The sequence below is a fragment of the Haliotis cracherodii genome, unplaced genomic scaffold (genome assembly GCF_022045235.1).
Source record: "Haliotis cracherodii isolate W230 unplaced genomic scaffold, xgHalCrac1.p SCAF_21, whole genome shotgun sequence".
In the NCBI taxonomy this organism is placed as follows: domain Eukaryota; kingdom Metazoa; phylum Mollusca; class Gastropoda; order Lepetellida; family Haliotidae; genus Haliotis; species Haliotis cracherodii.
Window position 1 is genome coordinate 8977106 of NW_027266277.1, and position 205218 is coordinate 9182323.

Consider the following 205218-nt stretch of genomic DNA (forward strand, 5'->3'; position numbering starts at 1 on the left):
ACACACACATGTATTATTGGTTGTATACGTGCATGAATGTTGTGTTCTGTACACACACATGTATTATTGGTTGTATAGGTGCATGAATGTTGTGTTCTGTACACACACATGTATTATTGGTTGTATAGGTGCATGAATGTTGTGTTCTGTACACACACATGTATTATTGGTTGTATACGTTTATGAATGTTGTGTTCTGTACACACACATGTATTATTGGTTGTATACGTACATGAATGTTGTGTTCTGTACACACACATGTATTATTGGTTGTATAGGTGCATGAATGTTGTGTTCTGTACACACACATGTATTATTGGTTGTATACGTGCATGAATGTTGTGTTCTGTACACACACATGTATTATTGGTTGTATAGGTGCATGAATGTTGTGTTCTGTACACACACATGTATTATTGGTTGTATAGGTGCATGAATGTTGTGTTCTGTACACACACATGTATTATTGGTTGTAAACGTGCATGAATGTTGTGTTCTGTACACACACATGTATTATTGGTTGTATAGGTGCATGAATGTTGTGTTCTGTACACACACATGTATTATTGGTTGTATAGGTGCATGAATGTTGTGTTCTGTACACATACATGTATTATTGGTTGTATAGGTGCATGAATGTTGTGTTCTGTACACACACATGTATTATTGGTTGTATACGTGCATGAATGTTGTGTTCTGTACACACACATGTATTATTGGTTGTATAGGTGCATGAATGTTGTGTTCTGTACACACACATGTATTATTGGTTGTATAGGTGCATGAATGTTGTGTTCTGTACACACACATGTATTATTGGTTGTATACGTGCATGAATGTTGTGTTCTGTACACACACATGTATTATTGGTTGTATTGGTGCATGAATGTTGTGTTCTGTACACACACATGTATTATTGGTTGTATAGGTGCATGAATGTTGTGTTCTGTACACACACATGTATTATTGGTTGTATAGGTGCATGGATGTTGTGTTCTGTACACACACATGTATTATTGGTTGTATACGTGCATGAATGTTGTGTTCTGTACACACAGATGTATTATTGGTTGTATAGGTGCATGAATGTTGTGTTCTGTACACACACATGTATTATTGGTTGTATACGTTTATGAATGTTGTGTTCTGTACACACACATGTATTATTGGTTGTATAGGTGCATGAATGTTGTGTTCTGTACACACACATGTATTATTGGTTGTATAGGTGCATGAATGTTGTGTTCTGTACACACACATGTATTATTGGTTGTATACGTGCATGAATGTTGTGTTCTGTACACACACATGTATTATTGGTTGTATAGGTGCATGAATGTTGTGTTCTGTACACACACATGTATTATTGGTTGTATAGGTGCATGAATGTTGTGTTCTGTACACACACATGTATTATTGGTTGTATACGTTTATGAATGTTGTGTTCTGTACACACACATGTATTATTGGTTGTATACGTGCATGAATGTTGTGTTCTGTACACACACATGTATTATTGGTTGTATAGGTGCATGAATGTTGTGTTCTGTACACACACATGTATTATTGGTTGTATACGTGCATGAATGTTGTGTTCTGTACACACACATGTATTATTGGTTGTATAGGTGCATGAATGTTGTGTTCTGTACACACACATGTATTATTGGTTGTATAGGTGCATGAATGTTGTGTTCTGTACACACACATGTATTATTGGTTGTAAACGTGCATGAATGTTGTGTTCTGTACACACACATGTATTATTGGTTGTATAGGTGCATGAATGTTGTGTTCTGTACACACACATGTATTATTGGTTGTATAGGTGCATGAATGTTGTGTTCTGTACACATACATGTATTATTGGTTGTATAGGTGCATGAATGTTGTGTTCTGTACACACACATGTATTATTGGTTGTATACGTGCATGAATGTTGTGTTCTGTACACACACATGTATTATTGGTTGTATAGGTGCATGAATGTTGTGTTCTGTACACACACATGTATTATTGGTTGTATAGGTGCATGAATGTTGTGTTCTGTACACACACATGTATTATTGGTTGTATAGGTGCATGAATGTTGTGTTCTGTACACACACATGTATTATTGGTTGTATACGTTTATGAATGTTGTGTTCTGTACACACACATGTATTATTGGTTGTATACGTGCATGAATGTTGTGTTCTGTACACACACATGTATTATTGGTTGTATAGGTGCATGAATGTTGTGTTCTGTACACACACATGTATTATTGGTTGTATACGTGCATGAATGTTGTGTTCTGTACACACACATGTATTATTGGTTGTAAACGTGCATGAATGTTGTGTTCTGTACACACACATGTATTATTGGTTGTATACGTGTATGAATGTTGTGTTCTGTACACACACATGTATTATTGGTTGTATAGGTGCATGAATGTTGTGTTCTGTACACACACATGTATTATTGGTTGTATAGGTGCATGAATGTTGTGTTCTGTACACACACATGTATTATTGGTTGTATAGGTGCATGAATGTTGTGTTCTGTACACACACATGTATTATTGGTTGTATTGGTGCATGAATGTTGTGTTCTGTACACACACATGTATTATTGGTTGTATAGGTGCATGAATGTTGTGTTCTGTCCACACACACATGTATTATTGGTTGTATACGTGCATGAATGTTGTGTTCTGTACACACACATGTATTATTGGTTGTATAGGTGCATGAATGTTGTGTTCTGTACACACACATGTATTATTGGTTGTATAGGTGCATGAATGTTGTGTTCTGTACACACACATGTATTATTGGTTGTAAACGTGCATGAATGTTGTGTTCTGTACACACACATGTATTATTGGTTGTATAGGTGCATGAATGTTGTGTTCTGTACACACACATGTATTATTGGTTGTATAGGTGCATGAATGTTGTGTTCTGTACACATACATGTATTATTGGTTGTATAGGTGCATGAATGTTGTGTTCTGTACACACACATGTATTATTGGTTGTATACGTGCATGAATGTTGTGTTCTGTACACACACATGTATTATTGGTTGTATAGGTGCATGAATGTTGTGTTCTGTACACACACATGTATTATTGGTTGTATAGGTGCATGAATGTTGTGTTCTGTACACACACATGTATTATTGGTTGTATACGTGCATGAATGTTGTGTTCTGTACACACACATGTATTATTGGTTGTATTGGTGCATGAATGTTGTGTTCTGTACACACACATGTATTATTGGTTGTATAGGTGCATGAATGTTGTGTTCTGTACACACACATGTATTATTGGTTGTATAGGTGCATGGATGTTGTGTTCTGTACACACACATGTATTATTGGTTGTATACGTGCATGAATGTTGTGTTCTGTACACACAGATGTATTATTGGTTGTATAGGTGCATGAATGTTGTGTTCTGTACACACACATGTATTATTGGTTGTAAACGTGCATGAATGTTGTGTTCTGTACACACACATGTATTATTGGTTGTATAGGTGCATGAATGTTGTGTTCTGTACACACACATGTATTATTGGTTGTATAGGTGCATGAATGTTGTGTTCTGTACACATACATGTATTATTGGTTGTATAGGTGCATGAATGTTGTGTTCTGTACACACACATGTATTATTGGTTGTATACGTGCATGAATGTTGTGTTCTGTACACACACATGTATTATTGGTTGTATAGGTGCATGAATGTTGTGTTCTGTACACACACATGTATTATTGGTTGTATAGGTGCATGAATGTTGTGTTCTGTACACACACATGTATTATTGGTTGTATACGTGCATGAATGTTGTGTTCTGTACACACACATGTATTATTGGTTGTATTGGTGCATGAATGTTGTGTTCTGTACACACACATGTATTATTGGTTGTATAGGTGCATGAATGTTGTGTTCTGTACACACACATGTATTATTGGTTGTATAGGTGCATGGATGTTGTGTTCTGTACACACACATGTATTATTGGTTGTATACGTGCATGAATGTTGTGTTCTGTACACACAGATGTATTATTGGTTGTATAGGTGCATGAATGTTGTGTTCTGTACACACACATGTATTATTGGTTGTATACGTTTATGAATGTTGTGTTCTGTACACACACATGTATTATTGGTTGTATAGGTGCATGAATGTTGTGTTCTGTACACACACATGTATTATTGGTTGTATAGGTGCATGAATGTTGTGTTCTGTACACACACATGTATTATTGGTTGTATACGTGCATGAATGTTGTGTTCTGTACACACACATGTATTATTGGTTGTATAGGTGCATGAATGTTGTGTTCTGTACACACACATGTATTATTGGTTGTATAGGTGCATGAATGTTGTGTTCTGTACACACACATGTATTATTGGTTGTATACGTTTATGAATGTTGTGTTCTGTACACACACATGTATTATTGGTTGTATACGTGCATGAATGTTGTGTTCTGTACACACACATGTATTATTGGTTGTATAGGTGCATGAATGTTGTGTTCTGTACACACACATGTATTATTGGTTGTATACGTGCATGAATGTTGTGTTCTGTACACACACATGTATTATTGGTTGTATAGGTGCATGAATGTTGTGTTCTGTACACACACATGTATTATTGGTTGTATAGGTGCATGAATGTTGTGTTCTGTACACACACATGTATTATTGGTTGTAAACGTGCATGAATGTTGTGTTCTGTACACACACATGTATTATTGGTTGTATAGGTGCATGAATGTTGTGTTCTGTACACACACATGTATTATTGGTTGTATAGGTGCATGAATGTTGTGTTCTGTACACATACATGTATTATTGGTTGTATAGGTGCATGAATGTTGTGTTCTGTACACACACATGTATTATTGGTTGTATACGTGCTTGAATGTTGTGTTCTGTACACACACATGTATTATTGGTTGTATAGGTGCATGAATGTTGTGTTCTGTACACACACATGTATTATTGGTTGTATAGGTGCATGAATGTTGTGTTCTGTACACACACATGTATTATTGGTTGTATAGGTGCATGAATGTTGTGTTCTGTACACACACATGTATTATTGGTTGTATACGTTTATGAATGTTGTGTTCTGTACACACACATGTATTATTGGTTGTATACGTGCATGAATGTTGTGTTCTGTACACACACATGTATTATTGGTTGTATAGGTGCATGAATGTTGTGTTCTGTACACACACATGTATTATTGGTTGTATACGTGCATGAATGTTGTGTTCTGTACACACACATGTATTATTGGTTGTAAACGTGCATGAATGTTGTGTTCTGTACACACACATGTATTATTGGTTGTATACGTGTATGAATGTTGTGTTCTGTACACACACATGTATTATTGGTTGTATACGTGCATGAATGTTGTGTTCTGTACACACACATGTATTATTGGTTGTATAGGTGCATGAATGTTGTGTTCTGTACACACACATGTATTATTGGTTGTATACGTGCATGAATGTTGTGTTCTGTACACACACATGTATTATTGGTTGTATTGGTGCATGAATGTTGTGTTCTGTACACACACATGTATTATTGGTTGTATAGGTGCATGAATGTTGTGTTCTGTCCACACACACATGTATTATTGGTTGTATACGTGCATGAATGTTGTGTTCTGTACACACACATGTATTATTGGTTGTATACGTGCATGAATGTTGTGTTCTGTACACACACATGTATTATTGGTTGTATAGGTGCATGGATGTTGTGTTCTGTACACACACATGTATTATTGGTTGTATAGGTGCATGAATGTTGTGTTCTGTACACACACATGTATTATTGGTTGTATACGTGCATGAATGTTGTGTTCTGTACACACACATGTATTATTGGTTGTATACGTGCATGAATGTTGTGTTCTGTACACACACATGTATTATTGGTTGTATACGTGCATGAATGTTGTGTTCTGTACACACACATGTATTATTGGTTGTATATGTGCATGAATGTTGTGTTCTGTACACACAGATGTATTATTGGTTGTATAGGTGCATGAATGTTGTGTTCTGTACACACACATGTATTATTGGTTGTATACGTGCATGAATGTTGTGTTCTGTACACATACACGCATCATCTGTCCTACATATACATGCATTTGTTACTCAATATTCTAGCTCAAAGGGACTTTCGAAAACATTTGACCATATCTGAAGTTGGGAGTGTGCCCTGAGTATAACCGCTCCCAGGAGTCGTTATAACTGAGTATTGGCGTTATACATGTTATATCTGGGGCGGAATGTTCTCGATTGACAGTTACACTGATACAGAAACCCGAAACCCCGGTTTCGATTCCCGACGTGGGTACAATGTGTGAAGCCCATTTCTGGTGTCCCCCACCGTGATATTGCTGGAATATTGCTAAAAGCGGCGTAAAACCATACTCACCCACTCATTCATTGTAAGCCACATTTTAAGTTACAGCAATAAATGTGGCAGATATGTTACCAACCAAAGGCAGACAAGTTAAACCGTCAGCATATTATGAAGATTTTCCCGTTCCTAACAATGACGACGGTAGGAGCGACCATTTCAAGAAGTAACGGTGCTGCCCCAACACAATACGTGGGTACTTCGCCGGACGCAATGCACGATACATGGATATGCACGATTTGTGTTTCAGAGTAGGGTATCATGTGAAGCATATAAGGAAGTCCTGTGACACCGGCCCGCTTCGAGTATAAAGATAAGAGATTGCTTGGAGAAAGCTCGCCAGAGCGAGTGAGTGAGTGAGGTGATGACACACAATGCGGCCAGGGCGAAATAAGATTCCTATGACGTTACCATTCTCCGATTTGTATACGATCATCATGCCTCAAATACGGAAACCCCACTGTCATGTCACTCATTCCCAACGACAATGGCATTCCTAAAAGCGTTTCGTTTTTCCAACTTTGATCGCAATTTTTTAACATTATCTGGATGAGAAGTCGAAATAGCAAAACGCGCGTGACGACCTAAGCTTACTTGGGGGCGAGGCGCACTGACTTAAACTGTTGACATTCAAACATTATGGCTTCAAGGCGATATATTATTAACCTAGAAGAACGACGCACGCAGGGATTAAAGCCAATAGTTATAGCTTTTGCTTACAATGTAAACGAGTAAGATAGATTCCCTGATAGAAGCGACGCAAGCATGGGTTTACCCGACAACTTACATAGATCCCTGTTTGAAGTGATGCTTGAGTTTAGCCGACAACTTACATAGATCCCCGTTTGAAGTGATGCTTGAGTTGAGCCGACATCATACATAGATCCCTGTTTGAAGTGATGCTTGAGTTTAGCCGACAACTTACATAGATCCCCGTTTGAAGTGATTCTTGAGTTGAGCCGACATCATACATAGATCCCTGTTTGAAGTGATGCTTGAGTTCAGCCGACAACATATATAGATCCCTGTTTGAAGTGATGCTTGAGTTCAGCCGACAACATACATAGATCCCCGTTTGAAGTGATGCTTGAGTTCAGCCGACATCATACATAGATCCCTGTTTGAAGTGATGCTTGAGTTCAGCCGACAACATATATAGATCCCTGTTTGAAGTGATGCTTGAGTTTAGCCGACAACTTACATAGATCCCTGTTTGAAGTGATGCTTGAGCTCAGCCGACAACATACATAGATCCCCGTTTGAAGTGATGCTTGAGTTTAGCCGACAACATACATAGATCCCTGTTTGAAGTGATGCTTGAGTTCAGCCGACAACATACATAGATCCCTGTTTGAAGTGATGCTTGAGTTTAGCCGACAACTTACATAGATCCCTGTTTGAAGTGATGCTTGAGTTGAGCCGACATCATACATAGATCCCTGTTTGAAGTGATGCTTGAGTTCAGCCGACAACATATATAGATCCCTGTTTGAAGTGATGCTTGAGTTCAGCCGACAACATATATAGATCCCTGTTTGAAGTGATGCTTGAGTTCAGCCGACAACATATATAGATCCCTGTTTGAAGTGATGCTTGAGTTTAGCCGACAACTTACATAGATCCCTGTTTGAAGTGATGCTTGAGTTCAGCCGACAACATACATAGATCCCTGTTTGAAGTGATGCTTGAGTTTAGCCGACAACTTACATAGATCCCCGTTTGAAGTGATGCTTGAGTTCAGCCGACATCATACATAGATCCCTGTTTGAAGTGATGCTTGAGTTCAGCCGACAACATATATAGATCCCTGTTTGAAGTGATGCTTGAGTTCAGCCGACAACATATATAGATCCCTGTTTGAAGTGATGCTTGAGTTCAGCCGACAACATATATAGATCCCTGTTTGAAGTGATGCTTGAGTTTAGCCGACAACTTACATAGATCCCTGTTTGAAGTGATGCTTGAGTTCAGCCGACAACATACATAGATCCCTGTTTGAAGTGATGCTTGAGTTTAGCCGACAACTTACATAGATTCCCGTTTGAAGTGATGCTTGAGTTGAGTCGACATCATACATAGATCCCTGTTTGAAGTGATGCTTGAGTTCAGCCGACAACATATATAGATCCATGTTTGAAGTGATGCTTGAGTTTAGCCGACAACTTACATAGATCCCCGTTTGAAGTGATGCTTGAGTTGAGCCGACATCATACATAGATCCCTGTTTGAAGTGATGCTTGAGTTTAGCCGACAACTTACATAGATCCCCGTTTGAAGTGATGCTTGAGTTCAGCCGACAACATACATAGATCCCCGTTTGAAGTGATGCTTGAGTTTAGCCGACAACATATATAGATCCCTGTTTGAAGTGATGCTTCAGTTTAGCCGACAACATACATAGATCCCTGTTTAGAGTGATGCTTGAGTTTAGCCGATAACTCAAATAAATTCCATGTTTGGAGGGTGGATTTAGCCAATAACTTTCTTGAAACCTTATATGTGTAGAATTTGCCTCAAACGTATGCACTGGACCCGTGCTTGGAAGCGCGTTAGTATTGATTTCAGTCAATCTTAGTTTATAATTTAATGGTGAAGTAATTAGAAATTGAACACTTTAGAGAACATTCAACACAAACAACAAATAAAAATAAAATAAGGCCTACCTGAATGTAAGTGTGTCACAAATTCACATTTTCTCAAACAAGAAGCCCTAATATCCAGGTGCAAGTACGTATGGAGTTGAGCGTGTGGATGTTTCCCCAGAACAGGTCGCAGGTGAGTGTAGAACCGACCCGACTCACCATGTATTGCTGGAAGATATTGAGTTGAGGCGAGGACCCAGAGAGTCTCCTAATCCTTGTATCAATACTGGCTGTGGGTAATTACCTATATGGTAAGTACATTGCGTGTAATCACTTGACTACTCATGTCCATATCATCCTTGGATGCCATAGAATCCATCATCCCCGACAACATCGATTAACTCGCTTTGATTGCCGGCGCGGTCTGCTTATGAGCCGGCTACAGTTTGATTTTCAATCGACCATAACTGAGTGTAATATAATTATACGACGTCGGATTATGAACATAATTGCAACTTTTCAAGGGAAAGACGGGCACCACTGATCACACGTGTATCTGTATCTATATATAAGAATTTAAGGCTGTCGCCTGTATATCATTATTGGGTTTCTTGTTGTGACTGCATTATACTTTTATAGACAAAGTATGTACTCGATATCAAATTACAAACAATTACTATTTTGTGTGTGTGTCCTCGTATAAATTATTATTATTATCGTTATTATTATTATTATTATTATTATTATTATTTGCTACCAGTGATGTTTCGTATTCATTATTCACCGCTAAATAATATATACATGTACATGTATACTGCAAAGCTTGGTAAGTAAACATTGTTGGCAGGCCAGATGATGTCCGCAGGACTTAATCCCTTAAAGTGTCTTTAGGACATTTAATATCGCGGCTAGGTCGGAGCCCGCCCCGAGATAGACTTCCGTGATTATACAGAATTAGATATAGGTGTTTCTGCAAGCTGATGCGTTTCAAGGTAAGTCATGTCGATATCAGCTATCAATGACAGTTGATTGACACGTCTCGGGTGACGAGATGGAACAAGCGAGATGGCTAGTTGAGCGAGCCCATGTGTAGAGGTTGGTCTCCAGAAGTCCAGGCAACACGCCCATGCAACAAGGCCTCCATGCTTCATGTTGTGAAATAAGAACATTATTATATAGGACATCACGAGTTGACAGAAAATAGATGCAACAGTCATCTGATTACACTATTTTGTATTATATTCTTATATTCTCATACAGTGCCCTTTATCACAAGAAAAGAGAGACCACCAGTGGATAGTACAAGCTATGTCCCTCCTATTGACCAATCAGATTCCACCTCTAACATCACCTCTAATCTAATATTGCTTCAAACAAAATGGCCGCGCCCAGTCAAGACGATCAGATCGATAATCAATATATATGTTCTTTGAGTGGCATTTAGAAGTTGGAATGGTAATTAAGACAAAATTGTTATGAATGTGCAACTTCTTTATTACAATTGGGCGACGTTTCGGAGTAGATTCTAACACCGTTATCAAGCAAATGATGATAATTTGCTTGATAACTGTGTTAGAATCTACACCGAAACGTCGCCCAATTGTAATAAAGAAGTTGCTCGTCCATAACAATTTTGTCTTAAATATATATGTTGTAATAAAACGGGGCTGAGTAAGTACAGACTAGACGGCGGTATACCTCAATGACTAAGAAAACAACATGTTAAAGTGGACAAGACTTTATTCTGGGCACAGAGTTAATATAGTTATCAATACATGCATATAAATATATGAATAGGTATCTGGTAACAAGATATATTTATACGATACTAAGAGAATATTTGGACAGGTAAACAAATTATACAGATAAACTTTAAAGGTCAGATTTTACCACCGTGTACATGTAGCGTAAGGGATGTATAGCCTAGGATTACCTCCTGACACGGTTTAAATTACTGGCTAAACAAATACAGCAGAAAAATCACAGGCTTCAAAATACATACTCGCCTTAGGATTATCGCATAACTGAAGTGACTGTAGAGATGTGATTAACATCGATACGCTTGGATGATTCTAATCTGTCTGCACTATGGTATCCCACGTGTTGCTGTCTTCGGTTCGGCACTTCCTAACATGGACTTGTCTACATATCGAGCCGACACCTTCCTTGTCGCAGGAGCCGACTTGAACCAGGTGGTTGATTGCTGCCCGCTGTCAACCACTACTTCAACTGATCCCGTATGTGAGCCTCAACTCATCCAGATGTAACCACATCATACTTTGTACAAGGCAAGAAAATCGGACAATGAAATATTCTTTGGCTAGAAATGTCATCATTGATTGTAAAACACTGCCCCGACGTATGTGATTATGGAATGAAGGACATCACGGACGTAGACAACTCTCTTACCTTCCAACAAGGCTTCACGGTCCGCAGCATGCTAATCACTTATAGATGAGCCACTACGTTAGCTACATATTTGATCTTTCCTCCAGTTCCTGCTACAAATACAGTTATGCTACCTCGGTCTATTGCAAACCAATTTATTTCAAATTTCACGTTTCGAAGTATATACGTACTCCTTGATCAGGTGAATAAATGGTTTTTATTTCGAAAAAAATATTTATTTCTGTATAAATTACCGCCAAAGACAATAAATAGATCTTAGTTGTGCACCCCCCCTTTTCAAAAAAGCTGTATCCGCCTCTGACCTGTTTGCCATTTTGAACTTACTTATATATACTCTTCAAAAAAAGAAACTTGACATAGATGTAAAACCACTTTTGGCCAAATATCTAAAATAATTACATTAAACGAGAATCAAATAAGTCAAACAGAAAGAAGATGTGTCTATAATTCGCGAAAACACATGCAAAGCACAAAAACGTAGCGTTTGGGGATCAATTTTACAGCTTCATCCAAACGCAACCGCCTGTACAAAACGTGCAGCACAGGATCCTGCATTTAGGCATGCAGGCACCCCTGCTGAATGGGTATAAAAAACAATCAACGGCTGTTCATGCAGTCCTTATAACGGCAGTAGAGGCGGTGACAGAATGCCAAGACAACGCCATTGGGAGATTACAAGCTGGAGCAACTCAGCAAGAAGTGGCCAGGCACTTTGGCGTATCCAGATAGACAATCTCCGCACTGTGGACCCGATACAACATCACCAACAGAGTTGACGACAGACCAAGGTCAGGAAGACCAAGGGTGAAAACCCAAGCACAAGATCGATACATCCGGCTGCGACACCTCCGAGACCGCACTACCACAGCCACGTCTACAACCACACAGATCCCTGGGATACGCAGAATATCAGATCAAACGGTACGCAACAGACTGAGGGAGGCTGGATTTTTTGCACGAAGACCTGTTCGACGTCATGTATTGACACCACGTCATCTGGCGGACCGTCTGCTTTGGTGCCAACAGAGGGTTAGATGGGCACGTGCAAGGTGGAGAAATGTACTGTTTCCTGACGAGTCCCGTTTCCTACTCACACGTGCTGATGGGCGCGCACGTGTCTACAGACGTCGGGGTGAACGTTACGCCCCCAACTGTGTGCAGCAGGTTGTCCCATTTGGCGGCGGGAGTGTCATGGTATGGGCCGGATTTCATCACTGTGGTAGGACGCCTCTCGTACATGTGGCAGGTGCATTGACAGGTGTGCGTTACAGAGACTTGTTCCTACAGCCTTACGTTCTTCCTCACGTCAACGTTCATGGCGGACAGTTTCAGCAGGACAACGCTCGACCGCATATTGCGCGTGTTTGTCAGAACTTCTTACAACACAACAACATCCAGACATTACCTTGGCCAGCCCGGTCACCAGATTTGTCCCCGATTGAGTATCTGTGGGACGAGTTGGATCGACGCGTTCGCAGAAGGAATCCAACGCCCAAAACACTTCCGGCGCATATTGATGCACTCTAGCATGAATGGCAGAACATCCAACAGCGTGTTATTGACAACTTGATTGCATCTAAGCGTCGTCGCTGTCAAGCGGTGATTGATGCACGTGGTGGGCACAACCGATACTGACATTTTTTGTACCCCTGTGACATTAACTGTATCGTGTACGTGTGTCTGTCTAGGTGACACGATTAATGTTTTGAACATTGTGTACATTGATCTTCAAACAGTGTTTCAATTATGGTTTCTGTGTCCTATTTTGAAACAATCGCATTATATTACATTTTGAAAGACAGTGTCAAATTTCTTTTTTTGAAGAGTATATATGCATCACCGGGGCCGGAAATAGAAGGAGCTTGGCCAGCACTGAGGATAAGGATAAGGTGATGTAAGAAGGGAAAGCAGTCTGGGATACCTCCACTGGAATCAGTGTTGGTCAATCACAGCGGGAAGTTGGTTTGTTCACCTTCCATTCCCCACAACACCTGTATGTTGTAGTCCCGTGACTTGGGTCCGTTGATCTGTTATAACGTTCGGATGTATTTACTGTGACGACGAATGTTATACCCTCGGCATTATATAAATAAAACCCCAGAGACTGTGATAATATACTCACACGCAAAAGAAACGCAAGTGGTTTTAAGCAAATAGGTAACAAACACGGAACCATAAATTGATACGAGTTTGAGCATGTAGTAAAGCCTGATGGTGTTATCAATATTTTTGGTTGCATTTTGGAAGCCCCGAGTAAAAACGCAACATAAAAATCGAATCGCCAAAACGCACTATTTCAATGAATACGTGGGTATTATGCACCCATATTCTCGCAAAATCGAAAATGCACGAACTGTAACGAACTGTAGTGGGTATAAAACTGTGGCCGAGTCTACCACTACTTGGTCAACAATGCCACGCCTAACTCAAATTCAGAGAAACCAGGCTATCGGACGTTTGGAAGCTGGAGAGTCTGTCCAAGATGTTGCCCGTCATTTCAACGTTAAAATAACCACAATTTACCGTCTCCTGCATCGATACAATGCTACACGGACCACAGATGACCTTCCACGGAGCGGTCGTCCTAGGGTCACCATACCTCGACAAGATCGGCAGATTACCCGTCAACACCAGCAGAATTTGGCGGCGTCGAGGTGATCGTTTCGCTGACAGAAACGTTGTGGAAAGGGATCCATGGGGTTGACCTAGCGTCATGATATGGGCAGGGATTGGACTTAATGCGAGACTTGGACCCATGTGCTTTCTGAATGTTGGTCAAGGTCGGGGACACGGCGTCACTGCTCAGCGGTATATCGACCAAGTGATCAGACCCCACGTTGTTCCATTTTTTGCACATCAACAACACATTTTCCAGCAGGACAACGCTCGTCCCCATGTTGCCAGAGCTACCATGGCAACAACACAACATCCGTGTTCTACCGTGGACAGCCCTGATCTGAACCCCATCGAACGCTTGTGGGATGATGTTCAAAGGCGTCTGCACAATGTGCGCCCAGTTCCTACAACTGCCGATGAACTACGCACAGCTGCTCTGGGTGTGTGCAGGAGGATCCCTAGGGCCTTCACAAATCGTCTGATCCACTCAATGTACATGAGATGTGTGGCAGTGATCAATGCTAATCGTGGTCACACCAGGTATTGACTGACATTTTGGGTATTGACCCGAAATTGTGTAAGCCCTTAACATTGATGTCATCTGCCTTTTAATCCATTAAACCGTCTTCAGTCAAATTTTGTCAATCTTGCCCTATTAGTATTTCTTGTTTTTACTGTTGAAAATAAATAACATGTATACTGCATACTCGACTTGCGTTTCTTTTGCGTGTGAGTATACAACTGAGCAGATCACCTTAACGTATCGATAGTTAGCTTAAATAAACTTCACCGATTGTGTTAATAATTTACAACCATTACTTTAATGGATATTTTCTAAAAATGAAAGCAATGACAATTGGAGACTTAATTTTTCAAAACAGCAAGCACAGCGAAGATATAACAAATTTACCCGAAGCAAACCTGCTGGTCTCTCGAATGTCGGACCACATTACCGGTTATGTAAATGGTGGTGAGGTGGGTTGGTCAGTGACGTATGGGGGAGGGGTGGATTGGTCAGTGACGTATGGGGGAGGGGTGGATTGGTCAGTGACGTATGGGGGAGGGGTGGATTGGTCAGTGACGTATGGGGGAGGGGTGGATTGGTCAGTGACGTATGAGGGAGGGGTGGATTGGTCAGTGACGTATGGGGGAGGGGTGGATTGGTCAGTGACGTATGGGGCAGGGGTGGATTGGTCAGTGACGTATGGGGGAGGGGTGGATTGGTCAGTGACGTATGGGGGAGGGGTGGATTGGTCAGTGACGTATGAGGCAGGGGTGGATTGGTCAGTGACGTATGGGGGAGGGGTGGGTTGGTCAGTGACGTATGGGGGAGGGGTGGATTGGTCAGTGATGTATGGGGGAGGGGTGGATTGGTCAGTGACGTATGGGGGAGGGGTGGATTGGTCAGTGACGTATGGGGGAGGGGTGGATTGGTCAGTGACGTATGGGGGAGTGGTGGATTGGTCAGTGACGTATGGAGGAGGGAGGGATTATTCCTACAAGGTGATAACACATCAGTGTATTTCTACAAGTTGATAACACATCAGTGTATACCTACAAGTTGATAACACATCAGTGTATTCCTACAAGGTGATAACACATCAGTGTATTCCTACAAGGTGATAACACATCTGTGTATTCCTACAAGGTGATAACACATCAGTGTATTCCTACAAGGTGATAACACATCAGTGTATTCCTACAAGGTGATAACACATCTGTGTATTCCTACAAGGTGATAAAACATCAGTGTATTCCTACAAGGTGATAACACATCAGTGTATTCCTACAAGGTGTTTACACATCAGTGTATTCCTACAAGGTGTTTACACATCAGTGTATTCCTACAAGGTGTTTACACATCAGTGTATTCCTACAAGGTGATAACACATCAGTGTATTCCTACAAGGTGTTTACACATCAGTGTATTCCTACAAGGTGATAACACATCAGTGTATTCCTACAAGGTGTTTACACATCAGTGTATTCCTACAAGGTGTTAACACATCAGTGTATTCCTACGGTTGTCAACCTCACCGCTGACACTCGCCACTTCACAAGTCCAAATATTACATGACGTCTGTATTTTTGGAAATAGACACGAAATTGATATTATTTTCATTTCTCGTTAACTCTTCACTATATTGAAACATGCCCTGGGCGGAGGTGTTATAATACGGAATCGGAGGTATTCTCATACGGATTTATCTATTTTCATCTTCTCAGTTTTGTAATACACAGAATTAATTAACTTGGTATTTGGTGAGAATTTATTTATGTATGAATCAACAAATTCAATACTAGTTATACAGATGTGCTGCACACACAGAGAGAACGAATAAAAGAGTACTTAGGGATTTAAAGAGATTTCTTGTCGGAAATCGCGTAACTTGTTAAAAAATGACACGAATGAACAAGTTTTCTGTTGTTTCCCCTGTTTGTTAGAAAGGATATATGTTTCCTGTTCTATAACTGTAATCAGTAGAATACAAACAATATCTTACGAATCCTACATGGCTGTTGTCCTGTTAATAAACGTCGGGGTCACACTGCTATTGTTAGATAGTAACCAGAGCTATTGTTAGATAGTAACCAGACATGTTTCACTGTACACCAGACAGTTATTTGTATTGACGAATGACCGACGAACTGTTAACGGTAGATGTTGCGAATGTACGTGAGATCAGTGGCATACAATAGAAAAATATGACAATTCAATAATAACGGCATACGCATCCTCAAATTAAAACTGTGATATATCCAACTTAACATTCCCTTCACCTCACAGTTTTTCAATAAGTCATTGATTTATTTCGTAGGTTCAATCTTCTCGTTTGTTACATAGAGAATTGCATCACAAGAGGACATTAGAACAATGCCTGCTGTTCCCTGGTCAATACAGCTGCATAGAGGGCATATTGATTGACAGAGGAACAATGTCTATAGCCTCGTGACCCACACCGTGGTCGCGCCTTGCCCCCAGTATTCGCTCCTTGTCCCAATGTCCTCACCTTGCCCCCAGTGTCTGCAACTTGCCCCCAGTGTCCACACCTTGCCCCAAGTGTCCGCACCTTGCCTCCAGTGTCTGCGCCCTACCCCAATGTCCGCACCTTGCCCCCAGTGTCTGCACCTTGCCTCCAGTGTCCGCACCTTGCCCCCAGTGTCTGCGCCCTACCCCAATGTCCGCACCTTGCCCCCAGTGTCTGCGCCTTACCCCCAATGTCCACACCTTGCCCCCAATGTCCACACCTTGCCATCAGTGTCTGTGCCTTGCCCCCAATGTCAACACCGTCGCCCCAAAGTCCGCACCTTGCCCCCAGTGTCTGTGCCTTGCCCCCAATGTCCACACATTGCCCCCAATGTCCATACTGTGCCCCCAATGTGTCCAGGCAGGCTTGAACTCCTAGGCACTGGCACACAAAACCACGTCTAGTACAGTGTTCAGGGATGCCCGTTACAGATGAAATGTCCTCATGTGTTTACACATGCCTCTGAAGATATGTAATATGGCTCATAGATCACGATCGTTTCACCTGCATAAACGTGGTGCTCCCACGCTGTGAAACACGGGTGGCTCAGTTGTCTAAGGCGCCGTAATTTACAAGGCAGAGTTACGTCCCTTAATTTGGCCAGAATCCAATTATTTTGTCTGCACTTATGAGTTTCACCAATGTGGCGAACGCCTTAAGATTTGCAGCGGTTCGGGCTTTCCTTGCACATCTAGTTAAAACGCCGTGATGTAACTGAAACGCTCGTCACTGGTTACACAGTTAACAAGAGCTGATGTGAAAACATACCCCTACAAAAACCTACCCTATTCTCACTGCAGCCACTGACGATCCCCTACAACACGCGTATCCTGCACCTCAAAATACAGGAATATATTCACACCGTGACGAGGCAGGGTTCGTCACGTGATACCGTTGGCGTCATGCCGAGAACTTGAAGAGTGGTATCCTCTCAGGTGATTGTGAAGAGCCCATACATTGACACACGCACGCAGTATTGATTGACTGACATATTGACGTATCATGATATTGATCCCCTTATAGATTTCCCTTAGATGTCGTGCAAACTGATGTGCTGTGTCACACAACGGCTGCATGACGTACGATGTGCCAGATGTGTGTGTGTGTGTGTCTGCATGTGTGTGTCTGTCGATGTGTGTATCTACGTGTGTAGCTGTGTCTCTGTGTGTCTATATGTGTGTGTCTCCCTGTGTGTCGATGTATGTATGTACGTGTGTAGCTGTGTCTGTATGTCCACGTGTGTAGCTGTGTCTGTATGTCCACGTGTGTGTGTCTGTCGATGTGTATCTACGTGTGTACCCGTGTGTGTTTGTCTGTCGATGTGTATCTACGTGTGTACCCGTGTGTGTGTGTCTGTCGATGTGTATCTACGTGTGTAGGTGTGTCTGTGTACGTGTGTGTGTCTGTCGATGTGTGTATCTACGTGTGTAGCTGTGTCTGTGTGTGTCTGTCGATGTGTATCTACATGTGTAGCTGTGTCTGTGTATGTGTATTTGTCTGTCGATGTGTGTATCTACTACGTGTGTAGCTGTGTCTGTATGTGTCTGTCGATGTGTGTAACTACTACGTGTGTAGGTGTGTCTGTATGTGTCTGTCGATGTGTGTATCTACGTGTGTAGCTGTGTCTGTATGTGTGTGTCGATGTGTGTATCTACGTGTGTAGGTGTGTCTGTATGTGTGTGTGTGTGTGTGTGTCTGTCGATGTGTGTATCTACGTGTGTAGCTGTGTCTGTATGTGTGTGTCGATGTGTGTATCTACGTGTGTAGGTGTGTCTGTATGTGTGTGTGTGTCTGTCGATGTGTGTATCTACGAGTGTAGCTGTGTGTGTCTGTCGATGTGTATCTCCGTATGTGTGTGTGTCTGTATGTGTGTGTGTGTCTGTGTGTGTGTCGATGTTTGTATCTACATGTGTAGCTGTGTTTGTGTATGTGGATGTGTCTGTCGCTGTGTGTATTTACGTGTGTAGGTATGTCTGTGTGTGTCTGTCGATGTTTGTATCTACGAGTGTAGCTGTGTCTGTATATGTGTGTGTGTCGATGTGTGTATCTACGTGTGTAGCTGTGTCTGTATGTGTCTGTCGATGTGTGTATCTACGTGTGTAGGTGTGTCTGTATGTGTCTGTCGATGTGTGTGTCTGCTTGTGTAGCTGTGTCTCTGTGTGTCTGTCGATGTGTGTATCTACGTGTGTAGCTGTGTCTGTCTGTGTGTGTCTTTCTGTCGATGTGTGTGTCTGTCGATGCGTGTATTTACGTGTGTAGGTGTGTCTGTATGTGTGGGTGTCGATGTGTGTATCTACGTGTGTAGATTTGTCTGTATGTGTGTGTGTGTGTTTCGATGTGTATCTGTCTTTATCTCAGCGTGTGTCCGTATCCCTCTGTGCGTTGTTTTGTGGGTGAGTGTGTGTTGTTTGTGTTTCTGTGTCCTTGTGTCAGCGATATGGCGCTGAATATCATGTGTCTGTACAATGATATGGCGCTGTGTCATGTGTCTGTGAACAATGATAAGGCGCTGTGTCTCATGTTTCTGTACAATGATATGGCGCTGTGTCATGTGTCTGTGAACAATGATAAGGCGCTGTGTCTCATGTGTCTGTACAATGACATGCCGCTGTGTGTCATGTGTCTGAACAATGACATGGCGCTCTGTGTCATGTGTCTGTGAACAATGATAAGACGCTGTGTGTCATGTGTCTGTATACAATAACATGGCGCTGTGTCATGTGTATGTACAAGGACATTGCGATGTGTGCCATGTGTCTGTACAAGGACGTGGCGCTGTGTCATGTGTCTGTGAACAATGATAAGACGCTGTGTGTCATGTGTCTGTGTACAATGATAAGGCGCTGTGTAGCATGTGTCTCAGTACAATGATAAGGCGCTGTGTGTCATGTGTCTGTATACAATAATATGGCGCTGTGTCATGTATCTGTACAAGGACGCGGCGCTGTGTCATGTGTCTGTATACATTAACATGGCGCTGCATCATGTGTATGTACAAGGACATTGCGATGTGTGCCTTGTGTCTGTACAAGGACGTGGCGCTGTGTCATGTGTCTGTATACAATAACGTGGCGCTGTGTCATGTGTATTTACAAGGACATTGCGATGTGCGTCATGTATCTGTAAAAGGGCGTGGCGCTGTGTCATGTGTATGTACAAGGACGTGGCGCTGTGTCATGTGTCTGTATACAATAACATGGCGCTGTGTCATGTGTCTGTACAAATACATGGCGATGTGTCATGTGTCTGTATACAATAACGTGGCGCTGTGTCATGTGTATTTACAAGGACATTGCGATGTGCGTCATGTATCTGTAAAAGGGCGTGGCGCTGTGTCATGTGTATGTACAAGGACGTGGCGCTGTGTCATGTGTCTGTATACAATAACATGGCGCTGTGTCATGTGTCTGTACAAATACATGGCGCTGTGTCATGTGTCTGTATACAATAACATGGCGCTGTGTCATGTGTCTGTACAAAGACATGGCGCTGTGTCGTGTGTCTGCACAAGGACATGGCGATGTGTGTCATGTGTCTGTATACAATGACATGGCGCTGTGTCATGTGTCTGGACAATGACATGGCGATGTGTGTCATGTGTCTGTACAAGGACGTGGTGCTGTGTCATGTGTCTGTATACAATAACGTGGCGCTGTGTCATGTGTCTGTACAAAGACATGGCGATGTGTGTCATGTATCTCTACAAAGACATGGCGCTGTGTCATGTGTCTGCACAAGGACATTGCGATGTGTGTCATGTGTCTGTATACAATGACATGGCGCTGTGTCATGTGTCTGTACAATGACATGGCGATGTGTGTCATGTATCTCTACAAAGAAATGGCGCTGTGTCATGTGTCTGTACAAGGACGTGGTGCTGTGTCATGTGTCTGTACAAGGACGTGGTGCTGTGTCATGGTTCTGTACAAGGACGTGGTGCTGTGTCATGTGTCTGTACAAGGACGTGGTGCTGTGTCATGGTTCTGTACAAGGACGTGGTGCTGTGTCATGTGTCTGTACAAGGACGTGGTGCTGTGTCATGTGTCTGTACAAAGACATGGCGATGTGTGTCATGTATCTCTACAAAGACATGGCGCTGTGTCATGTGTCTGTACAAAGACATGGCGATGTGTGTCATGTATCTCTACAAAGACATGGCGCTGTGTCATGTGTCTGCACAAGGACATTGCGATGTGTGTCATGTGTCTGTATACAATGACATGGCGCTGTGTCATGTGTCTGGACAATGACATGGCGATGTGTGTCATGTGTCTGTACAAGGACGTGGTGCTGTGTCATGTGTCTGTATACAATGACCTTGCGCTGTGTCGTGTGTCTGTACAAGGACATTGCGATATGTGTCATGTGTCTGTATACAATGATATGGCGCTGTGTCATGTGTCTATACAATGACATGGCGATATGTGTCATGTGTCTGTACAAAGACATGGCGATGTGTGTCATGTATCTTTACAAAGACATGGCGCTGTGTCATGTGTATGTACAACAAGTAGAGATTGCTGCAGAGCATCAATAGCTCCCCGCAATATAATGGTATGTGCAGAGGAAGGAAGCTATGCGAGGAGAGAATTGGTGTAAAGTACAAATTGGTTGTTATTAATGTAGTTATCTTTGGAAAGCACAATAAAAGAAACAGTGTCTTTAATTGGTCAGCACAAAGAAAATCCAGGCAAGAAAACTGGGCCTGTCAGGCAAAACTTGATATTTACCCACTATTAGTACCAATAAAAATAATCCTATATAGATAACACAACAAATGTCATTCTAAAGCATGCTTTTGCAGCAAATATCAATATTTCTGGTCAAAATGTTGGTTGGGTTAAATAAAGCAAACTTTTAAAATAGTAAACACAAAAAATATAATGAATCCACTCTAAATATACTTCAGTTCAAATGTAAAAAATCACGCAATCATTAATGGATTCCCATTTATCTAGCAGCAAGTTAGGAACATACAGTTTGGTCACGTTATCTATAAATATTGAGAATTATCTTACATATTGTAAAAACAAAGGCCATAGGTCACTTTTCTCAAAATTACGTTTAAGTAATCACAAACTAAAAATTGAAAAAATTGTAGATATACAAAAACACCAACCCCATTTGAACAACGTCTCTGTGAAACATGTGATGTCTCAGAAGATGAACAACATTACGCACTGTCTCACATAATACAACCAAGAAAGAGAATCACAAATAATCCCCAATCATGATAAAGAATTTGGTACACTCTGTTAAAAGGGGCAGATTCTTAATAAGTTTACCAACAGTTATCCAGAAACAACTTCCAAGATCTGTTAACATATCAATAATTACAAACAAATTCCTTGTGCATGTATGTACAACATTACCATAGATTTGCTCAATTCTCATATTGTTTCCATATCATTATAATACACTTGTTTTTTAAATATAATTGTTATAATGTACCTCCTTTGAATGTTGAATGTACCTGTGTTTTTTAATTGTCGTTTATTGTGCATGTATTTTGTAGTTTGTGATTGTGTAATATTGCCACTGTTTCTTCATGGAATGTTCCGCAATACATATCTCATCTAAAAACATCTTTGTTGTATAATAGTTTCTTACAGTTGTTTACGGGGGCATGGTTGGCCCAGTCGCCGAAGGCGCTGCAATTCGCTATGCAGAGTTGTGTCCCTTGGGCACGCCAGAAACCTATGACAGTGTGTTTGAATCTCGGTTCGCCCAGATTTTGTTGTCAGCACACAACCCTTGCTCGTTGGTTTCACCAAAGTGGTGAACGTCTAAGACCTGCATCACTTCAGACTTTCCTCCCACATCAAGCTGACACGGAATACTATTCAACGGCGTTAAACCCAACTCACTCACTCACTCTTGTGTATGGTTCCGTTTGGTTAACTGGGTTTGTGTTGTGATTGCTTCCGGCTTAGATTTGAAATTTGTTTAGGAGAATACTATGTTCAACCCAAACATCGTGAAGATTTCATGCAACCGTATCATATTTTTGGGAAATAATTGCAAACTGCAGACCAACCTGTTGATTTCCAATGTATCCAGAAGCAAAGAACATATACGAGTGTATAATCTCTGCTGGAAGTTAAAGTTTTGTTGTCAAAGCAATAAACCATGCAGAAACGTAAGCCGCCGCATGAAACGGTATGTACCATACATTACATACAGTGAAGTATTTAAAACAATTTTCTCATATCAAACCCGTTGTTTTACATGTGTTGTTTATTGAACAAAGTCATACTTTATAGAAGCCTGGTATTTAATCGTGTTGAACAATATGTTCAATACACTAACAATAGCAGTGTGAAAATTGAGTGCGCGTGACAGGCTTGGCCTAAATTCCTCCCTGGAACGTTTCTCGATGGCTGCCTGAATAACATACGATACATTGCAAAGGTAGTGCGCAATTGAGCTATTCGGGTAAGGGAGATAATCACTCACTCTCAGTGATACAGCTTGAATAAGATACAATGTACAGGAATGCAAGGTCAGTGCGTGATATATCACTTCTATACTACGCCAATAGCTAAAGGAGATAATCGCTCAATGCGCAATAGTTTATTCTTACAAAATATAGACCGGTTAACTTTAGCGAAATGGGATCATTTTTAGCTCTTTTAAAAACAAAATGAACAAATTTCATGTGTTATCAGCATTACGAAAAGTGACTAAGTCTCAGAATAGCAAGACGATTTTGAAGTATCTCTTATTGCTGGAAAAGATAAACATCAACATTTCACGCACATTTTACATGATTTGTATGTTTCGTTTCGGTAACAGTGTGGATTGAAATTTCAATGAAACCAACATGTCGACTTACTTGCTACAAAATTAACCTCTCCCGTATACTTCCCCGCCTTAAGGGCGGGGGAGAATAACGTGGCGCTGTGTCATGTGTATGTACAAAGACATGGCGCTGTGTCATGTATCTGCACAAAGACATGGCGATGTGTCATGTGTCTGTACAAGGACGTGGTGCTGTGTCATGTGTCTGTATACAATGACCTTGCGCTGTGTCGTGTGTCTGTACAAGGACATTGCGATATGTGTCATGTGTCTGTATACAATGACATGGCGCTGTGTCATGTGTCTGTACAATGACATGGCGATGTGTGTCATGTGTCTGTACAAGGACGTGGCGGTGTGTCATGTGTGTGTACAATAACATGGCGATATGTGTCATGTGTCTGTACAAGGACGTGGCGCTGTGTTTCATCGGTGAATATAACCATGTCACGTTTCCGTAACGCAATGCCACAAAGCTGTTACCTGGCTACAGCGGTTTTTTGTTGGTGAACTAGGTATGCGTGTGAGACATACTGTTATAGGTGTTTTTTCAATGTTATTGAAGGGAAACATCTGTTCTGCTTTAACAAAGCCTGTACCTATAGGTATAGATGACTACAGACTGCTTACGTTACCCCGACATTAACAGTGGTTGCTGATGTCACTGTCCCGTGCCTGTCCCGGCTGCCACTGATCCACATCCTAAGGGTGAACGGCACCTATTGTAATTGTTTGTTGAAAGTATATTGGTGTTTCTACAGTTCACACTCGCCGACGTCGGGATAGATTTGTTTTGTGACAATGTACACGACATTTGTTTTAATACAAACAGGAAGTAGTTGAATATCTATCTATCTATCTATTTCTCGAGGCGAGTCGATGCAGTGTAGATTGTAAATAGTCGCTGAACTGAGGCTGCACTTGATGACAGGAGAGGGTGCTACATACCGTATGTGCAGCCTGAAGTACAGGTTATGCTGCTATGCACCCTCCGACAAAACCAAGCCCATGCATCCAAAGCCATTTCATATACTTTTTATAGATTCGTGTCACCGAAGGGCCAAATAAAAACCTTCATCTCAGTCCAAAGAAGCAATATTGTCGCCAGGGGTTTGGTTTTCCAGTTTCGGAATTTGTGAATTTTTCACTTGTGTATATAATTGCCGAAAGTAGTGATCATACAAGTGAGAGGTATGAATGATATTTTGTTTCGCAACGCATACCATGATAACATGTTGATTTGGTTGTAAAAAAATTACTTATAGTTTACATATATTATTCGTGAATTTCTGGCTAGGTTTTTGGGCGAACTCGATCCCCACAAGTAAAGTGGACAGCCCCCACCCCAACCCTCCTTTAAAGATCCTGGGTCGTCTGACATATGGGATGTTTTGAAAATTGGGAGTAAACCCCCCTGACAGATATAATACAAGACATAGTGTACATAGTGTTGATGAATAGTGTAGATGATACAGATTATACAAGCCGGTGTCAGTAGTATAGGTGTCCCCGCGTGTACATAGTGTTGATGTATAGTGTAGATGATACAGATTATACAAGCCGGTGTCAGTAGTATAGGTGTCCCCGCGTGTACATAGTGTTGATGTATAGTGTAGATGATACAGATTATACAAGCCGGTGTCAGTAGTATAGGTGTCCCCGCGTGTACATAGTGTTGATGTATAGTGTAGATGATACACATTATACAAGCCGGTGTCAGAAGTATATGTGTCCCTGCGTGTACATAGTGTTGATGTATAGTGTAGATGATACACATTATACAAGCCGGTGTCAGTAGTATAGGTGTCCCCGGGTGTACATAGTGTTGATGTATAGTGTAGATGATACACATTATACAAGCCGGTGTCAGTAGTATAGGTGTCCCCGCGTGTACATAGTGTTGGTGTATAGTGTAGATGATACACATTATACAAGCCGGGGCTAGTAGTAGTTGCAAAAACAACAAATAGCAAAACAGACAATAACATCACATGGGCGAACAAGTTCCTCATTTGCATTGGCCCTGTAAAATGTGGATTACAAGGTCAGTCAAAGCAGCTGGACAAAAGCCATGGTCAGCTCGCAGGATGTATTGATATACTCTACATGTTCAGCCATAAGACTGAACAAACATTCGCCTATAAGAGCAATCAGCTCGCTACATTGCCAAGTATATACAAGGGTGAAGCTAGTATTAGCCAGGGCGTTCCAAGGCGTGGTTCTCTACTGCACGCAGGATATATCGATAAATGTTACTTATTTCTGCTGCTTCCCACGTGATGTATAGAGTCGACATTCCTCAATACGAACTAGGTATGTAGAAGAGTATTCACTAATCAACATCACAAGAAACAAAATAATTAGCGCATGTTACATCTAACAAGGAAAATAGTTTCAGATTGTATGCCATTGCCTTGACGAAATAATAGCTCGTGGGCGAAACATGTTATTTCACGTATGTTTATATGTTTATGACCAAGACTTGTTACGTAATATGAACTTTTTTATACTATCCCCCCCCCCCCCCCCAAACTAAGATACAGTGAGGGGAGGTGAAATGTGGTTCAATGTTATTGCTCTTATAAAGCGACGTGCATGCACTTCGTGTGTGTGTAGCTAATGACGGTTTCAAATGCTGTCTTAGAGTCGACCAGTCCTTGTTTTAGCCCCTTAATGTTCTCCGGGCAGGCCCTCTACCATACGACCACGGGGGCAGTCACTAAAATAAGGAGTTTGGGAAAAAATACGTTGTGGGGATCTGTTTGCATAAGATTTGTTGAACAGATTTGGTGGGGACCCAGTTATGGTAATCGCGAGAGTGAAACATTGTTCATTTAGAACATTAATGTGAACAGGTAAAATGTGAACTTTCATTTAATCGTTTGAGATAATTTGAGATATACATCAAAATACGCTTATGTTGCCTCCCTCTTTAGATGTACAACCGCCACATGAAGCCAGAATACATTTGTTGCTACAGTTCCACCCTTATCCTTATTACCCAACCCCGTGCTAGTGGCTATCGTCCCACATCGTAATATAACTGGAATACTGTTCAAAGTGGCGTTAAACGTAACTCACTCACTCATTACCAAACCAGGGAAGAGGCGACTTGTTGTTGAAAGAGGCGACTAACGGGATCGGGTGGTCAGGCTTGCTGACTTGGTTGATGCATTTCATCGTATGCCAGTTGCGTAGATCGATGTTCACGATGTCAATCACTGGATTGCCCGGTCCAGACACGATTATTTACAGATCGCCATCATATGGCTGGAATATTACAGGGTGTGGCGCAAAATCATAATCACTCACTTTTTTACTTGATTAAATACACCATGAACGTTGAGAGGAAGCAGAAGACATGCAGACACGTATAGTTCACCTGAATCCGGTACGTGAACGGTTAATGCACACGAACAATGTCACATTGCATGGTCCGTGAAAAGTGATACAGTATTAATACTCCTCGCCTTCGTCACGAACATTGAACAATAATAATCAGGAAGGAACAATAATAAACAGGAAGGACAATTTGATAAAGAACCAAAATATTTTTTAAAAAACACTTCAATTGTCCACCCGAGCAGGAAATATATTGAATGAAGTAGTGGACAGCATGCTTGTCACAGATGCTGCCCATTAACACACATCGCCCCACGTCACAATCCATTTCCCGGTCTATAACTGCAATTGAAAATAACCAGAGATCATTACAAGTGTACATAAACAACCACTCAGCGACATGTGGGGGTCAGCGTTTCAGCTTTCAAAATGTACAGACATGTCCTTCCCTTCCAACTCCTGCATCCATCCTTGGCGTGTTATATAACATCTCTCCGACATAAACCGGATGTGAGAAGGAAGTTATACAACATACCGCCGGCATAAACCGGATGTGAGAAGGAAGTTATACAACATACCGCCGGCATAAACCGGATGTGAGAAGGAAGTTAAACAACATACCACCGGCATAAACCGGATGTGAGAAGGAAGTTATACAACATACCACCGGCATAAACCGGATGTGAGAAGGAAGTTAAACAACATACCACCGGCATAAACCGGATGTGAGAAGGAAGTTAAACAACATACCACCGGCATAAACCGGATGTGAGAAGGAAGTTATACAATGTATCTCAGGCATAAACCGGATACAAGAAGGAAGTTATACAATGTATCTCCGACATAAACCGGATTTAAGAAGGAAGTTATACAACATATCTCCGACATAAACCGGATACGAGAAGGAAGTTATACAATGTATCACCGACATAAACCGGATGTCAGAAGGAAGTTATACAACATATTTCCGACATAAACCGGATGTAAGAAGGAAGTTATACAACATATCTCCGGCATAAACCGGATACGAGAAGGAAGTTATACAATGTATCGCCGACATAAACCGGATGTAAGAAGGAAGTTATACAACATATCTCCGGCATAAACCGGATACGAGAAGAAAGTTATACAATGTATCTCCGACATAAACCGGATACGAGAAGAAAGTTATACAATGTATCTCCGACATAAACATGACGCAAGAAGGAAGTTACATGACACATGCATCTCTTTAACAACTTTAAGTAAGAAGTAAGTGATACACCATATTTCAGGTATAAACATGATGTAAGATTGAATTCATGTAACATATCTCCGGCGTTAACTTCATGGTTTTATCCCCGCCATCTGCCTGGGTAAGACGGTATTTATACAACAAATGCTTTGTGTGTACCAGCTGTAATAAGGAGTCCGTGACACATGTCACAAGTAACCGAGGGCAGTGACCGACTCGTGACATGTTGTGTTGCATTTCAACTGACTTCAATTCAGGATATTTTTCAAGTATTAACCTGGCTTCAGATCCTGGGTTGTGAATGAATCAACCATGAATGCCTAGCCGTTATCACTCACAAAGGCCGTGATTCGAACCCAAAATCTATGTTGGTGACATCAGATACAAATGGACGACCGCAGCCGACAGCAAATCCACCATGTGTGCAGTTGCGGACCCTTCTGTTGATCGATGCTACTCTCCTGCACGGCGCTGACGTCCCGTCGTGACGTCACTGTGTGGCTGCATTGATCGCCCATCCAAGACGGCAGACAGTCAAAGGCCCGTAAATCCTTCAGGAAAAATGTCACATTACAGTTTTCCACACGAAAACTATCCATATGTGTGGTTTATCGGTATACACATCGCCAAATGTTTAAACTATTGATTAAAGTTTGTTTGTTTAAAGCATTTTTTAGAACCTAATTTCTATTTACATCTTCTAGGTACGCATTCATCAGATGAATCTACAACTCGAATCAAACTTAGATCCGCGTTTTTGGGTGTGTTTTTTTACACATGTGCTAGTTTTGGGTTGTATAGTAACAACTACGTATAGTATTCTGGCTATGTGTTGGCAAGTTGGTGACTTCTTGCCAATCACCCTGACGTAATCCCAACAACATAGACACTTTCTACACTGAGTGTTCATCCATGGGACCGACCAAGATTAAACAACCATCAGTTATTGGGGCGTTAATCACTACACGCGCATTACATTTAGGGGGCAGATGGCAGTCCTATACCCCACCGTGTGCGAGATACGCTAAAGTGTAATTTATTACATGCGGAAAGCGCACGTTAAATCCCCGAATATCCAGTCCAGTCCTATACCCGAGTCTCTACACCACCTTGTTTATTTGCCAATTCAAAGTGTGTGATGTAAATCAACGTAACAGTTTCACTGTTTCAATTAAGACATTGTCACGCTTCAGAAAGGACAGTGCTTACACATAGACCTGGGCTGGAGTCCGGGACATTTGCCTCCATTTTTTAAGTCCATATTCATGACATTATGGGATTATATACATCACAAAATATACAAAATTCCCTTTTTTATTTATATAAAGTCGATAAATATACAATAAAGCATATGCTTGTTGCTTTTGATTTATATTTATGAAGCAAATAACTTGTTCATTCATTTGTTATTTGTCAGGTTATCGCCAAAACGAAAACATTGACATTACCTATCGACCAGCATACCCAATGCAAATATGGTGAGTGTAATGGTTCAAGGGAACTAACTCTTACTAGTACGCGACAACATTTGTGAGTTGCTGTGGGCGGTGGCATCTTAATTACCCTTCCAGGCTTTGTAATAGCGAGTTAATAAAAGTAGTTGTGATTCAACCGGTGATCATCATATTTAGTACATTATTAGGAGACCTTTCCCCAAAGATTTCTTCCCACGGCTTGAGGAAATACCAACCGCCATTGTTACCGATCGGTTGTGACTTTCAGCTGGGGAATTTCCGGAGTTATCGACTGGTATACGCTGCCAGACTTTTTGGTAGATCCCCGAACTTGGACACGCATTCGTATCGGGTTACTCCAAGAACGAACTGTGTGATGTGGCAGAGCTGAAACCATATCTTGAAAGCAAAGGACGCTTAGTGCCAGTGTATTGCAAGCCAAACTCCACCCAGGGACAGTCGTCTGCTGAGGATGTCGTCTGCGACTTTACTTTGTTTTGTGTTTGTTTTATCAGCAATTTCTCTCCAAGATATTCTGGCCGTCGAAAATGGTAAGTTGCCTCGTTATTCACCCATGTCTGACCACTGTCCAGATCTAGTTACTGTGGAAATACGTACGAGATCTCTTCATTTGTTTGTTACGAACACTTCGAAAGTTTATAAGTAATTATAATCCAAACTTTTGAATTTTCTGGAAAAAATCGTGTTTTGAACATGTTGAACCGATTAAAATATAACTTTGGGTGCGATCTAAAGTATTGTATGATATCACGAGTATTGTACAGCGTATCGGCCAATCATACAATACACGTCAAAAGAATACAAAGATCTGCTTAAGTAGAGCACGGAGGTTATACAAGTCCGTGAGTAGAGTTACGATTTTTTTAAAAACCTGCTGATTACAAATAAATAATTGTTTTGTTGTTTCCGTTATGTTTAGCGTTCTTACGCTGGGAATAAAATAATATTTTACAACAGTTAATCTTCTAAACAGAAATATGAGGAAACCTGAATAAGGTCTATGTCCTAATTCCAGCTATGTAAGCCAGAGAAGCTTGCATTGTTTATAATAAGTGAACGTGACTCCCACCATGTGGGCTGCTGCAGATCCATACCACCTGCCCCTGCGGTGTTGCAGGTCCACTCTGTTCAGCTTTGCCATGCAATTAATCTCATGCTCATAGACAGCTTACTTGCAAAAAGTTTTCTCTCAATGTGATGTGGAAATGTATGGGATCTACTAGGAGGTGTATAAATAGCAGCCATGTAATGTTTTACTCTGATTGAAAGCTTGCTTCAGTCTGCTCCACTTGTAAAAGAAATGATGTATGGGGCTGGGTTAACATGGCTAACATTGATGTTGACCTCCTTCACCTGCCATTATGTGCGATGCTCAAAGCTGGGTAAGTTCTTGCTGATTGACAAACATGAAATGATAAAGAACAATCTTGATGAAAACTTAATACATTTGTTCAGAAGCGTGATTGAGGTGAAGTGACATGCATTGGCTGATAATCATAACATAATGAATAGGTATTACTGCCATATACTTCACCTACATAGGTTTATTAAGTTTGAAAAGTTGAATATAATGTGTTATCGTTATCATGTTTATGTTACTTGTTCACCAGTTTTCAAAAGCTTTGTAACAACGTGTAAATATTCAACACAACTAGCAACACTGGGATGAAAAGTTTGCTGAATAGAAATGTTCTGACTGTATTTTGTGACAAACTGACACATTGATTCTACTTGTTCAATAGAAAGGGTGATATAGTCAATTATTTCCCATTTGGAAATGTGATATGGGAATGTGCATTAATATTATCTTTCTTCATCTTTGTCTAAGTACTGCCAGTGTTTGGATTGGTCTGTTATGGATGTTTGTAACACGTTGAATATGATCTGTTTGAGAATGTCCACAACAGTCACGACAGCATTATTGGTGGGGTCATCTCATGTTCTGCCTCTGGCCTAGCATCATCATACACTGTTTCTATAGCAACATTATTTCTATTTCTGCTGGCCCTGTGGGGAATCCATGGTATACTAGGTCACCAGTAGCACATGCTTGTAATTATATATGTTTGTTCTTTAATGCCACCCCCAGTAATATTGAAACCATATGATGGTGGTCTGTAAATAATAGAGTCTGCACCAGACAGTCGACTGATTAACATTATGAGCATTGATCTACAATTGGCATAACATGCAGTTGACCAAGTCACCTAGTCTAACCAACTGATGCATTTAGTCACCTCTTATGACAAGCTGGGGACCTATATTCTTATCCGGAATCCCCATGGGTAATTGTCATGAAGGATGATTCATGAGAGATCTGATGGTTACAATGTGTGACCTGGCTGCCCTCATGTCCTTGTGCCCGGATGGTGCAGATCTTAGCTCATACTGTTAACATGGTCAAGCCCTAGTTGGCTTTTTACAATAGGTCGAGGTTTAGCTGTAATCATGGTAATGTTGCTGGTAATATGGTTCTCACTATCTCAAGCCGTTTGGGCATTTTTGTAGAGGTTAAGTTAATTCTAAATTTTAAAACAGAAATGAAAATGAAATAATTCTTGTGTAAATTCTTGTGTGAAAATCTCTGTCACTTTTATATTTCAGGGATATTTGGAAACAAAACTCATCTCAAATATTTTACTTTGAATTGAGCTGTGAAACAGTACTTAACCCAGGGCCCCTGTACCTGCAATTACTGTCAAGTGCAATCTGGGCAGGTAGAAACTATGTCCCCAGCTGCTTAGTCCCAAGTCATGTGTTTACCTGTGGGAGAAGTTATTTAGTTCATCACTCTTACACTGTGATGACTTCTGGCAACTAATTACTGTAGCCTGTGAATGTCACTGTGACCGGCCATGAAGGAACAGCTGACGAGGGAGAAACAATAGTCACACACAGCTGTGAAACTTCCTGTTTGTTGACACATCTATCGAATGTTTTCAAAACTTGTAAAGTTCATAGTTCACAACAACACATATGTTGACTGGCCTTTGCATGTGACCGCTGATGTGTGAAATCCATTAAAGCTGTTTGCTCTTGTATAGAGTGATAACCTGTGTGACATAATGTTGCAGATTAACAGTTCTCTCTGTCAGGTCCTAATGGTATCTTCTCATCTCCTGGCTGTTCCAGCTGTGTCCTATAGTGTAATCCTCCTCATGTCTGTAGTCTGTAGTACACAAAATATCCTATAAGCAGTACTTACAGAAAATTTCATTCAATATATATTTCAATGATCCATGACCATACACAGATTGTTCTTTATTTTCAACACTGATGAGGCTGTATCAGATGACCTTTTGTTCATATGAATTGATGTTTTGTCATTGGTACACTTACAGACATTATCTGTGATAACCAGACCCTGTGGAATCCCTTAACCTTTCACCTACAGGTCAATATAGTTATGCAAATATTTAGTCTCTAGGCTTTCATGTGTTGGTCTTTATTCATAGCATAGTTCTCTGTAGAAACATGAAGTCTGGTTTTGTGGTCATTTACACTATATTCCAGCAACAGTTGAATGAAATATACCATCACTTATGGCCAAACTAGCTCTTCATTAATATAGAATACTAAACAAGCTCCCGTGTAATACCAATTTTATGAAACGAGTGAATAGTTCTGGTATCTGACGAGCGAAAGCGAGTCAGATACCACAACTATTCACGAGTTTCATAAAATTGGTTTTACACGGGAGCGAGTTTAGTATTTTATTTATTACTTGCCATTTAAAACGTTAGAATTATACTGTCGAGTGTGAATAGGCTGACACCTACACGATCCATGGCATAATGCAATAGAGTTTAACAGAATAATACTTCAAACACGTCAAAAGTTGAAACCTATGAATTTAATACCATACAACGGTCCACCTTTAGAATTCAGGCGTCCGTTTAACAAAATTATCGTGGCGTTAAGGTTATCGCAACTCATATACTTTAACTTAGACCAACGACTGTCGTTACGCTACAGTACGATCGCCTTGTGGAACAGGGCCTTGCACCTCCAAGTTCACAACACGTCACAATACCCGATGACGTAATTTGTGGAATTTTGTTGCAAGAACCTCCGGCTAAACAATGCCATGTGACGTCAGCCTAGCAACAAGGTTGCTGGTGTCATCGAGTGTGCTTAAGCTCCTCTCAGTGATCTATCATCTCCACACGTAATGTCGTTGAATACGCCATGGGATGTTGAGAGCTTTCAATATTTTTCGTGAAACGTGTTCCGAGAGTACATAAGCACGCGTTTTGGTATTACACAATGTGTAATACAGCTGTATGTTTATGAAACGGGTGATCTTTTCACGGGCAAGTAATAATCATGTTTATATTCTAGCCATCCCCTCTTTATTACTCTGTGATTTACATATTATCTAAACAAGCACAAACTAACTTGAAACAAAAGCACCGTAAGTAAGCCATTTTGTTCTGTTAACCACAGAAACCCGAGTATATTTGGCTTCCATTTTTTTACCATGAGGAGAAACTGAGGGATTTGATTGGTCTTCTTTTTCTTTTCTTTTACAGGATTTAATGTTTATGTAAATTGATTACTTCTTATCAAAGGCATAAGCCTGACCTAATATGTTTGCAGCGCACTGTAGATGTCAGAAGTCCCAATAACTGTAGTATTGCATAAATCTGTTTGTAATCATGGTAATGATGACACCCAGTAAGGTGTGCTGGTGTCATTCGGTAAGGCCACTAGCTTGAGTTGAGAAGCCAGTATGCCATGTCTGGTATGTATATTGCAGTGAGCATTGTCCCTATTTCAGATCTGATGGTTGTGACAGTGGCAACAGATGAGACTGATGGCTTCAAGCGCTTCCAGAGATCAGTGAAGAAGTATGGATTGCAGTTAAAGGTAAGACAGTGTCCTCCCAAAACAAATTACTTGCCAAAACACCTACAGCGTATAACAACAAAGTTCAAAGTTGAATGCACACCTAATCCCCTGCCTGTTACCTTTGTCATTTTAATGGAATAACCCCAATGGAATGACCAACAGCATCCAAGTATTGGATAGGTGTTTTTAATCCCCGGGCCAAATGTTCTTTTAAGCGGCACAAGTGATTCTCTACCACAACCACATAGTCATGGAATTCAACAGCCCTGGGAACGTTGTGAGTGCCCTCCATGGCTTCGATCCAGGCGTCTTGAGTAACTGCTTGCGGAAGCAGAGGCAGTCCAGCAGCTCTTCTTATCCAGGCCCACACTTTAAGGGCGAAAGCGCGAAGCGGGGGATATAGTATTCACAACCGTACGGACGTACGTCCGTCCGTACGTCCCAGCGATATCTCAAGAACTAAACACTGGATTGTCTTCATATTTGGAACTATGGTGTATATACACACTCCGCAGACATCAGTCGGTTTTGGTGACCTTGTCCCCATTTTCAAGGTCACAGCAGGCAAATCTGCTTTTGGAGTTGGAAAACGGTGTTGCCGCGATATCTCAAGAACTAATCGCTGAATTGTCTTCATATTTGGAACTATGGTGTATATACAGACTCCTCAGACATCAGTCGGTTTTGGTGACCTTGACCTCATTTTCAAGGTCACAGCAGGCAAATCTGCTTTTGGAGTTGGAAAACGGTGTTGCCGCAATATCTCAAGAACTAAACACTGTATTGTCTTCATATTTGGAACTATGGTGTATATACAGACTCCGCAGACACCAGTCGGTTTTGGTGACCTTGACCTCATTTTCAAGGTCACAGCAGGCAAATCTGCTTTTGGAGTTGGAAAACAGTGTTGCCGCAATATCTCAAGAACTAATCGCTGGATTGTCTTTATATTTGGTACTATGGTGTATATACAGGCGGGGGACATTTCGTAACTTTGTGACAAATACTTGTCTTTACTTGGTTCATCCTTAACGCTAGTGGATCAATACGTCTTTGGGACTGTTCCATTATAAGTAGGTGAAATCCCTTTGTTGTTTTAATCAAGTGTAGGTGTACTGGGCAGTGGATGTTTTGGGAGATAACTGGTAAGACATCTCTATTTTATCGTGATCAAGAAACACAGTCGCGGTGTCAAGTTGGACCAACTGAAGGGAAAGAAGAGAGATGACTTTGTGGGTCTTTTTCTCTCAGAAATTTCTGTTAAAAGACAATGTACTAAGGACACAAATTACAGTACTTGCAGACACAGGAACTCGATGATAGCGTGTATAACATAATATATTCGTAAATAAAAAAATCACACCCCTCTATAAATGAGTGTGTGGTTTTTTTACGCCGCTTTTAGCAATATTCCAGCAATATCACGGCGGGGGACACCAGAAATGGGCTTCACAAATTGTACCCATGTCGGGAATCGAACCCGGGTCTTCGGCGTGACGAGCCAACCCTTTAACCACTAGGCTACCTGACCGCCCCACACCCCTCTATAAACATATAGACAAGGAGTGACACCCGCCATCTTGGTTCTTATTCAAGATTTCGCACTCGGTTCGAATCACAGCTCGATATCGCATGAAATAAGAATGTCACTTATTTCAAACTATTGGAACTTGCTAAACAAACCATAGGCTACACAATCGTGTTCATCTGTGGTCACCTTACCTCGTATTTATTTTAAAACAACCATCAAATATCAGCTCTATGCTGCGCCTCTGAGGTAAACAAGAAAAAGGTGGACGGAAGTTAGGGCGTTACACGGGCTTGAACACGGCAAACGTTTCTGATTGGCTAAAATACAAAATAGTGGATCTAAATATTAGCACATGTTGAGGGGAGGGGAATTCAAAACCGTCAATGGCAAGCCTGATTGCAAAATGTTGCGGTTGACAAGGAAATCTACAGCATAATTAAATATTTGGAAACAAATTATGATTGACGTCTAACAATCTAACAATATTTTATTTACAAGCATACTGCTACACTAATATGACTGTGTTGATGGTGAAGTCTGAGAACATGACCCTGCTGTGGCCTTGTTAAGCTCTTAATGAGTAACATGCTCCCATGTTGCAGGTGCTTGGAATGGGAGAGGAGTGGGATGGTGGTGATGTTGCCAACTACGCAGGTGGTGGACACAAGATCAACCTGCTGGCTGAAGGGCTGAAGAAGTACCAGGACAGGGAGGACCTGCTGCTCATGTTTGTAGACAGGTGTGTTGGCTGCAGTGTCACGCTGCTCATGTTTGTAGACAGGTGTGTTGGCTGCAGTGTCACGCTGCTCATGTTTGTAGACAGGTGTGTTGGCAGCAGTGTCACGCTGCTCATGTTTGTAGACAGGTGTGTTGGCTGCAGTGTCACGCTGCTCATGTTTGTAGACAGATGTGTTGGCTGCAGTGTCACGCTGCTCATGTTTGTAGACGGGTGTGTTGGCTGCAGTGTCATGCTGCTCATGTTTGTAGACAGGTGTGTTGGCTGCAGTGTCACGCTGCTCATGTTTGTAGACAGGTGTGTTGGCTGCAGTGTCACGCTGCTCATGTTTGTAGACAGGTGTGTTGGCTGCAGTGTCACGCTGCTCATGTTTGTAGACAGGTGTGTTGGCTGCAGTGTCACGCTGCTCATGTTTGTAGACAGGTGTGTTGGCTGCAGTGTCACGCTGCTCATGTTTGTAGACAGGTGTGTTGGCTGCAGTGTCACGCTGCTCATGTTTGTAGACGGGTGTGTTGGCTGCAGTGTCATGCTGCTCATGTTTGTAGACAGGTGTGTTGGCAGCAGTGTCACGCTGCTCATGTTTGTAGACAGGTGTGTTATGCTGCTCATGTTTGTAGACAGGTGTGTTGGCTGCAGTGTCACGCTGCTCATGTTTGTAGACAGGTGTGTTGGCAGCAGTGTCATGCTGCTCATGTTTGTAGACAGGTGTGTTGGCTGCAGTGTCACGCTGCTCATGTTTGTAGACAGGTGTGTTGGCTGCATTGTCACGCTGCTCATGTTTGTAGACGGGTGTGTTGGCAGCAGTGTCACACTGCTCATGTTTGTAGACGGGTGTGTTGGCTGCAGTGTCACGCTGCTCATGTTTGTAGACGGGTGTGTTGGCAGCAGTGTCATGCTGCTCATGTTTGTAGACAGGTGTGTTGGCAGCAGTGTCATGCTGCTCATGTTTGTAGACAGGTGTGTTGGCAGCAGTGTCACGCTGCTCATGTTTGTAGACGGGTGTGTTGGCAGCAGTGTCATGCTGCTCATGTTTGTAGACAGGTGTGTTGGCAGCAGTGTCATGCTGCTCATGTTTGTAGACAGGTGTGTTGGCAGCAGTGTCATGCTGCTCATGTTTGTAGACAGGTGTGTTGGCAGCAGTGTCATGCTGCTCATGTTTGTAGACAGGTGTGTTGGCTGCAGTGTCACGCTGCTCATGTTTGTAGACGGGTGTGTTGGCAGCAGTGTCACGCTGCTCATGTTTGTAGACAGGTGTGTTGGCTGCAGTGTCACGCTGCTCATGTTTGTAGACAGGTGTGTTGGCTGCAGTGTCACGCTGCTCATGTTTGTAGACAGGTGTGTTGGCTGCAGTGTCACGCTGCTCATGTTTGTAGACAGGTGTGTTGGCTGCAGTGTCACGCTGCTCATGTTTGTAGACAGGTGTGTTGGCTGCAGTGTCACGCTGCTCATGTTTGTAGACGGGTGTGTTGGCAGCAGTGTCATGCTGCTCATGTTTGTAGACAGGTGTGTTGGCTGCAGTGTCACGCTGCTCATGTTTGTAGACAGGTGTGTTGGCTGCAGTGTCACGCTGCTCATGTTTGTAGACAGGTGTGTTGGCAGCAGTGTCACGCTGCTCATGTTTGTAGACAGGTGTGTTGGCTGCAGTGTCACGCTGCTCATGTTTGTAGACAGATGTGTTGGCTGCAGTGTCACGCTGCTCATGTTTGTAGACAGGTGTGTTGGCTGCAGTGTCACGCTGCTCATGTTTGTAGACAGGTGTGTTGGCTGCAGTGTCACGCTGCTCATGTTTGTAGACAGGTGTGTTGGCTGCAGTGTCACGCTGCTCATGTTTGTAGACAGGTGTGTTGGCTGCAGTGTCACGCTGCTCATGTTTGTAGACAGGTGTGTTGGCTGCAGTGTCACGCTGCTCATGTTTGTAGACAGGTGTGTTGGCTGCAGTGTCACGCTGCTCATGTTTGTAGACAGGTGTGTTGGCTGCAGTGTCACGCTGCTCATGTTTGTAGACAGGTGTGTTGGCTGCAGTGTCACGCTGCTCATGTTTGTAGACGGGTGTGTTGGCAGCAGTGTCATGCTGCTCATGTTTGTAGACAGGTGTGTTGGCTGCAGTGTCACGCTGCTCATGTTTGTAGACAGGTGTGTTGGCTGCAGTGTCACGCTGCTCATGTTTGTAGACAGGTGTGTTGGCAGCAGTGTCACGCTGCTCATGTTTGTAGACAGGTGTGTTATGCTGCTCATGTTTGTAGACAGGTGTGTTGGCTGCAGTGTCACGCTGCTCATGTTTGTAGACAGGTGTGTTGGCTGCATTGTCACGCTGCTCATGTTTGTAGACGGGTGTGTTGGCAGCAGTGTCACGCTGCTCATGTTTGTAGACGGGTGTGTTGGCTGCATTGTCACGCTGCTCATGTTTGTAGACGGGTGTGTTGGCAGCAGTGTCACGCTGCTCATGTTTGTAGACGGGTGTGTTGGCTGCAGTGTCACGCTGCTCATGTTTGTAGACAGGTGTGTTGGCAGCAGTGTCACGCTGCTCATGCTTGTAGACAGGTGTGTTGGCAGCATTGTCACGCTGCTCATGTTTGTAGACGGGTGTGTTGGCAGCAGTGTCACGCTGCTCATGTTTGTAGACGGGTGTGTTGGCTGCAGTGTCACGCTGCTCATGTTTGTAGACAGGTGTGTTGGCAGCAGTGTCACGCTGCTCATGCTTGTAGACAGGTGTGTTGGCAGCATTGTCACGCTGCTCATGTTTGTAGACGGGTGTGTTGGCAGCAGTGTCACGCTGCTCATGTTTGTAGACGGGTGTGTTGGCTGCACTGTCACGGAGCAGCCCAGCATTCTAACATGGCCAATAAGAAAGTCCATTACTAATAATGTTTCTTCACATGAAGACAGTTATTTACATGTCAGTCTTTGTTTTGATCTGTAAATAGTCAAATATATTGAAGGATTTTCAAATTACTTTATACAGACTTCTGTTGTATCAAAGCTGTTGCATTTGTAGTAGAAAACAAGTATCCCTATCTTTCAACCATTTGTAACAAGGGTAGGGTTGTTGTTAACCAACATTGTTTTCCATTTGCCGTAGGATGTTTTTAGAGTAAGATGAGAGAGTGGGTTGGGATTACCGTCATATCCACTAGTTGTGGGAGGAAAACCTGAAGTGGTCTCAGACGTTTATCACTTTGGTGAAACCACAAGGAAAGGTATGATGTTGACAAACCTAGAAACATTATTGTGTGACTGGCCCACACGTGCCCCCTGGGCTAAGATGAAGATTTGCATTACTGAAAACTAATTTGTTTGGCTATTCCTCCTGCAGCTATGATGTCATCTTCAACAACAACCCAGACACCATCATTGAAAGGTTTAAGAAGTTTGATGCAAAAATAGTGTTTTCAGCAGAGGGATTCTGCTGGCCTGACAGGAGCCTGCAGGTTGGTAGAAGAGTGTGGAGAGAGTGGTGTATGGGTCAGAAAGAATTGAACTAAGCTCGTCCTACTGGGCGATCTAATGTACATTTTCACCTCGTGCACGTTCTGAGTAATAACAATGAACTACATATCGCTCATATCATATATGGGTGACATACTTGGTAACTGTTACATAAATAAACAGGGAGTGCATTTGCACAGTTGGTATTGCAACTAGTTTTTAAAGGGAGATTTATATTTATTGTTTTTGCTGTGACTCATTACTGAAAATGTCAAAGCAATAATTAAAAGCTTATGAATTATTTTGTGAGGGAAATCGGGGATTGTGGGGTTGACGGTAATTTAATAATGACATGATTCAATTAACAAAGAGGCCCACAAAAAGAAACTTTCTCAAATACAGTAAGACCGTAAAAAAACCCAACTGTGCAAGACTTATGGTTGAGCAAGTATGAATGGGCAGAGATGAACATAGATGGTGGGGACTGTCTGCCATAAATAATAACCAGGTAATTAAGCTGTATTTGCATGTTCCTTGTCTGATCTACAGTAAACTATGTTTATAACAAACACGCTTGTAACAAACTGATGGATATAACGAGCATATTTTTGGTCCCGGCCATTTGCTGTATATATGCTTATAACGAACTACGGTTATATTGAACTAACATCAGTGGTTTCTTTGAGTTCGTTATCAATGTAGTTTACTGTATGTCCTTCGTGTTATTCATGTATAATTATGTTTTTCAGGATCAGTATCCATCTGTGACTATTAATGAGAAGAGGTTTTTGAACTCCGGAGGTAAGATTCCAGTGAAGGAGGTGTTGTGTTATTATTGTATGTACTTGTATGGAGTTGGGGGTCATCAGAGTGATGTGTTGGAGGACAAGTTGTACAACGTGAACTGTTGTATCTGACATTGCCCAGGTGTTATGGGGTGTACCCAGGCTTGTGTCATGGTGTACACTGTAATAAGGAGGACTTGGACATGTTGTAATCATAGTTATAACATTTGTGAGGGGATGCTATTGATAGAGTTTACCAAGGGCATACCACTGCTGTGTGGTTTGCCAAGAATATTTCCAATGTGATGTTATGTTGAGATATAGTAACGTGTGAGCTCTGTGCAGTATGCCAGGGACATGTATGAGATGCTGGACTGTAACATATGACTCTCCAGGTTATATGGGGTATGCCAGGGACATGTATAAGATGCTGGACTGTAACATATGACTGTCTCCAGGTTATATGGGGTATGCCAGGGTATGTATGAGATGCTTGACTGTAACATATGACTGTCTCCAGGTTATATAGGGTATGCCAGGGACATGTATGAGATGCTGGACTGTAACATATGACTCTCCAGGTTATATAGGGTATGCCAGGGACATGTATAAGATGCTGGACTGTAACATATGACTGTCTCCAGGTTATATAGGGTATGCCAGGGACATGTATAAGATGCTGGACTGTAACATATGACTGTCTCCAGGTTATATAGGGTATGCCAAGGACATGTACGAGATGATCACACATGAGTCTGTGAGCAACCGAGATGACGACCAACTCTACTACACCAAGATCTTCCTGGACAAGAACTTGAGGGTGAGTACTGCTCTGTGCTGTATGTGAAAATATTTTGTCTCTTACAGTTACTGACAGGGTAATGTCAATGATAAACCTACTTGTCTTGTCAACTAACCATGTTGACCAACCCTTGATGGTTTCTAGTGTTGAGGGTCAACTCTCGTGTTTCAGGACAAGTGGAGGATTAAGCTTGACACTAGGTCAGAAATCTTCCAGAATCTTAATGGTGCTCTTGGTGAGTATAGCAATTATCTTCTAATCAGATTAAGATATAAAACTGTATAAAACCGAGCAAGGAATTTAAATATATTTTTTTCATATTGATATTATTTGGGATTGACAGTGTTGCAATTTAAGAAGAAAGAAACATTGTTCATGACTGGGCTCTCTCTGTAGGTGAAGTTGTCATCAAGTCACTGGGGACCCGCAGTTATCTCTACAACCTTAAGTCAGGCACCTCCCCCACCGTCATTCATGGAAATGGACCAATCAAGGTAGGACTACTTGCGCTATTCATCATGTGATCCACAAGATGAGTCAATCACAGTGGATCAAAGTTCACAATCTTTTGAATTTTCTCTCAGTTAAAGCACCTCTCATCAGATTGGTTCATCATTGTGTCACTACTGAAATCTGATGATCTGTTCTTTGTAGTATGCTTTGAATTGTTTTGAGTTTTTGTTCCTGCTCCAACACTGCTTGTTCACCTGCAGGCGGAGTTCAACCGTATGGCCAACTATCTTGCTGATGGCTGGACAATCCAGAATGGATGTCAAAGTTGTGAGGAAGATACCATCAGTCTAGAAGGGCTCAAGGTCAGTGGTATTCCAATATTACAGGAGGTTTAGAAATGGTCACTATTCCTGAGTCACGATCTGGAAGGACAGTCTATTTTCTCTCATAATATTGTTATGTTACATGAACCATTCCAGTGTTGCCGTTTATTTCGGGTGGTGATGAGATGCACTGGGTTGTGTCGGGGTGGTGATGAGTTGCACTGGATTGTGTCGGGGTGGTGATGAGTTACACTGGATTGTTTTGGGGTGGGGATGAGTTGCACTGGATTGTTTTGGGGTGGTGATGAGTTACACTGGATTGTGTCGGTGTGGTGATGAGTTACACTGGATTGTGTAGGGTTGGTGATGAGTTACACTGGATTGTGTCGGGGTGGGGATGAGTTGCACTGGATTGTGTGGGGGTGGTGATGAGTTACACTGGATAGTGTCGGGGGTTGGGATGAGTTACACTGGATTGTGTCGGGGTGGGGATGAGTTGCACTGGATTGTGTGGGGGTGGTGATGAGTTACACTGGATTGTGTAGGGGTGGTGATGAGTTGCACTGGGTTGTGTTGGGGTGGTGATAAGATGCACTGGATTGTGTCGGGGTGGTGATGAGTTACACTGGATTGTGTCGGTGTGGTGATGAGTTACACTGGATTGTGTAGGGGTGGTGATGAGTTACACTGGATTGTGTCGGGGTGGGGATGAGTTACACTGGATTGTGTCGGGGTGGGGATGAGTTGCACTGGATTGTGTGGGGGTGGTGATGAGTTACACTGGATTGTGTAGGGGTGGTGATGAGTTACACTGGATTGTGTAGGGGTGGTGATGAGTTGCGCTGGATTGTGTTGGGGTGGTGATGAGTTACACTGGGTTTTGTCGGGGTGGTGATGAGATGCACTGGGTTTTGTCAGGTTTGTTTGTTTGTTGTTTAATGCTGCACACAGTAATATTTCAGCTTTTCCGGTCCAGACAATCCAGTGATTTGATATCATGAGCATTGATCCAAGCAATTGGAATACGATGACATGCATCAACCAAGTCAGCGAGCATGACCACCCGATCCAATTAGTCGCCTTTTACGACAAGCATAGTCGCCTCTTACGCCAATCATTGGTTGTTAAAGGCCTGTTCTCTTCTGGAGTTGCTCTGGGTTTTGTCTGGGTGGTGATGAATCATCTGTTCTCCCTTCCAGGAGGAGGACTACCCGACAGTGCTTGTTGCCCTGTTCATTGAGAGACCAACACCATTCTTGGAGGAGTTTTTTGAAGGAGTTGCCAGTCAGAACTACCCCAAGTCCAGGATCGACCTCTATGTTCACAACTTGGTAAGTATTCCTGACATATCCAGATGTATTGGATGTGTTTCTCTTAGGATAGGAGGGAATGGGTTGGGGATCCAACACTATAGTTACGGGGAAAGTGTCATGATTGTTGTACATTTTCGACAGCTAAGTGGATGTGTCGGAAGAGTTACGTTCATTCCACATAACAATCTCATAAAAATCAGATCTTTTTCTCCTGATAAGCAAATAAGTGTCAAGGCTTCTAGTTTCTTGGTAAAAGAGGACAAGACATTCACACCAGCATATCTGATTCCTCTATCTCAAACAAACTAAAGTGACAAGTTCTGAAATGTAAATCTGTTAGGGTGTTTCATAACCAGGTGTAAGAAAACTTACACATTTCTCTCAATTACTCTCTTCCTTCCTCTTGGCACTTTTCTCCCTCCTTCCCAAACATCCTTTCATCCAGGTCCCCAAAGCTGCGAATGTTCGCTGCCAATGTTTTCTTGTGATGAAACCCTTCAGAAGACACTCGCACATATTCTTGCTATTGCATATCATACCTGCCTGAAGTTTCAATTGGAAATATGTTCCTTGATGACATGTAGATATTTGTATTGCTTCTGGATATCGTTGAAGTATAGCAGGCCTAAGCTAATGTATTTATGTCAGGATGTTAATAAAGGGAGACAACTCTTATGTTATATGCTAGTTTGAATATGACGCTATTGTTGCAGACATGTGCCGGTAGTAAGCATCTTCTTGGAGATGTTTTTTGTTTGAACTGAACAAACAGGACTTTCACACATTGACCATTTTTTTCAAAGTAGCTACATTCACTTAACATGCTTAAAATCCTAGATAAATTCCGAGGCATGCACTGTGTCATGTATTTGATGGATGTGTAACCATTGTAACTTATGGTGCTTATGTAACAGGAAGACATTCACAGAAAGACAGTGGAGGTGTTCATCGATGAATATCAGGATGATTACCAGTCTGTGACATCCATAGGACCTTATGATGGAGTTGGAGAAGCCATGGGCAGGAACTGGGCCATGTGAGTTGATTCATGATCATGGACTGCTTTCTACATAACCATGTTGTTTATGTTATTTGCAAGGCTTCTAAAAGTAGGCTAATGAAACAGGGCTAATGAAATAAGGCTAATGACTCTAGGCTAATGACACAAGGCTTATGACTTTTGGCTGATGCAACAAGGCTAATGACGCTAGGCTAATGAAACAAGGCTAATGAAACTGGGACAAGGTTGCTAAGTGTCTGCTAAATGGACCATCTGTGGTAGCAGTTATTTTCCACATGTTTGTGAGGGTTGCAATTTTTCTTATTTTTTTTCTGGCTACATACAAGAATCTGAAGCAGACAAAACAACCTAAATGAGTTGACAGTACCTTCTTTGCTCACACTGTAATGTGATGGGAACAATCATACTTTTTGCAGAGCTGAGTGTATCAAGAAGAACTGCAATTATCTGTTGGTAATGGACTCTGATGCCCGATATGAGGAACCAGAAACTTTGAAACTGCTTATTCAGCAAAACAGGTAACTTGTGCCTTCTCCATGCTACTTGATACTTCTGCCTATACTGTTCTGCAGGCTGTATATAGAGGCATTATTGGAAGTCAAATCATCTTTTGTTTGGTAACTGGAATATTTGGGGAATGATAATGAAGTATTTTGTCCTGCTGCTAGGTCTGTGATAGCGCCTCTGGTGGCGAGAGTGGGCAAGCTGTGGTCCAACTTCTGGGGTGCCCTGGGAGCAAAAGGATTCTATGCCAGATCTGAAGACTATGCAGACATAGTGGAGACTAAGAAAGTGTAAGTAATTAAGGCCTCTAGCAGTGGACCAAAGGTGCCTGGTGCAGGACCTTAGTGTGTTGTATTCGCTTTCTTTGCGGTTTTTGCATTATCTTCCTAGAAAACCAGTTTGAAAAAAACCCCTCTATATCAGCTCATTTCCATGCAGGGGCCTGTGGAATGTGCCATTCATCAGCTCCACATACCTGGTGCAGGGACAGAGACTGCCCAGTCTCAGGAACGCATACTCCATCAACTCCGAACTGGACCCAGACATGTCCTTCACCAAACATGTCCGAGATCAGGTCAGCTTAGTAGTGGTTGGTCCTTTTACCAAGTATATGCAATGACTGCACACAAGCTTTGTTTGTGGTCCGCCCATGTATCGTCTCATAGCAGGGTTGGATTGTCAGGTTGGTCTTCCAGTAGATACAGTGAAAGTTGTCAGTGATGAGAGGCATGTTATATCCTATGTTGCAAGTTAACAAACGTCACACACAATAACAGTTGTCAGTGATGAGTAAGTGCCCAGAGAGGCATGTTATATCCTATGTTGCAAGTTAACAAACGTCACACACAATAACAGTTGTCAGTGATGAGTAAGTGCCCAGAGAGGCATGTTATATCCTATGTTGCAAGTTAACAAACGTCACACACAATAACAGTTGTCAGTGATGAGTGCCCAGAGAGGCATGTTATATCCTATGTTGCAAGCAAACAAACGTCACACACAATAACAGTTGTCAGTGATGAGTGCCCAGAGAGGCATGTTATATCCTATGTTGCAAGTTAACAAACGTCACACACAATAACAGTTGTCAGTGATGAGTAAGTGCCCAGAGAGGCATGTTATATCCTATGTTGCAAGTTAACAAACGTCACACACAATAACAGTTGTCAGTGATGAGTAAGTGCCCAGAGAGGCATGTTATATCCTATGTTGCAAGTTAACAAACGTCACACACAATAACAGTTGTCAGTGATGAGTGCCCAGAGAGGCATGTTATATCCTATGTTGCAAGCAAACAAACGTCACACACAATAACAGTTGTCAGTGAAGAGTGCCCAGAGAGGCATGTTATATCCTATGTTGCAAACAAACACACGTCACACATGTAACTGTTGTAGTCAATGTAATTTACAAGCATTGTAACATATTGCAACTTGAATTGAATTCTCATATTTTAGGGCGCCTTCATGTATGTGACCAACAGACAGCACTATGGACACCTGGTAGAGTTTGACCACTATGAGACGGACCACTATGTCAATGACATGTTCGACATGTTCAACAACCCCATGGTCAGTATGACAACCTGCTACAGCACCACTTTGTCAGTTGGTGGAGGATGAGTTTAACATACACAGTCTGTATCAGTGTATCAGCACAATGTAGATGGTTGTGGAAGCTAGACATTGCTTTATCCCTTCTGGAATCATTTATAAACCAGTCTCTCCCTTTATTTTATTCACCGTCTTGTTCATTTCTTGAGTCGTAGGAAGATTCTGACTTCAGTTTCATCTGTGTTACCAGGAATGGGAGAAAAGGTACATTCACGCTGACTATGCCAAGGCTTTGAAAGAAGATGCTGACATTTTGCAGGTTTGTGGACCAACTGGTTGCAGACAAGTACAGCTTATTTACTCATGTGATATCTAGGGGCAGTGCTAGTAACTTTAAACTGGTCATGGTCAGACCAAACGTCATTGCCCGACTTGAAAACGCATCAATGAATTTTTAAAAACACCCTTTGTTTTGGAGACAGTCACCCATGAAGTCCATTTGAATAGAGAGCCAAATTGTACAATATTACATTCACATGACTGGGCTAAACTTTGGTTATTTTTCAGATATGTTTTAAGAGACTAAAACTGGTCTTACATATTTGTGGATTTGGGTGAAAAATAAGTTTTTGAGACAGAGTTCTCAGTTACTAAATAATCGGGACTGTTAATAGTAAGGGACTGATGTGATGTGAATCTACTATTTCCCAAATTCCCCAACATCAACTAAAACTCCTGTTGTAAGGCCATGTTAGCGTAACCATGGTAACTGTCATAATTCTTTGATGATTTGTGTGTAAGGAGACACAGATCATTTTGACAGCTATTGGTGTCATTGTTACTCGTGTCACAGGAGGAATGCCTGAACATTTACTGCATATAGTGGACAGGGAGGATTTCTTGTTTCAAGCTTGCAATGCTCAACATGTTCAGTGAAATAAAACATGAATGTTTGCTGTATAATTGTGAAGTCTTTAACCATATTTCATTGTGATGCCATTTTGTGATAATCATGGAACTTAACAGTAGACTTTTATTGAAAGCAGTGCTTTTGTAACCAAGGTGTTTGTTTACTAGTAACGTCTTTGTCTGTTTCCCTTTCAGCCATGTCCTGATGTATTTTGGTTCCCTGTTGTAACTGAACGATTTTGTCAAGACTTCATAGACACAATGGAAAACTATGGACAATGGTCAGGTGGAAAAAATAAGGTATGCAAGTACACAAGTCAGTCAGTCAGTCAGACACACCTTACCCTCACTCATACACACAGTGGTGTCTGTCAGTCAGACACGAACACACCTTACCCTCACTCATACACACAGTGGTGTCTGTCAGTCAGACATGAACACACCTTACCCTCACTCATACACACAGTGGAGTCTGTCTGTCAGACACGAACACACCTTACCCTCACTCATACACACAGTGGTGTCTGTCAGTCAGACACGAACACACCTTACCCTCACTCATACACACAGTGGAGTCTGTCAGTCAGACACGAACACACCTTACCCTCACTCATACACACAGTGGAGTCTGTCAGTCAGACATGAACACACCTTACCCTCACTCATACACACAGTGGAGTCCGTCAGTCAGACACGAACACACCTTACCCTCACTCATACACACAGTGGTGTCTGTCAGTCAGACATGAACACACCTTACCCTCACTCATACACACAGTGGAGTCTGTCAGTCAGACATGAACACATCTTACCCTCACTCATACACACAGTGGAGTCTGTCAGTCAGACACGAACACACCTTACCCTCACTCATACACACAGTGGAGTCTGTCAGTCAGACACGAACACACCTTACCCTCACTCATACACACAGTGGAGTCTGTCAGTCAGACATGAACACACCTTACCCTCACTCATACACACAGTGGAGTCTGTCAGTCAGACACGAACACACCTTACCCTCACTCATACACACAGTGGTGTCTGTCAGTCAGACATGAACACACCTTACCCTCACTCATACACACAGTGGAGTCTGTCAGTCAGACATGAACACATCTTACCCTCACTCATACACACAGTGGAGTCTGTCAGTCAGACATGAACACACCTTACCCTCACTCATACACACAGTGGAGTCTGTCAGTCAGACACGAACACACCTTACCCTCACTCATACACACAGTGGAGTCTGTCAGTCAGACACGAACACACCTTACCCTCACTCATACACACAGTGGAGTCTGTCAGTCAGACACGAACACATCTTACCCTCACTCATACACACAGTGGAGTCAGTCAGACATGAACACATCTTACCCTCACTCATGGTGTCTGTCAGTCAGACACGAACACATCTAACCCTCTCTCAAACACACCAAGGTGCTATCTGCCATGACATTTTCAAATCCTGCACTTTGGTTGGTCACCCAATGAAATTGAATCAACACTGAGCTATAATAATGATGTTGATACCCACAAAAGAAAAATGTTCTTTGAAAAACCTTCTCTGGTCAGAAATCTGACTGGTAGGCAGTTACACACCTGATTTTACTCTGTAAATATTATGAGATACTGTTTTGAAGTTCACTTTTAACAGAATGTTGGGAGATATATACTTTAGAAGGAGAATTTCATGATAAATGGGTGTATTGTAAATTTAATTAACAGCGGATCCACATGCAATCCACATTGTTCTCATCTATCTCAGCAATGAGAATTTTTGTTGTAATTGAATCCTCTGTGTTGCAGGACCCCCGACTTGCCACTGGCTATGAGAATGTCCCTACTGTAGACATACACATGAACCAAGTAGGCTTTGAGAGACATTGGCTGCATTTCCTGCACAAATATGTCCGCCCCCTCCAGGAAAGAGTCTTCGAAGGTTACTTCCATGATGTAAGTGTTGCTGGCCATAGTTGTTCAAGGTGTTCCTGGCGATGGCTGTTCTAGGTGTTGCTGGCCATAGTTGTTCAAGGTGTTCCTGGCGATGGCTGTTCTAGGTGTTGCTGGCCATAGTTGTTCTAGGTGTTCCTGGCTATAGTTGTTCTAGGTGTTCCTGCCTATAGCTGTTCTAGGTGTTGCTGGCTATAGTTGTTCTAGGTCTTCCTGGCTATAGTTGTTCTAGGTGTTCCTGGCTATAGCTGTTCTAGGTGTTGCTGGCTATAGTTGTTCTAGGTCTTCCTGGCTATAGCTGTTCTAGGTGTTCCTGCCTATAGTGGTTCTAGGTGTTCCTGGCTAAAGCTGTGGTGAGTGTTGAGGGCTGTTCTAGGTGTTCCTGGCTATAGCTGTGATGAGTGTCGAGAGCTGTTCTAGGTGTTCTTGGCTATAGCTGTGATGAAACTCGAGAGCTGTTGTAGGTGTTCCTGGCCATAGCTGTGATGAGTGTTGAGAGCTGTTCTAGGTGTTCCTGGCTATAGCTGTTCTAGATGTTGCTGGCCAGAGCTGTTATGAGTGTTGAGAGCTGTTCAAGGTGTTCCTGGCTATAGCTGTGATGAATGTTGAGAGCTGTTCTAGGTGTTCCTGGCTATAGCTGTGATTAGTGTTGAGAGCTGTTCTAGGTGTTCCTGGCTATAGCTGTGATGAATGTTGAGAGCTGTTCTAGGTGTTCCTGGCTATAGCTGTGATGAGTGTTGAGAGCTGTTCTAGGTGTTCCTGGCTATAGCTGTGATGAATGTTGAGAGCTGTTCTAGGTGTTCCTGACAAGAGCTGTGATTAGTGTTGAGAGCTGTTCTAGGTGTTCCTGGCTATAGCTGTGATGAGTGTTGAGAGCTGTTCTAGGTGTTCCTGGCTATAGCTGTGATGAATGTTGAGAGCTGTTCTAGGTGTTCCTGGCTATAGCTGTGATGAGTGTTGAGAGCTGTTCTAGGTGTTCCTGGCTATAGCTGTGATGAGTGTTGAGAGCTGTTCTAGGTGTTCCTGACCAGAGCTGTGATGAATGTTGAGAGCTGTTCTAGGTGTTCCTGGCTATAGCTGTGATGAATGTTGAGAGCTGTTCTAGGTGTTCCTGGCTATAGCTGTGATGAATGTTGAGAGCTGTTGAAGATGTTCCTGGCTATAGCTGTGATGAATGTTGAGAGCTGTTGAAGGTGTTCCTGGCTATAGCTGTGATGAATTTTGAGAGCTGTTCTAGGTGTTCCTGGCCAGAGCTGTGATTAGTGTTGAGAGCTGTTCTAGGTGTTCCTGGCTATAGCTGTGATGAGTGTTGAGAGCTGTTCTAGGTGTTCCTGGCTATAGCTTTGATGAATGTTGAAAGCTCTTCCATGATGCGTTCCTGGCTATAGCTGTGATTAGTGTTTAGAGCTGTTCCATGATGAGTTCCGGGATACATGTTTTAACCTACAGTACATTTTGTGTTGTGTAGCCTCCCCATGCTATCATGAACTTCATCGTGAGGTACAAGCCTGATGAGCAACCGCTGCTGCGTCCACACCACGATTCCTCCACCTACACCATCAACTTGGCCCTGAACACTCCTGGCCTGGACTACGAGGTACTGTAAACACTTTCTGTTTGTCACCCTGAGTGTATTGCCATAACAACGTGTATTCAACATATGGCCAGTCCACTTGCAGAAAGGGATTGTAGCACTAAGACTTAGATGTTTTCTCGAAGCACTAATGTTGCTTTGTGCAAGTGGGATGTCAGTATTCAGAAACACGTGTTCTTTATGTTAAAAAAATTATCCATCTTCCTGCATCTCTATTCCTTACTTTTGATCTCAAGGACATCTGGTATTAAATTCAATCACATGACGGATGGATGTGTTCAATCTCGTCCTGACAGTAGTGTTCATGGTTGATGGGTGTGTGTTGACAAGATCTGGTTTGTATTTCCAGGGTGGTGGCTGCCGTTTTATTCGCTATGATTGCAAGGTGACAGCTGCCCGGAGAGGCTGGATGTTGATGCACCCAGGTCGACTGACCCACTACCATGAAGGACTAAGGGTGACCAATGGCACAAGGTACATCATGATCTCCTTCGTCGACCCATAGATGCCAGGCCATCAGTCCTTACAGTTCTTTCACTTGATCATTGTTGAGTTAAGCAAGAAACATTAGATCACATGAAGTCTGCTCAGTTTAGCCCTGGCATTGTCACACGTGGATTTAGATTGTAGACAGGATCTATCATCTAATGCACCACCGGATGCCTGAATATGCGTGTTAATTATGTTTTCTGACATAATGCATATTTTTATCTGAAGAAAAGCAATATATATTTTCTCACGTTTAATATACCAAGTCAGAAACACTGCATTCAATACAAATAACTTAGGCATTGATATACTGGCTGTATACAAGTAACATAGCTTGTTTTGTAAACAAAACTGTCAGAAATAAAAAACAGAATGTTTGCATAAGGAGATAAACGTCATAGGGTTTCAGATTTGCAGGCTTTATTGAATATTCAATGCCCAGGAAATTTCCTTTTGAACTGGCAGTGTTATCTGGAGGTTTCAAATGTTAAACTTTCTGGGTATCGAAAACTCAATCCCTTATTTTCTGAAGCACTCTCTCTATGTGAACTCACACATTTGTGAGACAAACATGACGTCACTCTGGAATGATATGACATCACCCTGGGATGCCTTGGCGTAATGATACTATGGATGACGTCATATGCTTCCGTGATAACCTGGTTAGCAGAAAGTGCAAAATATAAAAACCTCAAAAGATATTGATGTTTAATTAAGGTGGTACCCATTTTACCTATTTTCTCATTAAGAACATTTTTTTTATCAAGAAAGTATTCATGAGCTGTGAATAGGTCACATTTCTAGGCTTAAAATCCCATTTAATCCCATTTTTCAACCAATCAGATTGTAGCTCACACTCCCTTTTGGTCTACAATCAAAACCATAACAGGAATACATAGTACGGATAAACTGGAATATGAAGAGATATGAATACTATTGTTGAAAACATACCATGCGATAATTGCCAGTAGATTCAACAGATGGCAATATAAGGAGGTGGGAGTACAAACCATGGGCGATAGATCACCTTCAAACACAGATCTGCATTGCCAGTAATATACATGTATCTGTACATTGTAATCAAACTAATCCTGAAATAAGTAATTAGTTGAATCCTTTTTCTTTGGACCAAAATTTGAACAAAGTGCTGATTGTACTCCAGGGTGAGCGATGCCATCATTGCTATCAGATGGTGTCTGGCATGCCATGCTCCGATCCGCTGCTTTCATAGAGGAGCCGAGTTCCATAGAGCTTTACGAGAAAGGTGGTGCTATTCATTCTCTGTATCTCCAGGGCTCCCATTTCAATAAACCCACACTAACCCTTGGATCAATTCCTGTGGTTCTCGCAATCTTAAATTACCTGCCCTTGATTTTCATTGACATTTTACCGACCAATAAACCATTGATATAAGGAAAAGGAAAAATGGTAAGGGAGGTAACTCGTATTGTCTAGAAACCAAAGCCACCACCACCAGTTTTAGTGGACACGAAGACATCTTTTCAATCAAAATGTTTTTAAGGGCTTTCTTTTGCGTGTCAGACAGTTTTTCAATGTTGAATTTCTTGCAAATACTATCGTAAACAGTGGGATTGGCCAGTATGTTATGATATCGCCAGCTTAACATTGAGGCTGTTTTTTAATTCGCTTTCTCATTGGTACGTTAGACCTAGTAACGTAGCCAATCAAATTGGCTGAGGGGATTCAAGGGTGGGTAATTTAAGATTGCGAGAATCACAGGATGGGTCCAGGGGTTAGTGAAATGCTAGCCCTGGAGATACAAAGGATGGGTGCTAGTTAAGAGAGGTGGAACTAGTTAAATCTACAAAGTCACATGTTTATTTAGGCCAAAAAGGTCAGGTGCACACGTCAATCAAATGACATTTAAGTTACCTGTCTTTGTGATATGTCCATTTGACAGAACATAAAAAAGATGCAAATCCATTTGTCTAATGTATAATATATTTTACTTTAGCATTTACACAATTATTACAATGAAAACTTGCATTGAACACTGGTATGATGTGTGTTCTGGAATAGATGAGCTGATTGATGTGATTAAATCATTATCAAAACATTGATACTGCCAAGGAAAGCAAGATGTGTGAAAATGTTTGAAACTGTTGTAATGAATGTGAAATTGTGATAAGCAATTGTAGTGGTAGATGATTTCAAAATTGCTTATTCAGGTGAATCTCTGTTTTAGCATTTAAATATAGCAACAATATCAGAAAGAATGAGTGTATGTTTAGATTAGGTGGGTAGATTGTTAAACTGCTGCAAGGGAATCAAACTATTTCAAGATTTCAAATGGTGCTACTATGCTTATCTATTTTGTGCAGATACTTTTATCTCTTTTCTTGTATCATGTTTGTATCCGATGTTAGCAATGGTGTTGAGTTCCTATATACAGCTGTACAGTCAATACAGCCACAAACATTAATAGGAAACGGCCTACATTTGAGGATGTATTTTCACAGCAACATGTTAATTTGATGACACTACTGTTTGTTAACTTGTGAGTACACATTGTGTTGGGGAATGAAGCACTGCAGTCTGTACAGTGGGGCTCTATGTACACACACATGTACTAGGAATGTATGATGAATGCATGTAACCTTGTAAGTGCCCCATTGACATGTACCCATCAGACAATATGCTGGCCAGTCACTGTGAAGCAAAGAATTGTTACATAACCATATCATTCATTTTCAAATAATGTTGTTCTGAAAGTTAATCTTGGTGGCAACGTGGGAACATATTAATGGATTTCATGTACATCACCATTCAAACCCTCCTTCAAATATGGTTTTGCTTTAAGATAGGTTTACAAATGTTTTATGTTCTCTTTGATAATCACACTTATTGAAGGGGGCACGGGTGGCCGAGTTGTCTAAGGTGCCCCAATTTGCTGAGCGCAGTTGCATTTATCAGGCACACCAGAAACCTTTGATTGTGGGTTCGAATTGTGGTTCACCCTAATTGTTTCTAGGTTTGTCAGTACCATACCCTTACTTGTGGGTTTCACCAAAGTGGTAACGTCCACGACCTGCCTCAATTTGGGCTTTTCTCCCACATTAAGCGGACATACGGTGATATAACTGTAATATTGTTCAAAGCGGAGTTGAACTCACTCACTCACTAAACTGAAGTGCAGCATGGGTGCTTGTCATCAACACAACATGTGGTCATGTCTGGGATAAAAACAATGACACTTGCATCACGTTTTGATATGAGAGGACCAGGGCCTTCCCTGCCTTGTTTTGCACAGAATACCGAAGTTGAAATACAACTTGTTTCTATTTCACACATAGCAGTGCATGCATGCTATGTCTGTTTGGTCACAGTGATGACAGCTGGAACCATGTCCGTCCTATGTGTTGTATACATGTATATTTGACAATGTGCCACTAGGGGGACATTTATGTTTGAGATCAGCATATTTTTGTTAAGATTTAGCTAAATCCCCCCCCCCCCCCCCCATGTATTCTGTGGATACTTTTGGATACTTTATATAGGGCACACTAGTTCTGTAACTTAGCTTTCCCAGGTGTGATATTGTTCTTGATATTGAGATGTCTATTTCATGTTTTCATGTCCTTGTTAGTAACTGGCTTACATTTAAATTTTCCTTGCTTGTAAATTGCAGCGGGATCAATGTCTTGTTATTGTCTTCCATAAGTAACATGTCCTTACATATTGTCTTCTGATGCCCACATCCTGCAACTACTGTGTAAGTAGGTCATTAGACTGAGATGATCCAATTTAATGCATTAAATAATTTCTTCAGATTCTATATGAAAATAATTGATCCCACTGGAAATCTTTATATTTATGTACAAAATATATGTTACCAGTAATAAAACATGGAACTGGTGTGTGTCTTATTTATGTCCTACCCTGAGGGGCAACCTATATTCTCAGTCAAGCAGAGAATGTTTCACACAATATTACTTGTGTGTCATCCGGGAGTGTGAAGTCTTGCTTCTCTCTACAGGTGGGAGAGTGGGAAGTCTTACTTCTGTCTACTGGTGGGAGAGTGAGAAGTCTTGCTTCTGTCTACTTGTGGGAGACTGTGAGGTCTTGCTTCTGTCTTCTGGTGGGAGAGTGAGAAGTCTTGCTTCTGTCTACTGGTGGGAGAGTGGGAAGTCTTGCTTCTGTCTACTGTTTGGAGAGTGGGAAGTCTTGCTTCTGTCTACTGGTGGGAGAGTGTGAAGTCTTGCTTCTGTCTACTGGTGGGAGAGTGGGAAGTACTGCTTCTGTTTACTGGTGGGAGAGTGAGAGCTCCTGCTTCTGTCTACTGGTGGGAGAGTGGGAGTTCTAGCTTCTGTCTACTGATGTGAGGTCTTGCTTCTGTCTACTGGTGGGAAAGTGGGAGGTCTTGCTTCTGTCTACAGGTGGGAGAGTGAGAGATCCTGCTTCTGTCTACTGGTGGGAGAGTGGGAGGTCTTGCTTCTGTCTACTGGTGGGAGAGTGAGAGACCCTGCTTCTGTCTACTGGTGGTAGGAGGTCTTGCTTCTGTCTACTGGTGGGAGATTGAGAAGTCCTGCTTCTGTCTATTGGTGGTAGAGTGGGAAGTCTTGCTTCTGTCTACTGGTGGGAGAGTGGAAAGTCTTGCTTCTGTCTACTGGTGGAGAGTGAGAGGTCTTGCTTCTGTCTACTGGTGAGAGATTGAGAAGTCCTGCTTCTGTCTACTGGTGGGAAAGTGGGAGGTCTTGCTTCTGTCCACTGGTGGGAGGAGGTCTTGCTTCTGTCTACTGGTGGGAGAGTGAGAAGTCCTGCTTCTGTCTACTGGTGGGATAGTGGGAGGTCTTGCTTCTGTCTACTGGTGGGAGAGTGAGAGACCCTGCTTCTGTCTACTGGTGGGAGGAGGTCTTGCTTCTGTCTACTGGTGGGAGATTGAGAAGTCCTGCTTCTGTCTACTGGTGGGAGAGTGGGAAGTCTTGCTTCTGTCTACTGGTGGGAAAGTGGAAAGTCTTGCTTCTGTCTACTGGTGGGAGAGTGAGAGGTCTTGCTTCTGTCTACTGGTGTGAAAGTGGGAGGTCCTGCTTCTGTCTACTGGTGGGAGGAGGTCTTGCTTCTGTCTCCTGGTGGGAAGTCTTGCTTCTGTCTACTGGTGGGAGAGTGGGAGGTCTTGCTTCTGTCTACTGGTGGGAGGAGGTCTTGCTTCTGTCTACTGGTGGGAAGTCTTGCTTCTGTCTACTGGTGTGAGAGTGAGTGGTCTTGCTTCTGTCTACTGGTGGGAGAGTGAAAGGTCTACTGGTGGGAGAGTGTGAAGCCTTGCTTCTGTCTACTGGTGGGAGAGTGTGAAGTCCTGCTTCTGTCTACTGGTGGGAGTGTAGGAGTTACTGCTTCTGTCTACTGGTGGGAGAGTGTGAAGTCTTACTTCTGTCTACTGGTGGGAGTGTAGGAGTTACTGCTTCTGTCTACTGGTGTGAGGTCTGTCTACTGCTTGGGAAGTGGGAGGTCTTGCTTCTGTCTCAAGGTGGGAGAGTGAGAGTTCCTGCTTCTGTCTACTGGTGGAGAGTGAGAGGTCTTGCTTCTGTCTACTGGTGTGAAAGTGGGAGGTCCTGCTTCTGTCTACTGGTGGGAGGAGGTCTTGCTTCTGTCTCCTGGTGGGAAGTCTTGCTTCTGTCTACTGGTGGGAGAGTGGGAGGTCTTGCTTCTGTCTACTGGTGGGAGGAGGTCTTGCTTCTGTCTACTGGTGGGAAGTCTTGCTTCTGTCTACTGGTGTGAGAGTGAGTGGTCTTGCTTCTGTCTACTGGTGGGAGAGTGAAAGGTCTACTGGTGGGAGAGTGTGAAGCCTTGCTTCTGTCTACTGGTGGGAGAGTGTGAAGTCCTGCTTCTGTCTACTGGTGGGAGAGTGTGAAGTCTTACTTCTGTCTACTGGTGGGAGTGTAGGAGTTACTGCTTCTGTCTACTGGTGGGAGAGTGTGAAGTCTTACTTCTGTCTACTGGTGGGAGTGTAGGAGTTACTGCTTCTGTCTACTGGTGTGAGGTCTGTCTACTGCTTGGGAAGTGGGAGGTCTTGCTTCTGTCTCAAGGTGGGAGAGTGAGAGTTCCTGCTTCTGTCTACTGGTTGCAGGAGGTCTTGCTTCTGTCTCCTGGTGGGAGAGTCAGAGGTCCTGCTTCTGTCTCCTGGTGGGAGAGTGGGAGGTCTTGCTTCTGTCTACTGGTGGGAAGCCTGGCTTTTGTCTACTGGTGGGAGAGTGGGAGGTCTTGCTTCCATCTACTGGTGGGAGAGGGATGTCTTGTCTCAACAGACTTCCTAGTACTTGTGTGTCAAGGTTGGAGAGTGTGAGGTCTATTGTGTGTGAACCTATTAATAATCATGAAGACATGACCATCTTGCACAGACAACATGTTGCTCTTTGCTGTATGATATTTATTCAGCACCATAAATAAGTAAGTCTACAGACTTGGTCTCAGCATTAACAAAGAAAAATACAGAAGCATAAAAAAACACACAAGACAGGATGGTAAACATCTGCAGTGTATTGAGGGTGCAAGTTTTTTCACTGCTTTTAGTATTTTACCCACATGGAGAGTGGCACAGTGCCTAAATGCTTTAACCACTTGACAATCCACTGCACCTCACTGTATTGTACAAATGTTGTTGTTTTTTTATACTATATGTATCATCCTCTAAATCTCCAGGGCTAGCATTTCAATAAACCTACACTAACCCATGGATTCATCCCCGAGGTTTTTGCCATCGCAAATAACCCACCCTTGATTTTCAATGACACTTTACCGACCAATCTAACATCAACAGGGAGGTAACTATATTTCCTAGAAACCAAAGCCACCACCAGTTTTAATGGACATGAAGACATCCTTTCCATTAAAAAAAATAAATTCAGTCAGTTTTTGAATGTTGAATTTCTCGCGTACCCAATCATACTTAATAGAACTGGCCAACCCAATTTTGAGACTGGTTTGTAACTCACATTCTGATTGGCTACACTACTAGGTCTAACGTACCAATCAAATTGTCAAATTAAAATCAAGGTGGTATAACTTGAGATTGCGAGAACCACAGGAACGAATCCAGGGGTTAGTGCAGGTTGACCGAGATGCTAGCCCTGGAGATACAGATGATGATAGGCTATAAGTTGTCCCTTATTTTCTGATACCATACACCTTGCAACCAGAAACTGATCTACCTGGAGACAACTATTTATCACTGAGTGTATGGTAGGACATGAACTGATCAAGCCACACAATAAAATTGTACAGATACTTCAACAAAATGGCACAAGACACACATTGATGACTATGTAAGTTTAACAAAAGGAAACGATAATAACAAAGTACACCTGTTTTTTGATGACATGTTAAACAAAAGGTGGCCTCCCTTGCTCCATTACGCACAGAGACGATCCCAGTATCTATCAGATATCACTAAAAGCATACAGTCAGTGAACACGACCATCTGCTTTGACCTGGCAATGAACACAATCACATGCTTTGACCCGGCAGTGAACATCATCACATGCTTTGACCCGGCAGTGAACATCATCACATGCTTTGACCCGGCAGTGAACATCATCACATGCTTGGACCTGGCAGTGAACATCATCACATGCTTTGACCTGGCAGTGAACATCATCACATGCTTTGACCCGGCAGCGAACATCATCACATGCTTTGAACTGGCAGCGAACATCATCACATGCTTTGACCTGGCAGTGAACATCATCACATGCTTTGACCCGGCAGTGAACATCATCACATGCTTGGACCTGGCAGTGAACATCATCACATGCTTTGACCTGGCAGTGAATACTGTCACATGCTTTAATCCGGCAGTGAACATCATCACATGCTTGGACCTGGCAGTGAACATCATCACATGCTTTGACCTGGCAGTGAACATCATCACATGCTTTGACCCGGCAGCGAACATCATCACATGCTTTGAACTGGCAGCGAACATCATCACATGCTTTGACCTGGCAGTGAACATCATCACATGCTTTGACCTGGCAGTGAACATCATCACATGCTTTGACCTGGCAGTGAATACTGTCACATGCTTTAATCCGGCAGTGAACATCATCACATGCTTGGACCTGGCAGTGAACATCATCACATGCTTTGACCTGGCAGTGAACATCATCACATGCTTTGACCCGGCAGCGAACATCATCACATGCTTTGAACTGGCAGCGAACATCATCACATGCTTTGACCTGGCAGTGAACATCATCACATGCTTTGACCTGGCAGTGAACATCATCACATGCTTTGACCTGGCAGTGAATACTGTCACATGCTTTAATCCAGCAGTGAACATCATCACATGCTTTGACCCAGCAGTGAACATCATCACATGCTTTGACCTGGCAGTGAACATCATCACATGCTTTGACCTGGCAGTGAACATCATCACATGCTTTGGCCCCGGCAGTGAACATCATCACATGCTTTGACCTGGCAGTGAACACTGTCACATGCTTTGACCTGGCAGTGAACACTGTCACATGCTTTGATCCGGCAGTGAACATCATCACATGCTTTGATCCGGCAGTGAACATCATCACATGCTTTGACCTGGCAGTGAACATCATCACATGCTTTGACCTGGCAGTGAACATCATCACATGCTTTGACCTGGCAGTGAACATCATCACATGCTTGGACCTGGCAGTGATCATCATCACATGCTTTGACCTGGCAGTAGGCTAAGTAGTTATTTTACATATTGAAAAGTTAATGAGGAGGCGGGTTGCTACAGATTCTGTGAAGTAGAAAATGACAATGCTACAAATATTACAAAGCTGTATGTACAGTTGTAGGTTTCTGCTTATGTACAAGGTTTAACATTGGCAAGGTGTGAGATTCAAGCATGTTGGTCATGACAGTAAAAAAGTGTGAGAATGATACGATATTGTGGTCTATCATTCCTGGATGAATATGGTCAATAATAAAATTATGCATAATAGATCCACAGTTGGCATAACTAAAGCTATATTGATTACAACTTTAAAATGTGCTGCACAGTAATCACTAGCATCATGGTAAAGTTCTATTTCAAATACAAAAATATCTGAAAGATCCTGAAATTCTAAAAATGATCCTTTTGAAGTCTTATTTCCTGGAAACCATCTTGTGTATGGAACAAACATTTCTAAAAGGAGAACCTGAAGCCTCTAGATCTTGTGCCCCAAAATATGTTAGATGATCACTTCTCTACCAGTAAATAATATCACACCATTGATGAAATAAATATTGAGCAACTCATGATATGAATTAATCCCATTAAACAAACAATTAGAAATCCTTTTGGATTGATCTTGTTTTGCAGTCATCAGGAACAAGTGTTTTTTTTCTATTTCTAAAACTGGAACAGTTTCCTAACATTTATGGTATTCAGTGCTGTTTGAGAAGAAACATGCATGTATACCTTGAATTGTACAATAAATAGACTATTCAAACTATCTTTTATGAGAGACCGGAAACAATCCCATCTTACAATAAATCTCTTTAACCCGGAGAAAGCTACTGAGGCAAGACACCCTTCCAGTGGAAAGCTCCACAGGCCCCAGCGAGGGTTGGATTTACTATCAACATTTTGAGTGTGTTACAGCATAATGCCTCTTAGAATGAGTAATGGTTCAGTTCAGCACTATTGTTACAGAGACTGTAGAACAATTGTGTCCTGCCTTAACACAAGGCCTGGTACAGGGGAGGGAACTCTGGGTAAACAGGTTGGGTGTGTGGATGACTGTTGCTTGGCTCATACATAATGAATAGGTGACTAAATAGGTACAGGATACTGTGTAGTTACATGGGGCTAATTACACTACATAGAAAGGATGTAACATGTAAAATGACATACAACAGTAAATTGGGGTGATGTTTTCCCAATGACTATTACTGTTATCTGAAACTGGATTGCTTACACATGTATCTTTGGTTCTGGTATAGTTGAGTCTAGGCCCATACTACAAGCCCTGACTGACACCCATCAGTCTTGTGTGACCATCAATTCTACAAATGTTGACTTGAACAGGAGCAATGGCACTGCACTTGTAGAACTCATCTGGGTGAAGGTGTACCTCTAACAACAAGCTGTGCTCTCAACTACAAAGCAATGTCCATGTGTGCAACATGAGCTGGTATAGTTTATAAAGGCTGGTGATGATGTATGAAGCCATGTGGCTCAGCTTGGTGGAAGATACAGGCGCAGCTGGATATGACATGTTCCACTGATGTGATAGCTGCCTGTTCAAACCATGTCCAGTCATCACACAGGGACACCCCTGCCATGGATCAATTTACGTTGTGACACCAGTCTCTTCAAATCACAAATGTTTTCCATCTCTGGAGTGTTGCACAGCAAGGTATAACATGGTTTGCCTGTCTTTGAGCACAGCACTGTGAGTGTTACACGCACTCGTCCTTGAGGCTGGATATGCGGGCACAGATCTTGAGAGCAGGGCCAAGCTTGATGTTCATGGCTGTCATCAGATGGTCCTCCTTCAGCAACAGCAGTGCTTGGCCGTCGATCTCCTGGGAGAGGAACTCCTCCGCATAGGTGGCGCAGCCCGGCAGCGACTTGATGAACTCATACACCTCCATCACCTGCACATAACACCTGCACGTACTCACATGGCCACATGGAACATTTAAACTTGTTTCAACCAGAAAAAGTTATTGTCATTACAGTTTAATAATCATCTTTTTTAAATGCAAAAGGACTGTACCAATATAGCATTAGTAGCAACAAGGATGGTGACAGTGGGTGTGATGGTGACCGTGTGTGTGATGGTGAGTGTGTGTATGATGGTGACAGTGTGTGTGATGGTGACTGTGTGTGTGATAGTGAGAGTGTGTATGATGGTGACAGTGGGTGTGATGGTGACAGTGTGTGTGATGGTGACCGTGTGTGTGATGGTGAGATGTGTGTGTGATGGTGACAGTTGGTGTGATGGTGACTGTGTGTGTGATGGTGAGATGTGTGATGAGGGTGAGAGTGTGTGTGTGATGGTGAGATGTGTGTGTGATGGTGACAGTTGGTGTGATGGTGAGATGTGTGATGAGGGTGAGAGTGTGTGTGATGGTGAGATGTGTGTGATGGTGAGGGTGTGTGATGAGGGTGAGAGTGTGTGTGTGATGGCGAGATGTGTGTGATGGTGAGATGTGTGTGATGGTGACAGTGTGAGAGTGTGTGTGATGGTGACAGTGGGTGTGATGGTGAGAGTGTGTGTGTGATGGTGAGAGTGTGTGTGTGTGTGATGGTGAGAGTGTGTGATGGTGAGAGTGTGTGTTATAGTGAGAGTGTGTGTTATAGTGAGAGTGTGTGTGATGGTGAGTGTGTGTGTAGGTGACTATGTCATGGTGTGTGTGTATGTGTGTGTTGGTGACACTGTGTGTAATGATGAGAGTGTGTGTGTGATGGTGACAGTGTGTGTGATGGTGAAAGTATGTGTGATGGCTAGAGTGTGTGTGGTGATGACAGTGTGTGTGATGGTGAGATTGTGTGTGATTGTGACAGTGTGTGTGATGGTGAGATTGTGTGTGATTGTGACGGTGTGTATGATGATGAGAGTGTGTGATTGTGACGGTGTGTGATGGTGAGATTGTGTGTGATTGAAACTGTGTGATGTGAGAGTGTGTACTGGTGAGATTTTGTGTGTGTGTGTGTGTGTGTGTGTGTGTGTGTGATATGGTGAGATTGTGTGATGGTGAAGGTGTGTGTGTGTTGGTGACAGTGTGTGTGATTGTGAGTGTCTGTGTGTGTGATGGAGTGTGTGTAACCTGCAACCTACCGTCCACTTGGATGGTTCTGAGGATGGCGAGAGAGTGTCCATCTCCATGTCCGGCAGGGGGATAGGGGAGGTGGGAGAGGAACTGGTCTCCTCCTGACCACTGTTAGAACTGCTGGCCTCCTCTGGCAGCTGCAACACATGCACCCATATCACATCACAGGAAACATTCACACAGAAACTAAGTAAAATCTAAAATCTGTATACTTATCTTGCATTGCTCCTTAATGCACTTACTGCTTTCTGTCGACAGCTGTGTAATGTCCAGCTGAAGAAAAAGTTGTTCCATCCAGTTGTGAGGCGGACCCCATTGCACAGTGCTCATGGGAGAAGTGATGACGTCACATACCTTCACATTACTGCTTAATCGTAACATCTGAAGACATCGTGGTGAGGAAGCTCTGTGACAATGGGCCCTTAGACGTAGTAATGCAGGATAAGTATATAAGTGTAAAAAATATTTCGATTTTACTAATTGTTTAACTTATCCTGCATTACTCCTTAATGCATCTGAATAGGATATTACGGTGGTGGGCATATCTTCAGATGTGTTCTTCAGAAACACCCTTGACAACATGTAGACATCCGTAAAGTGCATCTCTTGAGAAGATCGGCTGCCAGTTGACCAATCCTATCCGTGGAAAGAATGTGATGATGTCCAGGTAAAATGCAGCAATAGAAAATAATGACTCTTGAGTACAAAGCCTGACTTACCGAGCCAATGCTGGCAGCATAGAGACACCCTCTGTGTGCGTCAGGTAAGGCAGGTTCTTGACAGATTGACATGATATTGGCTTCTAGGATTGTTGACCTGCTGGGCTGAAACTTTCCTTCCATGATGCCTCTGATGGAGAAATTACTGTGGATAGACATCGTAGAGGCGACCGCCCAGATCTCATGAGGCTTGTTGGCTCTAGGAGGTTCAAGGTCAGTGGCCTCATATGCCTGAAGAATGATGGCATGTAACATAGGGATTTGGTATTGTGGCCGACTTCAGTCGTGGATGTCTTGAACACTGGAATGAAACATCCTTTCGGAGCACCTCTTGAGTCTTGAAGCAGTGGATGAAAACCCTCAGTGCAAGAGGAGTTCCTCCTCATCTTCAACGCCCACAATCAAGGGGAGAGGTGTAATGGTGAAGGGCATTCAATGTTGTCCCACCCCTGCCTTGGAATTTTCCATGGCAGGACTGATAAGAGCCTTGGGAATTCCCTCTTCCATGCCCTTCTCTTGAAAGAAAGACTGGTTTGGAGCCTTGTTTTTCAGGGCCAAGTCCAGAGCACGGCAGTTGCCCGTCCTAGAAGAGCATTGAGCTAAGTTCTGGGCAACATGTCTCATCTCACGCATTACTGGAAATCCTGGAATGAGTTTCAAATATCTAGCCATGAAAGTGAGAAGTCACAGACTAGAGCTGGCGAAGTAGTCTGCGCTTGAATTCCAAATCCTAGCAGGTAAGGGCCAGGTGAGCGGCGGTCGATCTTCCTCTGCTGATAATATACGACCGCCTGGAGATGATCCATTTGGTTGACGTTTGTCTCAGTCAGATCCTGGTCTCTGGCACAAGATGAGGAAGCCAGAGCTGACAATGATTTCAAGGAGCATCTAATCTCTGTCTCAATGAACGCCATTTGTGTCACAGGGATCTTAAGAGTGGTCGGTTTCAAGGACATGAGCACTATCAGCTACCTCAAAGTCATAAATGGGGAAGTCCTCCCTCTTGAACCATCCAGCATAGTGACCTTATCCTTGAACATAGGATCTTGAGGAATGCAGGTGGGCTGTGACCATATTGTGTCGTTCTTGTCAACTCCCGCACCTGACAAAGACCAATACCTCAGAAAGTCAGTCTGCTATCCAGTCAGGTTCCTGAAAGAAGCTCAGATATGTGTCCCTCTCAGTTGACGTCTCATAATGAGGTGTGATTGATCCCCCTGATGAGTCGGAGTGACAACCCTTGGAACGCAGACAGGTGAGCTCCTCCTGGAACAGCCCTTGGATCTAGAGGACTTAGAACTACGCCTGGAGGACACAGGGTGATGCTGAGCCATAGGAAGACGGAGCCCGAGAAGACCCACCAATGATCGTCGGAGATGTAGGCACAGCAGGCGTTAAAAGTGCAGGGGGTGCTGGAAATTCGTAAGGAACTGACTGGTACGAAGAAAAAAGGTGAGGCGCATAGTTCTGGTGGAACAAAAATTGCATGAAGCTATGCATCCATGCAAGGTCCATGTCAATGGACAAAACAGGCAAGCATAAATCTGCAATTAAAGCAGAAGTTGCGAGGCCCAAATGTACCCAACTATAGGGGATAATAATCCAATGTTTGAACCCAGTTAATGGGGTTAAAGGATTACAATTATGCAGAATAAACGTGTAAAACAAAGAGAGGCTCTAAATAAGGTAACATACATAATTACCAAGCCATAAACAAGAATATAAAAAGTGTGCCTCGATGTACGAGAGCATGAAAAATATTCAAAATATTCATCACACTTTTAGTCACCTTCACGAAAACACACCAGGTGACGGATATATCACATATATTTCATCAACAATGAAAAACCAACAGATGACACAAATTTGCTGGACAAATATATTGAACACAACTTGTCATTCTTTTGGCAAATAGTAATGTGAAAATATGTAACATCACTTCCATCATCATGTGGGCACTTTGCGATGGTGTGCCTCACAACTGGTTGAAACAACTCTTTCTTCAGCTGGACCTCACACAGCCTTGTTTTTCTGTCAAAAGAAAGCTGTAAATGCATTAAGAAGTAATGTGGGAAAGGTTAAAAAATTAAAGATTATTGGCAACACCGCAATCTCGATAGTTCGAGAAGGGAGCTAACTCCGCTCGCCTTATCAAAAGTTAGAAACTAAACGCACTTGTAGAGTATACGTACTACGTAAACAAGCTTGTATTACGAACCACTATTTAAAAATCAGGGATGTGAGCAGGTTTTCACCCCAAAAAAGAGGAAAAGTCTAGGGGGGTCTGGGGTCAACAAACTTACCTTGTACTTACTTACCTTTTGTTGAAAAAACAAAACTCCATTGCAAACGTAAGACATTAATACAACATATATCCCCATGTTCTGGACGCTGAAGAAACATTCATAGTTTTCTCGGTAATCAAATGAACAAATGTAAAACATCTCATTCACTTATAGACAACTTTATCTTAAAAACAAGCCATCATCTGACTCTGAGTATTTACAATTTCCGTATGACGCCACACCCCACGTTATAGTGCAAGCATTTGTGATAGAAAACGTATGATGTGCGAAAACCTATGCGGCTGAAAGTTCTGATCGAAAACAGGATAATCCGCGACGGTGAGCCAACCAAATGAAGCTTAGCAATTTATAAATGTGGTCTCTCCTCTTGCAATCACTGTGATGGAAAAAGTGAGCCCATATTTAGAAAATGATCATCAGCACTAATTAAGTAACTTAATGAAGCTAGGTGATATTAGAAAATGAGTAACAATAAATGGAACTTCGCGATTAATAAATGTGGTTCCTCATGTTGCAATCACTCTGACGAAATAAAATCTGGCCAGCCTAAAGTAATGACGCTTTACTCCTATACAAATGTGGGCCCACTTGTTTTGATCACCGTATATAAGACAGGAGAAAAGTGGGCCCACATTTTAGAAATGGTTATCAGCACAAAACCAACCAAAGAAGATGTTATTAATTTTCTGCAAGTTACAGATGGAAAGATAAATATATAAATGTATTCAAATATTTAATTAAGAAACAGTCTTTCTAGGGATAATATGGCCAATTATATAGTTGGAAAAACGACAACGTACAGTGTGCAGGGTTTGCCTGAGCCTCTTTTAACTGGAGGTCATCGTGACTCCTTAACTGTAATACAGGGAGTCATTTCAACAACATACTAATTGATGTTAGATATCATAATGATGAAATCTTTTCATAATACAGGAAATTCAACCACCCTGTGAGGCAACTAACTTATTTCTATTTCTGGCTGCAACCGAGAGCTTGCCCGGTGGGTGTCTATTTTTTGACATTAGGATTTCCAACAGTTGACAAAGCTGATATGAGTTCTATTTACTGTCAAGGGATATATCCGTTTCCAATTTTAATGTTCCGAACGTATAGTGAAATAAATTAATTTTGACAGTCTGAATGATCTGCGTCATGACTGATACAATGGAGAAATAATATTGCATATTTTCTCCTCAGATTGTGTCACATACGCAGGTTTTGTGTGTCAGGGCAAACCCTGGGCATGACTGACACCATTTCTCCCAAATACCACAACAACGGAGATAGTTCACAATTGAAATAAAAGTGACTCCCTTTACCAGGAACACACAGGTTATCTTACTAAAAACACTGACAGAACAATAATAACACAAAACTAATGATGAAACATGAAACACTTGAAACATTTATCAACTTAATTCATCCATGGATGGAAAACAATGTCTTAAATAGCAAGAAGTGCCCTCACTCTCATATTGATGTTGTAAGCGAGGCGGCCCCCTCTTCCCGGTCGCCAGCCTTTCCTAACCGCCAGGGGATGCTTCCTCTTCTTGACCAGCTTCACTGTACCTGCTGGTGACAAGATGTCTATGAAAACTTTTTTTGGTTTAAGAAAAATATCAGTGGAAGTGAAATCATATATATAATGGCTATGAATTATGAAATATGTTTTTGTTCATGGAGTCTTCTTACTTTCAGAGTGTGAGGAGTTTGCTCCTTGGTTATGAGTAATAATATTCTTACTCTCCAAACTGAAAAAGTTTTCAAAGTTTAAGAAGCTCTTCACAAAAAGGCGAGGTCGCAAAAAACACATATTTTCATGTTAGTTTAACAAACTGTTGCTTCCATTTGGGGATGGTCTCTATTGACAAAGTGATCACAGCTCTAGGGCTGTTTAAAGTCTGGAAAAAGTCAGAGAGTAGCAATCATTGCTTTGAAGAAACTGAACTGCAAATGTGTAAACAATGAATAATGATTCATGCATGTTCTGGAATAAATCCTAAGTTTCAAATAACAAACCAACATTATTGATACTTTTTTTCTCACCTTTGTTCTTGAACAAGCCAACACGTCTAGAGCAGGCCACGTTATAGCGCTTGGCACATGCCATGGAGCAGAACCGCTTAGAGCGCCGGAACTTGACGGCAGTGGCCATTTTGCCGCAGTACTCGCACTTCAGCATATTGGGCTGCAGCTGGGTCTCGGTGCTGCTCCGTGTTGGCAAGCCTGCATGCACAAAAGATGAGATACAGCTTCTTTGTGCTCTGAACACTTACATCAGTATTTATCATCATTGACATGAGAAAAATTAAAATTGACATAAGAAAAATTGATGACACATCTGGGATGAAAAATCTGGGTCTGTGTTCATTCTACAGTAAACTATGATTATAACGAACTCAAAGGGACCACTAATTTTAGTTTGTAATAACCATAGTTCATTATAAGCATAAAAACAGCATATACACAACAAATGGCTGGGACTAAAAAATAAGTTTATTATATCAGTCAGTCATTTCAATATTAGAAACATGTCAAGTCTCAGTTTTACACTCGGATAGCATGCACCTTCAGGTGGCAGTTGATTCCCTAGCCTGCTTTTGCAGTTGCCATAGTTTCCCCACACCCACCTTCAGGCTCCAGAAGTGGGGGCGGCAGGTCCATGAGGGATTCACTCAGCTCCTCATCTGAGTCCTTGTCGGTACGAGTAGGTTTTGGGGGGATGAACTCCGTCAGCAGGGACGACCGCTGCACCTGCAGCCAATACACCATGAGCATCCAAGTAACTCAGGATAGACATGACTATCACCTAATGAGTCACTAACATCAAACATACAGAACAGTTGCAAGCATTAATATTGAGTTGCTTGGTCTCTTTTCATATTGTTATGTTGCTTAGTTTCAGTGAGTGAGTCAGATGAGTTTAACGCCACTTAAACAGTATTCCAGTTATAACATGGCATGTCAGCTTAATGTGGGAGGGAAGCCCAAAGTCATGCATGTCTAAGATGTTTACCACTTTGAAAAAACCCACGAGCATGAGTATGGTGCTGACAAACCTAGAAACAAAAATTGGGTGAACTGGGATTCGAACAAACCATAATTTTTTCTGGAATGCCCAAGGGCCGCAACTCTGCACAGTTAACTGCGGCGCCTTTGACCACTGAGGCCGCCAATATGCACTACTATCACTCCTCATAGTTCAAGTTCCACACTGAGACCTACTGGGAAGGGTTCTGGTCCCTCCTGTATGACGAAGCCCTCGATGATGTGAGTCAGGATGTGGGGCTTCACAATAGCCTTCTGCTTTTCCACAACTGTGGCTGGCTCCAGCGGTGGAGGCGGCTTATCTGGCATCGATGTGTCCATCGGCGTCTCCACCTCCTTCGTGATAACTGGCGGCTTATCATTGTCATCAATAACGTCTTTGTCCTTTTCCTCTGGGCTTCCTTCATCAACAGTCACGCTCCCCGACTTTTCCTTAGTGGAAGTAATGTCAGGAGGTGGTGTCGACTTCTTTGCCCTTTCCACCTCAGAATCTGATTGGCTCTTTGCTGGGGGCACAACAATGGTGGGTTGGTTTGTGGGTGTGGCTGGTTTGGAGTGACTGACAGGGGGTGTTTTTGTACTGGTTGGGGTGGAGGGGACTGACGATGAGGACTTGGACTGGGATTTTGTCCGTCCTTTTGACTGTTTGGGGATGACAGTTGGTATGTTCAGTTTCGTGGCTTGGCCAGATATGTGAGTAGGTGGGATTTTGGCAGTGGTTGCCTTAGATGGTAGGAGTGTTTTTCCAGTTTGTGATGAGCTTTTTGAAGAACCTCCACTGGGTTTTGTGTTTACTTGTAGGTTCTGTGGCATCTCCATCTTGCCACCCTTCATACTATTGGCCAAGGCTGCCTGGAAAAGTCCATCAACAGGATAATGAAAACCACAATCTACAAACAATATGATATCCAGAAATAACACCAGGGGTAAATTAATGAAAATAACATTATAAATGAGGTTATAAAATCAACAACAGTATCTTGACCATTCAAGATGGTCAAACATTTTCTTACCTGCATATTAGCTGCCATCATGCTTTGCTGTGTCTGAATGGGATTAGCTGTCCTGATATACAGTGATTGGCCAGCCAGGATGGCTGGGGATTGTGCATGGTTCAAGAGGGGCTGGTGGGCAGCCAATGGGAAGCCTTGTTGCAAACTAGCCATGGCCTGAAGTACAGCCTGATTGGTGAGCATGGGCTGCGATGTGATGATCTGGCCTGTGTTTGTGACCAACTGTGGCTGACTGAGCCGAAGTGGCGCCTGTGATGTGATGAGCTGTGGCTGGCCCGGGTGGGAGAGGGAAACTGCCTGGCCCTTGGAGGACTGCAAGAAGGACGGCAGAGGTTTTATGTCTATACTTTTATTAAATTGTAGAAAACTTAATTTACACAATTCTTTCAGCATGTTCAGTACTGTTTCTGTTCATTATCAATATTACTGCTTCTAGACAAACATGACTCCATGGGTGTGAGGTTGTTTCATTCATTTGTTTGTTTGTTTCATTTGTTTGTTTGTTGTTTAACGTCACACTAGGTCGTAGTCCAGCCACATGACAGCAACCTGTAAATAATCAAGTCTGGGCCAGACAATCTACTGAATGATATTATGAGCAATGATCCAAGCCTGCACAATGTTATAGGTCGCACAATGTTGAATGTTGAAGTAAAACAAATTTCTGAATTACATGAAAAACAATTACCGGTACATATTTTACAGAAAATTTACCTATCAACATATTCCTTCACACTGTACCTCTCCTATTAGTACAGAAAGTGTTTCTTTAATTTAGAAAAGCATCCATGTAGTAGTTCTCTAGGTATAGGTATAGGTCACACAAATGTTCAAGTAAGTAAAAAATGCTAAATAGCTGTATTTTTTCCAAAAATCCAAATATTGAAATCAAACTTTGCACTGCACCCCTCCTATTGGTATAGAAAGTGTTCACCAAGTCTGAAAAGAATCTATTCAGTATTTTTCAAGTCATAGGTTGCACACAAAAATATCCTAGGAAGGATGGACGGATGGAATTCCTTTGTATAACTACATACTCTCGCTCTTTTAGTTTTGGGGTATATTGACACAACTTACAAAATAAATTCAAAAGACTTTAATACAATAGATATTTTGAATGCTGAAGCAACATTCATAGTTTTCTCGTTAATCACATGAACAACTGTAAAACATCTCATTCACTTATAGGCTAAATGACAACTTTATCTTAAGACAAGCAATCATCTGAGTACTTACAATTTCTGTGTGACGCCACACCCAACATTACAGTGCAAGTATTAGTGATAGAAAACGTATGATGTCCGAAAACCTTTGATCCTACGATAGTACTGTGTCATGAATAATAATAAAGGTATATATGATGCTGAAAGCTCTGATTGAAAACAGGACAATCCGAGATGGTTGTCCAGAATCACAATAATATTTTTTATTATCTTTGATTATATTTTGTGTGGAAGATGATTTTTCCCCCCGAGGACTACTGTTTTAAAAAACAGTTTTCTGCGTTTCCGCGGAGATTTCACATCCCTGATGTATACATGGTATAGGGACTGGTCCCACAGCCTGGGTTGGTGGGCCAGACCCACTGGTAATACAAGACACATGTCAGTGTTAAGGGAGGGTTACCAATGGTTACCAACTTATGTAGTCAAAAGTTGAAAATGTCAATAGTATATATATAAAAGACAAAAGATACCGTCTTTATTTATATTCAATATTTTCAGCATAAATACTAAAAACTAACATGATAATCTAACAAGATAACTTTGATCCAGAGGATCAACACAGCTCAAAGAATGTTTGTAGCATTATTAATGCAAATACCGATACTATCAAAAAGCGCACATGTGTAACCCAGAGGATAAAACAAATAGTAACCTGCATGTGGGAGCTTCAGAATCAGGAATGAGAATAGGGCACATTTCAGTTTAACTCTTTCAACACCAGTCAACCTGAAGTGTTCACAGCTTGGACACCGAGTTCCCAGAGACTCTAGTGTGATAGATGAAGCCAACATTTTGAAAGGTCTGATCCTATGGTTTATAAATATGAAAGTTATGTTTTTCACATTATTTAAAATAATGCATTAACAACTCAATTAAGTTCATTGTAAATAAAAAATGTAAGCTAACACATTGTTAATATCCAGATTAAGGACCAAGGAAGTGAAAACTTGACGATTTTCGGCAAATATAAGATTTAAAAAAATCCACTTACCTATTTCTGTTTTATTTTCATTGTTTACGTAATTGGAAAATAGTTTCTGTCATCACCCATTTCCCGATAACAGCGGCTATCCGCTCAGTAACATGAAGAAGAAAAAAAGTTCTCGAGGCTTCGTATGAATAACACGTTCGTCGAAGAATAGCATGTGACACATTGCTGGAAAGCTTATTCCTTCATCTACACGCTTGTAACATCGCCTGGTTTTTTTCCGTAATTATATAAAGCGATTTCATTGGATCAAAATTGGTTTCTAATGACGCTTTCTTGCTGAAATCTGCTACAAATTTCCTGATTGGTCAATTTTGAGCACGTGACCTAAGGCAGCCAATCAAATTACAGCTGTGATACCAAGCTCGTGTTTGATAAATTTCAGAAGTTGGCGGAAGATGTTTGTTAAATCGTGTTATATCACGATATATATTAAAAAAATGGAACTTCGTGAATGTATCGTGCTAGGTTACAAGCTGTGACAAAGATTTTTCATGCATATATTTTTGCATTAAACATTGTGTCCGAGCCAAGAATTCAAGGCGACGAAAGAGATGTCATTTGACTTACATTACACGCAATTGCACGAAAAGATAGAAATAATAATTTAGACATAAGTTTGATTACTTTTAGTTATATTTTTGTTGATTTTATTTATTAATTTGTATGAAAGATTTGTTTAAAACGTCTTTGTTTTGCACTTTGACATGTTCGATGTGGACCCGTTGTCAAAATGTGTGTCCGAGAATTTTATTTTCAATAACATTGCGGGAAATAGTGAATAACTTTTTAATTTATCGATAAAAAATGATAAATTGAAATGGAATATGTATTTCAGACATTGTGAAATGTGATAGATTTAAAAAATGAATGATATTACAGGTAGGTCCATAAAAATATATACTATTTTGACGTGACTACGGCTTGGCCGGTTAACCGGCCAACGGTGTCTGGGGACTCGATGCTTCTTGGCCGGAAAACCGGCCTACGGTGTTGAAAGAGTTAAATTTTTATGTAATATACAAGAAGAAAACAAAATATTATGAATATAAACCTAGTAAATGTATTCAGGACAAAGATTTCCTGAAACATTTGTTTGGTTTTCAAGGAACCTGGGGTATTTACATGACACAATCATAGTGGTATACATGATACTGTTGACAATGGTATGTCTAGAGAGGTAAAGTTATTAATATTGTTTCATAATTAATCTTTCCAAGTAATAGCTACAATGTTGTAATATTATTTTATAATGAAGTAGATCTGCACATGGAGACATGCAGATATTGTTAAGTTGAAACCCACGATGTTGTGAGTGTGCGTTTGCAATTTTTAACCACGAACCATACTTCTGTATGAGAGTTATCTCCCTAATGGTTATATGTTTACTCCTATAGCCTGACACTGTCACAAAGAGCTAATATCTTGCTACATGGAAATGGGTCAACATTCACCGCAGCGAATGCTGAATTGGGAAATAGGTCGGCTAGAGGGAGACTGGTACCAGGCCTTCGCCTGCTACTGGCTGCAGGTGAAGAGTGCAAGCACTCTAGGCATGTAAACCCCAGTCTAGGGCAGGGCGTGGCTCTCTGTTATGATTATTGCAGAATAACATAAACATGTTTAGTGTAATAATTTACAGTTAAAGATGTTTCAAAAAATATTTTCATAATTATTTCTGTATTTCATCCCCCATGGCCCCATATAATTTCCTCAAACCCATAACAAGTCAAGTTTTAAACTCTAAATGCCGACAAGCAAACATCCCCCAAGGTAAACACAGGGCTATAAATTGTTGTACATAAGTGAACTAAAAACCTTGAGGGCACAACATGGAGCAGTTGCTAAGTTCTTTGTCTACCACTGACACAACAGACAAAGGAAGTATACTGGCAGTACTTCGTCATCTTAATTACTGACTCCATCAAGTTATTGATTTCAACACTGTCAGAGACAGTGAACATTATTGAGTCCATCATCACAGCACAACAGCAAGAATACAACTCACCGCCACCTGGGCCACAAAGTTAGGGTTGTTCGTTCCTTGTCCCGAGAACACGGCACCTGAAAGTGCAATACTCAGTTGTAGCACTGAACACACAATGGGACAATTAGTGCTGCACATCCTGTCTCTGGGTAACAGCTGCAGCTGACAACATGGACAACAGATTTCCTGTGCAGAAACATCATTCATGGAAGCATAAATACTCTCTGCACTTTACCGCACACTGACTAAGGCAGAAGGCTTTGATGTCCAAAGTTGATTGAAACTAGGATTGTGGACTTTTGGGACACCACCAAAGGAGGGGGGTGGGGATCAAGTTGAGCAAATCCTTTTTGTTATGATATATAATTTTTAAGGAAAAGGAAGGTATTGTGTATGATATAGTTTTATTACAGTAAGTAAGGTTCAGTGTGTTACACCCTACAGTTGGGTGTGTGTAACATTGTAAGTAGTCGATCCTCATTGAGGAGCCTGAAGTTAGCAGCGGGTTCTTTACTTGTTATTACGAATAACGAAAAACAAGCCAGCACCGGGTTTGTTATTCAAAGGCTGTATATTAAACTACAGTAATGTGGTGAAATATACTGAAACTCATTTAATATGACAGTAGATTCGCCTTACATTGTCCAAAGATGTTTAGTTATTCAGTACTTTTGAATAACGAAAAACAAGCCAGCACCGTGTTCGTTATTGAGACTTAAAATAACGAATTCCTCATTGAGTCAGCTCCTACAAGCAAGGAGTTCTGGACACCTATTTCATCCCACATGCCAAGTAGGAGTAATGCTGAAGCACAGACATTGTACAGTACATAGATTTGTGGGTGAAGAAGCCATCCCAGGATGAGTAATAACTGGGCTGAATCTGTTCAGCTTTAACGGCCAATATAAAGGTCCAATGTATACTGTTACATTTAGCTGTACATAACATGCCCCAGTGCAGCCTGATATTATGTCGACATGAACTAACTGCATGTAAAAACATTCAAAGTTTGTGTCTTCACTAACCCTTAATCACCCACACAACATCAATCTTTGAACACATTCAATACTGGGGTCGGGTATTTTGCGATGCACAAGGCCATATTTGGAAACGCATCACGATATAATGTATCATTCTAAATTTTGAATTCAGAAGCAATCTGATAAATTAAGGTATGAACTGAAGTTCATTGATGGAACAAAACAAAATGCTGGTACAACATCATGTTCACTCAGTCAATAAATACGCAGCCATCTGTGGGGCCCTGGATGCACGTTCCGGGGCAGCAAAGGCATTTGGCAAGTATATTCAAGACGATGTAGTGCAATGTCACTAAAGAAGATTAATCCCTGAGGTTGACCACTGTTTCACATTATGATATTTAGACTGTAACAATAAGTACTAACTATTAAAAACATGACACATTCATCAGACATCTGAGATTTTATATATTTTGGTAAATTTATGGGACAAGGTGCAACTAGTTTTTCATGTCAATGTGCACTTGGTGCAATCAATATTAATTTCATTATCGAGCCCTCAATCACTGAACTATTGAATCTCTGGTTATTTTCTGGTTGGTCCGAGGGCCACTGCCACACCTACCTATCTGTCCCAGCACTAGAGGTTGGGCAGCAGCCTGGGCCGACATCACAGCAGGCTTGCCCCCTACGAGTGCTGTTGCCTGGCCTTGAGTGGGCCCTTGTATGGACTGAGACTTGTTCCCATTGGTCGACCCCTTGACACTGTTGACGTTGCTCCCTGAAGTGGCTGTTACTGAAGTGGTCACAATCATCCCTGGCTGCAAACAGACGTCATGACACTGTACCTGCTTCCCAGTCCATAGAGGGATATAGCATAAACATCTGTCACCTAGGCTGAAGTATGGAAGATGAAACAGTGATGGGACCACTCTCAACATATTTCAGTTATATCCTGGCGTGTCAGCAATACGTGGGAGTTGCCAGAAGAGATGCAGGTCTCCAGTACATAGTGAAATGCCTGAGCATGGCATGGTGTCAATAAACCAATCAGGGTGAATCTTGCCTTAAAAAAAAAGGCAATACAAACATGGCAGGCCAACCAAGCGTGGTGCTTCAGACAACTGGGCCCCCACATACAGACCTGGAGAGTGACATAGATTCATACACTACACAGTCAGTACACATTATACTGATGATGAACATGGTGAATGAGCAAGCAGAATCTAAGGGACAACTCTGGACAGCACACAAAACCTTCAGTTTCATTTGTTCTTGGTGATCATGGAAATTTAGTTTCTTAACTGTTATTATTGTTAATCTCACGAAATATACTCTGACATATCATGCAAAGGTGGAGGATCAGTGTCTTTGCTTTACCCACTTATTTCGAACACACCTGACTGAGCACATGAAATAACCTTCATCACTTGGGTGTTAAGATTAATGATCCCATGAGATGATAAATCAATATTTCATTCCCCGTATTGACACGAAACATTAAGAGAATGAATACTGTATGTATCCATTGACTGATGATCCACCACAAGCATGATATACAAACCGTACATAAATACTGACATAAAATTGACAAGATCTTGATCTGATAAGTGAAAACTCTGAGACAAGGATTTATTTAGTACTCCAAGCTAAGTAAGGAAACTGGAAAATACCAATGTCAGTGGTACTTGAACACTGCGTATTAACATTGTTTTCAATGCAAAAATGTAAAACTAAGCGTTTAGCCCCATGCTCTTTATAGGTTATTTCTATATTTACATGACCTCTATTCTTTTCAAAACAACAATGGGAAGTTTTAACTGACATTTGCATTGATCTTCAAATGTTTTCTACATAAGTAATGAGGATTAGAACCAACAAAAGCTTATTTTGAGCCCTGTCCAACTAATCAAACATTAGGATCAAATATGGCAGAGTAATGGCCATAAAAGTGCTTTCCAACATTGAAAATCATATTTGAATAATTCAGGAATAATCATTGGTGAAAACATGCCTAATGATTCCTGAGGAGAATATGTTTACAGTGTAGAATGTTCACAGTGGAGAATGTTTACAGTGGAGAAAATGTTTACAGTGGAGAATGTTTACAGTGGAGAATGTTTCCAGTGGAGAATGTTTACAGTGGAGAATGTTTCCAGTGGAGAATGTTTGCAGTGGAGAATGTTTACAGTGGAGAATATGTTTACAGTGGAGAATATGTTTACAGTGGAGAATGTTTACAGAGGAGAATGTTTACAGAGGAGAATATGTTTACAGTGGAGAACATTTACAGTGGAGAATGTTGACAGTGGAGAATGTTTACAGTGGAGAATGTTTACAGAGGAGAATATGTTTACAGTAGAGAGTGTTTACAGTGGAGAATGTTGACAGTGGAGAATGTTTACAGTGGAGAATATGTTTACAGTGGAGAATATGTTTACAGTGGAGAACATTTACAGTGGAGAATATGTTTACAGTAGAGAATGTTTACAGTGGAGAATATGTTTACAGTGGAGAACATTTACAGTGGAGAATGTTTACAGTGGAGAATATGTTTACAGTGGAGAATGTTTACAGTGGAGAATATGTTTACAGTGGAGAACATTTACAGTGGAGAATGTTTACAGTAGAGAATATGTTTACAGTGGAGAATATGTTTACAGTGGAGAACGTTTACAGTGGAGAAAATGTTTACAGTGGAAAATATGTATACAGTGGAAAATAAGTTTACAGTGGAGAATGTTTACAGTTGAGAATGTTTACAGTGGAGAATGTTTGCAGAGGAGAAAGTTTGCAGTGGAGAAAGTTTACAGTGGAGAATATGTTTACAGTGGAGAATATGTTTACAGTGGAGAATGTTTACAGTGGAGAATATGTTTACAATGGAGAACGTTTACAGTGGAGAATATGTTTACAGTGGAGAATGTTTACAGTGGAGAATGTTTACAGTGGAGAATATGTTTACGGTGGAGAATATGTTTACAGTGGAGAATGTTTACAGTGGAGAATGTTCGCAGTGGAGAATATGTTTACAGTGGAGAATATGTTTACAGTGGAGAATATGTTTACAGTTGAGAATGTTTACAGTGGAGAATATGTTTACAGTTGAGAATGTTAACAGTGGAGAACATTTGCAGTGGAGAATATGTTTACAGTTGAGAATGTTTGCAGTGGAGAACATGTTTACAGTGGAGAATATGTTTACAGTTGAGAATGTTTACAGTGTAGAATGTTCACAGTGGAGAATGTTTACAGTGGAGAAAATGTTTACAGTGGAGAATGTTTACAGTGGAGAATGTTTCCAGTGGAGAATGTTTGCAGTGGAGAATATGTTTACAGTTGAGAATGTTTGCAGTGGAGAACATGTTTACAGTGGAGAATATGTTTACAGTTGAGAATGTTTACAGTGGAGAACATTTGCAGTGGAGAATATGTTTACAGTTGAGAATGTTTGCAGTGGAGAACAAGTTTACAGTGGAGAATATGTTTACAGTTGAGAATGTTTACAGTGTAGAATGTTCACAGTGGAGAATGTTAACAGTGGAGAAAATGTTTACAGTGGAGAATGTTCACAGTGGAGAATGTTTACAGTGGAGAAAATGTTTACAGTGGAGAATGTTTACAGTGGAGAATGTTTCCAGTGGAGAATGTTTGCAGTGGAGAATGTTTACAGTGGAGAATATGTTTACAGTGGAGAATATGTTTACAGTGGAGAATGTTTACAGTGGAGAATGTTTACAGAGGAGAATATGTTTACAGTGGAGAACATTTACAGTGGAGAATGTTGACAGTGGAGAATGTTTACAGTGGAGAATGTTTACAGAGGAGAATATGTTTACAGTAGAGAGTGTTTACAGTGGAGAATGTTGACAGTGGAGAATGTTTACAGTGGAGAATATGTTTACAGTGGAGAATATGTTTACAGTGGAGAACATTTACAGTGGAGAATATGTTTACAGTAGAGAATGTTTACAGTGGAGAATATGTTTACAGTGGAGAACATTTACAGTGGAGAATGTTTACAGTGGAGAATATGTTTACAGTGGAGAATGTTTACAGTGGAGAATATGTTTACAGTGGAGAACATTTACAGTGGAGAATGTTTACAGTAGAGAATATGTTTACAGTGGAGAATATGTTTACAGTGGAGAACGTTTACAGTGGAGAAAATGTTTACAGTGGAAAATATGTATACAGTGGAAAATAAGTTTACAGTGGAGAATGTTTACAGTTGAGAATGTTTACAGTGGAGAATGTTTGCAGAGGAGAAAGTTTGCAGTGGAGAAAGTTTACAGTGGAGAATATGTTTACAGTGGAGAATATGTTTACAGTGGAGAATGTTTACAGTGGAGAATATGTTTACAATGGAGAACGTTTACAGTGGAGAATATGTTTACAGTGGAGAATGTTTACAGTGGAGAATATGTTTACGGTGGAGAATATGTTTACAGTGGAGAATGTTTACAGTGGAGAATGTTTGCAGTGGAGAATATGTTTACAGTGGAGAATATGTTTACAGTGGAGAATATGTTTACAGTTGAGAATGTTTACAGTGGAGAATATGTTTACAGTTGAGAATGTTTACAGTGGAGAACATTTGCAGTGGAGAATATGTTTACAGTTGAGAATGTTTGCAGTGGAGAACATGTTTACAGTGGAGAATATGTTTACAGTTGAGAATGTTTACAGTGTAGAATGTTCACAGTGGAGAATGTTTACAGTGGAGAAAATGTTTACAGTGGAGAATGTTTACAGTGGAGAATGTTTCCAGTGGAGAATGTTTGCAGTGGAGAATATGTTTACAGTTGAGAATGTTTGCAGTGGAGAACATGTTTACAGTGGAGAATATGTTTACAGTTGAGAATGTTTACAGTGGAGAACATTTGCAGTGGAGAATATGTTTACAGTTGAGAATGTTTGCAGTGGAGAACAAGTTTACAGTGGAGAATATGTTTACAGTTGAGAATGTTTACAGTGTAGAATGTTCACAGTGGAGAATGTTAACAGTGGAGAAAATGTTTACAGTGGAGAATGTTTACAGTGGAGAATGTTTCCAGTGGAGAATATGTTTACAGTTGAGAATGTTTGCAGTGGAGAACATGTTTACAGTGGAGAATATGTTTACAGTGGAGAATATGTTTACAGTAGAGAGTGTTTACAGTGGAGAATATGTTTACAGTGGAGAAAATGTTCACAGTGGAGAATGTTTGCAGTGGAGAAAGTTTACAGTGGAAAATATGTTTACAGTGGAGAATATGTTTACAGTAGAGAGTGTTTACAGTGGAGAATGTTGACAGTGGAGAATGTTTACAGTGGAGAATATGTTGACAGTGGAGAATGTTGACAGTGGAGAATGTTTGCAGTGGAGTATGTTTGCAGTGGAGAAAGTTTACAGTGGAGAATATGTTTACAGTGGAGAATGTTTACAGTGGAGAATATGTTTACAGTGGAGAATATGTTTACAGTGGAGAACGTTTACAGTGGAGAATATGTTTACAGTGGAGAATGTTTACAGTGGAGAATATGTTTACAGTGGAGAATGTTTACAGTGGAGAAAATGTTCACATTGGAGAATATGTTTACAGTGGAGAAAATGTACCATTGTAATTACAATTCTAACACACATTAACACTTAAATTTATGAAAACACCCTAACTTAAATCACTAAATGTCTTTGGTGTTACTTAACTCTTTCAACACCAGTCAACCAGAAGTGTTCACTGCAGGGACACCGAGTTCCCAGAGACCCTTGTGTGATAGATGAAGCCAACATTTGTCAAAGAAAATACTTGCTTGTAAAATATATTTGCTACTACATGTTATACACCATTTGAAAGGTCTGATCCTATGGTTTATAAATATGAAAGTTATGTTTTTCACATTATTTAAAATATGCATTTACAACTTAATTAAGTTCGTTGTAAATAAAAAATGTAAGCTAACACATTGTTAACATCCAGATTAAAGACCAAGGAAGCGAAAACTTGACGATTTTCGGCAAATATAAGATTTCATCAAATCCACTTACCTATTTCTGTTTTATTTTCATTGTTTACGTAATTGGAAAATCATTTTAAAAAGAATTATAAATAGTTTCTGTCATCACCCATTTCCCCGATAACAGCGGCTGTCCACTCAGTAACATGAAGAAATACCCCAGTTTTCGAATAACCCGTCCGTCGAAGAATAGCATGACACATTGCTGGAAAGCTTATTCCTTCATCTACACACTCGTAACATCGCCTGTTTTTTTTCCATAGTTATAACAAGCGATTTCACTGGATTAAAATTGTTTTCTAATGACGCTTTCTTGCTGAAATCTGCTACAAACTTCGTGATTAGTCAATTTTGTGCACGTGACCTGAGGCAGCCAATCAAATTACAGCTGTGATACCAAGCTCGTGTTTGATAAATTTCAGAAGTTGGCAGAAGATTTTTGTTAAATCGTGTTACTCTGAACGTTTTAAGCAGGAAATCACGATATATATTAAAAATATGGAACATCGTGAATGTATCGTGCTATGTTACAAGGTGTGACAAAGATTTTTCATGCATATATTTTTACATTAAACATCGTGTCCGAGCCAAGAATTCAAGGCGACGAAAGCCGAGATGTCATTTGACTTACATTACACGCAATCGCTCGAAAAGATGGAAATAATAATTTAGATGTAAGTTTGATTACTTTTAGATATATTTTTGTTGATTATATTTAAAGATTTGTTTAAAACGTCTTTGTTTTGCTCTTTGACATGTTCGATGTGGACCCGTTGTCATTATGAAATGTGATAGATTTAATAACTGAATGATATTACAGATAGGTCCATAAAAATATATACTATTTTGACGTGACTAGGGCTTGGCCGGTTAACTGGCCTACAGTGTCTGGGGACTTGATGCTTCTTGGCCGGAAAACCGCCCTACGGTGTTGAAAGAGTTAATATGTCCTTGGTGTTACCCCAAACCAGCAGTTTTAACTTCAAAGAAAATGTCTGACGCCATTGCAAATACCAGAGGCATTACCACAGGAAATTCTGAAAATGATTCAGGTTAACACACATAGCATGATTTTCCACAAGTACAAGGAATATGTTCAATAAAAACAGAATATTGAAATTATATCAATCATTTTGGTAATGTGTGGGACACAGAGAAGAGTAAGGATAAAAATAATAATAGAGAACTAAGACTATTATTTCTTTAGCCTTACTCTTCTCTGTGTCCCAGAGTCTTATTTCCATTTTTAAAAAAAATGAAAAAATCCTACTACTTTAAAACAATGCTGTCCAATATAAGACTTGTTTGAACATGCAAAAGCAAAAAAAACAACAAAAAAACACCACCTGCCTGCACTATATATTCAAAAGCCTGAGAACCAATTCTTTTACCTTTTTATGCCTAAATCATAAATTTTTCTTTTTACTTCTCACAAAGAGTGATAATCCAGGCTTTAAAACGTGGTGATATTAAAAGTGAGATTCTTTTTCTTTTCTAGGCAGAGGTAAAATATTAGTTTTAGAATAACACACCGAAAGAAATATTGTATTTATTTTTTATTTCTGCAAAAGATTGGGAACTATAATGGTTACACCAAGGACAATAGATTTCCACTGTTTCTCCAGTATATTTGAAATATTTCAAAAATATGTTTCTTTGTGTTGACATAATTTACCCAACTGTTTGATAAGTTCCGATGTTTCTTGTTAAATCACTAAAAGTTTTCAAGTTTTATTTTTGTTTATTCAAGAGGACCAAACGGGGTACAAATTTTGATAATGACCCAGTAACATTTATTACTTTATTTGTAACATTTGACTATCATTGCATACTTTTGTCCTTTATTTCAACTTTGTATTTTTTTACCAAATGGCCGCCCATAGAGGTCCACTTAACTGAGAAATTATGTCTGTATAACACCATAAGTGGCTGTGGTGGTGGCAATATTGAACATCGGAATTGAACTTCTTGAACAAATTGGGATATCGTTATTGATGGGAACACGCATGCCTCATTTTGGCTTTTATCAGCGCAGTGATTTTGAAGGTGTTTATTGACAACAGACACATACAAATTGAGTATCAGTCAGTTGAGCTAATAATAGACTCAAGTATCTGTGTCTCAAAAGTCAACCAAGACTCAAGTTTCCAGTGTACAGAAGAGAGGGTAGACCAGTCCCAAGCTGCCTATGCCAACAGTGAATGTGTTTGTGACTAACAAAATAATCAGATGTCTATCAAGTTGAATAAAGAATGTTTTACTGTCAAATGTCTTTGTGATGGGTGAGCCGTGAGCATGGCTCCTCCTGTCCAGTCTACAGCCAAGCCGACCTGCATCAAAAGTTCTTATGAACAACAATTACTAAATTTGTGTCTCATCAGTCTGTTATTCTTGGGTCATCATTTGCTATATGTACTCCCCAAAACTTAAGATACACAACCAGATTTTTGGATTGAGAAGGAATACACATTCTGTACATTAGGGCTGGGATGAGTCCAAATTTACTACCCGGGGACCCACACCCCTATTAGGTATATATATGGATAAATCATCACTGAACCAAACCGTATATATGTGGATAAATCATCACTAAACCAAACCGTATATATATGGATAAATCATCACTGAACAAGACCGTATATATATGGATAAATCATCACTGAACCAAACCATATATTAAATAATCGCTGAACCAAACCGTATATATGTGGATAAATCAACACTAAACCAAACTGCATATATATGGATAAATAATCACTAAACCAAACCATATATAAGGATAAATCATCGCTGAACCAAACCGTACATATATGGATAAATCATCACTGAACCAAACTGTACATTAAATAATCACAGAACAAAACCGTATGTACATATGGATAAATCATCACTGATCTAAACCCTATATCAAATAATTGTTGAACCTAACCATATTTATATATATGGATAAATAATGGCTGAATCAAACCGTATATATATGGATAAATCATCACTGAACCAAACCGTATATGGATAAATCATCACTGAATGAAACTGTATATATTATATATGGATAAATCATTGCTGAACCAAACCGTACATTAAATAATCATGGAACAAAACCGTATGTACATATGGATAAATCATCACAGAAACCATACCATATACTAAAAAATCGCTGAACCTAACCATATATGGATAAATCATCACTGAATCTAACCGTATATATATATGGATAAATCATCACCAAACCAAACCGTATATATGTGGATAAATCATCACTGAACCAAACCATATATTAAATAATCGCAGAACCTAACCATATATATATATATGGATAAATCATCACTGAACAAAAACGTATATTTATGGATAAATCATTGCTGAACCAAATTGTATATATGGATAAATCACTGAACAAAACCTTATGTATATGGATAAATCATCACTGAACAAAACCATATATATATATATGGATAAATCATCGCTGAACCAAACTGTATATATATAGATAAATCATCACAGAACAAAACCGTATATATATGGATAAATCGTCAATGAACAAAACCGATATACACTGAAAGGCAAAAGAAACCTCATGTAGATGTATCATATAAATATTTTTATTTTCAAATGCTTATATATGTAAGTAAAGACATCGGAGAAAGTCAGTGTTTGACCCACATGAAATTACAGTCTGGGGAATGTTTTTGTGAATTGTGAATTTGGGGAGGCACCAGAAGACATCACAGCTTTGGGGTTCAAAATCAGTACCTGGTGTGGTCACCACGGGCGTTGACTACAGCCACACATCTCCTGTACATGGAGTGGACAAGTCTGTTAATGTAGGCCATTGGGTTATAGACAGTTCTGCTGCCGTTTTTGGCCTTGGGCGTACGTTTTTGAGTCGGCGTTGGATCTCATCCCACAAGTGTTCAATGGGATTCAAATCCAGACTGAGGGCAGGCCAAGGCATGATTTGGATGTTGTGCTGCTGGAGTAAGGCCCTGGTGACTCTAGCAGTGTGGGGACGGGCGATGTCTTGCTGAAAGGTGTTGTTTTGATGACGGGCAAAAAAAGGCTCGATATGAGGACTTGGTCAATGTAGCGGAGAGCTGTGATGCCATTACCCCTGCCTGGACCAATATTCTAAAAGACCACAGGTCCTACTCTCTGGTTCAGTCCGATTCCACCCAAAACCATGATGCTTGGTCCGCCCAACGGGTCTCGTTCCATAACACAAGCATCAGCATAACGTTCGCCGATCCTTTGCCAGACCCTGACTGCCATCCACCTTTGAAACACAGTAGGGACTTTCATCAGTGAAGACGATTCTTCTCCATTGCTGTTGATGCCAATTTTGATGCTGCCTGGCCCATTGCAGTCGGGCCTGTCAGTGACGATCTCTCAGGATGGGTACACGAGCAGGACGGTGGCATGAGATGTTGTTGGCAGTAAGGCGACGTCGGACTGTACGATCATTGATGGCACGCTGGTGGTTGCCAATGGTTTGCCGAGCTGTTTCAGTGGCCATTCGGAATGGGTTCTGCAGATGTTGGCGTATCATGAACCGATCTTGTCTGTGAGTAGTGACTCTAGGACGAGCACTGCGCACTCGGTCGTCGATGGTGTTGTGGCAATGTTGCAAACAATATATCGTTCTGACGTTGACATTGAATGCATTTGCAACGACCTGTGCACTCTGGCCTCCTTGCAGTCTTCCAATCGCTTGTTGTCTCTCATTTCCTGATAATCTTGGCATGGCTGATGAATCGAAATAACAAAAGCCAGCTTAACAGTTTTGGGTGTCCTTTATACCCATACCATCCACGATATGCACGTGCATCATGTTTTTGACAAGACTTTTCCGCAACTGAGTTCCATTGCACTTTTGTAGGCTGCGTTTGGGCAAGGCACTCCATTTTCAACTCAATTGTTAAATGGACTTTAAGGCAACAAAAAGAAGCAGTAGAACGTTAAATGAGTTTATTGACCACAGAACATGTAACTGCCAGTGTCTGTTAACTTTTATCAGAATTTTCAGAAGTGACGTTTCTTTTGTCTTTCAGCATATATGGATAAATCATCACTGAATAAAACTGTATATATATTGATAAATCATTGCTGAACAAAACCGTATATATATATGGATAAATCATCACTGAAAGAAACTGTATATCTATGGATAAATCACCACAGAGCCAAACTGTATATATAAGGATAAATCATCACTGAACCAAACTGTATATATATGGATAAATCATCACTGAAGAAAACCGTATATATAAGGATAAATCATCACTGAACCAAACTGTATATACATGGATAAATCATCACTGAACCAAACTGTATATACATGGATAAATCATCACTGAACCAAACCGTATATATACGGATAAATCATTCACTTAACCAAACCGTATATATATGGATAAATCATCACTGAACAAAACCGTATATATATATGGTAAATCATCACTGAACAAAACAGTACATATATATGGATAAATCATCACTGAACAAAACAATATTCCAAAGTTGTCATTCTCCCTCAGACCAATCTTGTGGTTCTCATTTTTCTTTTTCGTTTTGTAATATTTGTGTTAGTTATTTGGTTCTTGCTTCATTTTGATGATTCTACAAATGACATCCTATTCATTCTTCACATATCATTTATGTGCAAATGTCTTTCATATAAGTACATCAATATCACCCGCATTTCTTTTTTTCAGGGAGCCAGGCTAAAGCCCCAGGTCTGATTCCCTTCATTGATACCCATGAAGCCCATTTCTGGAATAATGCTAACATTAGGGTAAAACCATACTCGCTGTATCATTTTTCTTGATAACACATCAATAGAAAATCAGTAGCAACAACGTATGTCACCAGTTACACATTTAGATACTTCAACACAACTGATGACAGTAAGACTGTGTGTCAATATGACACACAATCAACATCTTGGCATTTTGCTAAATGTCAAAATGCACTCAGAAACTGTTTTGTTTCTCTTTCTTGTCTGCAACAGAAGTGAAGATGAGAGTTATCTCCCCTGGTTGGGTGCTTGTGTACAGGGACTCAAGTCCATCCAAACTACCCATACCGATCAGGGACATACAGGGAAATAAGGAGGAGAAGCTGCTCACCTGTGACGATGTGGGTGACATCAAGCCAGGGCTTGTTGGGCTGACTGAGGGAGGCCTTCCCTGCATTGCAGCTGCCATGTTCAATTGTTGTTGGGCCATGGCTGCTGGAAGAAAAGACAGGAACATCAAGTGAGTTGGGGTTAGCTGTGGCTGTGAGGAGTTCAGCTACACATGACATGCTGGCAGATCGGAATCAGAGAGGCCTAACCAAGGGCACAAGAATGGTGCTGACAAACTCTGAGGATGCACAGAGATAGTGTTGAGAGTGCTACCATTAGAATCATACAACACATAACTATTGAGCATGTGTACTGGAGGTGTAATCACGGTAATGATAGGGTGGGGTCACAACACAGTATGTATCCTGATACTATGGGTGTGATACGATTCGTATTCCGATACAGTACTATTATTTTATATTCTTCCGTTTTGCATGTGAATCACAACCCTGAAACATTTGTTTTCCAATTTCAGAGCTCGAAGATGGGATATTGTTGAGTTGAAACATATTCATAACTAACCAGGAAATAACCATTTTTTTGTTATTCAAATGTTTTACACCAACACAACTTGTTATGTAATGAATCATATGTATCGAGATGCAGGGTTTGTAAATCAATGCACTGCCTCATATTGGGATACAATACTGTATAGCCATAACCTTGGTCGACCAGTCTACAGTAGTTCTTTTTGGGGTCACAAGAAAATAAAAACTGAGGCAAATGGAAAGTTGGCACTCACCAACTGCGGCGTTCTGCAGCATGATCTGAGGGTTGTAGGGGAAATTGGAGAGATAGGGTGGGCTGTGCATTGGCTGGGGAATCACTTGCACCTGGGGGATCTGGGACAGGGCTGACGAGGACCGAATGTTGGCCATTGTCACTATTGGGGGTGCTTGTGGTGGCGCTGTAGGCGTTCCGGGGGTGCTGGTGCTTGTTCGCTGCTCAGACATGGTTTCAGTTTGCCGTCCTCTTTCTTAGTCTTCTGGAAACAATCAGTTACCACTGTTTGTAAATAAACTTAACAAAACTTATTAAACTATTGCCAAGTTGGTTAAATCAAAGAAACTCTATTTGACGATTAAAATAATGTTTCATTTCCACAGATATTGATGCTTATAAATAGATTGCCATTAATTCATAAACATAATAAATCATTGCCAAATGTATGCTGCCGTATTAGAAAGAAACGTTAATATTTTCATGCTTAGCTATTCATAGTAACTTGTTCATTAACGTAAATAGTAAAATGCTGCAGTATTTATCATAAATTCTCTATCAGTACCAAAAAGCTGGTAATAACAGCTGGGCACAAATGAGTGTCGTCAAAACCAGTTTATCCTGGTATGGGTTATCTTTGCTTTGGGATTTCAACACTTCGTTTGTTTTTTGTCATCTTTCGCATTGTACTTTACTCCTGGGGAGTAGGAAGACAAGCGTAGAATACGGTAAAAACTCTACAGAGATAAATGTTCCGTTAAAATATGACTAAAATATTTCAGTTATGTCGTCTGTTCGTGGCTGCATTGGTGGATTCAAATATAGCTGCACTCTGATACATTCACTGAAATGGTTAGGAGGGTGTTTGGTGATGTTGATCTATTGGAGGATCTAGACACCCTTCCTTACTTATCTGCCCCTGTTATTCAGGGCCAATGACCCCCCATGGGGAAGATTTGTCTACCGGCCCCGTCGTTCGTTTTGGGGTAAAATTTAGGTATTCTTTTAACAGCAATTAAAACAAAAGCAGGTTAAATAAATCAACATAATATTTGTCTATCGACTCATCAATGTTGTTTTTGCGAAAGCATTACTTAATATTAATAAATCGTCAATATACTCACAAAGAACTTGCATTCTGACTTTATTAACAGACGGCCATTTTGTTGACCTATTATCAGCCGTCTTCTATTATTATACGTCACTGGCACCTGCTCGTCGTTGATTGGTTGAAGGATATCAAACATCAATTTCATTGGATGAGACAAAGAGGGCGGTGCTCAGTAAATACCTATCCGGAAAGAGAATTTCCAACGAGAATATTGATGTTGTCTGTTGCTTAAAATTTGTCACACATTAAAAAAACACCCAAATAAACGTGCATATCAAGTCTTACACGTATTGTATACACTGTAATATAAGCCATTGTCAATATGAACGAAGCAATCGATATCATGATCCTCTAAATTGTTATAACAAAGCACAGGGCTTCATAGACAATCAAATTTGAGTTGCTTCCCTTAGATCATCTGACCACTATTGGATAGTTCTTATTCACGATGTCTACACCCACAAACCCTAACCTGTGACAAAATATTCATAGTTTACGCACTGCGTGGAGAGTTATTTTGACATATTCATTGGCTAAGTGTCTTTGAATGAGTGACCTATAAATGTTTTCAGGATGTTATAAATAAGTTGTAATAGAAAAAAATAACAGTGAAAATAAAAACAAAACAACTAAAAATATGTAATCGATAAGGGGTGAGTGACTATGGTTTTTTACCTTGACAGCTCCCCACCCCACCCCCCAGCACCTTTTTTTTTATCAATATCATGTGCATTTTCTATATCGGGTGAATATCGATCACGTTATCCCTCTTTACGTCGAACTTTAAAAAATACCAAGTTATTACAAATTGAAAACGTGTGAAAAATAACTCCGTGCATTGTTAACTTTTCGCACATGTACCTGATGCACAATTATCATTATATTTCCAGTGGCGGATCCAGTGTGAGTGTGTGTATCAGCATGTGTAGTGGTGGTGGTGTGTGTCCGGCCGACTGGAATAACGCCGACTGCGGCGGCAAAACAACATCCATCCACCATGGCACCTCGCTTGCCATGGGGCATATCTGTCCTAAGATTTCTGTGGCTGTGTAGTGTTTGATGTGGGGTAGCGTCCGCCATGGTGACATAACATGCATGACGATGCTGAGATGAACAGCAAGAGTATTCTGTATTCACATTCATGGGGATGACGTTTCACTTCTCAATGTAATAATCTATACATGCACACTGGGACTGTAGGCACCGATTGACAAAACTGATGATCGAGTCCTCCCACTTCTACACAAGTAATGGTATGTAATTTGCCCAATTCATGGTGTAGAGTAACGTACACCAGAGACCATATAATAGATTATTATATTATATGGTCTCTGCGTACACGATGTCGTCAAAACGATTATTCATGGGTAACACTGAATAGCAGTGCCTAGGATTGTGTGGACGGAGCGTTGTTCACAAATTGACATTTTAAAGCAACTTCCGAGAGTTTATTTAGTGTCCGTGGTTTAATAAACAATCGTGTGGCGAATAGGAACGATACAGCCATATGCGTTTTGAAGTGAAAATGAACATTTTACGTGCGCATCTAGTGATATGGTTCCAATAACATTCGACATGTACTGACCAACTGTGCGTTACTTACGCCTTCTTTCCATACACGGCACAGTGCTTCAACCATTCAGTCAGTCAGTGTGTACAATGTTGTCATTTGCTTAAATAATGACACCATGCAGTCAGTGATCCATATGCAGAGGGTGGGGTGGGGTGGTGCGTCCTGACTGTGATCCATCTGGAGAGAGAGAGAGAGAGAGAGAGAGAGAGGGGGGGGGGGGGGGGGTCAGTATTCATTGTGTGTGTGTGTGTGTGGTTCTCCTGTCAGTGATCCATGAGTAAGAGATGGGGGAGAGGAGGGGGTTCCCGGTTTGGTACATGCGTGTTACGTCATCAATTACGTACATGTGTATGACATCACAGTTATCCCTTTATCCTACATCTCCCTTCCTCTGAAAGTGAAAACAAACGAAATTTAACAATTTAGTGTCCATAAACATGATGTCACTGTTGACGATAGAGTTAACCCTTTATCCTACATATCCCTTCTTCAGAAAGTGAAACTAACTAAATTTTAACACTTTAAAGTCCATGAACATAGAATGTTGAACTGGTAACTGAGAACATAAACAATTCAATCTTGATATCTTCTGGGAACTGGTCGTTACTGGCTTTGTGTTTTCCATGGCATTTTCTTTTGGACCGTCTTGGGTTTCAGACTTTACTGTTTTAGTGTTATCTAACTCTGGAGTGATTTCTTGCTTGTCCTTCATGTTGCCAAAGTCTTCCGCTGTTGTCCTGATGAGACGTCTGTTTCGTCTGTATGCTTTGCCACTGTTAGTTGTCACCTTGTATGATCTTGGTGAAGGGTCGACTGCTGTCACAACAGCAGGATTCCACCCGCTCTTCTCCTGTACTCTGACATATTGTCCCAGATTCAGGGGAGACAACTCTCTGCTCCCTCTGTCATAGTAGTACTTTTATAGATCTTGCCTGTATTCAATTTGTCTTTGAAGCTGGGAGTGATCTTGTGCTTTTGACACAGGCAAGCGGCTCTTCAGACGCTGGCCCATCAGCATCTGCTTTGTACTCAAGCAGGGACAAGTAAACATCTCTTCCACTTGCCTCTGCCTTTTTCAAAATCAACTTGTCAGTCAGTACTGACCTTTCAGCTTGACCATTCGATTGTGAATATGTTGGGCTTGATATCATGTGGGTGAATTCCCATGCCTGTGAAAATCTGCGAAACTCAGTACTTGAAAATTGTGGACCATTGTCTGTCATGATTTCATCTGGTATTCCGTGTCTAGCAAAGACTGACTTCAGTGCTGTGATAGTAGTTTTGCTTGACAAGTCAGTAAGTTTCACAATTTCTGGGTACTTTGAAAAGTAGTCCACACACAACAGGTAGTCACTGTTTTTGTATACAAACAAGACCGCACCAACTTTAGCCCATGGTCTTTCTGGTATGTCATGGTTTTCAATGGCTCTTTCGTGTTGCTCTTTTTCATTCTCATTGCAGATTGTACACTGTGATACAAAATCTTTGATATGTTTGTTCATTCCAATCCAGAAGAGTACATCTCTTGCTCATTGCTTGCATTTCCTTATTCCCCGGTGTGCTTCATGAATTTTTGGTTACATTTCTGCTTGCAGTGCCCTTGGAACAACTAGTTTGTTTCCCTTGAAGACAATATCCCCAACAACAGTCAGTTCGTCACGAATATTCCAGAAGTGTGGTACACAAGCTGGAACATCTTTGTTGTCCGACGACCATCCAATGAGAATGACAGATTTCAATTGCTGTAGTTGTGGATCATCTGCTGTGGCCAACTTGAATGTCTCCACTCAAGATGAATTCAAGGGTAGTTGTGATATAAAGTTCACATCAAACTCTGTCTCATCGAACCAATTGTCATCAGCTGGGAGATATGCTCTGCTTAGAGCTTCAGCAATGATAAGTTCTTTACCTGGACGGTAAGTAACCTGTAGATCATATTTCTGCAGACGGAGCAACATTCTCTGCAATCTTTGTGGTTTTCGAAAGATTGCTTCAAGGGGCTTGTGGTCTGTTTCTGCAAGGACAGGTTTTCCATATACAATATTGATGGAATTTCTCACACCCATGCAGGATTCCCAGCATCTCCTTCTCGATCTGTGCATATCGCTTCTGTGCACTTGTTAGTGATCATGATGCAAACGCAACTGGCTTTTCAGCTTGTATGAGCATTGCTCCTAGTCCTTCGGAACTGGCATCAACTGACAATATTACTGGTTGAGTGACATCGAAGTACTGAAGTACCGGAGTGTCTGTCACTGGTTTCTTGAAATTCTTGAAGCATTTTCTCTGGGGTTCTTCCCAGTGCCATGCAATGTCTTTTGACATCAACTCCCTCAGTGGCGCAATTTCACTGGAGAGATTTGCTATGAATTTTCCTAGGTACTGAATCATACCCAGGAATCTCATCAAGTCATGTTTGTTTTCAGGCTCTGGCATTTCTCTAATAGCCTTCACCTTTTCAGGGTCCGGTTTTAGTCCATCCTTTGTCAGAAGATGTCCAACATATGACACTTCTGTCATTCTTAACTTGCACTTTGATCTGTTAAGTTTCAGACCACTTGACTGTATCCTATTCAGGACTGCATACAGTCTCTCATCATGTTGCGGTACATCTATACCCCACACTAGCACATCATTAACGCTGCATTCTGCACCAGTAAGGCCCCCTAGTAGCTGAGACATTGTTTGCTTGAACACCTCTGGAGCTGATTTAACTCCGAAAGGTAGTCTTGTGAAGCGGTACCTACCATATGGTGTGTTGAAGGTGCACAGTTTGGAGCTTTCTTGATCCAGTTTGATCTGCCAGAAGCCGGACTCAGCATCCAGAACAGTGAATACTTTAGCACCAGGTAAGCGTGACATGATTTCATCCACAGTTCTCATGGTATGGTGTTCTCTTTTCACAGCCCTGTTTAGATCTTTAGGATCTATACATATGCATGTCTTGTGTGGTTCGACTACAGTAACCATGCTGTTCGCCCAGCTGGTTGGTTCTGTCTGTTTGACAACGACACCAAGCTTCTTCATTCAGTTGAGCTCAGTTTTTACTTTACCCATTATTGCTGCTGGCACTTTTCTTGGTGGATGTACAACAGGTGTAACATCATCCAAAAGTTCAGTGTGATGTTCTCCAGGCATATAACCCAGCCCGTTGAATTTCTCCCAGAATATCTTTATTCACCTCTGGACTTGGTAACACAGGTCTTTCAACTGCTTGTATGCGTTGCATCAAGTACATGTTTTCTTTCCCAGAATGCTAGGTCTGTCGTCTTTGACAACTTGGAACAGTATCTTGTAACCAATTTTCTTGTGTGTGCACTCTAGCTTTGATTGTCCAAGTGGGGCCGTCTTATATCCAAAATATGAAACTAGTCTTGTTTCAGATTCTGACAACTGTTCATCTACTAGTTTAAAACTGTCATACACTCGTTTGGAGATGACATTACACTGTGCCCCTGTATCAAGCTTGAACTCTACCTGTTTCTTGTTAATTGTCAGAGTTTCTTTCCAGTCCTCATTTTCACAATCTGACTCCAGCATTCCTATGAATAGTTGGTCAAAATCCTCAATTTCAGACTCTGAATTCTCCACAACATGTACATGTCTGTTTTTGTTGTCAGAGCGGTCTCGTATCTCTGACATAGGCTGTCTTGCTTTGCACATACTTGCAAAGTGGTGTCTGCCACCGCACTTGTCACAAATTCTTCCTGCAGCTGGGCATTTATCCTTCATGTGATTATAGCCACATGCCCTACATCTTGGATACTGTGCATTTCGCCTGTCTTCATAATGTCCTCTGCTTTTTGTTCTTCCTTGTCTCGCGTGTGCCTCCTCGTGCACGGCCTCGTGCATAAATGGCATGAACGTTTTGACTCTGTTTGTTCTTCACTCAGAATTGTTGTGCACTTGCCTCAGTAGCCCTGCACAGGTCAACTGTACGAGTATAAGTTAGGTCAGGTTCTCTCAATCAGCGCATCCTCATACTGTCACTTTGTACACCACAGACAATTCTGTCTTTAATTAACCCTTCGGTAATATATTGAACAACAAGCATGGCGGGTTCATAGAATAGTTTACTACGTCATCCGGTGTGGTACATGCGTGTTACGTCATCAATTACGTACATGTGTATGACGTCACAGTTAACCCTTTGTCTTACAGAGGGGAGAGGAGGGGGTTCTTCCGTCAGTGATCCATGTGCAGAGAGAGGGGAGAGGAGGGTGTTATTCTGTCAGTGATCCATATGCAGAGAGAGGGGAGAAGAGGGGGTTCTTCCGTCAGTGATCCATGTGCAGAGAGAGGGGAGAAGAGGGGGTTCTCCTGTCAGTGATCCATGCGCAGAGAGAAGGGAGAGGAGGGGGTTCTTCTGTCAGTGATCCATGTGCAGAGAGAGGGGAGAGGAGGGGGTTCTTCTGTCAGTGATCCATGTGCAGAGAGAGGGAGAGCAGGGGGTTCTTCTGTCAGTGATCCATGTGCAGAGAGAGGGAGAGCAGGGGGTTCTTCTGTCAGTGATCCATGTGCAGAAAGAGGGGAGAGGAGGGTGTTATTCTGTCAGTGATCCATGTGCAGAAAGAGGGGAGAGGAGGGGGTTCTTCCGTCAGTGATCCATGTACAGAGAGAGGGGAGAAGAGGGGTTCTTCTGTCAGTGATCCATATGCAGAGAGAGGGGAGAGGAGGGGGTTCTTCCGTCAGTGATCCATGTGCAGAGAGAGGGGAGAAGAGGGGGTTCTCCTGTCAGTGATCCATGTGCAGAGAGAGGGTAGAGGAGGGGGTTCTTCTGTCAGTGATCCATGTGCAGAGAGAGGGTAGAGGAGGGGGTTCTTCTGTCAGTGATCCATGTGCAGAGAGAGGGTAGAGGAGGGGGTTCTTCTGTCAGTGATCCATATGCAGAGAGAGGGGAGTGCAGGGGGTTCTTCTGTCAGTGATCCATGTGCAGAGAGAGGGGAGAGGAGGGGGTTCTCCTGTCAGTGATCCTTCGAGAGAGAGGGTAGAGGAGGGGGTTGTCCTGTCAGTGATCCATGAGTAGTGCATAGTGTAGGGATGAGGAGGGACCTGCATTCTGCTTGTGTGTGAATGCATGTGTGTGAGTGTGTGAAACCCCAGTCTTGTAATGGATAATCTGCAACAGTTATAAAAAACATATCCTTGCATGATGTTCAGTGACCCTTTAGACTCATTTAGAGAGGGCCTAGATCATCAAACTGAACAGGTTATCACTGAATAAACACACACTACATGTAAGAAACATAAAACAAACAAAACCTTTATTAGCTTTACACAATTATTTTATTGAATACAGATGTGCATATCAAGCAAGCTGAATACTACACCAGTACTTGCACAGAACACTTTCCATAGACTGAGATTAACTGTGTCACAGTCCAGCACATATTGTATCGCAACATAGCCCTGTGTATTACTGATTCACCATCTTGAATGACACCTATTCTGACAGGTGACCCTTCTTCCCAGTCCTTCCCAGTCCAAGCACTGCATCACAACACACTCTCATAGGAGCTGATGAGTGAGGCTCAAATATATTTCTTGCATTGAACTTAGGGACTGGTAATTTATTATAGGGTGTGTGTGACTGGTCTAAGACTATCACATTTTTTCAACCCCTCCCCCCATTTCATTTTATGTAACATGTTTTCATGCCCCCAGAATAGATGTAATATTTCCTCCTGACCCTCCACTGCCCCTCCAATACATTTTGGCAATCCCTCTCTTTCGCTGTCATGACACCTAGCTCCCTATAATAAATGACCAGTCCCGTAATTACTTACATCCACCATATCAATATACACAAATCTTCAGGTTGTGAGTTGACCTCTCCAAATCCCTTACAACAACCTGACAGTTGACAAGATAGACACAATTTTTATGGATAACAACTTCTTTAATACTGTGAAAAGCGACGTTTCGGTATAAATCCTTATACCGTTGTCAAGCAAAAAGGCGACGTTTCGGTATAAGGATTAAAGAAGTTGTTATCCATAAAAATTGTGTCTATCTTGTCATCCGTCAACTTCTAAGTAATGCCTATCAAACAATTTAACCTGACAGTTGCGAGTTTGCAGCATCAACTTTATTCCTTTATTCACCATGGCAACTAAAAATAGTATTCATGTAAATAAATGTGGTGTCCTGGTTTCACAGACAACAGCAAGGAGTATGTCACTGTGCTTGGTACACCCTACCTGCCTCCCCCAGACCCTACAACCACCACCCTGTGTGTGATCACAATACACCTGGCTTCAGTAATTCACAGAGCTTGTGAAGAAACAGAGAGGAGTACCAACTGTAACACCTTTTCAATTTCTTCTCATCACTGGGAAACTTGTTTAAATGCTAAAAGCTTTAAGAGCATTACAAGTAGTAAACATATTCAAACAGAACGGTCAAGTAAGTCTTTAAGAAGTTAGAATTCTGTTTATTTAAAGCAACAAGTTATACTTTGATAAATAATTATCTTGACATATAATGATTTAAATAAATCATTGATTAAAGTGACTGAAGAAATACTTCCATTCAATCTCTATTTGATTGTATTTCACGTTTCAGATTGTGCATAAGATATATTCAGTAGAACTTTGCAACAAATAGGAGAAAAACTGGATATAGTAGAACTTTTATAACTGGCAAACAGATTTAGCATGAATTGTAACAAAATATAACAACCAGAAGAATCGTACCAACTTCACAGTTCATTGCATAATTCTGTACTACAAAAATAAAACACCAAATTAGTTAGGTGTTATTTGCTTTGGGAGGAACAGTAAAACACCACTTACAGATGCCTCGTGTTTCTCTCCTAAAAGAGTGTATGTGGGGTGAAGATCAATGGTGGAAGATGTCCAATGACTCAGGATGGAAATGCTTCAGAACGAAGGATGCAGAATGAAGTTTATAACTGAATTTTTAAGTAAAAGAGAAAAGATTACTTCAATATGACATTTTGCCAAACATTTATGTTGGAGAGAACTGAACATTTCATGTTGTGCTAATTTCATTTCTCTGTTGAAATAATCTACCATTGACTTCCTTAGCTCAGCAAAGGGGAAGCAAGCAGTGTCTTACTACAGAGTGATTGATAGGAGTGAGCGAGTTGGGTTTAATGCGTTTTGAACACTATTCCAGTTACATCACAACACATCAGCTTGATGTGGGAGGAAAGCCTGAAGTGATGCAGGTCTCAGACATTTACCACTTTGGTGAAACCCACGAGCACGGGCATGGTGCTGAAAAACCCTGAAACATAATCAGGGTGAACTGAGACTCGAACCCATGATCATAGGTTCTTTTGCACACCCAAGGGATACAACTCAGCAAAGCAAATTGTGTCGCCGTAGACCATGCGCTGTGATTGATGGGAACAAAGTTGAACATGGAAATGAATGTATTGGAGACATGAGTTACCTGGTATTACTGGTGTAGTTAGTGACTGTGGTAGGGAGCTGGGGTGCAGGACTAATGCACTGGTCTAGAGTGTACTCCAGAGTGGACAACACCTTCCCACTCCAGCGGGACACAGTGGTCTACAGTGTACAGAGTGGACAACACCTTCCCACTCCAGCGGGACACAGTGGTCTACAGTGTACAGAGTGGACAACACCTTCCCACTCCAGCGGGACACAGTGGTCTACAGTGTACTCCAGGGTGGACAACACCTTCCCACTCCAGCGGGACACAGTGGTCTACAGTGTACAGAGTGGACAACACCTTCCCACTCCAGCGGGACACAGTGGTCTACAGTGTACAGAGTGGACAACACCTTCCCACTCCAGCGGGACACAGTGGTCTACAGTGTACAGAGTGGACAACACCTTCCCACTCCAGCGGGACACAGTGGTCTACAGTGTACAGAGTGGACAACACCTTCCCACTCCAGTGGGACACAGTGGTCTACAGTGTACAGAGTGGACAACACCTTCCCACTCCAGCGGGACACAGTGGTCTACAGTGTACAGAGTGGACAACACCTTCCCACTCCAGCGGGACACAGTGGTCTACAGTGTACAGAGTGGACAACACCTTCCCACTCCAGCGGGACACAGTGGTCTACAGTGTACAGAGTGGACAACACCTTCCCACTCCAGCGGGACACAGTGGTCTACAGTGTACAGAGTGGACAACACCTTCCCACTCCAGCGGGACACAGTGGTCTACAGTGTACTCCAGGGTGGACAACACCTTCCCACTCCAGCGGGACACAGTGGTCTACAGTGTACAGAGTGGACAACACCTTCCCACTCCAGCGGGACACAGTGGTCTACAGTGTACTCCAGGGTGGACAACACCTTCCCACTCCAGCGTGACACATTGGTCTACAGTGTACTCCAGGGTGGACAACACCTTCCCACTCCAGCGTGACACAGTGGTCTACAGTGTACAGAGTGGACAACACCTTCCCACTCCAGCGGGACACAGTGGTCTACAGTGTACAGAGTGGACAACACCTTCCCACTCCAGCGTGACACAGTGGTCTACAGTGTACTCCAGGGTGGACAACACCTTCCCACTCCAGAGTGGACACAGTGGTCTACAGTGTACTCCAGAGTGGACAACACGTTCCCTCTCCAGAGTGGACACAGTGGTTTACTGTGATCATGGAGCACATCGTACCTAACCTTCAGATAATCTTCTGTCACGATAACAAGAAACACCTTACATAAAAACGGTTTATGTGAAGTTATCTTTCTACTTTTTCTGGATTTAACACTGAGCTCAAAAGTAATTTCTTCATATTTAGATATTATGGTAAAGTATAACTTATTAAGGGAGGGGCTCTAATTATTTTAATTACAGTTTGCACTTTCTCTACTTATTTGCTGTACAAGAGGCCAAGGGTTAATATGTCCAGTACACACGGGTAGATTGGCCGAGCTGGTAGAAATCTCATGATGATAATCAACAACATAATACATGCAACAAAACATTTTTAAACTGACAAATAATCAGAAAATGATAAACAGTGGATATTTGACTTTTCTTGTGAAATAACATGTTTATCTCATCAAGTGACATGACAATATGTTAATATTGACTACATCAACATTTTCAAAAATATAATAAAAAGGGGCCCAGAGAATCTCTTCATTTTCATTGATACTGCAGTAATCTAGACTTGCCAAACCATTATAGACTTGCATAGGCTGTATTTGATATTTGTATCAGGGTCTGTAAGACAGACTAGGACATTAACCCTGCACAGTGAATTACATGCTTCTGATGACTGCCCCCCACCACCACCACACACACACCCTCCCCACCAACCCCAGTCCCCCTCCCTCCAAGATGAGATAAAATTGTTGTTTGAGACAGTAAAAGACAAATAATCTATTCATGCTTATCATGCACTTTCTTACTGGTCTTGCAATACAACAATGACAGAAGGGAGTTCCAGCTAGGCAGTGGAAAGGGTATTCAATCATCAGGTCGAACATGTTACTTCACACATTAAGAAATACATCACTCACTAAACCGTTTGTCCACACACAGTGACATATGAATTGTTAGCTTTCTGGTTAAGTAACATTCAGAATGCTACAAGTTGCTGCCTTCATTTCATAACTGATTGCAAAGCATGTAAACAAGGTATTGAGGCCTATTAAATATCCATAAATACACATTGAAGCCATTATCAGCAGACAAGGCCCTCTGATACCAGCGTTATATATGCTATATACAGTAGTCTATCTTTCAACACAACAAACAGACATAAGAACTTCAGGTTGGCTGGGATTCATAGTGCTTCCTGTTTTCCTTACAAACAGTTTGCGTAGTAATAATAGCTGTAAACAATTAGATGGGGACTGTTCCAGCAGGGGTCCAGACATCCCTATAGCTTCTAAAGCACCTCAAAATGAATAAACTTTATTTAGCTAAAATTCTAAATATTCTTTTCGAGCAACCTGACACTTGTAAAACTTTCACCTACTTTTCTCTTTTTCAAATCAAAATTGACCGGTAATATCTCATTATATTCATCATTAAACCCTTGGTATTACATGACCATCTATGGAGCACATATGCTGAGTGTTGTAGTTGTGTTACTAGCTGGCAGGACATCTTCAACAAGGTGAATACCTATTACTGTAATGTATCCCTGCTGGATGGAACCCAACCTCAAATAAAGGACAATGCATGTTTGCTTCACAGATATATAATGCTATTGAAAGAACATTTATCAGTTTATAGTTGTGTAGGCTGGAAAACAGAACTCTTCAGAATCAAAATATGTAATTCCTGATAGTTATCACAACAATATCCTATGATAAATAATTCATAAAATATACAACTTGCAGTGCACAGTGTGTAGTTTCTATGTCGATGATGTCGAGCTGATAGGATCAGAAAATAAAGCAACTGGTTTAATTTGCTATTTATGTGGTTTTCAAACATTTTATCAAATGTTTATACAGGCACTTTTCAGCAACAAACATTTATGGATGGTTGTAAATATAATAATCTTAACCAAAACAAATTGAAAATGTCTCAACAATAATCAACAACATAATCACAACTGTCCATTCCTGATTAAATATAATGTAAACAAAATTCAGACAAGCGTTGACAGCTTGTCATTTGCCTCTGTTAAAGAATTTGGTCGAACCTGATGGTTTGCCATCTGGGGAGGGCGGCCATCAGTGTTGTTATACTTATATATCTCATGACTTGCCCTAACCGGGCCATTCTTGGCTTGTGATGGAGAGCCACACCGGTTGGATGAGGCAGCACGCAGGCGGTGTCGCACTTCTTCCATAGAAGGGTCTGTTGCTTGCAATGACAAGTTTGTTTGGGAAGGCATGGCATGAAAACTGTGACGATGCGAGGCTTGCTTTCCCTGCGAAAAACCAGTGCGACCTTGACCTTGGAAGAGTTTATAAATGTCAGACGATGGTGCAAAAAGTGCCCTTCCATTTTGCAATGCCATTTCTGATGTTGCCCGAAACTGATTGGACAGTTTTGGTGTTTCCTCATTCTTGACGGTGTTGTTGTTTGTCAAATTACGACTGTCCACCTCAAACTTTGAATGTATCAAATGTACATCAGTACAATCCCATGAATAACGGAAATCTTGTTTGCGAGCATTTTGCTGGGGAGAGCAGGTTTTCGGTCTCCGCATGACCATTTGACCCTGGTATGGGGCTAATCGTGCGCCATTTGCCAGATTTGGCATAGAGTACATGTGGTTAGGATGCTTGGTTAAGTTGGCTGGAGGAACATCCCCTGATGGAACATAATTAACACTGTCACCATGCAAATGAGGTCGTGACCTTGACATATCGCCATTACAATTTTTAGAATCTTGCTCTCTGATATCTACCTCAGCACGTCTGAATGCATCTGTTCCATTGAAAGGAATGTTTTCCATCTGTGACACAGAGTGCCGGTGAGTATCACTACCATCGCTTCTTCGTCTGTTGGTGTTGGTAGGTCCTTGACCAATTTTCACAGGCACAGCTCGGAATATGCCATCTTGTGCACTCCGGGTACTTTCTTCCATGAACATCTTGCAACCGGCATCATTTGGATGCTTTTGCTTGTTGTAGTCTGGCTGTTCAGTCCTTTCAGTTTCACCATTGAACCTTAGTGCAGGATTCCTCGAGTCATTGGCATATCTGTTGCCAGCAAAACTACTGGCTTCATTAACACATGCATTCTGGTCATTAACATATGACCTTTGACTTTCATGGAATTGACGTTGTTCATTTACATAGTCACCTGACCTCTGGTCAGGTGCCCTTCTTGAGTCATTGTTGTGAGGCACATTCTGATTGGTTGTTTCTGGACCTCCTGCCGACTCTTCTTCCTGAATGGTTGTCAATGCACGCAACTTTTCCATAAGTGAATTGTCCTGCTTTTCCACTGGTTGTGATTTTTTCTTAGCAATAATGTTCTGACGGGAGCCAACAACTATTCGTCCATTACTGGGAATTTGTTGTGATCGTGAATTCACATTTAGATTTTTTTGCATGCTACCCTGACTAGATGAGCTTTCTGATGTCAACAAGGATGACAAGCTTGATGACAAGGGGGATGACAGTGAGGCAGTGGTGTTTGTTCTACTGTCAGTGCCATAACCTTCATCATTTAGGAAATCTTCATCTGGATTCTTGTGATCATTGTTATTGCTGTAATCACAGTGTTGCACAACAAAACCATCTGCCGAGTAGTTGTGAGAAGCCTGCTTCATCGGGGGATTCTTCGCACCTTTCTGAAGTTCATATTCCATGAAACTATTCTTTATACGTTCTTCATTTCTTTTCTCTTCTTCAGTTGTCATCATTATCATCGTATCCGATGATGACTCACTTTTTATACTCCTCTCACTGGCCGAGTCAATAAGCAAATCCAGCGGATCAAACTTTTCCCACAATTCCTCTGTTGTTTCTGGAGTTATGTGTTTTAATGGTGGTGAAAATAGAGTATTGGAATTGTCAAATCCAAAGAATCCTTTGGGAGATTCCTTATCCCATATTCGATCATGTTTTGTTACATTCAGCCTGGTCAAAGGCTGGGGTTCGGGTGATGTCTGCATAGTTACCTCCCCTTGATCTCAGCTCTTCACACAGAATATTTACACAGTAATTCAGCATGTCGGCAGACTTGGAATCCCACAATTACATGTTCCTTACAATTCAAAACACTCACTATCAACCGGTAATATACAGAGAACACTTCCAAAGATTGTTGGTACTTAATGAACAAGTAATGAATGTGATCATTCACATTTCAAACAACAATCCAGAGTTCAGTATCAGTCATGTGATCATTGTATCCAATCAGAGGCTGCTGCACATCAGGTGGGAAGTTCCTGAAATGACAAACAAGCTGAATGAAATGTATGTCAGAAAACATTCAAAATAAACTTTGTTGATGAAATTTTCATCAGTTGTGGTTAGCTCGACAATTAGTAAACGAATGGGTTGCACTGTGAGAGCAGAAATACCTTGGTTTTACCTTGACTTACAAAACTGGTTCTTACAGGAAATATGAGGCTTCTGTTAAATAATGATTGTTTGTGTGTTGTTCAACACCACACGCATTATTCCAGCTATATGACGGCGGTCTATAAATAATTGAGTCTGGACCAAACAAGTCAGTGATTGACATCATAAGCATCTATCCACACAATTGGGATCAATGACATGCATCAACCAAGTCAGCAGAGCCTGACCACCCGATCATGTTAGTCGCCTTTTACGTCAAGCATGGGTTGCTGATGACCCATTCTACCCCGGATCTTCACGGTTGGTAAAATAATGGTACAGTGTACTGTAGTGCAAGATTTGAAAATTATTATAATTACAGGACCTTTAAAGGGCTTAACTTTAAGCAACAGGTTCATGCGATCCACTAATTCATGCCCACTTGCTTTATACTGGTAGAGATCCCAGACATTCACTCATCAAAGCTACTCCGACTAATGAGTTCATGGAGTGGATAGATAAATGTCCCTGACAAGCCAGCATGGGGCTCCTGTAATAAGATCGTCCAATCAGAAGCTAACAGACAACAATGGGGGCAGAAGGCAAAGCATCAGAACTCTGATATCGAGGAATGTTTGAAAGCATATCAAGATCCCCTGAAAGACAGATTTGTTCCAATACCTCAATGTCAGCCGACACTGTTGTGGTGAAGGAGCACAACATACAGAACCCTAGTTGATTCCACACCATAAGGGCCAATAGCAGAGGTTTTTCTCTCATTTTTGGTGTCACATTTGACACATTTCGCCACTCCTCATACTTTCTTCATACTTAACCTGTCACACAGCGCCCTGGTCTTATGGAATTTGTGTAAAGCTTGTAAACATAACACACCATGTGTTAACACTGGTATAAGTGGACAGCGGAGAAGGAGACTTTTAAAGTATGGAGATAAACTTCACAATCATGTAGATCACATTCAATCTCTCCTCAAGGCAGCCTTATGATCATATTCGATCTCTACTCAATGACGGCAACCTTGTGATCATATCCGATCTCTACTCAATGACGGAAACCTTATGATCATATCCCATCTGTCCTCAATGACGGCAACCTTGTGATCATATCCGATCTCTACTCAATGACGACAATCTTATGATCATATTCCATCTCTACTCAATGATGGCAACCTTCTGATCATATCCGATCTGTCCTCAATGACGGCAACCTTGTGATCATATCCGATCTCTACTCAATGACGACAACCTTATGATCAAATTCAATCTATACTCAATAATGGCAACCTTATATCATATTCAATCTCTACTCAATGATGGCAACCTTGTGATCATATCCGATCTGTCCTCAATGACGTCAACCTTATGATCATATCAGAACTCTACTCAATGACGGCAACTTTATGATCATATTTCATCTCTACTCAATGATGGCAACCTTATGATCATATCAGAACTCTACTCAATGACGGCAACCTTATGATCATATCCGATCTGTCCTCAATGACGGCAACCTTATGATCATATCCGATCTCTACTCAACGACGACAACCTTATGATCATATTCCATCTCTATTCAATGACGGCAACCTAATGATCATATTCCATCTCTACTAAATGACGGCAACCTTATGATCATATCCGATCTGTCCTCAATGACAGCAACATAGAGATCATATCCGATCTGTCTTCAATGACGGCAACCTTATGATCATATCAGAAATCTACTCAATGACGGCAACCTTGTGATCATATTCCATCTCTACTCAATGATGGCAACCTTGTGATCATATCCGATCTGTCCTCAATGACGGGAACCTTATGATCATATCCGATCTCTATTAATTGACGGCAACATTATGATCATATCTGATCTGTCCTCAATGACTGCAACCTTGTGATCATATCCGATCTCTACTCAATGACGACATACTTATGATCAAATCCAATCTATACTCAATGATGGCAACCTTATATCATATTCCATCTCTACTCAATGATGGCAACCTTGTGATCATATCTGATCTCTACTCAATGACAACAGCCTTATGATCATATTCCATCTCTACTCAATGATGGCAACCTTATGATCATATCTGATCCCTACTCAATGATGGCAACCTTATGATCATATTTCATCTCTATTCAATGATGGAAACCTTGTGATCATATCTGATCTGTCCTCAATGACTGCAACCTTGTGATCATATCCGATCTCTACTCAATGACGGCAACCTTATGATCATATCAGAAATCTACTCAATGACGGCAACCTAATGATCATATTCCATCTCTACTCAATGACGGCAACCTTATGATCATATCAGAAATCTACTCAATGACGGCAACCTAATGATCATATTCCATCTCTACTCAATGATGGCAACCTTGTGATCATATCCTATCTCTACTAAATGACGGCAACATTGTGATCATATCCGATCTCTACTCAATGACGACAGCCTTATGATCATATTCCATCTCTACTCAATGATGGCAACCTTGTGATCATATCCAATCTGTCCTCAATGATGGCAACATAATGATCATATTCAATCTCTACTCAATGACGGCAACCTTATGATCATATTCCATCTCTACTCAATGATGGCAACCTTGTGATCATATCCAATCTGTCCTCAATGACTGCAACCTTGTGATCATATCTGATCTCTACTCAATGATGGCAACCTTATGATCATATCCAATCTATACTCAATAACGGCAACCTTATGATCATATTCAATCCTTCAGTATGAAAGCAACCTTACATTATATTCAATCTCTACTCAATGAAGGTAAACTGATGTTCATACTCAGTCTATACTCAATGTACAGCTGTCCCGGGAAGATTCCGGGTTAGACTAATGGGATCAGGTGGTCAGGCTGGGTTGATGCATGTCATTGTATCCCAATTGCATAGATCGTAGCTCATGATGTCAATCACTGGATTGTATGGTACAGATTTGATTATTTACAGATAAACATCATATAGCTGGAATATTGCTAAGTACAGCATTAAAAACCAAAAAAAACAAACAATATACAGCTGCTTTAAGTCATAATCAGTCACAGTTTATAAGTATCCATATAGTCCATTTCAGGTAATTTGATGTATTCAACTTACAGATAGTTCCTAAATGAATTTGGAGGATATGAACATGCTTGCCGGTCATCTTTTAACTACTAAGACATCCATGCTGACTCAGCTTGTTCCAAGCCAAACACATGTACCTGGTAAATTGTATGAAACATAAACTATTCATTCCTACTCTTCAGAGGACAAACAACAAAGATATTACCACCCAAATGTCACAAGGGCACGTGAAAATACACCAATATCTCCTAGGCACTCTGTTAGAGACTATGAAGTCGGGAGATACACTACCATCATTGTCCAACGCAAGGCCTTCCCCGACCTTCTTGAGACATGGGTGATAGGCAGGCTCTAAATAACTTAAACTTACAACCAACTTCTGAAATCTCTGGTGATCCACGATGAAGCTGTCAGATTGAATGATGATAAAGGTGTAGTCTGATTGGCATGCTATACTTGCCAAGCTTTCACACAAACAGAGGCTTCAGCTCACCACCAGTGACCCTGAAATACGCCCGGTAGGGAAGTCTGAAACAGTGTGTAAGTACAGTGCCAATCAGCAGCCCTCATTCTGGATGTGGTGTCCCAGTAAATGCTTGTTTACACCTCCGACTTGATTAAATACCTTCGATTAAATGCCATCTACTTTGATGACTAGTCTTCTATAAGCTGTGTCTTCAACCACTGCCCGCAGTGGCCACATAGTGAGTAGGGGCACAAACGTGGTTTATATGTGGGGTCATCTTCTGGGGAGGATTAAACAGTAAAGTTCCCCTGCAGGCAGTTGAACACAGTCTGTTGATACAGTACTTTTTTTAACTGTCTTATAAGCAGTGTAGACCTTCAGACATTTTCATATCAATGTTTCCGAGTGGGTCCCTTTCACCCACCCATTAACATAACACTGGGACCACATTATCAAACTGATGTATCCAGTCATTAGAATGTTACAATTTCAGATCCAAGTCATGCTTTGCAGTTCCACTTTAAAGTTTATTTTTCATGTGAATTTCCACATCATGCTTTTCAATGGAGAGGAACACTAGCCAACAATCTCCATCATGCAGGGCCCGTCTGTCCTCAGGGCGACATCTCAGGCAAGAAGTAATGCACAACACACCTTCAGTGAATGGGTTCCCCTGCTGATGCACATACATTCTAACTGTTGTCAGAAGTCTTCATCTGATGTCACTACATGGACACATCATACTCACAATTCAACACAGCCCTTTCTATGTGAACATGATTCAAGGTGTTACAGTCCTTACTATGTGAACACGATTCAAGGTGTTACAGTCCTTACTACGTGAACATGATTCAAGGTGTTACAGTCCTTACTATGTGAACATGATTCAAGGTGTTACAGTCCGTACTATGTGAACACAATTCAAGGTGTTACAGTCCTTACTATGTGAACACGATTCAAGGTGTTACAGTCCTTACTACGTGAACATGATTCAAGATGTTACAGTCCTTACTATGTGAACATGATTCAAGGTGTTACAGTCCTTACTATGTGAACACGATTCAAGGTGTTACAGTCCTTACTATGTGAACATGATTCAAGGTGTTACAGTCTTTACTATGTGAACACGATTCAAGGTGTAACCACAGTCCTTACTATGTGAACACGATTCAAGGTGTTACAGTCCTTACTATGTGAACACGATTCAAGGTGTTACAGTCCTTACTATGTGAACACGATTCAAGGTGTTACAGTCCTTACTATGTGAACACGATTCAAGGTGTTACAGTCCTTACTATGTGAACATGATTCAAGGTGTTACAGTCCTTACTATGTGAACATGATTCAAGGTGTTACAGTCCTTACTATGTGAACACGATTCAAGGTGTTACAGTCCTTACTATGTGAACACGATTCAAGGTGTTACAGTCCTTACTATGTGAACACGATTCAAGGTGTTACAGTCCTTACTATGTGAACATGATTCAAGGTGTTACAGTCCTTACTATGTGAACATGATTCAAGGTGTTACAGTCCTTACTATGTGAACACGATTCAAGGTGTTACAGTCCTTACTATGTGAACACGATTCAAGGTGTTACAGTCCTTACTATGTGAACATGATTCAAGGTGTTACAGTCCTTACTATGTGAACACGATCCAAGGTGTTACAGTCCTTACTATGTGAACACGATTCAAGGTGTTACAGTCCTTACTATGTGAACACGATTCAAGGTGTTACAGTCCTTACTATGTGAACATGATTCAAGGTGTAACCACAGTCTTTACTATGTGAACACGATTCAAGGTGTAACCACAGTCCTTACTATGTCAACACGATTCAAGGTGTTACAGTCCTTACTATGTGAACATGATTCAAGGTGTTACCACAGTCCTTACTATGTGAACACGATTCAAGGTGTTACAGTCCTTACTATGTGAACATGATTCAAGGTGTTACAGTCCTTACTATGTGAACATGATTCAAGGTGTTACAGTCCTTACTATGTGAACACGATTCAAGGTGTTACAGTCCTTACTATGTGAACATGATTCAAGGTGTTACAGTCCTTACTATGTGAACATGATCCAAGGTGTTACAGTCCTTACTATGTGAACACGATTCAAGGTGTTACAGTCCTTACTATGTGAACATGATTCAAGGTGTTACAGTCCTTACTATGTGAACATGATTCAAGGTGTAACCACAGTCTTTACTATGTGAACACGATTCAAGGTGTAACCACAGCCCTTACTATGTCAGCACGATTCAAGGTGTTACAGTCCTTACTATGTGAACATGATTCAAGGTGTTACCACAGTCCATACTATGTGAACACAATTCAAGGTGTTACAGTCCTTACTATGTGAACACGATTCAAGGTGTTACAGTCCTTACTATGTGAACACGATTCAAGGTGTTACATTATGTAGAATAGGAACATTTCTGATGTTTTTGAAACTCCAGATAAGGAGTGTGAGCCCTCTGGAGGGCCTGTCTGAAGGTAATGTACGCCAAGACAAAAGACAGAAACCTGCTAAAGCCTTTTGTCAACATCTCATTTGAGAAAAATGCTTTTACTTCCAAGCCACTTGCCACCCTGTGTGACACTGGCAATGAAGCTTGTAACGGCTTCTGACCGCCAGCAAAAACACATTCTCCACCTGTGACCTGACACATGAAACCCCACATAAACATTTCACTAACCCCAGGTAAGGGGAACTCTCCAACATGGCTTCAGGCATGATTGAGCGGCTCTTTTGCAGAGATGGCCCTGGGAAAATCTATACCAAATAATAGCTGTCATTGTCTCTCCCTCCCCTCTTATTTCAACAATTGTCGTCTTTTCACAGCCATCAATTAAAATTCCATGGTCTTTGTTCTTGCTCTGTGGGTCAACAGGCAAGTGAGTTTTGAGATGGTCGGAAGACATCCCTTCAAAGATAAAGCTGTTTAGTTTTTGCAGCCATTTTTTTAACTGTCAATGTTTTGTTTGTAGCTGTTTGCCAACATGTGTCTAGCTGACAGGTTGAATGCTCTTCCACAGTGTAGTGAACTGAACTATCAAGCCAACTGTTGGATGCATGAAATACAAGACTGTCTCTCATATGAAAAGCAGAAGTTAAAGAAGTTAACAGCATTCTGCTCAAACTCAGATAATAATAAACAACATATCTCAAATACATTACAGAGCATTGGAGAAAATAACAATCTCTCAATGGCACCTTTAAATAAATAATTAATATTAATAGATCTGTCTGTGAAGAGGCCTGCAATGTCTCCACTACATCGGGAGCATGATGAGAGGTGAAGGGCTTTGATATTGCAGCAATACTTTACCGGGAATGTCTGGATGATGGAGAGTGGACTGTGTGTAAAAAATAAAAGTGATAAAACCCTTTCCATATTTATAAGAACTAAGCAGAGTTGATTCTGACTATATTATGAGCATGTTTATGAACCGCTGTCAAATGGTGATGATACCAGATGTTCGTGAAAAGGTGAGACTATCCTGCACCACCGGTGTCACTTGTAACAAACAAATGCAAAGGCAAGTCAACTGTTCCCCTGAAAGAGACGGGAACATTACGCTGAAGGCACATAGGAACAAGAAACTGATGTGAAGTGGGATGTTTTATTGTGAATCTAATCATTCATATGTAATCTCCCTAAACTAAATTTTAATGTGCAGAAAGGTTTTATCTGCAAGGATAAAAATATATCGAACATGTCAGAAGAAGAGATAATGGTTCATGAAACAAGAAATGTATGCTCCATATGTTACATCCAGCTACCACAACCAGCTAGCACTTCTCCAACACAGTATCCTCAGATCTACCTTCACAAGTGACAAGCAGCTAGACTCCCTGGGAGAAGACTTCTATGGCTGAGTAGGCAGATTATTCCTGGTATTGACCAGTGGCCATTAAGGTGATTATAACCTCATATCACCTGTCACTCCCTGCCTGCAGCTGACAGATGGACACTCCCTTCATGCGACACAATCACACCATTAACTTGTTACTGGACACATAACAATTTTCTATTCAAAACTTTATATTGAAAACTGGCAGATTCTCAATTAAGTAAATGAATTGATTAATGTAAACTGCAAATATATGTATTATATTTACACACTTTGCTCGGCATGTATAATTCATTTGTTACATTCAACCCTCAATGAAGTATTAATTGTATCATGTATAACGTGTAATGGAGTGGTATTAACATAAGCGACCCGCTTGTTTGCCAATCCATTTTCATATTTTTCAGAAACTGAATATGTTTAATCACAGTTGTCCTCCCACATTTTCATCCCAGTTATGTGGACACATGGGGATAAAGACCCTGACCTATTGTGAAAGTAAAATAGACACAAAAATAGTATTCTGCAGCCGACTCAATACTCACAGTGGAGTATATTCAAACAGGCTTGTGACAGAATGACTGATTTTTCAATATTGTATTTTCTAAGTAAGAATGAATGCACTTCACTGTGGTATGTTTGATTTAGAGAGCCAAGCCCCAAAATGATATCTCCATCATAAGACAACTCTGTCCTACTGGACAAGAGTTCCATGAAATCAACACTTCCATCCTGCTCTCATCCCTGCTGCCTCAGCCACCGGCCACTCCCGAATTCTAGTTATACACCAGCTGGGACGTGTAGTCTATTATCTATTACACCAGGTTGCAGCCAATCAACAGTCAGTGGTGACTTATGGTACATGGCACTATAGCTCGGTGTGGTAGATTTAGGTTAATCAATAACCTAACTGGAATATTCATAGATAGGTTAGATTTTATTGACACACTGCTACATATACAGCTGGGGTTATGATGAACTTGGTGCTAAGACAGCACAGTGAAATGGCTGTCCCCCTGGGCGTAGTACTACAGTCACATCATGACCTGGAAGTCAAACTGCTCCTAGTCCTAAGATCACTTACTGAAATGTTATAACTTACAGAGCCAGAAACACCTGTAAACATGACAGCAATCACAGTGCTTAGTTCCTCCAAGCGCAACAGCAGAGGTGGAGCCAGAAGTTTGAAAACTGGGGTGCACAATACCTGAGTATGTGCAGCTAACATGTAAGTGAATCATGGGAATCACCCACAAATATGACAGACTCTGGGGGAGGGTCATAAAAAGTAATACACATAGTTAGGGAGGGTCATGAAATTTCTTGTGCATTTTGTCTTTTCAGTGAAGGCCATGAAAACATTGTACAAGCACATAGGGGGGATAGGGGGATCTAAAAGTATCACAGGCATTGAGGGAGGGTAATTTTCAGTACATTAATGCATCAAAATCCTCTCCCCCATAAATACCTAATTACTCCCGACCCCTAATAAACGACTCATCCCTAAGGTGTCTGAAATAAAGAATTAAGGGCGGGAGGGGGAATCTGCAATTGGGAACCTGGATGGCTCCATCCTGCAGTCGCCCGAAGGGTAGGTTTCGGGGGAATACCAGCATCTATCATTTCACATACCTCCAACATGCACCATCTTCCATCCATGGCATATACTGATGCACATGTAGGCAATGAATTGATTCTGTTATAATTTTCCTGTAGTGGCTACTCTCTAGCCAGGGTGATCAATGTAAGCAAGCCTTTCCACTCTACACTGCACGGACGACTACATCAAGACTTTACCGGTAATGTGAATAGGATTTCTGTGCTTGATCCACACATATCCATGATGTCATGACAAATCTCATTAATATCCCTGTGGAATGTTGTGGCAAATCAGTCACATTAAGCAGACAGATATCAACTGGAATTCCAGCATATCTAAGGGTGCACATATCTTACATTCGATCATGCAGAATGTATTGACCACTGGGCTATAACAGCCACACATATCAACTGGGTAAAGTGAAGACAGCTGGATAACTTGAAGTAAGGTGGGTCTCCCAGTCACAACACATCAGTAAAGTGGGTCTCCCTGTCACAACACATCAGTAAAGGGGGTCTCCCTGTCACAACACATCAGTAAATGGGGTCTCCCATTCGCAACACATCAGTAAAGGGTGTCTCCCTGTCACAACACATCAGTAAAGTGGGTCTCCCTGTCACAACACATCAGTAAAGTGGGTCTCCCTGTCACAACACATCAGTGAAGTGGGTCTCCCAGTCAAAACACATCAGTAAAGTGGGTCTCTCTGTCACAACACATCAGTAAAGTGGGTCTCCCTGTCACAACACATCAGTAAAGTGGGTCTCCCTGTCACAACACATCAGTAAAGTGGGTCTCCCTGTCACAACACATCAGTAAAGTGGGTCTCCCTGTCACAACACATCAGTAAAGTGGGTCTCCCAGTCACAACACATCAGTAAAGTGGGTCTCCCTGTCACAATACATCAGTAAAGTGGGTCTCCCTGTCACAACACATCAGTAAAGGGGGTCTCCCTGTCACAACACATCAGTAAAGGGGGTCTCCCTGTCACAACACATCAGTAAAGGGGGTCTCCCTGTCACAACACATCAGTAAAGTGGGTCTCCCTGTCACAACACATCAGTAAAGGGGGTCTCCCAGTCACAACACATCAGTAAAGGGGGCCTCCCTGTCACAACACATCAGTAAAATGGGTCTCCCTGTCACAACACATCAGTAAAGTGGGTCTCCCAGTCACAACACATCAGTAAAGTGGGTCTCCCTGTCACAACACATCAGTAAAGGGGGTCTCCCTGTCACAACACATCAGTAAAGTGGGTCTCCCTGTCACAACACATCAGTAAAGTGGGTCTCCCTGTCACAACACATCAGTAAAGTGGGTCTCCCTGTCACAACACATCAGTAAAGTGGGTCTCCCTGTCACAACACATCAGTAAAGGGGGTCTCCCTGTCACAACACATCAGTAAAGTGGGCCTCCCTGTCACAACACATCAGTAAAGGGGGTCTCCCTGTCACAACACATCAGTAAATGGGGTCTCCCATTCACAACACATCAGTAAAGGGTGTCTCCCTGTCACAACACATCAGTAAAGTGGGTCTCCCTGTCACAACACATCAGTAAAGTGGGTCTCCCTGTCACAACACATCAGTAAAGTGGGTCTCCCTGTCACAACACATCAGTAAAGTGGGTCTCCCTGTCACAACACATCAGTAAAGGGGGTCTCCCAGTCACAACACATCAGTAAAGTGGGTCTCCCTGTCACAACACATCAGTAAAGTGGGTCTCCCTGTCACAACACATCAGTAAAGGGGGTCTCCCTGTCACAACACATCAGTAAAAGGGGTCTCCCTGTCGATAATGTAGTGGAACAACATCACGTTGCAGGTGTTTTCAGAACATCCTGGTAAAATCAGATAATGAATCTGACACACCATCGAAACTAACGTGCAGGATGAAAACAGAAACAATTTGAAATAGTCTTCATTATTCAAATTTGCCACAAGATTGTTCTTGATTTTGCACATTCGTTACATGTGTGGCACACTCAAAATAAATTCAAACTGATTGATTTATTTTGCTGTGAGTATCTAAACAGTCATGTGTAATAAATAGCACCCCAAAACCACACGAGCCCTGAAAATAACTTGCAGTTGTTGTTAAAGTGAGCAAACTTTCAACACAGGTTAGATGGACAGTGTGTATCTTTTCGCATCCACATGCAAACATTTTGATCGTTCAGTGCAAAGACAATCTTCAACTTTGTCCTGTCCGTAGTGAACTGATCTAAATATGGTAAACCCACTTGTGCCTTGTGACAAAATCTAAACATGGAGTCTGGCTACAAATTATTCATTCATTCAAATCTGAAGTATATATATTAGTCCACATACCAAAGCATTCTTTCCAAACAAATTGTTTGTTGACATGCATGAATTCTCGGCTGCCTTACAGAGCAGGCAAAATGTCGATGCACATAACTCATACAGCAACTTTCTCTTAATATATCTCAAGTCCATGCATTCTTACTAGGAAATACCTTTATTCAGACATGTTCTTGTTGCTTGAAAGAGCTGGAGTAAAGCATATTGTTGATGTTAAATGACACACATGTTTACAATTCAAGTCCCTTACAAGAACTAAGGAAATACACGACCAACACTCGTTATATCATCGGACACCGCATCTGCACTTGACTAACAGTCTATGAAATCTCTTATTCTACCATGAATTTGAAAATACTCAATCTGATTGGTCAATCAAAGGTTTCAAATAACAATAACCAGCTCTGACTGAAACAGCTATTTTGATGACATGTAAGCTAATATTTATAGTAAAAAATTGGTATGTACAATTATAGGTTACAATATACCGAGTTTCAGTTACTACAATATTCACAGTTGTGCAGTGCCATACTCCACGGCCGCGGAAGAATTTGCAGAAATGCCCACTGCAGAAATGTATCTTTCTTGCAGAAAATCACATTTTGTGCAGAACTCTTGTGGAATTTTGCATTTAAGAATTTAAAATTTAACATATGAGTTGAAAGCTGCTTTTACACATACAAACGAATGTATATTTTGTTTTGAAGTGGAGTTGTCTCTTGTATTATTTTTTACCAAATGTGCATGTCTGTATGTTTACACTAGTGACCTCCACATTCGCTTCAATATGCTGTTCTAGCTGTGGATAAGTTTATGGAACAATGCCTGCCACAAGTCATACAGATGCAAAACTACGAAATTCACAAAAACTATGCTTAAAATTTTGCAGAATTGTGTGCAGAATTGTGTGCAGAATTGTGCGCAGAATTGGCAAAATGTGGTTGCAGAATTTACACACAAAAATTGACTGCATAATTTTTATTTTTTGGCCAGGGTATACAACTAGGACTGGTTGTGTGGCATATATGTTGGAAAGGAAACACAATAGCTATGAGTGTATTTAAGATTGGGGACAACACTGAGCTTGAATTTAGCACCTTTCTATAACATGGATGTGACATCATATCCTGCGCATCACAGGGAGTGAGCTGTGAAGTGAGGCGTAACACTAAACCTTGCAAGGCTTGCTTCATTTTCTTCAGGGTCACCAACTTTATGTTAGCCTACAAAGTATGAAATGTATGCAAGTAAAGAATGATCAGTGTTTCCTTAATTCAAAACAGCATCAAACTCAAAACACTGAACTCAACCAATGCCGCTTCACTCTATATCTTCCTGACACCTTAAAATTCACATTTTGTAAAGTCATGGTAGAATGGAGATAAACATACCGTCTTTTCAATATAGAGACATGTTACCTGTATGTTTAACCATGCTAAATTTAACATACTGTATTCAACCAAATAAGCGCCCAGGGCGCTTAAAAAAAGACAGAAGGGGTGGGCTCTTATTGGGATTTAGATTCAGATTTAAATTGGCGTAAATTCATCAGTAAGCCTTACCGTATTTTCTTGAGAATAGTGCGCACTTTTTTTTAAAAAAAACCCACAGCTGTGTAGAAGTGGGTGCGCATTATACACGAATTATGAGTTTGGATGTTTTTCCCCCCCATGGAAAGACATTACCGTGAGCATGTAACACCGGAAATACCATGTCAACAAATCCATACTGAAGTTCGCATATTATTCATGTAATTACACTGTCTGGCTATAAAAAGTGTTCTTTGTATATCTGGACATGTTTGTAACTTATTTCATTAATTTTATTTAAAATTCCTTTTAATATTATTCAATTAATTTCGGTGAAATCGTGTGTGAAGCAATTGGAAGATCGCACAACTCACCGTTATTAACAGCAACCACAGTCAGATTACCGCTATTGACGACTTGAAACAAACTTTAGTTGACAGAGAATGGATACATATATGATAAATGCCATACTTTGATTCGTTAAAAGCCATATTTGTTTTTGTTGGACGATTCTATGTCAACACGTAATTCTCGCGATCGCGCTTATTGGGGCAGGGGCGCTTATTAGGTCGAATATGGTAGGTATGTTTATCTCAAAATTACACAACAAATTTCTCTCTTTATTTTTTTCTAATGCTGTGGAATATAGCTAACTGTATCTGCCTGTTTTCTATCATTTAGTTCTTTACTGAATAAAATGCAGATATGCAGTGATGGTGTAGGACTCGGTCTGCTCCTCATATTAAAAAGCTTGAGGGAAGTAGGTCTGGGAACGCACACGACACAGTCTAACACTATACAAACACATAACGAGAAGCCACTTGACACAACACCCAGTGTATGTCTGTCATGACATGCAATGTACAATGGGATCTGCACGCAGCAGACACATTATACAGCACAATCAACATGTGACTGACACATGCCTGTCACAACACAACCTCCTGTGTCCTACTCATACAATATGGATGACACGTGCACGATGCTCGGTTACATTCCTCTAACACGTCTCACCACTTTCTTATCATAAATCTAAGACAAGATAATGATTAATTACCGTATTCGACATAATAAGCGCCCAGGGCGCTCCCAAAATTAGAAATAGGGGGCTCTTATTAGAATATTATTTTGGTGAAAAAAACAGAGCTGAAAGATAAATTTCGTGGTTTATGCTGACAGCCTGAAATGTTTATATACGAGAGATACATTTTTACAGAATTCAAATGCCCATAATTAAGGGTACATATAACACACGAGTACGTATTATACGCGAATAAATAAGTGTTGTGTACACTGATCAATCGGAAGGGATGCTAATTTGTATTGTTCACTAGCCAATATATTAGCAAATATCGCCGTGGGCGCTTATTAGAGCAGGGCGCTTAATACGTCGAATACGGTAGTTCAAAAAAGATAATGAAGTTGTTCTTTGAAATCCACGTTCTGCAAACAGCAGTTTTTAAATAAACGATCCGTACACAAACAAGAAGACAAAGTGCTTTTTGTCCCCAAATTATCAGTACTTGCAGTACAGATACAAGACATACACTACCTACTTGGGCAATGTAGAAATTAGTTAACTAAACTTACGAAACCATAAATACTCAATCAAAGTGAGATTTTTGAAAATAATTCATGAATTTAACTGTCATCTGTTTACAAAAGAAATAGAAACAGAAGATTCTGTCAGTATATCTTGAATTCTTTCTCTCATTGTGATCCTGAGGAACACTAGCTACTGACAAGACAACTCAGCAATATTCAGTTATATATCATTACAGTAAATATATACAATAACCAGTAAATAATAATCTGTAAAGAAATACACGTACACAATCTGTAAAGACCGCACTGGGTAAAAATTGTCTCACATGTAAAAAACCTTCTCTCAACTTCCAAAGAAGAAAGCCATTTGCAGAATTGTTTTCACTTTCATTTTCTAGGATAATGATTTTCTTAATCAATGAGACACTTGTACAACAGCATTGTGTAACAACAGCTGGGAGGATGTAGCCAGATTACACTACAACTGTTGTTCACAGACAGGTGATGCAGATAAGATAAGATAACATAAGATATTTATTGCAGAAACGTTCCATTATGGGACAAATGCAATTTTAAAAGACAAAACATTATGATTCATATATACATATATACAGACGACGGAAGATAACGGCTCACCACAAGGAATCTAACAATGGTTTTCTCAAACTTCATAACTGATGGTCCATGATGCAAGTTTAGTCAAGCAGACAAAGTGTAGTAATTTATGATTCTAAGAAGACAAAGAATATAAATAATGAATCAATTCCATTATCCTTCCAAACACCACATGCTAGCATTAGGTAACATACACCTGACATAAACTTATTAAAGTCAACAACAAAACTGAATGCAGGTAAATTGTTATGATTGCCATTGATGTAGAACTAAGACTTAAGGATTGGTTCATGAATAAATGCTTGAACTATGTATGACTGGACAGGACAGATTGCATGTCACCTTCTTCATGCAGAATTGATGACAGTGGAAGCCTGCTCTTATAATTGTGAATATGGTTGTCAAGGCAACATTGTCTCCATGACACCTTGAAATATGACACTGACAAAGCCAGTTTGAATTTACCATTGTACAAAGGATAAACCATCTTTGTCCCACTTTTATGATAAATTTATGAGAGATCACAAAAGATGCCAGATAAATATATGTAAATAAATATGTAACAGCTGTTCAAGCTTCGCTGGTTGACAATGCCGATCCCTCATTGTAAACGAAGAGCTGTTGTCAGCAATATTCTGTCAGCTGTATTATTAAAACATTACAAATACCAAATAGATTAAAGTGCATGATTTGTCAGCAAGAGCATTGTTGCCTGTTATGAGTCTGTCAACTCTGACCAACTAACCTTGACCTTTAACATGTCAAGGTCATGTCCTGACAGGGTAATTCTGTTAGTGTCAGCTCCTATGCAGTATTGCAGACTTTAAGCAGAAAGACGTAACTTAAAAATAAGACAAAAAGAGAAATCATTGCAAAAGATATCCTACAAATAATACACTTCATTGCCAACTCCATCCTCATCTATTCACTGCACTTTGGCTATACAGAGGTGTAGGAAAAAATCAAAATTGTGATGTTGTTCCCTGACAAGCGAACAATAAAAATTCACTTATCAGTACACAGAGTCTACTTGTCCAGACTGACAAAAATTGTGTTTTGTAACAAAATCTGTTCATTGCTAGGCAATAATGACATGAAAACCAAACCATACATCCCGGATTTTGAAAAAGGAAGGGGTGTGTGTGCATGTAACTCACAAGTGACAAGTGATTTGGCCAAGCGCTCAGTTAACATGTATTAAATAAAGGCATGTGAAGAAATGGGGGTTGCACCCCTGAACCTCCATCTGGATCAACAAGTTCAGTGCCACTTGACATGCTTCTGAGTAGGGCGGTCGGGTAGCCTGGTGGTTACAGCGTTCGCTCGTCACGCCGAAGACCCGGGTTCGATTCCTGACATGGGTACAATGTGTGAAGCCCATATCTGGTGTCCCCCTGCCGTGATATTGCTGTAATATTGCTAAAAGCGGCGTAAAACCATACTCACTCACTCACTCACTCACTCACTGCTTCTGAGTATGATGTGCAACAGTCTACATCGATACTCTGATCAACCACTCACTCGAACCAGGCAGCTTGTTGTAAGGCATGATGCACATCAGAAAAACAGGAACACCTCCACCGCTGGATTGGTCATACTCACCATGTTTACACCTTTTCAAAGCAATATTTAGTGCTGTTAGGACACACCTTTTTTACTTTCATGTTTCACAGATTTTATTCCAGCTTTTCCACTCAAACAAAAATAAACATAAATGTCATTTATTTATTTATTTGTTTGTTTGTTTGTTTGTTTGTTTGTTTGAAAGTCATTCTGCCCTGGAGTTAAAAACTGCAGGAACCTCTTGAATCACTGATAGTAGACATGGAATTTATGTCAAATTATAACTGTTTATATCATATAAGAAGGTCTATATTACTAGAAAGGAGACTTGATGAAAATAAATATGTATACATTGAATTCAATTCTTAGACTGGCTGTGTGGCCTTATGAATATTTTGATCAAAATTGACAAGACATGAAGGTCTCTGTTTGGTTGTCAATGGACAAATGATTCAGCTTCCTCTGTTCGTCCGGTGATCTCACGTAACAAGTGGGACAAGTGGGACAAGTTGTGCATTGATTTTCCACACCCCTGTTATACTGATTTATGTCAAGTAAAAAGTATGTCTTAAATTTATTGACAAATTCTGTTTTGTTCCTCCTTGTTGCCGAACATCAATAAACCTCCCTGACTGATCAGTGTAATGATTCAATGACAGGAACAACAAATCTGACATTATTATTAACACATGGCCCCTAAAAGATGAATGCAGTGCATCCTTGAGACTCGGATGCAGCAAGGCCTGTTCTGCATCAGCAGGGCTGGAAACATTAGACAACATGGCCTCATCAAGGCGTCTGATCATCAGTCAACTCCAGGACAGTCTTAACCTAGTCTGCAGACAAAACAAAGACTATTACCCAGCACACATCAAAGAGAAGCCTGCCAGTGCGATGATTAGGTCCCTTGTTAGGTCTCATGGATACTTAATGGATTGGACTGAAACACCAGCAAGCTGTAAACTGTTATATTTTGAGAAAAACCTTGATTAATTATTTTACCACGAGAGAATGATGTTACCTGTGGTTGCCATTTAAATATATGAAACATGAACACATTCATGTAAAGAAACAAGCCACATGTAATGGGAAGCCTCGATGGAAACCCGAACATGCAAGGCCGTAGGATAACGGAATCACTCCATACATTGGCCAAGTGCCAACTGAGAGCAACAGTATTGCCTCTACATTACTTTCACACTCTAACTTATCACAGCTATTGTTACTATATGATCAATGTATATATTGAACTGTTTAACTGGCATATATAGAAGTTGCTAAGTGACAGTAAAGAAAAGATATTCTATGGATGACAATTGCATTCTATTGTGATGCAACATTTCAGAATAGATCCTTAAACCGTTGTCAAGCAAGAGTGCTTCACAATGGTACAGGATTTATACCATAATGTATATCACATCATAATAGAATAAAATAAAAGACAAAATGTGTAAATATCAGGATATATTCAAGGCAACAACTGCTGACGTTATATGGAACATATAGTCTTTCCTAGTCAGGTATTATTGTGCTATCAGCACTAGTGAATGTAGGCATAAATATCTGATATATCATGATATATATATACCGTATTTTCTTGAGTATAGTGCGCACTTTTTTTCCAAAAAACACAGCTGTGTAGAAGGGGGTGCGCATTATACACGAATTATGAGTTTGGATTTTTTTTATTTCCCCCATGGAAAGACATTACTGTGAGCACGTAACACCAGAAATACCATGTCAACAAATCCATACTGAAATACGTAAATTAGTCATGTAATTACACTGTCTGGCTATAAAAAGTGTTCTTTGTACATCTGGACTTATGTTTGTAACTTATTTCATTAATTTTATTCAAAATTCCTTTTAATATTGTTTTCATTAATTTCGGCGAAATCATGTGTGAAGCGATTGGACGATCGCACAACTCCCCGTTATTAACAGCAACCATGGTCAGAATACCGCTATTGACGCCTTGAAACGAACTTTAGTTGACAGAGAATGGATACATATATCATAAATGACATACTTTGACTCGTTAAAAGTCATATTTGTTTTTGTTTGACAATTATATGTCAACATGAAATTCTCGCGATCACGTGATCACGTGTACGTGAGCCTTGACGGCGACTGGTCAGACTGGGTCCATGTAAAAAATAATACCCGGGAATAGCGATCACCTGCTTTGCTTAGGGTTATTATTATTTTTAATATGTTAAGTCAAGGCTGCATATAATTAAGAAAATAAATAATGGAATATATTATTCCTGATAAAAAAAATAGTTTCAGATACAATTGTTGCCGATCCTTGCATTAAAAATCCTATAAAGTTATATCATTGGGTGTGTCTTGACCGAATCACCAGTAGATTCCAAGAAAACGTGTGTACAGCTGATTGCTTTTTCCGGCTTAGTTTACGAGAAAATACACAAGGTAATCTTAATCCCTAGATATAAAACAATACCTAGCAGAACAATAAATACTATTTAAACGGTAAATAAACATGTCTGGTGTTTTTTTATCTCAAATTTCGAATTTGTACTGACGAAATTTCTCATCACCCGTTGGTTTGCCAGACTTCACTGAAAGGGTACGGTGTATTTTTTTTCTGCGCATAATATTCAAATTTCTTTTTTTCCAAAATATTGAACCCGCCAGAGGGGTGTGTGCATTATACATGGGTGCGCACTATACTCAAGAAAATACTGTATGTATGTATTTACTAACTCATTGGTACACATTGGAAACATCTCTTCGTAATGTACATACTTCTCTATATGTTTCTATGGTTCGCATTTCTTTTGGCAGTGAGTATATATATGTTATCACACAGTTTCTAGTAATTGTTGTGTTTATATATGTTAACACACTTTTTCTAGCAATTGTTGTATATATAAATATATGTTATCACACATGTACTAGCAATTGTTGTATATATTTTATCACACATTTTCTAGTAATTGTTGTTCATCAAAAAAGTGAAAAATAACTGCTAAGTAAAACATGTCACTATCACATCTAGGTTTGGCCACATTTGGGACATAGTTTTTGCCCCCATCGTGTACTGTCCCTTGACATGTCTACGATGTGGACATGTAGCATATATCATGTGATTGACAGGTATATACACTGGGTATAGCTACACATAACACATGACTGACAGGTATAGAGGCTGGGTATAGCTACACATAACACATGACTGACAGGTATATAGGCTGGGTATAGCTACACATAACACATGACTGACAGGTATATACACTGGGTATAGCTACACATAACACATGACTGACAGGTATATAGGCTGGGTATAGCTACACATAACACATGACTGACAGGTATATAGGCTGGGTATAGCTACACATAACACATGACTGACAGGTATATAGGCTGGGTATAGCTACACATAACACATGACTGACAGGTATATAGGCTGGGTATAGCTACACATAACACATGACTGACAGGTATATAGGCTGGGTATAGCTACACATAACACATGACTGACAGGTATATAGGCTGGGTATAGCTACACATAACACATGACTGACAGGTATATAGGCTGGGTATAGCTACACATAACACATGACTGACAGGTATATAGGCTGGGTATAGCTACACATAACACATGAGTGACAGGACTGGCCTGTGTCCCCCTCACATGGTAATGTGAGTCTGTGGCAAGTGGACAAATCTGTTTTCACAGATTGAAACTGATACCACGTTTGTTGTTCACTGTGTGTCAGAACAAGACTGAATTTCTATAGTCACAGCGAGTGTGACCCAAATTGGGTACTATGTCGACATAAATGTCCTATTCCACTGACATGACACGACCGCCTACATGGAACGTAAGTGACTTGTGCTTAACACAGCCCCTGTAAGGTCAAACCTGGCTAATAGGCTGGGTCTTAGTGGGAGTGACAATAGACCTCCAAACACCTGACAACTGCAGTATGTCAAAATATTTCACACACTCCTTTTAGCAGGCTTCTTGGGGGATATTGTTTTTTTAGCCACAGATTTCTTTTGTGAAAAATATGAAATATGGTTTGAGTAAATAAGCTTGTCAACAGCACTGCTGCATTAGCCTAGTTGCTGACTGGAGATACAGGGAAGCCAATGCATAGTACTTTGTCAACACAAATACTGTGTCAAATAGGAACCAGTCCCGGGTCTTCTATTTATTCCTTTAACAATGAAAAGATATCCCGTTTTTAGCCATTCAATTTCATTATCTTTATAAATGATGACATCATGATGTGCCTTTATGAAACTGGATTGAGTGTTTGATGAGACTGGAGTGAGTGAGTGAGTGTTTGATGAGACAAGTGAGTGAATGAGTGAGTGTTTGATGAGATTGGAGTGAGTGATTGTTTGATGAGACTGGAGTGAGTGAATGAGAGTGTTTGATGAGATTGGAGTGAGTGATTGTTTGATGAGACTGGAGTGAGTGTTTGATGAGACAAGTGAGTGGGTGTTTGATGAGACAAGTGAGTGAGTGAGAGAGGGTGAGAGTGAGTGAGGGTGAGAGTGAGTGAGTGAGTGTTTGGTGAGACTGGATTGAGTGAGTGTTTGATGAGACTGAAGTGAGTGAATGAGTGAGTGTTTGATGAGATTGAGTGAGTGATTGTTTGATGAGACCGGAGTGAGTGTTTGATGAGACAAGTGAGTGAGTGAGAGAGGATGAGAGTGAGTGAGTGAGTGTTTGATGAGTCTGGATTGAGTGAGTATTTGATGAGACTGCAAAGAGTATTTGATGAGACTGGAGTGAGTGAGCTGTTAGGGTACACAGATATCTTTTACAACTGTGAGATGATATGTCCTGATGGTCAAGTATGACAAAGCAGCCATTGTGACCACTGGTACTACAGGTCTGTTGGATCAAAGGTCACAAGATTCCCGGACGTCCACAGACTACCGCGTGTAGTGAGTTGTCCAGGACAGTGTCTCAAGCCCAGTTCACAAGTGACAACATATGTCCCAATAGACCATCTGACCACACCCACATAGACTTTGACAGAAGATGGATGTCCTGGGCATCCCTGGGGCTGTGTTGCTGGTCAAGCCTCCTGGTTATGTGTGACTGTCGACTACAAGCAGCGGGCGTGACCAGACTGCCAGAAGTGCTGGGCTGAGCTGGCAGGTGGCACCATGGTGTTGCAAGGTGGTGGGAATGTCAGCTATGTGCATCCTTATTGTCTAGAGTTGTCAGGAATGTAGTCCCTGATTAGTGTGGCTGGGGGTGTAACAGCAGGAAGTTGGGGTGTGTACTGCTTGTAGCAGGTTATGGGGGAGATCAGAAACATGTGGGTGAACAAGTGGAGAGTGATGAGTGAGGCTACATCGATATGTTCTCCAATAGATCGGAATTACGCCTGGCAGTGAACGATATAAGACATCACACATCATGAAAACCGGGGGCGGTCTGTTGCCTAGTGGTTAAAGCGTTCGCTCGTCACGCCGAAGACCCAGGTTCGATTCCCAACATGGGTGCAATGTCTAAAGCCCATTACTGGTGTCCCCGCCGTGATATTGCTGAAATATTGTTAACAGTGGCGTAAAATCAAACTCACTCACTCATGAAAACTGGGATACTTTGACCCTCATTGAATAACTTGACTTGCAGTAATACCCATTATAAATAGAGATTAACAAATGAATATCAACAACATGTGAAGTGTCAGGAAGTTCCCCTGGCCCCGACCAACACCTGGAACTTTTCAGTTCAAGATTGTTGAATGTCAACAAAATAAATATTTTCTGACATATACCACTGTTGGCGTCATGATACATATATTATGAAAGCTGTTCGTGGTTCAATAATACATTATCATATCAGTGTATACGAGCACTATACTTGGCAATCGTAAGTCATGAATCTCTATAACACTACAAACAGAATAAATAACCCCATATCTCGGAGAGCAGCACAGTATATAGAGTACAGTCTTCACTAAAGGTCTAGCATCTGAATGGTGAAAACTGGAGGGCAGCAGAAAGCAGATTAGTATTTATGAGGATAATTTATAGCAGAGCTTTTCGCCAAATGTTCTGCTGCCACAATTGGTAGCCCTTCAACAGCCAGTGAATGGAATGAGTCAAGCTTTGTATGTCTATTTGACATCCATGTTTTCGTTACCAAATTCACTTCTCAAAGTGTATTTGATTCAGCTCTTGTATGCCTGCTCAACCGTAAAGAAAGTCTGTCTGTCATGAATACACAAAGTACCACTTGGATGTTCATGGGGACATGACAAGCAACAGACAAGATGTTTAAAGTGTCCTACAGGATCGTACAGGGTCGTACAGGATCGTACAGGGTCGTACAGGGTCGTACAGGGTCCTTCAGGGTTGTACAGGGTTGTACAGGGTCCTTCAGGGTTGTATAGGGTTGTACAGGGTTGTACAGGGTCCTTCAGGGTTGTACAGGGTCGTACAGGGTCCTTCAGGGTTGTACAGGGTTGTACAGGGTCCTACAGGATCGTACAGGATCGTACAGGGTCCTTCAGGGTTGTACAGGGTTGTACAGGGTCCTTCAGGGTTGTATAGGGTTGTACAGGGTTGTACAGGGTCCTTCAGGGTTGTACAGGGTTGTACAGGGTTGTACAGGGTCCTTCAAGATCCTACGGGGTTGTACAGGGTTGTACAGGGTCCTTCAAGATCCTACAGGGTTGTACAGGGTCCTACAGGGTTGTACAGGGTCCTTCAAGGTTCTACAAGGTCCTTCAGGGTTCTATAGGGTTGCATAGGGTCGTACAGGGTCCTACAGGGTTGTACAGGATCCTACAGGGTTGTACAGGGTCCTACAGGGTTGTACAGGGTCTTACAGGATCCTTCAAGATCCTACAGGGTTGTACAGGGTCCTTCAAGGTCCTACAGGGTTGTACAGGGTTCTACAAGGTTCTACAAGGTCCTTCGGGGTTCTACAGGGTGGGACAGGGTCCTTCAAGGTTCTACAAGGTTCTACAAGGTCCTTCAGGGTTGTACAGGGTTGCATAGGGTTGTACAGGGTCGTAAAGGGTCCTACAGGGTTGTACAGGGATGTACAGGGTCCTACAGGGTTGTACAGGGTTGTACAGGGTCCTACAGGGTTGTACAGGGTTGAACAGGGTCTTTCAAGATTCTACAGGTTGTATAAGGTCCTACAGGGTCCTACAGGGTTGTACAGGGTTCTACAGGGTTGCATAGGGTCCTACACGGTTGTACAGGGTCCTTCAAGGTCCTATAGGGTTGTACAGGGTCCTTCAAGGTCCTATAGGGTTGTACTACCACTCATTCATTATTAACAAAAGTACCTTGACAACTCAGATGGAATAATCCAGTGATCTCGGCTTCCACATATCTTACCATGACATTTACAAGGAGATTAATAATTAACAGGAATCAATGTTCTAACTTTGAGCATATCATTTAAAAATATGTTTTTCTATAAGAATCAAGTTGTGTCATGTTTGAAGAAAGTAAACATATATCTGTTAATCAACTGGGATTTATTTGAGTGAACTGAAGACAAGATCAAAATCAGTTCATAACAACTCAAATGCAATAATCACCCAACTTATGCTTTCACAGAAGCAATTATGTACACTATGTACAGATGTATGGCCCTATATGCATGATACAGTGCTTTCACACAGAGATTTCAAAGATATCTCTAAATGGCACTACTACCAAATTATTACTAATTGTAACACCGGAAAACACAACATTGTGCATTCAAATACCAGACTGTTTCACAGAGGGAAAACAATCTCTCAGCCATTAACCCAACAGCCATAAAGTATCCCCTTCACCAATGTGTGTCTGATTTATACACCCCGAGGGGACATCAGTATTTATGATCCATACATCATTAGAATTATATTTTGCACACACAGTTCACACCTTGTTTATCTAGAAGGCATCACAGAGTAAACATAAAACGTGTTTAAAGGTTGCTCACCTGATGCAGCCCAGGCCTCAAGTACCAGCCTTGATCGCTTTATAACTTGTTGAAAATCATCTAACAAAATCTGCTCCGGATGTCCTGCACTTGGTATCCAATACCTGAATAATAATATATAAAAATCCTTGTTAATTTATTCACACAAACATTCTTATATTTACAAGTTACATAAAACTCAAGACTTGTAATACACAATAAGTTTTAAAGGAAACAGTTTCAAGCTGATTAGAAAATAAGTTGTCATTTGATATGACCCGATTAGAAGCAGAATATCCGTCCAATATGAATGACAGCAAACATGAAAGCCATATGTATAATCCCTCTATGTAGACTCATGTTGCAGATATTATCCATCCAATATGTATGTATGACATGATTATTGGAAACAAATATGGTAGCAAGATGTAAGCTGAGTTGGATATAGTGAGTGAGTGAGTAAGTGAGTGAGTGAGTGAGTGAGTATGGTTTTACGCCGCTTTTAGCAATATTCCAGCAATATCACGGCGGGGGACACCAGAAATGGGCTTCACACATTGTACCCATGTCGGGAATGGAACCTGGGTCTTCAAAGTGACAAGCAGACGCTTTAACCACTAGGCTACCCGAACGTCCCTCTTTGGATATAACCGGAGGGAGTGGTAAATGTTTATGAGGGGACTGGACTAGCAATGGTAGACATGATAGAAGGCATACGTGAATGTTTATGTTACTGACAAATCTTTCTGAACACATGCTGAAGAAGACTGAAGAAGGGCAGTATCCCGATATGACATGTACCTGTATACTGAGGGACTGTCTCACTACAAGACACATGTAAGGAATGGTAGTTCAGGGGACCAACCGCAGTACATTCAGCAGGCCAATACAAAGTAAACACGTCCAGCTAACATGGCTTATAACTTCTTGTAAATAAGCTAAGAAAATAGTACTTTAAGTCATTTTTATGTTTTGTTACAATATGTTGTCCAACATACCGAGACATTTTTAGGCCTCCTGCTACTCTTCAACATAGCATCCCAGTGAGATCATATTGTGTGAATAGTGGTAGCCAGGATCACTTAATGTGCCTGACAGTGATTGTGTTCCAATATGTCATTTCCAGCCCCTTGTGCTACACACGTTGTTCCCTCAAACAGTGAAATACACTGGAAAACAGTAAGTCACCTGCTGACAGAACATTTTCATATTCATTCAACTTAAAAGTTCTACTAATAATACAAGTTCTACTGCTACTACCAGTCATAATGTTCATGGTGGTTCTCATGTGTCCCAGCCCATCCATACAGAGAGATGAGGCTAGTTTCCTGGAGGCAGGAGGGAGAGAGAACACTCCCAGGCAATCTCAGATAGCATCTTAGATCACGGCTGTCCTGAACTGTCTCACTTGGGACTCCACCTCTGCCAAACATCAAAGGTAACGACAGGTGCCCTCAGGTGTCCACAGGTGTAAATATCTACCTTTCACTGGTCAGTCTCTCCAAACGTATAGCTCAGTGTTGTGGAATGTAATGAGATTGTTTATCATATTCACAAATTCCCATCTGAAGGGTTTACTTCGCCCTCAGTTAATGGCATGATTTTGTTAAGATGTAACAAGATTGAGGCTGGGATGTTTATTAGCTTAACACCTGCTGACATTGCAGACAATGTAAAGAAAAAAGGATAGCTGAGCCAAAGAGATTATTCGAAGGTTGTGACGGGTGTTTGATGAGACCATGATAAAAATTAAAATATCTTCATTCTCAGTGTAAGTGGCCATTGTTTGGTCAAACCTATGGATGATAGCATGGACTCACAGAACAAACTATATACGTGTAAACTTGTGACATACTGCAATAGTGTTGTGAATGCCAAATTGATGCTGAATGAATTCATATGAATTGTTGCCATACACAAAATCAGGTAACCTAAACACTTTTATCATTCACAAACACTGCTCCATTATACAACAATGTCATTCCCTGAATATGCTGAAGAGAACTCATCATCCAACACACTTGACACCTGAACTGTTATTACAGGTGTTGTGTGGAGGTGGAGGTGAGCATACACATACGTGTCTCTTCTCTGCGTCCGCAAGATATATGTGCCATTAGATGAATCAGTTTAACATCTACATTAATTTATGAAAGCATTCTCCACTGTCACTGCTCAAACACATCTGTCTGAGCCTCAGTGTCTTGCCTATGTGTAATCCCAACTTACCAGGTCCTCCCCATAATGTCAGGAATTTATACAGGGTTAAGGCTTGTTAATATTTCAGAAGGAATTTGTCTCTCATATGCATGGACGATTCGATTTAGTTGACAGTGCTAAGGTGATGACAAAACAGGAAAGTGCCTGAACCAGGATTGAAAATTTCATTAGAACATTATACTGGTGTAGGTAGAACATCACACTGGTGTATATTAAACATCATACTGGAGTAATTAGAACATCATACTGATGTATATTGAACAGCATACTGGAGTAATTAGAACATCATACTGGTGTATATTGAACAGCATACTGGAGTGAACATCATACTGGTGTATGTAGAACATCATACTGGTGCATGTAGAACATCATACTGGAGGGAACATCATAAAGGTGTATATTGAACATCATACTGGTGTATATTGAACAGCATACTGGAGTGAACATCATACTGGTGTATGTAGAACATCATACTGGTTTATATTGAACATCATACTGGAGTGAACATCATACTGGTGTATATTGAACATCATACTGGAGTAAATAGAGTATCATACTGGTGTATATAGAACATCATACTGGTGTATGAAGAACATCATGCTGGTGTATACTGAACATCATACTGGTGTATATTGAACAGCATACTGGTGTATATTGAACATCATACTGGTGTATGAAGAACAGCATACTGGTGTATATTGAACATCATACTGGTGTATATTGAACATCATACTGGTGTATGTAGAACATCATACTGGTATACATATAGAACATCATACTTGTGTATTAGAACATCATACTGGTGTTTGTAGAACATCATACTGGTTTATATTGAACATCATACTGGAGTGAACATCATTCTGGTGTATATTGAACATCATACTGGAGTAAATAGAGTATCATACTGGTGTATATAGAACATCATACTGGTGTATGTAGAACATCATACTGGTGTATGTAAAACATTATACTAGTGTATATTGAACATCATACTGGTGAATATTGAACATCATACTTGAATAAATAGAGTATCATACTTGTGTATGTAGAACATCATACTGGTGTATGTTGAACATCATACTGGTGTATATTGAACATCATACTGGTGTATCTAGAACATCATACTGGTGTATGTAGAACATCATGCTGGTAATATTTCATTTCTATGTATATATAGAAGGCAGTCTTCAGTGCCAACTGCCTTCTATATTATATATACATAGAAATGAAATATTACCAGGTTCCTATATATAGTCAAAATAATCTGTCGGCACACACAAATATCCCTGAATCTCAGGCTAACAAATAATAGCACCACACAGACACTAAGCGATAAATAATATACCCTTCTATGGAATAATTCATAAACTGATATCAAATACTGTGACTGGATGGTAACAGCTGAGGGAGTTACTGTATATGCCTTGACACTGTGCTCCCTAGAAATAAAGACCTAGTGTTTCTGGTGAATGTCTTCCTCTATATTATGGTATGTCTGGAAGGGTAATCCATGACAGGATCCGCACATCTACAGTCCCTGCATCATCTGCTTCCCTCCTAGGTCTACAGCTGCAGTGGACTGTGTCAATCTGTTGTACATCCATGTCTTCTAAGCATGATAAGTAACACCAGCTGTAAGTTGACCTTTAAAAGCTTGCATCCATCCACAGAAAACCAATAAAGTCATTTAACGATGACATTCTGGTACACAGGTGAGAGTTTTCCTGGTGTTTGTGAAACTGTAGTGTTTACCTATCTCCACCAGGAGCCATGAGGCAGTAAAACCTACACCACTCCACACACAGGGGACACACTTCATAAATCTTCCATCACAGGCCACTTTCAGCTTTCAACATGGGCAATACAGGGCAACATGGTGACACTGTAGCCTCCCCATCAACAGACAGAACCCTGCCACAGGTGACACTGTAGAGTCTCTCCCACAACAGACAGAACCCTGCCCAAGGTGACACTGTAGAGTCTCTCCCACAACAGACAGAACCCTGCCACAGGTGACACTTGGAGTCTCTCCCACAAGAGACAGAACCCTGCCCCAGATGACACTGTAGAGTCTCTCCCACAACAGACAAAACCCTGCCCCAGGTGACACTGTAGCCTCCCCCACAACAGACAGAACCCTGACCCAGGTGACACTGTAGACTCTCCCCCACAACAGACAGAACCCTGCCCCATGTGACACTGTAGAGTCTCCCTAACAACAAACAGAACCCTGACCCAGGTGACACTGTAGAGTCTCCCCCACAACAGACAGAACCCTGACCCAGGTGACACTGTAGAGTCTCCCCAACAACAGACAGAACCCTGCCCAAGGTGACACTGTAGAGTCTCCCCCACAATACACAGTACCCTGCCCCAGGTGACACTGTAGAGTCTCCCCCACAACAGACAGAACCCTGCCACAGGTAACACTGTAGAGTCTCCCCCACAATAGACAGAACCCTGCCCAAGGTGAAACTGTAGAGTCTCCCCTACTCATATACATGTGAACTTCGATGAACAAACATATTATCTGATGAGAAAATACAAATACCCTCTGTATACATGGTATATGTGTAGACTTGGTGAGACATTAATAAACACCACCCTCTGTATATGTGTAGACTTGGTGAGATATTAATAAACACCACCCTCTGTATATGTGTAGACTTGGTGAGATATCAATAAACAAATGTTTTTTCTGCGGAAGAAATGCCAAAACCCACACAGGGCCCCTGCAGCTGGCTCTTTGAAGGTGTGAGTGACAATAGTAAGTACACATCCACACCGACAGCTTGTTAATTGCTGGAAGCAAAAGGTAACGTATTGCTGCTTCTCAGGTGTACCACATATGTCAAAGGGCAAGCCAACACTACCTACAAAATGTAAGTACACTGTAGACGTGTGGCCAGACACCTTTCAGGAGACTTGCATACGTCACAGGTCACAACCTTGCCATGATAAACCATCAATGGCGCAAGAGCCTGGTAGTGCAACAATAATCAACATCACAACTAGAAAAAGGGCATCAAAGTAATGGCAAATTAGTTCTAGTTTCCTGCTCAAGTGATAGCATCCCTTGAAGGAGAGTCATGATGTTGATGGCCTGACCGAGAGCTGTGTTGGTATTTTAACCTCACTTAGTGAATCCATCCATCTCATAAACCTGTTTAACCAGTGGGAGACAAGTACTTACATCTAAATCTAAGTGCTTCTAACAGTGATTCATAAGAAAAGAATTAATGTGACTGTGTTTCCTTGTATTTCCTGAAAACACACTCACCTGCTCCCATCAATGAAGCAAGGGATATTTCTGGACACGACTGATGAAGCAACGTGCCTTGAAGGAAAAACACTGGATCCAAATTGGAACAGTTGCTTTTTCTTACCACTGAATAATGTATCAACACGTGGTTGGATCATAGATCAGACAAGGAAAGCCACAGCTTACAAATGAGGAAAAATAATCCACTTAGGTTCTGTTCGGTAGATTAACGGATGACAAGCAATCAGCAAAGATGGCACTACAGTTACCTTCCAATGACTTACAACACTGGCTTGGGTCTGCAACAGGCAGGATAATAGGAGACAGCATAAAGATAGCATTTCTGTAATAGGACAAATCTTACATAAGCATGAATATGAAGACAGAGCGAAATCTCTGTTGGCTGTTCACAAATGCTTTCCTGTTATCAATTTTTCAGACATTATTTTGAAAGAGGAGGACATTTCCACAGGCCTAACTCCAGCATAACTGACTGCCCCATTCAGACCCACCATGGTTACAAGTGAAGCTCTTGGGTCAGGACAAACCATTACATGGCCCCAAATGTTGGACATGTAGTGAACACAAAAAGTCATCAATTTATTTTGTAGTGAACAGAAAAAGTCAGATTTATTTTGTAAAAGAGAATAATATAAAATTGTCACTTTCAGAAATACCATTGCAAAACCATTTCAACAGTGCTACACAACTGTTGTGGTATATAGGTAACCATGTGTTTGTAGCTAATCTCAACAGTTAACTGCGCCCACTGATCAGGTCAAGTTATGCTGTGTTTCTACTGTCAACAATAAGGAGACGAAACTGCTCTGCACTGTTGCTCCAGGGGCCCACACAGATCCTATCCTCCTGACAACAAATTGACATATCACCAAACCTGATATGATCCCAGCTTGGTATTTCCCCTGGATGTTGGTTAAGTAACACCATTACTCATATCTGTCCAGCCAGACTAGGAATTATCTCCCCTGATTGTCTTAATCTCCCCCAGAGGGCATGTTACACAACTTACCATGGTGTACAACACAGCTGAATAAACGTGAAGAAAACTAGTCGTGTTTGTTATTGTTCTTTACAATGGTGGCCGATGTACAAAAGGTCCAGCTCTTGATGCCTGTATGCCTTGATCACTGGTCGTTTATGCTTTGCTACCAAATACTTTGAAGAAGATTGGATGCGATCTCAATCATAAATATTGTTATAATCATCTTTGAAGTCATGCTCAAGCCATTATGTCATCATCATTAAGAACCATGGTAGTGTAAAGAGATCAGCATCATGGCAATAGTTGCAGGACACTTTTCTAAGTGCATACTTTCATGCAGCTATGTGAAATGCCTTAGTTCCTGTAGCTTACTAACATAAAAAACTTTTGTGTTCATTTTCAATTACACAAAACATTTGTAGTTGAAAGATGAATTATTTGGAACTTTTACCATCTTTTCATTTCTGACTGGTAAATTATTGCATCGGTTCAAATAAAATGACTAGCTATCTACAGCAGTCTGTGTTGACAGACAGCAACTCCAGCATATGTCAATGTTTTACTGCACTTGTCAACACTCCAAGCAGGTAAACCACAAATATTTGGCAGATTTAGTGTCATGGGTTGAATCATTTGCGGTTACCCCGATCTGTGTAAGACAACCCATTGCGATAAACATGATACCCTTGAGAGTGGGTCGATCTCACCACGATAACTCTAGTAATGCAAAAGGGTCGTGCTATGACCTACTCTCCAAGCTACAACAGGTAGGTACAGCATAGGACTGGCATAGGTGGCACCGTATGCCACTTAGTGATTAAGTCCACTCAGGGACTGGTCGTTTATTACAGGGTGGGTGGGCTGGGGAGATTTGAGGACAACAGCAAAAGAGCGGAGGGAGACCAAAAGTGATCACAACCATATGAGGGGGCCCTGAAAAATTGACACAGTTCTATTTTTTCAAATAAAAAATTGTATTTGAACATCATCATGTAAGGGCTGATCATTTATTATAGGGAGGGGCGGTGGACAGGCCATGAAAATATGTTACCTGTATTGGGGGGAGGGGGAGGGAAGTAAAATATGATACAGCCCACCTCATGATAAATGACCAATCCCTCAGACTGCAGTACTGGAATGAAAAGGCAGTCAGGAACAGATGAGTTTTCAGGCGAGTGAAAAACTTGGAGATTGTTTCAACTTTAGAGGGAGATTATTCAAATCTGTGGATGGGTGAAAGAGAAAGACGGATGGCCAAAGTTCATAGTTTTGGTTGCTGGAAGAGTCAAAAGATGTTTAGATTCCGATCTCAGATATGTTTTAGCATGTTTAGGGGTGTATCTGGAAAGCAGGAGCATCACCATTTATGATGAATAGGCAGGTCGGTGACAAACTGTCGTCACATATGTGGGAGTCATATTGGTTTTTAACTCCATCATTACTTCATGGTCGGGCATCATGGCGGGCCACTGGACAGGGGATCTCATTAGGGAAATAATTACTATGAACATTTAATCAGTCACCTGCAAACCATCAGGTTCAAGTCTTATTGTGATAAGCCAATGGCAAGATTCGGGGTAATATTGATAGTTCACAGGGAAAACATGAGCCCACTTAGCTCTCCCTTCTTCCTCCAGCAGCCTGTAACTGGAGCACTGCCCTGGCGGCCATCGGCACACTGATGGCTGGCTGGACATCTTGGCACATCAGGCAAGAAACAGGGTAACTCTGGCACTGACATCACCACATTACAATGGCAAAAAAACCTATACAACTGTCCCAGACGAATTCAGATATATTCTACAGTCAAATTATAAAAATTCAGTGGTAATATTACCAAAAATTTTCAAAATTCTGAAGTACAAACATAACCATTTCCCCCTAAAAAAAATACATACTAATTTGATTCTTTGAAATTCCTTGCATTTAGACATTTCAGGTTTGGTTTAACATGTCAACTTTATATAGACATAATAGCACAAGAACATTTAAATGTGATAATTATCTACTTAAAATCTTGTTTTATTGGAGGATTCGCATTTTGTATTTTTTATTCACATGTTCAATGTCTGGGCATCATTTGTGTCCAAAACTGATAAAAAATCTTGAACAAAATGAAAACATAGATTGACAAAAGAAGGCAAATTACAAGATTTTCCATAATTCAGCAGCAAGTTTTGTAAATCTCTCCGTGATTGCAGAATCGTCTGGGACTGATACAAGCACAAATATCACCACACTACCATGGCACAATAGTAGGAATACAATTCAATAAAACAAACCAAATTTTTTTCCCACTAAAACAGAAATAATTCCCCCCTCAATACAAGGATACAAAGGCAGTGGGATGTGGGCAGACGCAAGTCCTTCCTCTCCCATCAGTTCTCCGTCAGTGTTACCATTCAACCATGAGCCTCACAAGCCAGACTTCCCCCAACACATGCAACAAACATCCTGGACAGTGCCAACCATTAACAGCATGCTAGCATAAATATCCCACCTTGTTCACCAGTCTTTTGTCAAACAGCACCCATGGAAAGCAACCACATGTCTGAACACTGCTCTAAATGGGCGAATAATAAGTCTGTCAGTTTGTACAGGGACCACATACCACTATATGAAGCACTGATATACATATAGTGGTATTTCAAGCACTATATATGCATATACTGGTATATCAAGCACCATATACTGGTATATCAAGCACTGTTATATACACATACTGGTATTTCAAGCACTGCTATATGCATATACTGGTATACCAAGCACTGATATACATTTACTGGAATATCAAGCACTATATATGCATATACTGCTATATCAAACAGTAATATACATATACCGATATATCAAGCACTATATATACATACACTGGTATATCTAGCACTATATATGCATATACTGGTATTTCAAGCACTATATATACACATACCAGTATATCAAGCACTATATATACACACATACCAGTATATCAAGCAGTAATATACACATACCAGTATATCAAGCACTATATATACACATACCAGTATATCAAGCACTATATGTATATGAGAGAGTTTATAGAGAGAGAGTTTATTGCAGTAAAGGGGCCATCGGCCCATTATACAATACATATTTCATTGATTTTTTTTCAATTCAATTGAGCACCATACAATATTATACACTGGTCAATCAAAGTGACAATTAATTAATATTGAGTTGTTTACATCTTTTTTTCATTGACAGGAAAATATATTTCGCTAAGACATTTACAGTGTAGGCATTTTGTGATGACAGTAGTTGTTGGAATTTAAAAAGAGTTGAGTTTTGTACATAGTATTTCGGTAATAGACTTCTTATATCAGTATAGAATGGGCATATCATACAAAAATGGTATTCAGTTTGGACACAAGGTACGATACACAATGGACAGAATCTTTCATTCGCACTTATACCAAGTGTACGTCCGTATTCAATCATAAGTTTATGGTTTGAACATCTAAATTTAATCAGAGCATTTCAAGCACTATATATATACATATACTGGTATATCTAGCACTATATATGCATATACTGGTATTTCAAGCAGCAATATACATATACCAGTATATCAAGCACTATATATACACATATACCAGTATATCAAGCACTATATATACACATACCAGTATACCAAGCACTATATATACACATATACCAGTATATCAAGCACTATATATACACATATACCAGTATATCAAGCACTATATATACACATACCAGTATACCAAGCACTATATATATATATACATATACCAGTATATCAAGCACTATATATACACATACCAGTATACCAAGCACTATATATACACATATACCAGTATATCAAGCACTATATATACACATACCAGTATATCAAGCACTATATATACATATATACCAGTATATCAAGCACTATATATACACATATACCAGTATATCAAGCACTATATATACACATACCAGTATATCAAGCACTATATATACACATACCAGTATATCAAGCACTATATATACACATATACCAGTATATCAAGCACTATATATACACATACCAGTATATCAAGCACTATATATACACATACCAGTATATCAAGCACTATATATACACATACCAGTATACCAAGCACTATATATATACATATACCAGTATATCAAGCACTATATATACACATACCAGTATATCAAGCACTATATATACACATACCAGTATATCAAGCACTATATATACACATACCAGTATACAAAGCACTATATATATACATATACCAGTATATCAAGCACTATATATACACATACCAGTATATCAAGCACTATATATACACATACCAGTATATCAAGCACTATATATACACATACCAGTATACCAAGCACTATATATATACATATACCAGTATATCAAGCACTATATATACAGATACCAGTATTAAATTAATTTTAAAAACTGAGATAAGCCTGAAGATGTCCTCCAGCGAACCCACAGAAAGTACTAAGCACCTACCTAAAGTAGTGACTGGTAAGGCTTGGTATTCCAAACAATAACTTCCCCAGTTGGGTCCTCTCACTGAGAAGACTAACAAGGGCAGCCTCTCCAGCTGGGGCCCTAGGGGGGAGCCTGATGGAAGAGTAACTCAGTCGGTAGATACTGCCTTACTGAACTCACTTGAGGCGCCAAGTACTCCACAGAGAATCAGGGACCTCAGTAGTGTTTTGTTTTCAGACAAGCACAAGGCGAAAGGTTATCACAAGTTTCTGATACAGCGCTCCAAACATTGTTGTAGTGCTTGTGCACAGCATGCTGGCTATTGTAGAGCCATGGAACCAAAGTTAGGAATATTATTTCTCTATTTTATCATGGATAATTTTTTTTCAAATGCACTGTGTTTAACGGAATCAGTGATTATTAACAGCACTATGAGCTCCACCTGTCTTAATCCTACCTAGGCTGGATGTAGAATGCACATGCAAGTCAGTCTGGCAATAATAGGAGTATCTTTGAAGGGTAAATCTCGGAGGTGTCAGGCAAATGGGAAAAACACTTGTTATCTTGGAATTGTTTTTACAGCCCCAATTTCTTGAACTCAGACGTATTTAGCGTTTTGATCATTAAGTAGAATTTTTTAAAGACTTTTTCTCTTAATTGGTCCTGTTATTGTCATTGGTCCTGTGAAATTCGTAAACGTAAAAGATGATTATAAATTATAACCTTATATGGGGAATAATTTAATGTTTAATTATATTTAAAAACTGGGAATTATTATAACATTTTGTAGACCTGGAGCAATAGATTCCCCTCCCAGCATTGCTGAGACCCCCACATAAATGTCTGTCATAATGAAGTCTATTCTTTATTCCTACAATTCAGGGACATGTTAACACAGTTCAGATACATACATAATACTTACATCATCAGCACATACAAATGCTGCTTTTTAACACTTTATTCGTGCTCAGTTCTACTGTAGAAGTCACACACTGTGTACAAGCAATTACAACTGAATGTGTCCACAACCCCTACCCCGTGGGAGTACTGTAACCTCACCAAGCTACAGCCAACACCTAATGTTCTGAGATAATGTAATGTGTCCACAACCCCTACCCTGTGGGAGTACTGTAACCTCACCAAGCTACAGCCAACACCTAATGTTCTGAGATAATGTAACGTGTCCACAACCCCTACCCTGTGGGAGTACTGTAACCTCACCAAGCTACAGCCAACACCTAATGTTCTGAGATAATGTGTTGGACTGCTTGAATCCGTCAATCTAAAACTGACTGATATATCCCACACGGATCTGTTGATGTGATGCCGACAGATCGGGTCTAAGTGATCTGAAGACCACCTGGCAGGTGGATCCTGGCAGCCTGGTGTGATACAAGCGGGTTTACAACATGTGTGAGTCATTGGGAGAGGAGTTTTGTGACTAGTGTTTACTTGGAAATGAGGATGTTTTTATTTGCTGCTTGGCATTTTCACACTTCCCTGATTAAAATTAGGCCTGAAAGTTAATTGCAAGGATTTCCATCCAATCTGTCTTAATGTGCATCACATACCGCATTCACTGATTTCAGAAGGTAATCCTATTTCACGAGTCCGATATCTACATCCAAAGGATGAATCACTCATAATGTTTTTCACTACATTTAGTCAAGGCTAATGGAAAACATATCTTTCCTTTAATCATATATTCTTATAAACGGTAAAGGATGTGGATGTATATGGTGGGGCACAGGACGTGGAGGTATGGGGTGGGGCACAGGATGTGGAGGTATAGGGTGGGGCACAGATGTGGAGGTATAGGGTGGGGCACAGGATGTGGAGGTATAGGGTAGACACAGGATGTGGAGGGGCACAGGATGTGAAGGTATAGGGTGGGGCACAGATGTGGAGGTATAGGGTGGGGGCACGGGATGTGGAGGTATAGGGTGGGGGCATGGGATGTGGAGGTATAGGGTGGGGCACAGGATGTGGAGGTATAGGGTGGGGCACAGGATGTGGAGGTAAGGGTGGGGCACATGATGTGGAGGTATAGGGTGGGGCACAGGATGTGGAGGTATAGGGTGGGGCACATGATGTGGAGGTATAGGGTGGGGCACGGGATGTGGAGGTATAGGGTGGGGCACATGATGTGGAGGTATAGGGTGGGGCACAGGATGTGGAGGTAAGGGTGGGGCACATGATGTGGAGGTAAGGGTGGTGCACAGGATGTGGAGGGGCACAGGATGTGAAGGTATGGGGTGGGGCACAGGATGAGGAGGTATAGGGTGGGGCACAGATGTGGAGGTATAGGGTGGGGGCACGGGATTTGGAGGTATAGGGTAGACACAGGATGTGGAGGTATAGGGTGGGGCACAGGATGTGGAGGTAAAGGGTGGGGCACAGATGTGGAGGTATGGGGGGGGGGGGGCACAGGATGTGGAGGTATAGGGTAGACACAGGATGTGGAGGTATAGGGTGGGGCACAGGATGTGGAGGTATAGGGTGGGGCACATGATGTGGAGGTAAGGGTGGTGCACAGGATGTGGAGGTATGGGGTGGTGCACAGGATGTGAAGGTATAGGGTGGGGCACAGGATGTGAAGGTATAGGGTGGTGCACAGGATGTGAAGGTATAGGGTAGACACAGGATGTGAAGGTATAGGGTGGTGCACAGGATGTGAAGGTATAGGGTAGACACAGGATGTGGAGGTATGGGGTAGGGCACAGGATGTGAAGGTATAGGGTGGGGCACAGGATGTGAAGGTATAGGGTGGGGCACAGGATGTGAAGGTATAGGGTGGGGCACAGGATGTGGAGGTATAGGGTGGGGCACAGGATGTGGAGGTATAGGGTGGGGCACAGGATGTGAAGGTATAGGGTGGTGCACAGGATGTGAAGGTATAGGGTAGACACAGGATGTGGAGGTATAGGGTGGGGGCACAGGATGTGAAGGTATAGGGTGGTGCACAGGATGTGAAGGTATAGGGTAGACACAGGATTTGGAGGTATAGGGTAGACACAGGATGTGGAGGTAAGGGTGGTGCACAGGATGTGAAGGTATAGGGTGGTGCACAGGATGTGAAGGTATAGGGTAGACACAGGATGTGGAGGTATAGGGTAGACACAGGATTTGGAGGTATAGGGTAGACACAGGATGTGGAGGTATAGGGTGGGGCACAGGATGTGAAGGTATAGGGTGGGGCACAGGATGTGAAGGTATAGGGTGGTGCACAGGATGTGAAGGTATAGGGTAGACACAGGATGTGGAGGTATAGGGTGGGGCACAGGATGTGAAGGTATAGGGTAGACACAGGATGTGGAGGTATAGGGTGGGGCACAGGATGTGAAGGTATAGGGTAGACACAGGATGTGAAGGTATAGGGTGGGGGCACAGGATGTGAAGGTATAGGGTGGTGCACAGGATGTGAAGGTATAGGGTAGACACAGGATTTGGAGGTATAGGGTAGACACAGGATGTGGAGGTAAGGGTGGTGCACAGGATGTGAAGGTATAGGGTGGTGCACAGGATGTGAAGGTATAGGGTAGACACAGGATGTGGAGGTATAGGGTAGACACAGGATTTGGAGGTATAGGGTAGACACAGGATGTGGAGGTATAGGGTGGGGCACAGGATGTGAAGGTATAGGGTGGTGCACAGGATGTGAAGGTATAGGGTAGACACAGGATGTGAAGGTATAGGGTGGGGCACAGGATGTGAAGGTATAGGGTAGACACAGGATGTGGAGGTATAGGGTAGACACAGGATGTGGAGGTATAGGGTGGGGCACGGGATGTGGAGGTATAGGGTGGGGGCACGGGATGTGGAGGTATAGGGTAGACACAGGATGTGGAGGTATAGGGTGGGGCACGGGATGTGGAGGTATAGGGTGGGGGCACGGGATGTGGAGGTATAGGGTGGGGGCACGGGATGTGGAGGTATGGGGGGGGGGGGGGGGCACGGGATGTGGAGGTATAGGGTAGACACAGGATGTGGAGGTAAAGGGTGGGGGCACGGGATGTGGAGGTATAGGGTGGGGGCACGGGATGTGGAGGTATAGGGTAGACACAGGATGTGAAGGTATAGGGTGGTGCACAGGATGTGAAGGTATAGGGTGGGGCACAGGATGTGAAGGTATAGGGTGGGGCACAGGATGTGGAGGTAAAGGGTGGGGGCACGGGATGTGGAGGTATAGGGTGGGGCACAGGATGTGAAGGTATAGGGTAGACACAGGATGTGAAGGTATAGGGTGGGGCACAGGATGTGAAGGTATAGGGTGGGGCACAGGATGTGAAGGTATAGGGTGGGGGCACGGGATGTGGAGGTATAGGGTGGGGGCACGGGATGTGGAGGTATAGGGTGGGGGCACGGGATGTGGAGGTATAGGGTGGGGGCACGGGATGTGGAGGTATAGGGTGGGGCACATGATGTGGAGGTAAGGGTGGTGCACAGGATGTGGAGGGGCACAGGATGTGAAGGTATGGGGTGGGGCACAGGATGTGGAGGTATAGGGTGGGGCACAGGATGTGGAGGTATAGGGTGGGGCACATGATGTGGAGGTAAGGGTGGTGCACAGGATGTGGAGGGGCACAGGATGTGAAGGTATGGGGTGGGGCACAGGATGTGGAGGTATAGGGTGGGGCACAGGATGTGGAGGTATAGGGTAGACACAGGATGTGGAGGTAAAGGGTGGGGGCACGGGATGTGAAGGTATAGGGTGGGGGCACAGGATGTGGAGGTATGGGGGGGGGGGGCACGGGATGTGGAGGTATAGGGTGGGGGCACAGGATGTGGAGGTATAGGGTGGGGGCACAGGATGTGGAGGTATAGGGTGGGGGCACGGGATGTGGAGGTATAGGGTGGGGCACAGGATGTGGAGGTATAGGGTGGGGCACATGATGTGGAGGTAAGGGTGGTGCACAGGATGTGGAGGGGCACAGGATGTGAAGGTATGGGTGGGGCACAGGATGTGGAGGTATAGGGTGGGGGCACAGGATGTCGAGGTATGGGGTGGGGCACAGGATGTGGAGGTATAGGGTGGGGCACAGGATGTGGAGGTATAGGGTGGGGCACAGGATGTGAAGGTATAGGGTGGTGCACAGGATGTGAAGGTATAGGGTAGACACAGGATGTGGAGGTATAGGGTGGGGCACAGGATGTGAAGGTATAGGGTGGGGCACAGGATGTGAAGGTATAGGGTGGTGCACAGGATGTGAAGGTATAGGGTAGACACAGGATGTGGAGGTATAGGGTGGGGCACAGGATGTGAAGGTATAGGGTGGGGCACAGGATGTGAAGGTATAGGGTGGGGCACAGGATGTGAAGGTATAGGGTGGTGCACAGGATGTGAAGGTATAGGGTAGACACAGGATGTGGAGGTATAGGGTGGGGCACAGGATGTGAAGGTATAGGGTGGGGCACAGGATGTGAAGGTATAGGGTGGTGCACAGGATGTGAAGGTATAGGGTAGACACAGGATGTGGAGGTATAGGGTGGGGCACAGGATGTGAAGGTATAGGGTGGGGCACAGGATGTGAAGGTATAGGGTGGGGCACAGGATGTGAAGGTATAGGGTGGTGCACAGGATGTGAAGGTATAGGGTAGACACAGGATTTGGAGGTATAGGGTAGACACAGGATGTGAAGGTATAGGGTGGGGCACAGGATGTGAAGGTATAGGGTGGTGCACAGGATGTGAAGGTATAGGGTAGACACAGGATGTGGAGGTATAGGGTGGGGCACAGGATGTGAAGGTATAGGGTGGGGCACAGGATGTGAAGGTATAGGGTGGGGCACAGGATGTGAAGGTATAGGGTGGGGCACAGGATGTGAAGGTATAGGGTGGTGCACAGGATGTGAAGGTATAGGGTAGACACAGGATGTGGAGGTATAGGGTGGGGCACAGGATGTGAAGGTATAGGGTAGACACAGGATGTGGAGGTATAGGGTGGGGCACAGGATGTGAAGGTATAGGGTAGACACAGGATGTGAAGGTATAGGGTGGGGGCACAGGATGTGAAGGTATAGGGTGGTGCACAGGATGTGAAGGTATAGGGTAGACACAGGATTTGGAGGTATAGGGTAGACACAGGATGTGGAGGTAAGGGTGGTGCACAGGATGTGAAGGTATAGGGTGGTGCACAGGATGTGAAGGTATAGGGTAGACACAGGATGTGGAGGTATAGGGTAGACACAGGATTTGGAGGTATAGGGTAGACACAGGATGTGGAGGTATAGGGTGGGGCACAGGATGTGAAGGTATAGGGTGGTGCACAGGATGTGAAGGTATAGGGTAGACACAGGATGTGAAGGTATAGGGTGGGGCACAGGATGTGAAGGTATAGGGTAGACACAGGATGTGGAGGTATAGGGTAGACACAGGATGTGGAGGTATAGGGTGGGGCACGGGATGTGGAGGTATAGGGTGGGGGCACGGGATGTGGAGGTATGGGGTGGGGGCACAGGATGTGGAGGTATAGGGTGGGGCACAGATGTGGAGGTATAGGGTGGGGGCACAGGATGTGGAGGTATGGGCGGGGGGGCACGGGATGTGGAGGTATAGGGTGGGGGCACAGGATGTGGAGGTATAGGGTGGGGGCACAGGATGTGGAGGTATAGGGTGGGGGCACGGGATGTGGAGGTATAGGGTGGGGCACAGATGTGGAGGTATAGGGTGGGGGCACGGGATGTGGAGGTATAGGGTGGGGCACAGATGTGGAGGTATAGGGTGGGGCACAGATGTGGAGGTATAGGGTGGGGGCACGGGATGTGGAGGTATAGGGTGGGGCACAGGATGTGGAGGTATAGGGTAGACACAGGATGTGGAGGGGCACAGGATGTGAAGGTATGGGGTGGGGCACAGGATGTGGAGGTATAGGGTGGGGCACAGATGTGGAGGTATAGGGTGGGGGCACGGGATGTGGAGGTATAGGGTAGACACAGGATGTGGAGGTATAGGGTGGGGGCACAGGATGTGGAGGTAAGGGTGGTGCACAGGATGTGGAGGTATGGGGTGGGGCACAGATGTGGAGGTATAGGGTGGGGGCACGGGATGTGGAGGTATAGGGTGGTGCACAGGATGTGGAGGTATGGGGTGGGGCACAGGATGTGGAGGTAAAGGGTGGGGCACAGATGTGGAGGTATGGGGGGGGGGGGGCACAGGATGTGGAGGTATAGGGTAGACACAGGATGTGGAGGTATAGGGTGGGGCACATGATGTGGAGGTAAGGGTGGGGCACAGGATGTGGAGGTATAGGGTGGGGCACAGGATGTGGAGGTAAGGGTGGGGCACAGGATGTGGAGGTATGGGGTGGGGGCACGGGATGTGGAGGTATAGGGTGGGGCACAGATGTGGAGGTATAGGGTGGGGCACATGATGTGGAGGTAAGGGTGGTGCACAGGATGTGGAGGTATGGGGTGGGGCACAGGATGTGGAGGTAAAGGGTGGGGCACAGATGTGGAGGTATGGGGGGGGGCACAGGATGTGGAGGTATAGGGTAGACACAGGATGTGGAGGTATAGGGGGGGGCACAGGATGTGGAGGTATAGGGTGGGGCACAGGATGTGGAGGTAAGGGTGGTGCACAGGATGTGGAGGTATGGGGTGGGGCACAGGATGTGAAGGTATAGGGTGGGGGCACGGGATGTGGAGGTATAGGGTGGGGCACAGGATGTGGAGGTATAGGGTGGGGCACATGATGTGGAGGTAAGGGTGGTGCACAGGATGTGGAGGGGCACAGGATGTGAAGGTATAGGGTGGGGCACAGATGTGGAGGTATAGGGTGGGGGCACAGGACGTGGAGGTATGTGGTGGGGCACAGGATGTGGAGGTAAGGGTGGTGCACAGGATGTGGAGGTATAGGGTGGGGGCACAGGACGTGGAGGTATGGGGTGGGGCACAGGATGTGGAGGTATAGGGTGGGGGCACAGGATGTGGAGGTATAGGGTGGGGCACAGGATGTGGAGGTATAGGGTGGGGCACAGATGTGGAGGTATAGGGTGGGGGCACAGGATGTGGAGGTATAGGATGGGGCACAGGGTTTAAAGAGGGGAGGTGGAGGTATCAGTTGGGGCGATGTGGGGTGTTGAGTGATGGTGGGTGGGAGTATGGGTGAGGAGTGAGGGTTGAAGGCATTGGGTCAATGGTTATGGGTGGAGTGTGGTGGGCGGTTGGTAGAGGTTAAATGGTGTTTGCCCAAGTGTGTGTTGGGGTGAGGGTGAGAGGTGGGTGTGTGTTGGGGATGAGCATGTGTGTCGGGGGTGAGCGTATGTGTTGGGGGTGAGTATGTGTGTTGGGGTGAGCATGTGTGTTGGGGGTGAGTATGTGTGTTAGGGGTGAGTATGTGTGTTAGGGTGAGTATGTGTGTTGGTGGTGAGTATGTGTGTTGGGGGTGAGCATGTGTGTTGGGGATGAGCATGTGTGTTGGGGGTGAGCGTGTGTGTTGGGGGTGAGCGTGTGTGTTGGGGGTGAGCGTGTGTGTTGGGGTGAGTATGTGTATTGGGGGTGAGCATGTGTGTCGGGGGTGAGTATGTGTGTTGGGGGTGAGTATGTGTGTTGGGGGTGAGCATGTGTGTTGGGGGTGAGCGTGTGTGTGTTGGGGGTGAGCGTGTGTGTTGGGTGTGAGCATGTGTGTCGGGGGTTAGTATGTGTCTTGGGTGTGAGCATGTGTGTCAGGCTATCATCACAAATATTCAAAAAACCTTTAGATACAGCAATATTTAGCTTCTTCTCTAAGTTAAAAAAATCATCAATATCATAAAAAAGAAGTCTGTTGAAATTTTCACACATATTATGAGAATCAAAGACCAATAACAAGGTTGAGAGATCCTCAACAAAACATATCGCCTGCCACAGTTTTTTGTACATGGCATCTATGTATGTGGAGGTAATACAACTATCTCCAAAATGGACTGACAACACTAAGGATATAGCCATATATAGGACATTGATCCCCAGCTGGAAGGAGCTTTATCAAATACATTCTTATATCAAATTTAGCTAAGCCTGCGGTGCTTGTCCACATACAAAGGGTCTGTCTATTTCGGACAAGGTTGAAGTCAAATGTACCCCAATTGATGAAAAATCTCTAGAAATGAACTGCCTAGTCACATCTCACCAAAACATTTTCAAACAATAGACATAGCCTTCTGGAAGTACAGGAAGACTACTACAGCTGGTGTGGTTGGGTGAAATGGAGACATTCACAAGGCACACCTGAAGGGTATCAGTGCTCCTGCTTCAAAGGGTTGCTGTTTTCATTACGTGTGTACATAGCTCTTGAAATGGGAGACGGTTTACTTCATGAATGATAGGTCTGAGATAATCTTGACAGATCAGCAACAATGACCAACACATCACTTTTTTTTAATGTTTTCCCTTTTCACAGCTATTTTTAGAAGAAATCCATCTACTGCAATGGTGTGAAGTCAGATTTCAGCTGAGAGTAACTGTTTTAATATATTAACAGTCACAAAATAAATATAACTATCTTCTAATTACTTCCTCCAAGACAAAACCTAGAATTCCCTTTCAACATAGAACACATGAGAAAATCATTATTATCATGATTATAGCTAAACAAAACAAAAGCACTGAGACTTGATGCATCCAGCTAAACATATTAATGAATCCTACTCCCAGCTATACATGCTATAAAACAGTACACAACTATCGATCATCATCATCAACAGGAATGTTTTGTTTACTCTCAACATGCTTAAGTCAACTGGAACTATGATCCCTTTTCCATGAGATGATTTACTGAAAGTTGCTGTGTCAGGCACTGGTTCACTGGCACGTATTACAGTCAGTCTCCAGACATGAATCACTGCCACATTACAGTGGTCACACTCCACTTCTTATATGGTGCAAATAAATACACTTTTTCTGACTCATAACACTGATGAGCTTCCAAGCTCCATAATTATCTACACTTGATCATTCATGTCCCTAGCCAGGTGAGCTGTTATTAAGTGTTAATAGGCAACAAATAGACCAATTTTCAACCATCTGGCAACATGGCTGTGTTGGGCTGGTGTCAGTGTGGTTGAAGGGAACATGTAATTGCCTGCAGGTCTCTGGGGTTCTTACATGCACAGAAGAGCTCCTCACATTCCGGAAAATGAAGGAAGATGGCAAAGGTCAAGCCATTAGGTTCTTTCAACCAAATGTGAAGATGGTAAATCTGTCGGGTGCACTGCAGCTTAGTCCTGAAGACTACAGACGGTGACATTGCAAACAACACCCAGACCACTTTACCCAGCAGCTTCAGCCACCTGGAATACCTGAAACAGCATCACTTCACCTGTCTCATATAACACAGAAATTACCTTCAGATGCAAAGATAACTTCACACTGTCTATCATTAGCTTGTTGCGGAGACTGCTCGTGGCACCATCACAGTAATGGTAGCTTGAAGGACCATATGGATCTTAGGTGAGAAAAACCTTCCACAACAAATAACCATACATTCTGCTTGTGTAGAGATCTGAAGCCACTTTCAATGGAATCAGAATTTGAAAACAATGATCACTAATTTATAGCCAAAGGAATGTTTGATCATATTACTGTTCATCTTTTGAAATATCAATAACTTACCAATTTCTCCATTTCACCAAAGATGTCCAACCCTTCAACATGCTTTAAGTTTTAAACTGTTTATTCCGAAAGCAAAAATAGAACATTTAGCATATCTATTTCATCTATATAAAAAAAATTCAAAGAAACCAAATACCGACAAATTCTCACTCCATGTAGGCTACATAGTATCACTGATCAGTACGAAAGGCAAAGTCCCCTTCCCCATTCCAGGTGGGTGGTACCAAGACAAACATATCCAGGTGGTAGCTACCAAGACTAACATCTCCAGGTGGGTGCTACCAAGACTAACATCTCCAGGTGGGTGCTACCAAGACTAACATCTCTCCCTCCTCCAGGTGGTAGCTACCAAGACTAACATCTCTCCCTCCTCCAGGTGGGTGCTACCAAGACTAACATCTCTCCCTCCTCCAGGTGGGTGCTACCAAGACTAACATCTCTCCCTCCTCCAGGTGGTAGCTACCAAGACTAACATCTATCCCTCCTCCAGGTGGGTGCTACCAAGATTAACATCTCTCCCTCCTCCAGGTGGGTGCTACCAAGACTAACATCTCTCCCTCCTCCAGGTGGTAGCTACCAAGACTAACATCTCTCCCTCCTCCAGGTGGTAGCTACCAAGATTAACATCTCTCCCTCCTCCAGGTGGTAGCTACCAAGACTAACATCTCTCCCTCCTCCAGGTGGTAGCTACCAAGACTAACATCTCTCCCTCCTCCAGGTGGTAGCTACCAAGACTAACATCTCTCCCTCCTCCAGGTGGGTGCTACCAAGACTAACATCTCTCCCTCCTCCAGGTGGGTGCTACCAAGACTAACATCTCTCCCTCCTCCAGGTGGTAGCTACCAAGACTAACATCTCTCCCTCCTCCAGGTGATAGCTACCAAGACTAACATCTCTCCCTCCTCCAGGTGGGTGCTACCAAGACTAACATCTCTCCCTCCTCCAGGTGGTAGCTACCAAGACTAACATCTCTCCCTCCTCCAGGTGGTAGCTACCAAGACTAACATCTCTCCCTCCTCCAGGTGGGTGCTACCAAGGACTAACATCTCTCCCTCCTCCAGGTGGGTGCTACCAAGACTAACATCTCTCCCTCCTCCAGGTGGTAGCTACCAAGGACTAGACATCTCCAGGTGGGTGCTACCAAGGACTAACCATCTCCAGGTGGGTGCTACCAAGGACTAACCATCTCCAGGTGGGTGCTACCAAGACTAACATCTCTCCCTCCTCCAGGTGGTAGCTACCAAGACTAACATCTCTCCCTCCTCCAGGTGGGTGCTACCAAGACTAACATCTCTCCCTCCTCCAGGTGGGTGCTACCAAGGATTAACCATCTCCAGGTGGGTGCTACCAAGGACTAACCATCTCCAGGTGGGTGCTACCAAGACTAACATCTCTCCCTCCTCCAGGTGGTAGCTACCAAGACTAACATCTCTCCCTCCTCCAGGTGGTAGCTACCAAGACTAACATCTCTCCCTCCTCCAGGTGGGTGCTACCAAGGACTAATATCTCCAGGTGGGTGCTACCAAGGACTAACCATCTCCAGGTGGGTGCTACCAAGGACTAACCATCTCCAGGTGGGTGCTACCAAGGATTAACCATCTCCAAGTGGGAGCTACCAAGGACTAACCATCTCCAGGTGGGAGCTACCAAGGACTAACCATCTCCAGGTGGGTGCTACCAAGGACTAACCATCTCCAGGTGGGTGCTACCAAGACTAACATCTCTCCCTCCTCCAGGTGGTAGCTACCAAGACTAACATCTCTCCCTCCTCCAGGTGGGTGCTACCACGACTAACATCTCTCCCTCCTCCAGGTGGGTGCTACCAAGGATTAACCATCTCCAGGTGGGTGCTACCAAGGACTAACCATCTCCAGGTGGGTGCTACCAAGACTAACATCTCTCCCTCCTCCAGGTGGTAGCTACCAAGACTAACATCTCTCCCTCCTCCAGGTGGTAGCTACCAAGACTAACATCTCTCCCTCCTCCAGGTGGGTGCTACCAAGGACTAATATCTCCAGGTGGGTGCTACCAAGGACTAACCATCTCCAGGTGGGTGCTACCAAGGACTAACCATCTCCAGGTGGGTGCTACCAAGGATTAACCATCTCCAAGTGGGAGCTACCAAGGACTAACCATCTCCAGGTGGGAGCTACCAAGGACTAACCATCTCCAGGTGGGTGCTACCAAGGACTAACCATCTCCAGGTGGGTGCTACCAAGGACTAACCATCTCCAAGTGGGAGCTACCAAGGACTAACCATCTCCATGTGGGTGCTACCAAGGACTAACTATCTCCAGGTGGGTGCTACCAAGGACTAACCATCTCCAGGTGGGTGCTACCAAGGACTAACCATCTCCAGGTGGGTGCTACCAAGGACTAACCATCTCCAGGTGGGTGCTACCAAGGACTAACCATCTCCAGGTGGGTGCTACCAAGGACTAACCATCTCCAGGTGGGAGCTACCAAGGACTAACCATCTCCAGGTGGGAGCTACCAAGGACTAACCATCTCCAGGTGGGTGCTACCAAGGACTAACCATCTCCAGGTGGGTGCTACCAAGGACTAACCATCTCCAGGTGGGAGCTACCAAGGACTAACCATTTCCAGGTGGGAGCTACCAAGGACTAACCATCTCCAGGTGGGTGCTACCAAGGATTAACACATCATCTACTCAACATGGGTCGTACCAAGACTAACATCTCTCCCTACTCCTGGTGGGTGGTATATTTTACTGCTTATCTGTGTATGTAGGTCCCCAGCCACCACATGACCACTTACACTATCTACAGTTGCCACATTCATCTATGCAGAGATTTTGACCAGTTGCCTTCAATGGCAGTATGCAGTTCCCCCGAGACAGATGGGCAATAAACCTCGGTCGACTGTCAAGGGATAATGTCTCACAACCTACTGCCACAGTGTTTATAATGGAGATTTTATTGTACATAGATACATAAAATATTACAGACTGTTTTCTAATCAACTCCAGACTTGTACTAGAACTAGACCTAAAACTAGAAAGATTCAAAATAGTGTTAAAGTGAAGATTAAACCAGATTTCTATATTCTAAACATTCTAAAAGTAATCCTAATGAATAGAGACTCCAATGACTCAACCTCATTGATATAAGATACAGTGAAGACAACCACGGTCCATCAGTGACTTGTAGTCAAATATCCAACCAAGTGTGTTACATACTGTGGAAAACATTAAATGTTGCAAGCATTAAACTATCTAAGTATAACTTCTGTCATAACTAAAATGGACAGAAATATCATAAAAATGACAGCATGCTATCAGAAGTATTTGGGTCACTGTAACTTGATAGCAGCCCACATTTCCCTAACAACTGGGTGCTATCTATTGTATTGTAATGTGACGTCAAAATAAGCATGTGTCTTGTTTGTGACATCATCCATTATTGTTCTATGACATTATTTTGGAAATCAAAGGCCTCTGTTGTGAAGTTTTCAATGCAGCCACAAAACTTATGCTGCCGTTTGTTGTTTGGGGATAAGCTTCAACTCTTATCCATTTGATCTATAACTATGGTAACAGTATGTTTCAGGGCATTGTCATTAGCAGAAGCCCCGGGCCTGGTCAACTGCCACCTTCATCTGGCAGTTCATGGCAGACCTGCAGACCTCAGACTTCTGCAAATGATATCACCCTGAAAAATAATATAACTGTTATAATACCCTGTCTTACAGTGTTCAGCACTGCTGGCATATACGGTAGGTGATACAACTATGTCAGATTGTATTATTTCTCTTCACTTTGAACATATTTTCATCTGTGCTGGTTATACTTTCACTACATGAAGAAAACAATCAGAAAATAAAGTCACTCCTGCTCTTCATTTCCAGATGCACGGAAATCCTCCCATTTCATATCCATATGTGCTTCTCATATCCATATGTGTTTCTGCACTGTTGACCGAGACAGCAGAGTTCAGCACAGCAGAAACACAATACCAGCAGTTGCAGTATGGGTTGGACTAAACAAATGGAATTCAAAGCTTCAACATAATGGCCTACAATACTGTTTCTAATTTCAACTTGAGTGACTTCACTTGTGTAGGCCTGGATGTTGAGAGAGAGAGAGTTGTTGGACCTGAGTGACCTTTACTCATGGCTAGAATTTACATGAAGGCTGTGCAGTAATTTGATGCAAGTAATGAAATGAATTTAATGAAATTATTCACCATTAGATAAATAATTCTACTTTAAAACAGAAATATGCACTCATGCCAAACTGTTTAACTGTTTGTGTATTAAATTCATTTTTATTACAAAAGGCAGCAATGTATGATTGTCAGTCTCAACCTTCCTATGATATAATAAGGCCGCCTCCATGGTCTATCAGATATAGTATATCCTGGAGACCAGAGGGTTGGGGATACGATCCCTGGCTGCATCATACCAAAAGACATCACAGGATGGTACTTGTTACCCTGTCTGGCGCTTATCATTTAGGGGGATAAAGTAAGGACTGGTCGGCTCGGAGTCAGTACACTGTGTCAGAGTGGGGTTTCCATGTTAAACTGCAGCATGGTATGTCAGTGGGCTAAAACAAGGACTGGTCGGCTCGGAGTCAGTACAGTGTGTCAGAGTGGGGTCTCCATGTTAAACTGCAGCATGGTATCTCAGTGGGCTAAAACAAGGACTGGTCGGCTCGGAGTCAGTACACTGTGTCAGAGTGGGGTCTCCATGTTAAACTGCAGCATGGTATCTCAGTGGGCTAAAACAAGGACTGGTCGGCTCGGAGTCAGTACACTGTGTCAGAGTGGGGTAACCATGTTAAACTGCAGCATGGTATCTCAGTGGGCTAAAACAAGGACTGGTCGGCTCGAAGTCAGTACACTGTGTCAGAGTGGGGTCTCCATGTTAAACTGCAGTATGGTATCTCAGTAGGCTAAAACAAGGACTGGTCAGCTCGAAGTCAGTACACTGTGTCAGAGTGGGGTCTCCATGTCAAACTGCAGCATGGTATCTCAGTGGGCTAAAACAAGGACTGGTCGGCTCGAAGTCAGTACACTGTGTCAGAGTGGGGTATCCATGTTAAACTGCAGCATGGTATCTCAGTGGGCTAAAACAAGGACTGGTCGGCTCGAAGTCAGTACACTGTGTCAGAGTGGGGTCTCCATGTTAAACTGCAGCATGGTATGTCAGTGGGCTAGTGCTACAAAACAGGATTTCCAGTAGTCTGGACAAGTACAAGCAGCCACACACACACACACATGTACATCACTATATACATGTAAGTGCAATAATCCTGAACGTGACGTTAATCCACATTTCACCTCAACCCATCTAAGATGATGCAGTTAACACCTGCAGTTCTCATTATCTCAGGTGTGGCTAGATTACTGAGTCTAGATCATGTAGATTTCACTGCAATTTCACAAATCCTGTAAATGCAGTAATCTTTGTAAACACAGCAACTCCATGTTCAGATGTGCACTGCCCTCGTATGGTTAAGACCACGTTGGTAATGGTTTGCTAACTAATACGTGGAGTGGACTGGATGCATGAAACACAAATATTGCCTGGAGTGTTGTATTTGTATTCTTGTTCAAGCAAGAAGTTACCTTGACCTGTTAATCTAACACTCAAGGAGCCAGAAGGAGACATGGACAATTAGTGCTAGTCTTAATGGCTCTAAAGACTAACCTTCACCTTCAACTGACTTCTGACCTGTTAGGACATGATGAGTCTAAGGTTTCAAAACTTTGAAATTTGATAAATGTTTCACATAATCACTTCACTGATGTCAAACATACCATATTGACTTTATCATTTGTATTTAATTTTAGTTAAATATAACAAAGAGTTCACTTACAACAACAAAAAAACAGAATTTGAAGAAATTGTGTCAAATCAAATCTAGGTAGTATTAAACATTGAAATCATCATACATCATAGAAGATCATTAATCAACCAGTTCAATCAGTTCAAACTGATTGAAACATTGAATATGTACACTGTTAATTTTCTCACATTACGGTACATATTTATACCAATAAAGACACTGTGATGCTCTCATGCAAATGTTAAAATCTAATTTAAAATCAAAAGTCCTGAACACCTATATAAACTTCATTTAAGATTTTCTTGATGTAAATCTCATGACAGTTTCTGTCATCAAGACATCTATAAAAAATAAAATGGTTTGTTTTCTTTGCTGAATAATTCTGAGTAGTTGTTCTGAAAGTGTTTAATAATTTACCTGAACATGCCTTGTGACTATTGATCTTAGCTCCCGAAGTTAAACAATCAATAATCAATGTTGACAACAACCTGGGTACCTCTATTTGTTTATTTGTTTATGTGTTCCATGATTACAGCAATTCTTTGTCTGGGCACAGAAATGTTTATCAATGAGAACAATTATTTTCTCTGTCTTCTTACATTGCAGACTGTCATACATTTAGAAAGTCGTATATTAAAATCATCATGTACTGTTGACAAGATGGGTCAATTAAAAAAAAATTAGTTAAAATAACAAAGTTTGAATTTGTGTCTGAGCCTAGTATTCTTCAATCCCATCTACCTGTTGTACATCTAACACTAACTACTTGTCACCTGCCTGTCTATCTGTCTGTGTGTGGTACAAATGTCAGGTGAGAGCCGACTTACCTGTGTCGCACCTGTGCGAGTCCCGGAATACTTCAAAGGATACAGGATAAACACGCGACAAGAGATGATATTGATACCTAACTCATAATAACAGGCATGGGTATTGTGATATATGACAAATCAAGATCTCGGTACACATTTTCTCTACAAAATAACATTTCACGTAAGGTTTATAAAACTAAACAAATAAACAGGTATAATTTACGATAGAAAATTCACTCCGAAATTTCAAAACCACACACCTGTACGCACCTTGAATTTTCAACGCTTGGGTCTTGTGTAATAACTATCCCACGCAAATGCTACACATCCGTAAACCAATCTTCTACACAGAGTCAAGAGCAAAACATCAACAAACAAATAAGTCCCATATCAAACTTGAATGCTCCGAAGACACTCCCGTGGGTACCGTACACCGCAAGGGCTATGGATAGAAGATATCGCTCAGCTCAAGCAATCAAAGTGAGGCTGTGACCCACTTTCTTGGTCAGTAGTGTGTTTACATGTTCAGGTGGAGACTTGGCCTGGATAAGACTCAGTATCAGTTCAGATCTGGACAAATCGCACGTGGTTTCCCAAGTGCTTGTTCTCTTGAGTAAGACCAGAATTTAGATTTTACTATCGTATATAGTTACAGAACTGACTGATCAGATTGTTAATTCTAAATTAGCCTAATTATTCACAGCAAACGATTCATATTTATATACTCTTTGTTGATATAATATAACGCTTTCACTGAAATTTCACACTACTAATATCAAATCATAAATACGTAACGCTGTGATATTTTCCAATTCCATTGCTAGCTTCTTTACTGCAATATGGTTTTCAATAAAACGGAACTTCTATTGCATGAACATATACCCTGATTTGTAAATGTCCAAAGACATACGAATTCAGAGCTACTATCACACACGCTGCATTTTACACTGCATAAACAGACAACTGTCACATATAACAGTCAAACATTTATTAGCAACACGTGTCTTTACGCAGGTACCAGGCAGGTTTGAATGCAATATGTAAGAGTGCATGGATTCAAGCACCCGTGACACGTGCAATGATCGCCTGGCTCCGACATGCACCGCTGCGTTTATTTACCGCACGTGCACAACACGATAAAATTTACACAGGTGTCTTATACCATTCAAAGTCATATGCTTCGAAATTATTACTATTATGAATGTGGGCGTGTGTGGGCGTGCACGCGCCTGTGTGGGGGGTGGGGCGTAGTGTATATCGTTGTATATATTACCGATATAGAGTGGGAGAAAGTTATGAACCAGAGACGAGTTTTTTAAATCACTATCACATAAATAATGCCATACTACCTGTATTATTAACACTTCATGACCAGCTGTAGTGGAGATGTGGCCTCTTTGAATATTAACACTGTTATACATTACGTCATGATTCGTGTATTACGTCAACAATGACAAGCTGTTGTATATTACGTCATGACTCATGTATTACGTCCACAATTACACGATATTATATATCACACGTCATGACTCGTATTACGTCAACAATGACACGATGTAATATATTACGTCGTGGTTCATGTATAACGTCAACAATGACAAGCTGTTATATATTACGTCATGACTCATGTATAACGTCAACAATGACACGATATTATATATTACGTCATGGCTCATGTATAACGTCGGCAATGACACGATATTATATATTACACCATGACTCATGTATAACGTCAACAATGACAAGCTGGTATGTATTACGTCATGACACGTATAACGTCAACAATGACAAGCTGTTACATATTACGCCATGACTCATGTATTGCGACAACAATGACATGCTGTTATATATTACGTCACGACTCATGTATTGCGTCAAAAGTGATAAGCTGTTATATATTACGTCATGGGTCATGTATTACGTCAACAATGACACAATGTTATATAATACGTCATGACGTATTACGTCAGCCTTGGCAAACTGTTATATATTACGTCATGACTCATGTATTACGTCAGCAACGACAAGCTGTCGTATTTTACGTCATGAATTAAGTATTACATCAACTATGGTGTGTTTGTTGTTTAACGCCGCACTCAGCAATAATCCAGCTATATGGACCAGACAATCCAGTGAATGACATCATGAGCATCGATTCACGCAATTGGGATACGATGGCATGCATCAACCAAGTCAGCGAACCTGACCACCTGATCCTTTTAGTCGCCTCTTACGACAAGCATAGTCGCCTTTTACGGCAAGCATGGGGTGCTGGAGACCTATTCTCACTGGATTGTCCGGACCTTCACGGGGCGTCAACAATGGTGTCTGCATTACGCCAACAACACCGTTAAACGTGTGACATCATTTTACACACTTGCTTGATATTTGAACGATCTGCATAATATACAACTCAAGAAGTTAAAGAACATCCGATTTTTTCTCATTTCTATAGGGGGGGGGGGGGGGGGGGGGGGGGGGAAGAGAGAGCAGAAATGGGCTTCACAAATTGTTCCCATGTCAGAAGTCGAACCCGGGTCTTCAGAATGACGAGCAAACGCTTTAACCACTAGTCTACCCGACCGCCCCTAAAGTCATTAAAAAATGGGGTGTTCTTTAACTTCTGTTGAATAGTGTACATAGTATATTGTCATTAATGCTTGTCCAAGTTGTACGTGTTAAAGTATAGTAACACACCAAGGCCAAGTTGTGATGATACACAATCAAGTACAGGGTGTCCGAACTGCGTGATGTACCCACGGTGTCATAGTTCCTATTGGCCCCCTGTACATTCCAGGTAAGAATAGGCACCAGGAACCTGTGCTGGTCACAAGCGGCGACCTAATGAATCGGCTTGTCAGACGACGCGGTTGACTGCATGTCATCGTATCTCAACGGCGTGGGACGTTGCTCACAATATCGATCACTGGATTGTCCGGTCCAAATTCGATGTCATATAGCTGCACAACAAACAACATAGTTCCGACTGATCTAATAGTATGATGTTTGACTGCAGATTTGTAAGGTGTTGTTAAAAATGTCTTTCGCAGTAACATTGTATACAGATACCTGTTCATGTACACTGATGTCGGGCCAGTAGGTTTTTGTCATCATTTAAATTGCGCCAGATTATTACTCTTAAGTTTCAAAACTTTAATAAATATCACTCACTCACTCCATTGTTGTTTCTCTGTGAGCAGGTTGACGATACAAGGGAGATAATCACTGTATGCCCTAGCAGCCCCGGCCTGTGTAAATGTACGGTTGTCTGGCTGCGGGAGGAGTACTCGGTACAGTTATGTCAGACTGGTTGATTCAACAAGTGGGTGACATTTCAAACCATGGCGCAGTACTTGCAGGTGAACCTTACCTGTAGTTTCCTGGGTCAAACACCTCGAAGACCGCTATTACACAAGGAAAATGCCAACGTCCCGCACTTTCCACGACTCTTCCAGCTTTGTCACGCGTGTTTGTCCTTGTCATTTACTCCTGGTGCATCACATGGAATATTCAATTCATCGAGTATCGTGCATAGGGGCTATACACAGGATAAGAGTTTGTTTCAGTGATTTGTTAATCATTAATATTACCTTTTGAACTGATGTGGTATATATTAATTTTGATTCCAATCTTCATTAAAAAAACATGTTTCATAGTACATGTCTAAATGATCTGGTGGTGAGGTTTCCTCCATGTACCTTCAACTGGGGATGCGAGATGACGCCATCAGTAACTGCTTGTCTATAGTGGTGGTGTTGTCGAAGGGTATCTGATCCTGTAGTGAAATTGTTCCTTTGTGCTTGGGCGGTGGGGTAGCCAGTGGTTAAAGCGTTCGCTCGTCACGCCGAGTTCCTGGGTTCGATTCCCTAGAAGGGATCCAATGTGTGAAGCCCATTTCCGGTGTTCTCTGCCGTGATACTACTGGAAGATTTCTGAAAAAGGCGTAAAACCATACTCACTCCTCGATCTGTACTACGTCTCTTCGGGACAGTTACTCCCAAAGAACAGTTTTTTGGTGAAGCTTTCCATAATACATTTACACTGGGAAAGTTTGGTTCGGATAGAACGAACTCCGTGTGGAACCGATCAATGTTGACAATGTCCTATCTAGATGCAGCCACATGTACCCGTTGATAGAGGTGCGAAGCGACACAAGTTTTATTTAGAATACAAGCGTGTGTTTATATGACACTGACACTGAAGAATATGTAACACATGCTTCATATGCAATAAACTGGCACGAGTTGTAAATGTAGGGGTTTATTCTGACGCTAACAGCGTCGGACGTCCTACAACTGTTGAAATCTGGGGATTGTAGGTGCGCTTCACGAACTCAATGCCATATTGTCATTGACGGGAGACGAACTTATTTCACACATCCTTAAGTAACTGATACTATTCTTATTTATTTAACATGGGGTGAAACTGTTGTGGGCATTCTGTTGCGGTAATATTACGATAGTGTGATGAGTATCTATACCTTCTAACAATGTAGATTTCGATACGATGTCATGTCCCGGTATGTCGACATTTCGTCTTCCAGATCAATGTAAGAGGTGAAATCCAGTAAGAATGTGTACCTATGTGTACATGTACTGGTTAAAACAGACCCTGCCTCCTCGTTAAAACTATATACGCCTAGTGCTGGTTTAATGAACTATATACGCTTAGTGCTGGTTTAATGAACTATATACGCCTAGTGCTGGTTTAATGAACTATATACGCCTAGTGCTGGTTTAATGAACTATATACGCCTAGTGCTGGTTTAATGAAATATATACGCCTAGTGCTGGTTTAATGAACTATATACGCCTAGTGCTGGTTTAATGAACTCTATACGCCTAGTGCTGGTTTAATGAAATATATATGCCTAGTGCTGGTTTAATGAACTATATACGCCTAGTGCTGGTTTAATGAACTATATACACATAGTGCTGGTTTAATGAACTATATACGCCTAGTGCTGGTTTAATGAACTATATACGCCTAGTGCTGGTTTAATGAATGTTTGGTCGGAGCTGGGCCCATCCTGTTGAGGTTGGCCCGAAACTCTTGGAACGAATCTGAAATAATTGCAGGGTACAGGAGTGTGGTCCAAACACGCCCTTCCCAGGGCGCAGGTGAAGGGAACATGCGCGCCTCATCGAACAGTTGTGTCAGTATTGCACTCACTGTACTTACTGTATCGAAAATATCGATAACCTTGGGTCGCATCAATGTCAGCTATTGCTTTGTCATCGATCTATTGGCATTGGGTCGTGATCAATTGCAGTGTATCGATAATTCGTTAAAATTCTACTCTTGATCAGTATAAATACTAGTATTATCGATAAACAAATCCGATACACTTTGTCACAATATAATACATTTGGCAGATCACTCAAACACTGAATTCATATGTACTTCTTAAGCTGATGGGCAAATGAAGAAATACGCCTCAGAACTGGATGTCACCCAAACATTACAAACGTTATCAAAACGTTACTAGGCTGAAGCAGTCACCGAAGCACTGCAAACTATTGCCCAAAACTATGCTACCGTAGCAAATGCATCACCATCGAATAATCATTTCTTGTATGTTTCCTCAACTTCCCTCTAACATGGGTGTATGGTTTCTTCTCCCGACCCGTTTATACCTGCTTGTTTTGAGACTTGATAATTAAGTCGGGATTTTCATTTTGACTATATGTAAATAGTTTGGCTGATTTACAGGACGATAATTTATTTTTAATATAATTTTAGATATATATTTTTGCTTCAAATTCTGCCAAATGTTTATTTATGTCAAACGTATAGTTTAACCCGCTGGGTGCAAAGTTATTTTTCTGACGTACATTTTCATAAGTTGCGCGTCAGTTGCTCTCGGGCGGGACTGGATCTACCTCCGACTATAAAGAGATTGAGCATGTTACATTTCTTGTCTGATGGAGTGGATATATCTGCAGTTATTAAACCGGTTTGAAAAAGAGACGCGTTCTCCGCCTTTTCTCCTACAACGATAAAAGTGCTGTGCCACGACGGTCGTTATTTAGCAAAAACTGTGAGCGAACTGCCCAAAATCTGAACGACATATATATATATATATATATATATAAAATGTATTTGTATGCTTACGTATAACTATCATTCAATACAAACAAAGCTTGCCGTAAATGACGAAAACTAATTTTCCTCTATGGCGTCAAAAGACGACATGCTGGTGAGGTTACACGCGTACAAAGAAAAGGGGGCATAACTCCGCTATACTTAGCACTAGAGCACTGAAACTACAATCAATTGGTGATATCACCGTTTGTCTTCATGGCTACTCGCTGGTACTCGAAGCTACAGTGCGAGGATTGCATCAGTCTAACAAACATGACATGTGACAACTATCTGTTTAAGCCCTCAGACTGATGCTTGACTTCAACAGTAACATGGTAACATTATTCTGCTCTGTGACAATCAGGCAGTGATACATCTTATAGGGTGAGGGCAATGGGGATACATAAATAGTGCGGCTGAAGACGAGATGACAGAAACAGATCTAGAGTTATGTCCATTCACACAATGTAATGTGTCTCTGTGGTGTAATTCTCTTGTTATAACCTGAGTCCGCTACTTATACGCATAGAATTTATTTGAAGATTCTTTGTTTCATAGAACAAAACCCATATATTATCTATTTCCGGGTCGTGTCACCCACGTCAGGGTTGTGCGTCGGGGACATGTAGCAACGAATGGTCATTTCCCTTGTACGAATCTCAATCCTGAGGACCGCCTCCGTGGTCTAGTGGTAGAGAGTCCGCCCGGAAAGCGGAAGGTCCGGGGTTCGATCCCCGGCCGCGTCATACCAAGAGACTTTAAAAGATGGTACTTGTTGTTACCCTGTCTGGCGCTCGGCATTAAAGGGCTAAAACAAGGACTGGTCGGCTCGGAGTCATTATACTGTGTCTGAGTGGAATTCCATGTTAAACTGCGGCATGATATCTCAAGTACAGGTAGCCACACACACACATACATGTACACTGTTATAAATGACATAACCCCTGCACACTCGATCAGCGATTGGCACTGACAGTATGATTGTGTATGGTACTACTCTCTTTCAAGTTTACATTGTGTTACAATACTCAGGCAATAATCTTGGACGCGACGTTAAACCCAATTTCACCTCACCTCACCTCAATCCTGAGTATTGTAACACAATGTAAACTTGAAAGAGAGTAGTACCATACACAATCATACTGTCAGTACCAATCGCTGATCGAGTGTGCAGGGGTTATGTCATTTATAACAGTGTACATGTAAATGTATTAAGCAGTTATATTACTGTGTGTTTTGACAATAGTTTACTGATCAACCTGTGCTCCCGTACTCGATAATGTCGAGCATGGCCGTCACCTGGGCTAGATGTTGGAATAAACGCCATGTTTGAGATAACACTGAGATACTGACTGTAACGTGGAATGGAATGACTTGCGGAAACCGTCAAGTGCCAATATGGACTACGTTCGGGTCAGTTCCAGGAAACTTTGATAGAAGTCATTCACAACGCTTTGTTCGTAATTCATATTTTTATGTCTCGTAATAACCACTATCCTTGAAAGAGAATAGAGTCATCTTGTTGTCATGGTTACACAAAGGAATACAGATCCACGGCTCACTAATCGTTGAGGCAGTGATGCGGAACACTGACAAACAACATGTCTTCAGGTTCAACATACACAAGATGGGATTTCGCCCTTTGGGACAAATATCTTTATCCAAATAATTTTTGTATTGATGAATACTGTTATGAGAAGCTGTAAGGTGGACACACTTATCGAAATTATTTATTTAAGATAATTGAATGCTGTTTATCGGATATTACACTGGGAGAAGTCCGCCTCCGATACATTGACGTATGAACACATGGCAATCACACATGACATATTCAAACATGATAGCTTGTTTATCAAAATTCCCATTTCCTGAACACGTGACTTCTTGTGTTTCATAGCTGCGTAAAACCATTTGGGTTTCCTCCTTAAAAGACACGAATCAAGAAGCTCTCAGCCCTGATAATTACCCTAGCGGCAACTAGAGACGTTAAGGGCGGGATCCAGGACAAAGGTGTGGCTGCAACCTCGTCATTATGTCTGCAGTTAGAGCCGGCATGCGGCAGGTAATCACACGAAGCCGGCCACAGTCGGCTTCTTCACAACTCTCTGGGGGAAAATAATCCGCAGGATAGATTATTGATTACCTGTCATCGATGAAATTATTTGATTGATTAGATATCGGATTTATGATGGGATCTGCAGAGCTGAGAAAGGGAATCTACCCAGCCCATCAGAATCACGCGTCATCAACTGCTCGTGTGCTTCAACCAGCTGATTAGAGGATAGTTATTCTACCTGCCACAGGCTATTTTATTAATCAGTGCCGTGTATTCCATCAGTGTCCCAATGCGAATGGATGCACGAATGCTAATGTGCCGTCAGTCACTATTTACCCCCTCCCCCAAGCGGCATGTGTGGCTGGGGCGTTTGGTGCGCCGGGCAGACTTCTGTACACACCACGCGACAACCACGCTGTGCACATACAAGTTACGTCAATAACAACGGTCATTCGAATTCACACAGCTAAAACAAGCGTGGATAGCAGCATGGCTGATGCACAATGAGAGTTATATGTGATACAGCTAATTCTGATGATAGTGTTGAATATTTAAACTATTTATTTGTACCCACACACAATAAAACATTTAAGTATCAAGGTGTGTTTCCCCGTTAAGATCCGTGCTAGAATTAGCCTACATCGACCCATGCTTGTCGTTAGGGCGACTAACGGGATCGGGTGGTGAGGCTCGCTGACTTGGTTGATGCATGTCATCGTATCCCAATTGCATAGGTCGATGTTCAGGACGTCAATCACTGGATTCTCTGGTCCAGACTCGAATACATATAGGCCGCCGTCATATAGCTGGCATATTCCTGAGTGTGGCGTTAAACAACAAACACCATTACATTACATTAAATACACCGTTCTATCATTTACACATTATTGATAACTGTCACTGATCTTGAGAGGTCAATACTGTATTTGCACATAAGAAACAGCATGAAGTTAATATTATTAAAAATAAATATAATAACAGCATTTGCCAAACGTCGATAAAGTTTGTGATTTTACTCGCGCTTTCAACATTGTTGCCATCACTTTAAGTGAGTGAGTGAGTGTGTTGGAATCAGCCTCGGGTCGCCCTACACCAGCTATAACCAGCGGGGACACCATGATTAGACTTCCGCTAATGCATTCACGCGGAGACCCGAAACAGGGCGTAACCAGCCAACGTTTAAACCACTAGGCCACGCCCCTCATAATTGTATGATTCCTGAGAGGCAGACAGTATGCTATAGTTATTACATTGCCTAACGAATCACTTTTAAAGATAACCTAAACGATACGTCTTGTAACAGTCATCATACTCAAACAAGTGTCACCAACCAAGACACGTTATATATATTAAGAATATTTCCTGCACCAACTAACTAAAGAATAAATGCAGATAAAACAGTTTCGAATTTTTTAAGATATGTTTTAGATACCGGTGGGATAGCATATGTTTGGAACACCTTTGATCGGAGCTTTACGAAGACTTGGCATGAGATTAAGCACCAAGGAGTTGTCTCCCATGAATGCCTCTGTCACGAAAAGTTCGCGAAGGACATAAAATGTTAATGCGTCCACCATCAATCTTGTTACTCGGTGAAAGTCTCTTCTACCGATGTGCAGATATTGAAGAAAAAAATCCCGACGATACGCCGTCAATGCTTGACTTTTTTGGCTTCCGACCTGGAGCGGGATAGCGGTCTCCTTCACACATCCTCAACCTCCTCACTTGGTCACACGATTGCTGTCTCCCTCACACATCCTCACTTGGTCACACGATTGCTGTCTCCCTCACACATCCTCAACCTCCTCACTTGGTCACACGATTGCTGTCTCCCTCACACATCCTCAACCTCCTCACTTGGTCACACGATTGCTGTCTCCCTCACACATCCTCAACCTCCTCACTTGGTCACACGATTGCTGTCTCCCTCACACATCCTCAACCTCCTCACTTGGTCACACGATTGCCGTCTCCCTCACACATCCTCAACCTCCTCACTTGGTCACACGATTGTTGTCTCCCTCACACATCCTCAACCTCCTCACTTGGTCACACGATTGCTGTCTCCCTCACACATCCTCACCTGGTCACACGATTGTTGTCTTCCTCACACATCCTCAACCTCCTCACTTGGTCACACGATTGCTGTCTCCCTAACACAACCTCAGCCTCCTCACTTGGTCACACGATTGCTGTCTCCCTCACACATCCTCACTTGGTCACACGATTGCTGTCTCCCTCACACATCCTCAACCTCCTCACGTGGTCACACGATTGCCGTCTCCCTCACACATCCTCAACCTCCTCACTTGGTCACACGATTGTTGTCTCCCTCACACATCCTCAACCTCCTCACTTGGTCACACGATTGCTGTTTCCCTCACACAACCTCAACATCCTCGATCACTTGGTCACACGATTGTTGACCGCAGCTGAATATCGCATCCTAGCCTGACACCACAGTGCAAGGCCGTAGTTAACATTTTTTTGACAGGAAGGGCAAATATTTGTACAAGTATCACTTGTCCCCAACTTGATTCAAATAAAACTGTTTACTATAACTGGTTGCAGTTGACGATGTTGTTGAGTCAATACAAACCTCTGACAGACAGTCTGGCTCTGAGACCTACCTCATGAAGGCGGCTCCGCACTGTTTGAACAGATATACTTCACAATCCTGTAGGCGATTAACGGGATCGGGTGGAATATTGCTGAGTGCGGCGTTAAACAACAAACAAACTATTTGCAGGCAACTGTCATAATCATGCAAGTGATCTTCTTCAGCAGATCGTCTAACTTTTTAGCACTATAAAAGGTCTGCTAATTCAAATATATTGTCATATATCTTTACTTATGTGGCATGTGTTTAGAAACTAGGTGGCTCAGTTGTAGCTTGATGTATGGGTGGACTGGAAACCCACTTTAACGACTAGGGTGGGTGGGGGTGGGTGGTGGGTGTGTGTGTGTGTGGGGGGGGGGGGGGGGGGGGGGGGTAGTGTTTAGTTTGGATGACGAAATATCGATCTAATGAGCTGTAAATGTAAAGATAAGGTTCCGAGAAGGACATGTTCTCAATCAAGTCTTTGGAATGAAACCCGCATGAATTTTTTTAAAGAGTTTATATAACTCTGTCAAAATGTATCGAAATGAAACGGGACTGCGATATGTGTATCATCAACATGTCGACATCTTGTGTGTAGAGTTTCAGGGATATTCTCTAAAAGCTGGAGGAGGAGTTGATTTCACAAGCTTAGTACCTCTCTCACAATTAGGCAAATGAAGCTCCGTAAAACAGGGGCAGTAACTCTGTCAAAATTAGTCGAAATGAAACGGGACTGCGATATGCGTATCATCAACATGTCGACATCTTGTGTGTAGAGTGTCAGGGACTTTCTCTGGAAACTGCAGGAGGAGTTGATTTCACAAGCTTAGTACCCTCTGTGGGATGGACGGACAGACAGACAGACGGGCGGACTGCGCCACGACATAATACCCCTTTGGCCATTCTGGGCCGGCGGGGGATAAAAAGGGGCCCTGTTTCTCCGTATCGCAACAACAGGCTCCTTCCATATATTCTGTTGTGAATGAGATCATGGAGGTACTTGGTGCAGGTTGACTAGTCCGACCGAATCTTAACCCATGGTGGGCGCGGCCGTTCCTGCTGGGATCAGACCAGGAAGGATTACCAGCCCTCTTTTCAATGCTATGTTAACTGAAGGTATAGATCTATATTTACACTTGTGTAGTAAAGACAACAACATGTGAATAGTTCTTTTCAGTGTAATGTGTTCATGAAAATATATATCTTGACAAATATTACATTTCTAAGAATGACACGATTGTAGGTTCCCATTCCAGAACTGCCCTGATTATGGACCTTGGTTTGTAGCTACCATGTCCCTTCTTGTGGTTTTCACCAAAGTGATAAATGTCTCATCTTCGTGAGGCAAGGGAGTTAACTGACAATTAAAGTCAAGTTTCCACCCTTGGCAAACAAGAAATTTCCAGCAGCTTGTTGGACTGTATATAAGGAGGCAAGAGCATGCCCCTCGCATCTCTCATACATTTCATAGCTTCGGGACCAGCTTTCATGTGAGGATCACCAATCATACCTGATTCTGTACCTAGTCCATCTCGGAAGCTTGACCACTGTTGCCACTGGGTGAATATATATTATTCACTGACTTTTGCTATCACCACTGTAATTTTTTATTTGATACTGACCACTACCATCATATTATATCTTGCCATTGAATATTTTACTCGCACAGTACTAGTGTACTGCCATTGTAATTGCGGTGCAGTAATTTGAGTTGATTTGTAAAACTAGTTAATTTTGTAATACATTTGTTGATTGTATACCACTTGTTGGTTGTTTGTTGGTTTCACACAAGTTCTTTTCTGGGTTAACATTGCTTCAATTTGTGAATCAACACGTAACACTTGAAAACAACAAACGTTTCAGGAATTCATTGTTGTGGAAACATATTACTAGTTTTCATAAATGTTTAAACTGAAAAGTGCCATACTCTCATTCCTTATTCTGAAAGTACCACATGCAAATTACAATCTTCTGGGCTACACGTGCACTTTATGACAGTATAGGTTTTTGCATCAATGGGTACATATGCTTCAAAAATTCTTTGCACCGTGTAGATCCTCTGGATCAAAGCTATCTTTACAACATAGATCTTGCTTATCGATCAGATCGTCTTGACTTGCCGCCACCATTTTGTTTGAAGCAGCTGCAAGTTATATGATAGCTGGAATCTGATTGCTCAGTAGGAAGGACATAGCAGGGAAATAACTCAAAATAGTCACTGGTGGCGCTTTGCTGGAGCCACGGAATACCAGCCTACTTCGACAAGGGTGGAAACTGGACTTTTAGAGTCAGTTAACTCCCTTGCATCAGGAAGATTTAAATGTCGAAGACAGCCATCACTTTCACCCCTACACTAATTAGTAGTAATTAGGCCACTACTGTTAAGCTGGTCAGGTGTTCTGGGTTTGGTCTGAAGAAAGATGTTTGAATATATACAAATGACCAGTAATTGGTCTGGAATAGTTCACAGACATGGACACACTTGAGGGCTCTACATGAACAGAAAAACAAAGGTACACCACCAAACACAAACAAAACCCATCAATTTGCAACCCATGTGTATAATAACAAAAATGCTACAAAAGTAATTTGATACCTGTAAGGACTAAATCATGGGGAGAGCGATTGACACTGCATGTTGAATGTTGACAAGGCCAGGGATAGGTTCCCCAGCTGTGGATGTGAAGAACTGACAGGGATAGGTTCCCCAGCTGTAGATGTGAAGAACTGACAGGGATAGGTTCACCAGCTGTAGATGTGAAGAACTGACGTGGATAGGTTCACCAGCTGTAGATGTGAAGAACTGAAATGGATAGGTTCACCAGCTGTAGATGTGAAGAACCAACAAGGATAGGTTCACCAGCTGTAGATGTGAAGAACTGACAGGGATAGGTTCACCAGCTGTAGATGTGAAGAACTGACATGGATAGGTTCACCAGCTGTAGATGTGAAGAACTGACAAGGCCAGGGATAGGTTCACCAGCTGTAGATGTGAAGAACTGACAGGGATAGGTTCACCAGCTGTAGATGTGAAGAACTGACAGGGATAGGTTCACCAGCTGTAGATGTGAAGAACTGACAGGGATAGGTTCACCAGCTGTAGATGTGAAGAACTGACAGGGATAGGTTCACCAGCTGTAGATGTGAAGAACTGACAAGGCCAGGGATAGGTTCACCTGCTGTAGATGTGAAGAACTGACAGGGATAGGTTCACCAGCTGTAGATGTGAAGAACTGACAAGGCCAGGGATAGGTTCACCAGCTGTAGATGTGAAGAACTGACAGGGATAGGTTCACCAGCTGTAGATGTGAAGAACTGACAGGGATAGGTTCACCAGCTGTAGATGTGAAGAACTGAAATGGATAGGTTCACCAGCTGTAGATGTGAAGAACTGACAGGAATAGGTTCACCAGCTGTAGATGTGAAGAACTGACAAGGCCAGGGATAGGTTCACCTGCTGTAGATGTGAAGAACTGACAGGGATAGGTTCACCAGCTGTAGATGTGAAGAACTGACATGGATAGGTTCACCAGCTGTAGATGTGAAGAACTGACAAGGCCAGGGATAGGTTCACCAGCTGTAGATGTGAAGAACTGACAAGGCCAGGGATAGGTTCACCAGCTGTAGATGTGAAGAACTGACAGGGATAGGTTCACCAGCTGTAGATGTGAAGAACTGACAAGGCCAGGGATAGGTTCACCAGCTGTAGATGTGAAGAACTGACAGGGATAGGTTCACCAGCTGTAGATGTGAAGAACTGACAGAACAATTCTGACAAATAATATCCATATGGTAAGAGAAGCAGATCTAACCCTGCATAGCTGGTAACACAAACCATGACCATGATAGCATTACTACATGGCTTTAGCTACATAAACAAGCCTTCTGAAAGTCTACTGTGTTATTTCTGACAAGCTACAATGTTTGCATCAGGGATGATGAGGAAGCCAAAGCTGTGAGCTGGGATGCTGAGGGTGCTGGCTGAGCTGTGACTAGGGGTCAGTGAGGGCAGCTGCTTGTCCACCAGCTCCAGTGTCTTGTTATTCAGGTTTACAAATCTGGAAAGAAAACAACAGAATAAATGCGGTTTTTGAAAAACCGTCAGACAGCAAAAATGTTAGTAAAAGTTTTAAAACTAAAACTCAACCATGATGAAAATATGAAAAATTGTTTCATTGGCAAAGAGCATCAGTTCACCAGTAGTTTTATGAAGAAATATTCAATGGATTTTCATTCCAATAAAAAAATGAATCCAAACGTGAATGTGAAGAAATATTGGTGCCCACATAAGATTCTTCTCACCACTATATCACTAAACATTTCCATGATCATGGAACGTTTCTTAACAAGATGAGTGTTACTTTGACCTGGCGGTAAGACACATGTTTCACCTACTTTGACTTGAGTCCGCCTCCACCACCTGGGGTCAACCAGTACACATGGAGAGTCCTGTTTTGGAACTGGGGTAGAGACAGGGTTGTGTTGGAGCTGTCGATGTTCATGGCGTACACCGTGAGGCTGCCGGGCTTGTAGCCGAAGATGCTGCTGCAACAGCAGGGTCGGTCAAACCACTCAATCTACCACAGCAACATCGTCTACAACGCCTCAAAGTTGCTTGCTTGGAACAACTTGATCATGATCATCCACAAGCATATCAATAATGATGATAATAATAATAATAATGACGAAATGTAACTATAGCTTTTTTGAGAGGCGTTTAGAAGTTGGAGTACTAAGTAAGAATAAGATATATCGATTATCAACTTCTTTATTACAATTAGCAGCAATATTTTGGTTCTAACAACGTTAATCACTTGATTGATAATGGTGTTAGAACCTACACAAAAACAGCACTCATAAAGTCATAATTGTAACAACAGTCATCAGAAGATGACAAATTCCCCCTGGTTAGCACATGTACCAAGTTTGAATGAAAAAATCTCTCTAAACAAAAAATGAATGGACAGACGGACCGACAGACAGACCAGATGATGACAAAATGTCCTCGCAATATATGCCGTGGGATAATAAAGAAGTTGTTCATCCATATGCTATCCTTACATAGCAAAGTAACTAGTATTGCATAGTATTCAAGATAACCTTTGGTTTGAGCAATGTCCATAGTCGTTCACAAAGACTATAGATTATTTCTCGCCAGTGGTAAACTCGAAAACTATGTTCTGTTACAAAAACAATTTTCAGTTTTTAATAATTAAATCTTTCAATTCCAAGCTACAAATAAATCAAAGTCATGCTATGGTCCTGCACATCTTAATAAAGTTTCAGCTCTCTTGACCTTGAGGTTTGTGAGGAGGGGATTCTAGTATCTAAATTTTACTCTCATCAACAAATCTGAATCCAACTGAATTGCTACACATCATATGATATCCTGAACCTACTGGGGCTTCACTCAACAGAAACTCTACCTGTTGGTGTTGGTGCAGTGGGCATAGATCCTGAGGCGGTCGCTTGATGAGGTCGTTGTCACATGGAACACCTGCCTCCCCACCAGCCTCTTGTACAGCAGTGTCAACCAGTAGTCCTGAACACAACACAACAGTCATGAACACAATAACACAACAGTCCTGAACACAACACAACAGTCCTGAACACAACACAACAGTCCTGAACACAACAGTCCTGAACACAACACAACAGTCCTGAACACAACAACACAACAGTCATGAACACAATAACACAACAGTCCTGAACACAACAGTCCTGAACACAACACAACAGTCCTGAACACAACAACACAACAGTCCTGAACACAACACAACAGTCCTGAACACAACAACACAACAGTCCTGAACACAACAACACAACAGTCCTGAACACAACACAACAGTCCTGAACACAACAACACAACAGTCCTGAACACAACACAACAGTCCTGAACACAACACAACAGTCCTGAACACAATAACACAACAGTCCTGAACACAACAGTCCTGAACACAACACAACAGTCCTGAACACAACAACACAACAGTCCTGAACACAACAGTCCTGAACACAACACAACACAACAGTCCTGAACACAACAACACAACAGTCCTGAACACAACACAACAGTCCTGAACACAACAACACAACAGTCCTGAACACAACAACACAACAGTCCTGAACACAACACAACAGTCCTGAACACAACACAACAGTCCTGAACACAACAACACAACAGTCCTGAACACAACACAACAGTCATGAACAGCACACAACAGTCATGAACACAATAACACAACAGTCCTGAACACAACAGTCCTGAACACAACACAACAGTCCTGAACACAACACAACAGTCCTGCACACAACAACACAACAGTCCTGAACACAACAACACAACAGTCCTGAACACAACACAACACAACAGTCCTGAACACAACAACACAACAGTCCTGAACACAACACAACACAACAGTCCTGAACACAACAACACAACAGTCATGAACACAACACAACAGTCCTGAACACAACACAACAGTCCTGAACACAACAACACAACAGTCCTGAACACAACAGTCCTGAACACAACAACACAACAGTCCTGAACACAACACAACAGTCCTGAACACAACAACACAACAGTCCTGAACACAACAACACAACAGTCCTGAACACAACAACACAACAGTCCTGAACACAACACAACAGTCCTGAACACAACAACACAACAGTCATGAACACAACACAACAGTCATGAACACAACACAACAGTCATGAACACAATAACACAACAGTCCTGAACACAACAGTCCTGAACACAACACAACAGTCCTGAACACAACAACACAACAGTCCTGCACACAACAACACAACAGTCCTGAACACAACAACACAACAGTCCTGAACACAACACAACACAACAGTCCTGAACACAACAACACAACAGTCCTGAACACAACACAACAGTCCTGAACACAACACAACACAACAGTCCTGAACACAACAACACAACAGTCCTGAACACAACACAACAGTCCTGAACACAACAACACAACAGTCCTGAACACAACAACACAACAGTCCTGAACACAACAACACAACAGTCCTGAACACAACAACACAACAGTCCTGAACACAACACAACAGTCCTGAACACAACAACACAACAGTCCTGAACACAACAACACAACAGTCCTGAACACAACACAACAGTCCTGAACACAACACAACACAACAGTCCTGAACACAACAGTCCTGAACACAACACAACAGTCCTGAACACAACAACACAACAGTCCTGCACACAACAACACAACAGTCCTGAACACAACAACACAACAGTCCTGAACACAACACAACACAACAGTCCTGAACACAACAACACAACAGTCCTGAACACAACACAACAGTCCTGAACACAACACAACACAACAGTCCTGAACACAACAACACAACAGTCCTGAACACAACACAACAGTCCTGAACACAACAACACAACAGTCCTGAACACAACACAACAGTCCTGAACACAACAACACAACAGTCCTGAACACAACAACACAACAGTCCTGAACACAACACAACAGTCCTGAACACAACACAACAGTCCTGAACACAACAACACAACAGTCCTGAACACAACACAACAGTCATGAACAGCACACAACAGTCATGAACACAATAACACAACAGTCCTGAACACAACAGTCCTGAACACAACACAACAGTCCTGAACACAACACAACAGTCCTGCACACAACAACACAACAGTCCTGAACACAACAACACAACAGTCCTGAACACAACACAACACAACAGTCCTGAACACAACAACACAACAGTCCTGAACACAACACAACACAACAGTCCTGAACACAACAACACAACAGTCATGAACACAACACAACAGTCCTGAACACAACACAACAGTCCTGAACACAACAACACAACAGTCCTGAACACAACACAACAGTCCTGAACACAACAACACAACAGTCCTGAACACAACAACACAACAGTCCTGAACACAACACAACAGTCCTGAACACAACACAACAGTCCTGAACACAACAACACAACAGTCCTGAACACAACACAACAGTCATGAACAGCACACAACAGTCATGAACACAATAACACAACAGTCCTGAACACAACAGTCCTGAACACAACACAACAGTCCTGAACACAACACAACAGTCCTGCACACAACAACACAACAGTCCTGAACACAACAACACAACAGTCCTGAACACAACACAACACAACAGTCCTGAACACAACAACACAACAGTCCTGAACACAACACAACACAACAGTCCTGAACACAACAACACAACAGTCATGAACACAACACAACAGTCCTGAACACAACACAACAGTCCTGAACACAACAACACAACAGTCCTGAACACAACAGTCCTGAACACAACAACACAACAGTCCTGAACACAACACAACAGTCCTGAACACAACAACACAACAGTCCTGAACACAACAACACAACAGTCCTGAACACAACAACACAACAGTCCTGAACACAACACAACAGTCCTGAACACAACAACACAACAGTCATGAACACAACACAACAGTCATGAACACAACACAACAGTCATGAACACAATAACACAACAGTCCTGAACACAACAGTCCTGAACACAACACAACAGTCCTGAACACAACAACACAACAGTCCTGCACACAACAACACAACAGTCCTGAACACAACAACACAACAGTCCTGAACACAACACAACACAACAGTCCTGAACACAACAACACAACAGTCCTGAACACAACACAACAGTCCTGAACACAACACAACACAACAGTCCTGAACACAACAACACAACAGTCCTGAACACAACACAACAGTCCTGAACACAACAACACAACAGTCCTGAACACAACAACACAACAGTCCTGAACACAACAACACAACAGTCCTGAACACAACAACACAACAGTCCTGAACACAACACAACAGTCCTGAACACAACAACACAACAGTCCTGAACACAACAACACAACAGTCCTGAACACAACACAACAGTCCTGAACACAACACAACACAACAGTCCTGAACACAACAGTCCTGAACACAACACAACAGTCCTGAACACAACAACACAACAGTCCTGCACACAACAACACAACAGTCCTGAACACAACAACACAACAGTCCTGAACACAACACAACACAACAGTCCTGAACACAACAACACAACAGTCCTGAACACAACACAACAGTCCTGAACACAACACAACACAACAGTCCTGAACACAACAACACAACAGTCCTGAACACAACACAACAGTCCTGAACACAACACAACAGTCCTGAACACAACACAACAGTCCTGAACACAACAACACAACAGTCCTGAACACAACACAACACAACAGTCCTGAACACAACAACACAACAGTCCTGAACACAACAACACAACAGTCCTGAACACAACACAACACAACAGTCCTGAACACAACAACACAACAGTCCTGAACACAACACAACAGTCCTGAACACAACACAACACAACAGTCCTGAACACAACAACACAACAGTCCTGAACACAACACAACAGTCCTGAACACAACAACACAACAGTCCTGAACACAACACAACAGTCCTGAACACAACAACACAACAGTCCTGAACACAACACAACAGTCATGAATTCAACACAACAGTCATGAACACAATAACACAACAGTCCTGAACACAACAGTCCTGAACACAACACAACAGTCCTGAACACAACAACACAACAGTCCTGCACACAACACAACAGTCCTGAACACAACAACACAACAGTCCTGAACACAACACAACACAACAGTCCTGAACACAACAACACAACAGTCCTGAACACAACAACACAACAGTCCTGAACACAACAACACAACAGTCCTGAACACAACAACACAACAGTCCTGAACACAACACAACAGTCCTGAACACAACAACACAACAGTCCTGAACACAACAACACAACAGTCCTGAACACAACACAACAGTCCTGAACACAACACAACACAACAGTCCTGAACACAACAGTCCTGAACACAACACAACAGTCCTGAACACAACAACACAACAGTCCTGCACACAACAACACAACAGTCCTGAACACAACAACACAACAGTCCTGAACACAACACAACACAACAGTCCTGAACACAACAACACAACAGTCCTGAACACAACACAACAGTCCTGAACACAACACAACACAACAGTCCTGAACACAACAACACAACAGTCCTGAACACAACACAACAGTCCTGAACACAACAACACAACAGTCCTGAACACAACACAACAGTCCTGAACACAACAACACAACAGTCCTGAACACAACACAACAGTCCTGAACACAACACAACAGTCCTGAACACAACAACACAACAGTCCTGAACACAACACAACACAACAGTCCTGAACACAACACAACACAACAGTCCTGAACACAACAGTCCTGAACACAACACAACACAACAGTCCTGAACACAACACAACACAACAGTCCTGAACACAACACAACAGTCATGAACACAACACAACAGTCATGAACACAATAACACAACAGTCCTGAACACAACAGTCCTGAACACAACACAACAGTCCTGAACACAACACAACAGTCCTGCACACAACAACACAACAGTCCTGAACACAACAACACAACAGTCCTGAACAGAACACAACACAACAGTCCTGAACACAACAACACAACAGTCCTGAACACAACACAACAGTCCTGAACACAACACAACAGTCCTGAACACAACAACACAACAGTCCTGAACACAACACAACAGTCCTGAACACAACAACACAACAGTCCTGAACACAACACAACAGTCCTGAACACAACAACACAACAGTCCTGAACACAACAACACAACAGTCCTGAACACAACAACACAACAGTCCTGAACACAACACAACAGTCATGAACACAACAACACAACAGTCATGAACACAACACAACAGTCATGAACACAACACAACAGTCATGAACACAATAACACAACAGTCCTGAACACAACAGTCCTGAACACAACACAACAGTCCTGAACACAACAACACAACAGTCCTGCACACAACAACACAACAGTCCTGAACACAACAACACAACAGTCCTGAACACAACACAACACAACAGTCCTGAACACAACAACACAACAGTCCTGAACACAACACAACAGTCCTGAACACAACACAACACAACAGTCCTGAACACAACAACACAACAGTCCTGAACACAACACAACAGTCCTGAACACAACAACACAACAGTCCTGAACACAACACAACAGTCCTGAACACAACAACACAACAGTCCTGAACACAACACAACAGTCATGAATTCAACACAACAGTCATGAACACAATAACACAACAGTCCTGAACACAACAGTCCTGAACACAACACAACAGTCCTGAACACAACAACACAACAGTCCTGCACACAACACAACAGTCCTGAACACAACAACACAACAGTCCTGAACACAACACAACACAACAGTCCTGAACACAACAACACAACAGTCCTGAACACAACAACACAACAGTCCTGAACACAACAACACAACAGTCCTGAACACAACAACACAACAGTCCTGAACACAACACAACAGTCCTGAACACAACAACACAACAGTCCTGAACACAACACAACAGTCCTGAACACAACAACACAACAGTCCTGAACACAAGGCGAGCATGGTGCAGTGTCATTTATAGTGTTGCAAATGACGAGGAAAGCCTGACCACTGTACACTCTATAGGACTAATCTGGCCAACTACTGGCCCTACACAATAAACACAACGAACATATACATCATTTAAGAAATGTGTTTACTGAGGAAGGTTATTCAAATATGACTACAAAACATGTTGCGTAGCTAAACCTAACAACCCATGCTACGTCCCATGTGTTGTCATATAATCTACTGTCTGAAGTCCACAGCAGAATGGCTTGAGCCAGTGAGTTGAACAATCCCTCACAACTGCATAAATGCTGCAAACAGATGTTTCTGGGGAATAGTTTCAACAGGACTAGAAATCAACTCACTGGGTTTGGGTCGAGAGTGTCGAGGTCCAGCAGAGCGTAGTTGCCCTTGTAGAAACTCTGCCTGAAAACTCCCTTCACGCCATACAGGGCACTCAGGCCAAGCTTGTCCAGCCACCTGCATTGGAGATGTTGGAATGCACATGAGAACCAAACGTACAAATGTCATAAGGCATGTTGTTTTTTTTATTAATTGGTTTATGCTAGAAAAAATAAATAATTTCCAATTAAGAAGTTTTTTAACTTCTGCCAAGTCTGAAAACAATATGTTTAAATAATTGTTCGAGATCTTGACATGGAATTATAATCTTATGTAAACTCACAGTCAAAAGAAACCTTACTACTTTAAAAATGAAATTGTGAAAATACATAAACACAAGTTTTAAACTAAATCTATGCAGAGAAAGATACACATCCAAGACGTATTTCTTTTGTATAAAATTTGAAAAAATTAAAAAAGTGAAAAATGTGCCACTTGGGCAACGGAAACTGCATGTGACAAAAGGGTATATAAATGATACGGATGGCATGCCACATGCACACCCTGATAGAAGCCACCACAGAAATGCCACGACTGACACCGGAACAACGCGAGTGGGACCGGGGATGATATAGATGGGAGCCACCCATATCCACATTGCTAGAAGTTTGGGCTGCTCCCGAGGTTCTGTGATAACCTGATTAGACCCAGGGTAGCTACACCCAACGAAAACCGCTACTTGCGTACTTTGCATCTCCGGAATCGATTCCTGACAGTGACATCATCAGCAACTAATGCCTTAGGGTATAAAGTTAGTCGACAGACATTGGCCAGGCGACTCAGGGCTCAAGGAATTAAGACTTACATACTTTACAGAGGACAGTTATTGACAGCGCAACATCTTCATCAGAGATTGAGATGGGCCTGGACTGACGAAAGCCGGTTCTGTCTGGGCATAGCTGATGGTAGACAACATGTTGAAGGTGAGTTGTGTTTAGGAGGTCATGCCCTATGGTGGGGGGTGTAATGGCGTGGGGGATGAATTTGGGGGCAGGAGAGAACACCACGGGTCAACGTTAATGGAAATTTGACAGATCACAGTTACATGGATGACATTCTTCGTCCGATTGTCCTACCATTTTTACAACAGCTGCCATGTGGTGTCCTTTAACAGCATGACAAAACCAGACCCCAGACAGCCTATATTGTACAGAACTTCCTGGCCGTGGCCTGCACTCTCCCCAGACAAATCCCCCATAGAACACCTCAGGGATGTAATGGATCATCATGTTCAACAGTGACCACATCCTCCAACCAACGGACAAGAACTGATCCAGACCCTCCAAGAAGAATGGTGACGTATCTCACGGGACATCATCAGACGACTGCCTTTTCCTGTGCGAAGGATTTTCTCTGCGTGTCTTGTAGCAGGATGTGGTTGTACATGCTATTAATGTGATGTGTCATTAAACTTGAGGGATTGTTGATGTGTGTGCCCTTTGTCCATTATGTTGAAAGCTTGTTTTTGCTACCCCACCCTAGTTCGGGCAATATCGGATGCTGTGTGACTGTAAATTTTAAATCTTGATTTCCCTGAGATTTTGTTTTTTTCAATACATTTTACTTCATGAATCTATCTTTTGTGGTTTTTAAACTGGATTGATTTAAAACTATGGTAGTTTCTTTTGGCTGTCACCTTTCAGTTATGACTGGTTCCTTACTGAAGTGGGGCATGGTTGGCCCAGTCGTCTAAGGTGCCACGATACGCTGTGCAGATTTGGGCAAGCCAGAAACTTATGATTGTGGGTCAAATCCCGGTTTGCCCCGATTATGTTTCTGTGTTTGTAAGCACAATACCTGTGCTCATGGGTTTCACCGAAGTGGTAAACGTCTGAGACCTGCATCACTTCTGGCTTTCCTCCCACATTAAGTGAGTGAGTGTGGTTTTACGCAGCTTTAAGCAATATTCCAGCACCATTACAGAAATGGACTTCAAACATTGTACATCAATTCTCACATGAATCCTGCCACATATGCATCTGAGAGGCCTTCAGCCCCTCCACCATATGCTGAGGCTGTCTCTCCAATCCAGACAGGCACCCCCGGGGCATGGGCTTGGGCAGTTGTGATGGCATCGGTCAGATCTGTTTTCAAACTATCCAGGATGGAGGCGTCAATGAAGTCCCCAACATCAGCAGTGTGACCGTCTACATAGTAGCTGCCAAAACAACCACAGTCAATCCTGACCATCAGGAACAATACATCCAAACAACATGTCCTACAGCACATTGTTGCAGTCTACATGTTGTCAACCTATCCAAACAACATGTCCTACAGCACATTGTTGCAGTCTACATGTTGTCAACCTATCCAAACAACATGTCCTACAGCACATTGTTGCAGTCTACATGTTGTCAACCTATCCAAACAACATGTCCTACAGCACATTGTTGCAGTCTACATGTTGTCAACCTATCCAAACAACATATTCTACGGTACATTGTTGCAGTCTACATGTTGTCAACCTATCAAAACAACATATTCTACAGTACATTGTTGCAGTCTACATCTTATCAACCTATCAAAACAACATATTCTACAGTACATTGTTGCAGTCTACATCTTATCAACCTATCAAAACAACATATTCTACAGTACATGGTTGCAGTCTACATCTATGAACACATCACATCATATGGAGGAGAACGTACTGATGAAATGTTGCCTTGTCCACCACTTTGCCACCACCAGAGGCCAGGAATCTGAAAATGAATTTGAAATGAGAGAATTTTTCACAAACTATCCCTTTCTATTGTTTTGTCTCTATCATGCTTTGCAGAAACATACAATACCATTTCACAAGAATGTGTACACGGGTGGCTAGATAAGCTTGTGAGAGGGGTATTACAGGGCTTTTAACACTATCCTAGCAACAAGACGCCAAGAATGGTCTTCACACATTGTATCCATGTAGGGAATCAATCCAGGACTTCTGCATTACCACTCCACTACCTCACCCCTAGAGTTAGGGATGTATCAGTTAGAATCATTCATCAGCTGATAAACGAGCCCTTCAAAACAGAACTCTGTCAATGTCGAAACACTGAACTGTACTCAGTTCAGGATCAAAACATCTTACATAATCATAACATGCCATAAAACATTCACTGTGGTGGTATTACTAACTCACTCTAGCCATCTTGCTAGGCACGACTGTGGAGGTATTACTGACCCATTCTAGCCATCTAGCCGAGCATTACTGTGGTGGTATTACTGACCCATTCTAGCCATCTAGCCAGGCACAACTGTGGAGGTATTACTGACCCATTCTAGCCATCTAGCCAGGCACAACTGTGGAGGTATTACTGACCCATTCTAGCCATCTAGCCAGGCATGACTGTGGAGGTATTACTGACCCATTCTAGCCATCTAGCCGAGCATTACTGTGGAGGTATTACTGACTCATTCTAGCCATCTAGCCAGGCATGACTGTGGAGGTATTACTGACCCAATCTAGCCATCTAGCCAGGCACGACAGTGGAGGTATTACTGACCCATTCTAGCCGGGCATGACTGTGGAGGTATTACTGACCCATTCTAGCCATCTAGCCAGGCATGACTATGGTGGTATTACTGACCCATTCTAGCCATCTAGACAGGCAAGACTGTGGAAGTATTACTGACCCATTCTAGCCATCTAGAGAGGCACGACTGTGGAAGTATTACTGACTCATTCTGGCCATCTAGCCAGGCACGACTGTGGAGGTATTACTGACTCATTCTAGCCATCTAGACAGGCATGACTATGGTGGTATTACTGACTCATTCTAGCCATCTAGCCGGACATGACTGTGATGGTATTACTGACTCTATCTAGCCATCTTGCCAGGAACAACTGTGGAGGTATTACTGACCCATTCTAGCCATCTAGCCAGGCACGACTGTGGAGGTATTACTGACCCATTCTAGCCATCTAGCCGGACATGACTGTGGAGGTATTACTGACCCATTCTAGCCATCTTGCCAGGCACAACTGTGGAGGTATTACTGACCCATTCTAGCCATCTAGCCAGGCATGACTGTGGAGGCATTACTGACTCATTCTAGCCATCTAGCGGGGCACGACTGTGGAGGTATTACTGACCCATTTTAGCCATCTAGACAGGCACGACTGTGGAAGTATTACTGACCCATTCTAGCCATCTAGCCAGAAATGACTGTGGTGGTATTACTGACCCATTCTAGCCATCAAGACAGACATGACTGTGGAAGCATAACTGACCCATTCTAGCCATCTAGCCGGACATGACTGTGGTGGTATTACTGACCCATTCTAGCCACCTAGCCAGGTACGACAGTGGAGGTATTACTGACCCATTCTAGCCATCTTGTTAGGTATGACTATGGTGGTATTACTGACTCACTCTAGCCATCTAGCCAGGCGCAACTGTGGAAGTGTTACTGACTCACTCTAGCCATCTAGCCGGACATGACTGTGGAGGTATTACTGACTCACTCTAGCCATCTAGACAGGCAAGACTGTGGAAGTATTACTGACCCATTCTAGCCATCTAGAGAGGCACGACTGTGGAAGTATTACTGACTCATTCTGGCCATCTAGCCAGGCACGACTGTGGAGGTATTACTGACTCATTCTAGCCATCTAGACAGGCATGACTATGGTGGTATTACTGACCCATTCTAGCCATCTAGCCAGGTACGACAGTGGAGGTATTACTGACCCATCCTAGCCGGGCATGACTGTGGAGGTATCACTGACTCATTCTAGCTATCTAGCCAGGCATGACTGTGGAGGTATTACTGACCCATTCTAGCTGGGCATGACTGTGGAGGTATTACTGACCCATTCTAGCCATCTAGCCAGGCACGACAGTGGAGGTATTACTGACCCATTCTAGCCGGGCATGACTGTGGAGGTATTACTGACCCATTCTAGCCATCTAGCCAGGCATGACTATGGTGGTATTACTGACCCATTCTAGCCATCTAGACAGGCAAGACTGTGGAAGTATTACTGACCCATTCTAGCCATCTAGAGAGGCACGACTGTGGAAGTATTACTGACTCATTCTGGCCATCTAGCCAGGCACGACTGTGGAGGTATTACTGACTCATTCTAGCCATCTAGACAGGCATGACTATGGTGGTATTACTGACCCATTCTAGCCATCTAGCCAGGTACGACAGTGGAGGTATTACTGACCCATCCTAGCCGGGCATGACTGTGGAGGTATTACTGACTCATTCTAGCTATCTAGCCAGGCATGACTGTGGAGGTATTACTGACCCATTCTAGCTGGGCATGACTGTGGAGGTATTACTGACCCATTCTAGCCATCTAGCCAGGTACGACAGTGGAGGTATTACTGACCCATTCTAGCCGGGCATGACTGTGGAGGTATTACTGACCCATTCTAGCCATCTAGCCAGGCATGACTATGGTGGTATTACTGACCCATTCTAGCCATCTAGACAGGCACGACTGTGGAAGTATTACTGACCCATTCTAGCCATCTAGCAAGGCACAACTGTGGAGGTATTACTGACTCATTCTAGCCATCTAGACAGGCACGACTGTGGTGGTATTACTGACTCATTCTAGCCATCTAGACAGGCACGACTGTGGAGGTATTACTGACTCACTCTAGCCATCTAGACAGGCATGACTGCGGAAGTATTACTGACTCACTCTAGCCATCTAGCCAGACATGACTGTGGAGGTATTACTGACTCACTCTAGCCATCTACACAGGCACGACTGCGGAAGTTTTACTGACTCACTCTAGCCATCTAGCCAGGCATGACTGTGGAGGTATTACTGACTCACTCTAGCCATCTAGACAGGCAAGACTGTGGAAGTATTACTGACCCATTCTAGCCATCTAGCCAGGCACGACTGTGGAGGTATTACTGACTCATTCTAGCCATCTAGACAGGCACGACTGTGGTGGTATTACTGACTCATTCTGGCCATCTAGCCAGGCACGACTGTGGAGGTATTACTGACTCATTCTAGCCATCTAGACAGGCATGACTATGGTGGTATTACTGACCCATTCTAGCCATCTAGCCAGGTACGACAGTGGAGGTATTACTGACCCATCCTAGCCGGGCATGACTGTGGAGGTATTACTGACTCATTCTAGCTATCTAGCCAGGCATGACTGTGGAGGTATTACTGACCCATTCTAGCTGGGCATGACTGTGGAGGTATTACTGACCCATTCTAGCCATCTAGCCAGGTACGACAGTGGAGGTATTACTGACCCATTCTAGCCGGGCATGACTGTGGAGGTATTACTGACCCATTCTAGCCATCTAGCCAGGCATGACTATGGTGGTATTACTGACCCATTCTAGCCATCTAGACAGGCACGACTGTGGAAGTATTACTGACCCATTCTAGCCATCTAGCAAGGCACAACTGTGGAGGTATTACTGACTCATTCTAGCCATCTAGACAGGCACGACTGTGGTGGTATTACTGACTCATTCTAGCCATCTAGACAGGCACGACTGTGGAGGTATTACTGACTCACTCTAGCCATCTAGACAGGCATGACTGCGGAAGTATTACGGACTCACTCTAGCCATCTAGCCAGACATGACTGTGGAGGTATTACTGACTCACTCTAGCCATCTACACAGGCACGACTGCGGAAGTTTTACTGACTCACTCTAGCCATCTAGCCAGGCATGACTGTGGAGGTATTACTGACTCACTCTAGCCATCTAGACAGGCAAGACTGTGGAAGTATTACTGACCCATTCTAGCCATCTAGCCAGGCACGACTGTGGAGGTATTACTGACCCATTCTAGCCATCTAGACAGGCACGACTGTGGTGGTATTACTGACTCATTCTAGCCATCTAGACAGGCACGACTGTGGAGGTATTACTGACCCATTCTAGCCATCTAGACAGGCACGACTCTGGTGGTATTACTGACTCACTCTAGCCATCTAGATAGGCATGACTGTGGTGGTGAACGACTTACTCTTCGAAATAAAGCCGAACATTCTTCTTATCGACTTTTGTAACATCTGGCCCCACCAGGAGGGTCGACTGAGAATAGCTGCCCATGATCTGTCTCAGTCGTACAAAGTCTCTTGCCAAATCAGCAGCTGTCACTGTCCGACCAAACACATGATGGAAGGCATTTGGTTCTGGAAAGGAGGGGTAAAAGGACAGATCAGACTCAAGGCGGAGTATTCATTTAAAGCTTTGACTCAACCCTCAAATATATGGCAGTTGAGAATTGCATGATACTACCCATTAGGCAACTGGGAAGTTACAAAGAAAGGGTCCAGGGTATATATCCTCCTAGAATGGAGATATACTACACAGCATAATATAGGTCAGTGTCGCTACTGTCAGCTATCATATGCAATCAGTACTATCACATTACATAAATGTTATTGTACCATTTCCAAGTTCAAATCCTGCAAGCTTGTATCCTCGCGACTTGGTGTAATTCATCAACAACATGGCATTTGTGGGGTCCCATGATCCTTGGTCTCGGATCAAAACATTGAGATCAAAGATCAGCTCCCAGCCAACAGCTGCAGAAAACTTGTTGATCAAATCCCAGTCAGTAGCTGAAACCAGATAAAAACAATCAGTAAAAACATTACATAATAATTCCAACTTTGTCATTGTAAAATCAACAAAACGTTTTCTCCAAACCAATTATGTTTCAACATGTAAATGACTAGGCTATGTAGATCTTAATGGAATATATGCTATAACTCTTAACTCTTTATATGATTTTCATGTCATAAAACAATCGTTCATTTCTAAACACCAAAAACAGTGAGCATATTACGAGAATTTTGGCAATATATGAAAGCCATCTAAAATGTTGAAATACAAATAAGCATCAATGACTGTTCACATCCATCTGTCATAGCCTTTCAGTCCTTCAGTCCTGAGTGGTAAGAAGATACAGAATATTAAACTTGTACTCTTTTATTATACTACTAAGACTTTTCACTACAAACCTGATGTCTTTGAGAAGCATTTGGAAGTTGGAAGAACATGAATATATGACACTTTTTATGTACAACAACTTCCTTTATCTTATATGAACTCTATGCAGCCACTCAGTATTCACCTGATGAAGAAGCAAGAACATTGTGACAAAGAATTGTTTACAAACCTGACATTGTGAAGTTCTTGTAGTGTTTCTTCAACAGGAACTCTTGATATTGTTCAGCTGACCATGGTTTGTTTGGGGCTGTCTTTTGAGGATCAAAGGTCAGTAAGTCTGCAGCAGTTCCTCCAAGGCGCAGATAGCATGGCGCCAATCCATGAGCCAGGTTTACCAATTTTTCTGATCTATTCGTCAATTTATAAAAGATTATCGACATTAAAACTGCAAAAATTGAATTTATACCAATTTCTTTCTTAAAACGTATTCTTATTATACTGGCATGAACAAAACTAAAACTCATTGTATTCTGCTACCCATTATGTCAATGTATCACATTCCTAGGCCTCAGTCTACCATAAATGCTAGCTTCTTAAAAATCAAATTAAATTTTGGACTTTTATGACATGAACAAATCTATCCTTATATGTTCCATTATAGTATGATATCCAAGTTCAATACTTCTAGCTCCATTTAGTTGGTAAAATGTTAACTGACTACAAACAATGTGTCCCTTGGTGCACGTGGATATCAGAAAGGCATCTAGATTATCAGGGTTTAGCCTGTTGAGCTAGGTTACATTCGTTCATTTGGTATATGGTCTCTGGCAGTATATCGTTGACACTTGTGCCCATGCATCATGCAGGTTCCCCAAGTGTAATTCACATATGCTTACCCAAAATCGAATTTCTGCCATCCTTCCTGTATGAGATGTGAATCAAGAGTAACGGCAACAAATTTGTCATCGATCACTTGCAGAACTCTGTTGAAATCAACGTTCACCTCGATAGCGTGAATTACATACGTTAATACAATGTATAATAGACTGATATGACATGCGTCCATATTTATGCTGTGATAGGTTAGGCTAGGAGGATGTCACGTGTTAGTCTTGTGAGTTTTGATTTTATATTTTTAAAGTTAACGAAACAAGGACGTATTCCATTTGGCAATGTTGGGGGCTTGTGATAAGTTAAGGCCATGACTTATACTCAGCATGTTCAGTAAATGGAGGCAAGATAATAGTTGTGAAAGCTTTCTAAGTTTTACATAAAAATTAAAGTATGGGGTATTTTTCATTCATGAGAAATATCGCTTGTGGGCCGTATGTACATATATATAAGACTTGTTCACAAACACGATGGGTCTATACCGGAAGTAAACACTGCAGATCAGGTCACGCCCCCTGGCACAAGACACATAACTCGTGCAAGACTATGTACATCTGAATCACACATAAAATATCAAATTGATATCAGCCTACTTCTTCAATGACGGAAGAAATCAGGAATATCACCAAAACTGATAGTGGTTTTAACGTCCCTTTAATACGATAGCAATATGATATTGTGATTAGGTTTAAGTTTCGGTATCTAATGACATCCTGATACAGTTTAAGCGAGGTTAGCTAAAGGGAGATAACTTTTGGTACCTTTACTTGTCAATTCTCCTCGAACTGACAGTGATATCTGTGATGCAACTGCGACTATACTGCAGATGTTAGTACTGACCACGTGGTACGTCAAAATGAAGCTCATGAGAAATATTAAGACATCAATGTTACAATTCAAACAATTTAACGTAATTATGTCTTGTACTTTCATGGCACCTTCTAATAATTAATACAATACCATAGTTATAGTTAAAAAACCTTTATTTTTAAGTATCATCTTCCCGGAGGTTTCTGGACCAGTTACTTTTTTATACTTATTCTATCTAAGTTGACGATAAACCTGATTGATACTGCGTTTAGTGATGTTACTCCTGCAATAAATATTGGAATTGATGACACTTGTGTTGCTGATTGAACCCGTACTAGTAAAACTGTTGTTACTGATGTAAACGCTAATAATAAAACTGTTGCTGGAGATGGTAAACCTAGTACTAATACATGTTGTTAGAGATGGTATCCCTGGTACTAATACTGTTGTTGGAGATGATAACCCCGGTACTAATACTGTTGTTGGAGATGCTAATCCCGGTACTAATACTGTTGTTAGAGATGGTATCCCTGGTACTAATACTGTTGTTGGAGATGATAACCCCGGTACTAATACTGTTGTTGGAGATGATAACCCCGGTACTAATACTGTTGTTGGAGATGATAATCCCGGTACTAATACTGTTGTTAGAGATGGTATCCCTGGTACTAATACTGTTGTTGGAGATGATAACCCCGGTACTAATACTGTTGTTAGAGATGGTATCCCTGGTACTAATACTGTTGTTGGAGATGATAACCCCGGTACTAATACTGTTGTTAGAGATGATAATCCCGGTACTAATACTGTTGTTGGTGACGATAACCCTTATACTAATTTTGATACCTGGGCTTTCCTCCCATATTAAGGTGACACGTTGTGATATGACTGGAATACTGAACCAAGAGGCATTAAACCCAACTCACTCACTTACCCCAGAACTAATAGGTGACGATACTGCTCGATATTCTGATCTATGCTTTGCCGTGACAATCATTCTGTTGTGTGATATGCTGTGCTATCTCTTGCTGTAATATAAAGCTATACTATGCTGTGGTGTGATATGCTTTGCTATACCATACTGTGGTGTTACATGGTGTGCTATACCATACTGTGGTTTGATATGCTGTGCTTTATCATACCGTGGTGTTACACGATGTGCTTTATCATACTGTGGTGTGATATGCTGTGCTATACCATACTGTGGTGTTACATGATGTGCTATACCATACTGTGGTGTGATATGCTGTGCTACACCACACTGTGGTGTGATATACTGTGCTATACCATACTGTGGTGTGATATGCTGTGCAAAACCATACTGTGGTGTGATATGCTGTGCTATACCATGCTGTGGTGTGATATGCTGTGCTACACCATACTGTGGTGTGATATGCTGTGTTTTCTCTTGCTGTGGTCTAAAAGGCTGTGCTATACCATACTGTGGTGTGATATGCTGTGCTATACCATACTGTGGTGTGATATGCTGTGCTATCTCTTGCTGTAATGTAAAGCTATACTATGGTGTGATTTGCTTCACTATACCATACTGTGGTGTGATATGCTGTGCTATACCATACTATGGTGTGATATGCTGTGCTTTCTTTTGTTGTAATGTAAAGCTATACTATGGTGTGATTTGCTTCACTATACCATACTGTGGTGTAAAATGATGTGCTTTAACATAATGTGGTGTAATTTGCTGTGCTACACTGAACTGTGGTGTGATATGCTTTGCTATACCATACTGTGGGGCGATATGCTGTGCTTTATCATACTGTGGTCTGATATGCTGTGCTACACCATGCTGTGGTGTGATATGCTGCGCTATACCATGCTGTGGTGTAATGTAGTGTGCTATACCATGCTGTGGTGTAGTGTAGTGTGCAATGCCATGCTGTGGTGTAATGTAGTGTGCTATGCCATGCTGTGGTGTAATGTAGTGTGCTATACAATGCTGTGGTGTAGTGTAGTGTGCTATGCCATGCTGTGGTGTAATGTAGTGTGCTATGCCATACTGTGGTGTAAAGTAGTGTGCTATGCCATGCTGTGGTGTAGTGTAGTGTGCTATGCCATGCTGTGGTGTAATGTAGTGTGCTATGCCATGCTGTGGTGTAATGTAGTGTGCTATGCCATGCTGTGGTGTAGTGTAGTGTGCTATGCCATGCTGTGGTGTAGTGTAGTGTGCAATGCCATGCTGTGGTGTAATGTAGTGTGCTATGCCATGCTGTGGTGTAATGTAGTGTGCTATGCCATGCTGTGGTGTAGTGTAGAGTGCTATGCCATGCTGTGGTGTAGTGTAGTGTGCAATGCCATGCTGGGGTGTAATGTAGTGTGCTATGCCATGCTGGGGTGTAATGTAGTGTGCTATACAATGCTGTGGTGTAGTGTAGTGTGCTATGCCATGCTGTGGTGTAATGTAGTGTGCTATGCCATACTGTGGTGTAAAGTAGTGTGCTATGCCATGCTGTGGTGTAGTGTAGTGTGCTATGCCATGCTGTGGTGTAAAGTAGTTTGCTATGCCATGCTGTGGTGTAATGTAGTGTGCTATGCCATGCTGTGGTGTAATGTAGTGTGCTATGTCATGCTGTGGTGTAAAGTAGTGTGCTATGCCATGCTGTGGTGTAATGTAGTGTGCTATGTCATGATGTGGTGTGGTGTAGTGTGCAATGCCATGCTGTGGTGTAATGCAGTGTGCTATGTCATGCTGTGGTGTAGTGTAGTGTGCAATGCCATGCTGTGGTGTAATGTAGTGTGCTATGTCATGATAACAATTGTTGATTTCACCACCAGACATTCCTGGTGAACATATGGTGTAGACAGCGACCCCTTACGCCTGCAATTGACAGTGTTTATTGCAGTCCATCAGACAAAAGAGAGAAGCTGACATTTTCCATTAAACTGACCGACTGAAAACACACTGACCACTGACACTTAGAGATTTATCTAAGTGAGGTGAAAGTCTCGGTGCTCGGACACACCTCGTTTAGCCCAACATAATGGATAAACAAAGCACGCATGCGCATGACACTGATGAATGACTTTATGGGTTTTCCAGGCTGCGGGAAGAGCTGTTTCACGCCAGTCGTTCTTTAGCATTGACAAACATGAAAACATACCGTGAGTACATCAACGACATCATCACTATCATTATCTAGGTTTTATACCACATACAAACGAATGTGAATATGTGTTCCAACAACTGAAGGCATAACACTGGCTGTACTGTTGTTCTACTGATGCTGCAACAACAACTACTACTGCTGTCGTCTACTAAATCGTCGCTGCTGTTTCTACTGCTGGTACTACACAACTATTGCTGCTTGTACAACTACATCCCTGTTGCTGTTTCTACTGCTGGAACTACACATCTATTGCTGCTTCTACTGCTAGAACTACACAGCTATTGTTGCTTATACAACTGGAACTACACAGCAATTGCTGCTTCTACTGCTGGTGCTACGCAGCTAATGCTGCTTGTACTACTACATCCATGTTGCTGCTTCTACAGCTGGTACTACACAGCTATTGCTGCTTCTACAGCTGGTACTACACAGCTATTGCTGCTTCTACAGCTGGTACTACACAGCTATTGCTGCTTCTACTGCTGGTACTACACAGCTATTGCTGCTTGTACTACTAGATCCCTGTTGCTGCTTCTACTGCTGGTACTACACAGCTATTGCTGCTTGTACTACTACATCTATGTTGCTGCTTCTACTGCTGGTACTACACAGCTATTGCTGCTTCTACAGCAGATACTACACAGCTATTGCTGCTTGTACTACTACATCGCTGTTGCTGCTTCTACTGCTGGTACTACACAGCTATTGCTGCTTGTACTACTACATCGCTGTTGCTGCTTCTACTGCTGGTACTACACAGCTATTGCTGCTTGTACTACTACATCGCTGTTGCTGCTTCTACTGCTGGTACTACAAATCTATTGCTGCTTTTACTGCTGGTACTACACAGCTATTGCTGCTTCTACTGCTGGTACTACACAGCTATTGCTGCTTCTACTGCCTGTACCACACAGCTATTGCTGCTTGTACTTCTACATCCCTGCTGCTGCTTCTACTGCTGGTACTACACAGCTATTGCTGCTTCTACTGCTGGTACTAAACAGCTATTGCTGCTTCTACTGCTATACTAAACATATATTGCTGCTTCTACTACTGGTACTACACAGTTGTTGCTGCTTGTACTACTATGTCCCTGCTGCTGCTTCTACTGCTGGTACTACACAGCTATTGCTGCTTGTACTACTACATCCCTGTTGCTGCTGCTTCTACTACTGGTACTACACAGCTATTGCTGCTTGTACTACTACATCGCTGTTGCTGCTGCTTCTACTACTGGTACTACACAGTTGTTGCTGCTTGTACTACTATGTCCCTGCTGCTGCTTCTACTGCTGGTACTACACAGCTATTGCTGCTTGTACTACTACATCGCTGTTGCTGCTGCTTCTACTACTGGTACTACACAGTTGTTGCTGCTTGTACTACTATGTCCCTGCTGCTGCTTCTACTGCTGGTACTACACAGCTATTGCTGCTTGTACTACTACATCGCTGTTGCTGCTGCTTCTACTACTGGTACTACACAGTTGTTGCTGCTTGTACTACTATGTCCCTGCTGCTGCTTCTACTGCTGGTACTACACAGCTATTGCTGCTTGTACTACTACATCGCTGTTGCTGCTGCTTCTACTACTGGTACTACACAGTTGTTGCTGCTTGTACTACTATGTCCCTGCTGCTGCTTCTACTGCTGGTACTACACAGCTATTGCTGCTTGTACTACTATGTCCCTGCTGCTGCTTCTACTGCTGGTACTACACAACTATTGCTGCTTGTACTACTACATCGCTGTTGCTGCTGCTTCTACTACTGGTACTACACAGTTGTTGCTGCTTGTACTACTATGTCCCTGCTGCTGCTTCTACTGCTGGTACTACACAGCTATTGCTGCTTGTACTACTACATCGCTGTTGCTGCTGCTTCTACTACTGGTACTACACAGTTGTTGCTGCTTGTACTACTATGTCCCTGCTGCTGCTTCTACTGCTGGTACTACACAGCTATTGCTGCTTGTACTACTACATCGCTGTTGCTGCTGCTTCTACTACTGGTACTACACAGTTGTTGCTGCTTGTACTACTATGTCCCTGCTGCTGCTTCTACTGCTGGTACTACACAGCTATTGCTGCTTGTACTACTACATCGCTGTTGCTGCTGCTTCTACTACTGGTACTACACAGTTGTTGCTGCTTGTACTACTATGTCCCTGCTGCTGCTTCTACTGCTGGTACTACACAGCTATTGCTGCTTGTACTACTACATCGCTGTTGCTGCTGCTTCTACTACTGGTACTACACAGTTGTTGCTGCTTGTACTACTATGTCCCTGCTGCTGCTTCTACTGCTGGTACTACACAGCTATTGCTGCTTGTACTACTACATCGCTGTTGCTGCTGCTTCTACTACTGGTACTACACAGTTGTTGCTGCTTGTACTACTATGTCCCTGCTGCTGCTTCTACTGCTGGTACTACACAGCTATTGCTGCTTGTACTACTACATCGCTGTTGCTGCTGCTTCTACTACTGGTACTACACAGTTGTTGCTGCTTGTACTACTATGTCCCTGCTGCTGCTTCTACTGCTGGTACTACACAGCTATTGCTGCTTGTACTACTACATCGCTGTTGCTGCTGCTTCTACTACTGGTACTACACAGTTGTTGCTGCTTGTACTACTATGTCCCTGCTGCTGCTTCTACTGCTGGTACTACACAGCTATTGCTGCTTGTACTACTACATCGCTGTTGCTGCTGCTTCTACTACTGGTACTACACAGTTGTTGCTGCTTGTACTACTATGTCCCTGCTGCTGCTTCTACTGCTGGTACTACACAGCTATTGCTGCTTGTACTACTACATCGCTGTTGCTGCTGCTTCTACTACTGGTACTACACAGTTGTTGCTGCTTGTACTACTATGTCCCTGCTGCTGCTTCTACTGCTGGTACTACACAGCTATTGCTGCTTGTACTACTACATCGCTGTTGCTGCTGCTTCTACTACTGGTACTACACAGTTGTTGCTGCTTGTACTACTATGTCCCTGCTGCTGCTTCTACTGCTGGTACTACACAGCTATTGCTGCTTGTACTACTACATCGCTGTTGCTGCTGCTTCTACTACTGGTACTACACAGTTGTTGCTGCTTGTACTACTATGTCCCTGCTGCTGCTTCTACTGCTGGTACTACACAGCTATTGCTGCTTGTACTACTACATCGCTGTTGCTGCTGCTTCTACTACTGGTACTACACAGTTGTTGCTGCTTGTACTACTATGTCCCTGCTGCTGCTTCTACTGCTGGTACTACACAGCTATTGCTGCTTGTACTACTACATCGCTGTTGCTGCTGCTTCTACTACTGGTACTACACAGTTGTTGCTGCTTGTACTACTATGTCCCTGCTGCTGCTTCTACTGCTGGTACTACACAGCTATTGCTGCTTGTACTACTACATCGCTGTTGCTGCTGCTTCTACTACTGGTACTACACAGTTGTTGCTGCTTGTACTACTATGTCCCTGCTGCTGCTTCTACTGCTGGTACTACACAGCTATTGCTGCTTGTACTACTACATCGCTGTTGCTGCTGCTTCTACTACTGGTACTACACAGTTGTTGCTGCTTGTACTACTATGTCCCTGCTGCTGCTTCTACTGCTGGTACTACACAGCTATTGCTGCTTGTACTACTACATCGCTGTTGCTGCTGCTTCTACTACTGGTACTACACAGTTGTTGCTGCTTGTACTACTATGTCCCTGCTGCTGCTTCTACTGCTGGTACTACACAACTATTGCTGCTAGTACTACTACATCCCTGTTGCTGCTTCTACAGCTGGTACTACACAACTATTGCTGCTTGTACTACTATATCCCTGTTGCTGCTTCTACTGCTGGAACTACATCGTTATTGCTGCTTCTACTGCTGGTACTATACAGCTATTGCTGCTTGTACTACTACATCTATGGTGCTGCTTCTACTGCTGGAACTACATCGTTATTGCTGCTTCTACTGCTGGTACTATACAGCTATTGCTGCTTGTACTACTACATCTATGTTGCTGCTTACGCCATTAGCGTTTACTCCAGACACATTCAGCCACAATCTCCAAAAAATACCGACATGATATTGTCAAATCAAATCACACAGCTGTGGCAAGCATGTCCATCTCTTGTTCTTATCCACAATTTTGAAGAAAGACCAGGATCATGTATGACGCAATGAACAAACCCTGAAGTCAAACAGTCATGTGTCATACCGTGCACGTTCCAGAACAACAGTCGTTCAAGTTAATCATATCAAACCAAATGACCATTTAAATATCTATAGAGGTAAGCTATCCTTCATAGAGAAGTTGTTTTCCGCTATACTCAGGACAAACAAATGCCTGTCCTGGACCAGTTGAATATTCCAGTATTGTCTGTGGGTATTGCGTAGATGTGTCTCAGTCGTTGGTGTAGACGTCGTTGTAAACTGTTGCCTCGTTAACATTATGGCTAAGTCAACCACTAAGCCACGAGCAGACGTCACATATTTCATACTATCCCGACAGACGACACCGGTCTCGTCTGCCATTCAGATGCAGACGACAATATGACGGCATCAACTTTCCCGCTCATCAAAATGGCCACGGATCGTGCAGGAGAGAATAGTCATAAAGACCGGGGCTGAAGATAATCCCAGTTAAGCTTTAGCGTGGCCTTCAAGACTAGATATTTACTCATCTCATCCCTAGGTATCAGCACCGAAATTGTCCAGATAGCGGTGCTAATTCGATATGTAAACAAGTTTACTGACAGCGAGTTTACCAGAGGTCCTCTCTCTAAACCGAGCATTGTCATAGTTGTAGAAACTGAGCACAAAACACAGAGAAAGGGGCCGGTGCGCCTCGGCGTCATGGCGGACAGAGAGCGGACTATCCATGTCACTGCAGCACGTACACGCCAAGCTAGGGTCACGAGGTCACGTGCGTCTTGTCAATGTCATCAGGTACCCAGTCGCCTTGAATCCGTAGCTCAACAACACGGGCGTTGATAGGGTGCGCACTGCAGTCAGAAGACGAACATTTGAAGTTTATCATCAAAGCCTTACAACAAAGGTCAATAAAATGGTGTCAAAATTAGCCAGAGGTGACGGTGTTGGATAAGTATTGCACCAGCAGTGTAAGGTGAACACAGATTGAAACACTGGACAGTCTGCATCATATCACAGTTCAGGGTACATGCCATGTACAGGCTCTCTAGTCTCCCCAACCCTCACCGGAAATAATCGTTCTGGATATTTCAGTGTCAACTTCCACAAGCAATAGAGACGAGGTGTTAAATAATTAAGTATTGTCAAATTACACGCATTGCATATGCAAGTGCAGTTCAGACACAAGAGATCTGTCTCGGTATTTGAACCTATAAAACAAATACCATGAGAAGTTCTTTGAAACAACAATGTACAACGGATTACTGTGTGAACAAGCTGCAGGAGACTCCCCTGCCACACCGCCTTGTCACCGCATGTATGATTGGAAGTCAAATATTGAATCAAATGCAACTTTGATGAAACTCCGAGTTCACAGTACTCCACCCCTCCATGACTGTGGAAGTTACATGTTCAGGATTTCTTTTACTAAAAGCCTTGGCAAGTCTAGATCAAACTAACCAAGTCTGAGCTGGTTGATTCCACCACGGACCTATATACAAGTCCGTGATTCCACGTATGAAAACAGCAGAAGAGGAAAGGTTCTTTCGAAGAAAAACAATTACAATTATTTTAAAGAAATGTTTTCATTGACAAAGTGTTAGTCTACTGTACATCCACCATGTCCTGTGAACAAAGGAAAACTATTTTCCAGTATTTTTAGTAACAAACTATTTAAAAATAATACCCCAGCACCCATCCACCCTCTCATACACCAAACCTTCCTGGAAGTATATAAATTGGTGGTCACTTATGATATAAAATGTGAACGATTTAGTTCTAGGCCCTTGCGAAATTGATGTTTAGAAATGTCAGTTCGTTCTAACAATTCATCATCAAAGACAATGTGAAGCAAGTCATGTCAACAGATACGGTTACAATTTATTAAGAATACAACTTATTTATTGGCAAGAGACATTTTGTCTATGTCGCGTTATTATATCGTAAACGTATATAAGGTAGTTAAATGCCCCACAACCACTCCCCCGCATGTGTTTACCCTACTTCTTGTTCTCAACTAATAACGGGTCTGAGCATACTAGCTGTCTCTGGCCCTGATGGCTTCACGATATGCTGTTTATGTGCGTGTGCACTCAGAGCTCCACCATTATGTGGTGGATATATCTGCAATAAAACATCATTCCTCTTTCATGGATTCACGTAGCATGTTGAGAAGAGATTTTTACATCATCAGAGTTTCTTGGAAAAACCATAACCTTACGACTCTATTTACCCCCAGGAACTTTAGGCGCGGGTGTAATTATATGGTAAAATTATGTTAAAGAATTGCCAAAAAACTGCATCAGATAGCATACGAGATTCAGATAATTTTGCTGGAAAAACACAGCGCGTTTTCACTTATGTCACGCAAGGCCATAAAGATGTCACTTTGTGAAACTTCAAAGCTAAAAGGCACCGGCCTTTGACCCTCCTCGCTGCATGTGTCAGATTGCGGTATCCGATGCTTGCCGATACAAGCCGATTGCAACAGCGAGAAATCTCCCGTTATTCCGGGAATGCCCGATGTCGTAGGAGTAACTCATTTCCAAACAGCAGGCCTTAGCTAAACACGGCGATTTAATCTGGTTGGAATGATCCGAGGTTTGTGATGGAACAGAGGCATGAACACAATTGACAGTTGCGAGGTGTTGCGAAAATTTCCGAATGGTTTGGCGTGTGGCGCGCAATGCTTTGAACACTGCCATAATAGCCCACATAATTGGAAAATTAACCTGGAATTTTCTACATAGCTGAAGTTATCGCAGTACGGAGTTTTATACGCCAACATAATCTCGGATTTTGAAATGTTTTTAATGATTTATAAAAGAAAACATAATAGCATATTATAATAGAAGATGGAATGAAGAACATGATTTTGATAATGTATCATTGTAAGAGAAGAGAGATAACTTACTTTATCAGCATCACCATCCTTCCAACACCCATACAATACATACCCAAACCTTACTGCACATACCTACACCTTACAACGCATACCCACACCTTACATCACATACCTACATCTTACAACACATACCCACACCTTACACTACATACCCACACCTTACAATACATACCCACATCTTACACTACATACCTACACGTTACAATACATACCCACATCTTACAATACATACCCACACGTTACAATACATACCCACATCTTACAATACATACCTACACGTTACAATACATACCCACACCTTACAATACATACCTACACCTTACAATACATACCCACATCTTACAACACATACCCACATCTTACAATACATACCTACACGTTACAATACATACCCACATCTTACAACACATACCCACACCTTACAACACATACCTACACCTTACAATACATACCTACACGTTACAATACATACCCACATCTTACAATACAAACCCACATCTTACAACACATACCTACACGTTAAAACACATACTCACACCTTACAACACATACCCACATCTTACAATACATACCTACACCTTACAATACATACCTACACCTTACAACACATACTCACACCTTACAACACATACCCACACCTTACAACACATACCCACATCTTACAATACATACCTACACGTTACAATACATACCCACATCTTGCAATACATACCCACACGTTACAACACATACCCACACCTTACAACACATACCCACATCTTACAACACATACCCACATCTTGCAATACATACCCACACCTTACAACACATACCTACACATTACAACACATACCCACATCTTACAATACATACCCACACCTTACAACACATACCCACATCTTACAACACATACCTACACGTTACAATACACACCCACACCTTACAATACATACCTACACCTTACAACACATACCCACATCTTACAATACATACCTACACCTTACAATACATACCCACACGTTACAACACATACCAACACCTTACAACACATACCCACATCTTACAATACATACCCACACCTTACAATACAAACCCACACCTTACAACACATACCTACACATTACAACACATACCCACATCTTACAATACATACCCACACCTTACAACACATACCCACATCTTACAATACATACCTACACCTTACAATACATACCCACACGTTACAACACATACCCACACCTTACAACACATACCCACATCTTACAACACATACCCACATCTTGCAATACATACCCACACCTTACAACACATACCTACACATTACAACACATACCCACATCTTACAATACATACCCACACCTTACAACACATACCCACATCTTACAACACATACCTACACGTTACAATACATACCCACACCTTACAATACATACCTACACCTTACAACACATACCCACATCTTACAACACATACCTACACGTTACAATACATACCCACACCTTACAATACATACCTACACCTTACAACATAAACCCACATCTTACAATACATACCCACACCTTACAATACATACCCACACGTTACAACACATACCAACACCTTTCAACACATACCCACACCTTACAACACATACCCACACCTTACAACACATACCCACATCTTACACTACATACCCACACCTTACAACACATACCCACATCTTACAACACATACCTACACCTTACAATACATACCCACACCTTACAACACATACCTACACGTTACAATACATACCTACACCTTACAACACATACCTACACCTTACAATACATACCCACACCTTACAACACATACCCACACCTTACAATACATACCTACACCTTACAACACATACCCAAACCTTACAACACATACCCACATCTTACAATACATACCTACACGTTACAATACATACCCACATCTTACAATACATACCCACACCTTACAACGCATACCTACACCTTACAACACATACCCACATCTTACAATACATACCTACACGTTACAATACATACCCACATCTTACAATACATACCTACACGTTACAATACATACCCACATCTTACAATACATACCTACACGTTACAATACATACCCACATCTTACAATACATACCTACACGTTACAATACATACCCACACCTTACAATACATACCTACACCTTACAACACATACCCACACCTTACAACACATACCTACACCTTACAATACATACCCACATCTTACAACACATACCCACATCTTACAATACATACCTTCACGTTACAATACATACCCACATCTTACAACACATACCCACACCTTACAACACATACCTACACGTTACAATACATACCTACACGTTACAATACATACCCACATCTTACAATACGTACCCACATCTTACAACACATACCTACACGTTACAATACATACTCACACCTTACAACACATACCCACATCTTACAATACATACCTACACGTTACAATACATACCCACATCTTACAATACATACCTACACGTTACAATACATACCCACACCTTACACTACATACCCACACCTTACAACACATACACACCTTACAACACATACCTACACGTTACAACACATACCCACACCTTACAACACATACCCACACTTTATGATACACATCCACATCTTACAACACATATCCACACCTTACAATACATACCCACACCTTACAACACATACCCACACCTAATAATACATACCCACACCTCACATCACATACCTACACCTTACAACACATACCTACACCTTACAACACATACACACCTTACAATACATACCTACACGTTACAACACATACCCACACCTTTCAACACATACCTAAAACCTTACAACACATACCCACATCTTACAATACATATCCACACCTTACAACACATACCTACACCTTACAACACATACCCACACCTTACAACACATACCCACACCTTACAATACATACCTACACCTTACAACACATACCCACACCTTACAACACATACCCACATCTTAGAACACATACCTACACGTTACAACACATACCTACACCTTACAACACATACCCACACCTTTCAACACATACCCACACCTTACAACACATACCCACACCTTACAACACATACCTACACCTTACAACACATACCTACACCTTACAACACATACCCACACCTTACAACACATACCTACACCTTACAACACATACCCACACCTTTCAACACATACCCACATCTTACAACACATACCCACACCTTACAACACATACCTACACCTTACAACACATACCCACACCTTTCAACACATACCCACACCTTACAACACATACCCACATCTTACAATACATATCCACACCTTACAACACATACCTACACCTTACAACACATACCCACATCTTACAACACATATCCACATCTTACAACACATACCCACACCTTACAATACATACCCACACCTTACAACACATACCTAAAACCTTACAACAGATACCCACATCTTACAATACATATCCACACCTTACAACACATACCTACACCTTACAACACATACCTACACCTTACAACACATATCCACACCTTACAACACATACCTACACCTTACAACACATACCCACACCTTACAACACATACCTACACCTTACAACACATACCCACACTTTATGATACACATCCACATCTTACAACACATATCCACACCTTACAATACATACCCACACCTTACAACACATACCCACACCTAATAATACATACCTACACATTACAACACAAACCCACACCTAACAACACAAACCCACACCTAACAACACATACCCACACCTTACAACACATACCTACACCTTACAACACATACCTACACCTAATAATACATACCTACTCATTACAACACAAACATGCTACCACACCTTACACAAACACATTATCACACCCTACACAAACACACTATCACATCTTACACAAACATACTATCACACCTTACACAAACACACTATCACACCTTACACAAACACACTATCACACCTTAAAAAAACACACTATCACATCTTACACAAACACACTATCACACCTTACACAAACACATTATCATACCTTACACAAACTTACTATCACATCTTACACAAACACACTATCACACCTTACACAAACACACTATCACACCTTACACAAACACACTATCACACCTTACACAAACACACTATCACACCTTACACAAACACACTATCACACCTTACACAAACACACTATCACACTGGTGGTGACAACCCTTCTTACTTGGGGGCCTTATTCAATGGGTATCGGTTAAGGACGAGCGGTTGTAATGATCTCCGGGATCCTTCACAACTGACTTCACACCAGGAGATGTTTGTATACACACAGGGCACTTGTCTCTGCTTTAGAAATATAATACAGTGAAATTAACAAGATTGTACCCATGTGGGGAATCGAACCCGCAGGGGGAGTTAACTCGTTAAAAACTAGGCTACCCCATCGTCCTCCACTCTGTAGAACGTGGTGCCGATAGACATCCCTTACAATGATGACAATAGTACACATGTACTAGTTAAACATCTGCACTGTGGGCATATCAGTCTTAATGTGCTCTGTGCACTCCACTCTCTCCTGATCCCAGAGGATCAAACACACCTTATCAGCGTCAAGTTTTCAAGAATATTACAACAGTGGAAGTTTTGCATTGCACACTCGAAGTTTATATTTCAATAGAAATTGGACCATTGTCAAGACCTCAGATATTGTCGTTTCAGCTGATTCTGCTCCAGGAATTCACAAGCCAGTCTGGACGTGCATTTCAACAAGTAAAACTGACACAACTGTAGGTTGTTATCTAAAATTATAGCGAAATTATATATCAACCATGACACTGCTTAAGTCAGAGATATCACTCGAATCTGTTGCATCCGGAAGTTGTTCCGGAATCAGCCGTTTCTCCTGATTTCTCCATCACAGAATATAAGTCTGTTAGAAGCTGTGGTTAGCTGCACCAGATACTACCGTAAAGCCATTTTTTCAGGTCCATCACTCTTTCCCCGACTTGCCAGGCCCGACGTGTAGTTATGTTCCGCCGCATCTTGCCCCTGGAGGTGTGAGCTGCCTTATCAGGGGGAGTAAATAGCCGAGACAGGAGGACAACCGTGGAATAACACCAGTATTTAACTCACAGGAAATGATTTTCGACTGATACAATGTACATACATTTCCTGTAACCCTCGAAAACGCTTATGAGTCTCA

The 205218-nt window shown here is 42.0% G+C and overlaps 5 protein-coding genes across 12 annotated transcripts; 2 read left to right on the top strand and 3 right to left on the bottom strand.

Moving 5' to 3' along the window:
* Positions 1-30024: 30024 nt before the first annotated feature.
* On the top strand, positions 30025-56071 carry LOC139470752 (procollagen-lysine,2-oxoglutarate 5-dioxygenase 1-like). Its single transcript, XM_071253036.1, has 21 exons — positions 30025-30485; positions 34736-34824; positions 36940-37076; positions 40387-40501; positions 41249-41300; positions 41743-41762; positions 42012-42104; positions 42258-42321; positions 42483-42580; positions 42800-42901; positions 44062-44193; positions 45090-45211; positions 45613-45714; positions 45865-45990; positions 46139-46274; positions 47158-47271; positions 47504-47572; positions 48358-48462; positions 49975-50121; positions 51587-51715; positions 52062-56071. The coding sequence occupies exons 1-21, from the start codon at positions 30407-30409 to the stop codon at positions 52215-52217; spliced, it is 2187 nt and encodes a 728-aa protein (XP_071109137.1). The 5' UTR covers positions 30025-30406; the 3' UTR covers positions 52218-56071.
* A 3581-nt stretch (positions 56072-59652) lies between these two features.
* Positions 59653-60892, top strand: LOC139471062 (uncharacterized). The gene is made up of 2 exons (XM_071253364.1): positions 59653-60613; positions 60705-60892. The coding sequence occupies exons 1-2, from the start codon at positions 59653-59655 to the stop codon at positions 60890-60892; spliced, it is 1149 nt and encodes a 382-aa protein (XP_071109465.1).
* Positions 60676-90261, bottom strand: LOC139470831 (polyhomeotic-like protein 1). Of its 5 annotated transcripts, none has more exons than XM_071253141.1 (13): positions 90203-90261; positions 89101-89340; positions 88360-88463; positions 84496-84564; positions 76863-77058; positions 75279-75334; positions 71057-71368; positions 70221-70895; positions 69626-69749; positions 69042-69221; positions 68464-68567; positions 63979-64107; positions 60676-62791 (listed from the first exon to the last, which is right to left on the bottom strand). In XM_071253141.1, exons 2-13 carry the CDS (start codon positions 89309-89311, stop codon positions 62594-62596), a joined length of 2358 nt encoding a protein of 785 aa, XP_071109242.1. In that variant the 5' UTR covers positions 89312-89340; positions 90203-90261; the 3' UTR covers positions 60676-62593. The 5 variants fall into 5 exon arrangements, with proteins under 5 accessions (XP_071109242.1, XP_071109244.1, XP_071109243.1 ...); XM_071253143.1 differs by having other exon boundaries at positions 88360-88460; positions 89101-89343; positions 90203-90256; XM_071253142.1 differs by having other exon boundaries at positions 68464-68564; positions 89101-89343; positions 90203-90256.
* Positions 90262-101081: 10820 nt separating this feature from the next.
* LOC139470723 (uncharacterized) lies at positions 101082-157871 on the bottom strand. 3 transcript variants are annotated; one of them, XM_071252986.1, is made up of 3 exons: positions 157686-157871; positions 129262-129365; positions 101082-104582 (listed from the first exon to the last, which is right to left on the bottom strand). In XM_071252986.1, the coding sequence occupies exon 3, from the start codon at positions 104304-104306 to the stop codon at positions 102324-102326; it is 1983 nt and encodes a 660-aa protein (XP_071109087.1). In that variant the 5' UTR covers positions 104307-104582; positions 129262-129365; positions 157686-157871; the 3' UTR covers positions 101082-102323. The 3 variants fall into 3 exon arrangements, with proteins under 3 accessions (XP_071109087.1, XP_071109089.1, XP_071109088.1); XM_071252988.1 differs by having other exon boundaries at positions 157676-157871; XM_071252987.1 differs by lacking the exon at positions 157686-157871 and adding an exon at positions 157434-157660.
* An 11477-nt stretch (positions 157872-169348) lies between these two features.
* Positions 169349-189511, bottom strand: LOC139470931 (heparanase-like). Of its 2 annotated transcripts, none has more exons than XM_071253255.1 (10): positions 189016-189511; positions 188349-188527; positions 187615-187788; positions 187188-187356; positions 182881-182931; positions 182187-182387; positions 180193-180307; positions 173584-173699; positions 172553-172699; positions 169349-172215 (listed from the first exon to the last, which is right to left on the bottom strand). In XM_071253255.1, exons 1-10 carry the CDS (start codon positions 189183-189185, stop codon positions 172059-172061), a joined length of 1479 nt encoding a protein of 492 aa, XP_071109356.1. In that variant the 5' UTR covers positions 189186-189511; the 3' UTR covers positions 169349-172058. The 2 variants fall into 2 exon arrangements, with proteins under 2 accessions (XP_071109356.1, XP_071109355.1); XM_071253254.1 differs by having other exon boundaries at positions 172553-172702.
* Between the last annotated feature and the right edge of the window lie 15707 nt (positions 189512-205218).

Bases quoted from the DNA above. Each gene is read 5' to 3' on its own strand.
- LOC139471062 (XM_071253364.1), top strand. From the start codon at position 59,653: ATGAACACAATCACATGCTTTGACCCGGCAGTGAACATCATCACATGC. The intron at 60,614-60,704 runs GTGAACATCATC...TTGATCCGGCAG, and splicing joins CACATGCTTTGGCCCCGGCA to TGAACATCATCACATGCTTT.
- LOC139470831 (XM_071253141.1), bottom strand. From the start codon at position 89,311: ATGTCTGAGCAGCGAACAAGCACCAGCACCCCCGGAACGCCTACAGCG. The intron at 69,222-69,625 runs GTGGGTGTGGGG...TTGTGCATGCAG, and splicing joins CCCACTTCTGGAGCCTGAAG to GCTTGCCAACACGGAGCAGC. The intron at 64,108-68,463 runs GTGAGGGCACTT...CATGTGTTGCAG, and splicing joins CTTACAACATCAATATGAGA to CTGCCAGAGGAGGCCAGCAG.
- LOC139470752 (XM_071253036.1), top strand. From the start codon at position 30,407: ATGTCGTCTGCGACTTTACTTTGTTTTGTGTTTGTTTTATCAGCAATT. The intron at 46,275-47,157 runs GTCAGCTTAGTA...CTCATATTTTAG, and splicing joins CCAAACATGTCCGAGATCAG to GGCGCCTTCATGTATGTGAC. The intron at 47,272-47,503 runs GTCAGTATGACA...CTGTGTTACCAG, and splicing joins ACATGTTCAACAACCCCATG to GAATGGGAGAAAAGGTACAT.
- LOC139470931 (XM_071253254.1), bottom strand. From the start codon at position 189,185: ATGGACGCATGTCATATCAGTCTATTATACATTGTATTAACGTATGTA. The intron at 188,528-189,015 runs GTAAGCATATGT...ATTGACGAATAG, and splicing joins TGGCAGAAATTCGATTTTGG to ATCAGAAAAATTGGTAAACC. The intron at 187,357-187,614 runs GTACAATAACAT...CCTCCTTTCCAG, and splicing joins AGGATTTGAACTTGGAAATG to AACCAAATGCCTTCCATCAT.
- LOC139470723 (XM_071252986.1), bottom strand. From the start codon at position 104,306: ATGCAGACATCACCCGAACCCCAGCCTTTGACCAGGCTGAATGTAACA.